The sequence below is a fragment of the Carassius auratus genome, chromosome 14 (assembly GCF_003368295.1).
Source record: "Carassius auratus strain Wakin chromosome 14, ASM336829v1, whole genome shotgun sequence".
Classification (NCBI taxonomy): Eukaryota; Metazoa; Chordata; class Actinopteri; order Cypriniformes; family Cyprinidae; genus Carassius; species Carassius auratus.
The window spans coordinates 14,228,282-14,463,737 of NC_039256.1; the positions used below are offsets into that span (position 1 = coordinate 14,228,282).

The 235,456-nt window shown below is 36.9% G+C and overlaps 9 protein-coding genes, 1 long non-coding RNA gene and 1 pseudogene across 27 annotated transcripts in view; 8 read left to right on the plus strand and 3 right to left on the minus strand.

The window, feature by feature from the left end:
* Positions 1-11,535, plus strand: part of LOC113113740 (CXXC-type zinc finger protein 5) — a 14,578-nt gene extending 3,043 nt beyond the window's left edge. For 2 of the 5 annotated variants that reach the window (XM_026280188.1, XM_026280187.1), the window contains exons 2-3: positions 1,747-2,773; positions 9,851-11,535. In XM_026280188.1, the coding sequence (XP_026135973.1) occupies positions 1,949-2,773; positions 9,851-9,895 (870 nt within the window). In that variant the 5' untranslated portion in view covers positions 1,747-1,948 and the 3' untranslated portion in view covers positions 9,896-11,535. Of the gene's footprint in view, positions 1-1,746; positions 2,782-9,850 lie in introns of all 5 variants that reach the window. The other 3 variants (XM_026280190.1, XM_026280189.1, XM_026280191.1) reach the window with 3 other exon arrangements.
* Positions 11,536-46,580: 35,045 nt separating this feature from the next.
* LOC113113742 (SH2 domain-containing protein 4A) lies at positions 46,581-73,287 on the minus strand. 4 transcript variants are annotated; one of them, XM_026280193.1, is made up of 7 exons: positions 73,209-73,286; positions 61,986-62,072; positions 57,652-58,032; positions 52,130-52,271; positions 51,359-51,449; positions 50,137-50,410; positions 46,581-47,131 (listed from the first exon to the last, which is right to left on the minus strand). In XM_026280193.1, the coding sequence occupies exons 3-7, from the start codon at positions 57,830-57,832 to the stop codon at positions 46,983-46,985; spliced, it is 837 nt and encodes a 278-aa protein (XP_026135978.1). In that variant the 5' UTR covers positions 57,833-58,032; positions 61,986-62,072; positions 73,209-73,286; the 3' UTR covers positions 46,581-46,982. The 4 variants fall into 4 exon arrangements, with proteins under 4 accessions (XP_026135978.1, XP_026135980.1, XP_026135979.1 ...); XM_026280195.1 differs by lacking the exon at positions 61,986-62,072 and having other exon boundaries at positions 73,209-73,287; XM_026280194.1 differs by lacking the exons at positions 61,986-62,072; positions 73,209-73,286 and adding an exon at positions 61,603-61,635.
* Positions 73,288-74,087: 800 nt separating this feature from the next.
* Positions 74,088-107,912, plus strand: LOC113113743 (PH and SEC7 domain-containing protein 2-like). Of its 2 annotated transcripts, XR_003293627.1 has the most exons (16): positions 74,088-74,308; positions 81,560-82,011; positions 83,132-83,851; positions 96,415-96,609; positions 96,717-96,797; positions 97,853-97,965; positions 98,306-98,366; positions 99,808-99,898; positions 100,248-100,291; positions 100,426-100,616; positions 101,989-102,059; positions 102,560-102,717; positions 102,876-103,020; positions 103,594-103,737; positions 104,121-107,352; positions 107,453-107,912. XR_003293627.1 is itself a non-coding variant. In XM_026280197.1 (15 exons), exons 2-15 carry the CDS (start codon positions 81,644-81,646, stop codon positions 104,325-104,327), a joined length of 2,586 nt encoding a protein of 861 aa, XP_026135982.1. In that variant the 5' UTR covers positions 74,089-74,308; positions 81,560-81,643; the 3' UTR covers positions 104,328-107,912. The 2 variants fall into 2 exon arrangements, 1 of the variants encoding a protein (XP_026135982.1); XM_026280197.1 differs by having other exon boundaries at positions 74,089-74,308; positions 98,306-98,364; positions 99,809-99,898; positions 104,121-107,912.
* Positions 90,542-94,900, plus strand: LOC113113744 (uncharacterized). Its single transcript, XR_003293628.1, has 3 exons — positions 90,542-91,030; positions 92,531-92,664; positions 94,285-94,900. It is a non-coding gene; the product is annotated as an uncharacterized LOC113113744 (long non-coding RNA).
* Positions 107,913-110,426: 2,514 nt separating the features above from the next.
* On the minus strand, positions 110,427-116,592 carry purab (purine-rich element binding protein Ab). Its single transcript, XM_026280202.1, has one exon. It carries the CDS (start codon positions 116,554-116,556, stop codon positions 115,723-115,725), a length of 834 nt encoding a protein of 277 aa, XP_026135987.1. The 5' UTR covers positions 116,557-116,592; the 3' UTR covers positions 110,427-115,722.
* Positions 116,593-116,665: 73 nt separating this feature from the next.
* nrg2b (neuregulin 2b) lies at positions 116,666-190,541 on the plus strand. 4 transcript variants are annotated; one of them, XM_026280198.1, is made up of 13 exons: positions 116,666-116,735; positions 117,088-117,321; positions 121,271-121,888; positions 148,043-148,205; positions 151,498-151,616; positions 167,915-168,035; positions 173,528-173,586; positions 175,633-175,656; positions 184,176-184,278; positions 184,584-184,707; positions 185,086-185,219; positions 185,998-186,222; positions 187,916-190,541. In XM_026280198.1, the coding sequence occupies exons 3-13, from the start codon at positions 121,477-121,479 to the stop codon at positions 188,559-188,561; spliced, it is 2,130 nt and encodes a 709-aa protein (XP_026135983.1). In that variant the 5' UTR covers positions 116,666-116,735; positions 117,088-117,321; positions 121,271-121,476; the 3' UTR covers positions 188,562-190,541. The 4 variants fall into 4 exon arrangements, with proteins under 4 accessions (XP_026135983.1, XP_026135984.1, XP_026135985.1 ...); XM_026280199.1 differs by lacking the exons at positions 116,666-116,735; positions 117,088-117,321 and adding an exon at positions 120,054-120,532; XM_026280201.1 differs by lacking the exons at positions 116,666-116,735; positions 117,088-117,321; positions 121,271-121,888 and adding an exon at positions 138,443-139,032 and having other exon boundaries at positions 187,916-190,540.
* Positions 190,542-192,547: 2,006 nt separating this feature from the next.
* LOC113113303 (N-acetyllactosaminide beta-1,3-N-acetylglucosaminyltransferase 2-like) lies at positions 192,548-194,902 on the plus strand (annotated as a pseudogene).
* A 767-nt stretch (positions 194,903-195,669) lies between these two features.
* On the minus strand, positions 195,670-197,666 carry eif1ad (eukaryotic translation initiation factor 1A domain containing). Its single transcript, XM_026280204.1, has 5 exons — positions 197,530-197,666; positions 196,946-197,063; positions 196,743-196,851; positions 196,549-196,657; positions 195,670-196,179 (listed from the first exon to the last, which is right to left on the minus strand). The coding sequence occupies exons 2-5, from the start codon at positions 197,030-197,032 to the stop codon at positions 195,933-195,935; spliced, it is 552 nt and encodes a 183-aa protein (XP_026135989.1). The 5' UTR covers positions 197,033-197,063; positions 197,530-197,666; the 3' UTR covers positions 195,670-195,932.
* A 176-nt stretch (positions 197,667-197,842) lies between these two features.
* Positions 197,843-203,602, plus strand: tmco6 (transmembrane and coiled-coil domains 6). Its single transcript, XM_026280205.1, has 13 exons — positions 197,843-198,064; positions 198,165-198,280; positions 198,424-198,533; positions 199,197-199,380; positions 199,468-199,572; positions 200,567-200,658; positions 200,833-200,949; positions 201,098-201,212; positions 202,079-202,247; positions 202,371-202,465; positions 202,756-202,923; positions 203,237-203,362; positions 203,450-203,602. Exons 1-13 carry the CDS (start codon positions 197,974-197,976, stop codon positions 203,480-203,482), a joined length of 1,521 nt encoding a protein of 506 aa, XP_026135990.1. The 5' UTR covers positions 197,843-197,973; the 3' UTR covers positions 203,483-203,602.
* A 133-nt stretch (positions 203,603-203,735) lies between these two features.
* On the plus strand, positions 203,736-211,703 carry dnajc4 (DnaJ (Hsp40) homolog, subfamily C, member 4). Of its 7 annotated transcripts, none has more exons than XM_026280210.1 (9): positions 203,736-204,153; positions 204,233-204,262; positions 204,858-204,910; positions 205,315-205,445; positions 205,814-205,904; positions 206,941-207,116; positions 207,452-207,619; positions 208,176-208,262; positions 209,512-211,703. In XM_026280210.1, the coding sequence occupies exons 4-9, from the start codon at positions 205,354-205,356 to the stop codon at positions 209,606-209,608; spliced, it is 711 nt and encodes a 236-aa protein (XP_026135995.1). In that variant the 5' UTR covers positions 203,736-204,153; positions 204,233-204,262; positions 204,858-204,910; positions 205,315-205,353; the 3' UTR covers positions 209,609-211,703. The 7 variants fall into 7 exon arrangements, with proteins under 7 accessions (XP_026135995.1, XP_026135991.1, XP_026135996.1 ...); XM_026280206.1 differs by having other exon boundaries at positions 205,334-205,445; XM_026280211.1 differs by having other exon boundaries at positions 203,736-204,108; positions 205,334-205,445.
* Positions 211,704-214,860: 3,157 nt separating this feature from the next.
* Positions 214,861-233,487, plus strand: vegfba (vascular endothelial growth factor Ba). Its single transcript, XM_026280213.1, has 8 exons — positions 214,861-215,851; positions 219,415-219,457; positions 220,029-220,225; positions 223,233-223,306; positions 226,250-226,282; positions 227,816-227,896; positions 229,560-229,763; positions 230,243-233,487. Exons 1-8 carry the CDS (start codon positions 215,768-215,770, stop codon positions 230,262-230,264), a joined length of 738 nt encoding a protein of 245 aa, XP_026135998.1. The 5' UTR covers positions 214,861-215,767; the 3' UTR covers positions 230,265-233,487.
* Positions 233,488-235,456: the final 1,969 nt, after the last annotated feature.

Here is a 235,456-nt window from a genome sequence, read left to right on the forward strand (position 1 = left end):
TATGAAAATATATTTAACTAGATATTTGAAACCAACATTTAACACCTTATAGTTACTGAGACAACTTCCCTGTGTGATAACCAGCTCAACTCTCCCTTACATGCATTATTTATTTATTCATTCATTCATGCATGCATGTTAGTATGAATGAATGGCCAGTTACCAAATCTTCATGGGCAGTCAGTCACAACCTAAACTATTTTTCTCTCTAATTATTACCAATAATATGATCTACTGTGGCTTGTCAGTTAATTGAAATGTTAAGTCGTTGATGAGCGTGTGTACGTGCGTCAGTGCGGCTGAGCTTGCACCTAGACATCCTGATTTCACTGTCGGCTCACCCCAGGGGCTTTGCGCTTGAGCTCACGATTCCGGTTTCGTGATAGAACAGACCGCCTGTGGACCCTGATAGACGTCTCTCACTGAAGGGGAATTGCTGTCACAAGGAACGGGCTTTTGCACGTAAAGGTTATGAAATATAACAATTTAACAGACTCAAACCGTCCAATTCAATATCCACACAAAATCTTCTCTCTTTTTTTGCCATGAGCATCACAGTCGGTTTCAGTTCCTTGGATGAACACCGAACAAAGTTTCATTGTCACTAATCAGATATTTAGGACAAATGTTATGTATGAAACATAAATGTTGGCTAAGGAATCAAAATGGGTCAGATGAGGCCACAGCGAGCAATAAACTATTTGTCACCCTGAACTTGTGCTTATTTCAGCAGGGGAAAACAATAAATAAATAAAATGGGATTTGTTTATAGGCATGATTATGTCGGAAGAATTAGATATGTTAAAATGGTTTTTAGCAGTTAGGGATGAAGTGTGATGCTGTACCGTGAGGAATCACACAGATATTCATTTTGCGGATGATGGGTGAGGTCGGTGTAATGTGTTATACATGTTCTTTAGGTTTGGATATACACTACTGATTGATAGTTCGGAATAATTTTTCGTAACACTTTATTTTAAGGTGTCCTTGTTAAACGTTATATGTACTTATTATTAAATAACAATAAATTATGCATAATTACATGTAAGTAACCCTAAATCAAACCTTAATCTTAACCCTAACCATATAGAAAAAAAAAGTTTTATAGTGGTCTCCTATGCTCACCAAAGCTGAATTTATTTAATCAAGAATACAGTAAAAACAGATATATTTTGAAATATTATTACAAATCATAAGAATTGTTTTCTATTTTAGTATATTTTAAAATTATATTTATTCTGTGATAGCAAAGCTGAATTTTCAGCATCATTACTCCAGTCTTCAGTATCACATGATCCTTCAGAAATTAATATGCTTATTTGATAATCAAGAAATATTTCTGAAAACAGCTGCTGCTTAATATTTTTGTGGAAACTAATGAACTACCTTTCAAAAGTTTGTGGTTGATAAAAAAAATAACAAAAGATTTGTATTTCAAGATCTTTTGAATGTTTTATTAATCAAAAGATTCAGAGACAAACATACAGGAAAATAGTTTTCAACACTGATAATATTAAGACCCATTAAGAACAATTTAACAAAAATAATAATTGAGCACCTAATCAGAATCATGTCTGTATAACACTGAGAATGGACATTTCAGCTTTGCATCACAGAAACAAATAACATTTTGAAATATATTAAAATAGAAAACAGTAATTTCAGAATTATTCCTCTTTGCATGTATCATACATCTATTCAAACCACTCTGGCTTTAACCTCTATGTGCATTATCTTCCCTTCTAGGACTCTCAGGCCTTAGTGAACGGATCCGTGAGATGTTCTTGAGACTTGACTAGTGTGGACCGCCGCTTCAGTGGTCTGACTTTCCAGCTGTGTATGCGTCAATCTCATCTTGGCTTCGGTCTTTGTAGGAACTTTGCAACTCTATCTCTGGTTCATCGTCAACTCCCTGATCTCCCTCTCCCTCCCCCTCACGCCGTGGCCCATGTCTGCCAGCGGAGGGTCCATGGAGGGAAGTCGAGCAATAGAGGAAGAGGAGGCGCAGGACAGCTGCTGCGGGGACGAAGACTCATCCCCGGTGGTGGAAAGGAGAAACCGCAGCGGCATCATCAGCGCTCCACTCAGCAAAAGCCTGAAGCGATCACGAGCTCTTTCGCAGTACATTGCAACCTGCTCAGCTGCCGCTGTGGCCAGTGTCGCAAATGCTAACAGACTTGCCCAGAGCCCCATGGTGGCACCGGGAGTCAAAGCTCACCCTACTGCCAGCCAGCACAGGTCACAAATCGGGTATGCCAAACTGGACCGGGGTGCGTTAGTCTCCGGCCTTCTGGACTCTCCGAGCGGCCTGCATCTTGCCCAGGCCGCCGAGCTCCTGCGACGGGCGGGGATGCTGCTTCCTGTCAGTGACCCATCCAGTGTCAGTGTGGGCGGGGACATGGAGACTGTCTCGGCTTCTGATTCGCTGGGCAGTGTGATGGACTTCCCGTTGCTTGGCAATGGCGGAGTGGGTGTGAGTTTTCCATATCACCCAGGGCTGTTCATAATGACGCCAGCAGGAGTGTTCCTCGCCGATGGGGCACTCTCTCACATGACGGGCGCGTCGGAACACCAGCAGACACAGAGCGAGATTTCCTCGGCCATCAGTGCCAACGGGAAGAAAAAGCGGAAGCGATGCGGCCTGTGTCCACCCTGCCGACGCAGGATTAACTGCGAACAATGCAGCAGTTGCCGCAACCGCAAAACCGGCCATCAGATCTGCAAGTTCCGCAAGTGCGAAGAGCTCAAAAAGAAACCTGCTGGTGGGCTGGAGGTAAGATGGTGAGCAATGCATAGTAAATTCATAAATATTATCACTGAATGCTAGCCAGATGCAAGATAGCATCATCTGCATGGGCACCACAGCATAATGCTTGTGCTAAATCAGTAGGCTACACTTCTGATTTGTTGTGCTGTGATGCTCATGCAGGTGGTGCATGCAGGTGGTGCAAGTTTGCATAATTTCTTGATTCTCATCCCTCATCTCCTTATTGTTTCCTGTTTGCTCTACTAATCCTTTGGATAAAAGCAGCAAAAGTTGAAAATAAAAGTTGTGAAATACTAGAAGAGAAAATTTCTTTTTGAATAATTATCAGCTTTGGAACCAGTTTTGTGTTCAGTGCAATCCTTTACGTAATGGATGGAAAATTATGGATTTACTTAAGTTTTTTATATATATATTTTTTTAAATAACAGATTTCACTATAATTTAATGTGTTATTTTAGTGCAGTTAAATGAAAGAAGAAAAATAAGACTATAAAACTGTAAACACTGTAAAAATCATGAGCTCTGACACATATGTCAAATTTCTTTTGTAAAAATCATGAGCTCTGACACATATGTCAAATCTTTAAGAAAGTATTTTCTACCTTCTGAAAAATGTACACTACTATTTAAATGTTTGAGGTCTTCTTTAGAAGAAATTAAAACTATATTTAGCGTGAATGCATTAAATTGATTTAAAGTGACAGTAAAGGCTTCATTTTTTAATAATTAACTTTTAAACATGCTGTTCTTTCCACAAAAAATATTAAGTAATAATGATTACAGCAATGATGCTGAAAATTTAGCTTTGCATCACTGGGATCAATTACATAAAAAATATATTAAGGTAGAAAGCAGTTTTTATTTTGTTTTTGTTTTTTCGTGACAATAATTCACAATATTGCCTTTAAAAAAAAAAGCAGACTTGTTGAGAATAAGAGACTTCAAAAAGAAAACATTATGATCTGTACAGTACATGACTTCTTAATCTTTTATGTTTGCCACAATGGCTTTACATTTTTCAGCATATATTGTGATTAATTCAGTTAATTAATCAGTGTATTTTGTAATTAATTTGATTAAAATGTTTAATCAATTGACAAGCCCTACTTTTTACAAACATTCCACATAGAAATTAATGCTGCTTGTGTTTCATAAATCTTTCGCATAGGAACATTACTCATCCTGACGAATGGCAAGCTGAATGCAGTTTCCCATCTCTCATGCAGCGTAACTTGAGATGTTTCTGCCTTGTTTACAAGCAGGTTCAGGTGTGGGAAAATTAGCTCTGAGTCTGTGCTGATGCAAGCTAGTTAGGGTCTAACTTTGTGAGAGTGGTGTCATGGTAAGATTGGTCTAGTTGGTTGCTTATTTTTTTCTTGCAAGGAAAATGTTAAGGCATCATGCTGTTCCACAGCTAAGGTTCCCCTTCACTGTTTGCTATGATGAGATGATTCAGAGTTTCAGCTATCACATTTAATGAATTTGAATGAATGTGATGAATATAAAATGTTGAAATAACACCATGTTCCAACCAGGCACAACGCACAAGTTTCCAGCATTAAAGTGTTCTGTCTTTACTCAAAGTACTGAATGTGGAACTTTGGACCAATGAGATGTCATAGTGGGCGGGGCTACACAACATATCAAGACAATAGAATATGGTGCTTTCAAGTCATGTCAGAAAGATTGTATTTACAAACTCAGTGAACATGTCAGTGAGAAAACATGTCTCACACAATGTATGCAGCATCTTTATTAATGGTAAATTCCTTTTTAATTATACATTTTAATTACAATTAATTGTAATGCATTTTTATATAATTTTTATATATAATAAATCAAACAAACAAAAAACATTGATCACTGCCTTGCTGTGACCGAAGTGATTTGAACACACTTGACATCATGATTACAAATTTCCCAGGAGGACTTGAACACTCCAAAGCCATTTATAAAGCTGACTTTGGAAATAGCATTCTAGCATTACATTTCGAAATGGAAAACTATCAAACTATTTACTGAAAACTGTAGACATTATTTCACAATAAACAGTTAAAGGGTTAGTCCAAAAAGGAAAATTATGTCATTAATAACTCACCCTCATGTTGTTCCAAACCCGTGAGACCTCTGTTTATCTTTGGAACACAGTTTAAGATATTTTAAATTTAGTCCGAGAGCTCTCAGTCCCTGTGTGTATGGTATACTGTCCATGTCCAGAAAGCTAATAAAAACATCATCAAAGTAGTCCATGTGACATCAGAGGGTCAGTTAGAATATTTTGAAGCATTGAAAATACATTTTGGTCCAAAAGTATCAAAAACTACGACTTTATTCGGCATTGTCTTCTCTTCCGGGTCTGTTGTGAGTGCGTTTACTGCAGTGTAGTGATATCCGGTTCGCGAACAAATCACTCGATGTAACCGGATCTTCTTGAACCAGTTCACCAGATCGAACTGAATAGTTTTAAACAGTTCGCGTCTCCAATACGCATTAATCAACTAATGACTTAAGCTGTTAACTTTTTTAATGTGGCTGACACTCCCTCTGAGTTAAAACAAACCAATATCCCGGAGTAATTCATTTACTCAAACACAAACACTGACTGAACTGCTGTGAAGAGAGAACTGAAGATGAACACTGAGCGAACCAGATAACGAACGAAAGATTGACTCGTTCTCGACATTAATGACATAATTTTAATATATGGGTGAACTAATCCTTTAAAAAAGTAGTAAGATAAACAGTTGTCACATTGCATATAACTGGAAATAAAAAGGTAATTTTGTCTTTTTAATTAAATTTATGATTAAAAAAAAAGTTCCTTCACACTTGATATAGAAGGTCAAGTACATTGCATTGTGGGATGCTATAATCTGTACTTTAATAGGTGTAGTATTGTAGGAAACTGTACTTAGTATACATACTATATACTAAATGGCCCCGCCCACGAGAGAAATCTAATTTTCTCAAAATCCTGCTCCTTATTTCTGTATGCTAAATATTAAATAGGTTCTGATATTGTTGCATGCGACCATGTTTTTTACTTAATGCTGCAAACTTGTTCTGAATGTTTCAGGCAACGTTAACAAAAATAATTTGTAAATGTACACGTGGGGCCTTTCATACATGTTGTGAGACTGTTTTTTGCCGCATGGCAGTTTTTATTTGTGAATATGAGTTTGTCTTTATGCATGTTCACGTACATGCATGTGCATGTGTGCGTCTCTGTGTGCGTGTGGCAGCCTAGCTCATATGGTCCATCTGGCCTTTGCGTCTGTCATCTGGAGGGCCAGGTGTCAATGTGTCCCAGAACCCCTCTCTTTCTTGTCCTCCAGAGGCCCTGAACCGCATGTGTGTGTTTGTCTATTTGTGTGTATAGCGTTGCAGGAAAAGGCAAACACAGGCCTGGTTTATATCATTATGAACTTCGTGTGTTTGAGAGGGGTTGTGTTTAAGTGCATGTACTGACCACTGACCAGGTTTCTTTGAGAATTACAGCAGTGAGGAGGCAGAGATTGAGGTATTGGTGTGCACCAGAGCTTAGAGGGCTCAGTTTGTGTGTATTCGTGTTTATGGGTCTCTATGAAGTCTAAGCCTCAAAAAACATGCAGTTTGTGCATACAAATGTTTCTAGCTGTTTTCATTCTTTGTAGAATTCGTAATATATAATGTAAAACAAATATGTTGCCACAAGGGCAATAGAGCATTAGCATAAATCTGTAGTGAGTTATCAGGTCAACTACTGTCATGGCTGGCAACAGTTTCAAGATAATCTCACTAAACAATTTAAAGTTAGTCAAACTGGACCAATGTTTATTAATAGGTAATTCTTAAGAGGTCATTCATACAGATTTATTTATTTTTTTACATGGGAATCAGGGCAAAAAAAGAAGCATTTTTAAAGCTACTCTGTAAAACACACAAACACACTCAACGTCCAAGAGTCTGCGTTTGAACATTCATGAGTAAATACTTAAACTAATAACAAAACATACTTACAGTATTTCCACATAGTGACGTAGACGTGGGGGCGTGTTTGAATGAGCCATTTTAGGGGTGTGTGGCAGAGTCTTAACTCTGATAAAGAATATCTCTTTGGATTTGAGACTTTGCAACTTTACAGATCTTCTTTATGCACCAAGAGCTTGTAACACTCCAAAGAGAAAGGACAAATTTAAATCGCTCCATATGACCCCTTTAACAAAATTTAGTAAGCATAATAAAACCGTTTTACCTTTGCACTAAATCACTATGATCAGACTTTGTTAACTTATATTTTACAAGTCGTTGGGATGGATTTCCTGGGAAACTACATACTTTTGTCATTCTCCTGTGGTTATTTTTTGTCATATTTATAAATAAATAAGTTCAGGCTTCTACTATATGCAGTGGAAGTAGCTTGAATCTACAACAAAGTTGAATCCGGGACCAAAACGAGTTTGCAAGCTGAAAGTCAAAGCAATAATATCCGTAATAAAACATGAATCAACATCGCTGTGCACTTGGTTCACAAAGCAATGTTTGTTAGTAACATTGCCATCTCTTTAAACCATTTTCTATTTTGGTTTGTTTGCCTATATGGACAATATATTTTGCCTGAATAGGAATATATAGGCCTATATTTTTCCCATACTGATAAGGTGATCATCTGTAACCATGAGCACAGTGGAGCGTCAAACCCATCAGATTAATCCATGCAGAGCTGAAGCACAACTCAGATAATGACCAAGATAATGTTTCTCTGTAAGTTAGTAGGTTTGTGCTTCCAAATTGCTGAAGGGCCAAAAGTTATACTGTGTAGCTTTAATCTCAGTGTCACATTTTAGAATGCTGTGTTATGCGCAAGTGCTTTGGGACAGTGTGCTTGTGATGCATTTGCATACTCGTGTAGTGTATACTTTTTGCCTAAAACCCTTTTTACATGCTCAGTGATTGTCCCTGCATGTTGCTAGTTCCTGGTTGGTCACTAGCTGGTGTTGAGTTCTTGTAGCTCTAACAGTAGACCATGGCACTAGCAGCATCAAGGTCATTGGTTCAATTCTCAGGGAATGCATGAACTGTTATCATGTGTGTCTTGAATGCAATGTAAATCGCACTGGATAAAAGCAACTGCCTAGTTTATAAATGTAAATGCAATTACCCTAATAACACATATTAGCATCACTACCATTAAGATGACATTTCATGATGTCATTTAATCAGTTTTTTTAGTTCTAAAAATGAATATTCTGGAGAAAGCAAATGCAGAAAATTGCATATATTTCTGTGTGTGTGTGTGTATTGTGTGCTTTTTATTGACAGTGGGGTTGGTCTGGTTGAATAAAGCATAGAGAACTTATAGAGTTTAAAGAGCCGTTATTGACAGGTCACAGTCAGTGGTGCGAGGGTCTATTGACTTCTTGATGCACGTTTGTGTGTATGTGTGTGTTTGGGATGGATAGATGTGTTTTCATACATAGGGCACTTTTATGTGTTTTGAGCCAGGTTAGGCGTGTTTTTTTGTGTGAATCCCATTAGATTTCTGGCCATTGATCTTAACTTGCATGCCATTGCTTGAAAATTTTGTTGATGTGTGTGGAGTCCATGATGACACATCTCACTGCGTCCGTGTGGCAGCCAGTATCTCGGAAAGTCCCTGATATAGCTGGAAGCAGAAGGAGATTGAGTGGGCGGGGCCTTAGACATTGCCCGCCAGGCCCCACCCCTTCCTCATGTAGAGGAATCTCAGTCTCACAGCCGGACGGCTAAAGTATTTTAGGAACAGCGTGTGTGTCGGTGTCTGTGTGACAGAGACAAAAACAGGCAGACACACAATATATCAACATATACCTGTTTACATTTACATACATATACTCTTTGGACACTTTGGTGGCGTTTGCTTAAGCACATATCACTGTTAATATTGCTCATACTGTTTGTGCTACAGACATATCTGTTGTCTTAAATCAAGACTTTTTGAGTGAAAAACATATAAAAATGCTAGCAAGTCCTTTGCACTCCACAGCAACACCCTAGTAACTACCCATAACCCTAACCTAACCCTAACTCTAACCCTTGATAAATTGAAATAATTAGAATTGCATTAAAATAATAATAATAATAATTTGTTTTATTATTATTATTGCTGTTGATGTTTTATTTTGTATTACAATAGTCGTTTAATTATTATTGTCAAAAATCTGAAATAAACAATAATTATGACTGCAGAAATGATTTAGTTGTTGTGTTAAAAAGTGTAAATAAAACAGAAATCAGAGCTGTTTATAGATTAAAATCAACGGTATTAGTCTCTGCCAGTTAAAAAAAATTCTGTGTAAAGTTTATGGTGCTCTTGATCCTCTATTCTTACTGCCATTCTTGTGTATTGTTTATGTGTTTGAACGTGATGTAGAGATTAGATGATGGGTAAAAAATAGCCTTCTAAATTAATCTGGTGAGTGTTTGTGTGTGAGTGTGTGGCTGTCCATGCACTCATGCTCTGTCTGATTGGCCATGTGCATGGGCCGACAGCCCATCTGTGTTGGCTTGTCTATGGGGTCGATGAGGGAAAAGGGGGTCTGGATGCGTGTGTGTGCGCATACAAACGCCAAAGCCCTGTCAGAGAGTAATGAGAGAGTGAGAGCGTGTGTTTGGGAAACAGAGAGAGGGACTAGGTCATGTAAGGTGAAATCATTGCCTGTGCATGTTACTTCATGATGAAGGGAACGCTCCCCTCCCTCTTTTTCTCCCTCGGTCCTTCGTTCTTTCGTTCTGGACGTCTTCCCAGGAAACGCTGCCGTTGTCTCCACTCTCCCAAAGTCCCACAGCCATAGACTACCCCTGCCCAGTCCCAAAGCAAGCTGGGAAAAAATCTGCCATTTGCACCACTGCGGTATTTCAGCCCTTAACGGTCTTAGCAAGTCTGGCTACGCAGAAAGAGAGGGATTTGAGACGTAAAATGAAAAAGGTCTGGAGATGAGGCTTGAGAATCCAGTTTAGTGAGACATTTCCCATTTTCTTACTGCTCCATTGTTTGTGTTTATGTTATATTATCAATGACTCACAGTGTTTTCTTTTCTTGTTTCCTTCCTCTGTCTTTCCAAGAAGGTGATGCTGCCAACCGGAGCTCCTTTCCGATGGTTTCCGTAGGGCAGCTGGACCCTCCTCCCATGACTTCCATCCCATAATGAAGGACTCCCAATGGACAGCGACGCCACTCCCACTAGGAAAGCTGTGGCACTTGTAAACACTGGGTGCAAACAAACAAATAAAACAAATGAAGAGTGGAATGAAAGCACTATTTGAGAATGAACATGTCCTGAACCAAAAATAAACAGTGAATGGCAGAATGTCATTCCATTTTTCTTTTTTCCTGTGTTCCATTTTGGAACCATCTGAGTTCTACTTCGGAATCTTGCCCTTTATTGGATGCTCTGGAACTATTAACCGCCAAATGGAAAACGGACAATCATTTTTATTTGTGTGTTTAGTGGTTTTGTTTGTCCATGTGTGGAGAAATGCCGCAATTTTGTTTAGAGAATGTAATCCCAAGGCTCTGTTTTTAAGCTTGTGATAATTAAGGAGCACTATTGTAATTTAGCACAGTGGTTCTTACCGACTGCCTCAATGTTACGATTGCCTTTTTATGTTGGGGTTGGGGGGGGGGTTGTTTTTTTGATTTTTTCATTCAAGTTTTCAAGTTGCTCAATATTTGATACAAAGATAAACATTAAAAACACTCTAATGTAGCATCCCTTACTACAGACATGCCTGAAAGGTCCTTTTGGGTTTGATGTTCTGTTTATTTGTTTTTAAATGCTGTAGGCCTGCTGATATTGGATGGAAGGCGAAGCTGATGGAACTACACTATGTAGACCAGCTATGCGTAAGACCTGCCTCTTTTTTCTTGTAGCCTCTTGGAATTGGTCAGATGGGAGACAGCAGACCAGGACCTCCAAAATTCAGGAAATTATTGATGTTTAATGATACTATTTCTACGATTAGAATCTTTAATTGCTGAATTGCCCTAAGACCTGATCTCCAGTACTCCTTTAAGTCCTTTTCACATGGTTTGCATCATTGAACATGTACAATTGTTGTTCTATGATGCTTAAAATTTATACTGTTTCAACTTAAACTCCATTTGTCATTGAGTTTTCATAATATAGACAAGGATTACCAGACAAAACCCCATTGTGACACCTTGAGCTGTTTGACACAACATCTGTCTAAAGCATTATGAGGAAACTTTCATAAACTCTTGTTCGACAAGTGATTTCCTTTCTGTTTTAAGCCTACAAACATGTTAGCACTTTCATTTTCATTGTGAATGGTTCTCTGGTTTCTTTCTGCCCAGCAACCATGTAAACTCACCCTTCTGTAAGCTATCTGTAACGCTTTGCACATGAGCGTCAAAGCGCGAGATGCTTTTGTTGAGACACGCATTGACGCTATTCATGTGAAAGGGGCTTAAGGGCATCCACGTAACATGGACACCAAGATGTATAAGTGATTTTTTTTTTTTTAGATGTAATTGTCGTTTTGGTGTTTTTTCCCTTCTTCTTCATGCTTGAATCCTACTAAACAGGTTCGCCCCAATACTGATCTAGATTGAGTGAAATGCACAATACCAAAATGATTTCAAGTCAAAATCCAACAGCACGCCGTTCCCATGCCATATGGGGCCAAAATTAACGGTCTGCGTAAATGAATGCATGTATATGTGTCCAAAGCCAACCATTCTGAGGTCTTGGCAGTTCTCAATTTAATAAAAAGGTGCAAACCAAACATTTCTATAGTCGTTGTCAAAATATATGTCAATTCAAGTCAAAACCACTTAATGAATGATTACAACTTGACTTGAGCTTCAGTAATGATGCTCTTTGAAACATGCTTATTTGATATTTTGGTTTCATTTTGGGTTTGCGTTCACAAAGAAAGTCATGGACGGAGGAAGTCATGTGAGGTGAAATCAATGAGCACTCATAATTTTCTTCTGACTGAACCGAGTGTGAGAGTGAGTGTGTGTTTGTGTTGTGGGTGGGTTAAACCAGTGAACTGAGCGTGATATTTTTGTCCGTGGTGTAGGAGTGAATGAGAGTGTGAAAGCTTTTTTTCTCTCTGCAGGCCGCGTCTGTCTGTCTCACTCCTCGTGGCCATCAATCCGATGAGAGTGAGCGAGCCAGAGGGCCGCATGGGGAGAGAGCAAACGCAGTGTGTGGGGGGGTTGCCTAGAGAGGGGGCCAAGCATGTTTTGTTCTCCTCCAGGTGTACGGCCATCAGAAACGATTTGAACGCCGCCCTACCCCACATGCAACATCAAATCTGTATATCCCAGCAAATCAGATTCTTTAGCATGCAATTTAGGGTGCATGTGCACATTTGAAATGATGGCCCACGATCACAGAGCGGGTGAGGGACGCTGCAAAGGCTCCTTCAGTCTTATCAACATCACCCAGACCCTTCTGTGCTCACGTCTGCAGCTCTGTCCAAAACACACACATTTGCAGCTAGGGCGCCTGCTCTGGCCTCTCACTCAAGCGACGGGGCGCGTGTTGAGAGAGAGCGCGGTAACCAGGGCGATGGTTGATAAGATATTCGCTCCCCCACGGTTCATTCGTTCCAGGGGAACAGGAGCACGGCGCTACTATGGTAACGGCAGAGCGAGATGTTGCGCTATAATTGGTGCAGTGCTGCGAGCAGCATAGCGGCACTTCCAGGTGCGCGTGTCAGCGCGCAGAAGCCACGATATTACACTCCCGCTGGGAGACGGCGGAAAAGCACAACGTGTCCGGTTCTCATCTCCTCTATCCTCCTCCTCCTACTCCCCTATGTTGCTCTGTCCTCTTTATTTTAGTCACAAAATAATATCAGCAGGCTTGAGGTTGTTTAAACAGTATTCATAATTTTACCAATAACCAAGTTATTGAGGAAGGTCTTTTAAACGTAGCCTAACGGGGAAAAGCGTACCATTTTAAAATTCATATAAGTAAAACATAAGAGTAAACATTTTTTCCCCCTTTGAAATAGGACTATTCATAACATTTTAAACTTTTTAATTATCCTAAGCCTCCTTTACAGTCAATTTTAGAGCACAATTAAACTGTAGTGTATTTAAAAAAATCTTCTTCAAAAAGAAAGACGGACCGAGTCAGTCAGACCGAGTCCCTAAACACACTTGCAGCCAATCAGCAGTAAGGGGCGCGTCTTGTAATGATAAAAGAGAGTGCTTAATTATTTTTGATGCACAGGATGGATAGTAAATAGACTATAGATAGAAAGATGGCAGATAAAAAAAGAGGAAAATATCAGAAGAAACAAAACATTAAAGGGGTGTTTTATTGGTTTAAAAAAAAACGTATTATATTTCACATAACATACCTGATTTCACACCGTTCTGTCCCTTCTCTGAGAAACACCCAGGCGGGAAGGAAGTCGACTGGAAGTTGAAGTCGGCCGCGTGCCGCCATCTTGTAGCAGAACTTCACTTGTGTTAGCATCCCATTGACTCCCATTCATTTTGGCGTCACTTTGACAGCGAATAACTTTACATCTGAGGCGTTTAAAGACTCCATTTGTTCATTATTTATTTCTAAAGATACACGACAATGTATAAAGGGCTCCATTACCTTCTATGTTACATTATGGCCCCGTAGAAACAGTTTTTGTAAAAATAGGCTAACGATTGCGTCATAGCCACTCGACTCTCTGTCGCACAGTAGAGAAATTACCGTACAGACAGGAGGAGAAGCTCGAAATAGTATGCATTAACTTAATATGGCGTACTGGCGTTACATTTTAAAATACTATACAAAAAAATTAATCAGAATACTTACTCCTGCTCACTCACGCCAAATAACTCCCCGCTAAAGCTCGCCATCTCTGCAAGATTAACGATGGCAGTTTGCACGCATAGCTACTAGAAGATCTGTCAGACAGGTTGCTGACGTCATCAAGCTTAGTTTGAGTCTGCGCGTCAGAAACGGAAGCGCTAAAAATTGCTAAAAATGGGCTTCACTTGTCTCAATTGAGTTCCAATGGGGTCGATGTGTCCATTTCTTTTACTGTCTATGGAAACACCACAATTTATTTCCTGTTATTATGAAGCCCTTCCCATACAAATACGCGATTGGCTGAGATTGGTTAGCTGGCTCAGTGTGTTGTGATTCGCTAAACTGCCTGGAGTGCTTTGGTTGTATGGTAAACAATGACATATCAATCTGAGCCAGAGAATGTTAATTACTAGAATAACATAGAGAATATGAAGAGGATCACGCAGCACCTGTGCAAGCATGGCTCTTAATGGTTTGTTTGTTTGTTATTGTGACGTGACATTCAGCCAAGTATGGTGACCCATACTCAGAATTCGTGCTCTGAATTTAACCCATCCAAAGGGCACACACACAGAGCAGTGAACACACACCCAGAGCAGTGGGCAGCCATTTTTGCTGCGACAACCAGGGAGCAGTTGGGGGTTCGATGCCTTGCTCAAGGGCACCTAAGTCGTGGTATTACCCGAGATTCGAACCCACAACCCTAGGGCTGAGTCAAACTCTCTAACCACTAGGCCACGACTTCCCCTCATACTTTTAGATATGCTGTTGTTTGTAAATTCTACTGCTTCTGTAAAGCAACACAGCACAGCAACCATACGCGCGTCAATGTATAATGCTTATCATTGCTTTGTGAAAATAAGTGTATAAATTGAACAGTTTGTTAGAGCTGATCAGATGATCTGTATTAGTTTTTAAAAGATGATATCTTCTTTTGCATTAAACTTTCAGCACTGCAACTTTGCAGATATTGTTTATGTTCAAACAACAACATTACAAGGTAACTAATGTTAAAAAAGTGAAATCACAATCAACCACCCCTTTGAAAAGAAGGGTTATGATCAGGTAAGAGGTAAATATCAGAGCAGCTTTCCAGCGGTGAAGAGAACTCAAGGAGCAGGAAGGCCTGGAATCAGATGCAGAGGTTGCATAGTTTTTTGTTTTTGATAGGTGAGTAACGTTGATTTTGCTTTGTTTTACACAACTTATCCATGTTGGCTTTTGTTTGAATATGCATTATTCAATATGCATAACATGTTGTGACAGATCACTGTGCCTCTGTGTCTGTTTCTGAACGGCATGTGGACCGATCATCTCTTCCACTTTACTAGTAACAGAAAATAATCTTGAACGAACATAAGAAGGTATCTTGTTTTAAGTGCGAATTCAACTCGAGTCAATGCACACAATTTTTCAAGTTTAGGTCCACCAATGTTAATTTACTCCTCCGTCGTCTTCTTCTTTTGTTTAACTGGTGGGCATCAAAAGCACGTTTCCACCTACTATTCAGTTTAATATACTATAATCTACTTCTTAATGCGTTTAACCGAAGCTTAACTCCATCAGGACTCAGATTGTCAGCTCTTCCTTCTTTTACTCCCCAGTCTGGTTTGTTTGTCAGACAAAAATGGTGAATTCGATGTTATGATTGGTCAAATCACCTGTTGTCTTTAAACTCCAAACTCCAAACTCCCTGTGAAGAGTCAATTGGAATTTAAGAAAAAACATATTTGGACATAAACATTAATCATGTGCTCTCTTGCTCCACATATGAATGAAGTATAGCTTCTTCCTGAAAATACAGTTGAACAGTTACGTTTGTTTATGATTGCATACAAACAAGAGGTTCTTCTTTATGATAAAAATAATACCAATGTTCAAGTAAAGTAATACATACAATAAACAATTATTTTACAAATAATATAGTTTTATTGAGCATGAGAACAAGATAAGTTTATCTTACTTAACTGATTTTGCTATGAACATTTTAAATAAGTTAAAGTATCTAATCCTGCTGGATTTTGGCCAATAATCAACCAGATATTTATGCATTATTTTTAGTAAACATGCATTTGGTCTGGCTCTGTTCTTTCTCGTCAAATATCCTGTTTCATTTAGAAATACATCACATTTCAGAAGAACTAGTTGCACCACACTTGGATGACTGTTTCCAAACAGGTTTCCCTAGAGCAAGCTGTGTTAGCAGTACCATTTCAAAGATACAGGCAGTGCATCTTCTTTATCAAAGATCGAATAGATCCATCGTGACATCATGGTAAAACAACAAAATTATCAGCAACTTCAAAAATTTCTACTAAAGCTAATTATGTATTCATTTCTATTTTATATGCCATTGTGTTGTATTCAGTATTATTTGGTGTACTTTCATTGCTAAATGCAAGAGCTTACAGGTCAGTTTAATTCAGTAATGACTTTACTGTAAACAACAGCAACAAAGTTGCACATGGATCCATGTTGGTGTTAGTTGCCATGGTATCAAATCATTTAGAGTCTAAGGACATAAACAGCCCTCAGCAGTATATCTAAGTTCTCATTTTCCAGTAATTACAGTAATTCCAACAGTGACGTGAATGCAACATAATTTTGGCTATTTACAATGTCTCGTCCAATCGAAATATAGAGCCATTTTATGAATTTGAAGAATCAACCACTAATTCAGAGAAAAGGAAACACGCTGTCATTTGAGTTCTTTTTAAGCACACATTGGAAACACTATGTCTTTTTAAACGGACGTGTAATTTTTTCTCTATCCAAAAAAATACAGATCTTTTTAAGTGAAACCTCACATGGTGACAGTGCTTTCAAAGGGCCAATCTACCAGAACTGATGCTCGGGAGAGGACTATCAGCACAGACGGAAAGAAAAAATTATTTTTGCTCTCCTTGAGATTGCCGGTCCCTCCAACCCCCCTTTGTCCAGGCAGTGTCTGGCTTTAATTGCGTACGGTGACAGAGAAACTCTGACTTACCACGGTCAGGTCTCTTTTGGTGAGGAAGCCATCTAATCCACCCCCCCACTTTCCGTGCCGCAAACACACAAGTCGGGCAGCTGACACTGAGCTGAATCTCCTGCGACCTTTTCTCTATATTCTAACTCCTTTGTCAAACATGCACAATACACAATACAACATCTTCCATGTTGGCACAAACAAAATATGAAATCACACACAAAATGTCAACATAGTATACTTTTATATTCCTCTCTGGCCTAGTGGGCATTTGTTCAGAGATGCCCTTTTATTTTTTTTGGTGTATCAACTTGGTGTATCAGCAAATGGCCTTTTTAACCCTGTGAGTGACAAATAGATCCAAATACAACTAAGTCCCCTTATAATCAACAATGTGACATTGATTGACATTGTTGTACATTTGTATTTGTTTATTTATAATAGGAGCTTTGTTGATTATAACAGGAGCAAGTTTTATTGCCTCATGACCTTTGCTCTTGGTGTTGAAATGGCTCTCATCGATTGATTTTTCCTAATCATATGGCTTTAGTATCATAATGAGGCATTAAAGGGATAGTTCATTTAAAACGACAACATTATTCATCCCCAAGTCATTCCAATTTTCTGTTATTTTAAGCATGCATTCAAGCTCTTCAAAGCCAGATGGATGGATAGATTAGATGTCAATATTTTTATTTTTCATTAGCTGAAAAAAATAGTTCTTAAAGGGATTTTGCACGTTTGCATGTTATATTCATGTCCCGTCGAAGCCCCACAAGTTCTGCATCCTGTTCCTGGGTCTCGTCCATATGGATGCAGCACCCACCGGGTCGGCCTGCCCACACTGTGAGGAATTGTCAGTGTGGGTGCTAGGGCCTAGTGGAACATCAGCCATTATGATTTCTCTCTGCAATGTCCCACTACCGACAGCAAGCTGCAGGGTGGGACTGCAGCCGCACATGGGGGACCACGTAGAAAGGGCCGATTCACCACACCCCATTACAGTCATCCACGGCAGGGACCGATGAGGGTTCACCAGACCACACGAACATAGGGGGTTGATAGCCAAGGATTTACAGGAAGGGAGTCAGACCTGTTGATGACGGAGTCAGTGAGTTTTGGGCATACTCTACCCATGGGAGGAATTCAGACCATCAGTGGTTGTGGGTTGACACCAGACGTTAGACTGACATTAATGTCAGGGTGCTTACAGAATGCCATCAACACTTGGGACATGAACTGGGTGCCCCTGTCACTGACAATATCCCCTGGGAAGCCATAATTCCTGATGAAATATTGTCTGTGCGGTTTCCATGGCGGTTACCAAACGACATGACTTAGAGAATCGGTCTATGATAACTAGGATGGTAGTGAAACCATTGGACAAAGGTAAGTCAGTGACAAAGTCAATGTGGAATGGGCAGTGGTTGGAGGAGTCCTGAGGGTAATTCCTTGGGAGTCTTGGGCACAGAGTTGACAGGTTTTAACATAGGCAGTGATATCGTTAGACATTGAAGGCCATCAGAATGAGTTCTGTAGTAGGTGCAGTGTGCGGGAGATTCCAGGATGGCCAGAGCCGACCGAGGTGTGGACCCATTGCATTACCTGTTGACGTAGACTCTGTGGAACGTAGTGTTTATTGGGCGGGCAGTTAGCAGGGGCTGCTTCTAGAAGCTGTTTGCGCTGTATTTCTTCCATGATATCCCAGGTTTTTGGGGCAATGACTACAGATGATGGGAGTATGCTTTCTGGAGAGAGCATGTGCCTTACTGTTCTTGCTGCCTGGACAATAGGTCACAGTGCACTGGAATCGAGTGAAGAAGAGGGACCAGCGAGCTTGACATGGTTGAGTCTTTTAGCTCCTTTGATATATTCCAAGTTCTTGTGGTCAGTTATCATCTGAAAGGGATGGACTGTTCCCTCGAGCCAGTGTCTCCATTGATCAGGTTAAATGTACTCTGTAGATCGAGTTTAGTGTATATTGTAGCCTTATGGAGCTGTTCTAGGGCTGATGGAACTAGTGGCCGGGGCATTATTCAGTCCTCTATAATCAATACATGACCTCGGTCCTCCATCCTTTTTTTCTACAAAGAAGAACCCTGCTGCAGCTGGTGACGTAGAAGGCTGAATGAATCCTGAATTTAAGGCTTCCTCAATATATTCCTCCATGGCTTGGGTCTCAGTTCTGGATAATGGGTAAATTCTACTTTTGGGAGGCATAGCTTTGGGGAGTAAATCAATAGTACAGTCCCAGGGGCGGTGAGGTGGTAATTGTGTAGCCTTGGTTTTACTGAAGACTTCTGCCAAGTCGTCATATCAAGGGGGAATATTAACTGCCTTGGTACTTGTGGGATTTTCTATGCTGGTTGTATAACATGGTTGGGGAACTGAGGAAAAACAATGACTCTCACAGAAAGCAGACTACTTGGTCAACTCACTCGATGATATAGAGGGATATGGATTCCTGGTGAAATAAACCAACTTGAAGGGTTAATGACTTGGTCTGATTAAATATTCCATCCCCAATGTAAGTATTATTGATGGCTTTAATCTTGATGGGTGGTTTGCAGGGCTGATTAGGTATATGATATTTCTTGACGAGATCCTTGTGGATGAGGTTTACTGCAGCTCCAGAGTCAATCACTGCTGTTAATGAAATGGACATGTCTTCAGTTTTCATAGTGAGAGGGAGTTTGAGAAACTGGTTACTTGGCCGAGAGAAGTGTTTCATATTTACCAGAATGGGGTTTTGGGCCTTGTGTGGGCATCCCTGACAGCGATGGCCTGGTTCACTGCAGTAAAAACTCAAACTTACTTGACGTCGCCTAGCTATTTCATTCTCAGAGAGTTTGGAAAATCCTTCTTGCCTGGATTCATCACTCAGCTTGGCGGTAGATGACGTTATGATTTGATTAACATTTGGAGAAATAGGCAGAATCTCTCTAGTAATGCTTCTTCATAGGGCTTGTCTCATCAAATTACCGATCTTAATGGTGAGCGTTACAAAGTCAGAGAATGATAAGCTCTCCCCTTTACACATCAGTTCTGCCTGTAGATCAGAGTTGAGGCTTCTCTGAAACACAGCTTTAAGAGAGACATCATTCCATCCACTTTGAGCAGCAAGCATTCTAAACAAAATGGCGAACTCAGCGGCTGTACTGGTGCCTTGCGATAATTGCAGAAGCTGGGTTGATATGTCCTTGCCCCTTGCAGGATATTCAAACACTTCTTGCAGTTGTAGGATGCTTGCAATTGTTGGATGCTGTAATCGAACGTTCTTCTGAATTGCATATCAGAATCCCAAACAGCTGCAGACCAGTCGATCGCCTTGCCAGATAAAAATGACATCATGACAGCACACTTCTTATTGTCAGTATTACATTTATCTTCTTGGTAGAGAAGTAGATTCTTACTTGCTGAACAAAGCCTCTACATCGATCAGCAGAACTATCAAATTTATCAGATAGCGCGAAACACACCACCTTAGGCATGGTTGATGGGAGAGACTGGATGTAGTGCCCGTTGACTACCTGAAGTTTGGTCAGCTGATCTTGGTACCCCTTTAGTACTTCACATTGATAAGCAAACGCTGCTTGCAGGTTTGTAACTTCCGCTGGATTAAGTTGAGGCAAAGTATTCTGAAACGAGGAGGCTGAGGCGGTATTAGAATCCATTTGCAGAAGTTTATTAGGGAAAGATCGTTAAACCAGGCAGAGAGACAGTACCGTAATAGCAGTCCGATATTTCAACATACACAAGAGGAATCCACAAGGCAGAGATGAGTAGGCAGGCGAATGGGTCAAACACAAACATCAGTCCAAGCAGGCTTTAAAGCCAATAGGGCAATCCAAGAATCAAGATCGTGAAGAAAGGCAGAATCATACACAAACAGGCAGTCAAAATAACAATGGGATAACGCTTGGTAAGGCAGGTTAACTGGCAATACTTCGCAATGAGTAAACACGCTGATTCTTGTTAAATAATGTCAAAGAGGAAATTACTGTAGAAGCAGAGGGAGCAGTGAACAGTCAGTACGCAGGCGAGGGCTCCCTCTGCTGGTGCGGCGTTACAATAAAGTGTTGTAAATTTTATTTTCTACATTTATTTATAGGAAACCACACAAACACATAAATACCTGTCAAATGTGCTACACCCTCCTCACATGCAGCAAGTGCAGCTACCGGCATTAGCGCAATTCTGTCAGAGCCAACTAGATACTCAAACCACATACTATTAGCCACCACCTCAGAGATTCTTCTCACAAGTTCTGCAACCTCACTCATTTTACTTCTTTTCACAGTATGCTCCATTACAAGCAATTGGCAGTCCAGCTCCAATTCAAACAGCTGTCCTGAGTAACTACCCAAACCTGCCTACAACCCAGACAGCTGGTCCAAAGCTCAAGGAAATCCTCAATGCTGTGAAAACAGGTGATGCTCAAGGATTTGAAGACATTGCTGCTCCAGTGAACACTTTAGTTGGTATGTTGAGCACATCAGATGGTCCTGCTTGACCTGAACTGCAAAGCAGTGTCAATTACAGAGATTCCATCATTGAACATCATCTTGCCCAAGGAATTTTTATGAGTGGTACTACTTGACTTCCACACGACACAACTTCGCTCAGTGGTTTGAGAAAAGGTCTCAAGCTATACAAATCTCCCTCTGAGTTTCAGAGACAGTGTTGACACCAAAGTGGATCCATAATCCAGTGACATTTCTCCTTCTGCTTCATCCACAGTCATGACCAAAATAAGATAAATATTTAAGCTATTCTGCCCCTACTGTAAGAACTAGGACCATTATCTCAGTGCTTGTGCCGAATTTACCGGATTTGGTATCTGGATAAATGAGAAAGAACGGTGTTGGTGGTGTGGTCATGAACACAAGTCTAACAAGTGCACTCTGAAGAAACCTTGTTCATGCTGTGGTGGCCAACATCTTGACATTCTACACAACATTGCAACTACCAAAACTCCAAGTGTTCTCACACTCAGTAAATCCCCTTATACAATCTATAAGGATAAAGCCATTCAGGAAATGTCATGTTAAAAGTAGTCCCCATCCAGCTTCATAATGGTAAAATATAACTTAATACATTCACTGTATTGTATGATGGTTCAGAATGGACAGTCATACTGGAAGCAGCAGTGAAGCATCTTGGTCTGAAAGGTACAGATGAAATCTTAACGCTGAGAACAATCAGACAGGATATTGTCCATCTTCAGGGGACTGCTGTATCGTTTGAAGTGTCTGCTCTCTCAAACCCAAAGGTTAAGTTCCAGATTGTACATGCCTTCTCAGCTAGTGAATTTAACCTGACTCAACAGCCATGCCCAGCAGACATTTTAAAATGGAAGTATGGACATCTGAAAGGAATCCCAGTAAAGGCATTCAGGGATAAACAGCCTATGGTGCTCATCGGATCTGATAATCCACATTTGATAATGCCTGTTAGTCCCGTTTGTTTGGGCCCATCAGGAACTCCCATTGCAACTCATACTCTGCTGCGATGGACAGATCAAGGTCCCGTAACCTTTCTGTACCACCCACAAGGTGAAAGCTCCTGTTTGCACACAATGTTTATTTCCCCTGCTCAAGCCCTAAATCAGCATGTGGATAAACTTTGGCAGTAAGATACCTTGCCATTCCAGAGTGCCAGAGAAGCGACCCATTCTAAACAAGACCCATAGACTATGGAAATGCTTGAAATTAAAACTGTGTATGTCCTAGTAGATGGAGTTAGCAACTCCATTATGCAACTCCTGTTGAATTATGCAACTGCTCTTCTCCATCAAAAGAATACTGCTCCTCCCACTGCAGTAATGGCTCTCCTCAGATCTACTGAAGACAGACTGAGCCGTAATCCTGAACAAGCTGCATTGTACAATGCTGAAGTAGACTAGAGAATGTTGATTATGCAGTGAGAATCACAGTTGATGAAGCCAACAAATCTTCATCTTGGTATATACCACATCACATGGTATATCATAATGGTAAGGCCAGAGTAGTTTTTAACAGTTCATATTGCCATCAGCAAGACTGTCTGAATGACAGTCTACTGCCAGAACCTACTCTGGGTCCAGCTTTACACTGTGTACTACTACGGTTTAGAGAGCATGCAGTAGTGATAAGTGGCAACATCAAGTCTATGTTTCATCAGGTGAGGCTTCTCCCTAAAGACCAGCACTTGCTTCGTTTCCTGAGGAGGAATATGGAGAGAGAGCTCAGTCCAGAGGTTTTGCCATTTGGGACAACTTGCAGCCCATGCTGCACAGTCTACACTCTCCAAAGATAAGTCAGAGACCATATAGCCGGCATTAAAGATGTGATGGAGTCTGTACTGTGTGCTTTCTATGTGGACAATTGACAAATGATTAATTGATAAGCTCCATGATTTTCTCTCTGCTGGAGGTTTTGAACTACAGCAATGGGCAAGCAACATCCCAGATGTCTCACCTTCCAGCTGAAGCAAGATCACAGGATTGTGAACTCTGGCTGACTGAAGACTAAGTGGACCCCTTAAGATTCTACTCTTGGGCTAAAGTAGCACTGTGTCTCTGATACCATCAGGTATAAGCAACAAGTCATGCCTAACAAAGCACCCACCATGAGAAATGTGTATAAAACACTTGCTAGCCAAAAAGTTCCTCTAGGGTTTATTATTCCATACACCACCCGGACCAAAGTCCTTATTCATGCACTTTGGAAGAAGGATAGAGGATGCGATAATCCTATTGAAGGCAAGCTACTTTCCCTAATGTGCTTACTCCCTCTCTGCAGCTGTTGATCTCCACATATTTTGTGATGCATGTGAGCAAGCCTATGGGTCTGTGTCCTACCTTAGAGTGGAGGATATGCTGTGCCACATTCAGGTGTCCTTTGTCATGGCAGGGTCCCTCGTTGAACCAAAGAGCAGCTTTTAATGCCTCACTTAGAACTTTGTGCATCATCGACTGGAGCCCAACTAGCTCAAGTCCTACAGACAGAACTTAGATTCAATCTCAGACAAACTACAATGTGGTCAGACTCTACAATAGTAGCTGGAAAAAAAATCAGCCATGCCAGTATAAAGTGTTTGAACAGAGATTCAAGATCTAGTAGGAGTAGGCAACTGGAGGTATGTTGTTTCCAACCACAATCCTGCAGATAACATAATGAGGGGAAGAAAGTTGTTGGAATTGTCTGTTCCATGCAGATGGAGAGGTGGCCCCTCATTCCTGCTTCAATCTCCAAGTCAGTGGCCTACATGCCCATCACTAAACTTTGTAGGACAGGAGGAATTGCATAAAACTACCTTCTGTGGCACTATGTCAGTCATTGACAATCTAGTGCTCGATCTAGCTGATTATGATTCTTGGGAAAAGCTAGTAGAGGCTGCATAAAAAACTACTCATGGGGCGGCTGCACCATCCATGTCTGCTGAAGCATGCATTTAGACTGAAATTGCACTCCTACGTAGGGCACAAACAGACATCTTTCCTGAAGAATTCAAAGCATTACAAATACAGAAACAAGTGCCAACCAGTAGTCACCTAAGAACACTTTTTTTCGTTTACGACCAATCCCTGGGTGTGATTTGGCTGGTGGTTGACTCTGAAAAGCAGAGGTACTAGAGGAGGATGAAATCCACCCAATAGTGCTTTATCCTAATCATCGAGTGACAAAGTTAATAATCAAAGACTTTGACCATTGGCTTCTCCATCCTGGACCTCATTGAATTTTCTCTGAACTGAGGAGGACCTACTGGATCCTAAAGGGTAGACAAGCTGTCAAGAAGCATCAGCAGAAGTATGTCATTTGCATCTACTTGACCTCTGTAATTTCACAGTGCTTAATTTGTGTCAGTAAGTGGGAATTATGATGTTTATATACAATACACATTAATGACACCATTTTTGAACAGCACAGTTTATTGTAACTGCGTCATCATTTCCAATTTGTACTTCCATCCACCGGATTAAAGTTGATTACTTAGAAATTTGGACTATTGAGCCTCTTTTTAATGGCAGAGCATGGCTAGAAGGCAGAAGCCAGTGTAATGCACACAGTATCAGTCACATGGATTATTTTACGTGTATTGGCAAGAACTGTTCATATTAGCTCCGCTAAGGCTGAGGTTTTTTCTTTGCTGTTCCCATGCCGTTGTTCTATACACTCCCCATCAGCTTCTGACACCATGTCGAGTGAATCGTTCTTGAGAAGGAACGTCTCCGGTTACTGCCATAACCTCAGTTCCCTGAGAGACAGGAATGAGACATGGTGTAAGCTGCCATGTTCTCAGCTCAGGTCTGCTGCGCTGTTGGTTCACTCGGAAGTTTCTGAGCTTATGCCGCATAGATGGCACATTATATAACAGCGGGGGCCCTGCCCCTAATCGCTGTCTTGGCTGGCATTGGCCAGTGGAGTTGCAACTTCACTGACATTGTGCAATAAGATTTCAGGTAGGTTTAGTAAGAAGGGTGTCCCTAAAGCATCAGCTTCTGAGGCTATGTCTCATTCCTGTCTCTCAAGGAAAACCAAGGATATGACAGTAACCAGAGACATTTTCACCATGGTTGCAATAAAGATTGTTTGAATGTAGAAAGAGCTTTATTGCTTTATTGCCAAGTATGATTGCGCATACAAGGAATTTGTTTTAGTGACATAAGCTTCCAGTGCACAGCAAAAACATTTTTGGGGTATAAATTTATCAAATTCAATCAAAATCCATTTTTTTTATTCCACAGAAGTCAGTCAGAGAGGCTTGGAATGACATAGGGGAGAGTAATGGTTGAAGTGATGTCTGTGATTATGATTTATTATTATGAAGTTTTTTGATGTAAAATCTTGATAACATTATAAGGGGACCTCAGAAAACAGTACAAAATGGCAGTTCATGACCCCTTTACAAATATACACTCCAGTTATTGGTGATGTTGTTAAATAAACTTTTATGTGCTCAGATTTGAAATCACAAATCTCGCGGACCCTTCACACATGATGATGTCATGTTTCTTAGCTGCGCGAACTGTGAGAGTTCCATCTCGCTCCTAATTGGACTTGACCACTATCCAACAATCTCCTCCAAACCAATCAATACACCACATTTACCAACGGGAATTATGGCCCATTCGACAGTTATATCCTAATACAGCCAGATACGCATACACACACAATTTGACATTAGTGTTGCACTGCTTGACCGCTGCATATATGTCAAAACTGGAGTGAAACCTATTTCATGTTCACATTAACGTGAACTTAAAAAAGTTTTTTTCTTCAGTCTGGATTTGTGAGGTTACATTTGCTGGTGTTGTAATACGACATGAGCGTTCTTTCTCACTCACTCTAATTGTATGGTGCAGGGCAATGGGAGGTGAGATGGGTGGTCAGGCACTTCCCAATTCTGGGGGATGGGTGGTTGTGTGTATGTGTGTGTGTGTATACACAGTTTTCACCTCACTGCTCAAGTCACCAACAGAGCCTATTAAAGCCAGCGGCCTTCTCCAACAAAGAATGACTGCCAATTACAGCCGCCTGTCCTCTCTCTCTCTCTCTCTCTCTCTCTCTCTCTCACTCTCTCTCTCTCTCTCTCACTCATTCACTCTCTCACTCTTCCCTTCCTCTCTGCCAGTTTCTTGCTTTTCTGCTCAGAGACCATCATGCTTCTCTCTGTCTATCTGTCTTTAACATTTATATGCTACAACCCATCAATGTGATTCCTACATGCCTCTCTGCTGTCTGTGGCAGCAAGAAACAGCTTTCCACTTAAAACTAGATTTTAGAGTGCTGCTTTCCGATTCAAAACCCTGACACAGTACTGGGATTTGTTTTAAGCATATTGCTATGTGGTTGTTAGGTAGTTGCCATGTGGTTTTCTGTGTTACTATGATATTCATCCTATTTTGATGTTCTTATTGCCAGGGTACTGCTATGCAGATGCTAAGGTGTTCTGAATGGTTTTAGTATGTTGCTATGTGGTTACTAGGGCATTGCTATGTGGCTCCCACTGTATCTCTATCCCCTTTCACACTGCATGTTGGCCCCAGAAAATTGACCGATTGCCTTCCCTATGTACGTAAACACGTCCCGGGATTTATTCCGGGATCAATCCCAGGTTGGGGATCTAACATTGACGGTTCAGTCCTGGAACGAGCTCTGATGAACAAAAGCCAGAACCAATACCGTAAACTATGTGTCGTCGTCATAACGCACATTATTGTGCAATATTTTTACAAGGGGTTTTGAAGGTAGATGAACGTTCATGACGGGACCTTTACGGTTTGTGTGTGAACACACACAGGTTCCAGGAACAATTGCCAGGACACATTACCCGTATATTATCTGGAATCTCAGTGTGTAAGGGGCTTATTATATATTCCACCCAGAAATTTAATAGTTCCAAAGAACACTGTCCATGTGTTTAAATGGGTTTAGGTAGAATAGGTAGCAGTTTCACTATATTTGCATCAATTTCTGGTAATTATTAACACATAACTTCCATTGTCTGTGTATGGTTGATATTTTGAGGAGATTTTTGGTAATAAATCATATGTGTAATAATTATGATCCATGAATGACCAATTAAAATATAACACTTTCTTGCTTATTGTTTATATTACAATTAGTCTAGTATTTAGAGTTAAAATACAGAAAAACATTTAAATGTAAGGCAAATTAGAGGTGTTTGGTGGTCAGACAAATAATATTCCTATGTAATGCCAAGGTTTCACCACTAGATAACCATATGGCGGTTTAATATATATGTAGCTCTGAACTAGTTGCTCAAAAGAGTTTTGCCGGTCATAATTGCTTACTCATTTTTTTTTCTTTTCGGTTTTGCATTTTAATTTATATTTAGACAACAACATATTTATGAATATTTATGAACAAAACACTTGATTTTTGTATGTTGTGATTTTTAAATGTTACATTTAAAAAGGCTAACTACTCACATACAAGCATACAACACAAGTTAATATTACAAAAAACAAGCAAATATGGAATTTAACCTAATAAAAAATTTTAAATAATGTGTAAAAACACAAGGCAACCAATTGCATTCAGCAAAATTCTTTATTGTATTCCTTGAATGGGCATGTCTTCACTGAAACTCATTCAAACTCCTACAGGGAGAGAAAGATTGCAGAAAGTCTTAAAAATATGACAGTTAGCATCTGGTTATTGTTGCTATTGCGGTGTTTGTCAAAAATGTTTGTAATTTCTTCAATTTTCTGGTAAGTGTGCTTGAGAAATCACTGAAACGGATAGACTTCAATGCTGGACTGGTTGTTTGGAACTATACAGGGTCTGCACAACATCACTGTCAGCTACAGTGACTGCAGTTCTGTCAACTGTGGTGCCGAATTCTGCACCCCTACCAGAGTATACACCCCCTTGTTCTAGTAGATTTTGGGTTAGGTGTGGGGAAGGGATTAGGATTGGGGTGGAGTTAGGATTACGCAATCAGGTAGACACTTCTACGAGGGGGTACATAATCTGGTGGGGTGCAGAATTTGGCACAACACCTCCCACTGAGTGGCAAAAAGACTGAATGGCAGCATCGGTTTACAGTGTGAATGCTGTGACAGAACAAGCAAAACACATCTAAAAAGAGAAAGAGCTTTGTGAATGACTGTACAAATAGATTTGACAAGAAATTTGAGGTATATTTTTACAGACTGACGAAAGCTTCTGAAAGGTGAAGCAAATGGATCTCTGCCATTCAAAGAAGCAAACGGACTCCAGGCAGTGAAACATAGATTTGTAGTTATCATATGTTCAATTTTGCATTAAAATTGTACGCTATATATTTTACTGTTACATATCGTATTAATTGACCATTCATCAATTAAATATTTACCATATCATATATTCTGCTAGATGCTTTTCAATAAACAATGACAAAAACTATATAAGTTTTTCACTGGACGATATGACGATATATAACATTGATATAAGTGATCAGTTAACTGGCGAATTTGCTTTATGTATTTACCTGGCATTGAAATCAGACACATACATTTCAGGGAACACGATTCCTGGCTGCATTTCAATTCTGGACCACTGGATCTTTGATAAGTTGGAAACACTAGAAAGGAACATGATATGGAGTCCAACAACCTTTAGTTTAAACTGATTATCAATTGTTTTACTCGCATTTTCACAGCTTCCCTGTTAAATCATGAAGCAGGCTCTTTTGCCACTTAGTTTGGCTGAGGGGCGTGTTCGGTTGGGAAAGTGACATCAATGAATACCCTCTATTAGCTGCTCCATGACATGTTTTACTTCCACATTCCTCAGTTCCTATGGAAGCCTATGGGAGTGTCGCAACTCTGTTTCTCAACGGCTCTGATTCCACCTATTCTGGTGTTGCTGTCTGGTTGAAATGAAATTGCTATGCTGCTGCTAAATAGTCTGAAATATAGTTCCTAGAGCATTGCTTGGTGGTTTACTTAGCTTAAGTGAAAAACCAAACCAAGTCTCAGTAAATTTCCCCTAATTCTGCCTGGTTGCCAATGCAAACTGCCTGGTTTCAAATTTGTTTTTTTGTTTGTTTGTTTGAGTTGCTATTTGCTCTTTACTATGTGGTTGCAAATGGTTCTTTAAACGAGTCATATGATGCGATTCCATGTCTTCCTTTCTCTTTGGATTGTTACAAGCTGTTTGTGAATAGATAAGATCCCTAAAGTTGCTAAGACTGAAGTCTCAAACCCAAAGAGATATTCTATTTAAAAGTTAAGATTCATCCACGGCCTCCTAAAACGCCTCATTTAAACTCCCCCACATGTCCACTTCACTGTGTGGGAAGATTTGCAACACCGGCGAAATGTTCACGCAAAGAAAGAAGGTGTAGCTTTAAATCTCACTGAAGTATTGTTGTCGCTGCCACCATTTCATGGAGATGCTATGTGTTTTGTTGCGAAAGCAAAAATACTTTTGTTTGAACATCCAAAAGAGGACAAAACAAGTTCTGTTCGAGAAAAGTTCAAACCAAATATTTGTGTGTGTGTGCAACACATTTTATGGAGGACTGTTTCCTGAATGTGCGAAAAGTATCGATTGTGTTCCCCCATTCTGATGTTCTTGCTGGTTGCCAGGTTTTTTGCTATGTTAAGGTGTTCTGAGTGTGTGGTTAATGAAAGTATATCTTCATGGAGTAATACAACATAACACAGCATAACATTCATCATTATACACAAATAAACCTGCCTGTGCTATATTACGTCACATTAAGAATCTTTTCCTCGGCTTGAAATTGATAAACCAATGAGTTTAAGCTTGCATGAGTTGCTGCAGGTCAGGTTTACACCTTGCTTGAGGGCCAAAATCTAACTGAGGATGTTTTATGCAGCTGTGCAACTCTGAAGCAGAAGCTAAAGTAGAGATCAGGTTGTGAGGGGTGAAGGAAGGTTAGCCGAGTCGTTGCCTATGGCTGTGAATCTATACAGTACACAAACAGAACACCCCCCACCACCCCTTTCTGGCCACCCTTCCCTCTGTCTATCTCACTCTGGATATTTCTCCCACTCTCTCTTATATTCTGTTAGCTCTGCTGATGTGACAGGACCCTGACAGCACAGGGAATTCACCCGGAGTCCAGAGAGAGAGAGAGCTGCCACTGCATGGTGATAAGATGGTGGACATAAACCCTCAGGCACTGTCTCTCTCTCTCTCTGTGTGTGTGTGTGTGTGTGTGTGTGTGTGTTTGGAAGATGGTAGCGAGGGTATTTGACAAAGGAAGCAGTACCCTGGGGAATTGACCACTGCAGGCTACACGACACTTCCCAGTATCCTGTTCAATCTTTTTTTCGCTCCCTTTTCAGTGTCACTGGAACATATTTTACCTTCCTGTTGTGATCTCCTCCCCTGAATTTTTAAAACCACATATTTTCAATTGGTTTCATCTTTCATTATTATTATTTTTTTTATTTTATTTTACATAAAGCTAGTTGTCTTTTTTTATGCGATTTTGAAATAATAATTACCTTTTGAAAAGCCTCAGGCAACATGCCCACAGACCGCCCACAGTCTGTTCACTGACCGTCTGATGCATACTGCACACAATGGCTGTTCAGAATAGCATACCATACTACCATACTACTCTTACTGTTTCTGCTTTGTACAGTATGCACACTAAGAACAGTATGCAAATGTTCATGCAACCTATTACATATACGCTGTATTCAAAACAGGATATTTCTGCCTCCGAAGTTTGCTCTGGAGTGAGAACAATCATGGCTGCCATAGTGAAGCGTTGTTCCAAACCAAAATGCTCAAAACTGGCAACTTGAAGGGGGCCTTCCGAATTAAGGATTTCACAGGGAACATTTAACAGACTTTGCACCCATGATTCTTTGCACAGGTTTAATTCTTGATTGGCTCAGCAAGATGACGCAAATTTGGGTTCCAAGGATGAGCCCTTCAGAATGGAATGCAACCGTAGAGTACACAAAAGAGCGCACTGCATGGAAAACTTTTTTTTTCCCACAATGCAGTGTGTTTAATTGGAAGTAGTATTATTATTTGATCAGACTATAAATGCTTATAAATTGTTACACAAAATTGGATAAAAAAAATCCCAATACATTTCTGAATATAATCCAATCTGCAGTTATACATTGAAAATATGTTGTGTCACCATTTGTATAATAATTTATTAAATTGTTCCATCGTGTACTAAAACTATACTAAACTGTACTAAAAACTGTACTAAAGCGTGCACATTATTATTTCGTTCCCTCGATTTGATAAATCGTTCCCTCGATTTAATAAACTGTGCACACAATCTACTAATTTATTTTCTCTTGATTTGTTCAATCGTTCTCTCGGTTTCCTAAATTGTGCACAAAATCGACTAATTTGTTCCCTCGATTTGCTCAATTGTGCTCACAATCTACTAATTTGATCTCTTGTTTTGCTAAATTGTTCCCTCAATTTGGTAAATTGTGCAAACAATCTACTAATTTGTTCTCTTGATTTATAAATCGTGTGCACAATTTAGCAAATCGAGGGAACAAATTAATAAATCGTGCACATATTTTATAAATTGAGGGAACGAAATTGTGGGGCTCCATACTTGCACTATTCTGTGCTGTTTTATAGTATAAATTGTTCAAGTAGTGTGTTCACACTAGTGTATTGGATTGTGTAAATGGATCACAAATGAACATAACTTTTTTGTATTTTGATAGCTAAATACAATCGTTAGAAGTGAAAAGTTAAACATAGGGATAAACAAATTATACCACAGTCACATGACTTCAACGTCACCACATTACACTCCCAACAACTCTTTCAGTCTTTATAAAAATAAAATAATTTAAAAAAAGAAAAAAATTGTTTTGCAAGAGCATGTTTATAAATTAAACAAGGCTTTAAAATTGGACTAGTGAATAGATGAGTTTAACTGTTCATCATAGGGTTTAATGACCCTGAAAACCTGTGTAGCAGTCCCATTTAGATTGTTTTTAAATCACATGACATATTACTGATGTATTTTATGTACAGAATAAAACATAAAAATATTTTGGGCTTGTTTTTAGGCATTTAACCAAATACCTAGTCAAAAAAAAAAAAACACTTGACTTCAGGACAATGAGAATGGAAGTGCTAAATTGCTAACTTGTTTCTGGGTTTTGGCCTACAAAAATATATCATTCATGCAGCATTCTGTGTGGACAATGGTCAGAAGACAAAACTACACAAAATTATTTACGCAAGGTTGATTCTGTTTTAGAGCTTTGGAGGTTTGTTGTTTTCCGTTGTTTCCATTTAATTAATTTTATTTTAAATTCTTTATTTTATTTCTTAACATCATCAAATTTAGGAATCAGGTTCTGCAGTAGCTTCATTAAATCAGTTTTAACTTTTAAGTGTTCCTTTTTTCCCCTTATTTCCTGACTTCCCATTTTCCACGTGAGTGCTCCCCCTTGGTGGGTCCCGCACCTCTAATTCTCCTTTTCCGCAAATCTGTGTCACCTGCTGTCCTCGCTGGCTCGTGCACGTCGCGACACCAGCTTGCCAACGTGCCAGTGGGCACTGCTGCCCGGCAGGATGGCAGGATGAGCGAGGGAGAGGGAGGAGGAGAAGGGGAAGGAGAGAGTGCTACTGATTTGTGGAGGAGGATGGACTGATATAGAAAGCAGTATAGTGATGAAATATAACATAAGGAAGGAGAGAGACAATTTACTACTGAAAAACTAAAGTAATAGAGATGCGCCTGGTAGTTAGGAAAGTTTTAGGAAAGAGGAAAGAGAAACACATGCTTGTGAGGATGAGAAATGGTTAGTTACTGGCCATGGCAACAGAACCAAGGACACGTTTTCATACAGGAGAGAGTCCATTCAAAGTGTATGTAAGCGGAATACTGTATGAGCAGAGCTCAGAAGGCCAGAAACATACTTTAGAGGTAACGAACTTCAGCGCTCAAGGGGGCGATAGAGTTTTCTTCAATGTCTGTGACATTAAACCAGATGTGCTCTTATTCAGGTAGTTATAGCTTCAAAAATGTCAACAGTTTACCTAACCATAACAATAGTTGACCTGACAGATAAAAATGACCATAAAAATTGATGCTAAGTTTATGTTAACATCCCTTTAGCAGTGCTCACTTGCAGCATGCCACATAGTAGTGCACCAATGTCTTTGGCTGGGTCTAAATATGTATACTTATATATTGTATAGTAAGTGAAAAGAGTAGCAAGTGCAAATTCATAGTATTTGGAAAACTATAGTCAAAAACTAACTGGATAACCCATTAAGTGAAATATGGTAGAAGTAAAAAGGCAGAAGTTTTACTACCCATATTCATACTAAATAAAACACACTTTTTCATAATTTGCAAAGTAATAAGTAATCAAACCAAATGCAATACCTACTAGACAGTGTATGATTTCATGCACAGCATCTGACCATTGTGTGAGAATGCATTCCTTGCACATGACACTACGTTCTAAAAACGTAAAAACTACCCAAGTTAAATTAGGTTAAACTTAAGCTTGTTTTTTTCTTGACTCCATTGTTCATGTTTCATGACAAAAGTCTGCCATCATTAATCTACTCTTCTACTAAAGTGGTAGATTCTTCATTATGTTTGGTCAGATCGCCTGCCAGTCAAACTCCCTGCGAAGGGTCAATTGCAATGCATCGGCTAAGCATTTAACCCTTTGTTTGCTGCATAAACTTATCAGGACAACAACCATAAACAATGTCCTGGCCCACTAAGTTTATCTTATATGGTATAGCCGACTCCTACTCCTGTAATAAACTATTATCCTGGGCCCCATGAATGTATGCGACGGCCCTGTGGGAGGTGTGTTTTAGGTCTACAACTGTCAAAATAGACTATAAGTACAGTAAACTTTGTTGATCTGAGAACTGCATGTTTGTGTTTATGTGAGTGTGTTGTGAGAGGAAAAGGAACAATAAAAGAGAGCGTGACAGGAAGTAGAAAGCAAGCAGACTGGAGCAGGCAGATAATGTGTAAGTGAGTAAACGAGAGAGAGAGTGTGTGTGTGTGTGTGTGTTACAGTGAGACAGAGACGGCGAGATGGAGACAGGCAGATCCAGTCTAGGAGAGATAAAATGGATTTGTCTCGGGAGATGCAGTCGAACCGGGCTGAGTATGTCACAGACAGCGAGTGTCGCTCTCTCTCTCTCTCTCTCTGTGTGTGTGTGTTCAATGAAGATGGGGCGGGAGAATGCACTGCCGCAGTAGAAACCTGATGTTAATGATTAAATAGTTTGTGAAGGTTTGCTTCATTAACACACCACCATGTGACTAATTCACTGAGCGCCACTGACCCCAGTGTATGTGTGTGTGTGTGATCCTGCCATGCTGGATTTCAAGACGTCATGCTCTGTGCATGTTTGCGAAAGTCTTTCCTACAGGGAGCAAAAGATTTCACCATCTATTGGTCTTTAGAGTTGCAATATACTAAAGGGATAGTTCGCCCAATAATGAACATCCTGTCATCATTTACTAACTCTCATGACATTTCCTCTTAGGAAAATTGGGCTTTTAATGTTTTAAATGGCTAAAAAGCACTGTATTTCTTATGTGTGGATGCAAAAAGCAGTCTAAACATCTATAAAACAAGGTAAATTTACTTTATCTTGTTTTGGTAGCCACACTGCATAATAAATTAAGACTTGTTTTCAGATAATGTGCCTTTAATAAATGTGTTTTGTTATGTTTTGGCACATTTTTTAAACTTGTTTTAGCTTGTTAATACTCAGTACTATCATACTGATAATAAACACTCATTACATTTCGAACAACAATTCTTACAATGTTATGCAATGTTGCTTACCAAGCCAGTTTTAATGATTTTAGACTTTTTAAATACAAACAAGATAAAAATGATATTTTTGCAGTTTGTTTCATAAAGAAAACAGCATGTGAGAGGCATGATGATGACAGAAACAATGACAGAATTAGACCATGTCCTTATAAACATACAATGAAGCCCACAAGCAGAGAGTCCACACAACAGCATGACAAAGTCCTAAAATGCAGGATTGATTCTCTGTACTCATTCTGCATGCGCTCTAACTAAGCTAGCGTGACTCTGATCTCTGTCAGCATGGCATCAGGCCTGTGGGATGGGCTGGGATAGCGTCAGTCGTTGGTAGCATTGTGTAGACTGGGCTGTGAGGAGCCATTGTTCTTCTTACCACAGTCCAGTGTGTTGCCGTGCCGTCTGACGGTACATAAGAGCCCGGCTTTATTGAATTGGCCTAAAGGCGAGCAGGAGAGATAGGGAGAGAGAAAGAGATGGGAGGAGGAGGTTTTCTGATCTAGTGTGTCTGACGCTGTCACCTCTGCAAGCTAACAAAGTTTACAGCTTTATCTCTAATCAGATTTACGTCACATACTCATCAAACACACACACACACACACACACACACAAACTGTTGTTGGTTGCTGATGGCGCTGGTTTCATTAAAAAGAGAACAAAACATCAGACAGACACCAATACTATCAAACACCTATTAAAATGAAGCCCCCCCCCCCATAAATGTCAAACTGGGGCAAGTTGTCACATGTATTTTTAATATTAGAATATTATACATTTTATTAATTGGCCACAACATTTTTTATACATATTTTTGTAATAATTTAAATAAAAGATTTAAAGAGTGCAGACCAACCTTTGTAATATTTTTGAATAATACCTTATATTTACCTTTTTTTTGTGCTTCATAAGGAAAAGTCTGTAATACATTAGATGAATGAAATGCTCATAAATGTCAATATGAAGCAAGTTGTCAGATATTTATTTATTTATTGTTTGTTTGTTTGTATGTCATTCAAAATTGTTGTTGTTCTTTATTGTTGTTTTACTATTACATTTTTTTATATATTAAATAATACATAATACATTTATATATAAATACAAATATTTATACAAATCGGGGCAAGTACTTGTAAAGTTAGAATATTATTTTTTTTGCTGTTTTTGCACACCATTTTACTGTCATAGTTTTCCTCGAAACGTTAAATAGCCATTTTATATAATATTAAATAAATAATACATAGGGTGATAGATATAATACATTTAACTGTAAATAGAAATACTGAAATATTGTGGAAGATTGGTTTTGTGTTAGCTTAAATTGAGTTTAGTTTAGAAAACTGAATTCTTCTCAAATCAGTTATTATTAGTGTCAGCAGCTTTATATTGTGACAACATGCCCCGCGGTTGAATCAGCGTGGCCAATGAACTAAAAAATTTTTCTTGGTCAATACTATTTCAAATGTTAAAAAGGGTGTTTGTAGCCTCAACTACAAAGTTTGTGTCTACAGAAATTGCCTTTCAAAAATAAGTTTTTTTTTTTACTATTTTTTTTTAAGTTGTTATATGACATCTCTGATTAAAAAAAATGTACATCCTATTATACGTTCTTAAAGGAGGGGTGAAATGTCACAAATGAAGTGTGTTTTTGGTTGCCAGGGCAAGACAACCCTGCACAGATTACCAAAAAAAAAAACAGCATTAAGGGACCAGTGGGTGGAGTTTATTTTTACAGAGCATCAACGGAGTTGTGCAAGTGATTTTCTTTTTGTTCCCTGCATTTTGAAGATGCTTGTTTTACAAACAAGGCCCAGTTTGACGCTGGATTTGCACATCGTTTATTTCTTAAGGATAATGCATTCCCAACGAAAAAGGGTCACGATCGTGTGTTGGAACTGCATGCGGTGAGTAAAACTGCTTCAAATATCTCTGTGTTGTTAACTTAGCAATCGGCGCGTAAGCACATCAAGTAAACAACATGCGATGTTGTCATCAAACTGCACTTTCCACATGTACAGCTTAAAAAAAAAAAAAAAAGACGACATAAAGTGGAACTTAGTCATTTTCCAAAACCGCTAAGCAAATATATACAATTTCAGTACATACCACATAGAGACGTCGTTGCTGATGCTGCTCTTGTTTAATTTCAGCCTCTGGATCTGTGTCACAGCTTCCAAACGCTCTCAACGCAAAAGCCTACTGGCGCTCGTGATTCTTTAGCTCTGCCCACACGTCACGCCTCTAGGCGCTCGTGTTTTTACGGGAAAAATTGGTACAGACTATCTTTCTCTTATAAATATAATAAAACTAAAGACTTTTTGGAGTTATGAAGGATGCAGTACTACTCTATAGGTACTCAAGATTAACAGGATATTGAGTGAAAACGAGCATTTCACCCCCCCCCCCTTTAAAATAATCTAAAATGTAAATAAAAGCTGGTTTCTGGGTTCAAGCATTAGTATATTGATGGATTTCTAAAGTCTTTTTTAGAACTTCTTGTAGTTCTTCTTGGAACATTTTATTTTTTAGAATGTTCAGTCAAATTCAGGTTCTGGTTCAGCTTTGAATCTGCGATGCGGTTAGAATCTGTAATACTATTGAATCAGTGATATACTATGTTGTATTCAGACCAGTATCTCTCTATATTTTGCACCATCCATCCTTCCTTCTATCTTAACAAGATGTCCAGTCCCTGGTGATAAAATGCAGCCTTACAATATGATGCAACTCCAACTATATTTCACTCTTGGCATGGTGCTTTTTTGTGCGGTGAGTTTAGATTTACACCACATAAATTGCTTTGAATTTTCACTAAAACGCTCTATATCTTGTTCTCATCTGACCACAGAATAATTTCCCACATTGTAACCAGGCCATTATTAAGCTTTTTGGCAAACTCCGGACGTGCTTTCACATGGTTCCTTTGAGTAATGGCTTCTTTTGTGCCACTCTCCCATACAGGCTAGTGTCAGAGCGTTTGATATGCTTGACTGGTGCACCTTCACTCTGTTCTCAGCTGCTGAACTCTGTAGCCCCTTCAAAGTGATCGTTGGCTCCTCTGCGGTTTCTCTCACATGTGCCGTTCTTGTTCGCACAGGGGCGTCTTTTTTTTTTTTTTTAAAAGATGGCAACTCAGTTGTTTTGATCTGCTTGATAATTGAACAACAGCACCCACTGGGACATCCAACAGTTGGGTATTGTTGGGTAGCCTTTTCCTAATTTATGCATTTGTTTTACTTCAGCGTCTTCAAGGCTTTTAGTCTTCGTTTTCACAACCGGCCTTCAGATTTGCAACCTAAATAATGACTGCTTAACTGTGGGGTTTTTGTCCAGAAAATGTGGTAGCTATTTTAATGATTCTCAGGTAGACTGCATTTGTGAGGCTGTTGTTTCCTTGTTAGGGAAATTGTTTTTCATCGATGTAAACTTAGAGCTGATGCAATGCAGGGACTGAAAACTTAAACAGTTTGTTTTTTTACTTTTACTGATTAAATACCAAATTTTTTACACTTTTTTTTAAAGAAAGTGCAAAAGTTACTGCCGCACTGCTGAAATGTTGTGGGTGCTATCCAAGGTGTTGCTATGCGGTTGCTGGTTGAAAGGTTACTTACTAACCTAGATCCAAAATCCCACCCTTTACTCTTTGAGATATTCTGATAATTACATACAGCTGATTTCTTCACTGTTTTATTGTCCCTCAGCAAAAAAAAAAACAAAAATGTACCTCTCCTGGGCATATGATGTGATTTAAACATTTGATGTGATTTTAAACAAAATGTGAGCAAAAGCACTTTATTTGGCCTTCTGAAAGTGGATGCATTTAGGAATCTTTAAGATTACTTACAACAGAACACCAACGCATTTTATGGACAACCGTTTCGTGAACCTACGAGAGGAAGTAATTCTGACTTTGCTATGACAATTTGTCACTTCTGAATCAGCTACTGTTAGGATGTTTTATTATTAGTTTAAGTATTTGCTTTTGAATGTTCAAATGCTGAGTTTTGCACGTGGTGTGTGTGTGTGTGTGAGAGAGAGAGAGAGAGAGAGAGAGAGACCGTCACAGAGTGGAGTCAGCTGTCTTAACCGTCCGTGTCTTGTGTACTGTAAACACTTCATCACTGTGTCTGTCATTTGACTCTGTTCTCCTTTCGGGCTTGAACTGATGGTAAAACTAAGGACATTATTAACTGTCTTTAAATTTGTTTTGAAAAAAGAAGCTCATGATTATGGAAAGGGGCGTTACATTTCTGACGAGTGCTTGCGGTGTTCGGCCAATCACAATGCACTGGTTCAGTCTGCCAATCAGAGTGCTGAGTGATATTAATTATGGACTTACTATATGGTTAGGGTAGGATTAGAGTTTGGTTTAGTTTAGGGTTACTTGCATGTAATTATGCGTAATTAAGTGTTAATATAAGTGCATGTAACAAGGACACCTTAAAATAAAGTGTTACCTCAGTTTAATTTATACATGAATTAAGTACTTTATTGTCAAGTTTACACTGTGACAGCATGCCCCGCTATTGGGTCAACGTGTTTAATGAACTTCAGACTTTTTTCTGGACAGAACTGGTGCAAATACGACACATACTGATACATTTATAAAGTGACCAGTTATTGCATGTGTTTTACTCTAAGAATATGTAGAATGCGTCCTATTCTTAAAATGTTTAATATTATAGCCGTATTTTATGTACTTGACGACTGCCCTAAACCCATACCTTTTACATTTTTATAATTAACATTCTAGATTTTTGTTCTCTGCTGAAAATCTTGTCAAAACAGTTTTCATCAAACATTAGGTTTACATTTTTTGGCACCATTTGTGACCAAAAGCCCTGCTATTAGGTTAGTGTGTGCTACTTCTTCCATCCTGGCTAATATCTGTAGGAAATGTTCAGCTTTTTCCAAGATTGAAAAATAACATATGGCTTCTTTTAATGGGCATCTATGAAATTTCTTCACCTGTTTTATCATTCACAATAAATAAATAAATCTGAACACTTTGATGCATCATTCGTGTCTTTAGCGCCAACTGTTCAGGACGATTTACGCACCGAGACGTAATACTTGGCATTGATTAGTTAAAACCTCACCTTTTACTATGAGAAATAGTTATAAACAGTTCCATCACAGAGAGCTAAACTGCAATAAACAAATTGTAATTCTGTAAAAAGAAAGAATTAGTTAAAGGATCAGATTTGCAAGGCAATCAAACGTTTGATGGTGAGATTTTGCACGTATCACATTGAAACCTTGTGCTCAACCCTGACTAATGCCGTGAGATTTGATACTCCAGCACTCTCCCACAGAGTGAAAACGTGTTTGGACGAACAAAAACCGCTCTGATGTACGGCGCCGAGAAAGACGTAGTTTCTGCCTGTGCTTCTCTTGCCTCCTGTGCAAACATCCCAGCATGCACCAGGCCTGGCTGTCTGCTCTAGGGACTGCGTGACCACCATCAGTCACGGTTCTGCGTTGTGCGCAAACACACACACACACACACACACATCTAAGCTCCTCTCTGTGAAATCCTACTCCCCTGAGCAAGGGTGAAATACAGGTCTAGCTTGCAGTGACCTCTCGGGTTTCTATGGATACGGTGCACTATAAATAAAACAGGGTTTTTCTTCTAGCGGTTTGGCAGATCTGTAGGGGCCTGCTGGTGGTACAGTTCCTTTCCTCTCCCCTTCTCTTTCTTTATCCGTTCACTTGCACGTAGATGTCTCTTGTATTTCATTTCCTTAGTGTCTGGCCAGCGTCGTCCTCTCTTTCTCTTAAGTGGACATCCTTCCCTTCGTGACAGGATATTCCCATCAAAACAACTGTGGCGTAATGAGAAACAAAGAGTGCTTATCGACAAGGCAGCCGGTTGTGTGTGCAGCAGCAGTTGTAGTCATAGTTGATGGGAGTCTTACGTAGCGACTCAAGATGATGTTGTTTGAGTGTGTGTATTCGTATAGCCTTTCAGTAGATATAACAGCATTTGTCTGTTTAGAGGTCAGAATTTGTTGTCAAAATTACAACCAATTAGTGAAATGCAGACGAATAATTTGCAGTATTAAGAAAGAGCCAAACCAGGGTTATTACAGGCTAGAGAGCTAACACTAAAACTAAAACCAGAAAACATTTTTTGTTATTTGAAATAAACATTGACTGAAATCAAATATGTAAAAAATTTAATTTGTTTTATTTTATCTAGTTGCCATGGTGGCATTTCTCATTTTTATTTAGTTTATTGTGATGACTAAAAATAAAACTGAAATAAAAATTAACTGAACTATTTTAAAAAACTATAACTAATAAAATGACAACAATCAAACAAAATTACTAAAAATTAAAAAAAATTAAAACAACTCAAAAGTAAAATATAAATATCCCTGAACCCAGTGGCAAATGTTTATATATATATATATATATATATATATATATATATATATATATATATATATATATATATATATATATATATATATATATTATTATACATTAACAAACTTAATGGTCACAGTGTTTGTTAATAATTACCAATTCTTCTATTTGTGATAATTGAATTGTGAACCTATACAATATAAATTGAGTGCATGAAGCAATTATTTTTTTTTTTAGCTCTGATGACGTGTTTCTAGTTGAACTGACCCCAATGGAGAATCTATTGAATATAGTGAGCACTGCAGTGAATACAGCAACATTCACAAAGCAGCAGTGCTGAATAAACTTTACTTCTGTTAGCAGAGAGAAATCTGATGGCGTTCACACACACTTCAGCTATTAAAGAGTGAAAATTGCTTTATATAACCAAAGTAACCACCTGGTATTTTCAAAACTCATTTTTTACAATATTTTTTTATATATATTTTATAAAAACTGCATAATACCCCACATAAAATGTTTAGCGTTATAATTTTAAGAATTTATAATAAAAATATATCATATTAAAGGACACATGACTACATGATTATATCTTTAGAGCAAAATGGCTGCATGAACAAATCCGTATGCAGTATGCCGAAAAAGCTTTTTAAATGTTAGGAAATATACATACAAAAAGTCAGCTGAAAAAAAAAAAATCACAGAAAATATTTTATATATATATATATATATATATATATATATATATATATATATATATATAAACTTCAAAAGAACAGAATTTATTTGAGATACAAACATTACAATTTTTTTTACTGTCACTTTTGATCAAATTATGCATTTTTGTTGAATAAAAGTATGAATTCTAAAATAATAATAATAATAATAATAATAATAATAAATTAAAAAAACATCTTACTGGTAAAGTATATAAGATGTAGACTAAAAGACACAGCATCCCAATTTTGAAGTTAAATTAAAAAGGCGGGATTATGTATGATTGTCAGGTGCACACCATTTGAATTGAATTTTCATTGCACGCCTTTGTGGGCTTCTGATTGGTTTCCAGCATGATAGACATGTGATGTTGTGTTTGAAATGGTCTTTTCTTATTGCTGTATAGGGTTTTCTGGGTTTTGCTGCATTGATGGTGTTGTCAGGTTCGGTTTTCACATCACTATCACTACATTAGGCAACAGTGTTTTTGTCATTTAGTGGTTTTACATATAAAATATTAGTATGTCAAACAGTTTGTGGTTTTTTTTTTTTTTTCATGAAAAGTTTGTAATGTCACTTTAATTTAGGACTGTTTGTTGAACAATTGTCAAAAATCCAAATGGTAAAACCCTGTTGCACCCATTAACCTAATCACTAATGGTGTTTGTGCTTCAACCCCAAAAGTCCCAGCTAATTACTTAGCGATCGGTTCGGTGTTTGTGATATTACAGATCGTGTTTAGTGTGGATCTCCAGTCCATGTGCGCGTGGGCAGTAAAGGGTTAAGCGCGTTGTAGCTGTCGCAGTCCCTTCGGCCCTCGGCCTCCTGCCCTCGCTCTGATTAATCATGGAGGAAAAAACGCAGTAGAGCGTTCACTGCAAGACACGCACGCACGGACACGCACACGCAGCCTCACGTATAGACACACACACACTCACTCACACACACACACACACACTCACACACAGAAGGGATTGTTTTCCCCGAACGGATTCGGTCACACACACACACACTGGCGCTTTCGCTGCAGAACGTTTCGCTCTTGCCTGAGGGGGTGAGGCTGCGTGTGTGTGCGTATAGCCCTTGTCACATGTTGCAGACACACACACACACACACACACAGTGCTCTCTCTCACCAGGGGTCACTGGATCCGAGGTTCAGCCTACACCGCTAGACCGCCACAACACTTTTTTTTCTCTCTCTCTCCCTTTTTCCCCTCTCTCTCTCTCTCTCGCTTTTTTCTCTCTGGGTGACAGTGGTGGAGGTGGTGATGGGCTTCTCTCTCTTCTCGCGCACAACAGAGTCTTTTTTATCTCCCTTCAGAGAATCCCACTGCAGCAGGGAATTGTGTGTGCGTGCGCGCGCGCGCGTGCGTTTAAAGGGTTTACGATGCCTGAGTAGCCCTGTCCTCCTCGCGCTCAGAGAAACCCCCCACCTTCCTCTTCCTCCAGGAAGCTTCTTCAGAGCATCTGAGTGTAACAGCAAAACAGTCGCGGTCTTTGTAGAAGCTTAGAAGAGAGAGCGAGATAGAGGGAAGCAGGGAGAAAGAGAGAGAGAGGGGGAATATCAATTCTCCTCTCATGTAAAAATTCTACACCGGTTTGGTCACTACAGAGACGACAGACATAAAGTATCGACTGGAGTTACAGAGCAGCTTCCCCAAAACTCTGCAGCGCCTCGCGTACAGCAATGATACTGTTTATGAAATATTAATCCGTTCTCTCGCCATCCGCACATCAGAGGTATTTCTACGGTAGGTAGCCATCACTACTTGAGTCCTGAAAACACAAACCCAGACTGGTTCGTTGCATCAGATCATCGAGAGAATCGGCACTAAATCTAACATAATCCCATATTACCTGGCCACTATTTTGTGAGGGCTAAATTAGAATGAAGTTAGTCACGCAACCCACAAGATGACATTTATAATCCTTTTTGACTGCAAGAGAAATATTCAAATCAAAAGTGATTTTTGCCCATTGAGAATGGACTGAATCATAAAAAAAAGTACATATATTAGACCTTAATGCGTGTTTGCAGTGGTTGATGTGGATGACTAAACTCCCCTTTGCCGAGGTGAAATCAGTCAAATAAATAAGTCAATAAGTAGCATAAAATAATAAATATATTATATTGTAGTATACTCAAGGAATAATTTAGACGGGTTGTATAAGTAGATAATGCTCACCAGAGGTGGTGATGCAGCAATAAAACAAAGCATTGGATGTGCATTATAGGCTAATTTAACGGACCAGAGTCACACTTAGAGACATTGTTCAGATGTTGTATTTCAAGACATTTGTAATTTCCTCAAAAACTCTTTTGTGTGTAGGACTAATTTCTTAAAAAAGTCATTAACAATACTAGTAATGGAGGCTTGAGCCCATAGACATAGCTTGACGTCTGAGCTTGGGTTTGAGATTTGGTCAGTCAAATTTTGAAATACATTTTAGCATTTTTGTAGTAAATGTACAAATTTACAAGCCCTGATGTTGTCATGGCAACCATATACATTGCACGCAAATTACTTGTAAAGGCTGTGCCAAAGCTAGGCCCTGTACCAGATGGAACACCTTATGTGCGCTTGTGGTCTACTGACTTAAAATGGCCACCACATGCACTTGTCCGTAAAGTCCATGAGACTGTAGGGTGTCCCATTCATCATTTAAGCATTCTTGAGGGTGCTCGTGAGCGCCCCCTTTGGGACCACTATGTGCCCTCGATCCGCACTTCTGCCAGGCCCGCAAAGGGGTGAGTTCTGCAGCAGAACTTCTACTTCACAGTCAAAGAGCCATTACGTCACGAACGTGCAGACTCAGAGGAAGACCGTGAGGGTTTAGTCTGCCATTTGGGTCAAGGCATACAAGGCAAGCCTGCAAGCTTTTGCCAAAAAAGTGCAACGGCTAATGCTAATGCTTCTGGCAGTGGAACCTGAATCCCAGAATTTGTGCTGAATCCCATTAGATTATTTTAGTAAAATCTTTCAATCTTGAAGTTCCGCCCATACTTGAGCCATTAATAAATGCAGACTAATGTAGTTTTTTCAGGGAGTGACAGAGAGAGACATTATGGAGTCTGTGTGTCCTTCAGCTGTGTTCGGCAGCAGGATCTAAGAGCGAAGTAATAGCAAAATTGTAAGTTCATCTGCTTCAAGAACAGTGCCATTATTACTTGGTAAGTGAGAAACGGCATGTAGTTTCGAAGTTGCTAAGCTATTTTAGAGATAAAATCATCACAGCAGTGCTAACAACATGTTTGTGTACTGTACTGTGTGTTTGAGTGGGAAAGAGCAGGACATGGGTGCTTTTCGTTTTTATCCTATTGTTTAATATATTTATTTGCTGTTTAATATATTTATTGGTGTCACTGTGGGTTTTGTCTCTATTGCTGTTGTAGGCTGTAAGGACATTTGAAAGTCTTGCCTGGAACTACTTTAGCTGTGCATTTCCCTGATAATAACGGCATACCTTATAGAAAGTCCCAATAGAACAGCCACATATATTTATATAGCCTATATAGTTTGGTGTCAGTAAGATTTCTAAAAATGTTTTTTGGAAGAAGGGTGCAATTCTTAAGAAGCTTTTTTTGTTCTTGAATATTTTTTCAAATGTAATTTATTGATGGAAAAGCTTGTTTTTCAGCAGCCATTAAAAAGTATTATTTTAATGGGTGTTTTTATATATTTTAGGATTTTTTTTTTTTTTTGATGTATAGACAGTTAAAAAAATGCCAGTGAATTTAAAATATAATAATAATAAATAAATAAAAAAAGTAAATGTAATTGAATTTTTTTGTTGCTCAAAACTTGCCTACATATAAAATAACATTATAACAAAATACATTTATAGTTATATTTGAAAAGAATGTACAATTGTGTTGAATTAGAAGACAAACATTAAAAAGTCAAATTTGAATCATATTGACGTGATGTGAACTTTTGATATTGAAATTGCTATCGTACTAATTATGTTTATGGTCATATACATTACTTGTATATTACTATATACATATAATGAGAATTTTGTTTAATTGAACAATATATATAGACCACCCATTGATTACCATTTAAGCATCCGTGAGGCCACTGTTTCAACAGAAGGATTCAGTCAGTCCTGGTGTTATTTTAATTCCATCTTAAAGAAAAATCATCTGCAAATCAACAAAATTTTATGAGATTGAGTGATTCATTGCCTTCAGATCATATATACCTTTCCTCCGTCTCCCTATGTCCTTCTTTCCGTATCTTTTCCTCTGTATCTATTCTCCCTCTATTTCCATGCAACTCCATGTCTCTTTTTTTCCACCCGATCCTTCAGAAGAAGTGCGGAATGGAGGGAGATAAGGGAGAGGTCAGTAACTCAGCTTCATGAGCTCATTTGAGACGAGAGGGTCAGCATGACGGCCCGGTGCTGCCGTCTGTCTCGACCGGTTGGACGCACAGATGATAACTATCCCAGCTGCTGTTTCACAGTCTGGAATGATGGACTGTCTCCATCATGAACCAGATGCCGCTGAGTTTCCAAACATGTGGCGATAATACGGAAATACATTTTACATCTATTCATCCATCCATCCATCCATTACACCCAACCATCTTTCTATCTAAAGATTGAAGGGCCTGGAAACAGCATTCCTAGTTACATTAGCATTCAGCTCACAGAACCAGTTAAAACAAGTTGTTTTATTTAATACAATATGACACCGTTATTTACAACCAAGCAAAAAAGATGAGCCATTATCTATAAAAACATTAAACAATAACTTTGGTCATTCTCCCCTTAAGGAAACAACGTTTATATATATAAAAAAGCAGTAAAACAAATCTTTGAGTCCTCTGGAGACCACGTTCCTCTGTAAACAGTGTGAAAACTGAAGAGTGATGGCTCGAGCTGGGTCATGAGAAGTGTTTGATTTCTGTACAACGTCCGTCTCCAGCTGCGTCCACACCTGGATCTGCTCTCACGCTCAGGTATGCGCAAGCCTTTCTATGTTTTTAGTTCGTTTTGCAGGTTTTTGGATACACTAGGATGTTTTTCAGGTTGTGCAGTGTGGCAGTGTTGTTTTTATCTGACAGAGGGGGAGGCCAGTAGGTGAGCGGGCTTGCAGGGAATCGGTGGTTTGACACATGGGGCATTAGTGGTGTTGAAGTTCTTCCTGAGCTGAGCCACACGACTGCCGTACGTCAGACCGCTATCCTTATCTTTCATCACTCCTTTAAAGAGAAAGAGAAGATTGTTCGATTAGACATGCAAACAAAACCTAGTGAGTTGTTTTGCTGTCTATTGGCAATTTGGCATATTAACTTATATAAAATTTATATTTTATATTTATTTATATGTGTTAGATTTAGCTGTTTTGTATAAATAATATTCACTATTTACATTTAGAAATGATATTGTGAAATAGTATATTGGAAACATTTTACAAATTTAATAATTGTTTTTAAATAATTGTATTAAACAATTTACATACATTTAAATGTTTTTAAATATATACATAAATTAATATACTACATTTTTATATACATCTGCATGTATATATATATATATATATATATATATATATATAGATAGATATATTATAGATATAGTTTTCCATTGAGCTTATCACAATTTTTTTATGAAATTGCCTTCTTTGTGAAAAATACATTGGATGCTGCCATAATAATGCTGCATACCATATGGAATAGCCTTTGTGCCTGGAGCGTGCCTACGATGCCTTAAAATTCTGCTTATGTAGTCAGCTCACTGAGTTTTGGTTTAGAGCCACGATGACCTCACGAGAGGTCAACACTAAGGAAATAATCAAGCAGAAATTCGTGATTACGAGACTTTGACTGTCTGTAAATCACTGCTGACTTTAAAAAGCTGTTAGACCCCTGACACAAGCCCGCCGGGGATTATAATACATCCACAGCTGTCTCTCTCTCTCTCTCTCTCTCTCTCTCGATCCTCCTTTCCACCCACTCAAGGCAGGTCTAGAGGTCACAAGAGGGAGAAGTAAGGAGAGCGACAGCCGACAGCAGGCAGAAGAGAAAAAAGTGAGAGGAAGAAAGTAAAGGACGAAGAGAGTACAAATAACAGGAGAGTAAGGTAGAGGGTAAAGGCTACAAGAGTGATGACTCAATTTGAATGTGTTAAACGGGGTAAAGACAGGTGGTCAGGGAATAGGTGAAGGGGTGACTGAGGTAAAAGGGGGAATGGGGTGTAGAAACGAGACAGAGAGACAGGGGAGACAGATGCTATGGAGAGTGAGACTCAGGGGGGAGGCCGGGGACAACTGTATTTTTAGACTCTCCCTGAGGGGTCTAAGCCTGGAGTTCCACCCCCTTCACACTTTTCCCATGAGACTGACTCTCTGCCATCACTTTTTTCTTTCCGCACTGATGCGGGGCTCTTTACTATGCCCTCTACTTGCAGTTTTTCCCTTGTATTCACGTGACGCAATCTCTATATCCAAGTTGCAAGCAATGGCACGGTAACTCAAGATCGTACCCATTATAATGACAAAAAAAAATGTCCAACCAGGTGCAACGTGACATCAGCACTAAACACTGACAATAAAATATCCTCAAAGGCATTTTTGGGACACTGACACTTAAAGGTTTAAGTTCTGTTTGACTAAAACAATATTCTGTCTTTGTAAAATGTTATATAAACTGACTTTCAATTTTTTTGATATTCAGATATTCAGATTTACTTCTATAGCCTACATAGGCCTATATAAATGATTTATATTCCTGTTTTGTACAATCAGATCTTTATCTATATATTCCAACTTACATTTGTCTACATAATTGTCTACAATTTACACACACACACACACACACACATATAAAATAATTGCTGCTGTCTCATGTTGAACATAAATAACTGCCGGTTCTTTGTCAATGCAGATGCATTGTGTCAACGGTTGCTGTTGATAGTCTCCTGCTTTCTTTTTTAAATTAATGATTTTCGGTCGATTTATTCCTGAAGACCGCTTCAACAATGAAGAAAAATCATATGACGTCGACGATTTGTCGTGATAGTGACGCAAGCAGTACCATGTGACAAAACTAGATAGCTCCTCTGATTCCTACTAGACAGCTGTGTTGATTATTATGGGAGCAATCTAGTTTTGTCACGTCTCTCTCAGGAGTTGAGCCGCAGTTCCTGTTGATGTTTCTCTGGCCGTTCCCTGCAGCCGTGACCCCTGACTGCGTTATGTTGTCGCCATGGAAACGTGGGATCAGCGCAAATTCCCGCTCCAGCGCGCGCGTGTCCACACACAGATTGAGTCACACACACACGATGACCCACACGTAAATCATAATTTATACACTTTAGTATTAAATAAATTAACATGTATATGCAGTATTATGTGAGGTGACGACACAAACAACACCCGAGCAACATCTGAGAGTCAGGTACAGGTGCGTTAATATGTTTGAATCCTCTGAGCACGTGTTTGTTTCCGGTTTACAAAGAAGTTTGGTTGTAGTTGATGTGTAGGTCTGAAGACAGTGCTGCGTTTTAGTACGCAAAGAGCAGCGCAAAGTTCCTCGTTTTAATTTTTTATCCGCAGCTGGTAAACAAAGGAAAGTGTTTCTATGACTGGTGTGTCCTGTAGGAGGCGCTCGCGGGCCTGACATGCTGCCTGTGCTAATTATATTTGTCCACTAGATGGCGCTTGCGTCTATTTACTTTGACCTCAACGGGAATGTGATCTTACCTTTCTGACAATATATTAGTAAATTAAGTTAAGTAATATTATAATATTTATATAATTACAAATGTATATAAAAATAATAAATAATATTTTGTTTGTGTGTGTGTGTGTGTGTATATATATATATATATATATATATATATATATATATATATATATATATATATATATATATATATATATATATATAAAATATTCAGATTTACTTCTATACATAGGCCTATATCCATGATTTTTGTACAATCAGATCTTTATCTATATATTCCAACTTACATTTGTCTACATAATTGTCTACAATTTACATACACACACATATATATATATATGTTCAACCTTTAGACATGTTTAAACTGAAAAAAATTAGGCTACTATTAGGCATAAAACATAAAATTAATAATTTTTAAATGTAATAAATGCTAAATAAATGTTTCTCATTGTTTCTTGTTTTGTAGTATGTTGTTGAAAGAATACCTGGGATTAATTCAGATTCTAATTCTGTGCTCTTACCTTTGTCTGGTGTGGGCGTGTCCAGTGGGTGTGTCTTGTTGTTGATCGACAGCTGCTCTTTCATTGCTCTGTGCAGTTGAATCTCTCTGAGTCTGTCTGCTACTGTTGTCTCTGTGTTGCTCATGTGTGATCTGTAAAGGCTCGTGTCCTCCTCTGCGCTGCCCGAATCGGAGTCTTCTGTTTGGCCCCTGGTGTCGTCGGCTGACGGATCAGAACCGCAGTCCTGCTTGGACTCATCTGAGACTGTCACAGAATTGCTGAGCTCCTCTGGTTTCTGTGGCAGATTGAATAAAACTTATTTGTAAACACTTATAAAATCGGAGTTGACAAATTCAAAAACACAAAGAGAGGTGGAAGAGTGTGTGTGTGTGTGTGTGTATGTTTTGTGTGTGTGTATTCCCTCTGGCAACGTGGCACTGATGCCATCTGATACCGTTTAATTCTCTGCCCAGGCTCTAAACCATCTGCTCAGGGGAGCCTGGCCTGTCCAACTATACACCCATCGCCTTATTATTATTGCTGCTCTTATTATTTAAGTCACACACATACATCTTCTCACACATATGCACATTCATATGTCAAATCACATGAAAGCACAGTCATTTAAACACATACACACTCACACACACGTTATATCAGTGGACTTTCCATTGAGGTCTGTTTTTATACCAAGCTAATCTTTATCCTCCAACCCTGAGAATCTCATCTCTTGATTAGTGACCCAAAATTGTGCAACCGTTTTTTTTTTCCTAAAACCATTTTGTTCTTATTTGGTCATACAATTTTTATTTATATTCATAGATGTGATTCATATTATATACCAACATGCAGAAGTTATAAGACATTGCCTTATCCTGAAAACAATTATAATAATAAAAACACCAAAGGTAGAAGGCAAATATAATTCACAATGTTCTTACCAGTCTGCCTATGCCTCCTTAAGATGAATTGCATATTGTATTCATCATTTGTAATTTGTTTTAGTTAAAAACATCTGCTAAATTAATTAATGCAAAATTGTAATGTAATAAATTATCTTTTTCTTGGGCCTATGGGCCTTTATGGCCATTTTTGTATGATAGTTTGGAACTGTCCTGGGTTGCCACTTCATGTCTAATGCATCTATAAAGCAGAAACATAAAAAGAAGTGCTCGAACTACCCCAACTAACCTTCTTTCTTTCTTTCAATTTGATTAAGACATTATTTAGTGCCCTCACACACCTTGAGCAGTAGCTGGATCCCTGGTTCTGTGCTGGTTTGTTGTGCTCTGCTGGGTCTGGTCAGGCTGCTCTTTACAGTTTCTGCTTTTGCTCTGTGAACAAAGAAAAATGCATTTAGCTCTGTGGTTTCAGAATAGTGAGATTGCTATACAAGATGTTCTAGTAGGCAGTAGGCACTCTACCATTCAAAAGTTTAGGGCTGGTAATTTTTTCTAGGTTTTTAAAGGCTCTTATCCTCACCAAAGCTGCATTTATTTGTTCAAAATATAGAAAACAGAAATTCAAATAACATTTTGTCTATTTATATAATTTATTACTGTTTATTTTTAATATTCTAGGAGTCTTTAAGTAGTGATGATTAACATACACATTATAAATGTATCACTGTCACTTTTAAGCATGAAATATGTATTTTTTAAATAAATGTAAATTTAAATCAATATTTAATGTCCATAATGTGTAGTCAACAATAATCCCTTCCATAGTGCATTTGGTCACACTATTTTAAGGTACAATTCTTAACAAAACAATTCACTACAACTTTAGTCTCAATAAACTCCTAATTTGCTAATAAGGTAGTTGTTAAATTTAGGTATTGGCTAGGATTAAGGATGTAGAATATGGTCATGCAGAATATGTGCTTTATATTATAAACACTAATAAACAGCCAATGTGTTAATAATAGGCATGCTAATAAGCAGCTAGTTAATAGTGAGAATTGGTCCCTACACTAATGTGTTACCATGTATTTTTATTGTTGAAGGAGTTGTACCTGTTGATAGTATTAGGGTTGGTCTTGTTTCTCAGCTCGGACAGGATGAGTTTTGGAGATCTGAGCTCATCTGATTCTCCGATAATACACACATGCACATCACCATCACTGCCTAGCAACCAGCTCACACTTTTACAAGGGCCTGAGGAGAAACAATAAACATGCCAAGAAAATCAATATCTGAGAAACAATACATAAATGAACAACCCAGAAACAATTAAGTTACAAAGACAAAGATGCACAACAGATGAAACAGCTCATGATTAGACTTGTACCTACTTGCTTTCTGAACAATAATAATGGGTATTTTTGTAGTTGAATAGTCTGTAATTTCTTGTTATTAAAATCTTCACTCAGCCCAAGGGGTTGAGGTTTGGCATAAACCATATTTCGCCATTGACAGCCTTTTAAAATTATAATCTGCTGCAAATTATTATTATTATTATTTTTTGGTTGCAGACCTCTTTGAGATGGTAAGCAGCTAAACCCTGAACCCCGATATTACGCTCTGTAATGTGTCTCTTTCACAGACAGATGGCGCTGTGACATTGAGTGAAATTGATCCTAACTGTAGGTCGCCTGCTCTGGTTTAGAAGCGTGTCAATGTCATCCAGTCTAGATGTCAATGCCAGCGTTCATCAGGATTGTCTTATCACCTTACAGACTCTTGCACCGGCCGACAAAAACTGTGAATCCTTCCCAGTCACCCTCATCATTATTTCAGTGTGATTTAACCTTCTCAGATTACACCAAATGTTTGAAGGCATGAAATGAAGTGTGATCAACTGATATGTGGGGTTTACGTAAGAGTCGCGACAAAGAGGATCTTTGTGCAGATTGTAGGGGATTGCAGTTCACCTCAGCTACATAATCTAAAGTACATTATAATGCCATAATGGAATTATGGGAAAAAATGTCAAGAATTTCCCAACGTGAAACTTTGTTCCAGCAGGGGTTGATCTGTTTTTTACTTTTACTTTTTTTTTCTTTTGGTTGTACGTAAGGGAAAACCCAACACCCCTCAGTTCCAGCAAAAAGGTTACGTAAAGAACCGGTTCTCCAGGTCGACAGAAGCCACACTACGACTAAGAGCGAAGCAGATCAATGGCTATATTTCCATGCAGGATTGAATTTAGGGTTTCTGTTAGAAATCTCAGAAATGTTCAGTATGTGTTGCTGAAACTACAAAAGTTACATAATATAAAACTGGCACACATCTTTATGAGGTATTTTTCCACTCTAATGGTTAGATCTGTGTGTTTGTGTAGTGCTTGTTGTTGCCAGGGTCACATGGTTTACCCACATGTGCTGCTTAAGACATGGTGTGTGTGTGTTTGAAAGGTGATGTAACTGCATGGTGATGAATGTTTTTTTTTTTTTAGGAGTGTTTCTTAAAGTGTTATGACCCCACTTGAGCAGCCCAGGGCTGAATCCGGCCAGCAGCACATTATATAGTAACCCAACTTATCAATGAATACATTTTTTATATGCCAAGCTCTACAAAATAGTATATCAGATAGTGTCGTGACTGGGACTTGAACCCAGAGTGTGTTGTTGGAAGACCAGAGAATTAACACCTAAGATTATTTGGTCTTATTCAGAATTTGATAATAGATGTTTGAGTTTGACTTTAAAGTATGTAAACGAGTTTAAGACAAGCTCCATGCTTTGATTTGTCAGTACTGCAGATTGTAAATGTTGAAATTTTAAATAAATATGTATCATCCAAAAACTAGGGATACAATGTTGTGCTTTAAAAAGAACAAGAGGAATGTTAGCCTATGTTATTAACATTAGATAATGCATTCGGAATCATAAATGCAGATATACTATTTATCCAACTTGTTAAAAGTCAAAAATGTTGTTCATTGTTAGATCTTGGATAGTTTTGTTCATTGTTAGTTCATAACTATGTCCTTTGGCTGAGGATTTGCTGCACTAATGTGTGTTAGTAAATGATTTGCACCTTTAAAGGACACATCCAGGAAAAATAGGATGGGTCATGCTAGTGTGACATCACATCCTGTTTGCTCATTTTCATTAGGTGTCTATAGTAATTCCCCGGGCTTATGTCTAGTCTGGCCACACCTCAAAGTCTCCATTTGCTATCCATTTAATCTGATTGCTGTCAAAGAAAAACAAGTTATATATTACAGGAATCTCATTGGTTATTTTTCCCTCCAGTGGGCAGCAGAAGAGTCTCTGGGCCAAAGTTCCAGCGATAGCTCATAGTTTTGTTTGTCTGTGTACAAAAATAACTGCAGACAGAAATTTCAACAGTATTTATCTCAACTTCCCGTGACGCAGAGCTGACACACAGTATCAGCTGAGGCGACTGAAACCGGCCACAAAGTGCTGAGCGAGAGAAAGACAGACACAGCTGCGTTTCACAATGCTGCCATTGATATGAGCTGTGAACCCTGTCAGTTGTGTGTCCGTGGAGAGAAAAATCAAAAGAGATTTGACTGTGTTCGTGTCAAACTGAAGTAAATGAATAAGAGTCAAACTGCATGACTTTTACACAGCACAGCTCTCTTTTGTGCTTGTTTGTGCAGCAGCTAAACATGCTTCACAAAGGCCCTGTTTTACATGTGGCTCATGTGACTTGACGCTTTTCTGATGAGAAACAGAAGCCGGGGGAGAATACCAGCACTAATGAAAGAACACTTACAAGAACATTTACGTCCTTGAGCAAATGCTGTTGTAAACATCAATTCCTGTTCGGTTGGATTCCATCGTCATCATCACATGAACTGAATGTTTTTTCCCCAGCCAGGGAGCATGGGTTTAAGTTTTCATAGAGGTTAAGAACATCTGATTGTTTTGAAATTCCTTTTATATTTATGCTCTGTTACACAACTCTTGTTCTCAGTTTTTTCCTGATACTGTCGTTTGCAAACAACACAATTGGGTCGGTTGTTTTTGTCTATCCTCTAAAGACCTTTCATTTTTGATGGAATAGTTCACCCAAAATGTACTCACCTTTAGGTTATCCACTGTATAGATAATTTTCATTTTTTTTCCATTGGACCAGAATTGAAGAAATTTTGCATTGCATCACTCGCTTAGAATTACAGTTGATAAAAACATAACAATAATCAGTAAATAATCCACTCAGCTCCAGTCCATCATTGAACTTCTTATGAAGGGGAAAGCTGTGTTTGTGAGAAACAAATCCATCATTAAGGCGTTTTAACTTTAACCCATTGCTACTGGCCAAAATAATTCATAATAAAGCTTTCTTCAGTGAAAAAAAAAAATCCACAGGTATGTTTACAACCGTTTTGGACTGTTTTTCAGTTGATCCAGTTCTGATTTAAATGAGATATGCTTTTTCACTTGAATAAGCAATATTATGGATAGAGGACTGTTGTTGTAACCAGAAGCAATAATTCAAGTTAAAAACTTCTTAATGATGAAACCATGCAGCTTTTCAGCTGATGGAAAGGAGTCGTGAGAATTATTTGTGGATTATGGTGATGTTTTATCAGCTGTTTGAACTCTCATTCTGGCGGCACCCATTCACTGCAGAGCAAGTGATGTAATGCTAAATTTCTGTTCTTAAAAATCTGTTCTGATGAAGAAACTAACTCATCTATATCTTGAATGGCCTAAGGGTGAATACATTTTCAGAATTTTCATTTAAAAATAAAGACATTGATGCTATCATGAAGAAACTTTTAAATCAAGGCAAAACAAATTTTGGATGTTTAAAATGTTGTTTAAACTAAGGAAAAAAATATTTGAAGCACTGTCCACTGAAAGGTTACTTGGGCAACCAAAAAGGCCTCTTTTACGGTTGCTTTGTTTTTGCATGTTGTGCTTCCTGAGAACATTCCATGCCCAAATTTCTGGAAAAGCACATCCTCAGGCATTAATGTAAGAAAGCCCTGAAATGTTTAGAGGAATTTACAGCAGAAAGGCCCCTACGGCATTACAGGGGTTAGATCCCAAACAAGGCTCAACTCCTTACAAATGCTGATGCTATGGAGATAAACAGTAATCTACTGAAAGGTGATTTGCATATGAGTATTGGGTGGTGTTGCAAGGTCAGTGTTGAAAAGCTGTAATATGGCTCTGGTTTCGCCCTTGCAGCTGCAGCATGTTTCTGCGGCATTGTTATGTGACTCTTTCGCACTTTCAGGTCAATTAATTTCCTTTGACCTCAAAAATATGTGCTCACCTTGCAATGACGTTAGAACATTTCGCACAGGTATTGATTTTCTTGTTACATCAGTGAGGGTGTGTTAAAGTATTTATTTTGAGTTTCTTGTAACACGCTGCTTTCATATAGTTTGCTGGAACTGCGTAAAAGGATCTGCACAGACATTCAGTAAAAGTGAATCATTCTCTGATTGGCTACACTCACACAGCACGGGTACATTTACTTAATCAGGCTCTAAATGGGTTGAAATAGTACTGACAGTTTGTGTAAATTACTCTAGATATTAATATTCAGTGACAGTAAAGGCATTTATAATGTTACAATGTTACATCAAATAAACAAAGCTCTTTTGGACTTTCTTTTCATTATATAACTTTTAAAAAAGTATCATGTTTCCTCATAAAAATTGTTTAGCAGCACAATTCAGCATTTACAATAAGAAATGTTTCTTCATATCAACATATTAGAATGATTTCTGAAGGATCATGTGACTCTGAAGACTGGAGTAATGATGCTTAAGATTCAGCATTATTTCACAATATTATTACTGTTTTTACTGTATTTTTTAAATCAAATCACAGAAGCCTTTGTGAGCATAAGAGAGAAAAAAAATACTGACCCCAAAATTTTAAAGTGTAAAGCGTTGTCATTCTTTTCAGATCCATTTATGTAAATTAGTCTCTATATTAGTTGAAATTAAAATTTCAATATTACCAGAGCCTCAAGGAAATTAACTTTTTTCTATAAAAATATCCAGTAGAATTGTTTTTGCATTTTAAACACTTTGTATAGACTATTATACAAAATATTGAAAAATCTAAATGTACCCCACATCAGTAATTCAGATAATTGAAACAGGAAGATTGGGAGGTTATTATTTGTATTATTCAGAGGGGAAAAATACTAATATTTAAAAAAAAAACATGTCTTTTGAAACTAGTAGTTATTTCACTTATGTTAAGTGATTTTCACACGCTTTAATAGCTAAAGTGTGTGTGAACACAATTTATCTTTCTTCTAACAGAACTATATTATTATATTTAGCACTGCTGCTGTGTGAATGAAGCTGACTGTATTCACTGCGCTGCGCACTACAATCACTATTCAGAAGCTTCTCCACTGGGTTCAATTCAACTACTGAAATGTGTCAACTGAGAAAAAAAATGCTTATGTGCTCAATTTATAGCGAATGGGCCTGTGAGTTTCAATAATGATGTCCCACATTAGAATGTGCAAAAACACTGGTGTGTCAGAGACACAAAAGCTTTTGACTGTTCAGTAAATAGTTTTTGTCTCCTATTGATGCTCGCAGAATGATAGACGTGGCTGTATTTTTAGAAAGGGTGTGAGTTCATACCTTTCTTTTGCCGGCGCTTTTCTTTGTGTGTCCCCTCCTTGCCCTCCTTCTCTTCCCGCTCCTTCCAGCGCCTGACTTGTTCCTCTCTCATTTTAAAGAACAGGGTCTTCTTCTGTTCATCATTCAAGGCCTCTAGTACATCCGGATCGATGTACATGTCAGCTAGGATTTGCTGCAGCATGTTGTGTCTGTTTGTGTGTTGTAGGCTTTAGAATAAGTGTGCTGGTATACAACAAAGCTCTCTGAAAAGTCCAGCTACTTTTTTGGAATTGTTATCGTCCTTTCCTCAAACAAAAGCTTCCTCTATCTTCCACAGATTGGCATTTTAGATCCTGCTGTTGAGCTCGTTCCTGTCCCACACTCTGGCCATGTGATTCCAGTCTGAAAGAGAGAGAGAAATAGGAGGAGGGGAAAGAAAAAAAAAGATCCATTTAAGCATCTGTTGCCGTTTTTTTGTGCAGCCCCTCTTTATGGGCGACTCCTTTATATCTCTGCTTTAATTAATCCTGATTTCAGTCATAAAACAACAAAACCTTCCCACTCCAATTTCCTCTTTCTGAAGAGCGCAGAGTTTTATTGTTCTTTCAGGAAGCTTAATGAAGCTCTTAGAGTTTGTTATGTGGAATATCTTCGTAAGAAATGTATAAACACAAACACACACACACACACACACACATAGTAGCATGCAGGTTTTGGTATCATGTGACAAGAACATTTTGCAACTAACCATTTATTGGTATTGACGATTTAACAATAATTTCAAATTTAACATATACACTACAAGTGTAAAAACATGTCTGACTGTGCCTATTTATAAAAAAAGATGACCCGTTTCAGTGGTTGAACTGAACCCTAGGAGAGGCTTTTGAACAATGACTCGAGAAACTGTTTGAGAAACTGTTAAGATCTTATCTGAAGCTTTTAAGGAGACACACTTGAAATAATCACACTCTCATTGCTGTCTAGAAGAAGCAGTTGTTATATTACAGTGATTCTCATTCTGATTGTCTCTCCTGTGGACAAATGTTCCTCTGAGCAGCTATAAGTTTGGATGTTTTATGGTTTGATCCAGACTGCTGTTTAGTTGTGTTGACAAGCAGTCTGTTTTATTCCAGAGCTCTGTGTGTGATTTTTCCTCTCTCTCTGTTGACCTTGGCTAAACGAGTATCTATATTTCTCTCCCTCATTCACTTTATTTAGTTGTTTCTCATTCAGAAGCACTATCCCTGTTGCTGTTAACACAGATCACAGCATTTCAGTTCCCAACTCCCTCTTGTTCTTTATTTCTCTCCGCCAGAAAATTAATCCTACTCCACTAACATTTCTCAAACAAAGAGCCTTTCAATTCAAAACCAATCATGCACCAGGTCAGACATGTTTCTTCACCAAACAACTAACAACGCCAGTCCAAACAAACAAAGAAGCAATCAATTCAAAAACATCTGTGGTTTTTAATTAAAGTTAAAGGGGACAAACACAATAACTAAGTTTATCCAAGCAAAACTAACAACCTAACCATAAAACTCGTTAAAATGCAGCTGAAATAACATGCTGAAACTGTGATGATACACTTTAGAGAAAGACTATGTAGGGTATGATAAGGATGGACAATAGAGACAGCCAGGGACTGAGACGTTTACACAAAGACAGACGGCACAAAAGACTCTGGAAGTTGGCAAAAGAGCAGCTATAAGAAACAAAGCAGTATAGAAAGCAGCCGTTGGATAGATCAGGAGCTGTAACTCTAACCAAAACAGTCTCAGTGGTTCAGCACATGAGAGAGAGAGAGAGGATACAGAGAGATCGAGAGAAAGAGAGAATGAAAAAGCTGTAAAGATGAGGACAAAGAGACTGCTGAGTGCTGATGAAGTGTGCTGAGAGAGAGAAAAGTGAACTTGTACTCACATTCAGAGCTGGAGAAGTGTGCTGTGGAGTAGTGTTAGTGAAGCAGGCAGCAGTGTGAGTGTGAGTGTGTGTGAGTGTGAGCGTGTCTACTGTCTTTCTCTCGGCTGCCTTTGTTTTTGAGTGCACTACTGGTGTGACATCATACTGTAGCATTCTTTCTCCCTCCCTCCTTCCCTCACACTTCCTCACCCCAACTCTCCTTCTGTCTCCTCCCTCTCCCTCTCTGTGTTTCAGTGGAATAACAAAAACAGCTACATTTGAATTGCCAAATCAGCAGGTTAGACTGATGTTGATATATTGGAAATGGTAATGATTTAAAAAAAATATGAAACCGATATTATTGGAGTATGTTTTTTTTTATACAATTTCAGTCTTTCTACTTCAAAACGTCACATTTAATTGAATTTGTAATTGTTTGTAAAATATGCAAGTAATTTTGGAGATAATTTTTTTTTAATGTAGTTATACTTAATAAATGATCCTTAAATTCAAAAGATCATTTATACATTTGTAATATTAACCAAAATCAAAAAGTTCTGTTAAAAAGTTATTTATTTATTGTTTGTTTGCTAATGTTTGCTATAGAGATCCTGAACTATATTAAGATAATGGTACAGTACATTAAACTTCAATTAATTATGTGCTTATGCGTTTTGTTGTGGGACTATAAGACAAAAATGACTTTAAGATAAAGTATCATTCAAAGGAAGAATTTCTTGAGAAAATAAGTGTCATTTAATAAAAATAAGCACTGAATCAGTTTTAAAAAGTTTAAATGCCATTAACATCTACAAGAAAACCAAACATTTCGTCGTTGGCATATAAAAAGTGTATTAAAATATATAACTCAAATTCATTTATTTTCATTTAAGGTTAATCTTATTTTATGCATGTCTGTTTGAAAACTTTTTTTTAAAGAAATCTGTCATTTTGAGGTCATCAGCAACAGCCAAATGCTTTGTGTGTTTGTCTGACAGGTCACTCTCAGACTTGTCATCAATTCCACATTCTTCTGTGTGTGACATCATAATTGAACTTTAAGCACACAGACCTATTCAGGTTTAAATTAAGCATATGACGCAAAAAAAAAAATTGTTTTTCCCTATTACGTTTTTTTTCAAAGGTTAATTTGAACCCTACGGACAGGCTTTAGAACACTGACTGTCATCAGCAATGCAAACAGATCTTATCTGAAGCTCTGGAGACACACTTAAGATTTACTACACTATCTATACAATTTTATTGCTGTCTGAGAAAAATGATTCACGTTGTTATTTTTCTTTCCTGTGGGGAGTTTGGAAAAGTTTTCATTCAGTTTTTTAAAGTTTTTTTTAAATTTTATTACAAATATTTTTCCTAAAATTCCTAAAAATAAATTCCTATTTTTAAATAATTTAATCAAAATAATCAATCATTGGTTACACTAGATATTTGATTTTCTTTCTCAAAAAAAAAAAAAAAAAAAAAAAAAAATTATAAATGTTTTTCACGTATATGTGAAATGTATCACGGTGTCTTGTATGACAAAAACAATGGAGATGCAATAAATGATTCAGAGAACAATGATGGCCACACATCACAAAACCCATTGATTAGCATTTCTATAGAGCTCTGACTGAATAGAGCTGTGAAAGCCACAGGGGTTGAGCTGTGAGTGTGTGCTGGGCAGAACTGAAGTGTGAAAATGTGTATTAAAGGCTATTCAGTTAGTACAGTTGGGAATCTCCACTATACAGATGCTTAAACATGTTTCTGCATGGATAAGAGGAAACCAGAAACAATGACAGTATATACTTTGAACTTTAGTGCAAACAGAATACTTCATTACGTATTTTGGCCTAGAAAATAATGGTGCTTAACAGGTGATTTTCCCATCAAGCCTTGCACGACAAGGTTGATTCAACAAGGAAATGAACCTGTTTTGCCACAAGCCTCAAATTCAATTTAAAAGGCCCATCACATTTGTTCTGTAAACAATCTCCTTCTTTTCCACAATCACCTGACTTTTGTTTTTTAACAAAGTCACGACTTAAACATGTTACACACCCACTATGAAGGGAGTCATCTGGTAAAGTGTGTCCCAGTGTGTCTGTCTTCCTTCTGTGGAACACAAAAGATATCTTGAGGAATGTCTCATTGTTTTTTGTTCATACAGTGGAAGTCAATGGGTACCAGTGTTGTTTATTTTGCAATTTCTTTTGAAAAAGTGAGTAAATGATCACAGAATTTTATATTTCTGGGTGAAATCTCTTTAACAAGTACAAAATTCATTTTCACCAAGATTCAAATAAGGGTCACATGATATTCTGTTTTCCTACAAGCGTGCTTTATAAATTTCCCTAAAAATTTCCTTTGAAATGACTTGACTCATGAAATGCGGGTGTGTGCATTCTGAAAAACAGGAAATGTTTCTGATTAAGTTTACTGACCTGCGGTCATGTGACTTTCACCACTCTTTTTGAAATGGAGCACATGGGTTTGTGGGTTCATGTGAGTACCGTTTACTCCATGTGAGCCTGCATAGACAACAATGGAGCGCAGAGCAGGTTAGTGTTCATGTGGTGTATGTAAACACTCACACACACACACACACACACACACACAGCATATTTGACTTTCAAAGCAATCCCATGGACTAGGAATGTTTAAACACAAAAGATTTCCATAGAGTCTGTTGTTGTTCCAGGACTTTGGAACTGTGTTTGTGATCAGAATTATCACAAATAATAACAAAGTAGAAGTATGAATTATGAGTGTGAAATAGTAGTTTCTTGTACAACATTCTCCAAATATCTGTATTTACAACTTTGAACAACTTAACAACTTTTTCTTACACTGCATTGAAATCCTGTGAGATTCTACAGCAATTTGAACCCAGTAGTGTTAATGTTAAATGTTGCATCACTTTTGGCATCTTCCCTGTGTATTTACATAAATGTAAATGTTTTTTTTTTTTTTTGGCCAAATTAAACATAGTGACCTTGCAACTCTTTATTTTAAGAAAAATAATCTCACAAAACCTTTCAAGGCCATTCATTCCAAAATAAAAATTAATTAAGAAAATATTATATTTTGCTTTTTATATAATAATAATAATAATAATAATTCTATTACAAGTAAGCAGTGTTTTCTTTAAATATGTAACTATAATGGAAAACATTCATCTGCACTGTAATTTTAATAACAATTAAATATTTTATATCAATTTAAATATTTACACTGTGAGTATTTGTTGTACTGCTTTTAATGTATGCTGATGTAGATAAAAAACAACAACATTAAATTGCATTATTTTATTTTTTACTGCAGTTTAAACATGCTAATGTGAATCTAATGAGTATCACCAATGGGAATAATTACTGCAAATGATTTTGGTAATTAATATAAAAAATAATAATAATCGAGATTCATTACGGTATTAAAAATGTACATGATTATCATGAAAATTGTGTCAGGAATCAGGATACCAAAACATTCCTTTTAAAAATATGTTCTTATCTTTTATTGCTTTTGATTATATTGATATATATATATATATATATATATATATATATATATATATATATATATATATATATATATATAAAACTTGGACTTAAAGTTTGTGAACATTATTTTAATTGATTTTGTTTAGAATTAAATTATTTTAATTAAACTAGGAAATATATGATTAAATATTTCATTATATACTAATGAATATACAATAAAAACAAAAACATTTTAAAAAGATGTAATATGTTTTAATAATTAAATATTTAATAAGATATAATAAAATATTTTAAATAATAAACAAATTTAAATTAGTAAAATCCAAGTGATGTCAAAGTTACTTGACTATTTAAGCTGCAATTTATTGCTATTGTAAATATACTTTTAAAAAAGTTGTTTAAAATTGAAACTCTGAACCTTAATAAAATTGCATAAAAGATAAATTATTTTAACAATTAAACACATAAAAGCAGATGTTGCTGTTGTAATTATTTGTGACACTGACCTATGCATTAATGAAACAATTGAAGGCATAATGAACTGCTGCAGTTTGTTTGAAACAACAGTGATGTGCCTCTGTGTTTTTTAGGCTCTAGACTGATGTGGAATTAACACTGGTGCTGGTTGAGCAGTTATAAACCCTATCTGTACAACAACAGTTCACAGATAGCCTGTGTAATGATACAGCAGGTGATATTGCTGCAAAACTGCTGCTCAGGGGTAAGAAGAAATGCAGGCATGGAAGACGTTCAGAAAATGTGGTCCGTTTGAATCATTAAAGTCAACATTACTTGTTACCGTATTTGGCAAGGCACCCAGACCCAGATTGTTTCAGTTTCATGTAGGTTTAATTTCTGTCTAACTGGTATTTTCCCACAGTCAGCGAGAGTTCATTGCTTTCCATCTATTCATCTTTGGCTCAAATTGAGGACTGGCCTGACCTGTGACAACATAAACATGTGACAATGTGGCAGAGGGTGGTTTCTGGGTCAAATCCTTATCAGGGTTCATATCAGTGGAAATATATCATCTGTCTAAATTCAGATTTAAATGGCTTAGTGTAGGAGTTAAACATCTGGGCTGACAACTACAAGATTTGAGGTTTGAATCCAACAATGGACCTTCACCATTGTCAAAAAGCACATAATCTCAGATTGCTTTCTGTAGTAAATAATTGACAATGGGTGAAAGTGTTAAGTTAATTACTAAATAGTAATTCGATTAAAATGCAAATGTGAAATGTAGGGCAATTTATGATTAGTTGCAATAGTATTCCCACCCTATCAATAATTTATAGTTGTAGCGATATACAGTTACAGTTTATATGGCCGTAATGTAATTCACTATTGAACAACGCCCCCTTGTGGTGCATTTGGTGTTAGTTTCTAATCGAGCAAATTATTATTTTTTCTTCCTAACTGTACATTATTACAGATAGGCAGAAAACATAAACGACATAAAAAATAAATAAATAAATAAAAAGATTTATGAACTGGCAGAGGTTGTTTGTTTAGATGGTCAGATTCATGTAAAACAGATTATTTTGAGATCTGTGTGTGATACCAAGCTTGTCTTTAGATGTGAACTAAACACATTTCTCTTATCAGAAATATTGAACAGATGTTTGTTTTTGCATCTTTTCAATATCTAACAATGATACCCAAGTCTATAATGTGTGTTGTTACAGTGGCAATCACTGTATGCAAAACAGTCTCTATGAAAAACGAACTGAGAATTTATTTTCTTTATAATTCAGTTTTTCATACTGTCATACTGTTAAAAATACTTTAGTTTTCATTAAACTAGGATATATATGATTAAATATGTATATGTGTATATTATAAATGAATGAATAAACAATTTAAAATTAAATTATTTAAATAATTTTAAAATATTTGATTAACCTATTTAAACTAAAAGTCAAAGTGATGTCAAAGTTACTTAAGCTCAGTGCAATGTTGGCACTTTAAAAATACTTGAATATTGTATACAAAAAAAAACTAATTATTGTAACAAATTAAACAGTTAAAAACAGATGTTGTTGTTATAATGATGAAACAATTTTTTACAGTGTGCATCTTGCCTGTCTGGATGAAGACCAAGCAAATGTTTGAAGCAGATTTGTTGGGAGTGTGAGATCTGTTGCTAAGTCTGGACTGACCGTATGGAGGTCAGAGATCAGATGTGGTTTAGGCCTGTAATGGCCCATGCCAAGCCAGTTGTAAACAGTGATGCATCCAGCCTGTGGGATTTTGGGTAAGCATGTGGATTGTTTGTGATGGAGAGGATGTTTAGGGATTGGTATAAACTCACACCCTATATGGCCCCTCCTCCACTGCATCATAGTGCCAACCTGACAGCTCGTGCACTCCAGAGAGCTATATCCGGGTGTGTGTGTGTGTGTGTAAGTAGCTCCTTCAACCACCAGCTGGCAAGGTCAACATTCACCAGTTAATCTCTCCCTCTGTCTTTCTTTCTGTTTGCTCTCCCTCTCTCTGTTGTTTCTCTCTGTGTATGCTTGTATTACTCTGCAGTTTCATGAGAACTAGAGTTGATGTCATTGTTCCAGTCTGGAACCTCAGTTCTCTCTCTGAGTGAACAGAACAAATCTTCATCACTTTCTCATGCACTGGTTTTAGGGGACTGTGCTGATTTCTGCATGCACACACTCATTGGTTGCTGCTTTATCTACAAGTCAAAACATTTAAATACATATTTACTGTATGTATGTGATGTCAAAGTTGAAATTTCAGCATCATTACTCCAGTCTTTAGTGTGATCCTTCAGAAATAATTCTAATATGCTGATTTGCTGCTAAAGAAATATTTCTTATTCTAATCAATGTTGAAAACAGTTCAAAAGAACTGCATTTTTTAAAATATAGAATATAAACTATCACCTTTGATCAGTTTAGCAAGTCCTTGCGGAGTAAAACTATTTATTTTGAATTTTATATAAACTAACTACATCTTTATGTTTTCTGAAGAGATTGTGAATGGTGCTCACTTGTGCAAAAGTTGCTGCTACAGTGCTGGGGCCTTGCCAGGTTGTTCACCATTCAGAAATAAACTCAAGAATACCTGAATTTGAATAGAATTTGAATTGAGATTATTTTGGATTTCCAAAAGCCTTGATGCTTGAACTTTATTTTTTTATTTATATATATATATATATATATATATATATATATATATATATATATATATATATATTTTTTTTTTTTTTTTATATAGATAGATAGATAGATAGATAGATAGATAGATAGATAGATAGATTGATAGAAAAAAACAGTCTAATAAATGCTATAGGAGTGCCACATATAAAAATGTAAGGGCAATTATATTTTAAAAGGGTGGCCAATCAGCTATTCATAAATGCTTTGTTGTGTTTATGGGGTGCACTTTAATGTGTTCATGCTTTGTTTTTGTTTTTTAAAATCACATTATTTTCCACATATTTTACATTCTCCTAAAAAGGTTTGTTGACTTTCTAGTTCTATGAAGCTCCTCCCTCAGAAATAAGCACTGGGCTCAGATTGGTTAGTAGCCTCAGTGTGTTGAAATACACTAACCACCTAGTGCATCTTGTCCGGATACGTCACGACCATTACCATTTCGGGTAGTTGCATGTGCAACATGCCCCCCCCCCCCCCCCCCATGCTGCATTTTCCCGTTTATGTATATTTTTGGGTTTGTGATGTCACAAACCAAGGAAGAAGCTTTTTATAGTCCCTACCCGTTGTTTGTTGTAGAGTCTCGTTCAAACTGTCAGCCCAAATCCGATTTTTGTACAAAACCAGAATCTGATCATATTTAGATAGTTTGAACGGCAACAAACTACATGAAATACAATTTGTGCAAATCCGTTTCAAGTTACATTCGTATGTTTTTGGGAATCCTATTCAAATCGCAATTCAAGAAATTATTTTCAGTCTGACTGGTCAGATTTAGCATAATTTTTTCCACCATCAGGGTATAAAAGAACACTTCATTTCACAGAATGCATTATCTGCATTGCATTTCTTTGCACTGCTGCTCAGTAAATTCCTCTTCCTGTCATTCCAGTTCAAATTCCTGTGGGGTGTAGCCAATTTAATTCAAATTCAAGTCCAACTCATGAATTCAAATTGAACCAATTCTTCAGTTCAGAATTTTTTCACAACTCCTTTTTCTGGCTCAAGTCAGAAGTGTCCACCTGCGGTTCTCGAGATATGACTGGGGTGATAGTGATGCTTGCTTTTGCAAGAGCTGCTAATTGCATTATTTCATAACCTGGACTAGCACTGTAATATCAATTCAACTCATAATGAGTGTGTGCATCTGTGTGTGTGATAATGGGCGTTAATGACCAAATAAACCTTCAACCATCAAACCATCTTTCTCTCTCACACATCAGGATTGTGCTGTAATTAGATAAGTCTGCATGTCAGATTTGCTTCTTGTCCCTCTTGATGTTAACTCGTGCTGACTAGCTCATTACTGGACAGCCATAATTGCGTCCCGCCGTCTGGTCGGCATTGGGAGTCACATGAACATTATTTTTATTTCTGCTTCCCACTGGGTTTTCTGTTGTTGTTCTTGTCAATTTTCCACATGACAGCTGGAATCTGACATCTTTATGTGCTTTGTGTTTTGTGACAGCACAACAGCATGCCGCAATACTGTGTAAATGTCATAATGTGAAAACCAACGTGCTTTTGCTTTCGCTGTCACATGCACACATGGGCATTGCACATGAACTGTAAACATGTCTGTGGCCGAGATCAGTTGCGCCAGTTTAACAGAGCACTAAATGTACAAAAATATCAGTACTTTTTGTATTTAAATTAAGCCATTGTTCTTTTGAGCCGAACACACCTTTCTATGTAAATTAGGTGCATTATAGAATGTGCATGCATGCTTTCAGCTATTACCTGTTAAAAGCAAATTAGAATTTAAATGATAAGAATTTTTTTTTATACATACTGTAGCTGTTCACATATGTATGGTCAGTAAGATTTTTTTTGTTTTTGAAAGAATTATCTTATGCTCACCAAGGCTGCATTATTTAATCAAAACAGATATTGTGAAATATTATTACAATATTTTTAATATTATTAATAGTTATTATCAAACTTTTGAATCGAAATTTATATATCTATACATATATATAATATATATTCTATTGATCACTGCAGCAAACAAACACAGACAGTCAGACAGCATATGCAAATAAAGGGTGGCAACAATGGGCTCATGAAACATTGCAGCAGACATACACACTGACAAAACGCCATAGAAGTACAGTAGTATAATTCACATTTTTGCTGTATCTTTCTTTTGTTTTAGCATAGTCAGCAGTCAGGGTGGTGCACACATGTGCACAGAGGCATTAGTGGCATCTCGAGCTCACACTTACACAGAAGGAAATGTAACAAAGCAGAACAGAGAGTGATCAGATGGTATTGTATTTGCCTAATGAAAGTGTAGAGATTGCAGCAGTGGCGGCGAGATAAACGCTCAAGCCCTTTGTTTGGTCGCTTCGCTCTATTACGGCTAAACACTCTGACATTTAAGTATGACATTTCTGTCAACAGACGTCAAGGAGGTGTTTAAACCCATCACATGCTAAATTTCTCATCCAAAACTTGTGTTTAATGAAATAAATAGCCTTAAATACCTTTAGACGTAACGGGACAACGAGCAGATTTGTCATACTTAATGGCTGCTTGCTTGCTAAGGCACTATTAACTATTGTCGATACTTTAAGGGTTAGAAGCTTTTTCAAATGAAATCATGTGGAATATTCGGTGTGCTGTTACTTTTCAAAGCAAATGGACAATAAAACCATGATGGCCTTGAGATTTAAGCGCCTCTGTTTTCTTCAGATAAAGTACACATCGTCTTGACTTTAACAGTTTGTGTAGATGGATATCTTGCATTAGACTATATCATGCACGCACGCACACACACATACACACACACACACACAAAACCCATCCACCCACCCATTCTTTGCAGTGCTGCAGATATTATGGTCTTGTCAGGCTTTTCAAATGTCAAGGGATGACTGGTTCCTGTTCACTGGGCTGACACTGTACAGCTGAACCAAAACCTTCACTCCATGAACCAGCCAAAATGCCAGCACACCCCGGCAACTGTTCTCCTTCAGCATCTCAACATCTCCCGTATCCTCCTCTCCCTTCAATTCTGCAATTCCTCTGCCCAAGATTTAGGAAACTGATCATCTGTTGTTATGGTGAGCAAATGTGCATGATATTTAACCTTGCTCTGTTATAAAAAACGAGATTAGATGTGTCAGAATATAATGAATAATAACAACTAAAATGTCAAAAGCAAATGAACTAAGCATAATTAACTGCTTTCAAACAGCCTTTTTATCGATCATCATTTTATGATATTGGAATGTGCAGTGTTGTGAAAGTTACTTTGGAAAAGTAATAGGTTACAGGTCACAAGTTACTCTGTATAATACATTATAAGTAGTGTTACTATTTCAATTCCTTTTTTAAAGTAATGTAACTTATTACATTTAATTACTTTTTGAATACTTTTCTAAATTTCTAATATTTTCAACTGTTAATCATTTTGAAACATTTAAACCAGGCATGGTTATCCTTACAGTCATATTTAAAAACTGATTACAGCCATAACCTCAATTAAGATTATATATATATTTTTAAACACAGCCATCACAAAATTAGACTTGATTTGAAATAATTCTGATTTAAATCATTCTGATCATCGAAAATCATGAGATATATTTTAAAAGCTATGATGCTGTTTTTGAATTCGAATCTTTGCATAGCTATGATATCTAAAAATGCTATGGAAAAAAAACAGTTAATCTTAAAATAAAGCAAATACATTAACCCAAATAGGAAATATAACAATTATAGAATAAGCATGTGTACTATTTTGTGTCCTAACCCCCTGAAACATTGGTGTCTCATATTATCGGTATTCAGTATTATTATCTCAATATTCACATGTAACCCCCTTTGTAATTGTTAACACTTTCATAAGTAACTGTAATTTAATTACACTTTTTTTTTTCTCAGTAACTGTAACTGATAACAGTGTAATGACGGTTGTGTGTGTGTATATATATATATATATATATATATATATATATATATATATATATATATATATATAGTATCAGTTTTCACAAAAAATATTAAACAGCAACTGTTTTTAACATTCATAATAATGTTTCTTGAGCAGCAAATCATTCATTCTATCCATTTTGTACCTCCCCATTCCTTCTCTCCTGCTGACTCAGTTTCTTTTAACTGCCTTCCTCACCTGGCCGTCCCCATGGAGTGTACCCATAATGCCTTGCACCTACACTTCAGCTCCTCCCCCTTCCCCAAGCTACACTAACCAGTTCTCTGAACTCCACCAGAAGTCTTTACATTCACCCTGCTATCTCACAGGCTCCTTCTGTCCATGCGTGTTTCTGTTTGGACAGTCCTGCTGGCCTCCAGCCAGTGTGTGTTTTGTGGTGAGAAAACGGTCCATTGGGAGCAGTGGACCAGGGTTCAGGAGAGGCCTCTGGGAAACCAGCTGCATCTCTTTCATTCTCATCCGTGGACTGAAAACTCACAAATGACCAATCAGATCCTGTCCATGCTGTCCCCGGCTCTTACTGTCTCTGCTTGCTAAGTATCCCTGAGGCCAGTCTCTCCCTCCTCTGCCCGCGTCTCCCATCTCTGTCACACTCGATTTTCTACCCCTGTCCATCCATCATTCATTTCTGTCCATCACACGCTCCATCCATCATACTGTACATCCTTCACCGAACCCACAGACCATATATTAATTTTCTTTAAAGGAATAGCTCATATGAAAATAAATTAATTAAATATTTATTTTGGTGACACAGTAAGGTTGCATGTGATACACTACATTAGTTAAAATGAACTAACAATAAACACTAATTATACAGCATTTATTAGTCTTCTGTAAATTTGAACAACTGCTAAATATTTAGGTCTAAATTTAACATTTTCTGTTTTTTTTAATTGGATATCATCCATTTGGATTAAATTTTTACATTAATTTAAGGTGATGCATATTTGCCAGCCATGCATAAGCGATACAGGTGTGATTTCTCTTTGATAGTATTAAACTGTTTTAAGCATACACAACCAGGTTTATATATTTTTTAAATTAATAAATCCAATTAGTTTCAGTCTCATACAACGCAATACGGCTTGCTATTTTTATTGAAAATGATTATTGAAATAAAATCAAATAGATTCAACTAGTTAATATTAAAATACCTTACAAATATGCATCCTGTTAAATTATTTGTTTGCTGATGTTAAAATACAAATGGGTGGAAATTTCATTTGTGGGTCAAATGGATAAATATTCAATTTAGGCATAAATATTTTTAATCACAACTGATTTTCTGTGCATGTGTTTTTAGTCATTTTAGTGCAAAATTAAGAAAAAATAAATAAAAAACTTACAAACATTAATGTCCTCTGTAGTACTATTTTCCAAGACTTCTGAAGCCATATGATGAGGAACCAAACCACAACCAATGCTGTTTAATTGTTCATATTTAAAGCCATTTTTATAATCTGAATGATGCAGAAGTGAAAGATATTCAAGCACTTTGGTGGAGCAGAATATTGTTAGTCAAATGTAAAATTTCAATCCACTGTGTACGCAAAGCTATTTTCTTATTTAATTTATTAAAAGTGTTCCACAGACAAAAATAAAGGTTACTTATGGTTATGGTTAAGAAAGGGTTTCAGGGTGAATAAACAATTGACAGAACATTAATTTTTTGAACACTCCTGCCTTATTATTTTCAAATTCATTTCTAACTGCTCATTTCACATCTCTCTTCCAATCTGTCTATCCATCCACCCATGGTACAATAATTTCCATCTGTTTAAGCTCTATAACACCTTTCTTCCATTCTCACCCTCCCAAAAAAAAAAAAAACACCTCAGTTTTGTCTCCTCTCATCCCCCATTTCTGTAAAGGACACTACCTTCCTGTGACATTTCCAACACAGACACTCCTTCAGGATTCCTCCTGCTGTCGAGCCGGGATGTCCCACCCGCCCCCAACCTGCCTCCACCGAATCCCATGGGATGAAGGGATAGCCGAGGAAGAGGGTGGAAGTCTAATGAATAAATGATTAAGATTGACAGTGTCTGGGGGTCTGCTGTTGTAGTGGTCCTGATCGCACAATTTTCATTTTCTCTCACAAGCAGAGCCCATAAACCCACCCTCAGGTCCCTGAAGTATCATTAGCTCAGGTGAATGCCATGTTTTTTCTTTTTTCCTCTCTTTCTTTCTTTTCCAGTTTCTCCTTGGATGAACATCGGGATGACAGTGTGGGTGTTTCACTGGTTCATTTTTATGCTCTGAAGCAAAATGCAAATTACCCAAACAGGAGAGACCTGCCCAATAAAATCTAATGTATGGCTTCATCAAAAACTGACACCTTCCAATCACTAGATTTTATTTAGTTAGTGACATTTCAACAACATTGCTTTTCCACTGACTTAACAATGCAGAGATACAGCATCCTAAATGGCAAATTGTCACATGATCCCATTTATTGTGGCTAGTTAGTGTAAGAATATACGAACACCTTTAGCTGGGACTCTTTCACAGTATATCATGGCATCTCCTTACTGCTTACCATCAGAGGTCAAAGAATTAAATATATAGATCCATTAATAATCTCTTTTCATTTGCAGATCATCAGTGTTTCCCACTTTTATCAAAGATTAAATATCAAAGTTTTCCATCTGTTATGAAAGGGGTTTTGAACATTATATACAAATATCACTTTTAGTAGTAGTAGAAGAGAGAACGGGGCTAGTAAGGGCCTTCTTGGTAACAATGCTATTTTTTATGAGTATTTCAACATCATCATATATTTGTGAAATATGTTTGGTTCACCAGTGAACAGAATGGAATAAATTGGTCACATCCCAGGACAGTAACAATGCTACTCTTAATCGTCAAGTTAAAACTTGTTTTTAAGGCAAAAACAAACTCCATGAGTCCATAAAAATGGGTCTAAAGTAGGAAATTTCAGTACTGATTTTTCACATTTTTTCATATTTTGAATCATGCAAATGATTGTGTTGTGAGTTTAGAGTAAACAGGGAATGTTCTTAAACTTACCAGTAGCTTTTTAGTTTTTCTTCTTTTCTTTCTATTTTTCCCTCTCCTTACAGCGAAGTTCCTTTCAAGATTGTCCTCGACTTTTTGGGTAAGGTCCCAATTTAAATTCATTAGGTATGCCTGAATTATTGCCTGTCTAAAAATCAATACATTTTATTTGAGGAAACATTCAGGATTTTAAATTAACTTATAAATAATTACTACTACTACTACTACTTCCTCTATTATTTAAATATTATTATTATTATCATTATTATTATTACCGTCTCAGGGTAGCAGAAAAGACTGTTATGATACACTTCAACATGAAGTGTATTTTGTTGGATTTTCACCTGTACGAAGAAATTGATAATAAATATAACAAATTTTGATTATTTATATAATTTATCATCATGTTCCATGTAGCGCATATATATATATATATATATATATATATATATATATATATATATATATATATATATATATATATACACACACACACACACACACACACACACACACACACATCTTGAGAGATATTAAAATGTTTACGAATTAAAATGTATTCACACACATATACACACACATATTTTGATTTGTAGACATGTAAAACATGTCAGATCAGCTGCTCATATTCCAATGCCCTAAATTTGGTTGAAATGTAAACCATAATTATTTGAAAATGCCTGTCATGTTGATTCTGAATTGTCACGATGGCTTATATAAGACGAATGAGTCTGAATATTCTCTTAGAACCCCCCAGCGCGCGCGAATTGTGCTTTATGATGTATTATTGATGTGGAAAGACTGTGAGCAACAGTCTGAAGTGCTGCTCGTCCAGCGCGTTCGCGGGGGCACGAGACAGCCGCCGCAGCTCGCGCGCTCACTCACACACACAACCGAGCTCTCGCGCGCAGCCGGTCGGTCTCTCTGTCGCTGTGCACTGTCCACGCGGCGGCGAGAGGAAACGGCAGGTGTCAGACTCGGTTCTGATAAGCCTTTTGCACAGCTTCCTCCTTGAACACAGCAAACCGATCCGCTCGGATGATATAGAGAGACAAGACGCTGCCAAAATCGCTTCATTTTCCGGAGGGATTTGTTTAGCAATTTTTTTGGTGGTGAGTATCTTATATATCATATATATATATATGCAACATCTAGGACGCTTATAACTGGGTTAACGCATGTAATGCATCACAAACTAACTGTAAGCTCACGTCAATGCTTTTGCTCTTTGATGCGCATTTAAATCTTACACGTTAAGTTGAATGCGTTTGCAATGCCGGCAGATATTTTCTCTGGTAGCTATGCATGAAACTGCAACGTGTTCTCAGGATATATATATGTGTGGCCTGGGTGGTTTTAAATGCTAGAGAGAGAGAGACCCCTTCTGTTTTATATGGAGGACGAGGTGCTCTTGAAAAGCTTTTGGGGTCTATTTTGGAAGGAAGAAAGGACCAGCCGAAGCCTTTTGAGAGAGCGCAGTGTCTCCCAGCCATCCTGTTGTCATGGTTACTGCACTGGGAGGCTGGGGATAATATGGCTGCGTTTCAGGCTTTCTGTGTATGTGTGTTTTACTCCACGATGCCTTTAACACAAGGACCCACTGTATGTGTTAGACACAGGCTGTATTTAAGGCAAATCCTGAGATGTGATGCTTTGAACAGCTGCAGAGAGAGTATCTTGCTTTAATCGCAGCCTCATGAATACTCTGTAGTTACAAATGATGATGCATCTTCAATGCATGCAGTTTTATGTCTGACGATGCAACACAATGCAATGGCAATGCTTATTGATCTATTGTTAGCCCAACTATCATAATGAAACAGTGGAGATCTAGGCGTCAGACAACCAGACATCCCAGTGCCAGACGAGACACAAGACGCCCTAAACGATCACTTCTTCTCTCTCTCTACCTGTAAAAAAGGTGTGTGTGTGTAAGCCTGGATGTGTTTAATGAGATTTATATCCCTGGGATGATTTAAGTGAAGACGTTGTAAGTGATACGGTGACATGATACAATAGGACGTCTGACCTTGACAGCAGTGGAAGTGACAGAACGAGGTGATTTAAATCACATTTACGCACGGCTCAGTTGTTCACACTCGTTTATTTGGCGGTGTTCTCCTTCACAGGACCCCTGACGTGTCAGGAAAAAATCCAGTCTGCACTTACACTTGTTATCTTGAAGCCTCTATTTTGATGTCCCGTAACCCGTTACGCACGGAAAGGCAGCATTACGCAGCCGGCTGTATGTGGGTAAGGTAGACAGCATTGATGTATTTAGCGCACTGCAGCTCCCGAGAGAGTTAAATACCGCGTGCTGATCGTTTGTTACGGTCAGTCTTTGTGTGTCTGCGCCGGCGGTGTGCGTGTGCGTGTGCGGCGGTGTCATCTCGCGTCTGAAGAGGGTTAGTGGGTCACGCAGACATCCGGTATCCAGACTGCATTGAGATGGAGAAGGGGATGAAATGTTTGTTTGTGATAAAGTGGCCCTCTTTTGTGTTAATGGTCCCAGACAGGTACTTTGGATGGGTCCGTCTGTAGAGATTATATCTCAATATATTATTTATATTTATATTTAAATCTAAAAAATATATATATATAAAATGTATGCAATTAATATAATACAAATAATATAACTTTAAAAAGCATTTGTAACAAATATATATTTATGTAAATATTAAATATATTTGTATATGTTTGTAACTAATATTCAATTTATCCGTGTGTGTGTGTGTGTGTGTGTGTGTGTATCTATGCATGCAAATAATTTTTAAAACAAAGTCTGCTATGCAAGAGTTTTTGTGAAAGACTGTGGGTTTGTGAAGCTTTTTATTGCACTGTAAAAGTGCTTTGTAAGATCCCTCAAAATGTACCTTATATGGTGACCTGTGAATTACCTGCTTTCTTCAAGTCAAAATGTCATGAAACCATTGGATTACATGAGGCAACACCATTGGCAGTCATTTTTAAGCATCAAAATAGCTGTCTATGGCAATAACTCTCTGTTTTCCTCTCTGCCTTTTTGCACATTTTGTCTGGCCCCTGCTGCGTGGCCAACCCACGGTCCCTGAAGAAATACTGCCTTATTTCAATCCAATCAATAAAGATGTGAGATTAAGCCGAAGCTGTCGGATGGAACTTGCAGAAAAACCAACACACAAAAAATGAACAAATGTCACCTCAAAATATCACAGGACAGCCAAAAGGTGGAGGCAGATCTCTCTGAAAGCATGTTGAAGATTTTTTGGGTGGCAGTGATTGAGTAGAGGATTGTTGAGTTGAAAGATAAGGCCATTCTTTGAGATAATTTTTTGGCGTTTGCGTGATGGTGTGTGTGTGTGTGTGTGTGTGTGTGTTTGTTAAGAATCCAGTAGTCGTATGAGTGCCAGTTTGTGTGGTGTTAAGAGTGAAGGTGATGGACAAGTCCAGGGAAAGTAATTAAACAGAATTGATCACCCTGAAGACCCTACTGTTCTGCTGACAATACTGGAAGTCTCTCAGTCAATCAGTCATGTGCACACACACACACACACACACACACACACACACACAAATGCATCTAAATGAGACTCACTGTAGACTTCTAGTTTTTTATATAAAGCTAATAATTATGACCAATCCAATATGTGTGTTTTTGGAATAAGAGTCATTATTTACTTTATTTATCAATCATTTTGCACTTAAGGGCATCAGTTATGTTAGATATAGTGAACTTGTCCCCCTGCTAGATGGCCTTTACAATATGATGATTTTAGGTTTTAGTATCATATTCAGGGCTCAGCAATAAGTTAATAGAATGGTCTCTTGAACAGAACATTTTTACATTCATTAATCTTTAATATCCATGTAATTGGTTTTCAGCTCTGTATTTGACATGGTGATGCAAATTACGTCGATTTGCATTTGCAAAACAAATGATAGAGATTATAAACACTAGTAGGAATTGACAATAATGTTTCCTGTGGTAAGTTTCATGAATTTATGAATTTTAATATTTTATTTTTTCTAAAGAAAAAAATGAATGCATTTGATATTTTCTTAAAAAGAAACATTAATTAAAAATAGAAATATCTCAAGGAAATACAAAAATACAAAGCTAATAATAATAACAATAATAAAATTGCACATATATTGTTTTAGGGTGTGTGAAAAAATACTGTGTGCACTTAATTGGTTCAGATTAAGATTCAGAATAAAAAGTCTAATAATAATACATACTACCTAATTTTGAAGTTGATCATATTTTTTATGTGTTTGAAACAAGTCTCTTATGCTCAACAAGGCTGCATTCATTTGATCAAAAATTCAGTGAGAAACAGTAATATAGTGGAATATTTACAATTTAAAATAACTGTTTTCTATTTGAATATATTTTTAAACATTTATTTTATTCCTGTAATGCAAAGCTGAATTTTCAGCATCATTACTCCAGTCTCCAGTGTCACATGATCCTTCAGAAATCATTCTGATATGATGATTTGCTGCTCAAGAAATATTTCTTATTAACAATGATTTATTATTTTTTAAATCTTTCTTGTTGATCCATATTATTGTTACGGGCAATACAGACATATCTTGACACATACATACTTATACGTCACACTCATACACTCTCAGTGAGTGATCTGTCATGTCGTTTAATGGGCGTGTGCTGCTGCTGTAGGAATTATGGGTATCTGGCAATTACAGAGCACAGAGGCTCTCAGGAATAGCCAACATGACAACAAGGTACTGCACAGCAGCTGAGCCTGAGTGTGTGTTTGTGTTTGTGTGTGATGGAATCATGCATGTGAGTCTAGATGTGCTTTCCATGTGAAAAGATCATCTGTAGCTGGGATGGACTTTGGGTACTGAGCGCCCATACAGAATGTCAAACATTAACCACGTGTGTTTGAATGAAGAGCCAAGGTCAAAGGTAACTTTCTAAGAGCGTATTTTGCTAAATGTCACATCAAAATGTTCTGTGTGGTGTGAGACAGTGTGTGTTTTTAAAATTCCCTTGTCGCTAGAATTTAGGGGGGAATAGTATGGGTAAATGGCATAATAATGTAGGAAACTACACACAGTTCACACACCATTGACCTAATTCAATCGAAATAATGTGTAACTTTTATGATTAAGATGAGTTGGTGTGTGTTCAGTCAAACAGCACTGAACATGAAGAGATTTGATTTGTTGCCTAATGTAATGGCGGTTTGGGCCATAGAGCTTTAATGTAATGGAAACTTGGGTTATACTGTGGTTGGATTCGATCAGATGTTCAGCATTAGAAAGCTTTAAACAGTGCCATCTGAGGCTGAGCTGCAGAAAAAAAAGCGGTTGAGCTTCACATTTAACTCGGAGGATGTTAAACCGTTTCTCTGCCAGAGAGAGGGATTTTCTGTACATGTGTGCCATTTATATTCCAGCCTGTGTTTGTGTGCCTGTCCATTTGGTTTCATAAACTGGTATTAAACATGTCATGATGTACCACAAGGCATATGTCCTGTTCACTGGGTTTAATGAAGTGCCCGGGAGGAAATGGTCTGAATATGAATTTAAAAGTCACACTTTCGTGTACTTCGTAGTTTAATATGCAGAGACAACTGTACGCTATACTGTTGTTCGAAAATGACTGAGATTTGATTTTCTTTTAAATGAAATATGGTAAGGATGCATTCAATTGATCGGAAGTTACACTAAAAACATGCTACAAAAGATTTTAATGTTTTTGAACTTTCTATTTATTAGAGTATCCGGGATCAATCTCAGTTTCCATGAAAATATTAATCAGCTCAACTGTTTCCAGCATGGTTAATAATAACTATTTCTTGAGCAGCAAATCATCATAGCAGAATGATTTCTGAAGGATCATGTGACACTGAAGACTGGAGTAATGATGCTTGAAAATTCAGCATCGCATCACAGGAATAAATTACATTTGAGAATATATTCAGATAGAAAATAGATATTTTAAACTGTAATAACATTTCAAAATGTTTTTACTGTATTTTTATCAAATAAATTTAGCTTTGGTGAATATATAAGACTTATTTAAAAAGTTTTGATCGACCAAATGGAGGTAGTGTTCTGGAAATCTGTGTGAATTGTTTTTGTCATTATTTTGCTATTTCTTTTGGTGATGCTAGCAGCAGATTTCAGCTTCAAAGTCGATGTGAAATTAAAATAGACCAGCTTTATTTTCTAACAACACATTCCTGATCCTATTACACCAGATTCCTTGGGGCACATTATTCTAAATGAAGATTGTCCAACAACTAAGTTTTTTGTAATCTTTCATTTAAAATGTAGTAACTTTCTTTACACTTGTGAAATAATTTCCTTTTAGGCTGTGCTAGTGTTGGATTGCTCATGAACATTTCATATTTACATCTGTCAAGTGAAAAACGAATGAAAGATTTGGATCAGAAGGCACTGGAAGATCATTTTAGTTTTTAATAATTAGTCTTTGAATGTATCTAATTGGAGTATCTCAAGTAATTTGGATATTAAAAATAAAATATTTGAATTTAACTCTGCTAAAATGAATAAATGACTTGAATAAAGATTAGTCTATTTTGCTGAATGAGATTCAAAGATCCAAGTGAGTAAAATGATCTGGTCTTCCCATTGCTAATGTGGTCTATTGATTAATGTTCGGCAGATGCTATTCTACCCACTTTTCACAATGGAATTAACATCTAATGGATAAAGTGAAGTCTTGTCTATTTGTATTAACTGAATATCCTGTTACACTCGGAAATATGTAACATTATAGAAGTTAAATAGGCTGACGAAAGTTGCTGTAGTGTGGCACTAAACATCTGTCCTGTCCGGTGCAGTTTAGAGAAGATTCCCCAGAGCAGATGTTAGAAATCAGAGCAGCATTTAAAATTAGACTCAGACTGACCCTTAAATTCACCCTCAGCGGACCGTTTTGGTCTGTGTGTTGTATTGTAAGTGTGTGTGGCGCTTGAGGTTTGCTGAGTCAAAGATAATGCATTCTCACCGGCCTGTGTTTCTGGAGGGCTGATAAAACAGAAGGATGATGGCAGATAATGGAGCCTGAATCACTGTTTAAACTGTTTAAAGACCCCTGTGATGAGTCTCTTCTACACTAAACTAAAGGTTCTTTATTGGCATCTATAATTCCTTGAAGAACCTTTAAGATCCATGGAACTTTCTGATTCCACAAAACTCTAAAATAGTTCTTTTATGGCATCACTGTGAAAGCCACCTATAGGAACCTTTATTTTTAAAGGAACACTCCACTTTTTTTTAATAGGCTAATTTTCTAACTCCCCTAGAGTTAAAAAGTTGAGTTTTACCATTTTCGAATCCATTCAGCTGATCTCCGGGTCTGGCGGTAACACTTTTAGCTTAGCTTAGCATAGATCATTGAATCTGATTAGACCTTTAGCATTTCGTTCAATAATGACCAAAGAGTTTCTATATTTTTACTATTTAAAACTTGACTCTTCTGTAGTCACATCGTGTACTAAGACCGACGGAAAATGAAAAGTTGCGATTTTCTAGGCTGATATGGCTAGGAACTATACTATCATTCGGGTGTAATGATCAAGAAACTTTGCTGCCGTGCCATTCAAAAAAAGTGTAGTGTTCCTTTAAGAGGGTTTTAAAAGAGATCCCTGTTTTGTTCTCAGATTTGTCAAGATATCAAAATGTGCAATCAAATGTCCGTCAAAGACTTATTAAATATTTCTCATGAAATTATTCATAGACTAAAATAATTATTTATCCATTTGAATTTTTCATTGTATTTTTCATAACCATGCGTGATGCACTGAATGGAAAATCAGTTTGTTTTCCCATAGCCTTTGATTTAAAGAAAATATTTGATGTTTAATGCACAGGGCTGGGATTTTAAACCAATAAGATTTCACAATGGGTGTGGCTACTAAGGAAGTGACATCACATAAATAAAAGCCAAACTAATGACAGAATGTCCTGTCACTTTATGGCATCAAGTCTGCTTAAAGGACTGTTTTATTTTGTATGGTGAACAGTGATCTTGCTATGCCTGCTTGGTTGTTTACTGGTTTGTTTGTCCAGTTAAATAATTAGTTGTAGGTTATTAAGTGTAGAAGTGTAAGCAGTTAAGAGGGATCTCCTTTCAATTCACATTGATGTCTTTGTTGCTTAGTCATGCCGGAAAACTCCCATAACTTTGAGTTATGAACTATTTAAGCAATATTTCCTCAGGAAACAAACAGGCTTTTATTAATTCTTTGACATGGTGGTTTTTAAAACATGCAATTTTATCCATACTAATGAGAGTGGATTATGAATGGACAGTTTTTCTCAGTAGGTTCTTATCCTTTATCCGAAATCTTATTGCTCTGTGTCACCTTCTTTCTTAATAGGTGTGAACTCTACCCCCCTCCCTTGTTCCTGACCCTGACCTTGTGACCCCAGGCTGCCAGGACACCGTGATTGAGGAGGCCACCATGAGTCAGGAGGGGCAGCATGACCCCCTCCGCACAGACACCCCCCCTCCAGATACACCCCAGGCACCTGAGGGAGAGGAGGAGGCTGATGGCTCTACAGTGAGAGATTTGGAGCCCTGTAATGGGACAAAGACAGAGGAGGAGCAGCAAGGTGAAGCAGAAGACGGAGATACAGAGAATAACAGAAACACACAGGAGGATGAGAAGGTGACATTAGAAGAGGAAGGTAGAAACGGTGAGATTGAGGGCAGCTGCTTGGATCCTGTAACAGAAAACGGTAATAGGGACATCCGTGAAGGTGAAGACACACAGTTGTTGCTGCCTCAGAGCACAGAAAAGGAGTCAACCAAGCCCCTGTGCTCTCTAAGGTTAGTCAAATAAGATATACTGTACATTTACATACACTTTAAAAGTTTGATTTTTGTCAGACTGAAGCAATAACTCTTCGTTTGATCCCTTTTCTTTTCTTTTTTTTTTTCACATTTTCTGAAAGATACTTTTATTTGATCAAAAGTGACAGTAAATACTTTTATAATGTTACAGAAAATCACATAAATGCTGTTATTTTAAATGTTCTGTTCATCAAAGTATACTGAAAAATGTAATAAAAATTAAACAAAAAAATAAGATTTTGTTCAACATCAAAGACTTAAGTAATGATGCTGAACATTTAGCTTTGCCATCAAAGGAATTAAGTACATTTTAAAATACATTAAAATAGAAATCGGTTATCTTAATAATTTATTATATATATAATTTAAACTGAGGAAGCAAACAGGATGAAAAATTGCAGTTTGAATGTAAGAAATACTAATTCAAATGTATTTAAATTAAAATAAAACCTCAGTGTTGATACATTCAGTATGTTTGACACTTTTTTTCTTTATTATTTCTCTGACACATTATGTCAGCTCTAATTTCAGAGAAAGCCAGTTGTAAATTTTGCACTGGTCAAAAGTACTGAACAAATAAAACATGCCTTCCAAATCACACATCCTAATGATCTTCCAAAAAAGGATCAAGCTGTAGTCTGAAAAGACCCCGAAAAGATCATTAAACCCCCTTGAAAGGCTTCCATCTTTTCACTGTGAATTTCACAGTTCCTGGCTTGTCGTGTCTTGCAAAATATTTTTTAAAATGAAACAAAGGTATTACAGAGTTTAGACGTGCAGTTTTCAATGTCAGGCTTCAGAAATGATGTGGCAAGCATGTTACAATGAGGTTGGGGAGATATTTTGAGCACCGTATTTGGCAGGGGACCTGTCCTGAATGATGCTCCTCTCTGCTGGGACTCCTCCACTGCAGTCGTGCTGAAGAACTGTGACAGCAGCCTGACTAAAGATAGGAACACGCACAGCGCATGTCAGCCAGGCTAAGAGCCTTTGTGAATAGTCTAAAGCAAGACCTCTTTAGCCAGTTGTGTCTCTGTGATGTCATTTTTACCAGATAGGTTTGGGAATGCATTAACTGGCATCTTTGTTACCGCAGGTTTGAGAACGGGACTGAAGATGACAGTGAAGGGCAGGAGGATGAGGAGGGAGTCCTAGAAGAGCCTTCAGCACAGGGGAACCTAGACGCCTTCAGCTCCACATTTGAGCTCTCCGTAGAAGAAGCAGATGCTGAGGTAGAGGACGGGGAAGAGAGGGAGAACGGCGGAGAGGAAAGGGTGACCCTAAATCAGGACAGTTTCAGCTCTACATTTGAGAGCATTGTTGAGCAGGTCGCCAAGACCACGGGTGTGGACGAGGAAGAGGACGACGGAGAGGAAGAGTACGACAGAACGAAAGAGAGCCAGGACGGCTTCAGCTCCACGTTTGAACGCATCGTCGAGTCTGAGCTTCTGAGAGGCGGGACTTGTTACAGCAGTCTGGATTCACTGGACGTGTTGTCGCTCACCGATGAGACGGACAGCTGCGTCAGCTTCGAGGCGCCGCTCACTCCTCTCATCCAGCAGAGGGCCCTAATTGGCCCTGAACCTCCAGAGCTGGAGCTGGAGACCGTGCAGGAAGGGGCTGAGGGCGAGGCCGAGCTGGGGACAGAGGCGGCAAGGGATGAAGCCAGCTCTGCAAGTCCACTGCGGACCACTATTCCGGGAAGCAGGTCGGAAAATGTCTTGAGCCAGCCGGCACAGTGGAGCATCCCTAATGGATTCCACATTGAGCTGCCTGGGAATGGAGAGAGTGGAGGAACGATGCCAAACTCATTCAGGTAGGGATGCAACTAAATCACCTTCTTGTTCTGCCCAGTAGATGGCATGCAGCACAAGTTATTAACATGGTCTCAAACTAGTGAGCAACAAGTTTCATGCTTCGTGCTTTTATCCCAGCACAGACAATGACTCATCTGGAATGGAGTCAAGATTCAATCCACAGTCAGCGACTATTTGCTATTTGTTACTCTGATCCTAACTGCATAGAAATGAGCAACCTTGGTTCATTGGAAAAACACATTTTTACAAAAATGTACCAACACATACAAATCCAAATAAAATTAACTGTAGTAGTAGTAGTAGTAGTAGTAGCTTTTCACACAAATTGTGGAAAAAGAGGCAGATTATTGATTAATAAAGAGTTATTTTAATATACTGTCCTGCACAATACTATGTTATGACCTCAGAACACGTGCACTATAGTTCATTATTTTTAAATTAATACATTATGGCTGTTGCCTCACATAACTATGTCAAAATGTATGGCTTTTTTAATGTAGTAAACTTGCTTGGAAGCTCACCTGGTACTCACTTGGTTGCTTCAATATATGTGTTTTCAAACAATAGAGCACTGACCCGATAGAGCCACTGACCGGAACTTTCATTTCCGAATTTTCACACGATACAATCAACAACAAACATAGCCAGAATTCATAAAATGGAAAGTGCTTTTAGCGCCACTTACTGGACATTTCCCTTTAAAATTGTGCGAAATGTGCAAGAAGCATCGTAATATCATTTTGCAGAAATGTCTCGATGTGCACGTTTTCTAATGAGCCTGGGTTGAAAATGAGAGTCTATCATGTCTTCTTTGAATAGAGTATCACACTGAAACCTAGCCGACTGGAAACTTTTTTTATATTGCACGGATCTGAGCCAGTATCCTAGAGAAAAGATTTCCACCTCTGGGAGCCAATAAAGGAGCGGTCTTATATTGCTGCCATCTTTCTCCCTCTTTCTCTGCACCCATCTGGACTGGACGCAGCAGCAGATGTTGTCGTTTTTTTCCTCCCCAGTTTTAAATGACTAGCAGCTTCCTGCCCCCTAGTCTGCCTGAATGAGGCATTGTTTTTAGGGAGTGACATCATCGCCTTTGGCTTTCCTCTTTCACGACGGGAGCCTTGCTCTAGATTTCAGTCACACTGTGCTTTATCCAAGTGCTGCTTTTCTATGCCTCCATTAGCATCCTTCTGTATTAATGCAGTTAGTTTTTAGTGACTGACAGATTCAAGGCAACATTTGGTCATGTCCAGTTGACCTAAATATTGCACCCTATTCATTAAAACTAGCCTTTTAGCATTAGAGGCTAAATTTATTAGCCTGTGGTGTACCAAAAGATGGTAACGCTACACTTGCTGCATGTGTTTTTCATTAGCAGTTCTTTGGAGATGCATGGTGGTTGAATGTGGTTCATAAACTCATCACAAGAGAACAAAATGAGTGCTGCACAGTGTCTACAACCGCTAACAGAAGGAAAAGAGCATATGCTGGTAATTATCAAATCCTCAGAGCCTCACAAGCATCATGATTGCTAGGGAGTTACTTAAAACACAAGTCTATTTACATGAGTTGTGCTGCATTCAGAAGTGCATTGAAAATGCATTTAACATTTCAGTTCAGTTTCTGAATTTAAATTGAAGTATCAAACAGGACGCAGCATTTCAAATTTTAGTTCAAATGATTTGAAATTCAAAAACTCATATGACACATATAATCCATATAATGTTTTTTAACTACAAAAGCAAACATTGTGAATGTTGCCTGGACAAAAAACCCTAAAAGGTTCATATATAATAAGTAAAGATTTTTATTTTATTTTTATTTATAGATTCATATAAACATGAGTAAACATAAAAAAAGCATTTGAAACAGGAAGTTGGTTTGGACATCCTTCTTTAAATAGACAACAGCCTTTAGCTTACGTTGCACCTATAAACCTTGGTTTGCTGATTGCTGTTACTAGTTAAATGTAAAGGATGTTTGCATTCAAAAGGGCAAACATTTTTTATTGGACAAAAAAAAAAAAAATACTAGCATTTCAAGGCCTCACTACACCATAACCACCTTTATTCACATTCACATTTTCTTGAATTATTATATTTAGTCAGTCCTAATCCTGAATACAGCCTATCGTTGACTAAAGGCCACAAAACTTTGATTTTGACTTGGATTTAAAATATTTTCATATTAGATTAGTGTTTAATGAAAATCCCTATTCACCCCCAAAACTAGGATATACTGTAGCTGTGCATTGGAGAGGAAATGCAAGCGAATCTCAAACCTTTCATCAAAAAACCCCTCAGTTGTTCAAAGCATTCTTTGCTGTGCATGAGTGAGTGAGCGAGTGAATGCATGCTTTTATGTACGATAGCAATGATTTTCTATTAGAAATTCACACTGGTGAAATAAAACACTCTCTCCTGCCATCTCAAGAGCAATCTGTTCATTTCCAGAAGGTCCATGCTTCATTACCTCTCCACCGAGACTGACCTGAGTTTAGACACGATTAAGTGATTGATCTGTCTGCTCTGACTGCCTCACAAAGGTCAAAATGTGACATGAAATGTGATGCTTTTTTATGTATTGCACCACAGGCGGTCGCTAATTTGTAGGGTTTTTTTCACCCGTTTGGTGACATTAGCACAGAAACAATCATCTCAGCCACGACCCCACTTCCTATGCCACCCCCACGCCTTTCTGAAGCATGCACCTATTCACACAAAAGAACACACTCATTTATTCAGTCTTTATCAGACACTCATAATCTCCTTCTTTATCTTTCACTGTCACACACATACCCACAAATCCACACTCATATGCACCCCCATCACTCACACACACACACACACACACACACACACGCAAACTTCCTGTCTGGTTCCGCTCCATCCTGGTTGTGTGTAGGAGCAGCGGGTGAGTGCTGTCTAGCTGATGATTATCCCCACAGGATGCAGGAGAGCTGTACACACACACACACACACACACAATCTCTCTCTTTCTGACATCTACACACTGTAATAAACATTGCACACACTTGCATACTTCCATACAACAAAGAGAAAGGATTACCTTTGTAATCCTTTGTTTTTCTCCAAAAACACAGGCTTTTTTTTTATCAAAGGCATCTTGCTTGTGTGAAATCAATATTATTTACTCAATTACTCTTGCAGGTATTGACGCTCACATCTTTTGAAAACAGCGTTTGTAGTCTATTAGTGTTATACGCTTACTGAAATATGTCTTTAAACCATGCAGAGTAAAATATAGATCATCTAGTTGGGAAAAATCTAAGTTTGAATCCATCCATTGCAAAAAAAAAAGGAAAAATATCTTGTGTTGTCTTGTGTTCCAGTAAATATATCGAAACTCTTAAAAAAAAACAATAATATAAGCTTTTATAATTTATATTATTTAATTTATAGTGCATATTTATTCATTCATTTATCAATACCTTTCAATATGTATCTCAAATTACTGCATTTCAATTCCATTTAAAAAATACATTTCAATTAGTCAATCAGTAATGTATTTGTTAATATACTTTTATATAATAAAATTTTCTACATATTTTATTATTATGTTTAATATATATATATATTTGTTTTCAGAATTTTTAAATGAGAGGTATATATTTCTAATTTTGTTATAAAATGTGATAACGTGTGCGTTTATAGACATAATTTATTGAAATCTATTAATTTGATCATCCTTTGAAAAGAGGTTTTGAGGTTTCATGTTGACCTTAAGCATAATCCTCATAAAACTGTGTTCTGTTATTACAAATTTTGATAGGGAACAATCTTTTTCAATACACAGTTACCATTTAGGCTTTAGCAGAATATAAATCTATTACTTTTCTTAGGTGCAGACCTTATGGAGCATAAGCTGTAAAACATACACGGGTCAGTTAGTTTGCTAGATTCAGGAAAATGCCGGCTAGTACAGAAAGCCTCTTTAGAGATGAAAGTGAGCTGATCGTGAGACTCTGCTGAGCTATTAGAAGTGCAGAAGTGAAGAGTGAGAATAATCTCTCGTCGCTGTGGTGAAACACCAAAAGATGAAGGAGAGAGAGAAAAGTTATTACTACAGTAAGTGTGTGTGCATGTGTCAGAGTAAATCATGATGGATCTTTGTCATTCGCACTGTGCCATGCTGTTAAATCCTCACAGGTCTATATCACAGAGAAGTCTGTCTTTACTGGGTTTAGACCCAGTCTATAATTAGCTCTATCCTGTCTCTGTCTGACACTTCAGTACTGCTGTGAGTTGCTCAGCAGCTTAAAGTGACTGCAAGAATGGAGAAGAAAGGTTTAAAGGAATAGTTCAGACAAATGTAAACATTTTGTCATTATTTACTCACCCAGATGTCGTTCCATATGACTTCCGTAGATGACTTACTTTCTTCCGTGCAACACAAAAGATTTTTGAAGAATATCCTGACTTCTGTTCATTATAATGAAAGTAAATGAAGATTAAAGCTGTCAAGCTTCAAAAAACTATCCAAGAGAAGCACCATAAAGACAAGAGTCCAGATTTTCAGTGAATTCGTTCAGTTTCAGTCTTTTCCCTACACAAAGCTGCTGTGCACAAGTCATATGAATGACTTTTATAATATGTTTATGGTGCCTTTTTGTAATTTAGAAAATGAAATCTCAGGTCAAGGGGATTCCAATGAAGATTCAAGTGGTCCGTTCTCTTAATTTCCTTTTCATTAAAGGTCCATAGAATCATAACTGTCTCTGATGCCATTATGTTGTATATTAAAAGCCATGTCATGTCATATTACACAATTCTGTAATATTCATGTCATGAATATTTACTGTTAATTTTCAAGTTGGCAGCCATAATATCTTGTGACAGAAAGAAATTATGAACCCCAAATAGTCTAAATAGTCTCCGGACAGTGTTGTTTTTATAAACTAAATCAAAACTAAAACTAAAAGAAAATAAAATGTAAATATTAGATTAAGAAAACTTAAATTACAATAAATGAGTTTTTAAAAATGAATGAAAAAATAACTGCTGAAATGTTCCCTTGGTAACTAACTTAGTCTGTGCTAAAAAGTGATACAATTATGTAACTAAATAAATAAATACATCTAATATTTCTCTCTCTCTGCATTCAAATAAAACAAAAACTAATGAAAATATAACAGAATTATTAAAATTGAAACAGAAAATAAAAAAATCATTAAAATCTGATTCAATATTGTAATAGTTTATAAATAATACTAAAATAGCACTGTCTCTAAGAATACAGCCATGCAGTGCTGCAAAGTTTCTAAAGGTACGATGGAGTAGAAAAGTACACAAATTAAAATAGATTTAAAATACAGATTGTCCATAAAAAGTGTTTTTTGTGCAGATCAGTTTTTGCATCTGGAGCTGATCTGTGAACTCTAGTTGAGGTGATACTGAGATGGTCAAGTACAGAGAGAGAGAAGGATGATCATTAGATTGGATGATGATCATTGTAACCAATTACGACGGTCATCCAGCTGAATGATCTGATGTTTGTTGATGAAGGGACAAACATGTTGTGACTGCAGGTTACTGAAGCATGCAAATACTACAGATAGCAGACTACACTCAGACACACTAGCAGGGCACTTTACTGTATCATACATTATAGCAGCTTGGCACCACATCTTGATCTTGAAGCGATAACTGCACATTTAAAAAAATAAGGTGTTACGGGTGGATGAATTCAGAAGGATAAAACATTTTGTCATGAAGAGATGGTCTGTGAGTGAATGTTGGACGTTATCTGTATCCAGTATGGAGGCGAGTCACTGCCAAATGGAAATATTGTAGCATATCTTTGGGCTGCATCACATGTTCCAGTTTGTTGTGAGTTCACATATTTTAGAGTTGAAATAATTCATGTTTTTCGCTTACTCAAGTTAGTCTCTGGAGTACATTCATAATTTAGTTTCCAAGTAAACAGAGACCTCTGAGAATGCAGCACTCTTTAAACATTTATTTTTCAAAGCTGTTTTAAGTTTCTTTAAAGTTTAATAGTTTAACTACTTTAAAGATACTTATTTTGAGTATTTTAGGATTTATTTCAGTGTTACTGGAATAACAATTTTTTTGACTCTTGTGATTCTCAACTAGGCTTTTTGCTTCTGACTAGATTTTGCTGTTAGTAACAGTTTTAAACTTACTGGTCAGATTCCTGTAAAAATCATGTTGTCTTTTTATTTTATGATAAACCAGTCAAAGTAGAAATGGGCCTAATATTGTTCCTTGTGATAATGACCTCCAAGGCTTATATCTGCTCAATAGTTACCAAAAAAATTGGATTGGAATAGTTGACCTCCAATTGATCTTATTTCTGAATCCGATTTCTATCATAACAATATTCATTAATTTACTCTTTCATAATTTTCCCATGAATCCCCTAGAGTATTCATAGCTTAGCATTTTTATGCAATATTAGCCTATAAAGGTCCCTTGTCTGATGCCATAATGACTGGCTCCTATTTTTATGGAATTTCCAGTAGCCTTTTTTGTATTAGCTATAGACTATTTATAGGCTGTTCCTTGCTGGTGTAGCCTACCAGGCCACGACGTTAAAATAACTATTTCATTTTATTAGCCATCCATCGTTCATTATTGTTGCTATTAGTTATGGTTTAATGAATAAATGTAATAGATGTTGGCATGAGCCAGCGTGAGGGATGAAGAGAGGCAAACTCTGCTAATACACGCGTCTGCGCGAGACTAACGGCCTGACGCTCCCGGGCTCCGGTCCAGATCGCTACTTCAACATCGGAAATATGGAAATGTGGCTCGGGCAGGACTCACGGAGTAATCCAATCCATCCACAGCGACTCTCTCCGCCCCCTTCCCTTGTGTCCGACTTTGAGGAACTTCACACTGGGAAGCCGTTTTCGCCAAACGCGCGCCCTGAATTAGTCGCGTCCAAACTTTTATTTGTCGAAGAACATAAACGGGATGCGGTGGCACACACCGCCAGAACACCCCTTTTAGCCGCAGCAGTGTCGAAAACTTATTCCATTCGGGAAAAACCTGATTACTCAATGCGCAAAGCGCCTGAAGGCGAATGGAGCTGAAGGGATTTTTCTCGCTCCGCGCGGGACTGATGCCTGATCTCCAGTAAAAGATGTGGAAAGATGAATACGAGGTGCATTTCGACTTTCTTCTAGGACTTCTGTAAGTTTTTCTTTAGCTTTGTTGCTTCTACATAAAGTATAGCACTTTAAAAGACCTGCAAATGACGCAATAGACTTAAAAATGTAGAAACTTGTCTTAATTTATTGTCATTAAGTATAAGTTTTATTGTTTTTATGTTTAAAGTATTTTTTATTGACCTTACTGAAGTAAAAAAAAGTCTTGGGTTTTCTTTAATTATGTAATCTATACAGGCAGGGACTTTGGAACTTCGTTTGTTTGAACTTTTTTTTTTTTTTTTGGTTTGGGAAGTCTTGCCCTTTGGTCTTTTGTGGACACATCTGTTGGTTGATTTTCCTCTGTCCAATATTATGAAGATGACCAAGGCCATGCATTATTTCTCTGTGTAGACTTTTTAAAGTCTTTTTCTATAGATGCAGTCCTTGAAGACTTCAAGTAAGCATTTTAATTTTTCCACCATTATTAACACGCTGTCTTTTTGTGACAACATGCCCCACTTGTGGGACCAGCTATTAGCCTATTTGAAGTTATTCAACTACAATTTTAAACCAGTTACAAAAAAAAATAAAATAAATTATATCACCAAACAAATACATCAGACGATTGTCTTTACCAGTAAATATTGTAATGATGATTTGCATAAAATTACAACCTGTAAAACACATGAGACAACTTGTCAGAATAAAAATGCAACAACCTGCCCTGACCTGAGATTTATGATGGGGGGAAAAAGCTCTGTGCAAAAACCTCAGTCTTTTATTTATCTGCCTGTGTTATATATTCAACACTGCTCTGAATGTATGGCAGTGTGGTCTTATTTTATTCACTGTTTGCAATTTTTTGTACCCTTTTTTTTTACTTAGTTTAAAGGAAATAATTGAAATAAATTATCGTACTTTAAAACTGTTTTGAGCTAGATACCAGCAACTTTCTCCTCCAAAGTTAGATTGTAAAGGGACAGTGCAGCCAAAAATGAAAATTCTGTAACCTTTTTCAAACCTGTATGACTTTCTTTATTCTGTCAAATACAATTAGTTGGCAATTAGTTGCCAAGTGGATTTGGGTTCCATTGACTTCCATTGTATGAGTAAACATATTATGGAAATATTATTATTAAACATTATGGACTACCATATTATTTTTACTCATACAATGTAAGTCAATGGAACCCAAATCCACTTGGCGACTAATATTCTTCATAATAACTTATTTTGTATTTTGTACTTAGTTTTGGGACCCAAAACTATTTGTTTACAAACAGACTTCAAAACATCTTCTTTTGTGTTCCGCTGAAGGAATAAATAAAAACAGGTTTGGAATGACATGAAGGCGAGTAAATAATGCTCATAAATGCTCATCTCTTCCATCATCAAGTGGTTTTGGAGAAATACATAGCCTGAGGTTCTATATAATGTGAGCGTGTGTTTGGTTACCTAAACCCATTGTAACCAAAATGTTTTCATTTCACATTCTGATGTGTAATGCATTTCTGTCCGACTCTGCTGGTTTGATGTATTCCAGTAAGAGAACACACAAAGGAGGATTTGTGTTTTTGGCTAACTGACAAGGCCATGGCAACTCCTTCACACCTCGCTCTATTCATCCAACACACCCTCTCCGAAGGCATCAGAACGGGCAGAGAGAGACGCTGGCATGTGAGTCATAGACAAGCAGTCTCATGTTTAATCTCCTGCCTGGCTCAGCAGCAGCGCACGTCCATACAGAGACACGGCTGCTGGCTTCTTGTAGGATCACTTATAATGTTTATCTACCCTCTAGAGCAGGACATCAGGCTGTGATTTATTTTTAACTAATGAAGTCTGAGGAAGTTTGTGTGTGTGTGTGTGTGTGTGTGTTGTCTAGGAATTAAAAACCTTACAAAGAGTACGCTGGTGGTACTATGATATATATACAAAAAATATATATAAACCTGAAATAAACACAAATAGTCAATAAATAAATATAATAATATTTACAAAAAAATATTTTACAATTAAAAAAATGTAAAAACGTGTGTTTGTTTGTTTGTTCATTTATTTAATCAAATGAACAAAGACAAAAATGGAAATAAAATAAAACAAAATATGCCAGAATGGGTAACATTCTAAATCAATGTATCTATCTATCTATCTATCTATCTATCTATCTATCTATCTATCTATCTATCTATCTATCTATCTATCTATCTAAAAAATTTGATTACAAAAAAATAATAATTAAATGATAAAAAATATTATTTATTTAAATGTCGTACAAACATAGTTCACTTACTTCTGTAATCTTATATGTCCATGGCAATGTCTTACTTGGGTTCCTTTAGGAATCGATAATACTATAACTGTGCAATATATCATTATTATTGATCACAGCAGCCTGGTGGCAGATGGAGAAGTATTGCTTTCCGATCAGGTTTGTTCAGTCATTATGTACACAGGACTAAAATACAAACGGCCAGCTGCTGTTTTGACACCTGACTGCTGAAAGATTATGTCAGGGGCTCTGGGCCAGTCAGAGTCTGGCGATCTAATTCACACCTGCCTCTTTGCAGACACATGTGCTCACATACTGTAGATGTGAGTCATATTTGTGATGATTCAGTGACTGCTTTGCTTGACAGGAAGAGGGAAAGAGATGGTTGTAAAACCTAAACCCAGATGACATTTCATCATACCTTTATGTAATGCCTTTATGTATTACTGATGGATTATGTGATCAGTAATTTAGCAAATACCAGATCATATCCTGTATAGGGCACCATTTATTATTCTATTATTCTGCTAAATTTTGAAAATCTATTCCTCATAACTTAGTTGTTACTAAAAATTATCTATTCTATCTATTCCAGATGTTACCATCCAATATGTACAGTATATGGATCCTCTGCAGTGAATGGGTGCCATCAGAATGAGAGTCCTAACAGCTGATAAAAGCTTGATTGGTCTGAGCATTCTTCTCTTTTCTGATTCACACGAGATGACTTTTTCACTGGAGCAAACATATTATGAATAGATGGTTTTAGCCGTAAGCAATCATTTGAAGTTTAAAGCATCTTGATGATGAATTAACAAACAGATTTTTGCTTCACAAGACGTTAATTGGTGGTTTGCTGATTAACGCGATGTTTTAAATCAGCTGTTTGTACTCGGCACCCATTCACTGCAGAGGATCCATTGGTAAACAAGTGATGTAATGCATAATTTCTGCAAATCTTTTCTAATAAAGAAACTAAGTTCTCTAAATCTTCAATAGCCTGAGAGTGTGTACATTTTCAACAGATTCTGCAATAATTTTGTAGTCGCGGATGAAATCAGGAATCATTTATCACCTTGAACTACTGCTCACCACTGGAATTACAGTATGTACCCTGAGCAATCCTGCTTGCTTAACTCCTCGCTCTGTGCCGTGTGAGATTTGTCGGGGCTTTTCTAGGGCATTGTGGGTAATGCTGATGGAGGGGCCATCTGCTTGGGAGGGACACAAATTACACCCTCTTTCTATACGCCGGGAACACCAGGTTCTACTGGCACCATGGCAACCAACACATTACCGTTCCTTATCGAGTTTGAAGCAAATGCAATTGTGCTAATCAAATTATGCAAAAAATTTGACTCATCCACAATGAAAATGACAGCCATAATTTATTCAGAAGGCTGTGGATGCGCATCAAGACTAAACTGTTGACCAGTAAGCATATTCCATCTGTATTCGCAGTGTGTTTCTCTTCATGTCTCCTCATAGAGTGATGACAGCATCCTTTTAATTTGTCCTTTGCAATTCATTTGGCCATGGCTGCATTTAGTTAATCAAAAATACAGTAAAAACAGTAATATTCTGAAATAATCAAAACATTTAGAAGAACAGTTTTCTGTGTTCATATATTTTAAAATGTAATTTATTCTTGTGATGCAAAGCTGAATTTTCATCATTTCTCCAGTTTTAAGTGTCACATGATACGTCAGAATTATTCTAATATGCTGATTTTATGCTTAAGAAACATTTCTTATTATCACTGTTGAAAAAAGTTGAGATAGAAATTAGTAACCCTTGATGAATAGAAAGTTCAAAAGAAGAGCAAAATAAAATATTACCTCACTTTTCTTTTAACCTCAAACCTTTAAATAGCAATGTATATAGTCACAATTGGTGACTAGTTGTCCAAAATATTTGGAATGCTTTTAACAAGAAGTTTGGCATGGTTAAACTCTCTCAGTCTGAAGTTCTGTAGGTTTATGATTACAATGAAACACCACAAGGCACATTAGTTAATGCACAGTTAGCTGTGTACCATAACCAGACAGAAGTTCATAAATAAATCATATAAAGCTTCGCGTCTGTCACATTAGTAATGGCCTGTCTGACTCACGCAGGTTCTGTCCTCTCTGGGGCTCGGCAGCCGACGCAAAAACTCCTCATCCCAAATTATAGCTTCGTTTAAAGAACATCCTAATGAGCCACTCGCCTCCATCGCAGTAGTTGAACACATCGAGATTTTAATTAGCTGAATTAGATGTGGAAAAAAAGATTGTGTTTCTCTCAAGATCCTCTTTGCTATACCCATGAGCTATATTATATTATATTATATTATATTATATTATATTATATTATATTATATTATATTATATTATATTATATTATATTATATTATATTATATTATATTATATTATATTATATTATATTATATTATATTACAAAAAATCTAAATTATAATGCTAAAAAAAAAAAACATATAATCAAGCTTCCGAGTTAATTTGCCCCCTTAATAACTGTTGTTTTTATTTAAGGACATACAGTGCTTTAAATGTCTGGGTTCACGAAATGAACCGTTTCATTAATTTACCTTTATCACTCCCAGTTTCAGTCTAATAAATTCTATACTTAACAAATATTTATAGTCATAGTTCTAATTCTATTATATATTATGAGTGAAGAAACACATTGATTCTCTGATGTATCGTGATTCTGAATCGATTTTGCTTTTATGATGTGAAATGCATGTAAAATGTCAGTTCTGTGTCATGGACGGACAAAACAACTGAGGTTAAAATCATTCTTAACATACAATTGGTTTAATTTATTATTATGTAATTATTAAAAAATGTTCTTACAAGTCATTTAATAAAAGTGAACAAATAAATGTTACATTAGAAGTTAGTAATCTCATTAATTTAATAAGAAAAATGCATATCAAGTTTTAAAATTGGATTATGATTCCCAGAATCGGAATTGGATTCCCACCTCTATATAGTGTCCTTTGAATATTATGTTGGACAGTGGGGGTCTTTAAGTCAAAAGGATCTAAAACTATCCATCATCTACTGTACCATCTTGGTTCTGGCCGTATTTTCCATCTGGACATTGATGTTTTTTCTTCTCCTTGTTTTTTTTTTTTTTTTTGCCAACCTAGTGATGCCAACCTCACAGATGTGCTGTGCGACTCGGACTCTGAGTTGGGCAGTGTGGACACGCTGGAGAGGGGCAGCACGGATACTCTCGCCAATGGCTGCCGCGTCGACACAGATGCTGCCAAACGACTGGCTAAGCGACTCTTCTATCTGGAGGGCTTCAAGCGCTGTGATGTGGCACGACACCTGGGCAAGAAGTGAGCGTTTGTGTGTGAACAAGTGAAATGTATAGGAAAGGGAGTGGAATGAAACACTCTTTATTTATACCCACAATCCCTATCTTCCTTGTCTCTTTTTCCTGCAGTAATGATTTCAGCCAGTTGGTTGCATCGGAGTACCTGAGTTTCTTTGATTTCACAGGGTTGTCATTAGACAGAGCACTAAGGTAAGATCATTTCAACAACAAAATACAAACAAGATTATTATTGTCCTGACCAGTGCAAATACTGATCCTACAAGAAAGCAAAAGGACAAATTTACCAACAAAATCAAAGACAGAACATATTTGATGTGTAATACACAGCTGTGATAAGCAGGTACAGTATTTGGACCAATAAGATTTCAGTGTGGGCAGGTCAGAAATGTAATATAACATTGCTTTTTCATGCTGAGCTTGAATAGGACATAAGTTGTTGTTGAACGGTTTTTAAAAGCATGTCACATTGCTGCTTCATTGTTTCTTTGTATTATTGCAATGGTTAAGCTGCAATAAGAGGAAGAAGCTTATTTTAGATTAATACTCACGCATGTCACATATTAATGTCTCAGTTCCACAAATACCCGTAAAACTGGAAGAAGTTAAGCATACCATTACTTAAATACCTGCATTGCAAGAAGAGGAGGAACTAAGTGCAGTTGCACAACATGGTTAAGAATATTTCAGTCCTGGAGGAACAATAGAAGTACAAGTGAATTAAACTAGTTTGAGTCGCTCATAACGGGAATGCAACGTGCCAATCATTAACTTGTAATAAAAAGAGCTTATAAAGAGAAGCTATAAGGGCTTCCTGCTGTTTACCAGCAAAATAAAATATTTTCTAATGATTTTTGTAATAATTTTATTGTGATGTTGATATATAATAACCTAAAAAAATTCACAGCAAACCTGGAGCTTAAAAAATACATTTTAAAATTGCAATCACGATTTACATCAGAATTAATTTTTTTATTTTTTCTGAAATTATGCAGTCCTAAAATGAACATAAGTTCTTCTATTGTAGCCATGCAAGCTCAAATTCATCTGTTGTTGCTTTCTTGAATGTCACACTGCACTATACAACACAATGCAAGTACATTAAATTACAATGTGTGCTTATTATTGATTAAGTACGGCAACGAAATATATATTCTGTCCATGGTATATATTGTATTTAGTAGTACTAGCATATCTGCTCCTTCTTAGCACAGCACCATGACTGTCTTCATGTACTCTGGTTGCAGGAACTTCCTGAAGGCGTTTCCTCTGATGGGAGAGACGCAGGAGAGAGAACGTGTGCTGGTGCATTTCTCCAAACGCTTCTGTCACTGTAACCCAGAAGCTCTCACCTCAGAGGGCAAGTGCATTTCTCTAGATGCTATGTAGCTCAAATTTTATGATGGCAGTTCATAATGCATTTCAGTGAACTTTTATGAGTGAATTTACATGAACAAGCTCTGTTCCAAACTCTAGTGTAAGATGGCCTTCTAAGACGACATCTTCACTGAAATGTAACCTCATGAGTGACTTATTGGCCCGTTTGTTTTATGTTAGCATGTTGCTAGAATAGCAAATGATGCTTATGGTGCTTTAAATCTCCTGTGATGTATGTCTATGCAGCTGGTTTGGTTTTGAAACAGTGTTTTAGTTTTAAATATGTATGATTTCTTATTCTCTAACTCTGTTTTTTTTAATAGATGGCGCTCACACACTGACCTGTGCACTTATGCTTCTTAACACAGACCTGCATGGACATGTATGTATTCAGCTCTTCTTTAGGTCGTTAATTCCAAACATGTCTGAAACTAACAAGTTTATTATAAATGTGTGTGTGTGTAAAGAAGACAAAATATTTGAGATGCTGCTAATGAACTGTTATCAGCAACTAAACTGAAAACATCACCATATGCATTTCATAGTGTTATTTTCCTTAACAAGGTTCTTTCTTGTTGTGATTCTCTTAGTAATATTACAGTTCTCTCCGACTTTGACCTAAACATGTCTCTCTCTCTCTCCATTTCTTCTCTAACTCATTTTGCGGCAGGTGGTAAGTGCTTCTCTCTCCTCCTCTGTTCTTCTTTGTGTGTTTCTTCTCTTTTAATGGCTTCAGCTTTAATGTGTTTTCAGAACGTTTTCATCCATCATTCGTGGAATATTACTCATCTAAAGTAGATCTCTGTGGTAGGAGGGGGACAGACAGACTGAGATATTGATGTGTGTTGGTTGTGATGTGTAGAATGGTTGGTCTGGTTTGATACTGCCATCTGCTGACAGCTTTGTCAACTGCATGGAGTTCAGAAAAACTGGTGTGGTTCTGAATAGAGTTTGTTTTTTTCTCTAAGGTTTTATTTCTGTATTGTTACACTTACACTTACATTTTGTAATCACTCAGTTTTCAATATGGTGATGTATATTTACAAAAGATTCCCATGGGACCTTAGATTCTGCCAAAAGACTTTACTAAATGATAAAATACAGTTATTGTTACTGCTGTAAACCATAATAAATTAATATGGTATCTGCTTCAAACTATGCAAGAAGCTTTCACAATCTTTGTTAATATAGTTTATGTATCTGAAAAGCATCAATTGTGCTACAGACATGAGTTATGCGTCAAATCATGCAGTTTGTTGAAGAGAGGTTTATTATCACTTTTCTAAGTAAGCAGGCATATTTTCTTTCTGGCAGGTGATAAATGGGGTGTAAAATTCACACAGATTTACACTGAAGTAGATCTCGAGTCATATTAGTTCTAGTCATTAGTTCTAGAAGATTTTCTTCCATTAATTTTAGTAGATAGATAGATAGATAGATAGATTTATCTTTTTTAATGTAAGTACAATTGAGAAGTTATAAGTGACGTTTTGCCTCTTTTTCCAAATCTTTAAATAATTGTTAAGAAGTGGATGCTGTGGATTTAACAGCCCTCAAGCAATTTCCTCAATTGTGATTCACAGCCACAGTTTTTAATCATGTCACTGAATAATTAATCAATTAAGTTTAAAGAAAAATGTTATGATGCATTCCTACCCTTGTTAGAAGAATAATATTAAATCAATCTGTATACACTAGTCTTAGATGGCAACTGTTTTAAAGGATAGTTTAGCATAGGGTCAGTTGTTTCCGTCAGTGATATGATGATACTTACTGACATGTATGTCATAATTGTTGTAACATGTTATTGTTTTATTATATTCAAGAATATTGGGAAGAAGATGTCTTGCCAGCAGTTCATTAGCAATCTGGACGGCCTCAACGACGGCAAAGATTTTCCCAAAGAATCGCTCAAGGTAACACAACAGCAGACATGCCGATGCTTATATTATTATCATCAACAAACAGCGGTATGAAAAAGAAACACCGCTTCAGAAAAACACATGCATGTTTACTGATAGAGTGTGATTTCTCACCAAACCTGACTGATTTCATTAAAACACACTCGAAATGCAGTAACCACATGATGCGCATATTATAATTGCATTTTTGAATGCAACAAAAGACGCATTCGTTTTCAAATTGGATTCAAAAGCATATTGTTTCATATGCTCAGTCCTATAAGCCTGTCTGACTGTATTGGTGCAGATGTGGTGTTTCAGACTTACAGTATTAACAGTCTCATATGTCTCTGTCCTGGTTTAGGTGCTCTATAACTCAATAAAGAACGAGAAGCTGGAGTGGGCGATGTGAGTATCCAATATCATTCCCAGGAGTCAAGTGCGCTCGCATTATCATGTGACTTCTGGAGCTAATCTGCATGTGATGTGCGCAGTACCTGCACATGTGCATTAATGCTGCTTAATCTGCTCTGTTTCTGCAGTGAGGAAGAGGAGTTGAGGAAGAGTCTGTCGGAGCTGGTGGAGGATCAGTGTGAGGTGGGAGGGAAGAGGGTTGTCAGGGTAACGGACGGCAGTAACCCTTTCATCGCCATTCCACTTTTACTCAATGCTGTGACGTACAAACACGGCATTCTGACACGCAAAAGCCACGCAGAGATGGACGGCAAACGCAGTACGTGTGTCTTTTGTTTGTTTTGCAAAATCATGCTTTTGGTATTAATTTCCCAGTGCTGTTTCACCATCATTTCATATCCTTTTTCCTTTGTCAGTATCAATATAAGAGGCAAAATATAACAGACAAATAAATGAATAAACACAAAGGTAAATCAAGTTTTCCAAAACCTAGTGTGCTGGCCATTAAGACAACATTTTCAGAGATGTGCTTCCATTTTAATGACACTAAGATGCCTTCATTTGGCAAATAATGTGCTTCCTCATTTTAGCCAAAATTAATGAAAATGTATCTTAACGTTATCTATAGTTTTTATTTCACTATTATTTTTAGTAATTTTATTTAAACTTCTAATTTGTAATTTTTTTTTAAATGTTTTTCATCTAATATTTTTGTTTAGTTTATTTCAGTTTTAGTTCTCTTTATTTATTTACTTCTAACTTGAAAATTATTTTTAATAAGTGTAGTTTTAGTTTTATTTGACAATAACAATTAACAAGCTCAGTGATAAACGTAAAAGAGCTGTTGAATATAAATATACTTATTTTATTAAATGTAGAAAATGTTAGATGAAAGTGGGTTACAAATGAGGACCACAACATATATGTATATGTGTATAAATATGTGTGTGTGTGTGTGTGTGTGTGTGTGTGTGTGTGTGTGTGTGTGTATATATATATATATATATATATATATATATATATATATATATATATATATATATATATATATATATATATGTATATATATATATATATATATATATATATATATATATATATATATATATATATATATATATATACATATATATATATAAGCTATGTATCTTTATAAATATATATATTTTTTTATTAATTTTTTTGCAAGTATATTTATACATATTTAAATTGTTTTATATTTTATAAGTTTAAGTATTTTGTATTATATTTAATGAGTGCTGTTTATTTTTATGTTGCTTAGTTTCACACCCTTAACAACAAGCTAAGTTAAAATCTATTAAAAACAAGTCAAATTCTCAGCCAACACTCCATATGGGTCACTTATAAGATTCCATGACGGTTAGGATGTAGGCTTTCAAGGTAGCTGGCTACCTGGGCAGTAAACAGCAAGTTTTGGAATGCAATAAATCAGCATTATTTAGGACCCGCCAAGATATCTATCTTTTTAATAATTCAGCTGCTTTAATTAAATAAATTAGGTTGTATCTTCCATTGTGGTGGAGTTCATTTGTGAGCAGTGAAGTTTGTTCTAGAGAGCTTCTTTTCTCGACTTGTGTTGCAGCAATCAACAGTGGAGCTCATTAGTGAAGTGTGTCGTTATTCTGTCTCTTTCACAGACACTTTTTCTCTTTTATTCTGTCTCTCTGCAGCCCCAAGAGGACGAAGAGGCTGGAAGAAGTTTTATGCCGTGCTGAAGGGGATGATTCTCTACCTGCAGAAAGTAATTTAAATCTACTTCCCACACACTCACACACACCACACACAGTCATACTATATTTTGCAGTATGTTTACTATAATGTGTAAGAAATAGTCTGCCAAAATGTCCATCAAGAGCCCAATACACTGATTACTGTTTCTTATTTTCATTTAGTTTAAGTTTTTATAATTATTGTTTCAATAAATAATGTTGATTCAATGTATTTATATACACAAATTGTGGGTAAGCAAGCCTGTTTTATTAGTGCTTTCCAGTATTGAATTAAATAAATCCATTCTTCGAAGGATACAGTCTGCACTGTTTTACAATTTGAACAAAATCAGATTTCTTATCTGTTATCTAATCTAGTTCTGCTGCTTGTTTTAGAAACTGCTTTTGTGGGGCCTTAAAATGCTGCACGCAGCTCAGAACGCAGATTTCACAACGCAGCCATTGTCTCTCTATCATTTATTTTCATTTTTGCTTTCACTCATTCTTCTCTCTGTCTCCCCTCTATGGTCAGGATGAGTATAAGCCTGATAAGGATCTGTCAGAGGTGGACCTGAAGAATGCAGTACGGGTTCACCATGCTCTTGCTACTAGGGCCTGTGACTACAGCAAAAGACAGAATGTCCTAAAGCTCAAGACTTCGGACTGGAGAGTCTTCCTCCTGCAGGCTCCGTAAGGATCAAACCTCTGCAGCTGCTCCAAGAATCTTTTTCTTGTTGCTTTTACTATAGCTGGCTATGTCTATGCCACTATGTCACAGAGTACTAGGGGTAGATTGCTTTAATTGTTTTCTTGTTTGACTTTCCCTTTAAATGTGTGTCTTTGTGTAGGAGTGAAGAGGAGATGATGTCATGGATTTTCAGGATTAATCTGGTCACTGCTCTTTTCTCGGCTCCTGCTTTTCCCGCCGCCATCGGCTCCATGAAGAAATTCTGCAGACCACTGCTGCCTTCATCCACAACGAGACTTAACCAGGTGCAAAATACAACTGTAAACAGTCTACAGATTAATGGACTTCATTACATAGTGGAATCATTTAGAAATGTGATTATTATTAATGATGTATTAAACTATTTACTGGTGTCAAAGTAAACACAGTGTGTAAAAGTAATGCACAATACACTGTGAGAATACTGTATCCCATGATGCAGTGGGGTCATATTGACCCTCCTTTTCCAGTCTGACAAATGTACATGGAGCAATTTACTTCTTATTTAATCATTCCTCATTCGTTTATAAACAATAGATTAAAAATGCAACAAACAAAAAGATGCTTCTCGCACTAATTTTGTTCTAGATTTTTTTTAATTTATTCTATAATTAAAAATATATTTAATTATTAATTATATCTTTTTTAAATAATTGTTAATTTGTAATACATTTTTCATAATTATTTTTCAATAATGTAATGATTGAAGGTTTGTGTCAATGGTATAGTAATATAATACTAATGAAATGTACAGCATTGTATAAGCCTGTTGTTGACTGTTCAACAAAAATTGTAGGTGTTGTACAGTATTTACATAATGGTGGCTCTAATTTATACAGGAGGAGCAACTGAAGTCCCATGAGAACAAACTGAAGCAGATTTCTCTGGAGTTGGAGGAACACAAGAGGAGCCCACCAGATCTGACACCCAAGAGCAAAGAATCAGAAGAGTATCGAATCAAAGAGCACTATTTAACTTATGAGGTCAGACCAGTACAAAGTCACCCGTCTCAGAGCTCATATGAATGCTTTTTAGATGTTACAATTATGCTTTAGCTCTTGTATAGGCCTGGTGGAGAAGAACATACAGGTTTGAGTCAAACTCCTTTTAAACTTTAAGTTATCAAATGATTGGTTTTAGCTGATTAAGTACTCATAGGTCATAAAATAGCATCTGTAAAACATCTATATCAGTGCTTCCCAATTGGTGGGTCATGATCAAAAAACATGTCACAAGTCTGTTCTGATCATGGTCCTGGTCAACAGGGAAAATAATGCACATCACAAATAGTAAAATGCAACTAACCTTAACCAATCATTTTAATATAAAGCCATTTTCAACTTAATTTTTTTTCCTCTGTCTGCAGAAATGTCGCTATGAGACGTACGTCAGCCTCCTGCAGGCCAAGTTTCGTGCAGGAAGTGATGATTTGGATAAGATTGAAGCCAGTCTGTTCAGCGGGGAGGCGAAAGAAGGTTACCTGCGGAAAACTCAGTCTAGCCCGTCAATCAGCCAAGGTCAGGGGGTCAACGGACGGGCAGGTCATAAACACGCCCCAGAGCACAATAGCTGAAGAGCCTTCTTTGACCTCTGAACTCATGCGACACACTCACGTCTGAGCCTGACTGCAGTGGGTTTGAATACGTGAGACAGAGTTGAGAGAAATACAAACGTAGCATTATAATTAATATTTCAATGTACAGTAAATTTATTATGACCATTATATGTATTATTAGTATTATTACTACAACAATAAACATTGTTAATAATGCTATGAACGTTATGTGCCAAAAACGAAAAATGAGGAGACCAAGACTGTATAAGTGGGAAGAAATGACAACACTGCATATAAAGTGAAGTGAAAGAGAACTGCGTCTTCACAAATGTGTTGCAGAGGATGCACTGTGACATGCAGTCACGTAGTGATGTCATTTAGAATTTACAGTGACACACAAAGAGATTCATTCAGATTCAATTAAAGGGACAGTTCAGCCAAAAATGAAAAATCTGACATCGTTCCAAATCTGTACGATTTTCTTCTGAGGAACATAGAAGATTTTGAAGAACAACATCACACCCCATTTACTTCCTTTGTAGGAAAAAAAAAAATTTCTCAAAATATCTTTTATCATACAGGTTTTGAATGACTTGAAGACAAGATTTAAATTTTTTGGGTGAACTTGAACTTCGCTTTTAGAAGTGTTATGAAGGCAAAAAGCATTACATCACACTGACATCACAAAGCAACAATATGATGCTTTGGGATACTAGGTAAAATGTGTGTTGTTTATTTCAATGTTAAAGTCAGTTTAATATGCGGCGACGACAAAGTATTTTGTCAAAGTATGATTCTTACATGCATTGTTCAGCATAATAATCTTCACAAATGGACAAACTTTTTAGAATTTTGAAACCTAAATATAGTCACTAAAAGTAAAAATCTAAACATAGTCTATGAACAAATTACACCACGGTCACTTGACTTCAACTTCTCCACCATTAACCTTCCAACAACAACAAAAAACATTTTACCTGAAAGTCTGAATTAGGATAGTTTGCTAGAGTGCAATAATAAACACAACAAGGCTGTTAAAGTGAGTAGATAAGCTTTCCTCTTTATCATGATAATGTTTAAAGGCATTGTTCACCCAAAAATGAAAATTACGTAATTAATTACCCTGTTGTCGTTCCAAAACCATAAGACCTTCGTTCATCTTCAGAACACAAATAAGGATATTTTTAATGAAACCCGATAGCTTTCTGACCCTGCATAGACAGCAATGTAACTACTGTACCAAGTTTAAGGCCCAAAAAGGTAGTAAAGACATTGTTAAAATAGTCCATGTTACACCAGTGGTTCAACCACAATGTTATGAAGCTACAAGAATACCTTTTGTACACAAAGACACAAAAATACCATTACCAACCATTTCAGTTCCTCCGTGTCAGTCTTAGATGCACATTCATAAGAAAACCACGACACATGCGTGTGTTGATTTGTTGAATAAAGTCATTGGGTCTCATTCACTAAATATGCGTAGGCACAGATTTTTGCATGAAATTTGCGTACGGACGTTTTCACGAATAAATCATGATTCATCAAAAACTTTCGTACTAAAATTTATTCTAAATGTACGAAAAGATTCAAGAACAACTTATACCACACGTACGCAATAATCATGTACAAGGGTAAGAGGCCTTTAATATGTTAATATGAATATGTTAAGAACCCTGTATAATTAGATGTCATTGATACATTATAATTACAGTTCCAATTTATATATATATATATATATATATTAGAGGTCCAAACAACAATCACCTGATCTATCATTATAAAAGGGGTGATTAATGTGTCTCATCTTGTGTTTAGAGGCATGGCACACTTGGTACTGCTTGAAGACATCGCGGCGCGTGCTCTAAGGAGAGAGCGCGTCTTTAGAGAGCGCACAGATATGTTCGCGGAGAGTGACGAATGGCTGTTCAGTCGCTTTAGGTTGCCCAGAGAAGTCCTCATTAATTTATGCAACTCACTGGAATCACACCTAAACCACATCACCGACCGCTCTCACCCTGTACCACCTTATCTCCAAACCTGTGTAATTCTTTTTTTTACCTGTGCCCGTTATGCCAGTGGATTCACTTTTAAATAACACATTTTTCCTGGCTTCCATATCCGACAGCAAAACCTCACGTTCATTATCTTTAAAGTTATTTTTCTTTTCTTTTGTTTCGATGCCATAATTGTCTTTCTCTGTACAAGTGCCTCGTTGTGGAAAGCCCTTATATGGAGCTGGTTTGGGCGTGAATTATGCTAATTACTGACCTTGTGCACGCGGGCACTCATTTAGAAGACTCCAAATTCACTAACAGAAGAAAGAGTTTAAGAACAAGCTCATGCGCGTACGCACGTGTTGTGAATTAGACGGAAAGTTCTCGTGAGAAGTTCAAATGTGCGTATAAATAAGAAAATTGTACGCAATTATTAGTGAATGAGACCCATTATCTTTTGTCACATTTGCAATTCTGTCATGGCACAGAAATTACACATTTCACCTTTAAATAAATCATGACATCACTTTTCAGTGTTTGACATTCTTTACGACATCACGACGTGTGTCTGTCCCACGGCTGTGTGTGGTAATGGCTTCCTGATTGACAGGTCTGGTTTAGATGTAGCATTTGATGTAATCTTGAGGCGCTCACAGTTTCGGCCTCATGAAGCAGCCAGTTTAAGGGCCTAGCCGCACGTTGGGGTGCATGTAAAGATGTAAAGATTCATGTGGGCTGTCTGTAGTGTTATACAACTACCCCCTTGTAATTATTTATTATGTAATATTTATTAATTGTACTTTTTTTCTCCTTTTGGAGCCAATATTAGCGGGAAGAAGCTTGTAAAGATGACTATGTTTGACACTCAATTAGTTTAACCCGCAACATTGTTTTTTAACTCTCTTAACTGAAGAGCTGATGGCTGATTAATGGATCCAGGGATATGTTGGATGTTGGAAAATACAGTGTCTTAACACGGGACAGGGTATGGGACATTGTAATTGTATGCGCACAAGCAAGGAAGGAAGACTGCAAGTTGAGTCTGGGTATGCAAAACAGTGACAAACATTTCAGACTGAAAGTGACGCCCTCATTTTCTCTATTCAGTGGACCACAAAGCCGCTATGTGTTTCTATGTGCCTGCAGAAAATTCAACCTGGACTGAATATTGAGCAGCAGGACTGCAAACAACACACCACGAACCTCCCTGCCTCTTCATCTGAATCACTGTAGCGAATCGAAATGTCTCAATCCTGGAAACGTGTCACTTTTGAGGAAGAGAATTGTTCTTGAGCCACCAAATAGGACTCTGAAACTTAACGGTACAAACTTTGAGCAAGTGCAAGTAGATTTTTATAGTCCTGTTTTAAAGCATGAGGACACTGAAAGTGAGAGAATGAGCTTTTGGCTCTTTTATGCTTTATGGATGTGGAATGATGTAAGAGCTGCAATTTTATACATTCTTAGTAATGGCTTTCTTAAAGGGACCTCTATAGCCTACTTTTCGCTTTGGCTGTTGTGCTAACATGATTTTCCCGTTTAGGGTAGAACTCAGACGCTGTTGTAATAAAAGATTGTGATGATTATTTCACCATCTCTGCCTGTATGGAAGGAGTCTGTGTGTTTCATCTCATTTAAAGTCCTTATTTCTGCCACACAGGTTAGTAGGAGCTCATTTGCCAAGTGTTGCATTAATCCTTTACAGAACAGCACTGGTATATCTTTCTTCTCATATCTAATGTCTTTATTGTAATGCAAAATCATAGTTTTTTTTTTTTTTTTGGAAAATTCTATTACATTATTATCAAGCAGGTTTTACCAATTAACATATCTAAGGCAGCAATTTTTCAAGTCAACATGAAACGGCAACACATTTTACTTCTGCTTGGTGACACTAGTTGAAAAGAAAGTAAATTTAGTGGGAACAAGTCTCCTCTGAAATAACATGCACTGAATAATCCACCCACAATAAGACAAAGAGATAAACTCAAAAGAGTTTAAAATGTCAGTTATAATATAGAGCACTGAAAGAATGAGTCCTAAAATTCAGTATTTTTGCACCTTTATTTCCATCGTCCCAATGTCACCATGGGTTTTTTGAATGAGTTTTTAGTTAAACATCTTAAAAATTTTATGTGATTAATGCAAAGCCCTTATCCCTTTTTATTCAGCAATTTAAAATACATAATACCCCATTTATGATATTTGTTAAAGCTTTTCCTTTTCTTGAAAAAGGCCTTTTGCTAACAAATAGTACTACAGATGTTGTTGGGGGACATTAAACATCATCAAACCAAACAGACAACCTATCCCTAACCCTAAATCTACTCACAATATTTATTTTAAATAAAGTTTGAACAAGTTTACATCTGCCAACAGTATTTAGGCTTCAAAGTTCATGAAATTTGTATTTTGTGAATCTTTATTTTGATGATTGCTATTTCAGATATTTCTAGAAAATGTAGCCTCAGATGTAGGCCAGACATGATAACACTTCTACAATTCCTGTAGCCAAGCACTTTCATATTATACTATTGTTTTCTAATTATATATAAAGTTAATTGCCTGTAATAGACTTTAGAAACTGCAGTGAGAACATGTGCATTGATGGCTTTCAGTAGTTTTTCAGTATTTAAAGCTTGTTGGGCAGCTCGTTATAGGGATAGTTCACCCAAAAATGAAAATTCTGTAATTACTCACCCTCATGTCGTTCCAAACCCATCAGACCTTTGCTCATCTTCGGAAAACAAATTGAGTTATTGTTGATGAAATCTGATAGCTTTCTGACCCTTCACAGACAGCAACGCAACTGAAATGTTCCCAGTCCCAGAAACATAGCAAGGTCATCTGTAAAATAGTCCATATGACATCAGGGGTTCATCCGTAATTTTACGAAGATCACAAATTCTTTTTGTGCCCAAAGGAAACAAAAATAATGACTTTAACAATTATGGTTGAATCCCTTATGTCACATTGACTGTTTTACAGATGTCCTTTTTTATGTTTCTCTGCATTAATCATGCTAATTTATGCTATTCCTTGCTGTCTGTGGAGATTCAGATAGCTCTCGGATTTCATCAAAAATATCTTAAATTGCATTCCTTAGATGAATGACTGTCTTAAGGGTTTGGAACGACATATATTAAATATCAAGTTGAGTAAAAATTGTAGTTTTGTGACTTTCAGTCTGTCTGTTATCACTGACATTATTTGAAAGCTAAATGCTAGAGCGGATGCTAAACAAACTAAATTTAAGTATTGAAATAAAGGTCCCACTTTTTATTACGTGGCCTTAACTACTATGTACTTACACTTAATCATTTGGTGCATTGAACTTATATTTTTAAAATACCCAGATGTAATTACATTTTATAATTAATTTGTATAATTTGATTTATAATTACACTGTTGACCCATCCCTTCCACCTTAACCCACTCTTAAACCTACTCATACCACAAAACCTGTCCCTAACCTTACCCACCTCAATAGCAGCAAAAGTGTTTTGTAAAACAATAAGAACACAATAAGTACATTGTACTCATTTTTTTTTTAAGTATAGTAGTCAACATTTGAAGTGGATCAAGAGAGTTTATCAAAACCGTCCTAGGACAACTTTGATGAAAATGTTTTGATCCACTTCAGATGTTGACTAGTTTACCTAATAGTTAAGGCCATTTAATATAAAGTCCAACCAAAAAAATCATCCTGCATAGCCCAATCAAATGCTCTCTGTGAAAGAGCCCCTCCTGCCAATACAACCTAGCTCTAGCAATAGCAAGTCTCTTGGTTCTCAACTGTGGCATAAACAATAAAGGGAAAAAAAAAGATTATTCTGTTAATGCATGAAACTCCCATTTCAATTGAAAACACATGGGTTAAAGCAGGTTATTTTAAAGCAATTTGAGTTTGAATTTGAGTAAAGCAATTTTAAAGAACTATTAGTTTCATGTCAGCATGTACTAGCTTGATGCTTTTAATGGATAATTTACCCAAAAATGAAAAGTCAGTGGAGTCCAAACAACTTCGATGACACAATTGTAATTTTTGGGTCAACCATTCTTCTAAAGCGCCACTGAAAGTGGACGTAAGAATCAAAAAAGAACACGAAAAACAATCATCACTAGGGAGGAATGGATGATTTATTGCAATTAGTCATTTTCAGACACAAAGGCTTTCCAACTCAAGAACAACATACGTACCTGTACAAAAACACACTTGTTACCAAGAAACGTAAATTTGAATCAAATTGTGAGAACACACAAACAGCCAAGGGAACAAACAGAGGATGCAGAAGAGGAGGATGTTTGTTGCAATGATGAAGAGTAGAACACAATGGATTTCTAAGCCAATTTAAGCACCATATTCATGTTATAGGAAAGGCTGAACTGAATACCTTTGAATGTATGACTAAAGTTTAACATGGGTACACACATGAGAATAATCATCACAGTATTTTATCATTAGACATTTTTAACCAACTAAAGAAAATAACAGTTGGTGCACTACTTAGTCATCATGCAATTTATTTTAGTAAACCTTCTGTAACACAGACAAAATAGACTTCAATATGTAGAAGAACTTCATAGATTTCTGCCAAACAGCAATTGTCACAAAGCCTGGAAAGTAATTATAGAATCTTTGAATGTGAGGTCACCTATCAAAAATAATATGCAGATTTTTTTTAATTTTCTTTATATATTTAAAGTGCAAGTATTTTATCCATTTGATTCAATGCTTTCTGTAAGTATAAAATACAAAGGAAAAAACAGCAATATGCTTTTTCCTATATACATTTCCTATGCATATAGGAACACATATATAGGAATCATATACATATTTATGTATTTTTATATATCTATATATATATGCTATCTTTTTTAATAAAGAGGAGCATCATATGTAACAAACCATATATACACACACATCACAGGTCATATATATATTTTTAAGTACAACACATTTGATAGGGAATAAAAAGGAAATGGTTGGTAGGATATGTGAATACCCTCCTTGTGCATTGACCCTTAATGCAGGACCCTTCTCAGACAGTCTGCTTAATACGCAAAACGCTTACAGTTACATGCCAAGCAGGTCAAAGCCTTGAGCTTGTGAGACCGGAGGAACGTGAAGAATGAGAACTAACCCAAGTTGGTGACTGGCCGTGGTTTAACAGGAAAGGGGATCGGATGCGCGCACACACACACACGCTTCATGAGATTAACACAAAGATCAAGTTAAAAGGTTGCGCTTCGCTCTTTGTATTGGAAACTGCAGATACGTGAGGGCTTTAAGGTGTATGTGCAGCTCCATTAGTTAAGTTATGTTCATTAAGGACAGGTGACGTGCGAATCAGCACCTGGAATTGGAGAAAAGACTGAAATTGCTAGAGTACCAGCCAGAGTACCATCTAATTTTTTGTCCCCACAACCTTTTGTGCATCAAACCAATACTGGTCTTTGCTGATGGAGAGCTCGAACACTATTACATAAGAAAGTCTGGCTGTACGATGCCCCCCAGACAGGTCTGAGCCATTTAGTAGCCAACAGCACCTTAATGAGTGACTTAAAACATGTGCGTATTTGATCGAGGGTCCATTTTTTTTCACTAAAAAAAATATCCTTAAAATGTGACTTCCAGTTTAATTTTCGTACTGTGGCACACATCGAACAGTTTTCGTAATCAGATCCGGGCAGTGATAGGAAAAAGATTTACCGGTCTCAAGAGGAAAAGAAATATAACAGTGTACAAATAGATTTAAAATAGCCCTACAAGAGAAGCATGCAGTTTCAGATTCAGTCTTGAAGAGATGCAAGGATATCGAGCGAGACAAAGTGCGCATGTATGCTTTAATATTGTGCAGTGGTAAACAAGAGACCAAACGCTTTGCAGGAATAATGCCAGCCTTGATCCCGTATAGACTTCCTCATGTGCTTAGCACAAAATGGGCCTTTAGCATGGGAGTATGTGGCTAGAAACCCCAAAACTGTCCATAGGCTGGTGGATTTAATAAAGGTCTCGTTTTTACAAAACCCCACATAACCATGCATTTTTGACGTTTGGGTCTGACAGAAACAGGCTTTTCACTGCAACACTAGTGAGCTGGCTTATGTCGAGAGAGGGTTTGAGGAAAAAAAGCCTTCATCTTTTTTCCTAACACATTCATAAGATATATTTTATCAAATAAATAGTTATTGAATACCTCTGACTGAAGCATTTGCATTTAACATTGGCTAAAATAAAAAAATACATATATACTACCTACTGAGTATTAAACTACTCCAACCACCGAGAAGCTTTCTAAGTGACTACTTTTAGGTCAATCAGGATCGCATCTGATTGACAGAGAGCAGATTTGCCGCCATATACGCAGGTGATTTCAGATGGTCCCCGTTTGTGGTGACTGGTTTAGTTCGTAGAATAACTTTCAAAAAGGTTAGTTTCATACACAGAGACATGTTTCGATTAGAGTGAGCCTCCAGCGTACATTTTTTGTCGTTGCAGGGGACGAGTATCAACACACACAAAATGCCGACCTCACACAAGATTCATTCATCCCACAGAATCCGAACCCCCCTCGGACCCCTAGAGGTAGCCATCAGTAATGCCTTTTCAAAAACATTGCATTATTGTCTTCTAGAGTAGTTTTTCTTTTAATGATTTTGTAGCGTTTACATTCATAGTTCGATTCCGATGGAATATATGATTGGATTAACAAAAACAGAATGGCAAATGTTTAATTTGACTGATTTGAATGAGTAGTTTGAATTTTTTTTTTTTAGATATATAGTTATCACGCCATCATTCATTGATTTTGTAAGATTTCCAATCAGGCACTGAATAGAGTACCCATTAAAATATTTTTTTAGGAATAGTTTTGCTTTGGGGGTCTGAAGGGGTCGTGAATCTGCGGCGGGACTGAATTTTGAGCAATGCCACCATTGGCACGCAGCCTACAATATATTGCACACGATACTAAAAAGTTAGCAATGTAACTTTAGTGAGAAAAGTAAAATCTCAAGGTGCGATGAGACAAAGTTGACAACAAATGAATTAAGCAACTGATAAGACCGGCAGAAGTTAATCCCACAAACGGGGATATTAGCACCATACAAAAAAATCATACAGGCTACTGCCTCGGCCGTAAGTCTACTAATATAGGCCTACATTAGAATAATGCTGGGCTGTAGCAAGAAACATATGTACAACCTTACCACACGTTTTTTTTTGTTTTGTTTTGTTTTTTTACACGCAGCTGTCACTTTTGTTTTGTTTTTTTACACCGAGCACGAGGAGCAGACCTCCACCACCTTTAGGTGACTAGTTGCATTCGCGTCTTGCCAGAATTACCTACATTGACAAGCAAAAAAACGGTTTACGTCTTAATATTTTTTTTTTTTTTTTTACAATTTGCAAAGGCTGGCATTAAGGACAAAACCATACATGGATCGATTCTGCCTTTGAACACTGCCATGGAAAACCAAGTAATTCTGATACGACGTGAACGCAGCACGTCCATGTTTACGTCAGTGCTGTTTGATTACGACATCGTCGTTCTTTTTCCAGCAACGTGGAGAGCCAAGAGGCCGTGGGCCTCTTTCTTTAATTGGCTTGTTGAAGTCATCGAAGAAGCTCCACGGGTGGCAACTATGCCATTGTGACCCCGAACGACAAAGAAAGACAAACAGCGATCGGAAAGAAAATGATCAGACACGTAAAGCATGTAAACGTGTGGAGAATATAAGGCACCAGAGTTGTTTTTTGACGTTGTAGAGGATGCTCCGCGCAGTTATTAACACAACTCGCACTAGTGGACAGCTCCATTTTGAGTACCTACCCCTCTCCCACCCCATCCCCAAAAACAAAATAAAGACAATTTCCCACAGAAAACGTGGGTAATTTCATAAGGATCTAAGTACATCTGATTCACAAAATCATAGTTTATATATCTAAGTTAGCACTTCAATGGCACCATCTGCCCAAATGTCAGAGGGCAATGGTGCAACAGGGTTCGTATTTAACAGGAACAAACGTCAACTGGCTGATTTAGCAATGTCTTCGCTGTGCGGCTACCGAAGCACACATTGCATGACGCGTGCAAACAAACAATCTCATTTGCTTTGTTTTTAGATTTAAAAGGCAAACGAGTAAAGAATATATAGATTTTCTCAAAAGCTTTTCAAGGTGCACTTGGTCATTTTTGGTATATGTGAGCTATGAAGCTGCTTCTGCCATGATAACATGTATTTAGCAAATGAAAGTGACTAATAACATTGAGTTTATGTTGTTAGTTGGCTGGTCACATGATCCCAACATGGCAACCCCTATGATGAAACCATCGAAAAACTGTTTAAACAATGGAAAAATGACCAAGTGCACTTTTTTAGAACCAGAAGGGGTCACATCCATTCATATAAATTGAATAATCTAACAATAGTGCATGTTTAAATATTCACAGCACTCCTGCATAACTGTTCCTTCACTTCTGATGTTCGTTTGCATGTTGAACCTTTGATTCAAACGGTTCCTAAATATTAGCTTTTGTGCTGAAGTCAAAAGTGAGCACTACTTATATATTTCTTCCTCTTTTTCAATTTGCACCTTTGGAAATAGTGTTACACTGCAAAAAAAGGTCCATCTTGTTATCCAGTCAAATACACAGCATCTTTAAAACTATTTACTCCACAAGCAGAACTGTAAGAGTGGGGTCAGTTGCTCCAGTAAGCAACAAGTCAGAGTGACGTCACTCACTTTGCATGATCTCTTTAAAAACCCAAATCTGAATGCTGAATATCAGCAGCATTTTCACATAACTGTTCTTTTTTTAATTAAAGTACATTTTAAAATCTGCAAAATACATCAGGTCATCAGTTTTGACACACGAAGCGGCCGCTTTCATGTAGGCAACATGATTGACAGGTGTCAGTGCTTAAGTGTTTCGAAAGCATATTGAATCGTTTTACAACTGACCCCACTCAGGTGTTTTTTATATAAAGTGTCATTTTACCATTAACTAGGCATGTTCTTTTATTTCAGGTATTGACATTCTTTGCTGTGTCATGAGTGGTCTGAATAAAATTGTGCATTTTTGGATTTGCTACTATATATTAACAGCATATTTATATATTTGTACTGGAAAAACAAGTGGATTTTGCAGTGCACAAGAGCTTGGATGTGTCACACACGTGGGTAAAAAGGGATATACACACACTCCTGCACCATCCTGGACACGGTTCATAGATAATGTTGTCGATAGCAGCGTCTTACTGTTAAATGGTGGGTAAGTGGTTAAGTTCCGGCGATGAGTGAAGAGATGCAACTGTTTGAGTCTGTGAGGGTTGTGTGTGTGTGTAGATCGATTCCACATTACAGTAACGTCTGATTATCATGTCATTCGTTCTTTGCACTCATATATGCATTAGTCCTCGTCCCCTTCGTCCTCGTGCAGGCCCTCCGGTAGCATCTCGCGCGCCCTCCGCTCCCGGCTCCGCTCATGGATCTTCTTCATCTCGTCCGCGTACTTGCAGAAGGTCGTGCCGAATTTGGACCACACTTTGCAGGGCACCGTGATGGAGTTGCGGTAGGTGGGTTTCACCTCGCTGACCCGCATGAAGACGCCGTACTTGTTGGAGCCTACGTCAAAGAAGAAGCGCTTGTTGTCCACCGTCAGCGACGTGCCCTCGGGCAGCTCCGCGGGGTCCTCGTCTACGCCGAAGTCGTCGATGAGTTTGGCCAGCGCGTCGCGGAACTCGATGAGTCCCTGTGCGGGTAGCGCGATGGTCTGGCCTTGCGAGGCTCCCAGGCCGGGCCCGCGGTTGACGGTCTGCCGGATCCGGAGAAACCGCCCCCTCTGGTTCTCCTTCAGATCCATGTAGTACTTCCGATTCTCCCGCACCAGGAACTCGCTCTTAAGCGCCCTCCGGGGCTCGTCCTGCACCGTGTCAGGGTTGCTGGGGCCCAGCTGGGCGTAGTGCTCGATGAAGTCTCCTAGATAGTCGCGGAACTCCACGGCGACGGACATGGAGAGAGTCAGGCGGCTCTTGTTTCCCCCGGCCCCGACCTCTGCTATCTTCAGAAAGCGGCCTTTGGCGTTCTGCTTCACATCCAGATAGAAGCGTTTGTTCTGGATGTCAACACGCTTCGAGGCGAGCTCCTCCGTGTCGTGCTGGAGACGCGACGCGGCGCCCGGGTGCATCGGTCCGGGGCCTGTGGCGAATCCACCGTGCTCACTTCCACTGTCTCTGTCCGCCATGATGCAGCCTCCCCGCTTACCTTCTCTCTCCGTCTCCCTCAACCCTACTGCCAAAGCGACTGCTGCCGAGCGACCCGCAACTCTCGCGAGATCTGCTGCCAGAGACGCTTCCGGAAGGAGGAGACGCAACCTCTGCCACCAGCCTCAACTTGGAACAGATAAGCTGCAAAAAGTTGACAGTAAACAAAACATTTTTAGAGTAACAATAGTCTACATGACATTATACCACAAGTATATACAAGTATACCACTATTTGATTGTCTTAAAAGTAATTGAATGTTTAGAGTTAGCCTATGTAAAGGGTTTAAATGTAGGCTATTTCAACTTTTTTCGTGAAAAAAAATGTAGCTAGTTACATTTATGACCTAGCTTTGATTTTGCAAAGAATAGTATCAAATAATTAAAAAAAAATTTCAAATTCTTTTTTCAAAGAGTAGGTAAGAAACAGGTTTTGCGACATTCTGTAACCATTTGTGGATTCCGATGTATAAACCTAGTTGTCCTAAAATTGCCTTCTCATTTTTTTTTCAGTAGACTGCCAGTTGTTGAAGATTCATGTCATCAACATCTCCACTGACTTCTATATAAAGCCTACACAAACAGAATGGGTTCTTACTGGCGTTGCACATCTTTTAGCATCTTGAAGTCTCCTCCGGTGGAGGAGCTCTATTTCTGCAGTTCGTGAGATTTTTCAGATCAGTAGTGTGTCGGTAAAAGTCACATCAGCGTTAAGATTGCGCATGAAGCAGAAAACTTCTTCATTAGGTAATTTGGATCTTTTTATTGTTCTATTTATTTATTTATTTTTTGTCATTCTTTGGAAGTTTTTAGCCATTGTTTTTTCATTTGTAGCTCATATGTAGATAATCTCTTATATTACCATGACTCGTGTGCATGAGTGTATGTGTGTGTGAAAGAGATGAAAAAATTACTCATTCACAGACAAGATGATAGGGCTTAGCAAGGGTAATGATATGGACTAATAGACAAACATCTGTTCGCTGTTCAGCACCACGGACAGCGACAGCGCCGCGCCCACGGTGGAGACTGTCAACATGTGAAATTTTCCAGCTTTATTATGAATGAGTTAATGAATTCTGATGTTGCTTCTCATTAAATGCTTTGAGGAAGCATAAAAGCATGAGTAGAAGTTATATTCTCTCCATAAGCGTAATGGTGTTTCTCCTACAAACTATATTTTCTATCGCCCTAAACCTAAAACCTACATTTAGTATGTTTTTAAGCCATTTGAAATACAGGGACCAAGGCAGTATCCTCAAAAACCAACTTTACTTTGTAATACCTCTGTCATAGCCATATAAATGTAACCCACCCAAACCAGTGCTACTGCTGTACAAAAGCCTTAGACTACAAGCATTTTCACGTCGTGGATTTAAGACAGTTATTTCTATCTTTTGCTGTAGTGTGTCAGGAGGAATTATCAGGTTACATTTCCAAAAATTACTTTTGCCATTAATTGTAATAACCCAGTGAGGATTGAAGAATCAGAAAGAAAAAAAAAACATGGCAGGCTAATCCCAGAAGAACTGTGGAAATGTCTCCAAGATGCTTCAAGAGACTTACTTGCAAAGCTACCTGAACAACTATGCTCAAGTGCACTGGCAAGTTAAAGGGGGGGTGAAATGCTCGTTTTCACTCAATATCCTGTTAATCTTGAGTACCTATAGAGTAGTACTGCATCCTTCATAACTCCAAAAAGTCTTTAGTTTTATTACATTCATAAGAGAAAGATAGTCTGTACCGATTTTTCCCGGAAAAACACGAGCGTCTGGAGGCGTGACGTGTGGGCGGAGCTAAAGAATCACGAGCGCCAGTAGGCTTTTGCGTTGAGAGCGTTTGGAAGTTGTGACACCGTGAGGACAAAACCAACCAAAACAAACCATGGCTAACAGTCAGATTCAGCGTCAGAATTTATTTATGATCCAGAATCAGATCCAGAGGCTGAAATTTAACAAGAGCAGCATCAACAACGACGTCTCTATGTGGTATGTACTGAAACTGTATATATTTGCTTAGCGGTTTTGGAAAAACGTTGTCGTTTTTTTTTTATTTTATTTTTTTTTAAGCTGTACATGTGGAAAGTGCAGTTTGATGACAACATCGCATGTTGTTTACTTGATGTGCTTACACGCCGATAGCTAAGTTAACAACACAGAGATATTAGAAGCAGTTTTACTCACCGCCTGCGGTTCCAACACACGATCGTGACCCTTTTTCGTTGGGACTACATTATCCTTAAGAAATAAACGATATGCAAATCCGGCGTCAAACTGGGCCTTGTTTGTAAAACAAGCATTTTTGAAATGCAGGGAACAAACACAAACACTTGCACAACTCCGTTGATTCTCTGTAAAAATAAACTCCATCCACTGGCCCCTTAATGCTGTTTTTTTTTTTTTGGTAATCTCTGCAGGGTTGTCTTGCCCTGGCAACCAAAAAACACACTTCTTTTGTGACATTTCGCCATGCTCTCGCTCTGATCAGTGAATGTCTGTGCTCTACTATACGGGAGCGCGCGCTCTTCCGGCAGAAGTGCCCTTAGGACCCATATAAGGAAATTCCGCTCCATTTAACGTCACACAGAGCCATACTCGAAAAAAACTTTCCGAAACTTGTGACAAACCGGAAGGAGTATTTTTGCTTCAAACGTACAACTTAATTTTTGAAACTTTGTCCATGTTTAGCATGGGAATCCAACTCTTTAACAGTGTAAAAAACTCAGTATGCATGAAATAGCATTTCACCCCCCCTTTAAGTTAATTGATAAATAAAATCTATTCGTGACATTATTTTTGAAAGCTTCCTCACTTTACAGCATTTTGCAGGTATTTTTCTTCAAGTGTCTTTGAGATGTTGCCACAGTTCTTCTGGGATTAGCCTGTCTCTGTTTGTTCTGTTTCTTCACGTCATTTCAGACATACTGAATGATGGTGGAATCAGATTCTGTGTAGAGCACTGGCTGTTGTTACTAGTAGTGTGTGTTGCACAGTAGTAGTGTGTGTATGTGTGTGTGTGTGTGTGTGTGTGTCCTTCATTTATTAAGCAACTGTGTAAGTAATAAATAGGTTATAATAAAGAGGTGATACATTCAGTCTTTTAACATTCTAGTATAAAACAGGTCAACACATTCTCAGAAATGTATTTTAATTCATGTTGGTTCTATACATTTTTAAATAATTTATTTACAACAATGGCTCCTGCAAGTTGGTTATGCCACAGTTACTTTTCATTTGTCAGTCAAAAATGTTCAAATATTAATTATATTCTTTCTTAAGCAAGATTGTATACAAATAATTTCTGATCATTTTCAGACATTTTTTTTTCTTCAGTTTTTGGTAAGTTATTTTGACATTTTATTAAGCTCAAATAGAGTAATTTATGTGTTTTAATGATTCAAAGACAACAAATGTTATTAATAAATCATAACCAATATTAATAATGTTATTGTAAATAAATATAATTAAAAATTAAAAATGGTCGTCATTAAGAAATGTTTCTGGCGCAAATGGTATAAACGTTTTTCAAAAATCCTACGTGAATATACAAAGATAACATTTAAGAATCTTGTTGCTTGTGTTTTAAACTAGATTTTTGTCCTCTCAAACACTCCTGTTCGTCATTGACCCAGTAAAGCAAACGCGAAAACAATATCGACTTGAGTCTTAAGCGAGACAGGTGTTTGCAGCCCATTTGTGACTGCAGATGTCGCCCTAAAGCAGCCTCAGTACAGGACGGCAATGGCACATTCGTTCTCTCGCAACGCATTTACGCATGATGTAACCCTAATGCTCAAGTTAAAAACCCAGTCCAAACCGTGCACAAAATAACCCTCCGGACTGTGGCGAATCATTCGGCTCATTTAGTTTGACTTGTCAGGAAGGCGCAATAACCAGTCCCCTCCTCTCAATATAGAGCCCTGGGTACATGGCAAATACCCGCAGGACCTGTTGCCGGGGTAAATATGGCTGATAGGATGCTCGGTGATTTGCTGTGTATCTTTCTTCTTGGCGCGTGGCGGATCGCTTTTTGGGGCAAAATGGTGAATGTGACCTAAATGCTGGTTGTTCTCGAGTAGAAAATCACGGCAAACGCACTTTTCACCAGGCATCGATTGCATTTCCAGCTGCTTTTCGCAGCGTTAGTCATCGCGTCAACGGTCTGCCGCGGTGGCCCGACTGCCGTTTCTCTATTAGTTGATGTCGCGCGGCGTATTAACACAATTTACGCACATTTAAGCCAGCAGGTTGACTGCTTTCGAGGGATCTCTTTCTACGGCTGGCTGGTTTGTCGGTCGGACGCTCCCGTGACATTAGTGCACATTTGCGCCAGAACTTCAAGCAGACGGCTGAGATCTGCTCACGTAAAAGCCGCTGAGCGGAGGGCGCGCGCTTGTTGCATCGCCCAGCCAAACAGCAGCGCGTCGTTTGCGCGGTGGAGCGCGTCTTCGGAGCTTTTTTGCATCTCCGCCGCTTTTGTGTGCACGAGCGAGGCGTCTTTCTGTCCGTCCGCGCTATGTTGATGATGGTGATGATGACATTGGCTGGATAGATAGCTAGCGAGAGACAGTGTGTGTGAGAGAGAGAGAGAGAGAGAGAGAAAAGAGAGAGAGTGTGTGCGCGCGAGGAGCGTCTTGCAGCAAAGGAGCGTCATTTATGCATGCATGCTTATTGAGTTTGGGTATTGTGCTTTGAAGGAGAATGCAGCAGCCCAGCAGTGACCGGGGTTGATTCCGGTTCCTCAGCGGCTGGTGTTTCCCCGTCACCAAGTGCATGGGGAAAGCGGCACACGCAGATGGCATGGACACTTGCGCAAGCCCATTCGCACTCAGTCCCCCAGCACCTTCTGCCCCGAGAGCACTGCAGCAGCGCCGCCGGCCGCCCCTGAGCCACAGCAGACGGCATGAGGAGGCTTGATCCGGTGCATTTCTCCATGCTCGTCATCGGGGTCTCCTTCGCCTGCTACGCCCCGAGTTTGGATTCGCTGCAGGACCAGGCTTACCGATCGGCCGTGGTGATCGAAGGCGAGGTGAGCTCGCTTCCCGAGAACGTCTCCGTGGAGCCCTACAGTGTGAATGTCAAAGTGCTGGACGTGTGGCCGGTGAACAGCGGCGGGCTGGAGCGCGAGCAGCTCGTCACCGTCGGGGAATTCGGCTCCGAGGCTCCGTGCGTGGCGGTGGAGAAGCACCACAGATATATCTTTTTCATGGACCCTACGGAGGAGCCTTTAGTATTCAAAGCGTCGTTTGCTCCTCTGGACAGCACCGAGAAGACCCTCAAGAAAGATGTGGAGAGCATATTATGTGAAGACTGCGGTAAGTTTATTCACTGTGACTGTGGTGGCTGTGGCTTTTCATTGTTAACGAATAACTGCTCGTTCTCGGAGAGCATCACAACGTTGCGTTTTGCTCTAGAGGAGAACGGGAGATGGGTCGCTTGTGTTTGGGCGTCTCTGCAGTATTGTTCCAATCACCGTTATAAACATTTAGGTGTAGACCAGTACACACACACTCACACACACACACAAGCATACAGACACAGAGAGGGTATTGACTACCACGTCTGTGGCAAGCCGCTTAACCATTTATTCCGTTAAAATAGCGATAATTAATTTCTAATAGTGAATAATGAGTTCTTCACTTTCACCAGTTCAGTAGAGCATAAAGACGTATGTGTTCTGATACATTGTAAAAATTATTATTATTATTATTATTATTATTATTATTTACATTTTTGGAGTATGTTTTACAAGAGAATATTATTTCAGTCTTTTTACTGTAAAATTTAACATTTAATTGAATGTTACTTGCTGTCTCTTTGTAATTATTTGTACAATTGTTTCAAAGTAAATGCCATTTTTTTTGTGTAGTGACTAGTATCTATTCAATTCCAGCTTTGGATTTGATTTTCACTGTCCAAATGATGATGTACCATAGTAATTTTACTTTTTTTTTTTTTTTTTTTTACTTATTTTACATTTTACTATTATTTTGTATGAGGATCTGAGGTTTAAGATATCAAGCATCTGCTCTTAACTAGTATGTATTCCAGTCGTCGCTATATACATATTCCAGTTTTGCAAATAACTATTCTTCTTTTATATCCTAATGTCAATTAGTCACTTCATAGTTACTTATTAGTAAGATTAAAAATGTTTAATTTCAAAATTCTAATATGCTCTAATAAATTAGTCCTACACTGTCAATAATAAATTATTAAATTGATTAATAAATAATAATAATATTAATAATAATAATAATAATAATAAAGCTTACAAGAATCTTTATACTTCAGAATGTCACATTTTTATATGTGTTCCTTGCTTTGAAATGTACTATCAGTTTCTGAGTGAAAATAGTTTTAAAGCAAATCTTACACCATGCAGCATTTTTTCCCAGTGTCTAGTATTAGGAAAACTGTACTGTCTAATTATTTTTATTGTTAATTAGACCAAATTAATAGCTGCTACATTGGACCAGGAACAAGCAACGAATGGAATACATATTAGTTTTAAATTATTAGTTGGTATCTGAACCTCAGATCGCCACAGAAAACAGTAAAAAATAAAAAAATAAAAAAGTAACAACAGTAATTTGTCATTATTGAGATTAGTAGAACAGGAATAAGTCCTATTATCAAATAAACAAATCCAAATCCTATTAAATTAATTGTTTCTTATCACTATTCAAATAGGTGGGCTATAAGAATAGTTAGAAATAATACATAGAAACATACTAGTTAGAAACAAATGTTAAAACGGTTTGCCACGGCCATCAGCTTGATAAATTACCAATTATTCTGTACTCTCAGGCAATGGAGTTCGATCAATATGAAGCAATATACATGAGAGTCGCCCATGTTCATCCGAAACACGTGATTTCACATAATGCAGCATGATGTGCCATGATTCATGCAGGTCTCTAACCTTCTTATGATGTTGTAAGTGAATGTGTGATGAGAAGCATCAGATGTCTCTTGGCCATTGGGGTAATGTGAAGTTTCGGGCCTCAGAATTGTGTGTAAAGTAATGCAGATGGCAGCATATCAGTTAGTTTTGGGTTAGCATCAGGAAACCACATGATGGGAAACTGGAAATCTCCTGGCTGTGGTTGGTTCAGGATCAGGTGGCAGCGGCAAGGCCCCTACAGAAAGGGATTCCCATTCAAATGCAGATAAGCTCTGGCTTTACAGTCCTTCTCTATTATAATCTGACATATTGCTTAATGTTTAATAGCCTGCAATGACATGTTTGTGCTTTAATTTAAAATTACTTTTCATTTAATGATGCTTTCATTGTATTATATTTACATTTTATGAATTAGATGAGCATGATCTCAGTGTGCTTTAAGAACTGTTTGAAACAACAGCTGCCTTTCAGTGCAGAGATATATTTTATTTCTTCAAATTGCTTGCAACTTTACAAGTCTTGTAAATTAGTTAATGGTTTTCAAGTGACCTTCAGAGGAGGTGTGGTTCAAATTAAGGGTTTTGCATGGCACTTGATTGGTTGATTTGTTTGAGATATTAGCCTCAGCATTTTTACTTTTTCATTGTGATTTCCACTCCAGTTGAAATAAATGCACAAATGAGTTTTTGCTGGAATAACTCCATCATCCCGAGACGGAGCCTTAAGTGTTCTCTCTCTTTAATTCCTGTGTGTCTTTTCTTTTAGTCTAATGGCATATTATTGAATTAGTAATAATGTTACCCTAAAATTATATTACAAGGACTTTCTTTTTTATTTCTTTTTTTTTCTTCCTGTACTGTTCTTTACAGACAGTCATGGTTTTAGGAAACACTGTATATCTGAGACACAGACAAAAATATGTTTATAATGCATACATGCTCACTGTGCAAGTTACCTCTTGCTAATATAATATAATATAATATAATATAATATAATATAATATAATATAATATAATATAATATAATATAATATAATATAATAACATTTAATGTAATGTAATGCATATACAAATATAAAAATAAAAAAAGGTTGCATATGGAAATATAATCAGGTTTTGGAATTATTACGAAAAATTTATTATTATTTAATAAAGGCCTTCGTAATTCAAGTTAATTTAAAATAACATTTAAATATAAAATATTGTTTTATAGTTTGAATTAAATAGCAGGTCTTCATTTCAATCTAGCTACAAAATATTACATTTAGATAGCTATGTTTAATATATACGTGTTTGTTTTTAGAATGATGAATGGGATATATAAATATCAATTATGTGCTGAGAAAATGATATCCAAGCTGGTGAAATTGGCTCACTGTATGTGTCACTGAGCCGATATGAATGAGTTGACTTGTGAATGAATGGAAAATGGCTTTCGTTTACTCTAAAACATTTGGGGAAAGGGAGATAGGAAAGAAGTGTTATGCAGAAATAGTGTGTGTGAAGGAGGTCAGGTGATTTTCAGAGGATTTACCCAGTAAAATCTGAAAGCTTAATGCATACCTTTAGGAAAATGTGCAGCGCAAAAGTCTGTCACATGGTGAGAGTTGCTGTTTGTTAGAAAGAAAATGAGAGCAGTCTTGACCCACAGAGACTGGTGTGCTCAGAAACACAATCCAGCTCTGAGACTGAAAGACATGGCAGACCGACAGACTACAGAGAAGGACAGACAGACAGGGTATGAGTGAACATCTAGCCCAGTGTGACTGATCTAAACGTGACTGATCAGAGTGACCATACCTTGAACTCTGCAGCAGAAAGTCAGAGAGACACACACACACACACAGTCTGTAAGTTTGAATGTGCTTGCAGGAGAGGAAGAGGATTGAAAAGTGTGTGTCAGTGCTGATGAGAGAAAGAGAGAGCGAGAGATCTAGAGCTCGTATGAATTATGCAGGCTGCAGTCTAGAGTGCAGAGTTTTAGCTGACCGTGTTCCTTTTTCTCTCATTTGCCTCTGATTTATATTTCACAGTAACTTCTCCATGTGCTCTTTCAAACACAGAGAGAACAGAAAGCCGAGGGCAGTTGAGTCGGCGTGTTCACGCAAGATAAAAAGCAGCCTGTATCAAAAGCACTCAGATACGAAATGGGAAATATTAATGAACGTATTGATTGCGCATTGTTTTAATATTCCGTCGCAAACAGCGGCACTTTTATACTCGCAACATTATTGCTTTTTCCTCAATGCAGTCTGTTAAACATTCCTGCATAGCCCCTGAAGCCATGAAGATATGCAGAACATCAGAGGCGGCGTCACAGAAACAGCCCCACCTACTGGTCAGATTATGATAATGCAGGCAAATCTCCCACAGGGAGGAGAGCAGCCCCTTATAGAGGAAGCTGGTGCTTTCTAATCTGACGTGTAGATGCTGTATGAAGTTGTGTTAGAGGAGCAATGGAGCTTCATAAGAAGCTTAAAGAGACAGTGATGCCCTTTAAGCTGCAGAAGGACAGTTGAGGTTTACCCACTCACTGAATTATTGAACAGCACTAAGTTTATCTTCAGTCCATTGACACATGCTCACAAACTTCCTTGGTAGTCCAGCGGCTTCAGTACATGGACACTAACTACGCAATCCATCAAATCAGTTCATTTTTGCTGATTGTACTGGATGAATGTAATGAATGGAGGAATGTAATTATGTCTGTGATGACTTCCTGTTTGGGTCATGTGATACAGTGAGGTCCAAAATTATGTGGAAAAAGTTTTATTTATGACATTGTATAAGATTTGTAACTTCAAATTAATTAACCAGCATTAGATCTTTAGTTAAATAAAAACAACAACAACCAAAATTAATTACTTTCTTCGTATTTTGTACATTGGTCTTTTGTTTTACTGCAGTAGTCTGAAAAATGCAATCTTCTGCATTCAATTTAAATGACATTGTTTTTCTTTGCAAAATATCCATAAGATAATTTGGGTGAAAAGTTAAATAAAAAATTAACATAATTTGTTTTATATTGTCGCTCTCTTGCATCATTGACAGATGTGCAAAAATGCTTATTTTACAGTTGATCATTTGCAATGGAAAATGCAGATATTTTTCTAATTAATATAAACATTTTTGCTTTAATGACACCAAGCTCTCAGACTTTTAGACCCCGCTGTAAGCGCAAAAGACCGAAGAATTTGTTAGTCTCTCCATTCGCCCAGCGCTACAGTCATTCACAGAAATCAGATGTATCTGTCACGAACGTAGCCGGAGCACACGTGAAATGAAAATAAAAGTAATATATATTTTGTTCTATAGCCAGCGCTCTTCTGATATCACAAATCTGTGGGAAAGTAGGAGGGGAGATATTACTGAAACAGAGAAAGGGAGCGCGGGAGAGATGCTATTGCGGAAAATAACGAGTGGAACAGGGGAGAAGGTAAGCAAATGAGAGTGCTAGAAAGAGAAAACCAGATGCACTGAAGGGGGAGGGGGCTGCACACCAGAAAAAGAGAGAAAGAGAGGGAGGAGGGAGCGTAAAAGAGAATAGCTTTCCCCTTTCTGCTCTGCCTGCGAGCATCTCATCAACTATTCATCACTTACTGTGCCCATCTCTCTCTCTTTCACTTTGCTCTCTCTCTCTCGCTCGCTCGCTCAGCCCTCATTCACGCTATCCTCAGCTCTGAGAGATGTGTCAGGAATGTCTAATTGAAATGAACTCATAGAAACACATTGACTCAGGTAAGCAGGTCGACTCAGCCGAGCTCATTTCTGAGACAATCACACTAGGGCCCCTTTCACACACGCTGCGTCTGTGTATTTATTACTGCTGCCATATTAACCAGGGATGGGTCATGATGCTCAGCTAGTCAATTAGTGAGTTCTTTTTATATTTTTAGCGCTTGTGTTTTAATAAGCATGCTGCGCTTTAGTCAGTTTACACTGCAAAACCTTTATCCATGCTTTTTTCAGGGTCCAGTATTGTTTAGCTTTTCGGTAAAAACTATTACAACAACAAAAAAGCATTTTGTGATGGAATATTCTGGATGAATGAATCGAAAGTCGGGCTATACACTTAAATCACAGTATGGACTAGTGCCTTTGAATATTGAACGTTTAAATATGAAATAAACTTGTCTCTGTGTGAATGAATGAGCGGTGCAGTTTCATCTACTGCACATATTCAAGCATTTTCAGCATTCACTGTATGAGGACATGGACTCCAGAGCAGCTCTACTGTAGAGTCACTTTCATTTGAAACTATTGTCAGATAAACACAGAAATTCAAAGGTGTTCATGACAATCCCTCAGTATAAAACTTTGGTTTAACTTGAAGAAATTATGACAGAAATATATTATTATTGTACAGTACAGTGTATTTCAGACAATATTAATATTTTAAAAAATCTAACTTCATTTTTTTTAGGGAATATCTTACACTTTTCGAGGTCAGGTAATAACGTTTAATTATAAAGGGCTTATAATTTAAATTTATCGACAAGTCAATCAGACAATCCACTTACACTAGGGTTCACATGCAAATGATGAAAATGCACTGGAAAATGCTTTACCTACGTGATCCTTTGAAATATAGTCATAGAAAACAAAAACACAAATTTAGAAACAAAATGAACTGGTTAGCCGCATTGCATGGGTCTCCTTTTGTGGGCGTTTTTTGGCTCGAATAAAAGGTTGTTTACTAGATTTTTCCATTTGTTAGAGGTCTGAATATTGTAGTGGTGACAGACCTCTGTATTCAAGGGAGTGATAGAGTTTCATTTAAATGTCTGTGCCATTAAACTGGATGTGTTTTAACTATAAATATGTAAACTTAATGATTATTTGGCACAACAGCAGCTGAACTGAAAGCCTTTTCTGCAAGGCATGGAAATGCAGTGTGACACATTGTAAAATGTTTTTGAGCTTGTATAGTTTGTGTGTTTGAGCTTGAGTGGATGTTTTGAGTAGTATTTTTCAGACCTTAGTGATTCAGAAGATGTAAAACAGTTTGCATGAGTGTCTTTGCCGATCTTAAACTCAGGTAGTGTTAATATGCTGTGATGAGGTGCTCATGTAGTGGAGGTGATGCTAATGTAAGCGCTTCTCGTTTGGCTCTGATAGACCTGCTGTGTCAACTTTTTTTTTTTAATTAGCAGCTGGTTTTTCTCTCCGGGCTCCATTGGGATTCAGTGTGTTATGGAGTATAGATCCCATTTGTAAAGCACACTCTGTACCACATCTTACAGTACTGTACAAAAATAGATCCTATAGTTTCCACCAAAACACAACAGTTAATAGAGGTATCTGTTGTCTTACCGCTGTATAAATAATAGTGAATCCATCAACAGTAGTTCTTTCTGTATTCAGTAAGATTTATATATATATATTTATTTATTTATTTATTTATATAATAATTTAAACATTTATATACAAAAGAATCATAAGCACAAGAATATTAAGCACAACTTTCATTTATAATAATAATAAAAAATGTTTAAAACACCAAATTAGCATATTAGAATGATTTCTGAAGGATCATGTGACACTGAAGACTGGAGTAATAATGCTAAAAATTCAGCTCTGCATCACAGAATTAAATTACATTTTAAAATATATTCAAATAGAAAATAGTTACTGTAAATTTTAATCATATGTATTTCATAATATTACTTTTTACTGTATTTTTGATCAAATAAATGCATCCTTTTCTTTGAAAAATATTGTAAAATATTTCCAACTGCAAACTTTTGAACATAAAATCTTGAATAGTTTCAGCATTTAGATATTATTTGACACAATGCTTTGCTTGTGTTTATATCTACTTTTGTCACTGTCTCTTTCTTTTGTGTGTGTGTGTGTGTGTGTGTTTGGGAATTAGCTGTTATTAATTCACAAATATAGCCTGTACTGGGTCCCAGTCCCATTTCCCCATCATTTTACAACTTTCACTATTTAAAGCAACACAAAACAAGTTCAAAACACATTTACTGAATGTAAGTTTTGGTGAACTGAAACACCATCAACACCCAATTTGAGACAACTTTTTGACCACAACATATAGAATAAAGTTCAACCTGACTTCTTTTTCTAATCTTTTATTATTTGCTAGTATTTCTGTAAAATGTATCGTGTTAACCAGCATTACATTACATTCATTGTCTGAATTTAGTTGTTTTTGTACAAAAAATGAATGTAACACAGAAAGGGCCCTATCATACACCTGACGTAACGTTATACACCTTCGCATTTTCCCGTCCAGCGCCACGTCGTTTAATTAGCAAATGCATTTGCGCCCATTTGCGCGCCCAAGGGCGTACTGGTCTAAAAAAGAGGTGTGTTCAGGTGCATTGCTGGCTCATTGCTATTTTAAGGAGCTGAAAATGGACTGCGCCATAGACCATTTTTGTAGTCTAATTAAATATAAAAATGCCTACATGTCATAATGGATAGTCATCGCATTTATCTGAATTAGGCTTTCTATTTATCGAACATGAGCAGCTCCATTTCATCTCAGAGACGCGTTCTGTCTTTGCGCTTGCCAAATTCCGCCGTGTAAATAGCAAATCTGTCATGGGACGAGTGCAACTGGCTCTTAAAGGGAATGGAAGATGAGACTCTGGTTGGTTTATTGAATGTTATGCCCAAACAACACCCATTACTCTTTAAGAGAATAGGGACAACCCATTTAGACCATGCGCCTGGGCGCGCCAAACGTTTTTCCATCGTTAAAATAGCAAAAGTGGATTTGGACATGCCCTGAGTGCACCTGCGCTGTGCGCTTTACACTTTCCATTTAGATCATTAAAATAGGGCCCTAAGTCTTTGATAAAGATACACACACACATACATATTAAAGAGTGTTTTGCAGTGAGATAGAGGCCGCTCTGGCGTTTTCTACATGGTAAAACTGGAAATAGACATCGAGAGTGTGAATATATGGATGGATTTTGTAGCACTAATGAATGAGGTGTGTGTATATTTGGTGCATTCAAACTCGCAGTCACAAGGGCTCTTGAGCGAAATTGTGCTGCCGGTGATATCGAGTAGCAAACTCTTATTTCCTCCACCCTGGAGAGGTGGCAGGAGACACGGAGAGACCAGAAAGCTGTTCACTGTGCGATGTTGGTGTCAAAGGTTACTGTTACACTCATTGTTCCTTTTAACTGTGGGACGGATGAAACCGCAGTACCAGCATCCACTGGAGAACGTTTTAGCTGCTCCTTTAATTGTTTAATCGTATAATTATTCTGTCTATGTCTCTCTTTCTCTCTTTCTCGCTCACAAGAGTGGTTACCATGGTGACAGCTGCGTGCTGCAGATATCACACTGATCTCACGCACAGATAGAGGTGTTTCTGTCTTAAAGATGAAATTGCAGTCTCATAATAATAATAATAAACAGGTTTAAACTATGATGATTATATATTTTTTGCTCGACTGTTATGATTGATTGCATTTCTATATGTGTGTGCAGTCAGGTCTGTGTTACGCCGTTTGATTTGAATGCTTCAAATAGCGCGAGCTGAATAACGGCACTTGATAAAGCAGACATGAGCGATCCGTTCGTTTCTGGAGGGCAAAAAACCGAGTCGCGGGGGGAGGGGAGAGAAGTGTGTGAAAGATGGGATGAGAGAGTGTGTGTTTGTATGAGAATGGAGGAGTAAGTGTGTGTGTGTGTGTGTGTGGGTGAGTGAGAAAGAGCAAGTCAGCTGACCTTCAGAGTGCAACCCTTGATGGAAGGCTGGAGGAGATCGGACGATCTGATTGGCTGATGGTGTGTGTTCGGATCCAGCAGGGCTTGGAGTTCAAGTTTCATCATCCTACTATCAAATCACATGCAGCATCTCTCTGTCAGCTTCCACTCAGGTTTAATTTAGTCTGCTTTATTGGCAAGAATTTGTATTGTCAAAGCATTTTTAGCTGCATCTAATTTGTGTAAAATAACAATAGTGCTAACAGAGTAAACAAATAATGCATAAAGCATTTTCCAATCTGATTGACTAGTTTTATGCAACTTTAGGAAGTTGAGGTGGATCAGTTTACCTTGAAAATGTACAGGTTTACAAGTATAATCGCTTCTTTAGTAATCCCTTCCTACTAGTTCACTTCCTTGGTTTACTTCCTTTTCTGCCATAATTTACCCACCATCATGCTGTTCCAAACCTGTATGAGATTTTTTCATCAGTTGAACACAAAAGAAGATATTTTGAAGAATGTTGTGATCTCAAGAATATTGGTAACTAAACAGTTGCTGTTAACTATTGACTTAGTAATTGTGCATGATATGGAAGTCAGTGGCTTCTGTTAACTGTTTGGTTTCCAATATTCTTCAAAATATCATTTTTGTGCTCAACAGAAGAAAGAAACTCATGAGTAAGCTAAATGAGTTGATGATGAGTAAACCAAAGTTTTCCAGGTTAGTGGGCTTAAATCATCAGTACTCAGATCAACCTAAGAGTTTTCTGGTTAAACTATAGATAACCATTTCACTTGTTCTACTATGAACCAGTCTGTCTTCGCAAAATATACTGTAAACTGTATTAACACACAGATCCATGTATAATGGAAGTGCATAATCAAAAATGGTGTCTAATGATGTCTAACTTCATTCGACATTAACAATCGAATCAATCCAGCAGTTCATTTACAAGAAAACAGCATTTTTATCTTTGTGAAATAAAATATTTATATTCTATAAATTAAAACATGGATGAAAGCATATCTTGCACGATACCTAAATAATTATAGTAATAAGAAGTTTATTTTACTATACAATAATTTCTTCAAGTTAAGTCAAACTTTTATTTTGGCTATTTGTTGTGAAGACCTTTGAGTTTCTGCGTTTATCTGACACTAATTTTCTCAAAAGAAATGGTGTAAAGAGGAATGAACTGTGACAAGCAACACAGCTCCGGGAAAATAAACCCTTTCATGGTGCTGCAGCTCTCACATGAAGTGGTTTATTTTCATATGTGCCTGCATGTCCCAGAGGTTGCCAAGAATAATAATTTTTCCAGCTATCTTACTTTAGCGTAGGGTCTCTTAAATGGCTAACATCAGTGTTACAGTAAAGTCAGTCCAGAGCAATTTGCAGTTGGTTGCTCTGTTCAGTAGATCCTCAGTAAATTGTGTTTCTAAACACAAGATATTTACACAGAACAGGGATTTTGTTGTTTCAATCTGCATTAAATGATATAATAGAAATCTTGGAGGGTTGTTTTTAAGTGTAGTAAGTGACACTGGCATTATGGTGGCACGTTTTACATGGATAAGCACAACTCTTTTCTTACGATCTAGTTGCATAGTGTGTTACCCCTGCTGTCATGAATGTGAATTTCCACATTGCCATAAATGTAAAGGCTTGATATGCTTTCAGTTCCCACCTGACAGTGAGAGGGCACATGTGTAGTGCTCTCTCAAACACTGTAGGCGGAAGGACCTGTGCCGAAGAGTCATTTCAAGACTCTACAGTCAATGGGCATGTTCTGAATGGCACACTGCCATACTACTTATTCTGGTTTGCAATTTGCAACATGTACACTGTGTGCAGTGTGACATAATAAATCTGCCAAAACGTGCAGTATACAGTACAACTGAAACACACTGTGTGAAATAGTGTATCCTACAATGTAATGCTCTCAGCTTGAGTTTCCACTCGAGAGTGATGACTAAAGTAAGTACTAAATGGTAATGGCCATAATTTTCAAACATCTCTGTCATGACTCAATGTTTGAATTCAGATTACATGTTTCACAAACTATATGTATATATATATATATATATATATATATATATATATATATATATATATATATATATATATATTTATCCCCAAATTTTATACAATACATATACAAATAATATAATATATAGAAATAATGATACTTTAATTAGGTGTTTGTATATATATTTGCATATATATTGTACAGTATAAAAACCATTACGCCTATGGATTTTCACCATAAAACATGGAAACCCAATGTGTGTGTATGTAATAAAAATGATAGATTCATATAATATATAGAAATGTTATTATTTTTATCTTTGTATATATTTGGATATTATTTAATATTATACTATCAGTGTGTGTATATATATGAATATTGTTTAATATTATATACTATAATAAAATTATATCAATTATAGAATTATGTTAATGTTTGTGCATAATATAATAATAAATGAATATAATTTATTATAATTATGATTATTTTTAAATGTGTTTGTACATGTTTACGTAGAAGTTAATGTAATATTATATATTAAATTATAATTTAATATTATAATATTAGTGTGTTTATATATTAATATTGCTTAATATTATGTATGTTATGATAAAATAATATCAATAACAGAATGATATATAATAATGATATAACTGTATAATTAGTCCAGCCTCTCTCTCCTCTGACACGTAACAGCAGTCTGTGGTTTCACATGTCTTAATGCTGTCTGTTTCTATTTCGCTGTGGGCTTCCTCTGCTGTCATATCCAATCTGTCTGAGGACGTGTATTGTATATGCATTTAACAGTACCTTTGGTTTTAAAGTGAACTCTGTGCTAGTGTGAATCAGAGTCTGTCTGAGATTGGCAGACATCTCATCATCTGTATCATAGACTCACGACAAACTAGTCAGTGGTTTAGACACAGAAATGTTTAATTGTGCATGCTCAGATGAAGAAATCCAACATCCACTATGCTTTAACCCTTTCCTGCAGGATTTAACTTCTAGTGCCTTTTGTGTTTGGAGGAACAGATAGCTACAGATTCGCTGTGACACAAACAGACGGAAAGAGTGAGGGAGAGAGAGACATGCCCTCTTTTGGCTGTCAGTATCATTGTGCACATTCATTCTGGTCTGTTCTCTATGTGACAGTCTGTCTCTCTCTCACACACAAGTGTCACAGAGAGCTGGCACACACTGCAACCAAGTCACGTATGCCCATATGTGTGTGTGTGTGTGTGTGTGTGTGTTTGATTGACTGGAAGTGAACCACTAAGATCATATGCCAGTCATACATGGACAAATTTTGTCCCCAGCAATGAACTAAATCTTAAAAAATCTTAAGAAATTCTGAAAAGTTTTTTTTTTTTTTTTTTTTTTTTTTTTTTTTTTTGTCATTAGCTAACATTAACTAAAATGAACAATAGTTCTACAGTATTTATTAATCTTAGTTAATGTTATAAATGTATTGTTCTTTGTTTATTAATTTTAATTATTACATTAACTAATGTTAACAAACGTCCTTGTTGTAAAGTGTTACTTTTACTTTTCTGTTCTTTTCTTTATGTGAGAGCTGTTTTATCATTGTTTTGGTTAAGGTTTTTCCAAGTCAATGGTATTTACATTAGCTTTTTATAAATTACAGTATCAGTATTATATAAATAATTAAGTATATAGTTATATATATAAAATTAGCTTTAAACAATATAAGTCTGTGGTATGTATTTATTAGCATAAATTAATTTTAAAATGATTAATTATTACCCTAAAATGTGTCATTTATTCACCCTCATGATGTTCCAATCAAATCACTTTCTTTCTTTTTGAAGAATAACAACAATGGACTCCACAGACTTGAATGCACAGACATTTTTCAAAATGTCTCCTTTTTTCATATTCCACATTTGTGTTTGATTTTTGCATGAATTGCCTCTTTAAGACTTTAAGTTTGGTGAGTTTTACTCTTTCCTAGTCATTTATTATTATTATTTATGATCAAATATTATATTATATTATTATTATTATTATTATTTAATATTACATGTACATTTATTATTTAAATTACTGTTCCTACTACACATACAGAATTTTTAAAACATTTGGGGTTCAGAATTTTGTTTTTAAATAATTAATTATTTTATTCAGCAAGGTCACATTAAATTGAATTGAATAAAATATTGGTAATGTTATTCAGGATTTCTGTTTCAACTTTTAAAAATGCTGTTCCTTTTAAAACTTATATTTGTCAAAGAATGCAAAAAAAAAAAAAGATTCATGGTTTCCACAAAATTTCAAATAATTATGAAAATGTAGCTTTGCATCACAGGAATAAATTAAATCTTATTCAAAAAGAAAACAATATTTTTAAATTATGATAATATTTGATAACAGAAGTCATTATGAATTGAATATTGGATCTTGACCAGGAGACAATCTAACAAAGCACCTGTTTTCTTTAGAAAATGTACAAATTTAATTCTGCTTTCTTGTTCTCATGTTCTCTGTTTATTTTCTCTCCGTAGCGGCTGCCATTCTTTCATAAATGCAGTTGACAGAAAGGCTGTGTTGTAGACTCGACCCTAAACTCACACACACACACACACACACACACACACACACACACACACACACACACACACACACACACACTTCCCTCAGATATTAGATCTTTACTGCTGTTCTTTCAGGCATGTCTCAGACAAGCTTTCATGTTCCTCTTATCAAGCTCACTGTTCACCCGCTCTTTCTGTTTCCTCTGAGAGAACGAGTGTGTACATCAATTGTGTATGTGTGTAAGCAACCGTGTGTGTGTGTGTGTGTGCGCACTTGTATGCACACTTGGGTGAGTTTCACTTCATCCAAAGTATTAGTGTCAGTATGGCCCAGGTCTTTTCTTCCTAGATTGAAGGAAGAAGAGAGAGAGAGGATCTCAGGAGACAGAAACTTTTCTGGTGATAGAAAGAGTGAAAATCTAAACAACTCACTGAATCAAATATGTAAACAGATCACACTTGGCTGCTGCATCACTGTGTGTTTCTCAAATTTCTAAGATGAAAAACAGTCTGAATAATCACAAATCCTTAATGTGATGCTCGTTTTGTTCAGCGATATTCAATTACATTTTGATCTGTACCAACTTACCACGTACTGCAGCATTGTTGATGTGCAAAGCATAATCTGTTTTGCTTTGAATGGCATTATTGGGATGTGGTTTGTATTACAGTTTCAATAAACTATTATCTATCATATAATTAACACAATCATGTTCATAATTCCTTAAAAATGATGATTTTGTTCTGTCTCACCTCAGAGATCTTGATCTTTTCGACCTTGTAGCTTGATTTATGCAAATTTTGCAAGCTAGTTAGTTACACCACTTTTACCCATCATCTAGAGACAAATATTTAAAAATCATTAAAAAATAATTCAGACAGATTGTCTTAAAATAGCAGTACTTATTGTGTGAGGTATGATGCAACGGCCAAATACATCCTTTTTATTGTTGTTGTTGTTTTTATTTATTTACTTTGTTCTTTTCACTTCTAAAAATCTGTGAAACAAGATCAATAACTTAAGCATCTTTAATCTGAATGTTTTTTGGCAGATTTATTTGTTTTAAGTATAAACAAGCTTATGTTGTGTTAAGTGTGTGTGTGTGTGTGCGTGCGTGTGTGTGTGTGTGTGTGTGTGTGTGTGTGTGAATATAGAACTACATGCTATTTTTATGTACATTTCTATACAGTTTTTATTGATAAATTTTGAGATCAGTCCAAAAGTTGCTGTTACTTTAAAGAAATGCACACTGTCAGGACAGCACACTAAACCCCTCAATGAAAAGTTCCCATTTTAAGCACCATCGCTAAATGTTAAAGTTGAAGAAAATCTGAAGATATCTAGATAAACTCACTAGTTGACCTTTTTGGACGGCTATTTTACTACTCTCACCCGTAGTTTGCATCTTTTGTGGAAGAGAGCGAGAGAGATGGGCAATGAGACACTAATGGAAATTGATAGCTAAATTGCAGAACGTAATGAGAACTGCAGTGGAGATGAGATCACAGATGTGTCTCTGCAAGGTCGTTTAAGGGTTACCGACGTTAGGCCGCTTCTGTAACAGATGTATGAGGGTGACCTCCGCACACGCTCTAGGTTAAAGCAGCACTGTCCTGCCGCTCTGACTTTCCTGCTGTCCGTGTGCCTGTTAGGATCAGATGTACTGCCAGATACACCAACACCTATACTATAAACCATGTGAGGATCTACAGAGCTCTTTTAGTGGTTTTGTGTTGGTCCCTGCTTGTAAATGCGGTTGCATTGGTAGCTGGTTCTATGTGGTTTTTAAAGGGGTCATGAACTGAGAATCAAAATTCCCTTCATATTTTGATATGCAAGATGTCATCAAAGTATAAAAACATCTTGTTAGTTTCATAACTCAAAACATTGTTGTTACTCTAAAAACAACTTATATTAAAGCCTGCTGAAACGACAGCTTGTGGAATGTGCCTCTATAAAGTAATAGTGCGGCTAAACTCCGCCTCCTCGTCTGCTTCTACAGTTCATGACCGCTTTAACTAGTTGAATTTGGTTATTTATTGTAGCTGGTCTAAAGGAAACCCAATTAAAGGAAAGTTTTGAGTCGAATACAAATGAATCTCTTATTGATGACACAGAATAGTGATTCTACAGTGAGTGACGCAGTAATGGAAGTCTATGGGTTAAATGCACCATAGGGTTTAAATGTAGAAATGGGACAACTTGCATGAATTATTCAGCAGAAAATGTTTATTATTTAGTCTTTAAAGTTGTGTGGATTGTCCGATTGAAGTGAGACTAATGTTTTACAGTATGTGGATTAATGTATGCGCAACTAAGGAGTTTCAACCATTACAAATTGCTTTAGTGAGTTGTTATTATTCAAAGGTTTGGGGTCAGTATGACTTCACAGTTACTTTTGATCAATTAAATGTGTCCTTGCTGAATAAAAGTAGATATTTCTTTAGAAAAAAATCCTACCAAAAACGTATGAACAGTAGTGCATAGTTTGTCTCTTTTTGGTTTTTGTCTCATTTAGAAGTTTTTAAGAAATAACTTTCATTTTAAAAGTTTCTTCATGGTGCTGTACATTTGTCCCAAGTTTTTCCTTTTGTTTTTGCAAACTTAAGCCGAAATATCTATTAACCACCGAAAGCTGGTACAAGGTCGTTTGTTCATATTTCTTTCAGCAAGGTTGAACCAATATAACTATGCACTGACAGTTCTTAGCTAGTTAAGCTTATCGTCCTACATGGTCAATGCTTAAGCAGTTCAAACCCACAACCTGCTTGCCATCTTCCATTATTGAACCTTTGAGCTTTACCAGCCCAAATTTGTGTGTTATTTTGTTTGGACTCCGATCCAGATCCATCTACAGGGCGTTTCGGCTGTTCTTTTCCCTTAAAGCACAAATACATCGAATGGACCCTCTAATTATCTCTCATCATCCATGTACTCTTGTCTACTTATCATACTCTCATTCTCTGTTTGTCTCTCAATACTCGGTACTCTCTTGTGAGCTTGTTTCTCTTCTTTCCAACAATCTCCTAACACTCCCCACCCATCAGTAGGTGTATCCCTGCTGAGTGTGATGAGGGGTGGGACTGTCCAACACAGTTATAATGTGGAAACACACACACACACGTCCGCGTCCCGTCTTCATAGCTTACTTTTCATAATCCAGTCTCAGCATGAGAGAGATCAGCTACAGCAACTGCAGGAGGATGAGAGAGAGAGAACAGCAAAGGAGAAAGAGTGACAGGCGAAGGAAAGACGGACCACGGGAGGGAAAAAAGAGGGGTGAGATGTCATGTGCACTGCAAAAAAAATCATTTTATTAATCAGTAGTTCTGTTTTGATTTACAGTTAACATATCTAAACTTGAGAAGCAATGTAATGCTTTTTTTACTTCATATTTTTAGCATACATTTTGATAGATTTATGCTTGGAATAAGACAAAGATGGCGTTCAAGATTTATTCTTTGAAAGTCTTATTGCGCAGTTTTGCTTCTCCAGTTTCAATTTATCTTGTTTTAAGAGTTTAGATATTTTTACTGGAAAACGCAACAGAGATACCGATTTTTTTTGCTCTGTGCAAGTACTGTCATCAAGCTGTGGAGAATGAGTGGAGTGTGTGTGTGTGTGTGTGTGTGAAGGAAAGAGTAAAGATGTGTGATATCTGAGCTCTGGCGTGAAGCTGAAGTGAGAACTGCAAGCCGTCTAAAGCATGCTAAATTTGACCTTGTTTCCAGAGAATTGTGGAAACTTTCGATCACAAGCTCTGCATTCGCTGTCACGTTCTGCCGTTTCACACTATAAGATTTGTTTTTAGGGAAAAGTTTCCCTTAGAATTTTTTCATGCAACTTGGATTAATTACATTCTGTAATGATAAAAATAATATTTGCAAATGTTTTGTGTTAATAAGGTTTTTAAAAGTTTTGAAAGACTCTTGTGTTAACCAAATCTGCATTTGTTTGATTAAAAATACAGTAAAAACAGAAATATTGTGAATTATTATTACAATTTAAAATAACCATTTCCTATTCTATTCAATGTTAAAATGTAATTTATTCCTGTGATGCGAAGCTGAATTTTCAGCATCATTACTCCAGTCTTCAGTGTCCTTAAAAAACAATCATGTTGTTGTTTGACTTTTTTCTTTTAAAATTTTATAATGAAGAAAAAGTTCAAAAGAACAGCATTTATTATTTATTTTGTAACATTATTGCAGTATTAGTCATTTTTGGTCAATTTAATTCCTGAATAAAAAAATATTAATTTTCTCTAACTTAAAAAAAAAGTGCAAATGAAGTAATTGTTGATATACTTAAGGGATAATATACAGTCAGACAATTATTATGGCAACATAAAGATGAATGACGATTTTTTTTCTGACAGAAAAACATGAACAAAAATTATTGTATTTGCTTGGTTGTAGAGGCCATAAAGAGACAAAACACGCTCAGAAATAAAGATACAAGTGCAGTCACTGAAGCAATACCTTTTCAAAAGTTACACTTTTGTACGTATTAGGTTCTAATATGTACACTTTAAGGTACCAAAATGAACCCTTTAGGTACAAATATGTACCTTTTGAAAAGATACCGCCCCAGTGACAGCTTTTGTACCTTTATTTCTAAGAGTGTGGGATGAGCCGTTGATTGTACTGTTTTTGACAGCAGTCAATATTCAGAATATTTGACCTCTGACTGCGTTTGACTAATCTGAATAAAGTTTCTAGAGAGGGTTGTCACAAAGAGTCATTGTCATCTCAAAAAAAAAAAAAAAAAAAAAGATTTTTAGCTATAAGAGAACTTATATATTCTTTTTCATGGATGTGTATTGTTGGACAGGTCAAAAGTCGATGTAGACATTGATATTCTTCTTTCTCCGGATTATGGACAAAACTGTTTGTCTGATCTCATTAGGTTTCATATTGCAACATCAGATTTGGCTAATCCAATCAAATTTCAGAGTGGAATTATGGGAATTTCATCCATAAATATTTCTCAAACCAGAAACTGTATTTTGCTTTATTTCCCTAAAAGTTGATTTATTTTCGTCCCTGTGAAAAAGGATTTATTTATCTGTAACTGTTGGCTTTCTATCGAGTGTCCCAGTGGATAGTGCTGTGTTTTATATCACATTTTGTTCATATTGCAACATCAGGTTTGTTTTCAGATTCAGATTTCCTCTCCACCGCTGGACAAGTTTAACAGTCACTGCTTCGCCTCCATGGGTTTGTTTTTAATAAAAATCTTTAGTGTCTTTTCTGGTTTCATTCCAGCTGAGGGCCGTCTGGAAGAGAGATGTGGTTATGTGATGGTTACCAGCGATAGCTTAGAAAAAGTCGGTTAGTTGTCCGTTCATGTGTGTGTGAAGCTCATGATAAATGCTCTTGCATGCAGGTGTTAATGAGTGTTTATGTTTTTCTGTGCCGTGTCATATGAGTGTCTGAGCTTAATTCAGCTTATTTATCACAGTTTCTTCTTTATTATGTGTGTGCGTGATGATATGTGTGTGTTTGTGTGCGCGCGCTCCACTGGACAGATGTACGTTTGAACCTTGAAGGAGAAAGAGAGAGGGTGGTCGGTGATAAAACTCCATCAGAAAATGCTGATTTGAGTAAAAGCATTCATGCACAACTGCAACCTTGTGCAGCTTTATACACACACACACACTTCTGTCTTGGGTGATGTCAGAGACTCTTACATAAACCTTGTACCAGACATTTTTCTACCACCATTACCAATGTTTGATTTTCAACTAAGTAAATGTTGAGATGTATAACAACAAGGATGTTAAATATTCCAGAGTGGTTATTAAAAATATTGATATATTGATTGATTGACAATCTTTTCTGTAGTAGGGTATTGGAATCTCTCATTCACTGAAACTTGATAGATATAAAAAAAAAAAAATAATAATAATAATAATAAAAATTCCACTGCAATTTAAATAGACTAGTGTTCAAAAGTTTTAGTTAAAATTTTTTAAAAGACATTAATACTTTTATTCTGCTAGGTTTCGTTAAATTGATCAAAAGTCACGGTAAAAACTTTTATATTGTCATACAATCTGTTTGAAATAAATGTTGTTATTTTTAGCTTTATATAACTGTAATATAATAATATATATATTAACATTGACTATAATCAGAAATGTTTCTTGAGCAGCAAAGATTTTTGAAGGATCATATGTCACTGAAGACTGGAGTAATGATGAAAATTCAGCTTCACATCACAGGAATAAATCAAATTTACAAATATATTAATGTAGAAAACTCTCTAAATTGTTATATTATTTCAGAATATTACTATTTTTACTGTTTGATCAACTAAAAGCAGCCCTGGTGAGCATAAGAGACCTCTTTCAGTGGAAAATCATGTTGTAGTTTTATTAATGTTAAATGTGTTTGATGTGCGTTATTAGATCTTGATTATTTGTTCACACGCTTGATAAGAAGTTTTAAAAGGGAGAGACAGCTATTTTCCCTTAATATTTGCAGAAACCGATCTGCAGCAGTCAGTGTCATCTCATAGGCCTTGTTTCTGTAGAAGAAGGAAGACTAGACGATACAGGGACGCAAATACTATTTCTAATAAAAGACTTCCAGGACTATGAAAGCGAGTGGAAGAAGCGTTGAGCAGAAAGAAGAAAAGACATCCTTCATGTGCGCTGTCAATATTATCAGTGTGTGCATTTGTGCCTGTGTGTTTATACTTGGATTTACTGATCAAGCAGAAATCAACTCGATGATGAACATGAAATGCCTGCTATTCTTTCGTCTTCTGGACTACTGTCCCCAATACTTCCACTTACTGTGTTGCTGATAGTTTAGTGATTTATACAAAATAAACTCCTGATATACAATCGAACTGTAGTAGATTGGGTTTAAAGGGTAGTGCACATGCTCTGACAAGTTTGAGTATGGTTGTGGTGCTTTCAATAAAAAGTGGCAAAAGCACAAATAAAAATAAGAGAATAACCAGATCTTTTCTGCAGATTTTTGTTAGAGTTAACATAAAATCAAGCCTTGTTTTTCTATGTAATGTGATGGAAACAAGGTATTCAGTGAGGGAAAAATGTAGGGACATGATATTTTTCCATCTGGAACTGATGAAAAGTGTCCTTTGTATGGTATGAGGTTGAAAATAAGTGGACTTGTTCTTTGAAAAAGAAAAAAAAAACATAGTTTCAGAGGCAGAGCAAGTATTAATTTTGATGAAGGTTTACAAGTACATCATTTATTTTAAATAATGTGCATCGAATTAAAGCAACATATATTATATATTATTTATATTTAAAGCATTTCATGCAATGTAAACCTAGTACTTATTGTGACAGATTGAGATACTCATAGAAAAAATGTTGGCATCACATCAATGTTATTTTAGTACTATTTATACTGTTGTATTTATTATTTGTTTGAATTGAAAGCTTGTATTTTTGATATTTCCAGTTAATTTAAAGTCTATGTTTTAGTCATTTATATATATATATATATATATATTTTTTTTTTGTATCTAATATTTTTATTAAATTTTTTGAACTACACTTCAATTACATCCCAGAATCCCAGTGTTTCAGGTTTTTTTTTTTTCTTTTTTTTTTTTGGAAAATCAGTCCTTTTTTAAGTTGTCTCTCTATATTAATGTGTTTTAATATTCCTTCAGAATGTGTGTATGTCTTCATCTGTTATCAAGTTTCTGACAGTGGTTTCCCTCTCTGGTCAAATGAAGTGATCTGAAGTGGTGGTAGATTCATGATAAAGTTGCCGAGGCAGCAGATTGGCTGTTATTGATGAGTGAAGCTGATGGGATGCACTCAGAATGAGGTTTTTCACTGTGCTGTTTGTGAGCGGGTGTTCTGGGCTTTCTGTTAACAGAGCAATCAGCTGCAAGTCTCTCTTGGACATGTAAAGGTTTCCTCTTGTGCTCCTGAGTCCACGTGAGCAGAATTACAACATGCAAGCATGTGATAAGAAGTGAAATGTGTGTGAATGCTTCTGTACATGTGCATTAATTGCATGAGGAGGACTATATTTGTGTTTTAGTCAAGAGGTGTAAGTGTGTATTAAACATTTGGAGTGTATGTGAAATGAAAGTGAGTGGGGGAGTCGAGAGAGAGAGAGAGAGAGAGAGAGAGAGAGAGAGAGAGAGTGTCTCACAAGCATCTGGAGATGAGAAGGTGTGATTTCACTGGATGTGACAGAATGAAGTATTGCTCTGGAGAGAGAGAGAGAGAGAGAGAGAGAGAGAGAGAGAAGGAGAAAAGCACAGATGGAGCCACTCTCAGTTAAACATTGTTCAGTCCAAATCTCTACCTGAAGTCTTTTGTTTCATGAGGTTTCCACTTACAGGAATATTATTATTATTAGATTTACGGAATTTCACATCAAAATCAAAGGAAAGAAAAGTTAAAACATATTTTGCATAAAGCAAAAAAAGCACATTTTAGTTAATATCAAAAGTTAAAGAGCCAGTAAGATGAAAATTCTAAGCTTCCTATCACTGTTTATAAGTCCTGTACATTAGGTTTAAATCCATCCAAGGTTAAAAAACATTGTCATTTTGTCAAAATATCATTTTAAAATTACCTCAATTCTCAGAGATCCCCAAACGGTTCGCGCGAAGCTGTTCAGAATATTCAGTTTCCTTAAACCCCACCTTTCGGTAGCATACTGTGTTCTGATTGGTCAAATAACATAGTTTTGATTGGTTGTTCCGCACACACCTCCACGGTAAACTATGTGTTAGCATCTGTTTGGGGTGAATTATGTCTTACTCCTCTCATCGCGAAGCAAACAGTAAAATAAAAAACTTGAACAGTCTCACTGCTTTTTCTTCTGTGTGGGTGTATTCAAGCCGCACGCTTCAGTTTGAATCTGAATAGCGCGTTCAGCGCGGGGGCGTGGTCACATTAGATATAATGAAGGGAGACGTGAAAAACGGACATCATGTTGTTTTCATATGGATTACTTTATCACAGAATATCTGTTAGCAGCATTTGTTTACTTTTAAAGTAGACATGTCAAGCTTTCTATAGATATCTCTCTCATGTCTCTTCGTTGAGTATTCACGGAGTTACACTTCATTTTAATGACGTGTTTGTAAATGAAGATCAGCGCAGACAGGCTACAGACAGCACACATACTGATAAGACACTCGGGAGAAAACAAACACATAACTTCATAATCATACTTCGCTGGTCTAAATAAAGTTTTTTTTTATGGCCAAACGCTTTGAAAATCCTGCTGTACTCACCGAGATTAGAAAAGCAGTCATCAGTGAAATGTTGTGAACACAACAAGGATTTGTTGTACTGCTCTGGTATTGTGGTAAAAATGAATTTTAGCCATTGGATCTTCTGATCTTCATTCTTTGGCAGTGAAAATAAAACAAACTTGCCTTTACAATTAAAAACATGATGCTATCACACCAACCAGAGCGTCTGTGTGTGGGGGGGTGGAGCAGGTCAGAGTTCAGTTTCTCTCAAGACGGTAGGCGGAGGCGGAGGCAAAGTGTTCCTAGTGACGTACATAGAGATGGGCAAAAGATTTCAAATCTATAACGACTCGTTTCAGCGATTCAGAGTCGACTCCTTACTTTAGAAGCCAATAACTTTATAAATCGTGTACTTTTTGGTTTAATTACTTTGCACATTGTTTACACTGATGGACAGCTACATCATACACTGTAATACAGGTAATTTTTGATTTCCAATCTGTGTGGCTCTTTAATATTAAAATAGAAATTACATACTGTATATTTTAATGAAAATTTGCATTTATATTTTATCAAATGTTTTAAATTTTTTAAGTTTGAATAATATAAAAGGTATTTATTGTATATTATAATGTACAGTCATGTGGAAAAAGTTTGTACACCCTATTGAATTCCATGGTTTTCTGTACCAGGAAATAATAAAAAATGATCTGGTCCTTGGAAAGTCTTAAAATTTGGAAATAAAGCCTCAGATGAACAATTTCACCTAACATGTCACACCGTGTCATTATTTGATTAACAAAAACAAAGCCAAGATGGAAAAGCCATGTGTGACAAAGTTAGGACACCCTATGATTCAGTTGCCTGCAGATCTACTTTTAGCAGCAATAACTTGAAGTTATCATTTTCTGTATGACTTTATCAGACTCGCATCGTTCTGGAAGAATTTTGGCCCACTCTTCTTTGCAACGTTGCTCCAGTTTATTGAGGTTTGTGGGAATTTTGTTTATAAACAGTTCTCACCACATGATTTCAGTCGGGATGAGGTCTGGGCTTTTGCACCACTTTGATTCTTTTCTTTTCAGACGTTCTGTTGTAGATGTTCTTGTGTGCTTAGGATCATTGTTCTATTGCATCATCCAGTCTTGGCCAAGCTTTAGCTGTCGGATGGATGTCCTCACATTTGACAGAATACTTTGGTAAATAGAGGAGCGCACAGTCGACTCGATGACTGTAAGGTGCCCAGGTCCTGTGGCTACAAAACAAGCCCAAAATCATTGGCCCTCCACCAGCATGTGTGACTTCTGGTAAGAGGTGTTTGTGCTGATATGATTGTTGAGCATCACATGGTCTGATCTTGGGGTAAATTTGCTGAAGCGTCCATTCCTGGGAGGATTTGTGTCTGATCTGAACGTCTTCCACTTGTGAATGAATAATCGCCCTCACTGTAGAATGATGGACTTCAGATTGGTTGGAAATGGCTGTATTATTCTTCCCAGATTGATGGCAGCAGCAATTGCTTCTCCAAGATCATTGCTGATGTCTTACCTCCTTGGCATTGTGTTAACACACACCTTTTATAGAGGTGCTCACACTGGTTGATGATCAGTTAATCAAAGGCATTCGATTAGCAGTGTCTGACTGCTGCTAAGCCTCTTAATTCTTATGTAAACGGTAAGGGTTTTCTTATTTTCTCACCCATGGCTTTTCCATTTTGGGTTTATTTTTTTAAAATAAACAATGACACTGCGCAGTTTGCCATGTGTTGTTGTTCATCTGAGGTTTTATTTTCTAAATTATAATGTTCTAATAAGTTTTCACATGAGTACATGTGAAATATATATATATATATATATATATATATATATATATATATATATCCTTGATATATGCTTGAATTATAAATAATAATATTGTAATATTTTTAATGTAAATTGTAAATACAAAATATATATTATTCAGACTGTATGTATTTATACACAATAATATTTTTATAGTCTATATATTTTATCTTTAATTTAAGTTAAAAAGCATTAAAACTGGTTTAAAAAAATGCATAAAAAAGTTTTTTTAGTATTGAGTGTTATGAGAATTACTTTTGAGGAAAAATAAAAATTTCAAAAAAGTAAAGCATTCAAATGCATTACAGTAATGAAAACTTGAAAGGAAAATGTGAAAAAAAAATAATATATATCTTAAAGGTAAAAAATAAATATGCTTTATGTTTATGATTTCAAATATAATTATAATTGGTGTCTTTTTTGGTTTATCAGGGTTTTCACTTGAACCTTGAGGTGTAAAATAAAACAAACCCTCTGTAGTAGCAGCATTATTATTGTGTGTGTGTGTGTGTGTGTGTGTGTGTGTGTGTGTGTGTGTGTGTGTGTGTGTGTGTAAACTGTGATCACTATTTGCTGCACTAACTGTATTTTTATTACTACTCATAGTTCACAATATTGGGCTTGTTTCTTATTGCTAGATAGATTACTTTAGCGAGGTAAACTGCAGAAAGATGAGCCCCATTAATCTCTCACACACTCTTTCGTTTCTCTCTTCTTTCTGCTTTCCCTCTCTTCTCTTTGCTTCTCTTCATTCTCCCATCTGCGTCTGTCTCTCAACATGCTCCCTTGCATTTTCAGCTGTCATGCCTTCTTCTTTCTCTCCTTTCCTCCTTTGACAAAATCCATCCCTCCCTCCATCTGTCCCTCTTTTTTCCTCCAGTAACCTCTCTTTCTTCTCCACTTGTCACCTCAGTCAATCTCACAGTTTGCTCACAGTTCGCTTCATTTTTTTGTGTCAAACATTTCTCCTAAAATTCCTTAGGATGAGTAAAAAGAGCAGCAAATGTGACGAGTGTGCACAATGTCAAATGAACGTGCAAGGAATAAACAGCCCAAAATAACAAGCAAATATGTTTTGCAACATCATACGTTCTGTTGTTTTTATTGAAATCAGTGCAAATCAAAGCGAAAGCATTTCTCATTGCTGTATTAAAGAGAAAAAAAATGTGTGCTTTCTCTGTCCTTTGGGCAAACCTGCTTTTCTTTTGTGCTCACTCTCTGTCTGTTTTCTCCATCTGTAGCATCAGCTCCGAAGGTGAAGCCCATGGATTCTCAGTGGCTCCTGGAAGGTAAAAAGTTGACACTCAAGTGTGAAGCCGTGGGCAACCCGAACCCCTCCTTCAACTGGTACAAAGATGGCAGCCAGCTCCGCAAGAGGAAAGACGTCAAAATCAAATCCAACAAGTAAGACTCATCAAACACACACACACACACACACAGATGCACAAGCAAACACACTACTCACACGCTGGCAGAACTATTCTTGGCATCAGAGGTATTAAAAATACATCTCCCATCAACTCAAGCAGAAGATTGTCCTAGTTTGTAAATAGACTCAGAGATTTTCAGAGGGGAGAGAGATGCAGACGTCTTGTTAAAGGAGAAGTTCACACAAAATGAAAACTCTTTCATCATTTACTCGCTCTCATGTTGTTCCAAAGCCATGTGATTTTTTTTCTTTATGAAATTATGAAGAAATTTCACGCTGCTCTTTCTCATATAATGAAAGCAGTACCAAAAAAAACCCATCTTAATCTTGCCAAAAAATGGTCCAAATGTCTTGTGCGCTAAATTCTAAGCCTTCAGAAGCCATTTGATAGATTTGTATGAGAAACAGACAGAAATAAAAGATATATGTTGACCCTTCTGTTACAGTTCTCAAATCTCATTTGCAGTTTCTAATATTGTTATATACAAATATTCTTTCATTTATTTAATATTTCATCATGTCATGTTCATGGGAAAGTACAAAACTATTGAATACGTAAATTCACCTAAATTCGAAAAAAGTATTCACAAGTGTGTTTGTGATTAAGATTTTCTTACATTTTTAAAAGAAATCTTCCCAAAGCTATATTGATTTGATCAAGAAATAGTCAAAACAGTAATTTTCTAAAATAATATTACAATCAAGGAAGTGTTTTCTATTTGAATATATTTTAAAATGTAATTTATTCCTGTGATGTCAAAGTTGAATTTTCAGCAGAAATCATTCTAATACGCTGATTTGGTGCTTAAGAATTATTTCTTATTGTTATCAATGTTGAAAACAATTGTGTTGATTAACATTTTATCAGGATTCTTTGATAAATAAAAAGTAAAAAAAAAAATGCTGTAACATAATGATTAACATAATAAATGTCTTTACTATCATTTTTTATCAGCATAACATGTCCTTGCTGAATATTACTTTAATTTTTATTTTTTTTATAAATCTAAATTTTTGAACTTTGAGGCTGTAATTTTATGTTTATGTCGAGAAAAAAAGAGTCATACAGGTTTGAAAGATATTGACTAAATTATATTCAAATGTACATTTTTGGCTGAACTATTCCTCTTCAGTCAGAATGAGTGATGTTGAATCTCCAAGCTCTGGTCAGCTATCTTAAGGAAGCTCCATCAGTGAATTCTGGGTAACTTCCCCTACATTGCTTTTCTCTGTCAATGGGACCGTGGCTTGCCGGTGCATCTGAGGGGAGAGTGTGTGGGCCCAAACACGCAATACTTTCTCCCTCAGTGGCGTCTGTAGGAGGAGAATGGAATAATAAAAAAACAACAACATATGACTAAGTTTATATACGCTTGGGGTCTAGATAAATTAGTCTTCAGTGAGAATTGCATAATCATGCAAAAATCTTAATATATAGGAAAGCTACGTTTCGTAAAACGGGATTACGGATCTAATAAAAAGCTGCTGAGCTGTACACGTTACAGTAACATTGCATCAATGTCATTCAGCCGTTTGTAACACAAATCAATAGTGCACATGGAACTGTATGTAGCTGCTCAATATGCCGGGACCGCAGGGAAAGAAACATACGGGAGAATTCAGGGCATTCCGTAACGCCACGGTCCTCTTCTGTTCTCCGACAAAAAGTGCTGAGGTGCACATTTCCACAGAAAGCAGATCACTCTAACAGGATTGCCTGTTCACTGGCCCCTTGTGTAATTTTGCAAATGTGTGTGTGCTGAAAAAGCAGATTCACAGTCACGGAGACATGCGCTCACATCCGTTAAGACACACACACTTACGCCGATGAACTGTGAGTGAAAGAGCTGACAACATGGACAGGCATGGTTTAATAATGATGGAGGTCAAGTTAGGACAGATGATGATACGCGCAGCTGCCATTTTCTCTGCGTTCGGCTCCAGAGTGAGATCCTTCAAGAGCTTTGCTCCTCTAATGAGCTGTTCACATGCTGACCTGAGGAGAAGGCCAGAGAGACAATGCGAGTATCACATTGACACCACTAGAGACCCCACGCATGATGTGATGAAGCCAAGTAGGACATATTACTGGACTTCATATCTCCTTTGTTGGTCAGATATGAAAAATCAGGTCTAAGCCTAATCCTAGCCCAAAGTCAGATGTGGGATATTCCTACTCTGTATCTCTTATTCCAGCTGTAGAGACTTGATTGTTTGTGATGTTCCTTATTCGTTAGTCAATTTGGATTCGATTTGATTTGCTAAATTACTAAATACAAATGATAAATACACTACTGTTCAGAAGTTTGAAGTACATTTTTTATGTTTTTGGAAAAAGCGTCTTATACTCGCAGAGACTGGCAAAACACAGAGGGGAAAAAACTAAACAAAAACTCCAGTAATATTAAAATTTTAAATAATTGTTTTCTATTTGAATGTATTTTTTAAAATGTAATTTATTGCTGTGATGCACGGTTGAATTTTCAGCATCATTACTCCGGTCTTCAGTGTCACATGATCCGTCAGAAATCATACTAATATGCTGAAGAAATATTTCTTATTATTATCAGTGTTGAAAATAGTTGTGCTGCTTAATTATTTTAGGATGCTTTGATGAAAAGAAAGTTCAAAAGAACAGCATTTATTTAAAGAAGAAGTATTTTTTTACATTAGAAAAAGTCTTTACTGTCATGTAATTTATCAATGTAATGCATCCTTGCTGAATAAAATATGAATTATTAAAAAAAAAGTAGAGAAAAGAGAAAAATCTGACCCAGTGCTTTTGAATGGAAATGGAAATGGAATGATATTTTATTGTCCAACAATTTATTATATTTTATATACCTGTCTATTCAAACCTTTGCTTGTTACACAAGTTTTATGTTATATGATGTTGCAACTGTGCTTACTATTAAATGGTTTTCTGTGCTGGGATTTTTATGTGAGCTCATCTTGGCAAAATTGTTGGGATTTCTGCAACAGTTTCCAGAGTGCAAGCGCCATTTCATTGCACTAACTTGAATGCAGCATATGATCCTACAGTCTGATTTCTTGATAGCAATGTTGTTCTAGACCCACCAACTTGGTGATCCAGGATCCTATCCTTCTGGGATAAATACCAACTTCAGTACATTTGCAAATACACAAATTATCTGCTCTCTACAAAGTCTCTACCAATGTGTGACTATTTTTTGTCTCTCTACCCTCATATACCCTGATGTTTTTCTCAGGTTCTCTCTTTCTTTGTGTCTTGGATGCTTTGTGCAGGAAAAACTCAAAGCTTCACATCAGCAGAGTGAGACAGGAGGATTCTGGGAACTACACCTGTGTGGCGGAGAACTCGCTGGGCAGAGAAAACGCCACCAGCTTCGTCAGCGTCCAAAGCAGTAAGAGCTCTTTTATTTCCCTCTTTGCAAATGGCTCACAGGAGACCAGCGCACCTGCTCATCACGAGAGCGATTTTTCTGGGTGTACTTTATATTTACAGCAAGTAAATCTTACTGCTTTGTAAGATGTCTGTACTGCGAAAGCACACGGCTCTGGTCAGATAAACTATACTGTTGCAGTCTCTGAAGAAATATGTGTGTGGTCTTCTATTAAGAACTTTTTCCTTAAAAAAAATGGAACCTAATGATTATTATTTAATTATTTATCATTTGGACTAAGTATTGGATTGCATTTATGACTCCTCAAAAAAAGTCCGTGAAACATTTGTCTGTGCAAAGCTTTTTACAAGCATTATGTTACACAACTATTTCAGATTTGTTTTATCTACTCTGATAAAATCTGATACCTTAATTTAAAAGCACACTACTGAGGGCAGTAAATGCAATAAGAACAGGATTTTTTTGGGGTAACTGTTAGTTGGTTTCAGTTCGGTTCCACCCCTCTATAATATGGCTTGGATCCATCCTTCAATGTAAGTCTTTAGGATTGTTTTGCCTGTTTTATTGGCCATTAGGCTGTAGAAATGTAACAACACACAGCTTTTTGGATGTGAGGATTTGAGGCAGCATTCATGTCTGTTTTGTGAGTTTGGGTGTTATTGTGGAGAACACACCTCTCTCATCTGCTGCTTTACTCACCGATCTCCCCACATGCTTCTGTCTCTGGAGTATATCACATCAGCCGGAGGCGTTTGATGTGCCGTTAGTGTGTGTGTGTGTGTGTGTGTGTGTGTGTGTGTGACTATTGTGAGCTCCATCCAGCCTATCTTGAGGTAATGGTTGAGTGGTTTGAGATATAGGGTCTCTCTCTCTCTCTCAACTTTGTCCTCTAGCTCTCCACCAAACCCCTCCATTATCTGATGTGTCAGCAGAGTCTCATGGACACAACGAATGCACAAATGACTGAGAGAATGAATATGATAAAAGAATAAATTAATGAAAGAATGAGTAAAGGAATCAATAGAATATATATAGGGATTATATATGTTTGCATTTGTGTATAGATACACACACACACACACACACATAGTACAAATACATTGTTGGCCAAATTGTGCAGCCCTACAAAAAAAAGCAAAGCTTATAAAAACTAAGTTGTTAATAATATTTTAATCTTTTTTTTTTTTTTTTTGAGCAATTCGATTTTTTCCCCCAAAATGTGCAGCGAATGAGTTCTGAATGAATATGTATGTAAATGAAGATTTAGTGGACAGGATAATGAATGAACAATCAATGAAAGATTTAAGTTCTTTATTGTGATTGTACAAGAAGGCAAAACAACATTTGAATGAATGAATGAATGGATGAGTGAATAATTGTATAAATTAAATGAGTGATCAAAGTTCAGGTTCTTTATTGTTACAGTGGGACGAATTGAATAAATAAATGAAACAAACCAAATGGATAAATATGTCCATTGACAACATAACTAGAGATTTATACATCAATGATGTATGGATTGTTAGGATCGGACAATATTAGGTTGAGATACATCTATTTGAATATCTGGAATCTGAGGGTGCATAAAAATCTAAATACTGGGTAAAAAATTAGTTTTGATATGTTTACAGTAGGAAATATACAACATATCTTCATGGATCATGATCTTTACTTAATATCCTAATGATTTTATGCATAAAAGAAAAATATATAATTTTGACCCATACTTTGTATTTTTGGCCATTGGTACAAATATACCCCAGCGAATTAGGAGTAGTTTTGTGGTCCAGGGCAGGACAAGTGGATGAATTGATTAATTCAGCGTTTTCCAAACCAAGGTTTGTGAGTTGATGAAAAGCTAAAAATTAATAGACCATAAAAATATTAAATGAAAAAAAAAATATATATATATATATATATATAATATATATAATATTTTATTAATGTACCTTCATGTCATGAAAAAAAAAATGTGTTCAAAGAGGTTCAGCTAACAAAATTGTGGGAATCCATAGATTGATTCTTAAATCGATTTTTTAAATAATTGATCAAGTGAATGGATAAATTATAGAAGCCAATTTCCACAACTGAACAAAAAATAAAGAAAAACTTTTTATCTCACAAAAAAAAATCAGTTGTACTGTTTTAAGAATCACACAGGCACACACATTTACTCTATGCCCATATATCTTTAAGGTTTAAACTCCGAATTTTAAGAAAAAGTCTGAATTCTCGCAATTCTATGTTTTCTTGAATTCTGAGTTTACAGCTCACAAAGTTTACATTGGACCTAGTTTGTGTTCTGCGGGACCCTTCACATGGAGTTGATCTGACCAATAATAATGCCAAATCTGCCATTTCTGTCCAACAGACAAATCAGACATGAAAAATTGTGTATTGACATATTTCTGCGGCTGAAAAAAATCCTTCTGATGTTCATTCATGTTCATTTCATGTCTTTGCAAAGGGTAAAATCACTGTGAAAGGTAAAAAGGTCCTTTCAGGATGTATGTGTGAGAGATAAAGAGAAAGGGTGTGTTTACATGTGCTGTAGGCAAGTCTAGAGAGTTTGTGAGTCAATGAGGAAATGTTTTGTGTCTTTGAGTGTGTGTTCAGTGGAAATCTGCAGATAACTCTCTGTGCTTAATGAAGATAAACTGTGTCATTTTGGCAGATTCTGCATTCCAGGAACAGCAAGCATTTCAGTCCATAAGTGCACAGATATCAGCTATATATAACAGTACAGACAACCGAGAGACAAAGAGAAAGAGAGAGACGCTCTAGTGGACATATGGGGGGTCACCAGGGTAAAGCTCTGCAGTATTTGAGAGCACAGAGTAAATGTGTGTGCCTGTGTGAGTCTTAAAACAGGACAACTGCGCTGGCTAAAGCAGAACGTCCTTGACGATGGGTCATTTAGGAGGAGTGTGTTTACATCCTAGTGTATATTTTTGTGTGTGACGTGAGACCCAGCTGGACTCTGGCCGCTGATTCTTTAGCTGCAATGCCAAGAGCCTGTCAGATACAAGAGCCAAGTATACTTAATGCAAAATACACACACCACGGTTGACCCTGTTTGTGCAATTAAAAGAACAGTGCACCCATAAATGTAAAGTTCTGCCATTATTTACTCACCCTCATGTTGTTTCAAACCCTTTCATTCGTCTGAGGAAAACATTTGGAGATGTGAGGCAGAATGTGCTATAAATGGTCCATATGGGTCATATGCTATATTCTACAATTTTGTGCACAATTTTAAATTGTTGTTCACTGATAATTCTGTCCTCTCCATAGTTCTCTCTCTATCTCTCCAAAAAGAAAAAGAAAAAACACCACAATACAGTCCAAAAGTTTGGGGTCAGTAAGATTTTTAGATACTTTATTTGTAGGGGGAAAACAATAACATTCAAATTTATTCTTCCACAAAAATCGTGGAAGTAAATTACATTTAATTTTAGGGTGAACTCTTCTTTTAACAAATGGACTTATTTTGCATGAGTCATCAGTGCATATTATTTTAAAGAGAAGAAGTTTTCATAATCTTAATCATAATCTTATCACAATACAATAACATTTTCTGTCTCTGAAATAATAGACAGTCAGAGAGTTATATAAACTAAAATTAAGACAGACTATCAGTCACTATCCAAACAAAACTCAGTCTCTATTATTCTGCAATAATGATTTTAACTCAGAAAAACATCTAATATTAATACTGTAAAAATGCATTGCAGATTTTGTATCGTGCTGCCTCACATTTGTATGAATGAGCGCATCTCACAAAGGCACATGGACACAGGTCATGTTAAATTGATGATTCTGGATCCAGTGTTACTGTTGAGATAAATGAGGAATGAGTCCTCCGTCCAGAGCTCAGCACTGCTGCCTTCATCTTAATGAGTCTGACGCAAACGCAGACATAAAACACACTCCTGCGCATGTTGCTCTGCCTCCACCCCTGCCCAGCGTCTGTCAACTTGTGTGTCCTGACTGTGTTCACAGTGGTCTGCTAGTGAGCTGCTTACTCCAGCTGCACAGTATGTACTGTTTACTGTCTGCTGCTCACTAATAGTTGTGAAATAGCATTCTATACACAATGTATGTTAAATACTGTAGTGTAAACTGTATGCTACAGTGTCACATGACTCCAGTGCACATGTTTAAAGGAATAATTCACCTCTTATAATAAATGTTGGCTGTCTGTTTGATATTAACAAATATATATATATATATATATATATATATATATATATATATATATATATATATATATATATATATATATATATACGAAATATATATCACACGAAAAAGTGGTGGAAGGAAGTAGTTCTGCACAAAATAGGGCTTTTAAAGACACCATTGTTTTTAATGTATTTACACACTCACCATGCTGTGTTAACTACATCAATACCTATACGATGTTGGCTATTCCTTCATTATTTATACATTAATTAAGCAGGTAAAGGTCTGGAATTTAAAAAAAGAAAGTTTTCCATTCACATTTGGAAGCTGTTGCTCTGAACCGACCGACATCATGTGGTCAAAGGATTTCTCCATGCAGGTGAAACAGTCAATTGTTCGGCTTCAAAAACAAAACTAATCCATCAGAGAGAGCGAGCAGGAACATTAGGGGTGGCCAGATTAACAGTCTGGTACATTCTGAGAAAAAAAGATCCCACAGGTGAGCTCAGCAACTGAAAAAGGCCTGGATGTCCACGGAGGACAACAGTGGTGGATAATCTGAGAATCCTTGGTAAAGAAAAACCCTTTCACAACATCCTGCCAAGAGAAGAACACTCTCCAGGGGGTAGACGTGTCACTGTCAGAGTCTACAATCAAGAGAAGATTCATAAGAGTTAATACAGACGGTTCACCACAAGGTGCAAATAAGGCCTGATTAGACTTTACCAAAAAACATCTAAAAAAGACAGACCACTTCTGGAAAAGCGCTCTTTGTACCAGAATGACAGGAAGAAAAACATATGGAGAAGGTTTGGAACAGCTCATGATTCAAAGCATTCAGCATCATTTGTGAAACATGGTGAAGCAGTGTGACGGCATTAACATGCATTTATTGATGACGTGACAGAAGACAGAAGCAGCCGGATGAATTCTGAAGTGCACAGGTTTAACAGAAATGAGTCGAACAAGACAAATTAAAGAGTCTATCAAAGCTGTATGCATTGAAACACGAGAGCCGAATTCCTCAGGAAGTAATAAATCAGTTCTAGTGCCACAAGAACCAAGCAAGATGACCAACCAACTTGTTCACACAACAGCTTTCAACATGAACACCACTAGAGCAATTATTTACAATTTCAATTCGAAGAAGAGATTGTCAAATTTGTTGTTCATAATTGAAATGCAACGCTGGACATCACATGAAAACCCATGAGAGTACTGCACAAGTCCCATTGACCCCCCCCCCCCCCCACCTAGCAGAACCAGATTGAAATTCCTAAGGGGGGGAAGGGCTTTAAACCTCTTTCTTCACAGAAAAGTCTTTTGCCAGAGAATGGCAAAGAAACTTCTTTTGTACATATATATGGACCAGAATGAACTCAAAAAGACTTATAAATGAATCATTCCATTGCTTAACTCCATATTAATTTATGTGTAAACCACACATTTGACTATCATGTATAATCACTTATTGTGTGTCTTTTGATAACTATAGGATACATAGTCATGTCTAGTATAGATATAATCTAATTTTCTTGCTTGATATTGTCCTGACAATCATTTATTTGTAAAATATATCATAATCGTGTTATAGGAATCATGTCCAAAATTAGACCCTGCCAGAGCAGGAACATTCGGACCACATGCTTGGTAAGATAAACATATCCCCGAGCCAAGACAATATCTGACTGGTCAAGACAACATTTGAGGTGTGGCCAACAGGCCAGTTTAAATACCTAAGACATCGTAAAATCTTTGCTTTTAGTTCCAGCCTTGCTCGTGCTATCAGTCATGCCTGCTCTTAGCTTTTAGCTTTGCTACATAGCTTTAGCTTTTAGCTTCTAGCCATGCAGTTTAATCATCATTGTTCTTTGAGCGCGGTTCTGCATGCTTTGGCCTGCACGCCTGCTACTTAGCCACGATGAGAAGGAACACAACCTAGTCTCGTCAAACTTTATTTCTTTTCTTTTCCATTTGAGAGTTTCGTGTTCTGAGTTAAGTTTTGTAACATCGAGTCTCCGACGCCTGACCTCGGGTGTCCGTTCAACTTCGACCAGCCCACACGACTCTGCACTTTCAGCCAATGCCCAACAAACACGGGCTTCCCAAGACGTCACTTCAGCGACTGAACTTCCAGCCAATCAACGACCTCGGGATAGCCCTTTCACCGAGACTCCTTTTTCACAGGAGACGCAAGTAACTTTACCTCCAGACTCTGACATTTGTGCTGGTGTATCTAATATAATTTTAACCCCATTGAGGAACTCAATGCGAGCGTTAATTAAGTGATTGATGGCTAACTTTCGATCTTCCTGCAACTTGTGTGAATGTGTGTGTGCGTGCGTTTATGTGTTAGATTAGTTTATATGTCTTAGATTTATCTAATAAAGCCTTATTCATATTGAAAAGAGTATCTTGTGTTTTGTGCTTACAAGTTAATGTCTTAAACTGCCGATCTTGTTACTGTGCTAATTAATAGTGTTTTCACTGTAGTTTGGATATTAGTATCCAGCGCAGATTTGATGTTAAACGGCTAGTTCACTGAATCGCAGGGCGTCTCCGTGAACAGCCGTGAAACAGTGATTCTGTTCAAATTCCCTTTAAAATCTTAAATGATTCCCTTTGAGCTAAATTGACCTGTTTCCCTTACACAGGGATATATACTCTGCCCAGATTCAGTCAAATACAACAAAGTTGATTGGAATGGTGCTTCATAGTACAAATGAACGATGACCCAAAACATACTGCAATACTACCCAAAATATTCTGCAATTGCCAAGTCAATCTCCTGATCTCAACCTGATTGAGAACACATTTAACTTGCTGAAAACAAAACTAAAGGCAGAAAGACTCACAAACAACAACTGAAGTCAGCTGCAGTAAAGGCCTGGCAAAGCATCACAAAGGAGTAATCCCAGTCTCTGGTGATGTCAATGAGTTCCAGACTTGAGACACCCATTGCCTGCAAAAGATCCTTAACAAAATAAAAAAAAATAACTATTTTATTTATGATTATATTTCTTTGTCCAATAACATTTGAGCCCCTGAAAATGGAGTTGCTGTGTATAAAAATGGTTGTAATTATTAAGCATTTTATGTTATCATTTTTGTTCAACCCTTTAAATTAAAGCTTAAAGTCTGCACTTCAATTTCATCTTGATTTTTTCATTTTAATTCTATTCTGGTGGAATACAGAGCCAAAAATAAGAAAATTGTGTCAGTGTCTAAATATTTACAGACTTAACTATATATATGTACATACACACATTTATATACAGCATATTGTAATATTTGTTGTCCCCTTTATGATAATTTCCTCATTTTGGACATTGCATTGTATAAAAAAAAAACAGCTAAATTAATGTAAATGCAAATTTGTTGTTTAAGCATATGCAAAATGTACAGTATACCGAACACACTGCACTTTGTAGTATGAAAATATCATTTTTTACCCCCCTTTTCTCTCTTTCCCATCAGTGGCTCTCCTTCCTAATAATCTGTTTCCTTCAAGTCCTTCATTCCTCTATACTGCTTCTATTCACTCCTCTTTTCATTAGCCTGTCTCTCCATCCATCCTGCTTCCCCTTTACCTCCTCCCCCACATGCATTTTGCAGCATGTGCATGTGCGTTTCTGCGCGCGTGTGATCATTCTTGCAGTGGACACTTCTGTGAATGGCGTCTGAATAGGGAGTACCTGTAAGTGGTTCGATGTCATTGATCGGCACCTGGTTGAGTAGAGTGGATAAGATGCCCTGTACAGGCCCCATGTGACTTATGGCCTTCCCCATGACCCCCCTCGCTGGGGCATGAATCATGTTCTCCTGCCTGTCCGCATCCATCCATCGGCTCAGAGCCAAGGCTAATGGAGCTAATATCCTGCCACACCAGGATGGACTACGGGACGGAGGGAAATATGTGCAGTCTTTAAAAGCCTCTCTCTGGATCTATTTAAAGCGGAGAACAGATGCACTGCCAGTGCAGCACCTGATCAACATTATTGTCTTTCAGCCATGATTGGATAAACTCACCATCTCCCCCCTGTGGAGGAAGACATATGCTGTTATGGTCCACGAACAAACACAGCCTCAACACTGCAGAAAACATTTGACTGTTTAAAAAATGTATTAGAAAACAAAGGTGTATGTAGATTTTGTCACATTTTCATGTCTTGTCTGCATGCCTGTTTATGTTTGGCATCAAAACTCAAGTAAATGTGGTTTTCTAGATCTATCTATCTATCTATCTATCTATCTATCTATTAGGGGTGTAACGATACGCGTATTCGTATTGAACCGTTCGGTACGAGGCTTTCGGTTCGGTACGCGGTACGCATTATGTACCGAACGGTTCGTTGGACTAATTAATTCAATTTGGAAAATAAAAAAGGTGTGTGAAATATAATGTTATGCGTTCAACAAGGTAGCCCAATAACCCAAACGACGTAACAGGCAATGCCCCTGACACCCCCGAAGAAAAAAAAACACCAACTTATATGTTTATGTTAGGCTACTCAGTCAGGCGCTCGCTCACTCAGTACGCGCTGAAGGCTCGGTACGGAGCCCCGCACGTCACCTGTAGGAGAGAAAAAACATCAATCCGTGGCGACGGTTTTGCAATCCGTCCCCTCAGTTTATAAACCGTGCTCATGAATTAATAAACTGTTCACTCGGTTTAACAAATCGTACCCAGGATTAACAAACCGTGCCCACGAATTCCCAGTCCGTGCGTTTAGATTGTGTAAACCGTACCCTCGGTTTTTGAATCCTTACCCACGAATTCATAATCCGTGCGCACGCTTTCGCAATCCGTTCCCTCGGATTTGAAAACTGACACGCATTTTACACTTAACAGTGAAACATGCATCTAACTCCGGCAGGTGGGGTGAGGTGGGTGGAGCTTAGTATAATAAAATCACAAAAATAAGTCTTCATGTTAAGAAAGAATTGTACACAAGCATTTCCAAAACTGTCCAAAGGTTATTTAAAAATAAAGCAATTCACAAATTATTTTATGACAAATATTTTTACTGTCTTGTACTCATTTATTTAGCCTACAAATTAAAATTATAAAAAATAACTTTATTTTTATTTGTATCATTATTATATATTATTAAACAGGTTATGCATAAGAATCTTTTATCCAAAATAACTTACAAAAGAGGAAAAAATTACTCCAGAGTCAGTCACAATGCCAGGTTTATTGCACAATAATAATCAAGTGCTATTATAGATTATCAGCAATTGAACAAGATTTTAATGCGCATCTTTCTTATTAAATCTTTGTATTCCACCTCGTACTACACTTGATAGAGAATCACTTAAGACACTTTGCTGTAAACCTATTCCACATAATAATATTCAATAAAACTGTATGTTAACACGTAGGAGTTTGCTGCATGAATCCGTGAGTACGGTTTACAAATCCGAGGGAACGGATTGCGAAAGCGTGCGCACGGATTATGAATTCGTGGGTACGGATTCAAAAACCGAGGGTACGGTTTACAAAATCTAAGTGCACGGATTGGAAATTCGTGGGCACGGTTTGTTAATCCGTGGGCACGATTTGTTAAATCGAGTGAACAGTTTATGAATTCGTGAGTACGGTTTATAAACTGAGGGGACGGATTGCAAAACCGTCGCCACGGATTGATGTTTTTTCTCTCCTACAGGTGACGTCCCGGGCTCCGTATACGGACATCACCGCAGCGAATGGTGCATTTACGTTATAGCCGCGGATATGAGACCTTACTCTGTAGTGGAAAACGCAGGTTTTAAGAACATGCTTAATGTAATTGAGCCCCATTACAATATTCCTTCACGAGCCCATTTCAGACAGACCGTAATTCCTGCTTTGTTCCAAAAAACATAAGCCCAAATAGAGAACCAATTGAGTAAAAACACACTAAATATAAAGAGTTATAGAGTTCCATATAAAAAGAGTTACATCTTTGTATTTGTTCATAACCACTACAACAATATTACATTTAATTTTTTTAAAAAAATTTATAAGGAGCTATTTTTGTTTTATACAGTATGCTGCTAAGAAAACACCATAGAAGATGGGTAAAGAATAGCTCCATCATTGTTCAATGTAAAAAAACACATACTTTGTTAGTTTTAATAAATAAAACATTTTTAAAAAAATCAAGGAAATTTATCTGCCAATTTTTTCTTTTTGCTGTATCTAAAACGTACCGAACCGTACCGAACCGAACCGTGACATCAGTGTATTGAACCGAACCGAACCGTGAATTTTGTGAACCGTTACACCCCTACTATCTATCTATCTATCTATCTATCTATCTATCTATCTATCTATCTATCTATCTATCTATCAAATTCAGATTGTTTTATTTCCCAGTTGCTACCTCAGTTTGAATTCAGTTGAAATTCTGGATTAAGTTATTTTAATTCCAATTCTGAGTGGCACACTAGTTATCTATTTCTCTTGTTGTAATGCTTTACTGTGCACATTGTTTTTACTCAGGATCATTAGCTGTTGGTGATTGCTAAATCTGAATTCTTAAGAAGTCATCATTACAGTTATTTTTTTTTACCCAAATATTATGTTCAGCTTGTTGGGTAATTTTATGGGTTATTTTTAATATAGACAATATGGACAAACCCAGGAATTGGGTTGTTTTGACCCAGCGGTTGCAGGTGCTGGGTAGTTTTTCTGTAAATATTATTTTTTTCTGCCTGGCAGCTGGGTTGAGCCTTTCTGACGAAACAGTCAGAGGACAGGCTTTTTGCGTCCTACAGGAGAGAGCGGTTCTCAGCACCGCCGCCACCGATTTGATGCACTTCCTCTGTGAAATAAAGGTTTGTATATGTTTCATTTCTTTTATGAAGACTTTACTGTGCTGTAAATTATATTATTTTATGCAGCGCAACATAAGGATGAGTCCATCAAATGCGTCGGCAGCGGTCAGCAGTTAAATTTAATTTTATGTTTCAATATGTTTTCTAATCTCTGTATTGTTTGTTTATGAGCAGGTTTTGGAGTCAGTCATGGCACCTTTAGCTATGAGTGAAACGCGTGGCCACAATCTGAAGTTCTCCTGCGAACAGCAGTCTTTCACCGGCTCAGTAACACACTGGCACACCATTTCGGTAAAAAATGTATTACAGAGAATACACTTCAATTGAATACACTTAAATTAAAAAACTACTTTTAAATGCTACATAGTTTTTTCTAAAATGATTGTAAAAATTGTTGAAATGTATGTAATATTGTAAACTATTCTGTATACACCCAAATAAATTCAATTTGTCTCGTATTTTGTCCATGTGTTCTTGCTTAATAATGGTTCATCTTTTGATTATTGATGTTGCTTTTAATAATTATATGTGTGATTTTTAACTTCCAGACCATTTTAAGGCAGAAATATCATCATTTTAAACAAAAGTTGACTTAAATAAAACAGCCCAGCATGCTGGGTCAAAACCTTAACCCAACAATCTGGGTAAAAATAACCTTGCATGTGTTCTTTCTTATGTTTACCCAGCTCACCCTCGAGCCATCCTAGATGTATCTGACTGTCCTCTTTCAGACGGATACAATCAGAGTTATATAAAATGTATAAAATATCCTGGTTCTTCTAAGCTTTATAATGGCAGTGATTGGTGGTCAAAATTTTGAAGTCCATTAAAGTGCATCTATCAATCATAAAAATCGCTCCACATGGGGTGGTGGAGGGGTTAACAAAGGATTTCTGAAGTGAATCAATGCAAAATATCATTGGGTAATTTTCATTTTTGGGTGACCTATCCCTTTAAATTTAAACATTAGCCTATATTGTGTGTTCCCCAATGCTTAGAATTAATAGATTCAAACTAAATTTCTTTCTACCTAAAAAAAGTCTTCAATATTACAAACCTCATCTTCAGAACTGACTGAGATGCAAAGGGGGATGGACCACTTTGTGTATCACACAGGAAACAGTTAAAGGCTAGCAGCTCGATAGCACACACATTGTCACTGCAGGGAAGAGGACATATGCTTGAACAGATGTAATGTAAGGTTGAATGTTATATCATTCTGCTTTCCTCCATTTCCTGCTGGAGTGATGTGTGACCTTTAGAGACACAGGCGATTGTGCTCTGAGACATCTCTCGTTCTCTCTTTATGCCCCTCTGTTCTCTCTCTCTTTGCTGTGCTGTGTGTTTGTGTGTGCATGTTAATTAGTTAATTAGCTCATTATGAAATGGCAGGCTCAGGTGGTGGGCCATCCTGTACTGGTTCACTCCATGCGGCCTCACCAATGTAGTGTCTGCTTTATACCTGATACTAGATACGTCACATAAATACATCCATATACTGAATCAGACATAAGGGTTTATGAAGGTTATGAAGAACTGTTGAACAACTGAGTCACTTCCTGGTTACTTTTTATGCTCTGGATCCTGGGAATAGCATTAGGCTTCAATTGTTTATAATACATTTTCATCGTGATGAATATTATATGTAGAGTTAAGTTTGTGTGTGAATGCCATTGCAAAAGCTTGCTGGTTTATTAACAGAAAGGATTATGCAACAGAAAATACATTTCCCATGATTCTCAAGGGTAAGCACCTAATGTGCTTCTTTTGCATTTAAATTTGTTGCAGTAGGGCTTAAAAATAGATGTGCTGAAGAAGGAACTTCCAAGGAAGAGGAATTATCATAATTTTGGGTTATGTGCACATTAATGACACGTATTATTAACCACTGAGAAACTATGATAACCAGGATGTTGTGATGTTTAAGATGGTTGAAGTCTCTTAAGTGAAGGTTTTATTTATTTATTTATTCATACTGTATTATATATTAGTAATATTAAGATTTTGTATGCAACAAAGCTTATTGTCTTCTAATGCAAAGCTAATGACTAATGCTTGACCAGTATGTGTCATGCAAATAATTATTTGTAAGATAGTATACAAACCCAATATTTTGTCAACTTCCGAACACTGTCAGAAAAAAAATGGTACTAAATCTGTCACAAAAAGGACTTAAAAGGACTAATATCCACCCTTTAGGGGTAAATAAGATACAAAAGTGTACCTTTTGAAAAGATACCACCACAGTGATAGCCTTTGTACCTTTTTCTGTGAGTGTATTTGATTTTTGACATGAATGCATGACATGTTGTAATAATAACTAAAGCAGAATCCTGTCAGGTGCATTTTTTCTGCGTTGTGAGAAGCCAGATTTACTGTGAATTGAAGTTAAAACTACGTGAGACATGTAACTGGAGTATCTATCTATCTACCTATCATTCTATTGCTCTATCAATATATTCATTGTTCTTTTGTTTTATCATGCTGTCGAGCTGTAACTGAAACCATTGTTTTTGTTTTTAAATTATTTGAATTTTTGGACAGCATTATTTCTTATATCTATTTCTTTCTTTTTTTCTTTTTTTTATTACAAGAAATCATAACAATAAAATTCTGATGTTCCCAATTACCCTTGGAAGTTCACTTATAACTGGTTAGAAATCATAGACCTACATTTGCCACAATGCAGTATTCAGCACACACTGTGTTCAATACTGCATCCCACAATGCCGAGCTTCTCAAACTAAGGGAAGAAGAGACATTAGAAAAGAGGGGTGTGGATTTTTTTGTGAGTGTGAAATTATTTATTGTCATCTGGGAAGAGCGACCGTAAACACTTACACAGCATATCAGCGAATGTGTTCAGAATGTTTAATTCTGATTTCCATAATTACTGAAAGACTTTCCTGTAACAATAACATTGTTTTGGTCGGTTGCCATGGATTTCATCAGAGCTGGTCCATTCTCCGCGGACACGAGTGTTGCGGGCTGCTCTCTTGATCTGTGACTCGTGAGGGGAGGAGTTGTGATCGTGACCGTCCCTCAATATCCGCTCATAAAGTGTACAAAACATGACGTCAGTTCAAGATAGAAAACCTGTGCCACAATGCAGTGTGCTTGACTTTATTACAGACATTAAATGTTTAACATCTCTTCCTTGACTCATTTTTAATCAAACTTACAAATTCAGACCATTTTTTCTGAAAATTGTGTTTAAATGCAAACTAAAATACGAGTCTTCACACCATAATTTTGCTTTCTCCAGTGAAGAGTCATTTCGTCTGAATCAGGAGTGAAATATGCACAGATGAAGTGCCGTTTACAAGCAATGAATGATGAATTTTCATTTTTTAACCATTTGTAAACCAATTTTGACTTTATTATTTGATTACAATTGGACACATTCTTATACTTTATACTATATTATAATCAAAAGCAGAAAACGATCTTGAATTTAACCCGATTTAACCATGTTAGTGATGTAATGTGACAACATTGTACCTTAATATTGATTGCATACTGCATGCAGCTTCACATACTGTTTTATAAAGATAGCATTTCTGTGCAGCATGCTACTGTCCTCCCTCTCTCTATCTCTCTCTCTCTCTTTATATCTGTCACTCTTAACTGTTTCTCTCTGTCTATCTCTGTCTGGCTCTTTGTCCGGGCAGACGATTGGATCATGGATTCCCCATGTCTCTGGCTGCAGAGATCCTGATGTGATGTGCTGGTGTTTGCAGTAGGCAGCTTGATTCTGCGTGACTCTGACACACTGCAGAATATCTGAACCCTCAGTGTGGCTGTGAGCCAGCGATGCCTGCGAGAAAATCCTCCCATCTGCCATGTGTATTTGGCAGCGTGTGTCTCACTCTGGTTTATATACAGAATGATACAGTGTTTTGTGGAAGAGTGTGTGTGTGTGTGTGTGTGTGTGTGTCTGCAGTTTCAGTTCTGTTGCCATATTGGAGAAATATTTAGCAGTGCTGTGTACAGATAGAAACAGAAATAAATTCTGATCCCCTGATGTTAAACAAGGAGTCCATCCAAATTTCTGTTATGATGCTTTAATTTCTTAGTGTCTTTATTCAATCTTCCAAAGTTTCCATGGATGAGAGAAAGTCATGCATGTTTGGAACAACATGAGGGTGAATAAATAATGATGACAGAAACAGTTACTCTGAAGTTTGAAATATATATTTAATAACTTTTGAATATTTAAATAAATTCTGTTGTCTAGGTTAGTAAAATTAATGTTTGATTTGCCTGTGCCCCACTTTTCGAATCCAGTTTCTTCTTCTTTTTTTTCTCTATATATATATTGGATGTTCTTAGAATGGTACATTATCTAATATTTTGTGAAGAAGGTACATTGCAGTTTGGTCATTATTTTACACAATAATACCAGAATGTGTTTGTTTGTTACCGGAATGTCTGTCTTAATTTTCTTAACATAATTTTATTTAATTTATTTTGTGCTTTTGTTGATTTTTTTTTATTAGTTTAGTTTTATTTATTTCTATTTAGCATTTAATTGGAATTTATTATTAACTCTAGTTCTTCAGTTTAAAGCTTTTACATTGTAGTTTTTCATCTAATATTTTTTCATTTTATTTATTCTTATTTGAATTTATATTATTTATATTATATGCTACAATGCAATGCACTCAACCTTCTATGTGTCCTGTGATTTTAAAGGGACTATATGTATGAATTGTCATTCATTAATCGTCTTATTATTTCCAGTGTGAACAGCTTGTAATGAAACTTAAAAAACAAGACCTTCTCCGACTTCCTGGGTTGTCTATGAAAGAATATAGGATGTTTTTTATATGTTATGTGAGTTAAGAAATCAGGATATTTGTATCAAATGTAAACTGTCTACCACACATTGAATTGTATTGAGGTCATGTGACAATAATGTAGCATACTACGGCTGAAGTGTTTATCATGCTGTATTATGCTTTACATGCTATTTTTGAAAAATAGTAGGCAGTGTACAGTATATGCACTCAGAAAAAAGCTTCAACTGTTGCATAAGGTACTAATAGGTGCTTTCAACGTACTTGAATGTATCTTTAAGATACTAAAACATACCATTTAGGGTTAAGTAAAGTAATTTTGTGCCTTAGGGTACCACCATGGTGACAGCTTTGTACTATAGCTTTGTATTCTTTTTTTTTTATATTTATATGCTAGCATTCTGAACACAGCCTTTGAGACATTTTTCACGATGTGTATGATGCTCAATCTCTGACATTCTCTGGTTTGTGTTTGTCCGTATGTTTCTATAGTAACCACTACATTGTCTCCGGGCTCAAGTCATGCCAGGAAGTGCAATGAAACCGAGAAGACATACTGCGTTAACGGTGGAGACTGTTATTTCATACACGGTATAAATCAGCTGTCCTGCAAGTAAGTTAAACACATTCAGAATACATTCATTTTATCTTATCCCACGTAAACAATACCTTAACCTTATATTATGTCATTGTTTACGGCTTATTTTTACTATGCATTGGTCTGACATCACCAGACTCCAAATAGGGCTGTCAAATTAACATACTGGGCCCTATTTTAACGATCTGAAACGCAAGTGTCAAAGCGCAAAGCGCAAGTAACTTTGTGGGCGGGTCTCGGCGCTGTTGCTATTTTCCCGGCGGGATAAATGGCTCTTGCGCCCGGCGCAAATCTAAAATGGGTTGGTCTGAAGTAGCTTCATTATTCATAGGTGTGGTTTGGGCGTAACGTGAAATAAACCAATCAGAGCGTCATCCAACATTCCCTTTAAAAGCAGGTGCGCAAGTTCCATTATGGATTGCTATTATTATGGCGTATTTACCAGGCGCACGCCAGGAGCGGTTCACAGCCGAGGAGACTGATGTTCTTGTAAGAGCAATGAAAGACAGAGAAGTTGTGTTGTATGGCGATGGGAGAAACCTACCCAAAATAGCGTCGGTTAAACAGGCGTGGGAGGAAATAGCCACAATTGTTTCATCGATTTTTTTTTCCTGGTTCTTGACGGACAAACCAATTTGTCAGATGTCCTTATATACATATATGACCTCAAACAGGTCTGATCCTTAATTACTACAATTAGCCTGAATAATTTGTAAGCTAGATTTATGCCTATTTTTTCACATCTTCGTGGCACACCACAATGATTTCCGTCATCTCATGTGTTAATATTTTTTTAAGTGTAACAATTTATGATTTGCAAAAATAACTGTTGCATCTGTGTAGATTACATGAGCAAAGTGTATGCGCGTTGTGCACGCTATACATTATGGTCAAGCATGCGCCCTTAAAATAGCATAAGAAACAAAGCGCAACGCGCCACTGACTTTAGACTAGGTTTTTTCTGGTCAGTGGCGCAATTGTTTAATGGAACAGCAAAATAGCACCAGGGATTGTTTGCGCCGGAACACGCCTCCTTTTTTGCGCTGAACCGCCCAGGGAGCGCAAGTTCATTCACTAGTTTAGCGACGTGCTTCTGTGGAGGGAAAAGCGCGTTTTGCGCAGGTGCAAAATAGGAATGACACATGCGTCGGTGTACAAAGTCAATTGCGCTGGGTGCAAGATAGGGCCCACTGTATTAATCTATATAAATTCATATTTAAAGTAAACACAGTTGAAGCAGTCTTATTTTAGTATTGTTTATGTACAATTACTTATTAATATTTTGAATTAGCTTTCCCTTTTATATTTGTACTTATTTTAATTTTGGTTTAAGTTGTAGTACTTCTGTTACTACGTGATTTTGTAATTGTATTTTTTTTATTTACTTATTTTTAGCGTAGCTTTAACTTATCTTTATTTCAGTTGTAGTCATTTTTGTAGGTCTACTTCATTTTAAATGTATTTATTTAAATGATTTGCCAAGGCAGCATTTCCGGATTTTCAAATAATATTTATATTTTATTTAAATTTAGCTTTGCTTCAGTTACAGAAAACTGCATCAGAGCAAATCAGTTACCACCTTCTGTAGTTGTGGCTGTTAACATGTTTATGGGTAATCCATGTTAATAAATAAAATCTATTATTACAGTTAGAGCAGTTGTGTGAAACTATTTTATTCAGTTTTCATTTTACTTCATGTCCATTCAAATACAGCATAAAGTTATGCATTGCTCCAGTTCAAATTTGTGAATTTAAAAGAAATTTCATTCTAAAAAAACATACAGTGCTGCAATGAAACCGTGTAAGTTTAGTTTTGTTGGGACTTTGCTGAGAAAAAAAGAGTGAGCTTGGACTCTTGAGTTTTAATTGCCTGAGAAATGACAGTGTGTCTGAGGGTCTGGAGGAAGGGGACAGGGTTTGCCGTGTCGCCTGTCAGCTCAATCGATGTATACAGCCGCGTTATCAATAGTACGCTGACTTACTGCTCCCCTGTGATACCACAGACACAATGCTCTGTTCTTATCAGCCATTTTGGACAGGGCAGTGCAGATTTACAGTGTATGCGCCAATTTTTTTAAGGAAGAGAAACAAACCCATGAAAGCTGTTTAAAGCTCAAATCCTTTGGGGAGATGTCATCCTTTAACTGTGACTCGTCGAGTCAATCTCTTTAATTTACAGAACAGAGCGTCTGAAGCGGCAATAAGGGTTAATAGCCCTCAGGGAAGCATGGACTGATTTGAAAATAGTGTGTGTTGCTCTTGGCTTTCTTGACACAGTGATTCACTTACATGCCTGAGAGTTTATCTTCAACAGCACTGAAGCTTTACTTCACAGTACAGGTGGGCGGTATGAGCAAAATCCTTTAGCAAAGTATGAGATGTTTTATATCGTGGTGGAAATATAAAATATATTAATAATGAATCATACTTCATCTCATTTGATTATGTGTGTGTACTGTGTACTGTGTGTGTGTGTGTGTGTGTGTGTGTGTGTGTGTGTGTGTGTGTGTGTATATATATATATATATATATATATATATATATATATGCAATTATATATATTGTATATATTTTTTATATTTCAGTAAAATATATTGAATATTTTAATTATATATGCATAAAATATAAACATTAAAGGTATATGACTTAAAAACAAAAATAACAGAAAGGAATCATGGATGTGAACAGAGTGCATTGATATATTATTAAAAAAGAGATTTTTTTCCCCATAGTATAATGGAAATTGGAGAAGAGTTTAAATTTGGTGCAAATGATGCAATTAACAATAAAGCACGTTAACATGTAGATTATGTTCCCATAAAACAGAGTTAGATTTCTAAATGAATTAGTCCATTACAATTATGACATGTTTGACAGGCACTCATTTATATAATTTAAAGGATTGTTCTGGGTTCAATACAAGTTAATATATTGTTATTATATATTATAGATATTATAGACGTTCAAATGTTTGAGGTTGTTTTAATATATCTGAAAGTCACTAATGCTCAGCAAGGCTGCATTTATTAGTAAAAAATAAATAAACAGGAAAAAACTGATAAATAAATCTGGATGGCATTAATGATACAGAAAACAAAAAAAAATGTACAAAAGATATTTCTTATATTCAATTTAATGATCTATAAAGCTGGTATATCTTTAAAGTGTCTTTTTTTTTAAGTGTGTCTAATACTGTTATTAAAGAGCCTGATTGTAATATAACCTGGCATTATTTGATATTTGTTGATATAAATTGTAATTAATAAGTAAATTGGCTTTTATGAATATGAAATATGGGCAGAATTATAATAAGATTAATTGTTTAAATGTTTTTTTTATACAATTTATCAAGTACATTCAAAAAGTATGTATGAGTACATTCAAAATACTTCATCAAAACCCATATCAAATAAAGGTTTTAAACAAGGAATGTTTTCATTAACAGATTTAGCACAAATATATATATATATATATATATATATATCGACCACAGTATAAAATGTTTAGCAAAATCAAATTTTTCAGACAGACTGAAAGGTGAATTCCCCAGCAAATCTGAACTCTAAAATACCCTCAGTATATAAATAATGAAAACATGTGACTAGACGAAAGCTTTTGGCACCATTATGGAGCTTTTAGGGACTTTATTTTGCTCCTGTTTGTCCTAGGACATTCTCCTCATTAACGTGAGCTCTTATAGATGACCACAGAAGTGGAACTGATTGGCATTTTATGAGGAAGTAAAGATGTGAAGCTTCAGATTAGGATTAATTATGTACACTTATGTCTAAATACTCTGGGGCCACTGTAGATCAAACATAATGAAACCAAATAAAACAGATAAAAAATATGAACCCCACTGCATTTAAATAGTGTAGGCTCATGTTGAAAAAGAACGATAACTATCATGTTAATGATTGCTATATTAGCGTGAACACCAATATGCAATAATGTTTTGTTTATTATAAGAACATGCTGCAGTTTTGTTTTCTGACACCTTAAATGCTTGAGCTCTTTAAAGCAGGAGGGATTCTGATCGGTTGTCATTGTTTTTGTCATGCATCAGCTGGAAAACAGTCACTTTAAAAGTGATTCAAATAATATTGTTCCTCTTTGCTGTTATTGTTATAGTTGTGGTGGTTCTTTTACATTCAAAATGATTTTTAAAATATTATCATTGTCATAATTATAGTTATTGTTTTTGGTGCTATAAATGAAAACATTTGAAACATTTATATTTGACAAATGTTGCAGATAATCCACTTCATTTGTGAATAAAATATGCAAATGCAGGAGAAGCAGGAGAAGTGTCTCTTAATGTTTCAACTCCTCCTCTTATTGTAAGTGGGAAATTTCACCAAACGGTTAAATCCGACTGAAGTCAAACACACCTATTGAGCATGAGAAATATAAAAATATGAATGTGCATATCACATATTATCATATCATCATATTATTGAGAATTCAATGCCTATTATGCGGGCATTACTTGAAAGGAATGGTCTGATTTGACCAATAATTGTGATGATAATAAATATGATAATTTCATAGTTTTCAAAAGATTTCAAAACTCATACTCTGAAAAAAACAAAACTCAAAAACTACTCTTAAAATGCCATAGAAGAACTATTTTTAGTTCCACAAAGAACCACTCGGTCAAAGGTTCTTTAAATGACCATCTCTTTCATACCTTTTTAGAAACTGAAGAACCTTCTTCTTCTTTTGTGAAACAGAAAGGTTCTTTAGATGTTAAAGCTTCTTTATGGAGCCATTTAGACAAAAAAAGATTATTCTATGGCATCGTGAAGCACCTTTATTTTTAAGAGTGTAGTTAATTTGACAAAAAATTACAAATGACTAACATTTGAATGAAACATGATATTTCATAGAAAGACTGAAATAATCTGTTTTATTTACAACTTCAAATGTATATATATATATATATATATATATATATATATATATATATATATATATATATATATAGACAAATGTCTCCAGTAAGACAAAAAACGAAAAGAAAAAGGTAATAATATTTGATTGTGGCCCAATGGAGGACACTGGAGTTTTTAGGCGGGTAAGCGCCCCCTTCAGGAATTGGCATCTAATTGAACCGTCTGAATGAATCAGTTCTATATCATTAAAATGAATCGGGTTCCCCACAATGCCTATAGTTTTTTAGACCCATCCTAAACATGGCATGAAATGACATGGACCCTCTTTCCTCAGGTTCAAACTCGTCCAGCATAGCCGCAGGCTGTGACATCACAGCGATGACATCATCAGGTGGAACAGCTCGCTGGGGTTGTTCTCTGTTGTTCTAACTGCATGTTTCTCTGCTCTCTTTCTCTCTTCTCTCTCTCTCTCTCTCTCTCTCTCTCTCTCTCTCTCTCTCTCCCCCTCTTTCTCTCTCTCTCTCTCTCTGTTCCTCCTCATGTCTCTCTCTCCACTACCCCTTCCCTCTCGTTCCTTCCTTCTCCCTCTGTGGGTTTGTTTCCCTCCATCAGGTGTCCAAATGACTATACCGGTGAACGCTGTCAAACTTCCGTTATGGCCGGTTTCTACAGTATGTCCATTTCTTCTTTCTGTCTGTTTGTCTTTCTGTCTGCTCTGAAGCTGCATGTTGGCTATGATGTATGCGTGCATGTACATGTCTGATTCTGTTTGTACATTCAGAGTTTTAAATTGGTTTATTAAGCAGAGAATCATGGATGTGAGTGCATTGATATATTATTAAAAAAGAGATTTTTTTCCCCATAGTATAATGGAAATTGGAGAAGAGTTTAAATTTGGTGCAAATGATGCAATTAACAATAAAGCACGTTAACATGTAGATTATGTTCCCATAAAACAGAGTTAGATTTCTAAATGAATTAGTCCATTACAATTATGACATGTTTGACAGGCACTCATTTATATAATTTAAAGGATTGTTCTGGGTTCAATACAAGTTAATATATTGTTATTATATATTATAGATATTATAGACGTTCAAATGTTTGAGGTTGTTTTAATATATCTGAAAGTCACTAATGCTCAGCAAGGCTGCATTTATTAGTAAAAAATAAATAAACAGGAAAAAACTGAAGTAATTTGGTGAAATATTATTAAAATTTTAAATAAGTGTTTTCTGTTTTAAAATCTTAATTTATTCTTGAATTTTCAGTAACGTTACTTTTCAGTGCCACATGATACTTCAGAAATCATTAATATGATATTTAATTAATGTGATGATTTGCTGCTCCAGAAATAGTTCTTATTATTATGAGTGAAAACAGTGCTGTTTAAAATTTTTGTGGAAATAATGATACAATTTCTTCATGGGATTATTATTATTATATATATTTTTTTTACTGTCACTCTCAATCAATTTAATGTTGCTGAATAAGTATTGATTTATTTATTTTTAATTTTACTGACCGCAGACTTTTGAATCGAAATGAAGGTCATCTGCTGTCAATTTCACATAATACACAAGAATAACAGAAAGGGACCATTTACATAGAAAAACACAACATTTTGTCTTTTTTCCCAGAAGAACAGAAAGGGGCTGGTTAAAAAATTTTTTTTACATCCTACAAACTTTGTGTTATGTGTTTTGTATGGAAGATGTACAATAGATTTTCTTGGTACTGTGTGTCTCGGTGTTAGGGTTAGACATTGTAGACTAAATTGTATGATTATTCTGCATACCAAACTGTATATGTAATCTATTCCGTGGTTCTACACATATCTCTGCTTTCAAATCCTCCATAATAGCATTATACGTGCATTACTGCAAGTGTAATTTTAGCTCATTTTAACGATGAGAAAATCCTCAGATACCGATGGTTGTGTTGAACCTGGAACATTTCTATCAAGTTCTGGTTGTTAAGTAATATTGATGCTGTTGTTTTGTATGATCTCTAACAGCGTTCTGAGCCTGAGGCATGATGCATGACCCTTACCTCTAACCTTTGACCTCTAGAACCGCTGCTTTCCAAACAGCGGTAGTTGGCTATGAGGAGCCCTCAGTATTGCCAGTATCATGCATGCTGATGTGCCTGAGTACAAGATGTGTTTATACCTTTGCACATATGCAGTGGAAGTTTAAAAATATACATGAAAATGTAATACTGTGACTAAACCAAAGCCATCTGATTGTTGTTTTGCATTTGAATCATTAGATGTCTGTCTACGTTCATCTGTACTTGTGTCTTTTTGTGTTGCAATTGTGCTTTTGTGTTTAACGGTTTGTTTTTATGTTTTGTTTTTTCTTAACCTTAAACCAGAAATGAGGTCTAGTAAATATGGCAGTAAGTGTGGCTGTCTATGTCTGCATGCATTTTTGTACGCTTGCTTACATGCGATGAACAAGAAAGGCGTGTTGTCTGTTTGTTTACTGGTTTTTCCGTCGGTTTTGTTTCTGTTTTAAGGAGTTGGCCAGTGTGTGTCTGCATTGTCTGTCTGTTACTGGAACGTATAGTCACTCACCTCAATGTCTCGAACAAAACTAACCAAACAACACCACTGATCGCATTCTAGTGAACCACAAGTGGATATTTGTACCTGAAACCTGTTTTCTTTTTTTTTTTCCTTCTTTTTTTACATTGTCAACTTTCTGCATTGGCAGAGCATCTTGGAATTGAAATCATGGGTATGAAGTTATTATTTGTTTGATTCTTTAGTTTTTAAGGTTCATGACATAATTTGATGACATAGATTAAGCATATTCACATAAGGACTCGTCTCGTTCTATTTTCTCTGTCCTATATTTGAACAAGCAAATACATTCCCAGCTTCTGATTTACTTTTTCAGCTCTGACAAAGCGACACTCATTTTTAGGAATATAGGAAACACATCAGTCAGGTAGATCAGTATTTATAAAACGCATATTTCCTATTCTGTGACTGTATATCAGTTGAATTCTTGAATTATATACCAAGTTGTGCTATTGTTAGGAATGTAGCAATTTGTGTATTTTATCAAAACCACCATTTTATAAAAGCGATGAGCCACTTAAGGCCAGGTGTTACAGTGATTTTACCACAGCCTTCTATGGTTTATTGCTGTAATAAATTATTCAATTTAAACCCATTATGCTAATGTGATTCAACTTCTTAGAGAAATAAGATTTCAAGAATAGCTTGTTATTCTATACACTGCAAAAAAAAAAAGAGAGAGATTCTTAACCAGTGTTTTTGACATGTTTTCCAGTCAAATATCCAAACATAAAACTAATTTAAAAGAAAATACGACATATGGGGTCTCACTTGGGAGGTCAATCATCTCTTGAGTTTAATAGAAAATGTCAATGAAAATTGGCTAGTGGATTTTACATACCTGAGCCACTCCCTGTGCCTACGGGTATAAATAGGCGTCAGGTGCATCCACTCTTCAGATTTTTGCTTCGGAGCTGAGTGCTTGTATGAAAAGCTTATATACTCCACAAAGCCATTCATCTGCTGTGTGTTGGGAAGTTGTTTGGTTAGCGATATGGCGTGGACAGCGGTGTCCCTTCCAGCGATTCCCCTGGGCGCTTCAACTAAAAGAGTTTTCCTAAAAGAGCAAATCATGGACGATTCACGCCTTTTTCATTCGTGTCCTTTTGGATACGGTCGTTTCCTTTCCTCTGACAACAGCCACGATCGTTGTCTTCCGTATCTGGGCATTCAGCATGCTGAAGATGGGTTCGTGGATGGTACATGCCTGCAATGCGTGTGTGACCATGCCAACGCTGCAATCGCGTCTGTCCTTTCTTAAAGGGAAAGGAGCAGACCCCTCTGTCACTACCCATCCCAGGACTGCCGGCTAGTGCACTGGGAGATTTGAGGGTGACAGTGAGAGCTTCTGCACTAGCCTACGCCCCACAGACCTCTCACCCCTTCAGCAGTGCTTGTCCTGTGCACCTGCTGGGTGATTCTGCTGGATTGTCCTATGGCTGTCCCAACGGGTCATTCGGATTGCCACCGGGGGATCAGATGTCAATTGCAACATCGTGGGATGGGCTGTTGACTTCTGTGGATGAAGATTTGGCGGGACTGCCCCCCTCGGGTGTTGTCGCCACTGCAGAATCAGACCCAGAGTTGCCCTGGCAGCTGTGAGATCAGGTTGTTGGTGAATACACTGCCCAGCCCTGAGTGCTTATGGCTGTTTGATGGGTTCTCGATGTAGAGCACGGCTCACAACTGCATTTTGCTCTTGTTCCGTTCTTCTTGGATGTGCATGGGGAAGAGACATAGTCATGGATGGCCCCTTTTATGGCCAGAAGCCACTTGTTTCCTTCCTCCATCCTTACTACCCTCGATGGTGGGGGAGCTAGGGGGTGCGTCAACATTCCCCAGCAGGAGAGTGTGACTGCAGTGCACCTGTGCCCGCAAAACGCCACCACTGGGAGGAATAGTCCAGGGTCTCATGTCCAAAGCCTGTATGCTGTCGGCGGCTATCACTGGCACACAGCTGGCCTCTGGCTCTACGCAAGTATGCGTTTCCCCCAGTGAGCCTGCTCATACAGACACTGTGCAAGGTCAGGGAGGACAAGGAACAGGTCCTGTTGGTTGTGCCTTACTGGCCCACCCGGACCTGTTTTTTGTGACTCATGCTCCTCGTGACAGCCCCTCCCTGGTGCACCCCCCTGAGGAGAAACCTCCTCTTTCAAGGGCTGGGCACCATATGGCACCCGTGTCCAGATCTTTAGAACCTCCACGTGTGGCTTCTGGACGCTATCACTCAGGATAAAGCCCCCTTCATGAGGCAGACCTCCGCTTTGAAGTGGAGTCTGTTCACGAATTGGTGTTCTTCTCACCGAGAAAGAGACCCCGTAGATGCTGGGTCAGTGTCATTCTTTCTTTCCTGCAAGAAAGTTTGGAGCATAGGCTGTCTCCCTCCACCTTGAAAGTGTATGTGGCTGCCATTGCAGACCATAATGATGCAGTGGATGGCCAGTCCCTGGGGAGCCATGTTTTAATCGTTAGGTTCTTGAGGGGTTCCAGAAGGTTAAATCCTTCTAGGGCACCCCTGATACCCTCCTGAGACCTCTCTATTGTTCTGGCCGAGGGATCCCTTTGAGCCGCTGGATTCAGTCAAGCTCAAGTTCCTGTTTCTCAAGACTGATTGCGCTTACTTCCATCAAGTATTTTCGGTAAGTGAAGATCGCCTTGTGTTCTGGCCGGCCTACTCTCACGTTGTCCTGAGACCCCGGCCTGGATACATGCCAAAGGTTTCCACCACTCCCTTCCGAGACCAGGTGGTGAACCTGCAAGCACTGCCCCCAGAGGAGGCAGATCCAGCCTTGGCATTGCTGTGTCCCGTAAGAGCACTTTGCATATACGTGGACTACACCCAGAGCTTCAGAAGCTCTGAGCAGCTCCTGGCCTGCTTTGGAGGTCAGCAGAAAGGGAAAGCTGTCTCCAAGCAAATAGGAAATAGGAAAGATTTGAAGCAATATTTCACTGAAGGTTGAAATCCCTTCCAAAAACTTTTTGAAGACAGAACAGCAGCATGGCCTCCTCCAACAGCAATGTACTCACCCTCTTGGTCCCCTTCGGTACCAATTTGCGCTGGGGCTTTGGAAGGTTATGACCTTAAGCATAGCTTTTGTGACACAACGCGACTTGTCAGCAATTGCAGCACCACAGGGTTGTGGCGTTTTCCATAAAACCCCATATGTCGTTCGACATAACTAGTAGTGACCGACAGATAGGGAAAGTCTCGGTTACGTACATAACCCTGGTTTCCGGATGGAGGGAACACAGACGTTATGTCCCCATGCCACAACCTCAAACCATTCGCTTTTGTCAGGACATGTTCTCGGCTCCTCTGCGTAAAACCTAGAGAGTGGATGAACCTGTTGCCTATTTATACCTGTAGGCACGGGGAGGGGCTCAGGTATGTAAAATCCACTTGTCCAATTTTCATTGGCATTTTCTCTTAAACTCCCAAGTGAGACCCCATATGTAATTCGACATAATGTCTCTGTTCCCTTACTTACGTAACCAAGACCTTCTCTATTTAGAGAATATATCTTGAATAGATAACAATTATTTTTCTAATTGGACTTCCATTTTTATGGGGGGGACTTTAAGAAAAACTGTTTTTGGGTTTATTAAAGTTTTACAAAAAATATACTGAGAATATATTGTAGTTTACCTCATTGTCAAAATAATAATATATATGTGTGTGTGTGTGTGTGTGTGTGTGTTTGAAATATTTAGGGACACCTTATTTAATTCCATGGTTTTCTCTATCAGGACAAAAAAAATCTGTACCTTGAACAAAAACTCAAATTTAATAAATTATTTATAAAAAAATGGAAAAGCCATGTGTGACAAAGTTAGGCCACAAAACCAGTCCTAAGTAGCACAGGTATATTTACACTGTATGGGTCAAAATTATAGATTTTTCTTTTATGCCAAAAATCTTTAGGATATTAAGTAAAGATCATGTTCCTTGAAGATATTTTTTTAATTTCTTACCGTAAATATATAAAAACATAATTTTTGATTAGTAATATGCATTGCTAAGAACTTAATCTGGACAATTTTAAAGAGGATTTTCTCAATATTTAGATTTTTTTTTGCATCCTCAGACTATCAAATAGTTGTATCTCAGCCAAATATTGTCCTAACCTAACAAACCCTGTGAAAACCTAAAGAGCATATCAGCACAAACAACTGATGATTTTGGGCTTGTTTTGTAGCCACAGGACCTGGGCACCTCACAGCCATGGAGTCGACTGTGAACTCCTCTATATACCAAAGTATTCTGTCAAATGTGAGGACATCCATCCGACAGCTAAAGCTTGGCCAAGACTGGATGAGGCAAAAGAGCGATGATCCTAAGCACACAAGAACATCTACAACAGAACGTCTGAAAAGAAAAGAATCAAAGTGTTGCAAAAGCCCAGTCAAAGTCCAGACCTCATCCTAACTGAAATGCTGCTGTGGCGAGAGCTGTGTATAAACAAATGCCCACAAACCTCAATAAAACTAGAGCAAATCATTAAAATTCCTCCAGAATGATGCTGATGCTGCTAAAACGATCTACAGGCAATTGAATCATACGGTGTCCTGAGTTTGTCATACATGGTTTTTCCATTTCGGCTTTAGTTTTGTTTAGTAAATAATGACACAGTGTGATATGTTGTGTGACGTTGTTTGTCTGAGGTTTTAATTTCAAAATTTGAAGACCTGCTAAGGACAAGATAATTTTTTATTATGTCCGTAAAGAAAACCATGGAATTCAGTAGGGTGTCCTAACTTTTTCACATAACTGTGTATTGTCAATAGGGTAAACTACAATATATTCCCTGAAAACAACTTTTACAATACCCGTCAAAAGTCTGCTATGCACAACTAACCTACTTTTATTTCTTCAAAAATACAGTAAAAACAGTAATTTGTAAAATATAATTATAATTAAGAGTAACTTTTATTTGAATATGTTTTAATGTTAAAATATTTTAGAATGGGTCTTATAACTATCAATTAAATGATAATATACAACTTTTTTGTTGTTGTTCAGGAATAGAAAGTAAAAAAAACTATATCTATTTGAAATATAACTTGTTATATGTAGTACTAATTATAAAAGCATTAGAGATAACTAAAAAGAGCATATAAGATAATTATTTCCAAAACATTACAAATATTGATAGGTAGTGTATATCAAATACAATGTTGTTTCTCAAGTACATTAATCTTGTTTTAAGGATTTATTTATTTTTTTGAGAATTTTTCCTTCTATTATAATACAAATATTTCTGTAAGCTATATTTTTCCGGGAAAACTGCATAAATATACTAATTAAGAACCTTATTAATTTTTTTTTTTTTTTTTTTTTTTTTTTTTTTTTGCAGTGCATAAAAAAAATAAGCCTTTTATTTACAAACAACATATGTGTCAGGGAGCCGAGTGAGTGGTAAAATGAGTGTTGCCCATCTCTTCTCCTGTCTTCTTGTCTGCACCACTAAAGTTCATTAGCTGATGGTCTGGGTACATCTCGCTATCTGTTTTCTCTCTCTTTGTGTACTCTGATCTCTGTTTCCTGTAACAAGCATGCAATGCAATATCAGTGTCTGACTTAACCGCCTCCCTCCCTGCCTCCCTCCTGCATTTCTCTTTTATTACACACTCATCCCCCTACTGTTTGGCCCTCAATTCTCTTCTCTCCTTCCTCCCGTCCGTTTTCTCATTCCCTCCCTTCATGTTCTGTATGCTTCCTCTGTTGCTGCCCACGTTCAGCACCCTAGAGGATGTTTCGAATATACTCGTTTTCAAAAATCAGACCCAGATATAAAAATATGTGTTCAAGGCATCTGTATACATGGTGTTCATAAAACCTGCTCATCAAAGCCTTGGTTTGCCAAAATTTATGTTTTTTAAAGTCAACATGAAGTTATTTATAATTAGCTACTATTTGTAATATTTCAGTGGAACAAAAAATGTAAATGTGTGTGTGTGTGTGTGTGTAAATATATATATATATATATAAAGAAATTACATTTGAATGTTAACTTTTTTACAAGTTTAAATTAAGATAAATGTTTTACTTTGTATTTAAATATATTTAAATATTTACTTATTGTAAAAACTATGAAGAAATGAAACAAACATTTATTACTTCAAAATTATGTGCACTGATGAATCATTCAGAAAAAGACCAGGAATGTGCATTAAGAAAGTAATTGGGTTAGTTTTGATTTCATGTTGATTTTAAAACACATTTAGTTGTAAAAACGAATATCCCAAAAATGCTTGGGAAGTTTAATCAGGTTTTATGAACAACCCTCTCCAAAGAGCTCTTATAATGCAGTTTGTGTGTTTTAACTTTAGGCATGCTTTACGCAAGACTTAGAAGCTCAGACTGCTCTGTCTTCAGACGTCATAGGATTCTATATATATATATAGAATAATGCATGTTATGGGCTTTCAGAGGGGTGGAGATTTCATTTTATAAACACTTCTAGCCCAATAATTTGAGTTTCCAGTGTTGCACAGTATGATTTCAGTCCTGGAGGTAGCCAAAAGATATCCCACTGTTTCAGCGTAATGTGCTTTATGTGAAACCCTGGCAGACAGAGAAAGCACCACAGCTGTGCCCTTCCCATGCTGCCGAGCACCTGATATCAGCCATCTGAAATGTGTTTTTAAAATGACATCTGATGCACCTCAGTGCCTATTAGAAATTAGGATTTTAGATTTAAATAGAGAGTTCACCCAAAAAATGATAATCATTGTTTACTCACCCTCATGTTATTCTAAACCTGTTTGACTTTTATTCTTTGGAACACAAAATGAGATGTTTAACAGAATGTCTGGAAATGAATATATGACATATTTTGCCCTGTATCAAGATATATGATATTATGATATTGCTATGTTACCTGTAAGGTGAGATATAATTTTATCACACATGATGTAAGTTTATAACATATATAAAATTCCAATACTGATACTTTACTATGTTAATACAATATGATGATTTTTTTAATTTGGCATATTATGCAGCAATCATATATGTGAACAGTACATGTTGCAACCTTATTAAAATATGATATATGCAACAACAACAACAAAAATCTGTAGAATATTTTAAATACATGTCTATTTTTTAGGTTTTAGGATGAATATACATGTATGTGACATATGTCCAGAAATGTATTAAACATGCATATTCATATGGACTAGATATATATGTTAATATATTAAATTGTTACATATTACAATATATTTCACATATGGAAGTTAAAAGGGGTCATATGATGCAATTTCAAGTTTTGCTTTCTCTTTAGAGTGTTACAAGCTCTTGGTGCATGAAGAAGATTTGTAAAGTTGCAAAGACTAAAGTCTCAAATCCAAAGAGATATTCTTTATAAAAGTTAAGAGTTAACCTTGCCCTCCTAAATCGGCCTTGTTTAAACACAACCCCACACCTCTATGTCACTATGTGGGAAGATGTGAATGAAGCCGGCCAAATGTTCACACAAAGAAAGAAGGCGTAACTTTTGTTCTCGTTGTTACCTCCAGCGCCATGTTGTGGAAATGCTGTGTGTTTAGTTGTGAAAGCGAAACTACTTTGTTTGTCCCCCCAAAGGAGGACACAACTCTTCCGGAACAGTTCAACCCAAATATTCAGATGTGTGCAGTGAATTTTGCAGAGGACGAGGACTGTTTACTGTGAGAGTAGCCTACAATGCCAGAGCCTGTTTCCATTAAGTGGGGCAATAACAACTTTGCAAGGACAGTTGCCATTTCTCCGATTACAAATGCAGATAACCAGTAATTATGTCCCCACTGGATGCAACAAATGCCTCATTTATATTGGGTTTTATTGTTTTGTCTTGTCGTGCCTGGACACACGGCATCACAGTATGTTTAGGGGCGTAACGTTTCCGTAACACGCTTGAGGCATTCGACTCGTTTCAGAAAGGCGGAGCATAGAGGAGAAACGATAAATGTACAGTATGTGGAAAACAATGTGTTTTTTTTTTTTACCTTAAACAGTATAAACACCGAATACACAACATAAATGTTCTTTTTAGCAATGTTATATGACCCCTTGAATATATGTACATATATTTTAGGCTATTTGCATATTGGGGTCCAAGCTGCTTTCTTCCATACAGTGGTAGTGAATGGGAACTCTAAAAAGGACAAAAAAGCACCATGAAAGCATCATAAAAGTTAATCAAATATCTTGTGCAATATTTTACGATTGCTTCAAATCTTATTATTCACTGAAAATCTTGCTTGACTGAGTCTTGTCTCAGTCCCCATTCATTTTCATTATTTGGAACTTGTAGCTTGGACTTAAAGCTTCAAACATCTCCTTTTCGGTTCCATAAGAGAAATAAAATCATTCAGGTTTGCAGGAACATGAGGGTTAGTAAATAATGATGGAATATGATTTTTTAGGTGTACTATCCCTTTAACTAAGTAAATCTGTTTAGAAGTGACAAATATGACTGTTTACAACTATAACATAAAATGTAGACTGAAGTTTAGGCTGAATGAGTTAGTTTTGACGTGGTTTAAAGGCTGCCACTGATGCAGCGGTTGTGTGTTTTGTATGTATGTGTGTCTTTGTGTTCAATGGTCGTCGTGTACATGTGTGTTTGTCTCTGCGTGTACGTCTGTGCATATGTGTGTGCTTGTCCATGGCTCTCGTTCATTCAGAGGCTGAGGAGCTGTACCAAAAACGTGTGCTGACGATAACGGGCATCTGCGTGGCACTGCTGGTGGTTGGCATCGTGTGTGTGGTGGCATACTGCAAAACCAAGTAAGCTCCGGGAACTCTCGCGATTGCCAGAAAGAGCTGTGCACTTTCACACATTAAATTAAAAAGCATAACTAAAAAATAAAACACTATAAGCAAATTTATATCACTATATCTGTTTAGAATACTTGTGTTCAAAAGTTTGGGGTCAGTTTTTTTTATTTATATTTTATTATTATTAAAAATGTTACTCAGGAAGGATGCATTACACTGATCAAATCTGACATTACTTTCCTGCTTTAAAAATTAGAGTATGTCCTGTCATTGTACAAATCACAGATCAGATTTGATATTGGATGTTTTTTCAGGAAGCAAAGGAAGAAGTTGCATAACCACCTGCACCAGAACATGTGTGCGGAGCATCCAAACCGCATGCTGGCCAACGGACCCAACCATCCTGGCCCCGGTCCTGAGGAAATCCCCATGGTGGATGTGAGTTTTCCTGCATCTCTTTACCAGTATGCTGATATATCTTATGCATAAGTTAAATAAGTGTTCACAGGCAGATTGCCTTAAAAAAGCATTTAATGTTGCTTTTGGTGTAGAACATATAATTATTATTTTTTATTAGATAGAAAGTTCTTAGTCCAGTATTTCTGAAAAGGCTTCCGATTATGTGAACTGCAGTGTGGTTTCTTCTGGATGTTACAGCAATTCAGATGTAAATTGCAATTGATCACATTATAGTGATGAACTGCTTCCTGTGGTGCACAGATGACTGATGACTAAGCATTCTTCAAATGTAATTAAACTTAGGTTAGGACTCAGGTGTGAAAACGACACAATCTCATGCTACTCTTTTTATTGCAGTATATATCTAAGAATGTCCCAGCAACTGAGCGAGTAGTACGACACGGAACAGAGACATCGGGCAATTTCTCGGGCAGCCGAATGTCGTCAAGATCCCACCACACCTCCACAGCTTCTCACGCTTCCAGTCACCGGTACGGACTCTTCCCTGACTGATCCATCTGCAAATATATCCAGATTTAGATCCTGGACTTGATCTTTATATCTTTAGTCCATCTCTCTATTTAGCTGTGAATTTACCTAACTAGCCAAAACTATTTACATATTTCTTTTTTTCCAATCTCATATTTACATTTATATTCATATAATTGTTATTATATATAAATATCTTTAATATATGAATATATTTTTCTTAAATATATACATGCATGTGTGTATTTATATATACAGAAATATACACAGTATACATACACACGTTATATACAGAAAAACTTTTATTATGGATTTTTATTTAATTGATTCCCATGTATATATATATATATATATATATATATATATATATATATATATATATATATATATATAGGTGCATTTATTTGTTCCAAAAAAAAAAAAAACACTAGTCACATAATTTAACATAACTGTTTATATATTTCAACATTTATTTTTTTTCCTGCGATGCAAAGCTGAATTTTCACATGACCTTTCAGAAATTATTTTAATATGATGATTTGCTAATAGAAAACCTATTTCTTATCATTATTCATTTTAAAAACATTTTTTGGTGTGTGTGAAAAAATATTTTTATTCATATACTTTTCCTCAAAGAGTTAATGTTTTTATGTCTTTAGGCATTTTCCAATTTTAACCAATTTATTGCATAATGAATAAATCACTTCAAAAGAAAAATTCTTATCTTTTTATATACTTTCTATATTCTACTTCCCTTTGTGTTGTTCCCACTTGTGTCAGGCACGAGGAGCGCACATGGAGTATGGAGCGGACGGACAGCATGCACTCTGACTGCCAGTCGGGGGCACTGTCTTCCTCTGTTGGCACCAGTAAATGCAGCAGCCCAGCGTGTATGGAGGCTCGTGCCCGCCGAGCAGCATACTGTGGGTATCCTAACACTACACAATGCCCCCTACAGTACGGAGACTCTTACGACTCCCTGCGGGACTCACCTCACAGTGACAGGTGAGTGATAAGGAAATGACAGCAGCAGATAAAAAGTGTTCACCATCACAGATAAAATACACTGAGTATATTCGTGGTCAAATGAAAGCATGCTGATTGTCCTGTTGGTTAAATAAGTTTGTAAGCAGTATTTGATCAGGAATTTGATAATTGGTGTTGAACCATAGCACACAATAAGCAGATCTCAGATAATGTTTAGTAGTGTTGACAGTAGCTGAACTGTTTGTTGCTTTGCATAAAAGCATCTGCTTAATGATTAAATGTACCTCCTTTCAAAACATGTTTCCTATATTTTTTCCAACAGGTATCAGTGTGTGTAACGAAACACTACTGCTCTGCTTTTTCTACACTTGTCTTCTCTCTCTAAAGTAGAAGCTAGCTTCATTTTCATGAATTGTTTTGGTTGAATGGTAAACAGTAACCATTGATGTAAACAGGCTGATTAAGGAAAACAGGCTGATTTTCTAGGAAAATATTTAGTTAAATGATTTTGCTATATAAAATAAGGCATTATTGCATTATTTTATTTCAAATGTATTTAGTGTAATTTAGATTTAATGTCATTGTAATTGGTTGATTTATTGTAAATCATTGATTCAAATACTATTTTTGTTCCCTATAAATATTGCTCTAAATGTGCTAATATATAATTCATATAAATTATACCATGCAGCAGACGTGCACTACCATTCATATGTTTGAGGTCCATAAGATTTTTAAAAGAAATATACAGTATCTTTTTCACATTAAATTGATCAACAATGGTGGTATTTCAAATAAATACTGTTCTTTTGAACATGATATTCATCAAAGAATCCTAAAAAAAGAATTATATCATAGTTTCTAAAAAATACCAAGCAGCACAGCTTTTTTCAACATTGATAATAACAAGAAATATGAAAGATTTCTATTTCAAATTTTTACAATTTACCAAAGTATATATAAAAAATCATGTTTATCACATATTAAAGGTGCTGTATGTAAAATTATGACTCTACTAAAGCATAAAAGTACCATAATATGTTTGCAGATATTTCTGCAATTTTTTATACACATACTTTTTATCTGAAAAACAATGCTACAGTCAGTTATTCTCCTTTGAAAATGTGCGTTCCAGGCTGGAATGTCAGTCTTTGTTTTGTTTTGGTTTGTGAAACCTTTCACAGCCAGTTTACATAATTGCATTTCAGCACGCCAGGTTGCCAGTTTTGCGGAAAACACAACGTATTTAATTCATCGTCAAGTGCGCTCAACCCTTTTGGTGTCATCAATCAAGTCTGAGGAAGAGAGGCTCTGTGAAAAAACAAAACCGTCCAATTTTTTGAATTTGGACTGCAATACCTATTTCAACCGCTCGTTGTCATTCCTACATACAATTTTAACTTTAATTATAAGAAATATTTCTTAAGCAACAAATCAGCATATAAGAATAATTTCTGAAGGATCATGTGACACTAAAAACTGGAGTAATGATCCTGAAAATTCTGCTTTTGCATCACAGGAATAAATTACATTTTAAAATATACTCAAAAAGTAAACACTTTAAACTGTAAAAATTTCACAATATTTCAGATTTTACTGGAATAATTTTGATCAAACTTCTCACTGACCCCAAAGTGTTTTTAATGGTGGAGTGTATTTAAAAGATTTTTCTATCCCGTCTCTCACCCCATGTTTTTCTGCATCCTCGCAGGTACGTGTCTGCTCTGACCACACCGGCGCGTCTATCTCCAGTAGACTTTCACTCCTCACTGCCCCCGCAGGTGCCTACCTTTCAGATCACCACGCCCAACGCCAGCCATGCCCTTTCCCTGCCACCTGCCGCTTCTGCCATCGCCATGGCAGCCTACTCACCCGAAGACGACCAGCCCCTCCTGCACCGCTACCGACGATCCCGACGCCCGTATTACGCGGCGGAGAGCACGGGCTCCCTTCCGTCCAGCCCATACCGCTTTGTGGACGACGAGGATTATGAGACCACGCAGGAATACATGTCCTCCCGAGAGCAGCCGAAGAAGAGCAGCAGCGGACGCCGTTGGCGCAGGAGGTCACGGTTCAATGGCAACGTGTCTCAGCACACGCCGGGCCCCAGGAACTACAGCTCCCAAAGCTGCCTGTCGGACAGCGAGTGGGAGGACGATGAGGTCGGAGACCTCGCCCACGGCGAGAGCACACCGTTCCTCAGTATGCAGAACATGAACGCTACCGAACCGGCCACCATCTACCGACCCAACGACACACGGACTTTCACCAACACGGGACGCTCGGTCTCCCGGGGAAATGTGCAGGCCAACAAACTGTCGCAGTCACGGTCCAGACCGGACAATGCACCCCTTTAAAAAAGAAAGACGAGAGCGAGGACGTACGAACTTGCATAGGCGCGAAAAACAAATGATATGCTATAGACCTGCACCTATGAGAAATATTTTTTATTTTATATAACAGACAGATATTCTAAACAAATGAAATATTTATTTTCATTTCAGCAAAAATTGTCTACTAGCTAGCAGCAAAGACTTTTTTTATAGGGGGAAAACTATTTATATGTAATTCCTTTTTTTGATTTACAGCATTACGAAGAAGAATTATGTGCCAATTTTTTCACGAGTTAGAAATAGAATAATATTGTGGTGCCTTTTGCTGTTTGCCGATGAGGGAGGTTCAGTTGAATTTTTGTAGCCTTTCTTAAAAACAGACTTGGGTTTTATAGACATGTTTTTCTGTTTTTTCTTCGTTCGTTTGTTTCATTTGTTCAGGATCTCCCCATTTGAACTGTGATATTATTCAGACACCATGCAATATTGAATCACTTCTGTGTAAGGTGTTTGTTTACATGACTAGGATTCACGCGCACACATAACCGACGTTAAATTGCATCAGATGCCAATTTGTTTGCACATCTGAGCACTGTTTGCATTCGTCTTTGGTTTCCTCGTTTTACATTTTCCTTTCTCTCAACTGGTTGTCGCATATTGTTTCCATTGAAACAGAGGTACGCAGGAGTTCACAGGGCATGACGCTGGGTTGCGGTATTAGCCCTGGTGTTCAGGGTTTTTGAAACGGTGGTCTGTGCGTCCAATGAATGCGTTTACACTTCTGTCCGTGTGCGTGAGAGTATCGTTAAACCTCAGTGTATATGTACGTGTCTTTGTGTACACAGTTTCGCGTGGGAACGCGTTTCGTTCGTGCGTTCGCGTTGTGTTCGTCTTCAGGTTAGCGTTTCGAGCGTGTGTGCGTGTTGTGAGTTTCGACGTGTGCCTGTGTGTGTATACGTATGCTTGTACTCTTTTTAGGATATTGGCTTTGTCGAAAGGGAGCTCTGGGTTAACGCTAAAGGGTTAACCCCCCCCCCCTAGTGGTAACACAAGCTCATTGCACTGTAACCTTCTTTCCTTATGTAGTCATTGGCCTGCGGAGGAACCAATCCAGCCTGATTCTAGCCTACACGGACCTACATCTCTCTCCCACATGTTCCCATTCCTATGCCAGCAGCTTTAAGCCGCACTGTGTCTCAGGACTTTTCATCAAAAACTGCATTGCCCCTAAAACAGATCCATTACTGCCCTTCGTGTCTGCATCATGCTGGGACGTTACGGAGAACGTTACAACCAGATATGTTTATCTGCGAATGTTATCTCCATGTTTTGTTGGCTTTTCTTTGTTTTGTTTCAGTGGGGTCGTTCCCAACCCCGCTGTCTTTTTTTGACACATCTGTATGCAAGTTGGAGACTTGCTCAAAGCAATGCGTGTTCGGCTACTAGACGTGCTACTTGGTGGATTCTAAAGTGTAAATCCCTACTTCCAGAGCCCAGCAACTTACAACTACATTTGAAAAGACAAACCTGCCACCCACACACTTACACTTAGACACACATGCAGATGCACACACTTACAACACACACATACAGACACACATGCTCAAGATTCATTCTGTGTGCACAGTTGTTTAAAGCACCGCTCGTCTCACCGATTGATTTTCTTCCTGTCTTTCTCTCTCTGTTGCTTCTGTTCTTCCTCTCTGCCTGTGAAGGCATCCCTCCCTCTGCATGTTCTAGTGGTTCAGATAGATGGGTGCATGGTAACCGCAGCAACTGAGTCGTATTCACACGGTGAAAGTGTAGTTTTCATTTGACATTCAGCAATAAATCCCCTTTTTTCATGTTCATTCTTGACTTGGAATATGCTAGAAGTTTTTGCAAGTTTTCTCAAAAAAATTAATACAAAAATAGTACTTGTAAAAAAAATGAAAAATAAAATCAAACCACTTGTTCATATGGGAAAAAATAAATCTTAATTCCTACCATTTTAAAAATGAATTCTTCCGGATGTATGTCTATTTCTTGGAGTGATATGTCTTAATAATAAGAAAATGTTTTCACAGGGAACAACTTTTTTTTTTTTTTTTGTTTGTTTGTTTTAGCAGAACTTGAGTTGTATCAAGAATGCAGCCAAATGTTCAATTTTAGTGGGGACTGGAGGTAAAAACTTGACAACTGGCCTTTGAAAAACTTATATTGATCAACAGTTCATTTTAATATTAGACCATGCATGTCCTTCTCTGTCTTTATGGTGGGTACAGGTCTGGATAATATTTTGAGGAATGAAATATTCCTTGAATTTTAGAGATAAAAGTGCTTGAAAAGTACTCAGTTTAAAATTAGAATTTATTGAAACTAATTTTCAAAAACATTTGGCATCAGATGAATGCATGAAACTCATGCAAAGAATACACTTACATGAAGTTATTGATGACAATTATACACTTTGGAGGAAAAGTATGGGTAACACTTTACATTAAGGCCACAATAGTTACTGCATTAACTAGAGTTTTTATTAATCTTCGTTAACATTCATTAACTTATTTTAATTTTACCTCACATTATATGATGTTAGCAATGATTTTAATAATGAATTAGTAAATGTTGAAATTAACATTAAGTAAGGTTAATAAACACTTTAGAAGTATTTTTCATTGTTAGTTCATGTTAACTATAATGCAGTTAACTAAATAGAATTAATGTGAACTTATTACCAAAGTAAAGCGTTACAGAAATATACAGGTGCAGCTCATTAAATAAAATTAGAAAAAGTTCATTTATTTCAGTAATTCAGGTCAAATTGTGGAACTCGTGTATTAAATAAATTAAATGCACATAGAATGAAGTAGTTTAAGCCTTTGGTTCTTTTAATTGTCATGATTTGGCTCACATTTAACAAAAACCCACCAATTCTCTGTCTCAACAAATTAGAATATTTCATAAGACCAGTAAAATAAAATAAAATTAAAATTTGTGAATTGTTGGCTTTCTGTAAAGTATGTTCATTTACTTTATATGTACTCAATCCTTGGTAGGGGCTCCTTTTGCTTTACCTCGGCGTGGCATAAAGGTGATCAGTTTGTGGCACTCCTGAGGTGGTGTGGAAGCCCAGGTTTCTTTGACAGTGGCCTTCAGCTCATCTGCATTGTTTGGTCTCTTTCTCATTTTCCTCTTGACAATATCCCATAGATTCTCTCTGGGGTTCAGGTCTGGTGAGTTTGCTGGCCAGTCAAGCACACCAACACCATGGTCATTTAACTTTTTTGAGTTGAATTACTGAAATAAATGAACTTTTCCACAACATTCTAATTTATTGAGATGTACCTATATATATATATATATATATAATTGTTTTTCAACATATAAAGCATGACATATTTCTCTTTGAATTTTTTAAGTAGTAAATAAAACAAAGATTACTGAAATACATTATACAAGAAAACACTACTTTGGTTTTTTTTCTACTTCTGAATTTAACTTTATTTCAGTGTTACTTACTGTTTCTTTGTTACTGACTTTGAAATTTTCTAACAATTTCTGAATGATAATTGTAATTGTTCTACACAGTTTGTGTGTGTGTGTGTGTGTGTGTACTTTTAGTGCAACTTTCAGTACTAATATTATTGTTTAGAAAGGTACAAACCTTCCATATATAAAATAAAGCAAGAGAGGAACTCAAAGTTCTGTAACCCCTACTTAACCAGCTCGACAAGACTCTGTCAAGGATTAGTTCTTCTAGTTCACATTCATCAGCAAGCATCCTGAAGACAACGAGTTTGTGTGCAAGCTGCCTGGGGAGATGAGAGCGTTTTACCCATGATTGATTGCATACAAAAGGTCTGATAAGCTCATACTATCATCATCATTAAACTGATGAAAATATTTGATTTTTAATTCTAGAATCTAATCAACATCAACAGTGATGCTGACATTGTTTTGTAATGCAGATCATCTGATCGTACTCCCTGCGGAAAGTGACATTTTATCTGTGGGGCTTTCATATGGCAATGCGATATATGGTGACAGCTCACCATACTTGTCAAACAAGAAGTCTAAGTGAATGAAACCACAACATACAAAAAAAAAATTGTATATGTATATTCTCACAGTAAATAGGGGACAACAGACCTTGGAGTTGCATGTGGAGGTCCTGGAGGGCCCGGGGACACACTTCAACACACCTGCCGGGAAGTTACCTAGTAAGAGCTTGATTAGCTGGTTCAGGTGTGTCTCATCGCGATTGGATCTAAACTCTGCAGGACCGGCCCTCCAGGACTGAGTTTGGGCACCCCTGCTCTATTAGGTCTTTCATCACAAGTGAGTATAATGGGTGAGGCCTCACGCACACACAACTGAGGGAATGTCAATTTACTGTTAAAAACATACTTATTGGTTTTTTTTGTTACAAGATGCCTTTACATATTCCAGGTAATATCTTTGTCTTTTAGCATCCGTTTGTACATTGTGGGAATAACCATGTGAATGACGCTAAATTCATAATAAAATACAAAACCAGGAAAACGTGTTAAGTTTACAGCAAATTAGTAGTTTAGTAATAGCAGTTTTCTTATCATTTTGTTATTGGAACGATAAAATAATCACAAAGCGCAAAAGAAAACGATATCTGTTGTATTTTTGTTTTTCTGCTGTGCTTAGAATTTTTGAGTTTATTTCAATAATTTAAAACCAAAAATACTTTTATGATAAACTTTATTATTATTATTATTATTATTATTATTATTAAGTAGGCCAGCTATAGGTTACTACATTTTATGTTAAATAGTTTTATGTAAAAGTAGACATTTATGTAAATACAACACATACATGATGTATGTTATGTAAATGCAGCAAACTCTTAACAAAAACGTACCATTCCATATTGGTGAAAACTATGGTTATGATTGGGGAATTTTTTTAAAGATGTTTGTCTTTGTCTATATCTGTAACTGTCACTGGTGTAATAGTCTAAATGATTGAGGAAAAAAAAAACCATCACATTTAAATCTGTTTAACATTCTTAATCTTTCTTTCCTCAGTTATTGGCTTAATGTCTGTGTCGATACCGCCGTGCATATTGCTTCTCCCAGTTTACATCTACATCTCAGTTGCTTTGTACTATATCATGAAACATGGGGCACCCCATGGTGCACGTGTTGTACATTCTGTACTGCCGACACACTTTACCACCTGCAGGCTCAAACACTCCAGAGATCTGGCTCCTCATCCTGCGAAATCCTTCTGGAGAAGCGAGCTAGACAGTGGTGCTCTGTGAAACATCATCCAGTACAAGAGGTATCGCCGATATAACCCTATCCTAAGGCCTCATCTGGCTGAAAACCCATCCAGTGTTTCTTCCAAAACAGAAATGTCCAGAAGGACTGGAGATAAATGTTCTCCAAATTATGAGATGTACAATACAATGCCAGATTACGGCAAACTACCAATCCAGATGAAGAATTTTGTGACCACCATGCACTGTCGAGACTATCTTCTGATCATAGATCCTTCAGATGTTCGTGATGGTCAAGCAAAGAAAGGGGCACCATCATTGCTCATGGCCATCAAAACTCAGACTGCAAAATTTGAGAAGCCATACGAGAAACACGGGGCGTTCAGGAAATATAAAAACTCTAGGTGGACGGCAAAGGCTCATCCGCAGGGTTTCTTCTGGGGAGGTCCGAAGACTTGCATATTGAAGAGAAATTGCATTTAAAGAGTGAAAAATATGGGGATATCATCCAGTGGGACTTCATGGACACCTTCTTCAACCTCACCTTGAAGGACGTGCTGTTCTGGGACTGGTTCTCTAGGCGATGCCCGCTTGCCCCTTCATTTTTAAGGGTGATGATGTGTTTTTGAGGACACCTGCTTTCCTAGACTATCTGCTGGCCGAGGAGGCAGACGGAAGCTCCTCAAAGTGATCCAGGTAGGCACATGAAATGCAGACATTTGTTGTGGGGGGCGTGATAAGCAATGCAGCACCTATACGCTCTAATGAAACGAAGTACATCCCAGAGAGTTTCTATAAAGGGCTATACCCATCATACCCTGGTGGAGGAATGATGCTTTACTCCAGTTATCTGGCACATAGGCTCTTGGATGTGTTGCAAAGGGTTCATTTGTTCCCCACTGATGATGTCTACCTGGGCATGTGTCTTCAGAGACTTGGAGTTTACCCTATCGACCACCCTGCCTTCTTCACCTTTGACTTCCCTAAAGATGATGCCAAGGAACCATGTGCGAATCACACCATCCTCCTGGTGCACAAGCGAAACCCTGCTGAGATGTTCCAACTTTGGAGTGAAACGTCTACACCCAGCCCTGAATTCATTATGTCAACTGAACTACTTTCAGTTTTTTAGTTAAAGTTCCCATTCTTACAGAAGTCTTGAAAACTGGTGTTCTGAATTGCAAGTTATTTTGTAAAAAATGGTTTTGAAAATTCTTCACTATTGCATTTTGCTGCAATAACTGCCTCAAGGTTTTATAAACAAGATTTCTGTAGGTTTTGTGATGGTAAATGTAAGACATTTTAAAGACCCTTTTAAGACCAAGTAAAGAAAATGTAAGTAATAAATTGAAGGTAACACTGTGTCAATATGGAGCACACAATGAGTTGTGCAAAAAACACTTATAACTGATCTACAACTTCCGCTGCTCCCAATAACTAGAGTATTTAAATAGTCATAACTTTTATTGTGCCTGCAAAAAAAAGTGTTCTTCCTCAGCTTTTTTCTTGTTTTCAAGTACAAATGTCTCAAAATGTAAATCTACACTGTGTATAAATTATCCTTATTTTGCACCTCAAGTAGAATCATCTTGAATTAAGTATGTTTAGATATTTGCATTGGTGTTAAAAAATATATAAAAATAAAGACAATCACTGATAAAGATATTATTTTTCTTTGAAGTGCATGCAACATTTAATGCCTTAAATATTTGTTTATTTGATTTGATTGGAATTGTGAGATAAGACTTTATAAGACCCACAGAAACCCTGATAACAATGAAAATTAGAAAAATTAACTTCATGCTGACTTTGTCTTAGTTATGACTTTGAATCTGAAGTTCAGTGAGTTAATGTTAATGTACTATGAGTATTAAACCAGCAAAAACTTGTGGGCAAAACGACAAGTGTACAAAACAAAGTTTATTTAAACACCATATTTACACAAATTATAATATACAATGTTTCTTTTAATGAAACAAAATATGTTTGAGATTTGAAACTAATTTAACTAAAGCAGAAACTTCTGACAGCCATCAGAGAGAAATCATTCAATGCAAAGTCAGCTCAGTCGGGCAACAGTGTAGTTTTCCAGGTTTTTAAGCCCAATTAAGATTTATATAAAACTGTTCTTGGTCATGCTGTGGTGGGAGCACCTTCCAGGATCATTTGCAGTTTTGTGCTCTTCCTTCATCTTCTTTTTCCTCTTCATTATCGTCTCCTTCATCAGTCTCTTCCTCACTTTCACTGTAGAGAACAGTGGCACGATTGGTGTTTACAAAAAGATCACTGTCATCATCCTCAGAGTCGCTGTCATCTTCCTCCTCCTCCTCAGTTTTTCTTTCACTTTTTTCTTTCTGTGTTCCCTCGTTCTTCTCACTGGATGTGCGATCCTCCTGGAATCCTTCAGGCCTGTGTGAAGTGTGAAAATGCTGTTTACTAAACGATTTCAATTTAGTTTTCTTGAAAAAGAATCAGAGGATTTTTAATTAAAACTGAATTTTAATAATAATAAAAAATTATTCCAGGATTAGTTAACACAAAAATATGATCATTTACTCGCCCTCAACCTGTTTCTTTCTTCTGTGGAACATAAAAAGATATTTTGAAGAATGCTGGTAACCAAAATGTTTCTGGTCCCCATGGACTTCTTCCACAGTATTTTTCAAAACATCTTCTTTTGTCTTCAAAGGAAGAAATGCACTCATACAGGTTTGGAACAACTTGGGGGTGTCAAATATTCAATTCAGATAAATAAAATAAAAAAAGTCATGGCCTTACCAGACACCTAGTTTTCTCAGGTACTGAATATGGTCCCTGTAAAGTATGAAGCTTATTTCTCCTTTCACCTTCCCTCCTTCTTTAATGGGATCAACAATGACAAAGTCTCCTAACAAACAAAAAGACCATGAAAACCTTTTAGTGTCTTTAAGAACAGAATCGTTATATATCCATGAAAGGTAAAACAAACTCACCTCGTTTGATCCAGATGTTCTTGCGGTATTTAGTAGGCATACTGACGAGGAAGCGCTCACCGCTGTCACTCACAGCTTCATGGAGGTTATTACCATTACTTCCCGAGACCTGTGATGTGAAGGAGGTGTAGAATTATTGGTATCAATGAGTATATAGAGTTCTCAAAGACTTACAGATCCCAAAAACTGTAATTGTACCCTACCCTCATGATTTGCTGGTCTTCAGTGGGTGTGACATAGTCCTCCAGAACTTCTTTGACTACGTGCTTGCGTTTGGTTGCCTTTGACATGGTGGAAATAAACCTCTGGCGATTCTGTCACCTGAATAAAGATACATATTTTTGTTTGAGAAATGGAGGCAAGCATGTGTAAAAACCCTGTTTTTTACACAATCTATGGTGAAAACGCATGTGAACTCCAAAAGAATAAAGCAAGCGTCCCTCAGGGCAACACAGTTACGTTTTGATATACCATCAACATTTTTTTATGAATATTTTAAATGCATCAACATGCAGACATACCACATCTTAGCACCTAGCTATAATATACATAATAGGAAACCAGTGGCCAGTGTAGCATGACCATTATAAACTTATTGTATAATGTATTCGAAAAAGCAAGTCATTTGACATACGACTACGTAAGTACTGTACGTTACTGTTTACAAAATTACATCATGACATAGAAACATGTGGTCTTCATGCTGTGTTGGTCTGGACAAATAAAAAACCCCGAAAGTCTAGATTTATTTAAACAGTAAAAGTGCAAATTTGCCATAGTCACCTACCTAGAAACTGTATATGAAACTCTGGATGTACTCTTAAGTTTATTTACTAATGGCATCGAGATGACTTGCTAGCGTTTACTCGATTCTTCCTCAAATAAGTGTGAAGCGAAACGCGAGGGCTGCACCTAGATTACAAAATAAAAGCCACACGAATACAGTTGAGGGTGAAATGATTGTTAACAGTAAATTGTCTATAACTGAGCTGTTTAAATAGTTTATTATTATTAAAACTATTATTATTAATAATAATACTAATAAATATTAATAATAGGATATCTTTAGCGGGTCTTTTATTTTGAAATCTCATATCACGGTTCACTATTTTTAAAACAACCACAACAAGCCACGTTAGAATATGTGGTGAGAGAAACAGATAGACGTTTAACAAATACGATAATCAGGGCACAAGTTTTAATTTGGATGCAGTGAACAATCATCTTAAAGATGTGGAGACTGAAAACACTCCGTCACAAAGCAAGTGGATCTGCCATTAATTTGGAGGAGTTCAAACACAAGAGGAGAGAGTTTGAGAAAAGTGTGTTTCATCTCTCGGTTTTGTTGATTTTTATGTACCTTTGTAATTTATTAATGTAGGCAAAATGATATATGTTATGTATGTATTCATCTACTCCTAGCTCTTAGACAGGCACGGAGAGACAGACAGCTCGTCAGTAAGAGACTCCTGCAGGATGAGGAAGAGGAGGAGGAAGACTCCATGGAGACTGGCTCCATCCCTCTGTCACCTGAACAGGTCAGTCTCCAAAGAGAAATGCTTAGGATCATTTTTGTACTATATACTGCATATGGGGGTAAGGAAGGATCCCATTCTTAGCAAACTATAAATACATATTGCTTATGTCTTCTGAAGCATGTGTGCTGTGTGTGTAACATCAGGTCAGAGAGATGATACGTGGAGTCCTGTCTGGGGGTGAGGAGAAAGCAACTCGTCTCGCATCTCTACGAAAAGCACTAAGAAACCCAGAAAGCCAACTCGCTTTCATTAAGTAGGACTTCGATACCAACAAAGTTTATATTATTTGATGCACTGCATCATGTTGCATCTCTTTTCTTCTCATTTGTTTTAAATTAATAAATTTTTTATACATTTTCATTATAATTGTTTAGTATTTAAATTGTATTGTTAGTTGTATTTCTTAGTCATCTTTTATGATTATTTAATTATTATTTGTAAGAAAATATTTATGCTAAGCACCTTGAATTACCTTTGGGTATGAAATGTGCTATATAAATAAACTCGCTTCCTTTATTTCAGGAGGTCTATGATTTATATTTTAATGTGTAGGAGTAAATTTCACAAAACATATTTCAGCCCTAAACTAAACAGGAATAACTTTACATGTTGCAAGCTTCTTTTATTTTCTTTAACAGTAGTTATTTTTATTTAGTTTTTTGCCATTGTGCTCAATTGTCATGAATAAAATGTCACATTTGCACATTTTTTATCAACATTGAATATAAGCACTACATTTATTATCCTTATTAATTATCTTATATAGTAAAGATAATATAGCTAAATATAATTTATATTATCTATTCCCATTTAAAAATTTTATCATATGTAAAAATGTTAAAAAATAACATTATTCCAAAGACATATATGGATAAGATATTGAATTTACTAATGCATAGCCTGTTATTTTCTTCAGATGCGAGAACAGCATGCACATGTTGATTGGACAGCTCAGCTCTCACAATGCTCAGTGTCAGCTGGAAGCGGCACGCTGTCTGCATGCGCTGTCTCAGTCCACGCACCCCAGTGTAGGTCAGGCCTGTCTGCCTGCCGGCCCCTACCTCCTCACTTACCTTTCCGGTCAGAGCACCAAGCTAACGGTCAGTGGGTTACCACTTTGAAGTCAGTTTCAAAGGCATGTAATCGATCAGTCCTCATGAACTTGTCTCTGTTGTCTTTTCCTTTAGGAACTTTCTTTATACACACTGGGAAATCTGTGTCCTGATAGCGCTGTGGTTAGAGAGAAACTTCTAGCTCAGGGAATAGTTCCTGCACTTGCAAATTGCATTCATGTAAGACCATTTAGGTTACTAATAGTAAACTATATCTTTTTTTTTTACTCTTATGATTGACTTTAAATGAAGTCTTAGCATATATACTGATAATGTTATTCCATCTCTGAATGCATTCTCAAATGCTGAGACTCACACAAAAAATAATTATGGGTTATATTTCATCCTAACTCAAAAGAAAGAGACAAGATATTTTTTTTTTTTTTTTTTTTTTTTTTGCAAAGAGGAAAGGTTTTTGGACAACTGATAATTATGTGCACATTCACCCATTCAGTAATACTTGTTCTCGTTATTAATATCAGTGGTGTTTCTCAGTACTGTAAGAGTAACTTTTTTCATTATTTTATTACATTTTTCTTATCACAGTAATGGGAATTTGGGGGAAGGTGAGTATGTTTAACTGTCATGTAATGCAAAAATAAATAAATAATGTCACAATGAAACAGTAACAACAAAAAACTTTTAAAATCTGTATTTATTAAATTTATTTTTAATTTAATTACCATAACACATCCAGACATATTAATTTTGTAGAAATTTTGTTATGGAAATTCCCATTACTGTAAGAGTAAAATATTTCATGATTTAAATTTTTCATATTACAGTAATTGGGATTTGTGTGTGTATGTAGTGTGTTTAACTGCCATGCAATGCAAAAAAAAAAAAAAATGCAATAAATAATAATGGGATGATGCAAAAAAGGAAATAAATTAAAGTAAAAAAAAAAATCTTTACGCAAAATATTATTTCTTAAAAAGAAAAATTAAATGACACATCCAGACATACAACTTTTGTGTATTTTTTGTTCTTATTATTCTCAGAGGTGATTCTCATTAGTGTAAGAGTAAAATTTTCCTTTTTTATTTTTATCTAATCTAATATTAGCAAAATATTATTATTATTTTTTTTTCTTTTCTTTCTTTTCAATTTGGGTTGAAATGTGACTTGGACAAGTTCTTGAGATCATGAAATAGAGTTTTTTTTTCTGTTCTAGAATCAGAGGTATAATCTGGCCGTTGTGGAGGCAGTTGGCTTCACTTTGTCTCAGCTGCTACAGGCCAAAGACGCGACTGAAAAAATCACCCCGTAAGTGTCCACAACTTTTTAATTTATGTTTATATGTAGTATTTGTGACAAAAAGAACTAAGGTCTTGGCACACTGAAATTGCTATAGCTAGCTATAAATAGTTACTGCTAATGAAAAATATTAAGATATTCATCACAAATGTTTCTGTCCTTGTTTTATATTTGAAACTCCAGGGCAGTCATGGCTTCAGGAATAGTCCCTCATGTAATCTCAGGGTTGACTCCAGATCCTGAGTTTGGTTACGGGCCAGCGATTGAGTGTACATGGTGTTTGCACTATTTAGTCAGCAGGTGTGTTCTTTTCTCCTTTTATAAAACTTACTAAACAATACAGAGTAATGGAGAGTTGTGCTAAAACCTTTAGAGGCAGATGGCATGAACAGAAAGAGCCTAGCGAGTAAAACATCAGTTGAGCTGTGATATGATGTTGTGGTTGCAGTAATTTGGATAACTCGATGCTGATCGCTCAAGGCGCCCTCTCTCAGTGCAGTGCTGTTCTGATAACACTAGGAGGCGCTGTTGCTCAAGGAAACCTGGAGGGGGGACTAGAGTTGGTAAGTCATTTTTATACCCACAGCACGTACATACTGCACATCTGGCCTAAAATGAGAGTAATTTAAAATTACTGTGTTCACTGAATAGAAACACCACCTTTATATAATTCAGTTATCAATGCTTTTATAATCAGTGTTTACTATTACACAATTTTATGAGTTTCACAAAAACAAGTCATATTTAATCTTTAAATTGATGCAGAAAATGTTGCATGTAAATGATTAAAGATATAAAATAAATAAATAATTTTGACATATATCAGTACAGTCAAATGATTAATCCCATCCAAAATAAAAGTTTTTATTTACATAAAATATGTATGTGTACTGTGTATATTTGTTATGTATGTAAATACACAAACACATACAATATATAATTTAAAATTAGTTTTTACATTGATATATTTATATTTTATATTATATATTTAATATATAAACATAAAATGTTTTTCTTACATACATGCATGCGTTTGTATTTATATCTACATAATAAATACACAGTATACACACATATCATGTAAACAAGAACTTTTATTGTGACTGCACTATAATATATATATATATATATATATATATATATATATATATATATATATTTATATATATATATATATATATATATATAACACACACACACACACACACACACACACACACACACATATATTAAGTTCAATACTTGATATATTTCAATACAAATTGATATAGAATTTTTATAACTAAGGAAACCTCTATTGGAATTATGGAATTGATGCCAATGCAATTCATCAGCAGAATGATCATGTGGTTATTATGGTTCTCTCATCCTCTAAAAACTGCTTTTACCTGATTTCTTCTTGACTGTGACACTTGTTTGTGCTGTGCAGCTCATTTGGCCTCTTCTGCGTTGCCTTGGTAACCTGCTGGTCAGTGGAGGTGATGTAATGCCAGAGGACACTCGTCTCCTCGCCGCGCTCTGTGTTTTTAGTCAGGCTTACCTTCACCCTCATCCTGCTCTGTGCAGAGAGAGTCTGTGGGCGCTCAACAACCTCACCGGTGAGCAGGACCTCAGCATTCATGTGCTCAATTTGATTAGCACCCCAATTATTCATCCCAATTAAAGCTCAAACGGAAATGAATGTGTTTATTGGAGAAAACGCCATTCTTATGTCTTTTCAGCTGGCTCCAGTGGGTTCTGCTCTGGCCTGCTGCTTCTTAATATGGCTCCCATATTAATCCAGTTTCTGTCTTTTTCTAAAGGAATGAACTTAATGGTGAGGAACCAGCATGCATATTACTACATCAGTCTAACACATATACATTTTTGGGCTGCGACCCTCTATGAGGTGTATGATCTTACACTGACCCATATTAAAGTACTGAATCCAAGACATACCGGAAATATGTTTGAGAATAATGTACTTTCCTATTCAAAAGTTTATTTGTAAAATAAAAGAATATTTGAAATCAGTTAAAAGTGACAGTATAGACATTTATAATGTTCTCAAATATTTTTCTTTCAGATCAATTTTAGTTCTCACACAATTATTGTTGTTTGTACAAGGCACTGAGAGTTCTGGGTAATATTGCCCATCATGGCACCGAATACAGTGTTGGTTTGACTCAAGCGGGGCTGCTGACCGCCCTGTGTGCCACACTCAAGATGGCCGAGCCAGAGGTGGTCACCCTGAGCCTGGACGTGCTGTACATGCTGGTGTCCAGCAGCCCACAGGTGAAGGAGATCATCAAGAATCCACTCTCGCTGCAAATAGTATTGTGATACTAAACAAATTGAGTTTTCATTTGAATTATTTTCCAATTTCATTTTATTTTAAAACTTTTAGTAATTTTTGGTCATTTTTATAAAATTTTACTTAAGAGCCTAAAACTTAAATTTAATATTTTTATTAAGTTTACTTAAAAACAAAAAATGTTGTTTTAATTTTAGTTAACGATAATAACCCTGCACTTAAAAACATTCTATATTGATCTTTGTAAAATGACTCAACAAGCAAATTTAATGTAAGTATTCCTTTTTTTATCAGGTGGTGGAGGAGTTTACGAGGTTAAATGGTGTTCCTCTGCTGGAAGCCATTCAGTATAACAGTGAAGGAGAGCAACGTGTCAGAGCCACCTACATTCTCCATCATCACTTCCCTTCTTTCTCTGAGGTCAATATTGCATTTACCTGCTATAATTTATTGATTATATTTCATGTATCACCATGACCATTTTCTTTTTTTCTTTTTTTTTTAAAGGGGGAGAGCCTTTCTTCATATCAAGACCAATGACAGAATTGCTAAGATTAGTCTTTGCAAAGATTTTCGATTTTCTTCAAAGCAAACTATATGGATCCTTTCGTTCTTGTTTTCTGAATTGTACAAAAAATAAATGCCTTTTGTTTTACCGGACATATCAATGAATGAATGAATGAATGAATATGATGCATGTTCATGTGTGATGCTGATCTGACTGACAAGTAAACAATACTAAAACAGTGAATGTCTATTTAAGATGCTATTTATTCTTAAATTACTCCCACTATTAACGTCCAAAAAAGGCCTTATTTTATTTTATGCTGTCAAAAAGTACAAACTGGAATCTGTGACCAATAAATAAGTGAATTTTCACTTATTACTATAAAATAACAGTGAAGAACAGCAACCAATAAATAATAAGTGAATTCTGCAGTGAATTATTATGTTAAATAATTATTAATATTAATATCAATGCATCTAGTTCTCTCCGAAATGTACAATTGTACTGTAGCGATATCATTATATAATTAATGTAAATAAAGGGTTACCCATTTACAACAGGTAAACAGCTGCTGTATGTCTGATAGAAACACTTTTATGTAACCGCGCCGGTGAAGCGTTATGAAAGCAGCAAGACCTGCGCGTGTCCGTGAATGAAGGTGACGCTGTTATTTGTGTTTAATCCGCTGATTTATGTCTCATTGGTGAGATTTACAACGCGTTAGATGAATGTTTGTGTGCTAAGCTACACGCTTCCTTTAACTTTGTTGTTGTTGTTTTTAGCATTGCAGCTAAGCTAATAGCAGTCGACTGGTAAGTGTATTGTGTCACATAAGTTAAACTGATAAAACGCTAACGTTACCAAAGTCCTTTTAGGGTACGTTAAATTCTACAGTCTTTGCTACAAGACATTTAATTTATCAGGCGTGTCCTGTTTGGCATGGAAATGCACTTTAGTTTATGAATGAACAACAACATTAGCTAACGTTCCCGTCTAATTTGTTTCACTGGCTGTGCCTTAAACCTAGTGTGCTGACTACATAGACAGCATTTTTGGGGCTCAGTTGTCCGAAACGGCCGTGTTTTGCGCCCAAAAGCACGGTCTAGTTATCAGCTCTCTAGATTTTTTCATCGGTTTGTGGTGTTTCGTTAATGTAGATGTTTGGATGGGAACTGGTGTGTATGTGCTCCTTTTTTGTTCACACAATGTAAGATCCTGTTAAATCTAACGTTAGGTTGATTAATAATGTAAAAACATAGTAATTCGTCTATAGGGTTTAGATTGTAGTGATTAGATTAATAATTAGATCAATTCAAGAACTTCAGATGTCAAAGAGTGACCTATACTATTATATCAACTGTGTGTGTGTGTGTGTGTGTGTGTGTGTGATCTCTTTTGTCCATTCAGGATCTCCTGCAGAGCTGCTGACCGACTGCATTTGAATGGGATCCCGCTGAGCAGTATGTAGTCGCACCAAAACATAACATGCATTCAACATGTAAAGCCTCAGTCAAACAAAACATGCATTCATCATGTTAAAACCTTACTCAAACAAAATGTGCATTCGGCATGATGAAGCTTTAAGCTAAAACAACATGCATTGAACACGATAAAGCTTCCTCCGATCACAGAATGCATTCAACGTGATAAAGTTTCATCTAAATACAATATGCATTCAGCGCGCTAAAACTTAAACACAACACGATAACACCTGACCTAAACAGTACCCATTCAACATGCTGAAACTGCAACAAAACACAGGATGCATTTTACATGCTGGAACTGCAGCAAAATCTAAAACAAAACATCCAGAAAACTAATGTTTATTCCCATATTAATCCCCTTTATCTCAACCCTTCTTTAGATTCTCATCTATGTTATAGTTTATTTCTACGGGAGCATCATGCTGTTGGAGGCTCATCTTCGTCTCTGTCAAAGTTGTTTGTGGTTCTGTAAAAGTTCTCAGCGGCTGTTCTCACTCTGTACTGCGCACAGGTATGCATGACCAAATTTTAATTATCTCTTGAATACAGATGAAACATTTTCATTTCAGCAATAACAATACATGGAGCTTCCAAAACCAAAATGGTTTAGCTCAAATGCTTCAAACAAACTTGAGTCTCTGTGTTTTCTAGTATAACAATACTATACGTTATGAAAGCTCATTTTTGCCACTGTATAAAATATATAAAAAAGATCTTTGCAATTATGTTTAGGTAACATTATTTTGTAAATTATCATCAAGGCCATGAGATTATGAGATTTGGCTGCGGATATTAATGTAGTTTTTGTAATCTTGTCTTCATTAAGACAGCATTAAGAAATTATTTGTTTTCATTGCCTCTTTTTTCTTCTGTTTATAGATCATCAACCAACTACTATGAACTTCTCGGGGTGAAACCAGATGCTACGTTGGAGCAAATTAAGAATGCATTTTTTGACAAATCCAAAAAGGTTCATTTCTAGTGATTTGTCTGTTATTTTAGAGTGATTTTGGTTATAGGGTCTAGTGTTATTATCACTTATATTAACCATAACATTATTGTCCACCAGTGTAGACATTTTTATAATTATTATTGTAGTTATAGTTATTTTTTTATAGATATTTTACAATTTTATTTTATTTCGTCATCTATATGCTTTGACAATGGAAGAGGAGTTAATAATATGGATGCATTTTGCAATTTGCATTAGTTTAATTTGTAAAAAAAAAAAAAAAAAATTAACAGATCCTTAGAATTTCTTCTCTAATGCATAGTTTATCCTTAGTGGTAAAAAAAAAAAGAAGAGTAGCCTGATTCCAACAATACTGTATGGTTGTACAAAAATTATGCCTAGATATACACCTCCTCACCCCTAGAGGGAGCTGTTCGATTGTGACAGAGAGACTTGTCTGTTATCTTCAATTTTTGGCACTTATTCTTGAATTTTATCCTATTTGTTTAGTTGTTGAGTTTACTAGGGACATGTGTTTTGTTTGATAATTTGTCAACATGCCACAAATTGAAGCAATTAAATATGTTGGTGAAAGAGCTTCAAGGGTAACGCGAAAGTTGTGAGCCAATTATGCAGAGAGAAAGAGAGTGAGACACATCTGTTTACAGATGAAGGAGGCAGAGTGACGGCAAGATAGAAGCACTGCATGCTTGTGTGTATGACAGGAGATGAGGGTACAACCGAGGATATGGGCGCTTTGTTTCCGAGTCAGAAGCAGATAAGAGCTTTGTGAGTGATGTGACTCACAGAACAAGTGAGAGTGGAAAGGTGAAAAGGTCATAAAGATGAGGCTTGTCTTCCATTCACTAAATATGAGATGTGTGTTAGACGTGCGTTAATCTGATATTTTTATGAATACAATTCATTAAGGATACTAAATATGTTTGTGCAGGTGCAGTTCATGTTCTTCGAATTATGTAAATTGATAAATGTATATACAAGTGTAATGTCATTGGTTTGATATGAACAAACATGTACGTCTTCTCATCTTCAGTTGCACCCTGACAGTGACCCATCCAATCCTGGTCTTCACAGTCAGTTTGTGCAGCTGAACGAGGCGTACAGGGTGCTGAGCAGAGAAGGGTCCAGGCAAGATTATGACCTCAGGCAGAGGTACCAGTACACTGCAGGTCCGGCCTTCAGATCGTCCAGCTCCCCCAACAGCCCCAGGTGACTGTTAACTCCATCATCAACCAACCTGATGTTATTAAATGGGATCTTACTGAATTAATATAAGTGGGCATCTTATATTAACATGAAGGTTAAAATATTGGCATATACTGTAGAAACCCGTGGCCTTGAAAAAAAAAGAAACGTGGAATCTTTGTTTTTACACTAAGTTCTCTTAAGAAATGTTCTTAAAAGAAAGGGGTTTTTTTTGGAATCTAAATGGTTCTTTTATAGGATTGATACTAAAACTGGAGATTTTTATTTTTAAGTATCATGTTGCAAAAGATTATGGTCCAGTGTCTGAAATTGTAGCGTTGTGTCTCTGTGTTTGTCAGTGCGGAGGCTGCAGAGAGCATGCGTTACTGGGAGCAGTTCAGACAGGCCCAGCCTCAGGAGAACACGGCTGAGGAGCGGGAAAAGAGCAAGAAACGTAACATGCGTTTGGTGGGCTACTGCGTGCTAACCATGGTACTTAGTCTCTCCGTGCATTACTTTGGGTTCAGGTAAGCTTTAATTCATAGTATTGACATCAACATGCACAGCAATCCATCATAATATTTTTCAACACTATGAATGATGCGGCGCTGATAAGTGAGTGTTTTGCAACTGTTTGTATGAAACACAGTGCAAAATGTTTTCTTTTGTTCCTGCGTCGGTTTTCTGATGAGTACGTGATAATGATGTTTTGTTTTTGAAATGCATTTCGTCTGTCTCAGCGCCAGACAAACCCCAGTAGAGCATGTTCACTGGTTTCCCATAATCCCTGATGTTTAGTTATTCTTTCCAGTATCAGCTAAATGTTTTTACACCTTGAATTCAGGAGATTGAGATTAAGTATCTTCTGTAAACAGACACTGTTTGCTTGACGCGTAGCAGAAGTGCACTTAATATGTTTTGAAAGATGAACAAATGTTTTATTGCCTGTGAGTGCCCATGTGCCCTTTTAAATGCGACCCTAAAGTTATGTGGGCACATCGTGGATGTCTGTTCACCCCTCCAAATATATATGTTGGCAGTAAATCTGTTCACCTTTGACCCCTGGGCTGGTCTGTCATGCAGGAAATTGGAAGAGGTCCATAATAACTTCATGGATGAGAAGGATAGAGTCATCAATGAGATCTACAACACATCCAAAGAAAGAGCCAGGTGGGGAACGCTTTGAAGTTACACGTGTCGCCTCAGGAGGCACATCAGAGGTTTTAAATACAAAAGCTGCAGCATTTGAAACCGGTAGAGGATCAATTATAATTAATAAATGAACATGTAAACGAGATAACGTAAGATGATTATAGATTCATCTCATGTTATTTGACAGCTAAAGGTAAATGTAGTCAGTAAGTCACTTTGGATAAAAAGCATCTGCTTTTTGATAAAGGCAGAACATTTTGAGGCAAACAAAAAAAGAGAAGGTTTTTAGGATAATCGTTAATTGCATGATAGCACTGTATTGTGGGACTGGAATATTATAACATATTATAACATCAGACTTTGGACAAGTAAGTAAGTCTTTTTAATTGATAGTTTATCAGTCAATGTTAATATTAATTAAAATGTATTTAATTTTTGTATTTTGCATTGCATACTACTGTTTTGTTTATCGAATGTATAATCTTTGTTTGCCATGAAATAGCCTGTGAAGCTGATGTGGCAATACACTTAAATCAAGTCAAGATAGTCAATATTACATCTTCATTGTAAGGGATAACCTATGGCTAGCTGTGCGTTAGATTATATTCTTGCAAATGTGTAAATAAAGGAAACCTATTGCATGTTGCCTTTCCCAATGAACGTTAAACTCTCAGAACATTCAGAGATGGAGTGAACTCTGAGATGCTGAAAACACTTGATAAGTAATTGCTCGTAAGTGCACTGAACACAGTTCTGCGGTTGACTGTGAAGCACACAGCACATCAGACTACAGCCTTTGATTCATAATTGCACTAAGCTAGATCATGATTATCGTGCAGCCCTGTTTATTAAAATTTTACATTTGAAATGAAAGTGACGTGACATACAGCCAAGTATGGTGACCCATACTCAGAATTCATGCTCTGCATTTAACCCATCTAAAGTGTGCATACACAGCAGTGAACACACACACACACAGAGCAGTGCCCGGTGGAGCAGTAGGGGGTTTCGGTGCCTTGTTCAAGGGCACCTCAGTCGTGGTATTGCAAGTCCGAGACTCGAACCCACAACCTTAGGTTTGGGAGTCAATCTCTCTTACCACTAGGCCACGAGTTATAATTATTAGCTATACATCAACCTCCTGCAGTTCCCTCAAGACTTTGATCTTGCAAAATGACAGTGAGTTTTGCGTGGAATAGCACACTCAGATTTTCTTCAGAAATTGTTAAAATTTTATTTGATCATGCTGTTTTCGGATTTTCCTCAGAGTGAATGGCTTCAAGAAGCAGCAGGAGATCTTGAGACAGAAGCACGCCGAGTTCCTGGAGAGATACAAGATCCGCAGTAATGGAGAAGAGAAATAAATCAAGGAGAAGACAGATCTAGAAGAAGCTCATCGCACAGGGTTATGGAGAGAGTGCAGGTTTTGGATGAATGTTGAAGTGTGAATTGTATTTTGTGTTCATAGTTTTTATCAAATTTTCTAGGGGTCACAGTGTGTCAAATTCACGAACGCAGCAATGTTTCGGCCCTGGTACTTTCACCCAACTGTGACAAATTAAGGTCACATGGGATGCAAGGCAATTCAGGCTGATTATAGGCCAACATTGCTTCTCATGAAGTGTTTTAAACACCTGTACTCTTACTGTATTTCCTGTATTTACAGACGACATTGTAACGGCACCTGGAAAGGGTGTTATGGAAACATTGCATTCCTGATAAAGTAGTTCATCAAAACACTGTACATTGTGCACTTTGTTAAGCTCAATGTGTGTGTGTGTGTGTGTGTGTGTGTGTGTGTGTGTGTGTGTGTGTGTGTGTGTGTGTGTGTGTGTGTGGGAGAGAGAGTTTCTCATGGAATAATGTTATACAGATGGGCAGATCAGTGCTGTCCAGTGCGTTTTATTTCAGGTGCTGGGTTTTTTCCAACTATTTTGAATGCAACATCAACTAATCTTATCTTGAACAGGAAGTGAATGGGTCTTTGGCAAGTAATGAGAAGTTTCTTTTACTCATGTAATAAATCCAGGCTGCATATCAAATGTATTTTCAAGTTATTTTACAGCAAGATTATATTAAACAAGACCCTTATTCTGGATCCAAACTTTTACTCAGACCCCTGTTGTCACAAGGCATAGATCCCAAAAATGAAGTCTTTTTAGATACCCAAGTCATTGCCTTTTTTGAAGAATGGAAAAGTATTTAAGGATTTGACTTTTTAATGTAGGTTCTGCATTAGACATTCACCAGAGTGCCTTCATCTTTATAAATCAAATATCGATTTTGTGTGAATCAATCTAATGCAGGCCTTAATGTCATTGGGTTTTGATGTGATCAATAATTAAAGATGATATTGATCTCAGTTATGTAATGTTTTTCATCTGCATGCATTTTTGTGTTTCTATGGATTTTTTTTGCAAACTTCTTCACTGTTCTAATACACAACCATTGAAATGTTTCGGGTTGTTAAGATTTTTTTTATGTTTTTGAAGGAAGTCTTTAATGCGCACCAAGTCTGCATCTGTTTGATCAAAAATGCAGTTGTATCATGACAATGCTAATGTATTTGGTCTTGGTTGAATAGATCTGCTATGCTGCTGCTGTTGGTTATTGCTGTTGTTGTAGATTACCGCTACAACACAAGTACAAGAACTTGATACTGCTATTACATGCACAGATATGGTGCTGTGAGCATACTGCTGTTGCACAAGTAGCATACATAACTCGAAGCAGATCTGTACAGGTGGAGCTGGGGAAGGTGGAGGGTTTCAGATGAACTCTGTAAGTGTTCTATGCTCCAGTGGATGCTAACTAGCCATTCAAATGTAAAGCAGCAAGCTGATTGGCTCTGTATGCAACATGAACCAATCATCTTGGGCCAGATATAATGTGTGAATATCATCAGTTTACATTAACGAACCATAAGCCTGTGCCATCTAGAGATTTATGACAGAACTTGGCATCAAAAACGTTTTAATATTGTGAAATACTGTTGCAGTTTGAAGTAGCTGTTTTGATTTGAATGCATTTTAAAATGTCATTTATTCTGTGAAGTCAAAGCTGAATATTCAGCAGTCATCATTACGTCAGTCTTTTTTCTATTCAAAAACACCAAAATAATTCATAAGCTTATTTGCTGCTTTATTATTATTGTAAGTGTTGAAAATGTAGATTTTTGATCATGATATAATTACTTCACAATCCTTTGGTGAATAAAACGTTGGAAATAACAGCATTTATTTGAAATGGAATGTTTTTGTAGCATAATAGATCATTCTTGCTGAATAAAACATAAATAAATAATAACACCATAATTTTGATCCATTGCCTATACTTTCAAAAGCATTATGATATTTGCTACTGTAAGTTAAGCAACACTTTTGCTATTGCATATTTGATTTGACTCGTTTTTCACCTTGGGGATGATAAAACAGATTAAAACTTGCTCTTGCCCATTGACTTGCTTTGTTTGTTGTTTATTGCCCTACTTTTTAACTCCTCTTAAGCAAACAAAAACCTCTGCTACGTCATTCCCATTTTGCAATGTCCTTTCCTGACATTCTAGAATCCATTACAGCAGAGAAATGTCACAGAAGCCTCACATTCCCAAAGCTTGTGTAGATGTTGATGATCTGGGCTGTTGTGTGACTCCACAGCCTCGGACTCAGTCTGATGTGGTTTTCTGATATGGCATGGGCCCATATGCAGGTGCTCCTCTCTGCTCAGGTCTGATCTTGGAGATACCAGCTTTCAGGAATGAGTCAGGGACAGTTTGGGTGAGGTTTTTTCTGCTCGTCTGTCTCTACAAGAGCATTTGACGTTTTAAAACCAAACTCTTTTAGGGCACCATCTGGAGAGACTTCACAGAAACACTAGCAACATCACCCACAGTTCAGCGGTATCAATAGTGAAATGGTGTGACCTTGGCCTGGTTTGTTTATTTGGATATGTGATGATGGACCTTCTCTCCGGACCACTCTGGGTTTTCCAGAAGGCCTTTAGATTATACTCTGAAAGGGGTTTTTGCGGTTGTCAGCTTTAATGCTGTAAGCAGTCCTGGAGAGATAGAACAGCCTGCATTCCTGCAACCCACATGAATTTTTTTTTTTTTTTTTTTTTTTGCTCTGTATAACCCAAACATACCTGTGGGTGATGTTGAGGGTCTTCACATGCAACCAAAGTCGAGTCGGTTCAGGTTTGTTAGTTTGTTAAATCAATCAGTTCAGATGCTGCTCAACCTAATTATTTCAAATTTACACCTGAAAATAAGAGTCAAAGAAGTGATTTCTAAAAATGCAAAAAAAAAGTTTGCCCACTTACAAGGAAATTAAGGGTCTGTAATTTTATGGTAGGTTTATTTGAATGGATAGAGACAGAATACTGACCAAAAAAGCTGGGGGAAAAAATACACATTATATAAAGGTTAGAAATTGAATTGCATTTCAGTGAGTGAAATAAGTATTTGATCCCAAAGCAAACATGAATTAGTACTTGGTGAAGAAACCCTTGTTGGTAAGCACAAAGGTAGGAGGTTTTTTGTAGCTGGTCACAAGGCTTGCACACATCTCAGGAGGGATTTTGGCCCACTCCTCTTTACAGATCCTCTATAAATCCTTAAGTTTTCTTGGCTTTCATTTGGCGACTCGAAGTTTCATCTCCCTCCACAGATTTTCTGTAGGATTGAGATCTGGAGACTGGCTATGCCACTCCATAACCTTAATGTGCTTCTTGAGCCAATCCTTGGGTGCCTTGGCGGTATGTTTGGGGTCATTGTAATCCTTGAAGACTTCTCCATGACCCATCTTCGGTGTTCTGTCTGGGAGAAGGAGGCTCTCGTCCAAGATTTAACAGTACATGGACCTGTCCATTTGCCCCTCAATGCGGTGAAGTCGTCCTGAACAGCCCCAAAGCATAATGTTTCCACCTCTGTGCTTGACTGTAGGGATGGTGTTCTCCAAACAAGGCGAGTTGAGTTTATGCCAAAGAGTTCATTTTTGGTCTCATCTGACCACAGCACTTTCACCCAAGCCTTCTCTGAATCATTCAAATTTTCATTGGCAAATTTTAAATGAGCCTGTACATGCACTTTCTGAGGGCTGATCCCTCACCTTTCTCATGATCATCTTTACCCCATGAGGCAAGATCTTGTACAGAGCTTGAGACCGAGAAGATTGATGGTTATTTTGTATTTCTTCCATTTCTGAATAATCGCACCAACAGTTGTCTCCACCTCACCAAGCTTCTTGCTGATGGTCTAGTGGCCCATTCAAGCCTCCTGCAGATCTACAATCTTGTCTCTGACATATTTTGACAGCTCTTCGGTCTTGCCAATGGTGGTGGGAGAGGTTGGAATGGAAGATACAGATTGTGTGGACAGGTGTTTTATTCACCTAATGAGCTGACATTAGGAGGAACTTCTTAAAGTGGCAGGACTAATCTGTGTTCCACATGGACACATAACCAGTCTGCGGGAGCCAGAATTCTTGCTGGTTGGTTGAGGATCAAATACTTATTTCACTTACTGAAATGCAAATCAATCTCTAACCTCTATATAATGTGTTTTTTTTTTCTTGATTTTTTTTATTTATTATTATTTTTATTTTTGGTTGATATTCTGTCTTTATCCATTAAAATAACCCTACCATAAAAATTACAGTCCCTTGATTTATTTGTAAGTAGACAAATTTACAAAATCAGCAGGGGATCAAATAAATATTTTCCCCACTATATCACATAAATCCTAATAAGAGTAGATAAGTCAAAACATTGAATTATTGTCAATTTAAATATTAATAAAACAAATTCTCATTAACATATACACAAGTCTTTCAAAACCTGTTACTTTCTTAAATTTTGTATTTAAAATGTCCAAGCTGCTCTTTTCCATAATTTGAAGCAAATGCCATGGCTACCAGGATTGTCAGGGTACAAAATCTTACTAAAATTTCAGTCAAACCTATGTTTTTTCACAATAATTAGATTTTTATATATTTATTTATTTATTTATTGGAGCTTAATTTCCTGTTCCCATTTACTTTTATATCATGAAAAAAGATCACAAATTTACTAATCTGTTATTTTTAAATTATTATAATTTTTTTTTTTACAGTTTTACGTAAGAAATATAGGAAAGGACAAAGTAGATAAATGTGGGCATATGAACTGTCCCTTTATGTTTCATTCTTCCGCAGGAAAATATAGTCCCGGTTCTCTATGGTGCTGCGCAGTGATATAGTAGCTAGGTGAACAGGTGTTTCGCGTCGTAGCCGTTTCTCCACTGTAAAAAATGTTTTAGTAACCTTATAATGTGATTCAAGCGTTAACTGCTTTTTTTCAAGTAATTATTAAATATGACAGAATCAACCGAGAGAGACAGATTTAACTCCTTTTAACTGTTTGCCTCAGCTATATATCAATCAAGCCACATCCAGAAACGAAACTAGTCGTTTTATAATTACCATCCTGTCTTTTGTAAAGGATAAATTCTTTGCAAAATGCATGCTTCCTTTAAAAAAAGAACCCAAAACACCCCGACAAGGAAAAGCACTCAAAACAGACAGGGGCAGTCGGTTAATAATTGCCCACCTCGCGATGCGCGAGCATTACACCTGTGCTGTCCTGCGCGCGAGCAAAGTCTGCGCGTCAGGAGGAAAAAAAGAAAAGTTCCACGAGCGCGACGGTGACGCGCGCAGAGAGTTGCGGAGCGTGTGAGTCCTGAAGGGCAAATAAGAGACTGGAGAAAACGACCTTAAACATATCAAGGTCCATTTCTCTCATTCTTATTTCCTATATGCGCACGTGCTTTATATTGCGCATGTTGACAGTGTAGATTATTTATATGTCGAACATTTTAATTCTAAGATCTTGTGTCTGACAAGGAAAGCGTCATCATGGGTTCTGGTGGGCACGATTTCTCTGGTGACCAACAGTAGCACGGGATGCGCCGCACAAAGCGTGTCTGAAATGCCAGACGGGAGACACAGAGACCTTCAGGAGGCTCATAACATCGATTCTTGAGGATATATTTATTTGTTACCGGATATATTTCACTGGACCACAAGGACGTACTCAAGTGCCACCGGGTATTTTGCTGCGAGGGAGCCGGTATAAATGAAATGCGCGGAATGCACGAAAAAACTCTCCTGTAAAATAACATATATTGGGATTTATTGTAGCTAGCTATTTATAATAAATACGCCCTACGACCATCTTGAGCTTCTCAGAAGCCTGATTTTATACTCAACTAGTCTGTGTTGTCTATTGGTTCATTTACCTACTTTAAAACTTAAGATATTTCATTTTTGTCTTTTTTTTTTCTCGTTAAGCCATGACAGGGATGACAATTGCCTTGTTTTTTGAGAATCTACTGAGTAAATTGTCATTGCTTGAATTAAAGATGTTGGATTCGGATGTGAAAGTGGAATAATCATTCATAGAGAATTAACTACAGTAAGGACTGGACGTTGGACCTGCTATATATTATTTACCCAACTATTTCTGACTTTTCTTGGTGAACTCAAACAATGGGGATCAAGCTGAGAGTTATTCTGGGGATGTTTCAGTTCGTCTCACTTACCAGAATATCAACACAATGTGCCAAAACACCGGTAAGAACATGTTTTAAATTATAGTTATATTAATTATGATATATTTGTTATTTAAAATATTAGACAGTAGCATTGCAGTGCTCCTAGTCCACTTATTTTAAAGCGTGTAGTCTTCATTATATATATAATGTCTTTAAGCTTAAATTTAATTAAGCTACTCTGGTCTGGCTGTTTTTTTTTATCTCACACTTGATAAGTATCTTTTAATTCCACAATATTGCTTGTAAAATGCACTTTATAGAGCTGAGTTAATGCACAACACTCTTCTGGGCATTTTATGTGTTGAAATAACCTGACGGTCATTGACGTTTGGCAGGATGGGAAAGGTGATGCTTTTAAAGATGTCATGCTCTGATAAAAGCCACCTATTAAGTTATCAGTAGACATATGTTTTATGTTTAGTGTTGTCTGAGAACACATTAAAGCGAGCTGAGGGTGTCCAAGTCAAAGAGCACATCATGGGGGTGTGGCCTGTATCATAAAATTAATACAATGTGATGCATTAATGTAAATCAATATAATATAATGCTATAGTATTTAAAGATTTTAAAAAATCTATATGAATTAAATATTTAATATGCTTCTTTTTATGTATTTTGGGGTGAAAATAATATGTGCTTATTAAAAATCATTTTAATCGTTTTCAATCATTTTAATAAGCTTAGATATTTAATTAATATACATGTATTGTAGTATGTTTGTGTACTACTTTTTTTTTTTTTTTTTGGCTGGGTCTCAGAAGGATAGACAGTGACGCACGTCTTTTCTTTATCTTCACTTAAACAAGCTTTTGTCAACACTACAGCCATCAGGCCAGCATACGACACATATTGTTAGCACCAATAGCGTCGCGAGATGATATATAGAAGGCAGAATGGCAGAATGCACTGCATCTCCGTTATTCGCGAGCGCAACGGTATGTGGTCCGGTGTACGTGTGACCGGAGCTCTGCTTTATGGATGCATATCATAAGTCTTCGTAATGATGCAGCTCCCCTCATCGTTTGTCCTGTCGTGTTTAGCCGAAACTTGGTTTATTTATTTTAGACTGCAGTTTGGCCCTAGTATATTTAATTTGATGATGCTGAAGATGCTGTGAAATGTAAACCTTCCGAATGTTACATTGCATTACATTGCATGCTGCCAGTCTTGGTGTAAGCGCCCCTCAAATTCATGGTAAGGTATGGCATGGTTTTCAGAATTCTAACCTTGTGACCTTTAGGTTTTCTCTGTCACTTGCACAGCCAGGTGGGCAGTGATCAGGGTTGCCAGATCCCAGACAATTCTAATGCCCAAAGCCGATTTAAAACTCACCCAAAAGGAATGATAACTACCCTGGAAAAATTGACTTCAATAGTTTTCACTCAGAAATTGCTAGTAAGTTTCACAAGTAGCTGCAAAGAGCAGCCAATGACAAGGGAATTAAGCACGAGGGGGAGGAGTTTTATTCTTCTTTTATTTTGGTACTTTTAATTCTTCCTTTACTTTTTTATCTTTTAATTTTCAGCAATTTTTTCTCCTTATTCCTTAAAGGGAGGTTCCACCCCAAATTGAAAATGTTGTCATTAATCAGTTCGTCTCCTCTGTTTCTCTCCACATCACTGCAGTGCCATTTTGAAGATTATGAACGCATGCAGTATACTCTCTTCTGAGTCAGCGGAGCCACAAGGATACGTTTTTAACATATATTTACACTTTGATTTGAAAGTAAACAGTGCAACCTTCTGGTGCGGCTGACTCAGAAGAGGGTATGCTGCTTGCCTTCAGCTCATAATCTCCAAAATGGTGCTACGGTGAAGTGGAGAGAAGCAGAGGAGAGGAACTGTTGATTAAAGTACATTTTTTCTTTGTGTACAATGCCTCCTGGTTTTCATACAAAATATCCTAAATTGTGTTCCGAAGACGAACAAAGCTTTTACGGGTTTGGAACGACATGGGGGTGAGTGGTTAATGACAAAAATATAATTTTGGGGTGGAGTATCCCTTTAAAATGTGAGTAACAAAAATGAATAACACTGTCACAATGTGATACACTGCCATAGACATTCATAAAATGCCTTTTTCGATAAATTTGTTTTTACATGCTGTCCTTTAATACCCACTCAAAAAATAAAAACTAAGCAGATGTATTTCACTAGTGGTCTCAGACTGCACTGCACATGCTGGATTGCATACAGAAAATGCTAGACATCACCATCAGTGTCGTGGTTCTCCCGCACATTTGCACTATTTTGAAAATGCAATTTGTGTTAAAGTCTTTTTGGCCTAGGTTTTTATAAACCTCACCTGTAAAAAGTTTTTCTGTAGACAAATCTTATCTTCAGATAGATATTTTTAGAATTATACTATGTTTTACTATCTTTACTTCATGTGTTTTGGTCCTTTAAATGAATATCTGCCAACCTAAGGACCTCAAGTATAAAGAGAAAATTATGGGTTGAAAACTATTTCTGGGTGAAAATAGTTTCAAAGTATTAAAACTACACCAATTTTTATTTTGTATTTTTTTCAGTGAGTTCCAGAATTGTACATCATATTTTTTCTCTAGTTGTAATTCTTGAATTACTTAAATATTCTGTTTATTTTCAGGTTTAAATGAAAAAAAAAAAAATAAAATTTCCATGTGGTCTCAGACTTGGATCAGCAATAGCAGTGCCTGATACCTGCTGTTCATTTTGAACACCTCAGTTCTTAAATCTCGAGTCCATTCACAGATGCCAGACTGACCCATGGGCCGCAGGTGGAGGGGATTGTGGGAGAGCGAGGCAGCCGAGCTGATGATTGGTGCTCAAACTCAAGGGCTCTTAGAAAGAAAGGGCTGACGCAGCCAAATCCAGCCAACTGCTGCTGCTAAAAAAACCTGTCAGTGCTGTGATTTTCAGTGTGTGTGCATTTCAGAGAGACAAAGTGAATGTTAATATGTGTGTGAAAGTGTGTGTGTGCCAGTCGCCTTGCCAGCTCTGAGCTGGCTGCTGTATTTCACAATGGCACCGAGGCAGGAGGTAGATGAGGAATTGACTGACTGAACCCTCATATTGCAACACAGAATCAGCAGATGCCTCTCCACACGTCACTACCATGCAATGATCTGCCTGTTTTCTGACTATTATTGCTCTAAATTACATTACATTTATTTGATGTCATCATTACAGAATAAATGCACAGAAACACAGGCTATACACTGAATGTGCTGGCCTATATCAGTGTAAATCACTTATAATAAGATTGTCACGCATGCTTAGATAAACTACCCACACAGTAAGCAGTCAGACATGGTGCAAGGAAGCCATGTATGTGTGTGTTGTTTGCACTGCAGTGCAAAGTCTGCTTTCTCCCTCAGCGGTGACCTTGTTCCAGAATGAGGGGCGTGTTTGTGAACGTGTGCTAACATCCACCTTTATGCTGCTCTGGCACAAATAAACACTAGAAATGCATTACGAGAAAATGTTTTCAGCATTATGTTGACTTGAATCAGCTCTTCATGGCACCATAAAGAGTGTGTACTTTTGTTATTGTCTTTGCTGAATGTTGTGTCTGACGTCTTGTCTGTGTCCTTTCCTCTAGTCAGACCACTGGATGCCAACAGAGAGCCATAAATCTGGAGAAGGTATTGAGCCTTGCTTTCTTTTGTTATCTTATTATCATAGGTGCATTACTGATTTAGTTAGGTTATATAATATATAATAAAACAACTCATTCTGGTCCTCAGTGCTCATGGCAGAATATCTCTTTGGGAGCTATTATGTCATTACATTGCACCAATAAATTCGCCTACAGTAAAAGTTTGGGAAATTTTCTTTTTGTTTTAAAGAAATACTTTAATTCAGCACGGATGCATTAAATCTAATTAAATCAAGAAATCAAAAGAAGAATCATAAAAAAATGATGATTTCATTAAATATATTAAAGCAGCAGCACAGCTTTATTTACCAATAATTTAGATCCTTGCATCAGTATTTATGACTTTTATAAATGTATGTGTAATGTAGAATCTATTTATATACGTACATGTATAATGTCGTTATCAATTAATGATGAGGCAGGTTGTCTAATTAACCTTCCAGAATGCATCAATGTAAAGTTTATTCAATAGGATGTCACAGATTCTGCGCTGAACTCAGAATATTCTACAAAGAGGGTTTTCTTTCTCAGTGTTATTCCTTTATTCTCTCTCTCAGTGGTGAGGTGGTTGGACGTGTATCAGAGAAGCGGATGTCATCCCAGAGAGACGCTGGTGGAAGTTTGGCGGGAGTTTCCTTGGGAGACACATCACCTCTTCCTGCCGTCGTGTGTAACGCTGCGCCGCTGTGGAGGCTGCTGCTCGGATGAGGCACTGGAGTGTGTGCCTTCACAAACACACACACTTGTAATGGAGGTACATACACACACAATCCAGTGAACTTAATGCAGAGTTCACACAGGTGCAGTTCCTCACATTGATTATGCTCCATGAATATTCGATATCCAGTATCTTTTTCTATTAATAAATGCCATTTGTTTTGATATTTAGTTATCTAAAGCAATGGTAAAAATGTGACTGAATTGTCCAAATACTTTTTTGGGACATCTGTATATCATTGCATACACCATTGTTTAAAAGTTTGGGGTTGGTAAGAATTTTTTTTTTATGTTTCTGAAATCTCTTATGCTCACAGAGGCTGCATTTATTTGCTAAAAAAAAAAATCAGACAAAAAAAACTACTACTGTGAAATATTATTACAATTTAAAGTAACTCTTTTCTATTTTAATATTACTTAAAATATAATTTATACCTGTGATGCAAATTTGAATATAGAATTAATCAACGATTACTCCAGTTTTAAGTGTCACATGATCCTTCAGAATCATTCTTATATGTTGATTCGCTGCTTAGGAAACATTTCTTATTATCAATGTTAAAAACAGCTGAGCTGCTTCATATTGTAAAAGCAATGTCCTCTAAAATCTTACAGACACCATACTTTTGAGAAGACGTGCCAGTATGCAGTAATACAATATATCATGGTAATGAATATGCATTATATTGTTATCTTGGGCACTTCTAAATATCATGAATAATTATACATTACAAATTATTCAGAATGTGGGATGCATTTTAAGAATACTTTTCCCATATACTGGTCAAAATGCACAACACCGCTGTATGCTGCTTGAAAGATGTGTGTGTGCTCTGATGTAAACAAGCAGGCATGAGAAGCACATGGGGGAACACGTGAGAGACGGGCTGAATGAAACCACATTCACTCTCTGACAGTAGATGGCGCTAAACTTCAGAAAATGCAGCCATTACCCTGGAAACTCCATAAATAAAGCAGCTGCTCTACTTTCTAAAACATATTTAAATAGATTTAAATAGCCATTCAGGTTTGTGGATTTGCTATGGTGTTCATCACAGCACTAAATATTTAGGGCCCTATCATACACTCGGCACAATGTTTTGGCAAGGGCAAGGGTTTTTGCTAATTTCAGTCCGGCGCCTCTCACATTTTCCCGTCCAGCGCCACATCATTTAATTAGCAAATGCATTTGCGCTCATTTTTGCGCCCATTGGCGTGCTGGTCTAAAAAAGGTGTGTTCAGGCGCATTCCTGCAGCATTGCTATTTTAAGGAGCTGAAAATAGACTGTGCCATAGACCAGCTCAAACCTGATCTAAAGTCTGGTGCAATGTTTTTTATTTGTTATCTAAAGAGTGTACACGCTGCTTATTAAACACGGGGATGCACAGCAGCACACAAACATGCCAAATATTAAAAATTAAAGAACTGCAATGCATAAGATTTTTTTGTAGGCTAATTAAATATATATATAAAAATGCCTACATGTCATAATAGATAGTCATCGCATGTATCAGAATTAGGCTATCTATTTATCGCACACAAGCAGCTCCGTTTCATCTTGGATATGCGTTCTGTCTTTGCGCTTGCCAAATTCCGTGTTTATAGCAAATCTGTCATGGCACGAGCGCAACTGGCTCTTGAAGGGAATGGAAGATTAGACTTTGATTGGTTTATTGCACCCATTACTCATTAAGAGAATAGGGACAACCCATTTAGACCATGCACCCGGGCAAGCCAACCATTTTTACGTCGTTAAAAAAGTTGATTTGGACATGCCCTAAATGCACCTGCACCGTGCAGTTTACACTTTGCATTTAGATCGTTAAAATAGGGCCCTTAGACTTAATAGGCTATTAATTTGCTATTTTTTTTTTTTTTTACCTTTTAATCTGGACTACAACATGCCCTAGATATTGCTTGAAAGTGTTTCGATTCATTTTTGTTCGTTCACACTTTACATTAGGGCTTCATTAGTTAACGTTAGTTTATTCATTAGTTAACATAAACTGCCAATTAAAAATTCTTCTGAGCATTCATTAATCTTAAGCATTAAAATATTTAATAACACTTTGTTAAAATCGAAAGTTGCAACTGTGTTACTTAATGAGCTCACATGCTCACATTTTTTAACAAAGATTAAAATCTTTGGTAGCAAATGTAGCTATTGCTCATTGTGAATGTTAATGCATTAATTAAGGTTAACTAATGAGGTCCTATTGTAAAGTGATACCTATTGGTCTTTATAGTTCTTTTGCACTTTAATCTGCGCACTTTAATAACGTTTAACTTTATATATTAGTTTTATATATATATATATATATATATATATATATATATATATATATATATATATATATATATATATATATATATATATATATATATATATTCTGCATTGCTTTATTGTATTTAAATACCAATTATTTTTGTTATAAGAAAAAAGTTATCAAAACCTGTTATACTGTATTATGGCCACTTTCTTGAAGCTAAATGTCAGTATCATGATAATACCTTATACAGTGATAAAAGCAAAATTTGTTACTGGCATATCCCTACTTTTAAGAGGTAAATGTACTGTAAAATTCTCTCCCTTTCACCACTCACAGAAACACTCCTAGAAACCTTTCACACATGCATGTACTATTTTACATTCACATGCTTAATGTGGTGGTATGCAACACTCATATTTCGCACTCACTTACATGTATATGTCTGTAATGACAGATTTTTAGGGGCAAAGTACCTCCACACACAATCATACCGCATATAATGCAAGATCTCAAAAGACATGGCTTAGTATGGTGAAAAAAACATCCAGAAAGACACACACAGAGGACACACAGCATGAGTTAGTCATAAATATTCAGTATGGGATGATGAAGTCTCGAGTGTAATGGATCAGGCTGGATCCTGGTCACGTACTGTATAGACAGATTGAGGGATAAAAGATGGAGTCATTACTATGCAGAACAGATTGTGCATCTGTGTGTGTGTGTGTGTACATGCATTTAAATGCTGACTCCTGCTCTGTTGAACTCCACAGCTCATGAGGACCTCATACATGAAGCATGAACTTGTGCAGCTGCCTTTTATCGAACATAACCAGTGTGAGTGCAGGTGAGATACATGCTAACACACATACACACAAACTGACCTAGCCATGTCAGTAAAGGCAACGTATCATAGACTTATATTCCCTAGTAAAAAGTAATTTAAAATACATTTAACTCATACTAAGTATAGTTCAAATATATTAACATATTTACTGACATATCGCTCAAGACTTACTGATGTAAAAAGTATTATTCAACTTTATTTGGAGTATCACTTGTGCACAATGCACATTTCTTAATATTAAGCCTAAAATGTGTTTTAATATCACTACTGATGAGGATTGTATGACCTTATGAATAATATTGGTCTTTAAATGCATGATATTGAAAGTGTACCTTAAGTATACCTGCAATAGTTCCACTTTAGCACAATCAAATATACTTCAGTATATCTTTAGTTGGACTTTTAATCCAATAAAAGTGCATTAAGTGGAATATTTGTTGTTCCAATTTAGCAGATTTGAGTACACCAGTTTACTATACTTAATGTATAATTGAAGGGTATTTTTATTAAGTACATAGATATGGAAATTTGATTTTGTACATATTGCATGAAATAAATTTACTTTAAATACATTTTAGTATATTTATTTTTAACTAGGTTTGTTTTAATATAATTCATTATTATAAATCACAGAGTCTCTCAAACCCTAAGGGGCAGTTCACATGACATGCTCTTGTGTTTAAAAAAGTCTAGACAAAGCACTATGAAAAGGAATGATAAAAGCTTAACTACATTTAATTTGATGCACCACCCTAAAATCGCTGTGCTTTTGGTGCCAAGACTATGCATTTGAACAGAAATGTAAAAATGGCATAGAACAAGAGAACATGATCTGGAGTAATAATGCAGAAAATTCAGCTTTGCATCACAGGAATAAATTACATTTTAAAACATACAGAAAACCATTATTTTAAAATTTCTTAATATTACCGTTTTTCCTGTATAATTTTATCAAATAAATGTTGCCTTGTTCAGTGTAAGAGACTTCTTTCAAAAACATTTTATAGAATCTTACTGACCCCAAACTTTTAATGGTAGTGAAACATGGAGCGAAATTGTAAATAATAAAAAAAATTATTGAACGATAAAAGAGCACAGCTTTAGTACATGACTTTATTCATTGTGAGGTTATTAAGCATAATTTTTAGAAGATTTACTATATTTATAAACCATTTTACCCTTGAAAATAAGGTTTGGTCAAATTTTGCCAGCTTGTAGGGGGAATTTTTTCCCATAAGAATGGCTAAGTGAACCCACCCACACATACATCCCAATCCCAATCTGACTTTCAGATCACCCCTCACACACACACACACACACACAAATGCACTTCCACCCTGTTTGTCACATGGGGAATGACCCCATCTCCCCATGGACTACTTCCTGAACCCAGTCACAGAAAGTCGTCACCCCCAAAACACTCTTCTGTTGGCGCGTAGCCGAGCTGTCAACATCAGCTCTTTATCGGCTCATTGTGAAGTTATCCTCAAAAGCCTTTTCAGAGGTTGTGGGGTTCGGATTAAGGCCAGGGGTGGAGCTGAGTATTCGGTAAGAGCATTTACATGCGCTCGCCTCTCTATCCTCTCTTTGTAATACAGATCTGCCCTGTACAAACTGAACTCACCACTGTTGACCAACCTGGAATTACTTAAACACCCGCACTAACCACACAGGCAACCAGTCAACATTAACTGTGTCCAGTCTGAGGCTCATGTTATCATGCGATAAAACATTTTTCTTAACTCATAATGGAACTAAGCTAGTTGAGGTTACCAGTGGGTGACTAGTTCACCACAGATGTCTGGTCAGAGACATGAAGATGCAGTTTAAAGCTCTTTTGATGCTTTCATTTACTCCACAATGATTCCGTTAAAGTTCAAGAACTGTTGAGCACAAGTGCCAACAGTTACTTTGTTGTTTCCATGAGTGTATGTGTGTGTATGGTCTGAAACAAGCATACAACAACAAAATTAGAATAAATTCATTAAACTCAGTAAATTCATACAATGAAAGGTAGCAAACAAATTGCAACAACAATCACATGAATATATGAACAAATAGCAAATAGCAAAGGTACCTTTGAACAATGAATAACAACAGATTTTGAGTAATTTGGCATTACATCTGATCAATTGCTCACCAATCAGTCCACATAGGTGCCATCAGTATGAGAGACCAAACAGCTGATAAACACATCACAATAATCCACAAGTAATCCACACTAATCCAGTCCATCAATTATCATCTTGTGAGATGAAAAGCTGTGCTTATAAATTATGACTCCATTATGACGGCACCCATTCACTGTAGAGAATGTATTGGTGAACAAGTGCTAAATCAAATGGATTTTTTGGGGTGAATGATTACTTTAACTTCTCTTGAAAAACTGATAGAATCACTAAAAGCAAAGAACATTTCGAAAGTTTAGAAATCAGTCCATTTTGGGTTAGGTTGTCTGTTTTGCACTGTAAAGCTTTGGATATTATTATTATTACAAATTTGTGTTGCAACAGTTAATAGAAGGCACTATTTAACAATTGTTAATTAATAATAAGATATTATAAATTGCAAAACCTTTTGTAAAATAATCATATTACTCACCAAATTCAATGTAATTTGCAGCACAGCAAAACTAGATTTTGTTCTCATTGGAAGTGCTTAAAATAACTTGGTTTATGTTTGCATGTAGTTTTGTTGCTTTGCATTGCACCACTTGCACTCAGAATGGAAATAATTGATGCTCGCTTGTTTTTTAAGCAGCACAGAACAAGTTAAGCCCCCAGAGTTGAATACTTATTGTTATGGGTTTATTTAAAATGATAAGATATGAGCAATAATAACAGTATTTAAATGTTCCTCTGTGTATGCTGTGATAATATTTGATCTTTTTTAATTGTAAATTTCATTATCATTTTGTTTTTACTGTCTGTCTTTTCCCTACAGGCTAAAAGCAAATCTTTATGCAGAGCCAACCAGGTAAATTGCTCAATTGTGTTTGTTTGCGTGTGTGCGAGAGAGAGAGAGAGATGTGAAGGTTCACCAGCAGTATGAACACCATTTGCCCTCTTTTCCCTTTGCCACACTGCAGACACACTCACACACACACACACACACACACACACACACACACAACTCCATGGAGATGGTTGAATGGTGAGTTAATTGTGTGTGAAAGGCAGAAGTGGTTCAATCTGTTATGCTCTCATACTTGTTTAGGGAGACCCTAAAGTTAATGTTAAAGAGAACAGCTACTGCTATTTCTAAATATCTTTTCACAGTCCTGTCCAAGACACTCTTGACAAAAAACACAAATCTGATTGCTAAGAAAAGTAATTGCACACTCCTCAGGGAGCCACACGATTTGAGGCATCATTCATGTCTGTTGCACAAACCGTGTGGGACGATGTTTTATATTTAGATTTTTCGAACAACTAATGATAGTTTTGCACCACTATTTTTGACCATTTCATTCCAAGATTGAGCCACGTTCAAGTGTGTATGCCAACAATAATATACGCCAATTATAACCAATAGTGGCATTAGAACTGTGATGAGAGCAGGCGGTAATTAATAAAAAAATGTATTTAAGTAGGATGCAGTGTGTGAACTTGGCATTAGTCCTCATGTTCACACTTCTCTTTGCTGTGAAATCAGTTTTTACAAGTAATTCTCCCCTTTTATTGCCAAAGGACAGTCAGTCTGTTCATTTAATGTGGACTTTGAAAAAAAAATTGGTGCAACTTCTTGGAAAAGTTTATTTGAAAAAGAATAAAAGAAAGAGAAAAAAGAAAGAAATAAAAAATTATTGGCATAGGACAAAATAAAGAATCAGAGGAAGATTGGCATGGGGTAAAATCAGGAAATTGTTCAAATTTCCAGTGAGTTCATGCCAGTAGAATATGTTTATGTAGACAAAGATACCTTACTGTACCTTAGTAATGCCCGGGATACAATGTATGATTTTGGGCTGTCCCAGACAAAAGACAACCAACTTGAAACGATTTCTTTCATTGTGATTCAATATGTGTCATCATCATACATTCTACGTCGCACCCAAGTTTTATTAGATCTCACACATGTGGTTTGAAATGATCTCATAAGACTGTCTGTAGAGGACTTGAAACACTGCATTTGTAATGTCTCACAGTTTGTGTGTGTGTGTGTGTGTGTGTGTGTGTGTGTCCAGCTGGCGTGTGTCTTGCACTGTTGGAAGGGAGTCAGAACCTAGAACCCTCCTTTGTTGGGAAACTGAACAGAACATTCATTTTATTGCTTAATTAGGCCACTGGCCCCTGAGGAGCCTCACCGAGACCAGGGCTAAAAAGTCACAAGAATTAAGACTTGATAAAGTCATCTCGAGACTCTCCGAATAAAATCTCTGAATTAAAAATGTGAAATACAGTTTAATACTTAAGATGTTTGTGTAAACACATTTTAGTCGAGTCATGATCATATTGTACATTATTTATCCATTTATTTTTAATAATGATTACTTTTTGTATTTTTAAGGCAAGGCCTACAGACAGCAAGAAAAGGTAAAAAGCGGCAAAGGGGGAAACCAAAGCGAAAGAAACACTTGGGGAAAAAGCCGTAAGTTCATTATTTCCTATTGCAAAACAATACTTCCATGTTACATAACTTTTTTTTTTTTAATTTTTAGTTAGAATTTTCATTTTATTCTTGATTTTAAGTCAAATGTTCTTAAAATCAGATAAATGTACTTGAGAAACGAAACTGTATAAAATCTTAGGACATCTTCAGAGTTAATTTTATTAAGTGACAAATTGTGTTTAAGCACACATCTAAAAAAATTTAGTGAGGGATATGCTTAAAACAAGAAAAAAGAGATGATATTGATATTGTACTTAATTTGACTTCTCAAATGAATCTAATTTTCATATTGTTTATATGTTTTTACTGGAAAACAAGAAAAAAATAATAATTAATAAAAATTTAAAGAAATTCCCCCTGAATTTTAAGATGTACTTCAGTATGGAATAGCAGATTTATTTACCATGGTAAATGGGTTCAAAGAATACCATGGTACATGTTGGTACCTTTTTGTCATTGTAAAAATTACAAATGATAGACATTTAATGATAGGCATGCTTCTTGGCAATGAGAGCTAAAGATTTTCCTTGAAATCCCTCTTTTTCATATGTTTATGCACGCAACATTGACTTCTACTCAGACAACAATTAATTAATTCTGGTCAGGGAAAGACTTCCTTTTCTACTTTTGCATTTTCGTCATTGGTCTTTGGTGAGGGCAAGTGGAGGGCGCTTCTTTTGGACCGACTTTCCCTCCCTGCTATCCATCATCTACTCCTCCATGGATGGAGTCAGTGGCAAGTGTGAAATCAGGCTAATTTGGCAGCCAGAACGCCCCTCCCTTTTCCCCGGCCTCCCTTCAGCCTCTCAAACCACTTCCACACAAAGATTGATTTTCTTCCTTAATTAACTCTCACCCATACACTTCTCTCCAGTTTTGGTTTAGTTAAAAAAGGGAAGAGGGAAAAAAGAGCCCCATCAGCCCACCATCCCATCAGAGATGTCACAAATGAGACATCAAAGAACTGACGTCCACAGACACAATCCAGAGTATATCTCTGGTGCCGTCCAAAAAGAAGATCAGGGCTGTGCATGATCAGAATGCATTATGGGCCTTTTTGTGCTTGCTACTGAATTTAATTTCAAGCCTAATGTGGAGATGCAGGCTTGGGTCTGGTTTTGCAAAGTTAATGATTGCAAGAACCGACGTGCTCTTTGTCCATTGTAGCCGTTTTACATAATTCTCTTGGAGCCGGATTTGTCAGAACCAGTATTATAATCAGAATTGTGTTACTCAATTACTTGGAGTCTTTTCTTACTATTTTAAAATTCCTCCTGACTTGAGGACTTCTTTACAGTTTTCACAACTTGAAACTGAAATCAAAGAATAGTTTGCCAAAAATGAAATTGTGTCATAGTTTACTTATTCTCATACTGCACTCTCAGAAAAAAAAAAGATGCAAAAGCTGTCACTGGGGTGGTACTTTTTTTCAAAACTTTCACCTTTGTACTGTATTTACTCTTAAAAAGATGGATATTAGTACATATCCTTGCTTTTTTAAAGATTTTGTAACTTTTTAATGTAAAATAAACAATAACAAAATGTTTATGTTTGGTCCAACTGTTCCTTTAAGACACATGAACGTCGCATGTCTCTTTATTTCACACCGACAGCTGATTTTTTTCTCTTCTCGTGCCAACAGGACTCTAGTGCCAACTACACCCCCTCCTCCTCCCCCTCCCACTCTACCGCCTAGCTCCGCCCCTCCACCACCTGCCAGAGAGGCGTGTCCACCATGCCCCACCCGCAGAATGACATCACAGCCTCCCTCCTGTGAATGCAGGTGCAGTTTGAGGGAGGTGAGCTGTACAAAAAGAGGGAAGACACTCAACCAGCACAGCTGCCGGTAAACACACACACACATATATATACACACAACTTATTCAAATGTAGCTTATTGTGCTCAAAATAGACCCTCACACACAATGACATGCCCTCCATCTGGAAGTTTATTGCACAAGGAAGTGTTTCTCAATCAGTGACCTGCAGAAAAAAAAATGCATTTGTTAGCATTTGCAACACACACACAGTTCTTTATAAATAAACACAGACTAAACATGACAAAACATATTTGATAGTATCTGACAAACACACAGTATTGTCTGTATTTCTGTATATATATATATATATATATATATATATATGGTATGTTTATATGTAAATTGTTTCTTTCAAAAACATTTAACTCATTACCAGTCCTGAACTTTTGAACTGTAGTTTAACAATTTGAATGCATTACCATTGTGGTTACTATTGTTTATGAAAGGCTTGAAGTAAAGTGTTGACTAGTATTTTTAACATGAGTAATCTCTTATTCTCTTTCAGATGTGAAACCCAAAGCGAATAGTGAAATCAAACCACCAGTATAATCCACCGCTCAAACTTTGCACAGCTTTGAGGAGGTCAAAGGTTTGCTTATTCTTTTGTCATGGACTCTGAAGTTTGGGTCTCACGCAGAAAAAAAAGTTTGCATTTGAGAACAAATCACAGACCCACCCCCCTGGCCCATCTGGCTATGTCCCACACACCATTACGACAGTATTAGATCCATATTCATTAATTCTGTACCGTGTGTGTGTACGGAATATCACCAGATCCTACTATTGAAGCTTTTCGCCATTATGATCCAAACTTCAGACCACCTTAACCATTTGACGCTGTATTATGGACATAGAATGGGTCAAGCGTATCGCCATTGAGCTTTATCCAAAACCAGTTTGGGATTTTGTTCAGCTTCATGTAGGCACGGACACACAGCTAGGCTGATGCTAAGGATGACAAGTGTGCTGAGAACTTTCAAAGGGAAATCTGAATACGGAAGGAGTCCTTTTTTCTACCAAACTACTTAAAGTGGAGAGTTTTTGATGGGATGGATGTTGACAGACCTTCAGTGTTGAGAGAACTCAAGTGTTTCGCTACACAATCAGAGTATCTCATCCTGAGAACATCCCCGGCGTGTCCTTCTGACCCTCCTCGTGTGATAAATGGATGGATGGGTCGATTAGACGGATCGACGGGTGTCTGTGTGGTCTGAATCGTGCATAATAAGGATCTGTGCGTCTATCCTAATTTATTCCTGGCCTCTATAAGTCCATAATGTGGCTTCACAGACTGTATCAATGAGTCTTTTTTGTGTTTGTTTGATTTGCTTTTTGTTCGGTTCCTTCCTTTGGGAATTGAAAGCTTTTTCCCACTGGCTAGCCAGTGAGAGGAATGCCAATCGTATAGAAACCTGGCTATATTCCATTGGTGCTCACCAAACACAAGCCTCTCTCTCCCACACCCCCGATCACACTCATTTTTCGTCTCTTTTTTATCCCTTTTCACTTGATCTGTCGCTTTTTCATTCTTTCTCCCTCCACACACACACACACACACACACAGTCATGCATACACATACAAATGCAAACAGGTAAATATAAGCTTTTCTGTATTGATTCTGAAAGAAGAATTTATTTTATCTATCTTATTCATTTTGTAAAGAATACTAATGTTATTGTAGTCCATTTTGTTTTAAAGAATGTTTCTTTTGTGTATCTCTATTAATCCATAGAGTCAGGCTGGGTGGCCGGCCGTGTGTTGAATTTGAGTAAAAAGCTCTGAAAGTCTTTAGGAAAAGGGAAATGCTCTTTCTGTTTGTGTTTTTTGTCTTAATCATCTCACAGCGTTGGGAGTTTGATGTATTTATTTTTTATATTGAAATGCATTTTGTATTATGCTTTGCCCTGTTTCCTTTTGGACAATTAGTTATCTGCTGCGGCTGATGATTCGAGAATATTCAGTATTTTTGGCAGATTTCCTCAGAATCACGCAGATCGGATAATGTAGCTGTCAGTCAGTGTTGAGGATTGTCAGTTTCCATCAGCCGCGATCATGAAAGAATCACTTTTTTATTTAAATTTTTTTAATGGTGGTCATTTAACCGAACACTTATTTCCACCATATATGTAGCATTATTGAATGAAATATGAATTCCAAAAGCAAGGCTGAACTCACTTTAAGTGATTTCTCAGATTATTTGTTTAGCCATTATCTGCAATAATGTAAATGATTAGGATCCCTCAGCACCCTTTCCCTCTTCAATCTACACAGGTATAAGATATCCACGAGTTGTCAGCATCCCCAAACTACTGATCTGTGTTAAAGTCAACATTAAATTTCATTAGCAACCCTTTTTACTTCAGTATATTTTGTGGTTTTAATGAAACTGGTCTTCAGTGAGAAAAAATATATAGGGTGGCAATTAATTGTATGCACTGGCAGTTGATTGAATGTTGCACTGAAAAAAAAAATGTTGCAGGATTTACTACAATTTTCACTCAGAAATTCCTAGTAAATTTTACAAATGTTAAGTAACACAATAAGTGTAATGTAAAATTTTGAAATAGAAAGACGATGGGGTTTTTTTTTTTGACAATGTGAAAAGTGCTGTTCCAAAACAAAATGGAGCTAAACCTGAATGTTAGTTTGCCTAAATAGCTGGTGGACTATTAATTAGCATTATCCAATAGTTCATGTGGTCTAAGTGACATCAGCTGGAAAGTTAAAAGTTATTTTTAATGTATGATGCGAAGGCAAATATTATTTTCCTTAGAATGATATGCATGTGCTATAAGACCATGGATGTGTGAATGAAAGTAAATAGGGTTGATTTTGAGTTGATGTTGACTTTAAGGTCTTCTCTGTGTGAACTGGTCAATATGTTGTCCTGTTTCCTCGTCTGTGATGACTGGCTTTCCTTCAAATCTATTGCCGCTGTGAAATGTTCCGTGTAAAATATCCTGTGCTATAAACGTAGCGTTTTCTCTCTCTCTTTCTCTCTCTCTCCACAGTAACCTGTATCAACTACCTCTGTGTCTGTACAGTTAACGTAACTATCACAGTAAGATTATAGAAGCGTGAAAATATATAAAACAAGTACACAAAATGCATACCATATGAATGTACCTACCGACAGAACTTCAGTGTTTCCGATCTCTTCTGTGTAAAGTTAATTCCAGAATCCTGTCGCTTTGTTCCGAGATTTTGTGCGTAGAACCCTATCTGTCCGATATGTATCCAGGTAGATCAGGACCCAACAGAACCCAGTCTGCACCACAGTCTATAAACGATATAAGCTTTGAGTGTTTGTTTGAACGTAATTAATAATGGTTATTGCTGCTATACCATCTGTGCCCAATTCTCCTGTGTGTGAACATGTGTATAATAATATTTGTTACAGAGAGACATAACCTGCTCTGCTTTCTGTCTACAATGTGTATAAATTCAAACGTAGGTCTGGTCACACATTCAGTATATACAACACACAACAGCCATAAAGCAATGTGCTATATATTAATATAAATAAAGTGAAATGTCTTATTTTTGAGATAGATTTGTGATTATTAGGTAATTCCGAAGTCCCACTTACAAAATGAGTCTCATAAAACTTGTTAAAGACATGTCTGGGTCAGATTTCAAATCATTTTCATTCTGCATCTCATCGCTGTATTGCAAACAAAGATATAGATTTCTATATACATAGAATATATATTGGGCTACATATAAAATAAATGCATTATCGAAGTGTTTATTGTATTGTCTTTTGTCATGAAAATAATGTTCACAATGCAAAAAAAATCTTAATGGGCCTAAAAATAGACTTCATTTTTGTGATGAAATGTGACCTGGACATGTTGTTGTGAGATTGGATATATTGTGGATATATGTTCTATAACTGGACATGTAACGTGATTTGAAGAAGACCTTGACCTTGGATGTAAACAACATGGTACATGTGAATAGTAATCATTTAGCTCCATATTATACACATATAGAATAATTAGCGTTAGTATCTGATAGCATCACTGTACCATGATAATGTAACAGCAGTTTTCTGTAGGGAAAGCACATATTTGCTTTAGCCTTTGTTTTATTCTCAATTCAACCTCCCTGTTTTGTGTCATCCACCCCTTCCCTTCTCTTTTCCTGCCGTTTAACGGTAATGAAAGACAAACATTGTGATAATTATCACCTGGGTCTGGGAGTCTCAGGCAGAGGGCCGCCAGCACCGTAATGATGTGAGAAATAATATTATCTCTCTCCCTCCTCTCGCTTGACTGCTGCTGAGTCAGACTGGCTCACACACACACACACACACACACACTGATGAATGCTAATGCCACCTGCCCAGTGCCTGTGGAACAGCACAAACCTTACCTGATATCTCCTATCTGATGATTCACTGAGACTTGTTTCATTCTGTCTTTTAAAGGATTTTAACAGGAGTGAAAAGCTAAGGCATGCTACTAAAAGTACATGCAGCGATACCTGTGAATCAGACCTCACAAAGAAATGTCTGGCTCAAATAAAATAAAATAAAAAAGTAATAAAAAATGTAGTTGAAGAAAACGAAGTCTGCTTTTATAACCCTTAACATTTTCTGTATGTTTTTTTCTTCTTCTGCTATATACAGGTGCATCTCAATAAATAAGAATGTCGTGGAAAAGTTCATTTATTTCAGTAATTCAACTCAAATTGTGAAACGTGTTTTAAATAAATTCAATGCACACATATTGAAGTAGTTTAAGTCTTTGGGTCTTTTAATTGTGATGATTTTGGCTCATATTTTTACAAAAACCCATCAATTCTCAACAAATTAGAATCCTTCATAAGAACAATAATAAAATTGTTGGCCTTCTGGGAAGTATGTTAATTTACTGTACATGTACTCAATACATGGTAGGGGCTCCTTTTGCTTTAATTACTGCCTCAATTCGGCTTGGCATGGAGGTGATCAGTTTGTGGCACTGCTGAGGTGGTCTGGAAGCCCAGGTTTCTTTGACAGTGGCCTTCAGCTCATCTGCATTGTTTGGTCTCTTGTTTCTTATTTTCCTCTTGACAAGACTCCATAGATTCTCTCTGAGGTTCAGGTCTGGTGAGTTTGCTGGCCAGTCAAGCAAACCAACACCATGGTCATTAAACAAACTTTTGGTGCTTTTGGCAGTGTGGACAGGTGCCAAATCCTGCTGGAAAATTAAGTCAGCATCTTCAAAAAGCTGGTCAGCAGAACTTTGGTTTTCAAAAAACACAATGGACCAACACCAGCAGATGAAATTGTACCCCAAATCATCACAGACTGTGGAAACTTGACACTGAACTTTAAGCAACTTGGGCTATGAGCTTCTCCAACCTTCCTCCAGACTCTAGGACTTTGGTTTCCAAATGAAATACAAAACTTGCTCTCATCTGAAAAGAGGACTTTGGACCACTGGGCAACAGTTCAGTTCTTCTTCTTCTTAGACCAGGTAAGATGCCTCTGACGTTGTCTGTGGTTCAGCAAATTCCTTGACACGTCTGTGCGTGGTGGCTCTTGATGCCTTGACCTTAGCCTCAGTTCATTCTTTGTGAAGTTCATTCAAATTCTTGAATTCGATTTTGCTTGATAATCCTCAGCTGCGGTTCTCTTGGTTGGTTGTGCATATTTTTCTTCCACACTTTTTCCTTCCACTCAACTTTCTGTTAAGATGCTTGGATACAGCACTCTGTGAACAACCAGCT

Bases quoted from the DNA above. Each gene is read 5' to 3' on its own strand.
- nrg2b (XM_026280198.1), top strand. From the start codon at position 121,477: ATGAGGAGGCTTGATCCGGTGCATTTCTCCATGCTCGTCATCGGGGTC. The intron at 175,657-184,175 runs GTATGAAGTTAT...TCGTTCATTCAG, and splicing joins TCTTGGAATTGAAATCATGG to AGGCTGAGGAGCTGTACCAA. The intron at 184,279-184,583 runs GTAAGCTCCGGG...ATGTTTTTTCAG, and splicing joins GTGGCATACTGCAAAACCAA to GAAGCAAAGGAAGAAGTTGC.
- dnajc4 (XM_026280206.1), top strand. The intron at 204,263-204,857 runs GTAAGTGTATTG...TTGTCCATTCAG, and splicing joins AAGCTAATAGCAGTCGACTG to GATCTCCTGCAGAGCTGCTG. The intron at 204,911-205,333 runs GTATGTAGTCGC...TCTATGTTATAG, and splicing joins GAATGGGATCCCGCTGAGCA to TTTATTTCTACGGGAGCATC.
- purab (XM_026280202.1), bottom strand. From the start codon at position 116,556: ATGGCGGACAGAGACAGTGGAAGTGAGCACGGTGGATTCGCCACAGGC.
- vegfba (XM_026280213.1), top strand. From the start codon at position 215,768: ATGGGGATCAAGCTGAGAGTTATTCTGGGGATGTTTCAGTTCGTCTCA. The intron at 215,852-219,414 runs GTAAGAACATGT...CCTTTCCTCTAG, and splicing joins CACAATGTGCCAAAACACCG to TCAGACCACTGGATGCCAAC. The intron at 223,307-226,249 runs GTGAGATACATG...TTTTCCCTACAG, and splicing joins CATAACCAGTGTGAGTGCAG to GCTAAAAGCAAATCTTTATG.
- eif1ad (XM_026280204.1), bottom strand. From the start codon at position 197,032: ATGTCAAAGGCAACCAAACGCAAGCACGTAGTCAAAGAAGTTCTGGAG. The intron at 196,658-196,742 runs GTGAGTTTGTTT...TTTGTTTGTTAG, and splicing joins GAACATCTGGATCAAACGAG to GAGACTTTGTCATTGTTGAT. The intron at 196,180-196,548 runs GTAAGGCCATGA...CACTTCACACAG, and splicing joins CTGAGAAAACTAGGTGTCTG to GCCTGAAGGATTCCAGGAGG.
- LOC113113743 (XM_026280197.1), top strand. From the start codon at position 81,644: ATGAGTCAGGAGGGGCAGCATGACCCCCTCCGCACAGACACCCCCCCT. The intron at 83,852-96,414 runs GTAGGGATGCAA...TTGCCAACCTAG, and splicing joins ACGATGCCAAACTCATTCAG to TGATGCCAACCTCACAGATG. The intron at 100,617-101,988 runs GTACGTGTGTCT...GTCTCTCTGCAG, and splicing joins AGAGATGGACGGCAAACGCA to CCCCAAGAGGACGAAGAGGC.
- tmco6 (XM_026280205.1), top strand. From the start codon at position 197,974: ATGTGGAGACTGAAAACACTCCGTCACAAAGCAAGTGGATCTGCCATT. The intron at 198,065-198,164 runs GTGTGTTTCATC...ATCTACTCCTAG, and splicing joins GAGGAGAGAGTTTGAGAAAA to CTCTTAGACAGGCACGGAGA. The intron at 202,924-203,236 runs GTGAAGGAGATC...TTTTTTTATCAG, and splicing joins TGGTGTCCAGCAGCCCACAG to GTGGTGGAGGAGTTTACGAG.
- LOC113113742 (XM_026280195.1), bottom strand. From the start codon at position 57,832: ATGCTGCAGCAAATCCTAGCTGACATGTACATCGATCCGGATGTACTA. The intron at 52,272-57,651 runs GTATGAACTCAC...GTTTCTCCTCAG, and splicing joins AAAGCGCCGGCAAAAGAAAG to GCCCTTGTAAAAGTGTGAGC. The intron at 50,411-51,358 runs GTGTGTGAGGGC...AATCTGCCACAG, and splicing joins GGATCCAGCTACTGCTCAAG to AAACCAGAGGAGCTCAGCAA.